The sequence below is a fragment of the Cheilinus undulatus genome, linkage group 10, assembly GCF_018320785.1.
Source record: "Cheilinus undulatus linkage group 10, ASM1832078v1, whole genome shotgun sequence".
NCBI classification, from domain to species: Eukaryota; Metazoa; Chordata; class Actinopteri; order Labriformes; family Labridae; genus Cheilinus; species Cheilinus undulatus.
This window is the reverse complement of record NC_054874.1, coordinates 2,771,394-2,990,619: the sequence shown is the minus strand read 5'-3', so window position 1 is coordinate 2,990,619 and position 219,226 is coordinate 2,771,394. Positions and strand designations below refer to the sequence as shown.

The window sequence follows — 219,226 nt, the reverse complement described above, 5'->3', positions numbered from 1 at the left end:
AAGTGGCAACAGTGTAATTTAAAAAATATTCTTAGTTTCTTTGAGGCATCTGGTGACCCCCTCTCAGTGTCTCACGACCCCATATGGGGTCCCGACCCCAAGGTTGAGAACCACTGCAGTAGAAGACAGTCTCCGTTTCCCTCTGTCATGCACAGGAGAGAATAACTAAGCCTGATAAAGATGAGCCTCTACTGCCCTCTACTGGCAGAGATGGCTCCATGATCTCCCTCTGCCTCTTACAGCAGTGCTTCTGTCTCTGTGATGTCTGAACAGCTGATGTCTCTTTTAGCCTTTACAGCTGATACCACAGAGGTTCAGTGCAGTAAAAAGTTCACTCAGGTCCATTTAAGGGCTTTTATTGTTTGACAACAACTCGATTTAATCACAAGAAAACCAATTACCGTTATACTTACAGTATTATTATGCTACGTGTCTTCTCCTTTGCATTGTAACATCTGGAACATCTGGCTTTGGCATGCTTATTAAATCCAATGGAAGATGACACTTCACGCTGCATGTTTCAGACTGTGAATTCATCCTCTCTTACTCAGATGGCTGTGCATTTTTATTGAAGCTATGTACAGAAATCATCACATCCTTCACTCTTTAACACAAAAGAAGCCACTCTATTCAACACGACGCCTAAATGACAGGAAATTATTGACCTTAAATACTACAAAAAAGTACATTTGTCTGTTGGTTACCAGCTTATGACTGAGTGTGACTTTAAAAGAATCTGGCAGAATAAAAACCTTCACAAATATCTAACCAGAACACTGCATGTGAAGAAACGACTGCCTACTGTGCTGCATCATGAGAAAACAACTGAGCTGTGCAAACAGTCAAGAATTCCTGCAGTCCAGATGCATTTGGTTTAGAGAGTAAGGCAGTCGCTGGGTTGTTAGTCTGTTTCCCTTCCAGGTGGAGAAAATCCAGTTTTCTTTACGTTGGTCTACATGTGCTGGGAGTCCATGATGTCCAGGTACTTGGCGTCGATTATTCTGGGAAGCACGCTGGTCCTGAGAGAACACGGAGACATAGAGATGAAGCTTCACATCTATGTTTCATGCATGAATCAGTGACGTGTCAGTTAAAGCTGCAACATTATCAGAGTTTCATAAAGACTCCTGTGTCTATCTCCTGGTGTTTTCCTGTTTTATTTTGTAGTTCAGCTATTTGTGTCACATTTAGCTGGTGGTGTTTATAGTTTTCTAGAGTGTCTCAACTTTTAGTTTCCAGTATTTGGTGTTAATTTGTCATCCTGTCTTCCATGTGTTCCTGCATGTTTCCTAATATTTCTCTTGTTTTTTTGGTGTTTCCTGTTTTATTTTGTAATCCTTATTCCTTGTGTCTGATGTTTACTTCCTGGAGTTTCCCTCCGCTGTGATTGTGCAAGGACTCTCACCTGTGTTGATTGTCCCGGTCTCACCTGTGTCTAGTTACCCCCTCTCTGTGATCCTGGCCTTTGTCAGTCCATCATGTCTCTGCACACTCTGTGTGTCTGACTAATCCCATAAATATTCCCAGTGATCTTTAGTGTTTTTATACTGTGTATGGACTTTCTGGATTTGGATTTTTAGCGTTTGTATTTTAGTTTCTCCTTGGACTCTCATTAAGAATATAAAGTAAGCATTTTTTCCCTTTTTAATCTTTTGTTTGAATAAATCCTTTCCACTTTTGTTTTATGTTTTTGCAGAATCCTACATTTATCCTGCTGATGTTAACACAGATTTCAACACTGTATTGATATTTTCAATGATCTGGACTTGCTACAAAGTTTGGAGCCCTTGGATCTGAGCAGATCAGCTACAGATAAAAGCAGTACAATGTACTGTTTTCCAATGTGACAGTGCCTCTATTTAGGGGAAAAAGCACAATCAAAAGCCATTTTGTTGTGTGTTGTGCCCTAAAAGCCACAAATTAAGGCATGTTTTGTTGTCCTCAAATGGTAAAAGAGTGTCAAAGAAGAGTTCTGTGTCTTTGGGCTGAAGCTAGAGAGGACTGAAGTGGGCTAATTGGTGATCTTAATGACTTTAAGCTAGCCATGGCTCTGTGACATCAGGAGCTGTAGTCTCTCTGCAGCTTTTTCACACGTTTACTAACTTATTAACCAGATTCTAGTGTTAAAATCCAGCACATGTGGGCTATGTGATGTTGGTTTATGACATCTCCAGTCACAAGATGGGACTGTTTGTCCAGTTTGGTGAGGGGAGCCTGAACACACCCTCATGTACATCTATAATTTTATTTCATATTGTTATGACGCAAAAGTGTTTTCATAAATGGCCGACATTATATACATATCTCACTGGCCAGTAGATTTTGGCTCCCAATAACCGTTAAACGCATATTTTAAGCTTTTAATTCCCTTTTTGGAAGGAATGTTTTCCCCAGAAGGAGCGGGGCTGGCATCGTTTGGGCGAAGTACCCGGATGGGTTGCTCTGGTCTATAGCCACTGAGTGCATGCCCCCCTCACAGTCTTGAGTTTTTTCTTTAAAGGGAACCCAACATGATCAGGAAAATTCATCTTATTGCATAAATATCTGTATCTCTTATAAGTTTACAGAAAAAAAAACCTCACTCAATTTCTGCACTTTTACAAACCAGGAGGCTGCCATGTTTTAGTCTGCACTGGTAGTGTGATGGCCCAAATGCATGTCATAATAATAATAATAATAATAATAAATTTTATTTAAGGAGTCCTTTTCAAAAACTCAAAGACACTGTACAATATTAAGAAATTACATAAGAAAAAAGCCAAAACGGGACAATATCACAATCACACAGAGAAAACAAGCAAGCAACCAAAGTGACAACAACAGAATCAAACATTAAGAGTCTTAAACAAAGAATTTGAAAAATTTCTCCATGCACAGCGAGCTGTTATCAGCAAAAATAGACAGCACAATGCTAGAATGCCATATTTACATTGGTAGAGTGTTTGCAAACTGTTTCTTGACAATCCTGATGAAAGCCATGAGCTAAAATATGTCTGTTTGATATAGTTGTCCTCTAAATCTCTAATATTGCTGAAGCTTTCCGTTTTCACATGGCACAAAATGTCGCAGGAAAAATAAACACAGTATATTCATAGTTTTTTCCTTTTCAAAGTAAAAGCCCACTTTAGCATTTCTATGAGGAAAGTCCTTTCATTTGTAAAAAAAAGCTTTTATTTTGAAAAAGTCCTGGTACTAATTCAGGCTGCTTGTTGGGAGGTTTATTGAAGTTGCAAAGCTTTTTGGTTTATTAAAGTTGTTTTTTAAGACTTATGAAGAATCACAGGGGTTTAACTAGAGGGACGTAGCACACGGCAGCAAAACAAGTTTCCAGCCTGAAACGGATGGTCTCTCCATAAATAGCACAGACCAAAGAGCGCTGTGGCGTCACACTAACAGTGCAGGCCGAAAAGATGGCAGTCTCCTGGTGAGTTTCAGTTCAAATTGTATCAAATGCAGATATATGGTGAGTTTTTTTTTGTTCAATATACATTTAAAGATATCCAATCAAATGAATTTGCTCGATCATGCTGGGTTCTTTCTGAAGCCGACAGTCAAAGGTCCATGCTGTGGTGCAGAGGACAGGGACAGCACCTTGCTGTGAATAGGCTCAATCATACATTAAACTAGCTTTCATATTGGAAAAGTTCAAGCTGGCTAATCATCTGCTGTTGTCTGTTTTTTGACTTTTGTATTCTCATCTGCAGTTCCTTGGTTAAAGCTTAGAGGAGTTTCAGGTTGCTGTGTCTTTGTGAAGGAATCTTACCTGATAGGTACGAGCAGGATCATGAGCAGAGGGAACACCATCTTCATGTAGGGCAGAGGATACATCCCAAAGGCACACAGGATGATCAGCTGGATCATCTGTAGGGCGGTGAAGTAGTGGACCTTCCTCTGAGGCACACGGCGGATGTAGTGGGTGGGAGGATATGAGGTCTAGACAGGGACAGGAATGTTTGACACTGTTAATAGAATTTTCAAACCATTTTTCTAATATTACATATCCTCTTATTATGTTTTTAAGAGCTGCCATTATGAAGGTCTGTGTTCTGGAGCAAACAGAGCAACCCATCGACCCCCGCTGTCCTCCGTGCTCACCTGCTCCTTCAGCAGCAGGCACATGCGGTCCACCATCTGGTTCCCATCCAGGGACGTGGCTGCGATGTAGAGGAAGAGGCCGTAGAGGACGGGCTTCGGGATCCACTGCAGAGGGATGGGCAGCATGAAGGCAGACAGACCGATCAGGATGTTCGCCGCCAGAGAGGTCAGACGTTGTTCCTTTACACTGACGATCCTGTCCATGACAAAGACAGAGAACGATTGTTAATGTACTACTTAACAGGAAATACAGAAATACTCCTCTCAACAGTCGTTACAGACCAGTCTGGCTTTAATTGCTCTTATTTTCCACTATTTCCAAGCAAGCTGCATTTTAATCTAGGTGCTTGCTGTGTGATCAAAACAGTAAAAGCCTGACCTTTATAAGCTTAAATAAGATGACAATTTTCTCAGCCTGGCAGGTTTCCTGTCGGTGCTATGTTTTTTTTCTTCTTTTTCTTTTTTTTATTGAGATTGCAAATATACAAAAATTTTGTTAGAATTTGTGTCAGGATACAGGTATAAAAAGTATCCCAAACTTAAGTACTTCACACAGGACTGGTATTACCTGTGGACCTCTGATCATTTGTGAATCACCCCCTCTCGCACCGGTGCAGTTGCATTCACACAGGATAGGGGAAGTCTGTAATGTTCTCAAATTTCAAGACATTTTTGCAGGAAAACACAAGGTTGCTGCATGGCTGCAGCTATGAAAATGCACAGTGGATTTTTATTTCTATATTTGTACAAAAAAAAAGCAATGTTGTGCACATCGGGTTCTGCAGGTGGCGTTTCCTACATGTGTCCTATACAGACTGTTAATCAGAGTTTACAGTAGACAGCATGCACTTAAGTGTTTTTCCCCTCTCTATACATTTATTTTCACACTTTTGGATCTGTAACAAACGATCCATGACTAATAAACCAGTGAACAGTCTCCTCTAACTCTTCCATTAGACATCGAGGTTGTGTAAATCACCAGTGCAAGACTGAAAGTCAAGCATCCCTCTAATGCACGAGAAAGAAAGAGACGTGTAATGTTAAATATGAACCTCTCCTGTTACTTTTAATGTTTTTTTATTCAGGTGATGCTGTTGTTATTCTGTACGCTATAAATTCTGGATTGTTATGCATGCAGAAAAACTCTGTGCACAGATCAGCTGTTGCAGACCAACCACTGAATGTTGAGCGACACATTTCAAATCGTAATTGTGTTATGCATGAGATGCACAGCTAAATAAGGCTGATATAAGATCAGGCGCTTGCAAAATGAATCTGTAGGAAGCAGAGCATAGACTGAGTATGAAGAGAGCAGTGGTGCAGAGATTATATAAATATGATAAAATAAAGCTGAAACACTATTTATATGTCAAAACTTTAACAATCTCTTATGCTTTCTCTATTATTATTTTCAACCAATAAAAGGAGCAGAAAAAGAAACACGGATCACAGAAAAATTGAATTGCCATCCTAAATTACAGAGATGCTGATTCGCATGGGATTAGTTTTACCTGTGGACCTCTGTTTGCTGAAATATGGATGGTAATTTGCCCAGGAATTTTATTCTGCAAATCACAGTCATGGTTGATTTGAATGGGATTAAAAAACACAGACATCTGGGTGCAGTTTGCTTAGTGGTTTAAGGTGCACCCCATGTATGCACTCGACTTGGTTTGAATCCACCAGTGCCACTTTCCCTCATGTCTCCCCCCATCTCTCTCATCCCAGTTTCAGATTCTGTCAACTGTCCTTCTCTGTCAATAGAGGCATAAAAAGCCCAAAAATAAATCTTAAAAAAAAAAAACAAAACAAACGTCCACTGAAGTTATTATGAATGACCAGAGGTCCATAGGTAATACTAATCCCGTGTGAATAGTTCATAAGTCCTATTTTATTTGGTTCAGTATGTGAACTGAACTCCTATCACAACTCCTCTGATCAGCAGGTACACTCCTTTTAGTCTAAGAGTGGTTTTTCACTGACTCAGATCTTGTTATCATCATGCACGGCCGTGCTCTCGTCCAAACTCACGTCGTGTAGACATGTCCGTTCTCTACGTGCTGCTCCACTTTGGCCAGCTGACGGGCGTGTAGAGAGGAATGTGGGAAGGCAGCGTGCATCCATGGCAACCCCAGACAGGACATGAGGATGTTGATGAACCCAGTCAGCATTAAGTCCCAGTGGAACGCCGTCCCTTTAAGCAGCCTGGAACAGGCAGGAGCAAAAAGATTCAAGCGGTTTGTCAATGAAACACTGCAGCAGCAGCACGAATACAGTTCATCACCAGATACAGCAGCATGTGTCTGCAAATGAGAGACATAGGGAACACAATGCTCTAGCATGCTCTCTGCAGTCAAAGGAGGAAATAGAGGAAAATGAGAACTTACTTATGTTCTGGTACATGTGTGAGGGAGATGACGATGTTCTGATCGATGAAGATGAGCAATGCAAGGAGGAAACCCAGCCCGACGGCGCTCAGTGTGTTCATGCCTGACAGTCTGTCAAACGGAGGGAAGTTAAAGATGGGGCCATCATGGACACTGAACACAGGGACTGAAAGAGACGGATTTAAAGAAAACATGAGTATATCAGCTGAAGTGTTCACATGTGAAAAGACATTTCATACTAAAGGAAGAATCAGAACAGGGAGCTGTGCTGCTAGTCGGCTTTGTTTCCAGACATTCAGGATGGTGTTTGACCCCCATAGTCTCAGAACCCACACTCTGAAAGCTCTCCAGAACTGAATGTTTTCCTTGTTTTTGCTGCCAACAGAGTGTATAAGAACAGAGACAGGTGTTTACTGTGACCAGGTCTCAGGGGAGGTTCTGTCTCTCAGAGCTGCGTACTCACGCTGTATGTCGAGGAAAAGGTAGGAGCCGATGAAGGAAAACACCACCACAGAGATCGGCAGGGCGCAGTCAGACACCACCTCTCTCACTTTGCTGTTCAGGTACGGGCTGAGGAGGAGAGAAAATGTTCAACAGGCCACAAGTCTGCAGGAAATATTGCTTTATTTATGGTAGATACTCTCCAAGACTGATGAAATGAAGTCAGGTTCCTACAGTTCATCACTGAGGGGAACAGACACAACCGTAGAGCTGCCAAACAATTAACTCTTCTGTGGTTAATTGCAGTTATTCTCCTTTTTGTCAATTTTTTAAATTCCACTATTTAGCATTTAAAACTTCTTTTGCTACGTGTTGGATTTCTGATCCGTAGGGTGATTTTATTTGACTTGTAACAGCCCTGCTTTTATTTTGAAAGACAATAAAGAACTTTAGGTAGACTGAAGATTATTAACAGAGAAAGGAACTTTTAAAGTGAAATGAGACGTTGAGGAGTAGTGGTGGACTTATTTTACATCTCTACGATTAGGACGGGATTAGCTGCAATTAAAAAGCCTTTTAAACCATGTATCTAATTATCATGCCTGATTGGTTAAGATGTGACCATTAAAGTTTGAACTTCATTAAGAGATGCTGAAGCATCTCAATGTAGAGATGAAGGAAGTAATAGGAGGTTGTTTTTTGAATAATTATTAGGCTTTCTTTATTTTGGTAGTGAAAAAAAAGGTGGAAATTAAAGTAATGAGTGGGGAAAAACATGCAGCAAGGAGCCACAGGTTGGACTTGAACCACTGCCATAGAGCAGGGGTTCTCAACCTTGGGGTCCGGACCCCATTGGGGGTCGCGAGACACCAAGAGGGGGTCTTCAGATGTCTTAAAAAAACTAAAAATATTTTTTAAATTACACTGTTGCAACTTTACATCAATTTTACCAAGTTTTAACCCTTTTTCATCACTTTTTAACACCAATTTTGCCCATTTTAGCACATTTTTGCCACTTAAAACCCATTTGTGTCAATTTTTAACCCTTTCCACCACTTTTTTCTGCCTGATTTTGTCACTTCTAAACCAATTCTTGCCACTTTATACCCGTTGTTGCTTCAATATCGCCACTATTAACCACTTTTTACACCCCTTTTTGCCCATTTCAACCACATGTATCAGATTTTTGCAAGTTTATATCAATTTTTCATCCCAGTCCGCTTAATTTCCCTCAATTTCTTGCACTTACAAGCCATTTCAGCCAGTTTTTAATCCCCTCTTACTGCTTTTTGTGCCTCAATTTTTGGTTATTTTCTGCCACTTTTATCTAATTTTTGCCACTTCTAACCCATTTTTGTTCTTTAAAAATCCAATTTCAACACCTTTTCCACCATTTTATGCCATTATTCACTAATTTAAGCAATTTTTCAACCATTTTAAATATGTTTTGAACAGAAGTTATTTTCTTTTAAGAAGGCTTTTTACTACACAAATGAAAAAAAATAGATATTTGCTGCTTTGATAAGAGTGGTTATTGAGGCCAAATATAAAATATGGTTTTCACAGCTTTACTTCACAATGGACCATGGTTTTGCTGGCCTCCATGGGCCCTCAGCTTGGCTGGGTCCCAGAATGGTTCATGAATGTGCGTGGCTGTGTTCAACCACCTTCAGGTACAGTGGGGGTCCCCGGTCTCTGGCACCTTTATTTTGGGGGTCACGGGCTGAAAAGATTGAGAACCCCTGCCATAGAGGGCTCAACCTTAGTAGACAGGGCCTGACCTATCCACTGGAGGCCGAGGGCCACATCAGGCCCCCCACAGTTTCTCATCTGGCCCTCAGAGGATTATTGAATCCAGAAAATTTGAAAGGGCAAAAACATGGCATGCTATTGTTTACCTTTCTTTCTAGAAGTCTAAAGAAAACCGTCACTTATCAGACAAGAAGCACACTAGGATTTCTGTAATTTGGCATGCTAAACACATTTGTTATCTTGATTAAAGCTGCAGTTTTTCACAAAAATTTCGGTCTTTGAGAGAGCAATTTCCCTTCTTTGGGAAACTTCACAGTTCTGTTTCCTGCATGAGCTGATCTTACTGCTAAAGGCTTAATGTTCCATTAATTTGGGAAAGAATTAATATTTTTACAACGATATTTTAAATGGAGGAAAATGTTGATTTTATTTCAGTTTATTTCAATATCCGGACCCCACGGTGTCGAGCTAGAACTAGCTGGCCCTTGTGAAAATGGAGTTGATGACCCCTGCATTGGTTCCCAACCTGGGGTCTGGGACCCCCCCATCCCACCCCAAGTGCAAGGCTTTGTCTGCTCTGAGGCTGCCAAAAGTAGATGTGCAAATATTGACTAAAATCATGATAAAGCAGTGATAAAGCAGTTTATACGCATGCCTTTTGATAATAAAAGCATGCATAGGTCTTTTTTAGGGTTTTATCAGTTAAACATTTAAAACCTATGCTGATTTTTGGTGGCAGTGTGTCAGATTTCTTCTTCTTCTTTACTTTTACTGTCCTGGGGGGGCACCGCTTTCTTAGGTACATGTAAGGGGGGGGCTCCAAGGAAAAATGGTTGGAGAAACACCGCGCTAGGCAATCTGCACTCCACTTACATATGTTTACAGAGATGCAGGAACCAGAAGTCTGTTTGTTTCTATGGCAACATCTGTGAAATACAAAGAGCCTGCAAAACTCTTTCCTGAGGGTTCACAGTGAATAGAGTACTATCTGACATAATGGTAACTTCTGTATTTAAGTATCTTCATTTTAAACCAGGGGATCCAGATGTGGAGGCCCCATGCTGCCACTGCAGTCCTGTTCTCTGATGACATGCAGTCAGTTACAGCAGAAAACCACACCTTTTGTTTGTGTTGCAGGCTGATGTTTAAAGGATTATGCCAACAGTCATTTAAGTGGACTTACCTCCTCTTGATCAGGTAGAGGGCATAACCGAACCACAGAGTCCCCAGCATGAGCAGCAGACAGAGGACGGGTCTCTCTCTGGTGCAGAGGACCAGAGACTCAGGCAGGAAGACGAGGGGATGACTCCCTGCATGTTCTGTCACAGTCACAGTCTCATTCAGGTGGTCCAGCTTGTTCACCGTCTGGTTGTTTGCCTTCTCCAGGATTTCAGTGATCTGCTGAAGAACAACGGTGCTGTTTGTGGTGGCCAGTACGGGTCCATAGTAGTAGTGCTGAAAAACTGCAAAAGTTATAAAGGATAGCTGGCTCTTAGACACAGAATATTGATCTAACATAGGTAAACAAAGACATTCAAAGTGCCTCAAAGGCTGATGCATTTATCCGTCCTCTGCTCATCCGAGGTTGGGTAGCAGAGGCAGCATGCTGAGCAAGTCTAAAAACCCCTCTGTTTCAGCCCTGCTCAGAACGAGCTGTTTCTGTGTCTGTGGCTTTAAATGTTAATGAGCTCTCTGATTCCACCCCTGACTCCGCCCCCTCAGGAAATAGATTTGGCTCAATGGATGTGGCTCTGCCGATCTTCCTCTCAGGATAAGAATCAGGAGAGGAGGGCGGAGCTTTCTTCCAAGCAGGTAGTGCCAACCAAACCTGTGGGCGGGGCTAACTCCCCACATGACATCACAAGGGTAAAATCTGAGAATGGCTTGTTTCAGCACACATTTTCTGAAAGGTGGAGAAAGAGAGGGTGGGAGGGAAAGGATTGTTCTGAGTCTTTGGGGGATTGTGGACAGACCGACACATATTTTTGTTAAAAAAGCCTGAAAAAGTGCATTTTGCATAATATGTGACCTTTAATTTGACAGAGCATCCTTCTGAATGTTCTGGGTGCCCATGACCATAAAAAACTTCTGAAAACATTCAACAACCTGAACAAATCAGGATAAGAATGGGAGCAGAAACGGTCTCCACTGACAAAGGGACAGTCCAGCTGTTTTTGTATGAAAATCTGAACATGACAAAATGTGCCAACGTTGTCCCAGAACTTTTAATTCCAGATTAAAAGGAAAAAAAGCAAGTTTATAGAGACGTTTTGCAACAAACCCAAGCCTTTAACCAGGATGTCTTATCTTGTCAACACTGACCACCTTTAATACTTTCTATCAGCTTTACTGAGCGATGTGTTTGACAGAAAACAGCCAGTAGACGTTGAAGAATCCATCTCATGCTTGCACATTTATTTCCTGTCTGCAGATAACCCTTTGTGAGAAACGTAAAGCACTGGCAAAGACTGGATTCTATTACAGCAGGTCTGTTCTCCTGCGATGCACAGTGGGGCCTTGTTTGATTTCATGCTTTGCTCCTCTTTAAAGACTCTGTGATAGATATGTGCATTTGCAGGGCTACATTGACTCTAACAGGCAATAAAAAAGAACATTCATATTCCTCATGCAGAGAGGAGAGACCACTCTGCTGCAGAAACATCCAAACATGTTTAATGTAGTCTGACCTTGACTCACTTTTAATGGTGCCTTTCACGGCGTCGCCCACAAACGCCACGGAGATGAACAATGCAATGACTTCTTCTGTTGAGCTGGGAGATAACAGGAGCAAAACATTTGTTAAAATTCAGGGCGTCTTCATTCATTTTTTATCTAAACGGTGTCTTTTGGATCGAGACATAACAGCACGTTCAAGGTGAAATCAAAGCTGGGACAGAGAAAGAGCACAATGAGGAAAATGAACATTTACAGCTGGAAACAGGAAGTCACAACAGATATTCTCCTCTTATCAGCGTCCTTTCTCCGTGCATGGCTGTAAACTTACTCATATATATTATAGTATGGTCTTACTGCTGTGTTTAAGTCGGTACTCACCGCTTGAAAAGTTTCATCAGCAGGCTGACGTTGAATAAGCCTCCGAGGATGAGGAACAGACTGTTCCATAAACCGATGCACGCATAGAAGGCGTCGAAGTCGAGGTCATAGTCGTCACAGATGCCCCTGATGACTTTAAAACACACAGAAGAACCTCATACAGATGTTTGAGTCCATTATGGTCAAGAGCAGCTCTTATTATCACTGTACAACCTCGTTTCCAAAAAAAATGGGGCGCTTTGTAAAATGTAAATTAAACAGAATCCAATCAAAAACTCACATTTGTGTTCACAATAGAAGAAAAATGACAAATCAGATGATGAAACTGAGACATTTTACCATTCCTACCAATTTTAGCTTATTTTGAATTTAATGGCAGCAACAAATCTCAAAAAAGTTGGGACAGAGCAACAAAAAGCTGGAAAAATAAGTGGTACTAATGGAAAACAGCTGGAGGAGCATCTTACAACCTTTTAGGTCAACTGGCAACAGGTCAGGAACATGATGGAGATGGGAAAAAATGATTCTTGGATGCATCATGAGGAGATGGAAGATTCTGAATCAATTTGTAAGTGTCCTATAATTGATAATAATTTAAATGTTTAATACCGTGGAATAGCGGGAAAGAAAAGGAGGAACCCTGACATGCAGCGTGTAACAGCAAGACAGATTACCAGTTGTTCATCTGTGAAAAAGGACATTTTTATGTTTGAAATTTCAGATATGTTACTAGGAAAAGATGCTGCTACCTTTGGTTCAGTGCAATTGTAAATTTCCAGTTTTCACACGTCTCCCATAAGAGGATAGTGGAAATTTAATTTAGCTCTTTTTGTCTAAACACAAATGTAATGTTTGTATTATGTTTGACACAGTGAGAACGACAGAAATGTAAAAACACCCAAGCGCATCAATAATCTATTAAGAATCAAATCATAGCCCTATGAATCATAATCGAATAAAATCATGAGGTGCCTAAAGATTCCCACCTCTAGAAACATGACTGGGTATAAAAGGAGCATTTTAGAGTAGTCTGCATGTGTGTGGTGTCAACACGATTCATTTACTGCTCCAAATTGCGTCGTAGCCTCCCAGACCCTGAATCGTAAATGTCAAACACGTTTGATATTTATGATTCTAGGTCGCAGTGCTGCTCACGGAGTACTCACAACAACCAATAAGAGCGAGCACACCGAGTAGCGTCACCAGACAAATCAAACGTACTTTCACTGCTCACAACCACAAACACAACTTTAACTTAATTCCGGCCAGGATTTCATCCTGAGTCTTTCCCTTGTTTTATGATTGTTGCTGCACCTGTAGCACACACCAGGACAGCCTGTTGTGGAGAGACAGCAAGACGGTATCAACAGACATCCATGTTTTTTTTTCTGAAGTCACCTGATCACGCGAGGTCGTAGGCAGGTCAGCAGGTGTGTGGTCTCCAGTGATCTGACAGTCTGGCTGAGTCGTCTAGTGTGTGCGTTCAGAGGATTAAAGATGAAAAATCCTTGGAAATTGTCCTGAAGTCTGTGGTCTCCCACGGTTTTAAAATCATTTCAGATTAAAAAATCGTCTAGTGTGTGGCCGGCCTTAGGAGTAAAGATGGACAAATGCTCACCAACTGCATCTAAAAACTGTGGAACAATGCCAGAAAAAAACTGCATTGAAAATCCCACCAACTACAGCCCATAATATTGTCAAAAGATTCAGAGAATCTGGAGAAATCTCTGATGATATGGGGGTGCATTAGTGCCTCTACCAAATCCATCACAACATCATGGCTTCACAGGAGAAGAGTTTGGGTCCTGAACTGGCCGGCCTGCAGTCTAGACCTTTCACCAACAGAAAACATTCGGAGCATCAGAAAAGGAAAATTCCAGCAAAGAAAACCCAGGACTGTAGAGAAAAATGGGACAACATTCCTCTCCCAAAATAAGCCGATATTTTTCATGAAATGGTAAAATGTCTCAGATCAAATTCTGGCACGTCGTTTATGTTCTACTGTGAAGGAAATACGGGTTCATGAGGTTTGTAAATCATTGCATTCTGTTTTTATTTATTATGCATTGCCCCAACTTTAATTGTAGAATCAGCATCAAGGCTCTGTTCACTGTTAACACCTGTAGTCCCCATCTATAATACATACCACTAATGAAGATGGCCAGCGGTGCCGTGGTCAGAGGAATGACGAGAGGAGAGCCGGCAAACAAAGAATAAATCACTCCTCCGATGCTCTGGCCAACAATCGTCTTCTGAACATCTGTCAAAAACAAACAAACGTCAGCGCTTTAGTTTGCTGACGATTAAGTAGTTAATAGTTAATAATTTTATAGCGTGCGGCCCTGACCTATCTCTCCTCGTGTGCTCTCATCATTCAGCGAGCCGAAGGCTATGGCGGGCAGCAGGATGGCAATGTAGAGGAAGATAGCAGTGGTGGTGTACTTCAGCAGAGACCGGTCCTTCCCAACGATACCTGGATGGATTTAGAAAGTGGGATGCTGCATGATTGAAACCGTTAAAAAGGAATGATAGACAAAGAGCTGCCTTTTATAAGGAAGATTAGTACATCGACATTTTTACCATCTGTGAAGTCTGATGGGTAGAGGGGCAGTCTGCGGCGCAGGTCGTCATAAACACCCTTACCAAATTTAAAGAAGTCTATGCACTGTGGAGAAAAGGAGAATTTACTCAGATCAGTGTCTACGATCACATCAAACCCTGAAGTTAGCTCTCAATGGGAATTAAAGGCCAGTCATGAGGAGCAGGAGCAGCAAGTCCAGTGAGGAGAAGAACAGGGAGCTGATTGTTACAGTGCTCCACGTGTGGACAAGTAGATGATGCTACAACAGACCGGGATTCAACACAAATGCACCCGTGATCTGTTGTCAAGATTAATTACTAACCACGATGGATGCCACCTTTATGTAAAGTCTGGTGGTCAGGTCTAAACTGGTTCCCTGAGGAAACTCTACTGCACTGACTGTTTACAGACTGTTAAGACTAGCATTACCTGTAGGTACAGGACTGGATTTGGTACTAGGAATATTCTGACTACTGCATGTGGTCTAAGCAGTATTGCTCACTGGTATTTCAGCAGGAATTAGCGTTAGCTGGAAAACGCTCCATGTGAAGAGAAAAAGGATTGGAACTCATTCAGCTATAATGCAATCCTGGTCAGCAGTCTTTAAAGGAAACCTGAATTCAAGAGTAAATAATCCTCTCTGAGAAAATCAAGTCTTTACTAGAAACCCTTTATCATGAACTGCTTGCTACACTGAAAGTCCAAAATCATTGGCAGTCACACCGAGAGGATTTGCCAACAGACAGAAGCAGTGAGTTCAGAGATAGCACCAGCTGATTAGACCCTTTAAGGTATTCTAGTATGAACCCTGAAAAGGTTTTGGTAGCCATTCCCAACAGCCAGTGATTTGTTTTTTGTTTTTTGCTTCTGCCACGAATGAAGGAAGTTAAAAGGTTTATTTCTGCTATATAAGATTTGTAGTTCCATGCATTTTTTTCTGTGGTTTTCAACCTCAAAAGTGAACTTTTCTTTTCCACAGCAGCTCTTTGTTGCTGCTTGTAAGCCGTTTCACTACTTTACCTGCCCTTTTTTGCCACTTTTGACTAATTTTGCCACTTTTTAACCCTCTTTTAACCCACTTTTTAACAGTTTTTCACCGCTGTAACTGCCATTTTTCCAACTTTTAACCAATTTTTGCCACTTTTTAACCTATTTCTTATTTGCCAGTTTTAGTCCATTCTTTGCCACTTTTTAACAGCTTTTCACTATTTTAATCTGCTAATATTTGCCACTTAAACCAATTTTTGCAACTTCAAGTCCTTCTGGACACTTTTTTTCCGCCTTTCACTGTTATTATTTAACATCTATGGAGCTTTTTTTCCTTTCTTAACCCATAATTTCTGATGCATTTTTTTCTACCTTTTTCACATCTTTTAGCCACTTTAAAGCCACTTTTTAAACCCCCTTTTACCGTGTTAGGACCCATCTTTGACACTTTTTTGCCTCTTTTAACATCTTTATGCCACTCTTAACCAATCTTTGCCACTCTACAGCTACTTTTAACCTTCTTGCTGCTCATCTCTGCCCATTCTAGCCAGTTGTCTACCACTGTGAGCCATATTTTGCCACTTTAGACCCATGTTTGTCACACTTTTAACACTTTCCATAATTGTTTCTTCCAATAATAGACATTTTTGCCAAGTTTATTCTGTAATTATTCAATGTTTTGTTTTCCTTGCGTTATTACAGTTGCTCCTACTTTACTCTCTGGTGTCCTAACATTTGCACACATTACGGCTTAGCTATGAAGTCTGGCATTACTCTTCAAACGGGTTAGTTTAATGTGTCCATCCACATTGTTAACAGCACCTAAAAAGGTCATTCTGTTTTAGGAAAAGGCGTGTTGTACTACAGCATAAATATATAAAATTATTACTTTTTTGTTGCCTTGATAGAAGTTGTTATTATTCAGGTTATGGTTATAAATTAACTCAATAATGGACTGTGATTTTGCTCACCTCCATGGGACCCCTACTTTACCCCTTTATCCCCCTTATGAGCGGCCTTACATGGCACTGGCTGAAAGTGATGTCAGTGCATATCCTCTATAGCTATCATCATTGAAATCCCTGCAATGGTTAAAGGGTGGTTCCACTAATAATTGACCTCCTGATGCATATGATAACAGAGCATTTTTAAAAATATCACTGTAGAGCTATAGTCTTAGTTCATGTGGCAGATCCTGGTTTTGTCTTGGAATTACCCAGATGTTTATGCAGACGTCTTTGCAGCAGTCTACCCTGCTTCCATGCTCGCTCAGGGCCTCAGCTGAAGCCTCAACCTCTTGTTAACTTTGCTCTTTCACAGCACAAAGACATGCTCTCACTGCCTGCACCATTTGGGTGTTCCCGCCAGTCTAACCTCCTGCTGGGCCAAACATTTCCTCTTAATTTAAACACTGGACTTAATGAAGTAGTTTATCATTACTCAGAGTAACACATTCTGATGCCAGAAACCATAGCGGTGTTTGGCAGCTCTGCAGTCTGTGGCCCAGCTGCTCCTCATTCCTCCGGCCGGGCTGAGAGAGTGGAGAGAGGATGGTCAGATAAACTGGCTTTTCCTTTAGATCAGCGTTACTCAACCCTGCTCCACCAAAGAGCCAAATTGTTGAAAAATGCCTTTGCAAGAGCCACAATGTAAGTGGTGAAATGTGGCAAAAACTGATTAAAGTGGCTATAAAAATCAGTACAAGGTGGCAAATAATGGTCAAACAGTGGCAAAAAATGGCAACAAGGGGCAAAAAGGGGCAAAGTAGGCATAAAATGGCACAAAAGTGGGTGAAACATGGATAAACAGGGAGAAAGAGTTGCAAAATAGGGCAGTAAGTGGAAAAATAGATAACATAAAAAGATTTGCATTGGAAAAAAAAAACCAAAAAACAGCAAAAACATGGCAAAAACTGAATGTAAAAGTGACTAAAATGGGCAAAAATGTAGGAAAAATGGTCAAAAAGCAGCAAAAACATGGCAAAAGATGAGAGATTAAGTGACTTAAATGGGCAAAAAACAATAAAAACCTGGCCAAAAGTTAGTGTGAAAGTGATTTAACCAAGCAATAAATGTGGGGCAAATGATCAAAAAGCGGCAAAAACATGGCAAAAAATGATTATAAGAGTGACTAAAATGGGCAAAAATTTTGGGCAAATGGCCAAAAAACAGTAAAGAGTGGCAAGAAATCTGAAAACAGTGGCATTTAACGGCAAAACACAGCTTAAATGGGCAAAAAGTGGCAAAAAAAGAAAAGATTGCAAATCGCTAAAAGCAGAGTAAAAGAGGCAAAAACTGGTGGCAAAAGTGGGATAGAAGTAGTAAAAATGGGCAAAAAGAGATGGCAAAAGTGGACTTAAAGCAGTAAAAATGGATTAAAAGTAGCAAAAAAATAAAAAAAAGGCAAAAAAAATGCAAAATAGGGCAATGGAAATGTACAGACAAAAAATAAAAGTTGAAAATTAAAGCCAACTGTATTAATGTGGGGATTTAAACTGATTAATGTGACTTGCAATGGATGATTTCTGAGGTCATCGTTTCCCTTTTTAAGGTTTTCTGGGGGAATAACATTTCCATTTAAGACATAAAAGAGCCACATGTGGCTCTAGAGCCACACGTTGAGTATCACTGCTTCAGAGCATCACATCTTTATTTGCCTGGATGGAGTGGAAAACATGAGGGTGGTCCACATGTGGAGCGCTAGCGTCAGCAGAGAATCTTAACGTTGGTTATAAAAGCAGAAATGTTTGGTAGATCTCTGTTTCTGTTTAGTTGTATTTCAGTGGTTAAGGTTCAGATTTTTGGCTTTTATATTAGTATGACATAATGCATCTGTTTCAGATGCATGGCCATGTCTTGTTATTCTTATAAATGCTGTTGAAATCACAGTAAATTCTCCATATTTCACTGTCTCCTCTACACCCCCCACTTTGGCTCTTGGTTCACACCTGAATCGGTTTCCCTCTGCGTGGATCTGAGTCCTCCACTTCCTCTGAAACCGGCTTCTCGTTGACAGCAGAGAGCTGCTGCCGCTGAAACACCAGCTCCTGTTTGAATTCCTCCTGGGTCTTGGCTTCCAGAAGCTTCTGTCTGAAGGAAATGTCTGAGAACATTGTAGAAAAAGTTCTGCCCAGCTCAATGGCCGTCTTGGTGCTTTTCTAAAAAGGACAGTGAGAAAGAAAAACAGATATTTAGCTGGTTCTTTAGTTTCATATAGCCTTTATTTAAGAAGATTCAGAAGAATAAATAAATGTGGCATCACTGTTCTGGGCGGGGCCAGGATGAGGACGACGTAGCGAGCCTCGCAGCAGTTGACGCCCCAGTTCTGTGGACGCTCCAGGCGGGCGATGCAGACGTGACGTCTCTGCAGACTCCTCACATTTGAGCTGGAAAAAAACTCCATGATCAAGACCATTGATTGAATACTCTCAGCCAGTAAATCAGAGTCCCTGCTGAAGCCAAAATAAAGGGACATTTCCATTGCATGTCTTTTTTCTGTGGCCTCCCTGTACAGTAAAGTGAACTCAGTGACTTTAAACAAAGATTAGCACTCTGCTGAGCTGCTGTCTGGAAGAATTAGTCAAAATAGCACTAGTGTATCTATGTTATGGGGATAAACTCACAGAATGCAGAGCCAGGACTGCTGATAACGAACCCCAGTGGCTGTAGAGGTCACCCCCTGGATGGTCTCTGACAGAAGGTGCACTGCAGGTGGATAAAACATCACAATGAACAAAGAGCACCAAACTAAGCTGGAGCAGGACCAAATGTGGTTCTGCTAGCTTGATCTGAACTTTAGTTTTACACAAAAATAGTGATATTACACATCAAATTAAACAGAAGACGCTCAGCTACAAGCCCAAACAAACCATTTTACCTACACCACAAACTCAAAAAGGAAGCAAATCAACGACCACATATTAAAGCAGCTGTGGTGCTACGTAAGCAAACACTTCCGCCCCCTGCAGGATGGCGCCTGGTACTACAGACACAAACACTTGAAAGCCCAGCCTCTACTGAAGATTCTAGTCATGTTTGTGTAGTTTCCAGTTGTTTCAACAGTTTCTTTTAGTTTTCTGCACTTTATGTTTTGTTGTTTTTTGTGCCATTGAAAATAAATCTGCTCCTCTTGGTGTCAAACTTTAGTTTCCTTCGTAAGACTTTCTTTGAAAGGGAACTACATGGAGGTCTGACCACCTATAACGGCATCTGAGTACCAAAAAAAGAAGTTTGATACCTGAGAATTTTCAAATGGCAGAGATAGTGCCAAATTGGGCCCAAATGGCACAAGGGGATTTCACCTGTCTGGAGATTTTTGGACTTCAACTGCATTATTTCTAGGGGATATACATTATATTGCCAAAAGTATTCACTCACACATCTAAATAATGTAAATCAGGTGTTCCACTCACTTCCATGGCCACAGGTGTATAAAATCAAGCACCTAGGCATGCAGACTGTTTCTACAAGCGTTGTGAAAGAATGGCTCGCTCTCAGGACCTCAGTGAATTCCAGCGTGGTGCTGTGATAGGATGCCACCTGTGCAACAAGTCCAGTGGTGAAATTTCCTGGCTCCTAAATATTCCACAGTCAACTGTCAGTGGTATTATAACAAAGTGGAAGCGATTGGGAACGACAGCAACTCAGCCACCAAGTGGTAGGCCACGTAAAATGATGGATCACAGTCAGTGGATGCTGAGGCAAAGAGGTTGCCAACTTTCTGTAGAGTCACTGGCTACAGACCTCCAAACTTCATGTGGCCTTCAGATTAGCTCAAGAACAGTGGTAGAGAGCTTCATGGAATGGGTTTCCATGGCCGAGCAGCTGCATCCAAGCCATACATCACCAAGTGCAATGCAAAGTGTCAGATGCAGTGGTGTAAAGCACGCCGCCACTGGACTCTAGAGCAGTGGACACATCCTCTGGAGTGACCAATCGCATTTCTCCATCTGGCAATCTGATGGATGAGTCTGGGTTTGGCGGTTGCCAGGACAACGGTATTTGTCTGACTGCACTGTGCCAAGTGTAAAGTTTGGTGGAGGGGGGATTATGGTGTGGAGTTGGTTTTCAGGAGCTGGGCTTGGCCCCTTAGTTCCAGTGAAAGGAACTCTGAATGCTTCAGCATAGCAAGAGATTTTGGACAATTCCATGCTCCCAACTTTGTGTTTGGGGATGGTCCCTTCCTGTTCCAACATGACTGTGCGCCAGTGCACAAAGCAAGGTCCATAAAGACATGGATGAGAGAGTTTGAAAGCCTTCCCAGAAGAGTTGAAGCTGTTATAGCTGCAAAGGGTGGACCCAGGTCATATTAAACCCTATGGATTAAGAATGGGATGTCACTTAAGTTCATACTCGAGTCAAGGCAGGTGAGCGAATACTTTTGTCAATATAGTATATATGCTAAAAGTGCAAAAAAATTTGGCAATAACAAAATTTTTCATTTCTAATGTGTGTGCTAACTTTATTCAATCTGACCCAGTAACATATTTACACATATTTACACTTCTGAACAAATTTCCCAGTATCCTCTTCATTTTTGTACCTTGATCATTCAAATAGAAGCTGTAGTTACAGAGTTATTCTCATTTAAAGATGGGCTGGAAATTTCAAGCAGTACCTTTAAAAAAGAGGTTTGGACTTAACACTTTAATGTAGACTATCCTCCAGCTCTGAGGAAACCTTCATCTCTGCTGCTTTGCTCACCATTACACTCCTTTCCTCCTGCGTCTGTGAACAGAGAGTTCATGATCTCGTCCGCGTCGCAGCTCTCCTCCACGTGACTCAGCATCCGCCTCAGGACCTCATCCAGTGTGGCACCTTTCTCATCCAGAAGAATGCTGGCCTGGGCCAGGAAGCCGTCCAGGTCTCTGTGGGCGCGCACTTCCTCTTGGAAGTTCATCGGCTTTACATACTAATGAGAGAGGAGAGCATGGGAAGTTGAATCCATGTTGTAAAGGTGCATAAAAGCAGAATGCTGAAGCAATATCACACCAGAGGAAGTGGTGAATATAATCAGTGCAGTTATGCAGGAGGTCATGATGAAGATAATCACAGCAGCAAATATCAAGTAGAACATCTCGACCTGGAGGGTGATATCACTGTGATACTACAGTTATAAAAGCCTCGAATGGTTGTGAAAAGTTCAAATCAGAAACAGATTATCTACAACTCCAACAACACAACTACGGCTATGACTGTCTACCTTCACTACTACTACAGTATCATTTTCATTTCCTCTGTTCTCACCACCATTACTGTTGTAGTCAGCAAAAATTATCATTACTATTAAAATCATTCTTATTAGCATTATTGTGATCATCAAGTAATTTGGTTGATGAGATAAATGTGCAGATATTTACATAGTTGATTTTGAGTTTTTACAGTCTGCTTTAATGTTCAGTGTCTTCTGCAGAAACTGAAATTGGTTTTGATCGTGAGCTGTCATTTAAAGCACATATTGCAAACTTGGTCACCAAACTCGCGGTGAAACAAGAGATCTATTATAATGCCTGCTTCTCCCTCAGAGCTTGTTAACGTCTTCTATCTGCAGCCTTTTTACCTTTACTTGATTATGGTGATGTTCTGTTTATGAGAGCTTCAGCCCAATGTCTACAGCAGTGTTACTCAGCCATGCCCAACCAAAGAGCCAAATTATTGAAAAATGCCTTTGCAAGAGCCACAATCTCAGCGGGGAAAAGTGGCAAAAACGGCTTGAAGTAGCAATAATAATATGCCATAACTGATGGCAAAAATGGTCTAAAATCAGCAAAAATGGGTGAGAAGTGACAAAAAAGAGTAACAGGTCACAACGCAAAAACATGGTGATAAATATGAGTGAAGAATGACTATAAATGGGCAAAAAGCAGTCACGAGTGGCAAAAATGGGCAAAAAAAATGGGAAACAAGTGGTATTTGATGGGAAAGGTAGCTTAAATTGGCAAAAAAAAAAAGGTCAAAAAGGCAAAAATGGTCCAGTAGTGGCAAAAATGAGCAAAAAACATGAGTGAAAAGTGACTAAAATGGGAAAAATAGGAAACAAGTGGTAATTACTGGCTAAAGGTAGCTTTAATTGGTGAAAAGTGGCAAAATTTGAAAAAAGTGGCAAAAATGAGTGGCAAAATTGGGCAAAAAAAGGAAAAAAAAGGTATTTAATGCAAAAAGGTAGCCTAAATGCATGAAAAGTTGCAAAAAAATGGTGAAAAGAAGCAAAAAAAAAAGTAATGAAGTGGCAAAAAGAAATGGCAAAAATGGGGGGGGGGAAAGTGGTATATAATGGGAAAGGTAGCTTAAATGGGCAAGAAATGGTAAAAAAGGGCAAAAATGGGAATAAGTGGCAAAAAGAAGTTGCAAAAATGGGCAAAAAAAATAGGAAAAGTGGTATATAATGTGACAAGGTAGCTTAAATGGGCGAAAAATGGTGAAAAGGGCAGAAAATGGTCTAAGAGTGGAAAAATTTTGGAAAAAATGAGTGAAAGGTGACTTAAATTGGTAAAAAAAAAAAAAAAAAGGAAATAAGAGGTACTAAATGACAAAAGGCGGCCTAAATAGGTGAAAAGTGGCAAAACTGAAAATAAGTGGCAAAAATAAGAGGCAAAAATGGGCAAAATCAGGAAACATGGTATTCAATGGCAAACGGTAGCCTAAATGGGTGAAAAGTGGCAAAAAATGGTGAAAAGGGGCAAAAAAAGGGATTAAAGTGGCAAAATTAGAAAAAAAAAGGGTAAAAATAGAAAACAAGTGGTTTTTAATGTCACAAGGTAGCTTAAATGGGTGAAAAATGGTGAAAAGGTCAAAAAATGGTCCAAAAATGGCAAAAAGAAGTAGCAAAAAAGGGAAAAACAGAAGAAAGTTGTATTTAATGGCAAAAGGCAGCTTAAATAGGTGAAAAGTGACAAAGAATGGTGATAAAGGGCAAAAAAAAAAAGTTTCCCTTTCTAATGATTTCTGGAGGATTAATTTCCAAAATTAAATCCAGAAAGAGCCACATGTGGCTCCAGAGCCACAGGTTGAATATCGCTGGGGTATGGTCTTTGAATTCTGTCTGTTGCTGTGCTCTGAGGTTCGTCTCTGGTTGTAGTCCCCTCACTCATCACTGTGAACTCTGTGAAATCTGATTGGCCCTCTCTGAGCGTTTGCAGGTGTACTCACTGGCTGACTCTGATCCACAACGCTCTTCTTGGTTTATTTCCCTCTTCTTTGTGTTCTCTTCTGCAAAGACCTAAGAGCCACTTTGCTTTTCATTCATACTCATTCACCATCTTGCATTCAGCATTTGGTTTAGCTGTTTCCCTCTGCATGAGAACTCTCCAGACTGATCTGAAACCGTCAGAACTAACTCCACTAGAAGCTTTATTATTATGACGGGTGGTGCTGACCTCTTAGCCAGGCCACTCTTGTGGAAAAGATCTTGAACTCTTATCTGGATAAATAAAGGTAAAATAAATAAAAATGCCGTATGCTTATAAGCTTAAACAGTTTGCAGTCCTTTCCTAGAGATGGGTGGAGCTCTGCTAACTTCTCTGATGAGACGTCGATAAATTGAATGTGAGGTTGACTGTTCGGAGCAGAGAGGGCAGCAGGGCCTTGACTCTGCAGCCGTTATTCACTCCTGTCATTATAAAAGTCAACATTCACCATCAGACATCAGAATTGTTCCTGAAAGTCTGTCATGAGTCGACAGGCTACACAAAAAGCATAAATGAACAAAGCCATTCTTACTTTTCTTGTTGTATTTAAAAGTCCAAATCCGGGATAATCAGGATCTGTGAATGAAAGCAACAGAAATTTAAACCGATACGTTCTCCCTCGTTCACACTGCCACAGCCTCAAAGCCTTTTCCTTTAACTAATCCTCGCTGCACTTTCTTTCTAATATTTTCCCTGGAAATGATTTAGAGTTTGATTTATTCTGTCATGTGTTTACAGCTAATTCAGGGAAATCGCCGCCCGCTCATGTCTACGAGCCGGACTCCGTTATGATCGCCCAGGGAATCAGAGCTTGCACACATGATTTCCTGTTTGCAGAGGCTGCAGATTATTCTCTGACAATAGAAGTCACATGAGAAGGAAACAACCTGATATTAATACACTGGCACTAACTTTAGTCTATAAAGCTGTTCTCTCTCTCTCTTACTGATTTCTGAGAATATTTCCACCACAGAGAAGATTTTCCTGTGTTACATGCAGACATTTAAACATGCCTGAGATGCTGAGCTGGATCTGGTTGTCATAGATGTGGTCCTTATCAGGGAGGGGCGACTCCTGACCACAGTCCTCCTGTCCCCCATCCTGCAGCTCTGTGAACGAAAAACAGAATTTAGGATTAATGCATCACATTCAGTCTTCAATTTTAACTTTTAACTGTTTAAAGCAGTACTTTATGCTTAAAATTCATGAAATATAAATTAGTAATGATCCTGGTTTGTCCACAGGCAGCCTAACTGCAGGGATATCAGGTATAAATGGACCAACAGCTAGTCCTTCACTTACACATCCATCCATTACACTACTTTTCCTGTTTTGATGCTGCAGATGGCTGGAGCCTATCCCAGCTGTAATTGGGAGAGAGGCGGGGTACACCCTTGACTGGACAGACAACCAGGCACTCTCACACCTATACGACCAATTTAGAGCCACCAATTAACCTAACGAGCATGTCTTTGGTGGTGGGAGAACCTGGACAGAATCCATGCATGCATGGAAAGGCCCACACAGAAAATCAGGAAGTGGAACGGAAACCTTTTTACTGTAAGGCAACAGCGCTAACCTCTGCGCTGTTGGGCAGCCTTGCTTTTCTTAAACAATAAAGAGAGGGGAAAAATATTTTTGAAGAACATACAACAGATTGTTTTGAATTGTGCTTTATCTAGAGTAGGAGCCGAACCCCAGAGTTACAAGAGGCAGCATCTGTACATGGAATAATTCTTCCAGTCATAGTTTTACGACGTTAACACTGATTCAGAGACTTTGTTTGTTCTGAAACGTTGAGAAAATAACACGTGATCTGATTTACTATTTTATTAAAATTTAAAAATCTGCGCATGGCTTCTTGCAGCCCACTTGCAGTAGTTGGTAAAAAAGGGCAAACATGGGATAAAAGTGGCAGACAGCAGTGGCAAAAATGTTTTAAAAAAGGAAACAAGCGGTATTTAATGGCAAAAGGTAGCTTAAATGGGCAAAAAGGGCAAAAAAAAATGGTGAAAATGGGCCAAAATGGGAAAAAAATGGCAAAAAGTAAAGGAAAAGTGGTAAAAAAAAATGGGATCAAGTGGTATGTAAGGGCAAAAGGTAGCTTAAATGGGTGAAACTGGGCCAAAAATTGGTGAAAAAGGGCAAAAATGGGATAAAAGTGGCAGACAGCAGTAGCAAAAATGGTAAAAAATAGAAAACAAGTGGTATGTAATGGCATTTGGTAGCCTAAATTGGCAAAAAGGGCCAAAAATTTGTGAAAAGCGGCAAAAAATAAGGGGGGAGTGGCAAAAAAATGGGGGGAAAAGGGGAAAAAATGGGATAAAAGTGGCAAAAAAGGGGGGAAAAGGAGCAAAAAAAGGGGATCAAGTGGTATGTAAGGGCAAAAGGTAGCTTAAATGGGTGAAACTGGGCCAAAAATTGGTGAAAAAGGGCAAAAATGGGATAAAAGTGGCAGACAGCAGTAGCAAAAATGGTCAAAAACAGAAAACAAGTAGTATTTAAGGGCATTCGGTAGCTTAAATGGGCAAAAAGGGCCAAAAACTTGTGAAAAGGGGCAAAAATGGGCTAAAAGCGGCAAAAAATGGGGGGGGAAAGGGAAAAAAATGGGATAAAAGTGGCAAAAAAGGGGGGAAAAGGAGCAAAAAAATGGGATCAAGTAGTATTTAAGGGCAGTGTAGCTTAAATGGGCGAAAAGGGGCCAAAAAATTGGTGAAAAGGGGCAAAAATGGAACAAAAGTGGCATAAAATGGGGGGGAAAAGGGAAAAAATGGGATTAAAGCGGCAAAAAAAGGGGGGGAAGTGGCAAAAATGGGAACGAGTGGTATGTAAGGGCGAAAAGGTAGCTTAAATGGGCAAATGGGGCCAAAAATTGCTGAAAAAGGGCAAAAAGTGGCAGACAGCAGTGGCAAAAAATAGGGGAAAAGTGGTAAAAAAAATGGGAACAAGTGGTTATAAGGGCAAAAGGTAGTTTAAATGGGTGAAACTGGACCAAAAATTGGTGAAAAGGGGCAAAAATGGGATAAAAGTAGCAGACAGCAGTGGCAAAAATGGTCAAAAACAGGAAACAAGTGGTACTTCATGGTATTCGGTAGCTTAAATGGGCAAAAGGGGCCAAAAATTTGTGAAAAGGGGAAAAAAGGGGCTAAAAGTGGCAAAAAATGGGGGGAAGAGGGAAAAAATGGGATAAAAGTGGCAAAAGGGGGGGGGGGGGTGGCAAAAATGGGAACAAGTGGTATGAAAGGGCGAAAAGGTAGCTTAAATGGGCACAACGGGGCCAAAAATTGGTGAAAAAGGAGAACAATAGAATAAAAGTGGCAAAAAATAGGGGAAAAGTGGTTAAAAAAAATGGGAACAAGTGGTATGTAAGGGCAAAAGGTAGTTTAAATGGGTGAAACTGGGCCAAAAATTGGTGAAAAGGGGCAAAAATGGGATAAAAGTAGCAGACAGCAGTGGCAAAAATGGTCAAAAACAGGAAACAAGTGGTACTTCATGGCATTCGGTAGCTTAAATGGGGCTAAAAGTGGCAAAAAATGGGAGGAAAAAGGGAAAAAATGGGATAAAAGTGGCAAAAAAATGGGGGGAAAAGGGAAAAAATGGGATAAAAGTGGCAAAATGTGGGGGGGGGGGGAGTGGCAAAAATGGGAACAAGTGGTATGAAAGGGCGAAAAGGTAGCTTAAATGGGCACAACGGGGCCAAAAATTGGTGAAAAAGGAGAACAATAGAATAAAAGTGGCAAAAAATAGGGGAAAAGTGGTTAAAAAAAATGGGAACAAGTGGTATGTGAGGGCAAAAGGTAGTTTAAATGGGTGAAACTGGGCCAAAAATTGGTGAAAAGGGGCAAAAATGGGATAAAAGTAGCAGACAGCAGTGGCAAAAATGGTCAAAAACAGGAAACAAGTGGTACTTCATGGCATTCGGTAGCTTAAATGGGGCTAAAAGTGGCAAAAAATGGGGGGAACAGGGAAAAAATGGGATAAAAATGGCAAAAAAAAGGGGGGAAAGGAGCAAAAAAATGGGATCAAGTAGTATTTAAGGGCAATGTAGCTTAAATGGGCAAAAAGGGGCCAAAAAATTGGTGAAAAATGGAAAAAAAATGGAAAAAGTGGCAAAATTGTGAAAAAGTAGGAAAAAGTGGTATTTATGGCAAAGGTAGCTTAAATCACTGAAAAGTAGCAAAAATTTTCCCTTTTTTAAAGTTCTCTTGGTAAATAATATTTAATATTAAGACATAAAAGAACCACATGTGGCTCCAGAGCCACACATTGAGTTTCCCTGGTATAGACAATAGAAAACTAACTGAACAACTCCATATGTCAGAAACACGCTATTCTACAAGAGACACGGTGCTAATTTTGTTGGCCCTTTAAAGGCATTTTTAATTATATATGAACATTAAGCTGGTACAATAAAATCAAACTGTTCTAATGTGGTTAAGATGCTAGATATATAAGCATCGTCTCCATTAGTAAGGGACAATTTAATTTTCCTCCCATCAGTCTGCCATCTGTTGACAAGAGAGAGAGACCCAATAAAAATCCCCCTCAAGGCACACAGGCATCAGTAGAACAATGGCGTCCCCTCATAAATTCCTTAATTGCACAGAAGATAAATATGGTGTCTTGATTGCAAGTTTTATGAGGAGGAGAAGAATAGCTGCAATATTACAGAGCGAGTCTTAACCCTTAGTGTGCAGACCTCTGAGCGATGATTATTCCCCCTTCCCTTCAGTGACTCAGAGATCATCTGCCTCGTTATTTGCCCATTAATTAACCTCACAACACAGCGGCGCGGGGACTGACTGTGCTCACCAGAATGTGAAATGGGTCATCAGTGAGCAGCCACGAGCATTTGCATTATCATGAATAAGTACTGCAATAAATTTCCATGTTAAAAACTGCTCCATTCTCCCCAGTATCCTGAAGGGAAAGAGCTGCGTAACGTTCTCTGTGCTTGTAAAAGTGCTGATAATATGTTCTTAAGAGCAGGACCCATGCTGAGAAAATCAAATGTGATATTACTGCAGCTTCTCACCCATGCCCTGGAAAACATATCCATTCTTAGACCTCCCGCTGGATGGAGCGTCTGTGGGAAAAGAGAGAAATATGATATTAGTGCTGGTTCATAAAGAAGTTTGGATTAAAGCATTTTATTATCGTTTCTGTTGACTTTAGATCTCCCACTGTGGAGAGCTTCTTATTAAAGAAAGCTAATTAGTTTTCAGCCTCGAAAGACCCGCAAAATACGCTGTAGAAAATGCTTAACAAACAGCTTCAAGTGATTTTATTCACATGCAGGAATCTCCTGAGTAGCCTGAAAATTTCAGAGTAAGCTTCATGTTAGAATATCAACCCCTCTGTTTGTTGTTTTTATTACCTGATTTTAGCCAGACGTTTTCCTGCTAGCATCCACACTACAAATCAGCAAAGACCGATTTTGATTTCCATAACATGAAAACCTCCATTACTGCTCACCTCTGTCCTTCTCAACACTACTTCTGCCATCCTGTAAGTGTCCCCATGCTATCTTTAAAGCTGCAGCCATGGTGACTCATTATTCGCCATGAAAAAGAAGTAGAAAGTTATTGTTTCTTGTTTTTTTTTTACCACATTTCCTATGTGGCTGATCAAGTTGCACTAAAAGACCTTCACTTTGCACCACGATGAATGTCATGAGTTTTTATCCAACACTGCAACCGTAGTTTTTTTTCGCCATGAGAAAGGAAGTAGTTTTGTCAGTGATAATGGCTTTACAGTCATGAAATATATTTAACAAAATCCTTGGTGGTTTAACAAGATTATTGATCTGGATGTTTTGGGTGGGCGTGGCTTAATGGCTCATGTGTTTTTTCACCATGACACAGGAAGTTAACCTTACAAAGCAGATGGATACACCCGTTTTCGTGTTTCTCACTGGCGAATCCATCTTGCAGAGTGAGTTGTTTTCTTTTCAAAAACCACAAAAGTCGTGTACTGACATGTCTATAGTCGCCATGGTTCACCTTATGCAGTTCTCTATGGAGCTAACTCCTCAGTTGTGGCCATGTCACGTGTTTTGTGACAGATGTGACAGACAGAACGTTCATCCAATCACCCTCTGAGTTTTTTCTCAAAGGCTCTGCCCTTTCCCAAACACTGTCCATGGGAAGTTTTCCAAATGGATGTTTGAAACAAATCCATCTGGCCTGTCAGGTTAGCAACCATGGAGATTTTTCCCCATGAATCAGGAAGTAGTTCTGTCAGTAAGAATGGTAGTACAACCATGAAACATGTTTAATAAAGGCCTTAGGGTTAATAAGATGATGGGCGTGGTCTAACGGCTCAGTGGCACCCCCTCCAAATTAAAAAACAGCCCCTGCACCACTTATATAACCTGACACACCATATATCTACTGCATGGATGTATTTCACATTCGACTGGGAAAGCTCCCATAGAAAGTGTTTGGGTTGGGCAGGACTTCTGATTAAGTTTTTGAAAGATGATTTATGAACATTGTGAGCGTCACATTCAACAAGAGCAACAAGTCAAAGCGGGTTTGAATGACTGCTAAATGCACTTGAGCTTGCAAAGCATTTTTCCAAACATCTGGCTACTTAAAGTGTTTTTAAACTGCAGGTCACACCTACCCATTCACACCGACATAAAAAAGGCAGGTCATACAGTGTATTAACTAAGAGATGTGCATGTTTTACTTTGTCTTCTCTCACCTACCAGTCTGCACAGAACAGCAGCAGGTTGCTATGCTGCAGAAAATCTCCAGCTGCTTGACTTTCCTAACAGTGGCAGTATGTGGGCAGATTTTTACAGTCTGTAAAATAACCGACTACAATCATGTTTGTGCCCTGTCCCAAACTGTCAGAGTTTTAAAAAGCATTATTTGAAACAGTTAGTAAAGTACTGGGCCAAACCTACTGACCCTAGCCCCCCTTCTACCCTCTCTGTAATCTCTTCTATATACAGTACGCCTCGGATCACATGACAGATCATCACATGTTTACTACTCTACATGCTCTCATGCTTCTTAAATATATACTTTATACGTTATACTATATACGTTTAAATATATACTTTTGATCACATGGTTTGTTAATATGACCCCAGTTCCAAAAAAGTTGGGGCGCTGTGTAAAATGCACATCAAGGAAGAATGCAATGATTAGCAAAAATCACACAAACCCTTATTTTATTCACAATAGAGCATAAAAAAACATGTCAGATGTTGAAAATGAGACATTTTACAATTCCATGAAAACATTTTTTGGCTGCAACACATCTCAAAAAAAAATAGGGACAGGGCAATAAAAGGGTTGGAAAAGTAAGTGCTGGAGGAGCATTTTGCAACTTATTAAGTGAATTGATAAGAATCTTCTATCTGTCCCTAAGACCAAATTAAAATGTACAGGCGCCCGGGCCTTTGCTGCTAGGGCTCCAACCCTGTACCCTGAAAGTCTCAGACTTGAAGATTCACCACCTTCTCTGCTTTTTAAATGTGCTTTTATTTGTTTTTACTAATATTTTGATGTTTTAGATTTTTATTTTATTCCATGATGGTATTTTAATGTATATTATTTTAATTCTGTATTTTTTTAATGTATGTATTTTTATGTCCTTTGTTGGATTTCTTGTGAAGCACTTTGTAACTGAGGTTTTTAAAAGTGCTATATAAATAAACATATTATACTTGTTACTATTGGCAACAGGTCAGTAAAATGATTGGGTATTAAAGGAGCATTTTAGAGAGTCTCTCAGGAGTAAAGATACTGGTTCACCAATCTGCAGAACACTGCAGCTAAAAACTGTGGAACAATTTTAGAAAAAATGTTACTGTAAAATTGTAAATATTTTAAATATCCCTCCATCTAAAGCCCATAATAACAAAGGATTCAGAGAATCTGGTGAAATCTCTGTGAGCAAGGAAAGTGAAAGTCAGTATTGGATGCTGCTGATCTCGGGGCCCTCAGGGGCCACTGCATTAAAAACAGGCATGATTGTGTACTGAAATCACTGCATGGGCTCAGGAACATTCCAGAAATCATCGTCTGATAACACAGTTAACTGTACCATCCACCAATGACAGTTAAAGCTGGATCATGGAGAGAGGAAGCCATATGTGAACAGGATCCAGAAACACCGCCGTCTTCTCTGGACCAAAGCTCATTTACCATGGACTGAGGAGACATGGAAAACTGTTCTGTGGTCAGGTGCATCAAATTTTGAGATTCTTTTGGAAACCATAAGCGCCATGTCCTGTGGACTAAAGAGGAGAGGGACCAACCAGCTTGTTATCCTGGCTCAGTTCTAAAACCTTCATCCTGTCCCATATGCTCCCATCCAGACAACATCTCTGTCAGGGAGGGCCTTGCAAAATTCTCCTCCAGCTGTTTTCCATCAGCACCACTTACTTTTTCAGCCTTTTGTTGCCCCGTCCCTACTTTTTTGAGATGTGAGATGTGCTAATATATTTTTATAAAATGGTAAAATGTCTCCCTTTCAATATGTTCTACTGTGAATAAAATATGGGTTTGTGAGATTTAACAATCATGACAAACTTTTTCACATTTTACAAACTGCCCCAACTTTTTTGGTGTTGGGATTGTACTTTTTAATACCCTGCATTTATTTAATAGTTATTTTTCTCCTAGTTTCGCGTGTGTATATGTGTGCTTGTCTGAGTATGTTTGGGAGTTGTGTCTAAATTTCTGGATAAGAGAATCTGGATTATCATGCAGAACATCTGATCCTATTAGACCCCGTAACTCCAGTCTGGCACATGGCCGGTCAGACCTTGAAGGCCTTTAACATAACACGACACATTACAGGATAGAAGCTTCCAGGAATACGAGTTCATCTCAGTTTCAGAGGTTTTTACAAGGACAATGTGAAAACGTCACGCGCTGAGAAACAGCGAAGAGACACCGTCGCTCTCAGTTACAACAGAAACCTGCCTCCAGCTGTGTGTGCTGTTTGTGTGGGCGGTCATGTAGCAGCCAGGCGCTGCTGCAGTGAAAGAGATGAGCTTCTCCTTGCCAGCGGCACACACTGGCTCCAGGGACTCTGGAGCACGGCTGAATCTCAAAGGATAAGATTAGAAAGAACATTCCCAGGCCTCTTAGCCCCCCCCACCCCCACTACACTGAAGTCTGCACCAGCTACTGGGAGCCTGAGCGCTTACACAATGAACTGTGTGGACCAGAGCTGTGCAGGATGACTGGGAACTGAACAGGCTTGTCCCATGAAAGAAAAGGTTGAGCTTGTTGTCAATATTTGCAGCTACGTCTAATCAGCATGATCAAAAATAAAGACCGAATAGCTCTGAGCAGCAAAGCAGCGCTCAGCTCTCATGAGATTCTGCAGGAATGTTTAAATGTCATTGATGCTTTAAAGGTAAAAACTACAGCACAGCTGACTGTTGACTGAATAATAACAGAACACATTAAAGGTCAAGTCTTTGCACCGAAATGTCCACATCGATTAAAAATGACAGTTTCAAGGACAGAGTCTTAATGCAGAGTCCAACCTGCACGTCCTCCCCTACTCAAATGCAAAATAGTGGAATTTCAAACTGCTACAAAAAGGGGGAGATCAATCCCAATTAAAAATTTCAGTCGTTTCCAAGCCTTAGCACTTAATAGTAAATCTAGGTTTTCTTTTAATGAATGAATTTCAAATAATGAGGAGGAAAAGCTGTTTAAAGTTGCCTCCCCAGTTTATGGGATGAGCTACTCACAAAGCATTCTGGGATCACAGCACAAACCAGGAAGTACCACTTCTAACAGCTTTTCTCCCTCTTTGTATGAAATTCATCCATGAAACAAAAACAGTGGTAAAAACTGGCCTTTTCTGCCCAGTAAGAACAAATTCACTAGTTTGTCTGTTGTTGAATAGTCCTTTATTCAAACAAGAAGTAAGCAAGGGCGAGCAGAATTAAATGTTCAGTTAAAAGTTTTTTTTTTTACCGTGACGAGAGCGATTTTAACCCTCTGATGAGAGCTGGAGGTGAATGCGCCTCAGGATTAATAAACGATGCTCCGTCCAAACGTCAGCGATCAAGATCCCACTTTCACTTCTTGGTGACATGAAATAGAATTAGAGGTAAGTTATTTCAGTGGGTGATAGTTTGGCATTATAATGTTTTAATAAGAGAGGTTAGATCAGCCGTGTGATTAACCCCGGCACACACTTATCCGCGTATTTGGCACTCTCCTTTACGCACGGAGGATGAAAGGTGTTTGTTATCCTGTGAGCTGCTGTTTGTGACTACAACAAGGGAAGAAGCTTTATTTTACAAACCAAAAATCCTCTTACAGTCATTAAAGCCTGACTTTGCCAGAAACTGGTCAGAAACGTGGACTGGACTGTGATCCTGCTGTCTCTAGCATGCAGCTGCTGCCTGGTGGGCTCGCTGAGGCGGGTCCTCTTGTTGTTACTTCACGCTACGTCACATTTCCGCGCTTGTGCTCCTTCATTTGCATTCGTGCTGTACCTAGGCCCACCTCGTCCATCCGTGCTAGGGCTGCAAAGCGTGCTGCGCTGAAGCACGGAAAGATTGTACTCACACTGGCCAAACGTACCAGACTTTAGGCTGAAACGGGCCCAGACACGGTACAGATGGTCTAGTGTGAGTACGCCCTTAATCTGAGACAATTTTAAAACCGTGAAAGGCCACAGACTTTCCAATCCTCACACACTAGACGACTCAGCCAGACTGTCAGATCACTGGAGACCACACACCCGCCGACCTGCCTACGACACCCTATGCTACGACCTCACGTGATCACGTGACTTCAGAAAAAACAAACACGGATGTCTGTCGATACCATCTTGCTGTCTCTCCACAACAGGCTGTCCTGGCAGAGTTACAGGTGCAGCAAAAATCTTAAAACATGGGAAAGACTCAGGATGAAATTGGCTGGCATCAGCCGCACTACGACCTACAAGCGTGAATATCAGACATGTTTGATATTTACGATTCAGGGTCTGGGAGGCTACGACGGGATTCGGAGCAGTAAATGAATCGCGTTGACACCACACACATGCAGACTACTCTAACAAATAATCGTTTGTGAGGAGGCTCCAGTCGGTATACGCCCCCACAGTCATCGGGGGTCAAATCTTGGCTTAAATCGGGCTGAAAATCCTGTAGTGTGTTACCGGCCTTATACAGAAGGCTTTAATTGTTAAACATAATTGTCCCATTTTTGCCCTTTTTTCCCATTTTGTGCCACGTTTCACCCAACTAAGCTACCGCTGCCATTAAAAAACACTTTTTCCCTACTTCTTTGCCCATTTTTACCATTTCTTTATGCAACTTTTTCCCCATTTTTGCCCATTTTTACAATTTTTTTGCCCTTTTCACCATCGTGTGCCACTTTTCACCCAATTAAACTACCGTTGCCATTAAAAAACACTTTCTTTCCTACTACTTTGCCCATTTTTGCCATTTCTTTATGCAACTTTTTCCCCATTCTTGCCCTTTTTCACCATTTTTTTGCTACTTTTCACCCATTTAAGCTTCCTTTTGCCATTTAATACCACTTGTTTCCTGTTTTTTGCCCTATTTTGCCTCTCTTAACTGCTTTTGGACCATTTTTGCTACATTTAACCCCTTAAAGCCTGTTGTATCATATTTGATACATTCTTTTATGATACCTCATTTAATCATGATCATAAATAACAAAAAAAATCTTCTGAATACAATCTGATAAATGATAAAAATGCCCTCAAGTGTATTATCAGTTACCAAAAACACCTAATAATATATATGTTAAATTTTAAGGAAATTTTGATTTTTTTTTTTTTTAAATTTCAGTAGAAAGTGAAATTAACATTTCAGTCCCAAAAAATTAGAATTTTCTGGCTATAATTTGTGTTTTCAGGCTTTAATGGGTTAACTTGTTTTTATTGCTACTTCAAGCTGTTTTTGCCACTTTCACCACTTCGACTGTGGTTTTTGCGAAGGTATTTTTCAACAGCGTGGCTCTTTGGTTGAGCAGGGTTGTTATTTTATGTGCATTTATGTTTCAGAAATAAATCGTCAGTACGCCTCAGCCTAAGCATGCCAGACTTTGCGCACACCCTGAGTTTCCTTTCTATCTCTTCATGCACTACCTCAGTAAAAGTCTATCTGATCACGTTGTTTGATTTCGCTGCAGGCCCAGGCCTATTAGCATATCATGCTTGTGGGTTTCCTGTTAGCACACAGCCCTACTTCCTCATGCTAACTCTGCACAGTGCAGAAGTTTGGCTCAAGTCTCTCAGCCACAGGAGGGCCAACAACACTGACACAGCTCCTGAAAATAGCCCGCTGTCTGACCTCCTGACCCTGTTTATGAACTGCTGATGCACAGGTTTTTATGTCGGGGGGTTTCTTACAGACATAGTTACAACAACAAACACATCAGGTCAACTGCCTTCAATATTTGAAGAAAATTTCAGAAATATGTTTGATTTTAGCATATATAGCTTATTTTAGCTAACTCAGCTAAAAAACTTCCACCACCAGGTGGCTCTCAATCAAAACATTAACAAAATAAAGTGAGTACGGACTAGCTCCATGTGTCATCTCCAACCAGCCTCATCAGGTCAACCGTCTGACCTGATAAAGCTAATTTACAAAAGAGAAAAATGATGTTTGTTTTCAGTTTAAAAATTCTTATAATAAAAGAGAAATGCACTGAAAAGTGCATTTTTTCCTTTAAACTGGAACATGGGTGTAGCACAGAGGGGAAAAGGGTACTGAGATCCTGGGCCCACAGTAGGGAGGGGCCCTTGAGATGCCTGTATGGAAGCCCATTTGGGTCAAATGGAAAAGAAAACAAATGTGAAAGTACAGCAATTCTTGAAAAAAAATTCTGAGCAGGAAGTCCCAGAATGTGAAAGTGAATCCTGGAATCCAAGGACGCCATGGGCTCTAGCGTTAGCCTGGCACGCCAGGTAGACTGTTTCATATCTCCCTTGCATGGATATATTTCACATTCATCCGGGACAGATCCCATAGAAAAGTTTGGGAAGGGCAGGAATTTCCCCCCGAAAAAATCAGAAGGTGATTGGACAAACATTCTGTCTGTCACATTTATGATGGGCAACAAAAAAACAGATTGCTCGATGTGCAGCTCCGCCACAAACTGAAAGACAAATGCTGCTGTAGTCTATGAACAGTTGATCGTGTTGTGGTTAAACTTATGCCAAGGCAAGAAGGAAAACGTCCTCTCTGCCTGGAGAAGCTTTCAGTGGGACTCTTTTCTCTTGTTCTAATAAAGAATCTGGAGCAGTTCTGCTGGAACAGCCTCTTTTCTACAGCTACATTTGAGCTAACTGCTTTAGCGGTAGCAGCCACGGTATACACCAGCCCGTAATGATGGCAGAGGCACAGGGCAGGTCGGAAGGAGAGCGAAAACATCTTTCCATCGTGAACAGCCTGTAGCGTTGTTCTTTGCTCTTTATTTAACAGAGAAATGTGGTCCAGTTCTGATTAAACTGCTGCTACACCATAGCTTACTTAGCTTACTGCTACACTGGTGCTAGCCACTGCTAACAGCTCAGAGCAGTGGTTTTCAAACTTTTTTTGCCCAAGGCAAACCTAAAGTTAAGCCAAAATCTCAAGGCACACCATATTCAAATCAATATAAAATAGACTTTTTAAATAATGTAACAGTGAAGTTGGCCTTTCTAGAGCCCAGCCAACTGGGGGATCATGGAGGGGGCAAAAGTAGGTTAACAGTGATTAAAAAAAAGACATGGCAAGTTCGGCAAAAAGTGGCAAAACAAGTCAGAAATGGGTGGAAATTGTTAAAAAAAAAAAAAAGTGACTAAAAGTGGATTGAAATTGGCAAAAACTTGTTGAAAGTGTCAAACTAGTGGCAGAAATGGGTTCCAGGTGGTCTAAAAGGGTTAACTGTTGTAAAAAGGTGGTAAAAATGGGTTAACAGTGATATAACGGGCAAAAATGAGCAAAAAAGTGGTCAAACAAAGGCTGAAAGGGGCAAAAATTGGAAAATATGTGGAATAAATGGGTTGAAAGTGTCAAAAAGGTGGCAAAATAGATCACAAGTGGCAGAAAAGTGGCAAAAAAGGATTACAGTTGCTGAAAGGTGGTCAAAAGGGGGTTAAAAGAGATGGGAAAAATGGCAAAAAATGGCCAAACAATGGCAAAGTTGGGCGAAAAGAGGAAAAAAGGTAGCAAAAATTGGTTAAATGTGGCAAAAAGTTCCTAAAATGGGTCATAAACAGTAATAAGAAGTGGAGAAAATGCTAGCAGCAAAATGGTTTAACTTGTCAAAAGAAGTTGCAAAAATGGGTAGAAAAATTGGTTTACTTGGTTAAAATGTATGGAATTGAATGAATAATTTCAACCCAATAATAGCTTGCCATGCCTTTCAGCTCCTAATGAGATAGTGACTGCAGGAGCTGGGGATCAAACCAACCACCTCCGTGGTGAACCACAATTAGGACCTCAGATAAACCTCACTCACCGCTAGGTTAATGAAACAAAACCAAAGTTTTGCTGTGGTATGATTAGAGGTCAACCTTCTTCCCTAAAACAGTGTCAGACCAGGGCTGTTAAATGATTGAGCTTATTAATCTAGATCAGCAGGGTCAAACTCAATAAGGCAGGGGTCGGACTCTGACTTCAGGCCTTACCTGAGAGCCTAAAAAGGTCCACCCTAAACCGTAAACCTCATTTCCACCACAAATGAATTACAGGAAAAAAACACTAAGCACAGATGATGCATGATGTTGTGATGAAAAACAGTCAGATGATCAATTTAAAGGCTCAAAATCTGAGATTAAAAGTCAAAATTATGAGTTTAAAAGGCACATAAATGAGATAGAAAGAAAAGGTCAGAATATGAAATCTTACAGTTTAAAGGTCAAAATATCAGATAAAATCTGAAACCATGAGTTAAAGTTATAAATATGAGATAAAATGTTAAACTATAATTCTAAAAGTTCAAAATAAAGGATGAAAAGTCAAGGTTAGGAGTTTAAAATGTCAAAATATAAATCAATATTTAAAATTTTGACTCTAAAATGTCAAAATATAAAATAAGATTTGAAATCATGAGTTTAAAAGGTTTAAATTTGTTACAAAACTCAAAATATTAAATTCAAAGGACAAAATATGAGAAATATTTCTCAATTTTGATTGTAAAATGTTTTAAAAATAAGGGATTAAAAGTCAAAGGTTGGAGTCTAAAGGTCAAAATATAAAATACAATTTAAAATTGATAATCTGAAAGGTCAAAATATGAAATAAAAAGTCAAAATCATGACTTTAAGGTGTAATTGTGAGATACAAAGTTGATTATCTGGAGTAAAAACACAAATTAATTTCTTTCCCACATTGCTGACTACAAATTATTTTTGCCTTTTAATGGTTTCAGATTATTCTGACTTAACAAGAGTTTTTTAAATTAGCAAGGATAAATTTTCATTTTCACATTGAAGGAAAATCTGCAGACTGGTGGGCCAGTTCTGATAAAAGTATGATATGATCCTGAGGGCCGGTTATAACTGTACCTCGGGCCAGATTTGGCCCCCGGGCCTTGAGTTTGACACCCCAGATCTAGATTAATCCTGCCAAGTTTAATTTCCACTATGTTGCATTAACAGGTTCTGGATTTCTGTATTTTCTTAAACTGAGGGTAATTGAGTTTCCTGTTTGGATAAAGACCTGCTTTAATTTTAAAAGAAAATAAGGAAAAAGGAAGTTGATATGGAAAGGTAAAGGTCAGAGGTCGTCTGACTCATCCACTGAGCTGTCTGTGAGTTTAATTATTTTACATCACTGTGGCTGCAGGAAGATGCTAACGTGGATTAGCCAGAGTGTGCTGATAAGGATGAAAATGCATGCAATGAAAAAATGAGTGCACTAATTACTGACTGTAATGAATTTAAATCAGTGCATTAATGCTGACTGTCCTGTTTAAACCTAACATTTGAGCCATGCATGTTAAAAAACTAAAGGCAGAGAAAAATCTGCATGTTGGTGCCAATTTTAAAATTAAACTGATTAATTCTCATCACACACAACAGGCACTACTTCCTCCGTCCTTTTCTCTTGGTACTCTTAAACTTTAGTAATTTAGTGTCTGTCTCTAATGCCGGGGATTTGATGTGTGTAATTCCTCTATCTGGCCAGACAAGCGAGGCTAGCTTAAAGCCTGAGGCGTGTTTTATTAATCCATGCCAGCCCGCTATCTGTGGGACAACGATGTCCTTCAGCAACAGGAAACAGAAGAAACTTTGTTGGGTCTCTGGAAACAACTGCACCAAACTACAAAGCTGAAAACTCTGAGCTGAACTCTGCAAGGTCAGCGACAGAGAGGACGCGCTATTCTAAAACAGAAAGGGTTAATGCAGTGGGAAAAAACTCCTCTGTTTAACCTTATCAGAGCTGGATTTGTCTGTGCCGCAGCATGAACAGTGTGTACTCTGTAGGTCACAGTGTACACAGTTATATTGAATAAAGACAGAAACAGGAAGAGGGAACCACAGCTCATTCCACTCCAACACCTCAAAGTCTGCAGATAAAGTCTACCTGTTTGCTTTATCTGGCAGGGCGACTACGCCCACTGGACCAACAGTAATATTAGCCACACAAGTCCGACTTTAGAGAGCACACATGAGAGAGGCGCTGTTTCAATCCAAGCGTGAGAGACGTTCAGTGACAGGTAGAACAAACCCTCTGAGGAAAACAAGACACCATTACTGCTGCTGGCTTTGTAGGTAGAGGCACCAAGATGGGGAAGGTAAAACAAAAAAACACGGGCATGTGCAGGTTTATGAAGCCCTACGTGGATTCAGTGACTCTGGCACTTTACCAACAACTTTAACAACATACGGCCTTAAGTAAGAGCGTAGCCAGATTAGAATATTACACATTCTTCTGTTTGGTAATCTGCTTAATCCCTGACCTGCAGCAAGTCAAGTTGGATTCTTTAACCTGTCAAAGGCCACAACAGAAACCTCTCTGGTTCTCAACCTTTTAAGCCCACAACCCCCAAAATAAAGGTGCCACAGACCAGGGACCCCCACTGTACCTGAAGGTGGCACGCACTTTCCATGCACTTTCAGCAGAGGTTCTCAACATTGGGGTCAGGACCCCATTTGAGGTCACGAGACACTCAGAGGGGGTCTCCAGATGCCTCAAAAAAACTAAGAACATTTTTGAATTACTGGTGCATGGTTAATTGGTGCCACTTTACACAAATTTAGCTTAACTGTAACCCATTTTTATCCTTTTTTCCCATCAATTTTAACATATTTTTGCAACTTAAAACCCATTTTTTGTCATTTAAACCCTTTCCACAACTTTTTTTCTGCCTGTTTTGCCACTTCTAAACCAAATCTTGCAACTCTCTCAGAGCTCCAGACTGCCCCTAAATGGTCGCATTTTGCCCCTAAAATTTGAGACAGTGTGAGTAAATTTTTCATCTACTCACACATGTGCGACCGGTACATTTGCAGATTTTTTATTATTAAATATTTTTTGTAGCTGACAAACTTCTGCTCCACACTTCATGCCAGTTGTTTACGCTAATGCACAAATGAACTGATTTGCCATCTGACATTAACTCCAAAAGAAGAAGAAAGGTCAATAAACGGGGGCGAATGACTACTGTGATTGGCTAATGTGTGAAAAGAGGCGAGTCTTGGGGTTATCGCGCGAATCTACAGGTTTCACATAAATCTTGTAAACAATGAACAATTGCGAAGAGGACTATCGGTGCTTACTTTCTCCCCACTAAAACTAGCGTGCCAGAGGAGACAAATCCTGATAATGAGTCCGACTTTTGGTGAGGAAACAGTCATGGCGAGAAAGGGCAGAAAGTTCTGTTTTCGGGATGAGTGGCTGCGCGAGTTCACCTGGCTGAGGTACTTCAGGGAGACGAATTCAATGAACTGCAAATTCTGCTGTCAATACCTACAACATGCGGGGTCAGGGAACACGAAATTTGCAGATGATACTGGCACTACACAATTAAAACACGACACTTTGAGCAAACACAATGCCAGTCTGAAACATAAAATGTTTCTGCAACTCCACAGTAATAGTGAAAACGAGAGGGAACATGAATATTTACTTTGCAAGTTGATTTACAGTGTGCACCCCTAAATTTTCTGCTTGCACCCCTAACATTTTCAGTTAGGGGCCACTATGCTCCCAGTAAAAAAAGTTAGTCTGGAGCCCTGTCCCTGCCTATTATTGGCTCTGCTGATGCATTATTGCCACTGTTTACTCCTTTCAACACTTTTTAAGCCAAATTTCACAATTTGAAAAACCAGTTTTTACCAGTTTCTGACCATTTCTGCCTCAGGAAACCCTTTTTTGCCAGTTTATATCAATTTTTATCCCATTTCACCAAATGTCCACCTATTCTTGCCACTTTAACGCCATTTCAGCCACTTTTGAATCCCCTTTAACAACTTAATATGCCCATTTTTGCCACTTTAACTTATTTTTGCAACTTTTTGGTAAATTTTTTGCCTCTTTTATCTAACTCCTGGCATTTCCAACCCATTTTTGCTACTTTTAAAATTCAATATCACCACCTTTCCCACCATTTTCCCATCCCTAACCCTAACCTTAGCTACATTGCTAAAGCTAAGGAAGCTAAATTAAGGTATTTAAGCAACATAGCTAAAGCTAAGAAAGATACACTAGCTACAAACCTAAAGCTAACAAGCTAGATTAGGTGTGTAAACTACATCGTAACATAGCTAACGCTGAAATAGCAACATTATCAATGCAGCTTAAGATTACAAGGCTACATATGCTTTGTAAGCTACAATAGGTAATGTAGATACAGCTCACAAAGCTACATTATCTGCATAGCTCAAGCTAACTTAGCTTTGTTTAACTAATTATGCTACATTAGCTATGCAGCCATGTTACTGTTGTAGTTTATGTGGCTACATTTTTTATGTCGCCAAAGCTAAGAAGGCTACATTAGCTTTGTAAGCTACAATAGGAAATGTAGATAAAGCTGACAAAGTTACACGATTGGCATACCTAAAGATAACAAAGCTATTTGAAACTAAATATGCTACATTAGCTATGCAGCCATGTTACTTTTGTAGCTTATGTGGCTACATTTTCTATGTCGCCAAAGCTTAGAAGGCTACATTAGCTTTGTAAGCTACAATAGGAAATGAAGATAAAGCTGACAAAGCTACATAATTCACATATCTTAAGATAACAATTCTATTATAAACTACTTATGCTACATTAGCTATGTAGCTTTTTCACCTTTGTAGCTTTTGTGACTACAGTAGCTTTAGACCATTGAGGTTCATTGAGGTTCTTCTGGTCTACTGATAATTTATTCTGAACAAATTTTTTTGACACACCAGAGTTTTTTCATACGTGAAAGTTTCGACTGCTCACTCGCAGTCTTCCTCAGAGTGGTCACGTGATGTTGCTGTGACGTGTCTTGTCAGCTGATTTACACAAGTTTTGGCGCTGTCTTCCTACCGGTAGAGGCAGGACGACAGCGCCATCTGCAGTCCGACTTCTTCAGGACAGCATCCCAGGTGTGTGAGAGTAAAAAGGATTGAATTGTTCAAAATACATTAGCTTTAGCTGTTTTCTAAAGCTCACGTTTCTAAAGCCAAAGCCAGCATAGCTACACTGGTTTACATAGTCACATTAACTACGTAGCTAGCATAGCTGCACTAGCTTTAAGCTAACAAAGCCAATGTTCACTAAAGCCGTGTTTCCATCAGGGGGTCTGGTTTGATTCAGTTCGGTTTGGTACGCTAAACCCCAAAATAGTTAGCGTTTCCACAGACACCCGTGCTCTCGCCTGGGTGGGCGGGGCTGTAAAAGCATGCATGTCACAGACAGCTGAGTCTGCTGGTCCAGCCGCAGAGTTATAGAAAGGATGAGAGACAGAAATCAGTAGGGAATAAGCAGTGAACAGCTTTATTTCAGCTGAGAGTGCTTTTTTAAAACATAACTACATTTTAAAGCTGTAAACTGCTGTCAGTACAGATCCTCAGCTGATGGAATACGTGTTCAGAGACGGTCTGAGTCGTAACGCTACGTTTATATGTGAATATATCTAGTCTAGAACAGTTTATACGACAAAATATGAAAGTTTAGAGCTGTACTGTGAGAATTCGCCACATTAAAGTTCAGCTGGTGTTAGACTCAAGCTAGATTAAGTCAGAAATCCGGGGTGCGCTGATCTCGTTTTAAAATAGTCTGCAGCCTGAAGTTTTACGAGCCCGTTCAACAACCACAGAGTGATGTTTTCACAGGTTATCTAACATAAGAAGTAGATTAATAACTAGTTACAGATGAGAATGAACTGTTCTAAGGCTTCGTATTCACAAAACCTCAGCATTAATTTAGTTTCTCATCCATCACAGATAGATCAGGCTGATGTGAGCCTTCGGGCTCTGCTTTGTGTTCCTAAAATCAGGTCCAGATAAACGTCAGGAAACTTGGTTTGTGGCCAGATACCAATACACTATGGAACAGTTTGGGTCTCCGTCGAGTCCAAGTATTTCCCATTTAGGCAGATATTAGTCAGTTTTTCTCCCATTTTCGCCCAATCCTCACAGCGCAGCCTTCCTTGTTTGAGGCGAGCAGGTGAGTCGTGCGCTGACTTAACGTCAGTGCAGCCCTATTGTTGTGTGTGTAGCTCCACCTTTTTTGGTACAGATAGGTAAGATTGGCACCGATGCAGAAGGGTGCTGAAAAGTGGGACGGTACGCGTCGGTTTTTTGGGACCCTTTCCAACTTTTGCTCTATGGAAACGCAAAAAATTGCGTGCCGTTCTGCACTGAATTGAGCCGGACCACTTGGTGGAAATGACCTATAAACTACTTCCTCTGACATTTTCTCTGTTTCACTGATGAAATGTTGTTTAATTCATAAATTTAACTCCCAGGCTTTGTTTCTGAACAAAGTTGGATTATAAATAATACTGTAGTTAGTCTAAAAGTTTTCCCACAAATAATGTAACTTCCATTATAACAGAGGTGGTGTCTCACAGTAGTGGCCTGCTAATGAGGGCATTTAAGATCTGCAATCTGCAGCCAGACCCCTCTCTCTCTCTCGAGACTGCACGATGTATTAAGACGAAAATGTAGGGGCACTGGCTCTACAGCTACACGACAAGGAGAAAAACATTATGTGGTGTTATGTGGTTATCGCCTGTCTGCCTCAAAAGTCTCCAACCAGAGGCAATGACATGTTGTTGTCAGATGTGTGTTGAAAAATCATACTTGGTTGGAATAATAAAGCCCACAATTTCTCATGCCGAAGTGATGCTGTTGGTGTGAAAGCTTGCATGCTTGAAAATATATTTACATGGGAATAATTTGCATGAAAGAAACAGGCCTTAATATGAGGCTGAAATAATTTGTCTCTTTGCATATATCCTTACACTCAGCAGTAATGTACTTTTCAACCACCCTAAAGATTCTGGGCTTTAAAGAGGCTTAAGTCCTGTAGGCTGACCCCCTTTGCTCCGCCTTTGTAGGCCAGCTCAAAGTTGCGAGTTTCTCACAGGAGCTTTAAAATATTCTTAGAAGTGTGAGTTTTCCTTTTAAAAGTATTCAGCCTGGGCATGTTAGACAGGAAGTGCTTTTTTTGTTTTACTAACTTTTGACACAAAGCATTGCAACATAAAGTTTGATACTTGAAATCAAATAAAGACTTGATTTTATTAAGGCTTTTTTATTCAAAGCTCCTCTCAAACAGTTCCCTGCACCGGTGTTGTGCTATCAGCAACAGAAGCTCAGCATTACCAGCTGTAAAACCTTCCCTGACACATCGTATCATTTATTGCCATGCTGTAAATATTGACCTGTATCCTTCGCTTCTACTCGCAATAAAAACATCATTTTCTGTGATTTTCCAGCAACACAAAGACATAAAATCATTCCATTTCAATTAAAATCAGCCGACAGAGTTAGACTTAAAGATGCAAAGTGGACGTATACGCTACAACCAAAGTGTTCAACATGATTACCAGCTGCTCAGATCAGCTCTTAGAGACTTCCTCCACGTGTTTGACACAGTTGGCTCAAGTTGCACCATCAAAGACCTTCTCACCCCACTCCACCCCTGTGAAACTTACCAGATGGCACGAAGTGGAGGGTCTTTTTAGCTTCCATGATCTCCAGGGTTAGTTTGACTTTATAAAGGGGAGAAGCTTTCCAAAGGTCAACCCATCATCATTCTCTCTGCTCTCAGACACCCTGCACTCAGTGGAAAAGCTCCTCTCAAACACACACACACACACACACACACACACACGTGTGGAGGTGCAGCACCTTCCTGCACCTCCTCCAGCAGCACATGGGTTTGAGGGAGGAAGTGGGAGGGCAGAGAGAGAAAACGTGAGGGTGAGAGGGATGTTTGTTTCTGCTGGGTCCTTGTGCCTAAGTCACGGCAGCTTTACGTCTGTGAAGAAGTGAATACGGTCGTAGATTCCTCGCTTTTATTCTCTGTAACTTTGTGCTGTCACTCTTTATCATTTACCTTTGAAATGTGTTTGTGAATGAGGAAATGAGGGCAGAGATGCTGCTGAAATGTCTTTAAAACCATGTTGAATTAACGGCCATGACTTCGCCCCCTCTGCAGAGATCGGCCTCCGGGCCGACTGTCAGGTCAACAGGTCAAGTTCAGTGGCTCAGATTATTTTTGGTGACGCCAAGCAGACAGTAAGGAGCTGCTTGTAGCTCCGAAAGTGGCCCAGCTCTAGTTATGAAGACCTCTAAACATGTTAATGCTTTAAACCAGTGATACTCAACATGTGGCTCTTTTGTGATTATTTGTGGCTCTTTTATGTCTTCATTTTAAACATTATTCCCCCAGAAAACCTTAAAAAGGGGAAACTTTTTGCCATTTTCACCATTTTTGCCACTTTCCACCCATTTAAGCAATTTTTTTGCCATTAGACAACCCTATTTTCTCATTTTTTGCCACTTTTTGCCCATTTAAGTAACTTCTTTTTCCCCATTTTTGCCCTTCTTTTAACCATTTTTTGCAACTTTTCATCCAAATAGCTTCCTTTTCCAAATAAATACCACTTGTTTCCTGTCCCCAAATTTTTCTTTTCTTTTTTGCCCATTTTTGCCCTTTTCGCCATTTTTTGTCTCATTTTTTCCATCTAAGCTACTTTTTTTCATTGCATACCACTTGTTTCCAATTTTTTGCCCATTTTTTGCCAATCTTGACTGATTTTTGCCCATTTTATTCACTTTTCACTCATTTTTTTACATGTTCTTGCCACTTTTTAACCATTTTTGCCACCTGTAACTCATTTTTTGTCACTTCTCATCCATTTTTGCCCTTTTTCACCTTATTTTGCCACTGATTGCCCATTTAAGCTACCTTTAGCCATTAAATACCCCTTGTTCCTATTTTTGCAACTTCTTTTAACAATTTTTTGCAAGTTTTCATCCAAATAAGCTTTTATGTTTACAGTCCACGGTGTAAGTCTCATTTTTAACAGCCAAACCTCCTTTGACGAGTACAGCTCTGCTCAGCTCCGCCCATCTCTGCGGTTTACTTCTTGTTTTGTATCGAGGGCTCTGTTCAGTAACCCCCCCCCCCCCCAGGCATATTTATTAAATAGAAAAACTGGGATCCAAGGGTGCACATGTGCTCTGGTATGTGATCTAGTCCCCTTCACCCCCCAGTCCCTTTATTCAGCAGTCTTTAAATGAGAAATATGTTGGACAAATCTCACAACGACTATGTTCACATGCATGGCTGTGTTGGCAGCATCCTTGTTGGCACTTTGCTGGTTTGAGGCACAAGACTGCCACCAGTTGGCAACTAGAGGAACAACATGGACCAAGGTCAATACACATGAACGTGCTAATGAAGCTTATCATCGTAAGAAAAAGGGAACAATGATTTTAAAAAAGGCTCCATGGCAGGTTAGTTCCACTCTTCCCTTTATGCTCCTGCTGGTCTAAAGACCCACGTTTAGATTCACAGGGACACTTCAGTCAGTCTCAACATAGACTGTCACTATTTCACTCCTACACATCAGTCACCTCTCTGTAAAGCCGTCATAATTCATGCAACATCTAATACACTCTGGAGAGGACCACACACCCTCTGTTCTGTCAGGACAGCAGTGTGTGGAGCTGGGTGAGAAAAAAGGAAAAATGCTGAGGAAAATAGAGGAAACGTGGCTCTGACTTTGGGCGCTGAGAGAAAAGAAACTGTGCATCTTTCTCCAGTGATGAGATCTTTCACCAGCACAGCTGTAACCTGGCATGCCTGACACTGTTTTACACATTTCACATCCATCATAGGTCAGGAATGGCCGACGCTTGGGAAAATATTTTGGAGGGTATTTGCTCAAATGTTCTGCATGTCACATTCATTCCAAGCCAATCAGAACGTATGGGTGAGCACGTGCAGCCCTGGTTAGTTATAACATGAGCTCTACAGACAGCTGCTGTAATCGTTCACTATCAGTGGAGCCAGCTGGCGAATCAAACTCACGCAAAGCCGCTCAAGAGACGAGAAAAACACATCTCTTCTAACAAGAGAAGCATTAATAAAGAGAGTGTCACTACCTCTGGGCTAATCAGCTTTTTACAGGTTTGCAGTGAAAGTGAACCACCGCCTCAAATGATGCACAAACATTTCAGATTAACGGAGAAACAGGGCTGGAGGGCTTCTTAAAACTAATAGTATCAGTAAAAAAGACAGTGCTCTTCAGTGAAGGGAGTGGATAATCCAGTAAAAGTAGCAAAAAACAAAACATGGCACTTCTCTTTAAAAAGTTGGCATGTTCCTAAAATAGTGCATGACTAAAACCATTGTCTACAGCAGTGATACTCCACATGTGGCTCTTTAGGGATTATTTTGGCTCTTTTTTGTCTTAATTTAAAACATTATTCCCCAAAAAACCCTAGAAAGGGAAACTTTGACCTCAGAAATTAGTCACATTAACCAGTTTGTTTCCCAGGCTTTAATTGTCAAACTTAACTGTCCCATTTATCCTGTTTTTGCCACTTTTATCCCATTTTTTCCCTTTTTCACCATTCTGTCACAATCTTTCTCCCCATTAAGCCACCTTTGCAATTAAATACCACTTTTATTCTACCTTTTTGCCCATTTTTGACACTTCTTTTTGCCACTTGCCCCCAATTTTTTTGCACTTTTTGCCCATTTAAGCTGCCTGTTGCCATTGAATACCACTTGTTTCCTCTTTTTTTTTTTTTTTTTTTTTACCATTTTTACAACTTCTTTTAGCCACTTTATCCCATTTTTGCCCTTTTTACCATTTTTTGCCCATTTAAGCTGCCATTGAACACCCCTTTCTTCCTATTTTTTGACACTTCTTTTTGACACTTCCTCCATTGTTGCCACTTTTATCCCATTTTTGCCCTTTTTCACCATTCTTTCACCTTTCATCTTTCATCTTTCGCCCAATTAAGCTGTCTTTTGCCATTAAGTACTCCTTTTCACCCATTTTTGCCTGTGTTTGCAACTTCTTTTAGCCACTTTTATCCCATTTTTGCCCTTTTCCCCATTTTTTGCCCATTTAAGCTATCTTTTGCCATTAAATACCACTTGTTTCCAATTTTTTCCCCTATTTTGCCACTTTTGACTGCTTTTTGCCACATTTGGACCATTTTTGCCACCTACAACTTATCTTTATTGCTACTTCAAGCCATTTTTGCCACTTTTCACCACTTAGATTCCGGCTCTTGCAAAGCTATTTTTCAACAGTTTGGCTCTTTGGCTGAGTAAAAATGATCTACAGCACTTTTTTGGCTTCTAGCCTTCTTTAGGGAGTTACAGGTTGAAGATAATGGTTTTAATCATGCTCCAGTTTAAGAGCACGCCTTAAATAAAAGATTTTAACTTTAAAAACAGGTGCCTGATTTTTTTTTATTCACTGGATTTCAGATTAAAGCTTTGCAAGATAAATCTGCACAATATCAGGCTTGGAATCTGGCAAATCAATCATCTTTGCAAGGTTAGCACAGCTGTATAGTTCCTGTGAAAACCCAAAAACAAAAACAGCTGTAAATGAAATGTATTTGACCTAGCAGTCGTGCCTCGTGTATAACGGCGGCCAAAGTTCAAGTCCTGTGGCTTCTTTCCTGCACATCATCCGCCACTCTCTCTACCATGTCTCCAATTCCATCCTTAGTCTTCTGTCTCTAAATAAAGGCATTAAAAAATGCATCTTTAAAGAAGCTGTAACTGCAAAGTAGTGGAATTTTGAAATGCAGTAAAAATGGCAGATTAATAGCAGAAAATCTGAGCTTCAATGCAACTCAAATTTAGAATAACCTAACAGCCTTAATTCTAACATTTTCTGTCTGCAGAATGGTTACATTAACCAGATGGTCTTTCCCTTTAAACATGAGTCCTCAGTATGAATGAATATGAGTTTATAAAGCTAATGAGAGGATGTCAGTGTGGTATCTATTATTTATGTATGTTTTTCCATCAAGTTTCCCTCCAAAGAAATGCCGAGTTCGTCCCCGAGGCAAAAGCTCCTCTTTATTTCTCCTTCCTGAAACACAAGCAGGCGCAATAATAACTGTTTTTATCTGACAGAGATTAGGAGACAAACAGAGAAGAATGCTGATGTTCCAATCAGCAGATAAAAGCAGAAACTAGCACAGCCAGACTACAAGACCTTCTGCAGGAATACACAACTAAATGGATCTTATGAAGGACAATGGAAGAGTTTCTCCCTGTGGATTCTTCTAATGACTTTGTTTTTGCATGATGTCATTACCAAACTAAAACCTGCTTGTGTCCTTTATAAATGTTACAAGCATGTAAAACTTTACAGCCTCACTTTGATAATCATAAAAGTACACCTTGTTTCATACCGGGCAGATCCCAAAACTAAATCTCTAGAGAAGGCATCATGTAAGGCAGTGTTTCCCATCCATTTTTCCTTGGAGCCCCCCTACATGTACCTAAGTAAAGCAGAGCCCCCCCCCCCCAGGACACTGTTAAAGCCTAAAAAAGGCCTATGCATGCTTTTCTTATCAAAAGACCTTTGTATAAACTACTTTATCAAGGTTTTAGTCGATACTTGCAAATCTAATTTTGGCAGCCTCAGAGCAGACAAAGCCTCACGCCCCCCCAAACATCTTGCCCCTTTAGTGGAAAAGTCCAGACTGGTTGGAAAGACGTTGCTGGGGTTAACACCACTGACAGGCTGCATCTGATCAGAGTACAGGCTCTGAACTCCCCAGTTGGCCACAAGAGGGCAGCACAGACTAATGTTTAACTGATGAAGATCAGGAGTCACCAACTTTATTTTCATGTTCCTTTGCAAAATCAAACACAGCCCATCTTTATGCCACAATGTTACACTTTTATATGATATACTTTAAATTCTCACACCTGGCATGAATATCTGGACCAGAACAACTTTAAAAACTTTCATATCATCACATGAGCCGACAAGAGAAGTGATGGACAGAAAAGCCTAAGCCGGTATCATTTTCACAAATTAGCATAGTGATTCTCAACATGGGGCTTGGGACCCCCTTGAGAGTCACGGGACGCTGAGAGGGGGTCGGCAGATGCCTACCTAAAAAACAGAATATATTTGAATCATTTCAAATGGTATATTTAAACTATTTTTCATTTTAAAAAATATATGCTTGAATTTACTTAAATATGACATCAAAGCATGGCATTTGGTGAGATTTACACTCAAATCAAAGTAAAGTCAGCCTATCACCGTGCTTGAATGTACATGGCTATGCTTCCCTCAGCTTTAAGTTCAGTCAGGGTCTCTGGTCCATGGCACATTTATTTTGGAGTTTGCGAGCTGAAAAGTCTGAGAATCTCTGTATGAGAGGAGCACGGCATGTTTAGCTCTGAAAGCTTCGTCGGCTTCTGCAGTCTCAAGTTTATTTTCCAATGTTTGCACTGTCAGCCTTCGTCTCTGCTGGGTGACTTTGCTATCAGACATCAGGACTCTAATCTAGCCGACACGTGCTTCAGTAAACAGTAACTGTCACATCTCTGCAGAAAACCTCCATGAGCCTCGACCTAACAGGTCTTCATCAGGACTTAAAGGATTTGGCCGTCATAATAAAAGTTTTTAAAGTATTTCCATCCTATGTTTCTGTATTTTTCATCTTTGGAGGGCCTGGTTTCCTTTTTGTATGAATTAATCTTACTTTCATCCATTTTTTCTAATGAAAGATCTATTTTTTTGAGAGTCTTAGTCGAGTCTTCCTCATAGAAAAAAGGTATCAAACATTTTTGTGGTAGTTTTAGTCGACGAAATTGATACTGCATGACGCAGTGGCCAAGACAGACACACTATGTTTATTAAAGCCCTGTAAACACTGAATGACTACATGAACTGCTGCAGGAAGCTGCCGTTCTGTTGGTGTATCTCATTTATGTTTAGTGCTTCCTACCTGTGATAGGCCATGATTATACTCTGCTGCTGTGAGCTTTGAGGGAGGCAGAAGATGCATAGGAGGCGCCTGGAGGAGGTTTTTAAGGCTGGAAACCTTAAATATGGGGGAGATCATGGATATTACGGCAGAAAGTCTTTTTGCCAAGGTTCAAGATCTTGAAAAGTGCAGGGATATAGTCCTATGTTCACAAACAGATGGATCAATGCTTTATTGAAGGGGACAGATTATGCAAAAATCACTTTTTCAGGCTTTTCTAACATTAATATGTGCCCCTGGCATGTCCACAGTCCCCTCAAGTACCAGAAAAATCCATTCCCTTTCCCCCTTTCTACACCTTTCAGAAAATGTGTGCTGAAAAAAGCCGTTCTCAGGTTTTACCCCAAGTGACCTCACCAGGGGCATAAGCACCCGCCCCCAGGTTTGGTTGGCCCTCCCCCACTCGTGGGAAAGTTCCGTCCTCCTCTACTGATCCTCTCAGTCACCATCTGAGATGCTGGATAGCTCAGTGGGTTATCCTGCTGACTACGGTCTGGGAGATTCCCAGTCAGGTCCTAAACTTTGGATAAAAATGTCTGTAACATCAGGAGTGCTGCATCCATTTCCTGAGAGGGGTGTGGTCAGGGGCGGAGTCAGACAGCTAATTACCATTTAAAGCCACAGACACAGAAACAGCTCGTTCTGAGCAGAGGTTTTTAGACATGCAAAAATCCAATATTGGAGTGTTTTTTCAGGGACAAACTTCACAGGCATGTTTCGGGGACCTCTGAGGCCGATATAAACTTATCTTAAAAGGGTAAAATATGTCTCTTTTAACACCAGAGGAAATGTAAGCTCAAGAGGTCAGTGCAGTTTGACACCCATAACACATGAAAGTTCACCAGTCAAGACAATATCAGCACCTCTATTCCAGAATAATTCACCCTGGGTGGCTTTATCCCAGTCCCAGTGAAAACACACCCAGAGAAGTGGAACAACTTCCTTCTTCTTCCTCCACATTAATGAAGTAGTAAGCATCTACGACAATTTTAACCACTTCATGCTATTTAGCTACAAGTGCGAGTTGAGCACCGAGTTGCTGTTGGCACCTTCATGCACCTTGTTTCAAAATAAAGACAAGGTGGGCACTGCTTGTAGAGCATGGCAAATTTTGCAGGATGACTTCCAGGTAAATGCAGCACAGATGCAGCACATACCCTCTGATTGCTGCTGTACTCGATGGGTATTAAAGAGAGAGAGTCACACGGCCTTTACCACATCCTTCCTGCATGAAGCATGACTTTTTTAGTGCATATGATAAACGCTGGTGTGCCGTGTTGGGGATTGCACGTTACAAAGTAATCCATGAGTACTCAGATTACTATTTGTGTGTCACAAGTAACTCAATGCGGGGGTTCTAGAGTTCAAGTAATCCATTAGTAGTTCTATTTTCATAAAAGTAATCTGTTACTGAAATGAAAATCCCAACTTTCCTTGCTCTGTGGCCTCAAAAAGAGAGAAAAGAAAAGAGAAGCTCCTCGAAGGACCTGCACTGTTTGTCCTTCTTTCTGTCCGTATGCACATTGGCACACAGTGGCGTGCAAGCAGAAGGTAAACACTGTGCCGGTGCACGTGATACACTGTGGAATTATCTATTATCATTACGTTGGATTTTTGGACAAAAGTGAAAAGATCAGCATCATGGTGACACATAAGTGTAAAAGCTCCAGTTTTGTTTTCCTAGAATCAGCTGTGCAGCCGTTCCAAATATGCACGGTCACGCACAGGGTTTGTGTGATTCTGTTTGCCTCTGCTCTGTTAGTTAGATTGTGAGCGTGTAAAAGAGCTGTAAAGGCTTTAACCTCTGTTAGTGGTGTTTTCAGGCTGCAGAGGTACAGATTACGGGCTGTAACTTAGGCTGGTAAATGACGGTAGTCGACAGGTTTGTTTGGCGCCAGGCTCCAACTTCATCACTCCTTGCAGATTTATTTTACATGCAGAACTTGAGGAGTGATGAGATAACATCTTAAACCCCCTGTCAGAGCCTGTAGGTGGATGCTGGGGTGGAGGAGGGTTGAAAGATTACAGTCCTGATTTAGAGCTAGGGGTGGGTCGTCCACATCATGTATCATTTTTACAATTATTACCTCCACCAAGGAGGTAATGTGATTGGCAGGGTTTGTTAGTTTGTTTATTAGTTTGTTAGCAACATAACTCAAAAAGTCATGGACGGATTTTCATGAAATTTTCAGGAAATATCAGAAATGGCATGAGGATGAACTGATTAGATTTTGGGACCGATCCAGATCACCATCTGGATCCAGGAATTTTTTAAAGGATTCTGTACTATTGGGAGACAGGGCTAAATGTGGAGGTCTGCGCTGTTACCACTTTACACCAGGAGATGGCGGACATGAGTAACTTCAATCCCATTTTGGGTGTGTTTCTATTCAAAGTTTTGGAGTTTATAGAGTTTGAAAGACACACGCCCAGTCCAGAAGACGAGTCGGAGCGTAACAGAGAGAAAGACAGCGAATTGTAGCGAGAATACTCACAATGCTGGGAGGAATAGAGGAATATTCACCCTCTGGCATGACTTCTAGTCGTAGCCAAGCAAATGCTTTGCCTCACCGCGTGTCCACCCCAGCGGGTAGGGAGTAATCGATGAATGCCGTGGTGGGGGGCACATGGGGATAGATCCCAAAATTTTTTTAAAGGATTCTTCACTATTGGGAGATGGAGCTAATCGCAGAGGTCTGCACTCTACAAAGTGCTTTTCTAGTTTTGAAAGCAGTTGTGTGAAAACTGCAGGTTTTTAATGTTTGTTCTACATTTTATTTGTATGTTTTGAGATTTTCACACTTTAAAGCTAACATTCTCTGCATTTTCCTCGAAACCAAGCAGGAACAGTCATGATAGCATTTATGGATTATTAACTGATTGCAATCACAAATAGAAATATTGTGCAATGCAATTGCAAATGCACATTATGGCTAAATCATGCAGCACTAGCAAATGTACTGCCTAGTGACCCTCCAGTCTCATTCATCCTCTATGTACTGAGTCACTTCACATGTTTATCCAGCCTTGGAATATGATGGATCTTCTGTTTTATGACTCAGTCGTCCTGAGGTGGTAAATGTGTCCTTTAAACATGATGAGATTGTGATGTGAGGATCAACATACTTGTTGTGCAAGACAGACTTCCTCATTTCAAGGCCAGCAGACAATAAAAGCGTTATATTATTTAATCCTCTCCTTTAAAATCATTACAAAAACTCAGGCTGTCTTAGTTAAAAGCACACACTGCTTTCAGAGACTTTCCTCTCACGCATAAACACATTTGCATGCAAAAATGCCGTTTACCTGGACTTTCATCACTGGCATAACATGGAGTCAAACAGTGACTAAGGAAGGCACCAGGAAAGCAATGAAATGCTGCATTAATACACTAATGTTCTGTGGTCAAGGAGTTCGTACAAAACTGAGTTTTGCTTTGTGAAACATTAATCAAATTCAGCGAATGCCTCAGGGAAACACATTCACGCACAAAAACACCTGAAGGGCCAATATTATGCACAAAACACCAGCATGAAGAACACCGTTTGTTACAAAGCAGCAAATAAAATCCATCAAATGATGAAAGACTGCATTTAAATCCATACAAAGGCCTCTGATCAGTGTTTCTGACAATACCTGAGCTATAAATGTGTAACACAGTACTCAGCAAAGTATGCAATGATCTATTCTGGAGTCAAACATTAAATATGAGCTATTGTGGTTGCACACTGAGCCATTATTGTTCCTGCTCTGTCTCCAGTAAAACTTCATCTGCTATTTCAGAATGTTAAAGTTGCTTTTTCTACACGTCCAACTGGTATTTTCACAATGAGTAAGATAGCTATACCTCTGCATTACATAAAGGTGTTTGCATTCATCATACAAAACAAAAACATTAAGCAGACGATGCTTTTCTATGCAGATTCCACTCATTTTTGAGTTTAGGGATGCACGATGTTATCAGCCTGATATCAGTATTGGCAGATAAAATTTTTGCAGATATTTACATCTGGTATTTGGCTGTAAAATTAGGCCACATATACGGATAGATAAGTGGAGTTTTAGGCTGGACCACAGACTTGTATCAGTTGAGATCTTTCATCCTCATTCTTTAAACTTAAAGCAGTGTTACTCAACCCTGCTCAACCAAAGAGCCAAATTGTTGAAAAATACCTTTGCAAGATCCACAATCTAGTGGTGAAAATGGGTGAAAGTGGCAATATAAGTAAGTTACAGCTGGCAAAATAGGTGAAAAGGCTGCAAAAAAGTAGCCAAAAAGGTGAACAGGAGCAAAATAGGCAGAAAATGGAAAAAAAATGGTTGAAAAGTGACAAAAATGTGGAGGAAAATGTGGCAGAAATGGGTGAGACATGACCAAAAAAAGACTTACAGGTGGCAATAATGGTTAAAAACAAAGAAGCTGCAAAAAAATTGGCAAAAAATGAGTGAAAAAAGACTAAAATTGGCAAAAAGCAGCAAAAAGGTGGGGGAAACAGGAAAAAGTGACATGTAATGGCAAGAGGCACCTTCAATGTCTTGGTCAAAGAGCTTTTAATGTTTTTGCTCCATTGTCTTGGTCGGAGTTACAATGTCATCTTAAACTTGAGCGTTGTGTTAGTTTAGGAGATTTCAAAGCTAGAATTAGGGAACATTTGACCAGTGTGTGCACATGTTTTTCTGCTGAAAGCTGCTGATTTGTTGATTGATGTAACCTAATTTCTATGTCCTGTTCTAATGTCATATATGTGAAACTTATCACGCTGCTGTCTTGGCCAGGACTCCCTTGTAAAAGAGATTTTTGTGTCTCAGTGGGAATAAATCCTGGTTAAATAAAGGTTAAAAATATATTATAAATTCATAAATACACAGGACAAAAAAGGGAAAAAATGCAATTTGTGAAAAGGAGGATAAAAGAGGCAAAAAGGGTTAAAAAAATTGCAAATAAGTGCAATGGAAGTATACTGCCAAATAATAAAGGCTAACAATTCAGTTTGAAAATTATGGCCTGCTGTATAAGTGTGGGAAACAAACTGCAAAGGATAATTCTGAGGTCAAAGTTTCCCTTTTTATGTTTTTTCCACCCAAGGGAATAATATTTCAAGTTTAGACATAAAAAAGCCACAAATCCTCACCAAAGAGCCACATGTGGCTCTAGAGCCATGCGTTCAGTATCACTGCTTTAAAGTGTGTTTTAAGAATAAAAGTTTCGTTTTTCCTCCTTCATCCTGGTTTTAAAGGACTGAATTTTTAGTCATGTAAAACATATTCAAATATCGGTATCGGCTAAAATGAATCTGTAAATATCGTATATCAGCAAAAATACAATATTGTGCATCCTTATTGGATTTTATAGTTTCTATCTGAAATTATCTGCAGCCCAGGGGTGTAGCTAGGGATTTTGGGCCCCCACAAAGAATATTACGAATGACCCCCACCCCCCCAACTGGCTAGCCAAGCAACAAATGTTGTTTTATTTTTTTTACACATATATATATGCAGGTTTATGTATTTTTGAAGCATAATTCCCCCATTTATGAGCAATATTTTTACTATGGTTAAATTAAATTTACCTGCATTATTTCGCAGCGCTGGGCTATACCATTTTGACATTTTTAAGGGAGTATTTGAGGCCCCCCAGTATTTATTTTACTCCATTTGATACCTATTTCAGTCTGTTGACCCATTCATTTTGTTGCTTTTGGTTCAATAATGATACTAATTACTAAGAAAAAAATAGAGAAACACACTTTTCATTGCAGGCTCCTCAGAGGCCTCTCTCTATTGTGGGTAATCAGTACCCTTTTCTCCCCTGTGCTAAGCCCCTGCTGCAGCCTATCATGCACATTGACCTTTGTCCATGAAGGTCATCACATCTGCAACCAGCAGCTTTCTCTGCAGCTCACGACAAACAAGCATGAAGAAAATGTAAAAAAAAATAGCATATTAAAGAGAACAGGGGCACGATTTTGCACAAAAATGTCAAACTATATTTGGTTTTTTAACTCAATAAAAAAACAGGTGAAGTTTTAGTGTATTTCTCCTTGCAAGCTTGGTAGTATTTGGTGCTTATCTGAGCTGGTGCACAATGATAATAAAAGCTGTTTTGGAATCTTTAATGTAGGATATTACTCTCTGATTTTATATATAAAGAAAAAACACAACTCCCACATTGTGCTTTGCTGATTTTCTCTATTTTAGCACTTACCTTCAGCAGCAAACCGATTCACTGTGACTTCTGACATGTCCTCTTCTTCCTTTTTGGTTCTCATCTGGTTTAGCCTCTTGTCATGCAGAGGAAATATTCTATATCTTGAGTGTGATACTCAGTAACTCTTCTCAGAGCTCAGAGTGGATACTGTGGTTCCTGCTGGAGAGCTGCAGCATGAGTGCTCCTCATGCAGGCAGCTCCACAGGTAGATGGGAACGAGCGACCGCAAATGAATAACACCTTAATGTCCTCTCTGCCAATCACAGCAAGGCTGACTTTATGTGCAATAGTTAATGTGGAAAGTGAGGGTGGGCTTTGGGGTGAGAGCTGGGGGAAGAAGGTGTGAGGAAACTACTCTTAACCCCTGCTGGGACTCTTTCGTATTGTAATGTTGGCTGTCCTGGGAGACGTTTGCCGCGTCACTGTTATGCTAAAACCATGAATGCAACCAGATCGTCTGCTGGCCAAGTTCTTACCTGCCTGATTCACTGCAGTATTCATGATATTCAGAAGGCTCAGTCCAAGGACCTCTAGAGTGGCACAGGACTACTGTTCTCAAACTAAATGGGAGTTCCTGACTCTTGATTGCAGTTTTGCTCTGATTTTTATGACTTTTGCAGTAACAGGACACAACCTGCAGTTTGTGCAGTATGTTTGTGCATGCAGACTGTTGCTCCAAATGTTGCACAAGCAGTCCCTGTGAAGTCAGTCAGCCAAGAGAAGAATGCATGCTTGCACAGCTAGATACCACAGCCTGCAGCACATGAATCACTGCATATGAACTGCAATTAAAATTCCATTTAAAAGTAACAGTGCTGAGAAAAAGATATCTGTCCCCTTCTTGATTTCTTTTGTATATTTGTTACACTAAAATATTTCTAGATCAGCAGATTTGAATATTAGACAGTTATAATCTGAGTAAATATGAGCAAAATTATTTAAATTATGATTTCATTTATTAAGGGAGAAAAGCCATCCAAGCCTACCTGGCCCGATGCAAAAGGCATTGCCCCCTAAACCTAATAACTGGACTTGCTGGTCTGTTTGGGATCATTGTCCTGCTCCATAACCCAAGTGTGCTCGAGCTTGAGGTCATGAACTGATGGCCGGACATTCTCCTTCAGGATTTTCTGCTAGAGAGCAAAATTCAGTCCAGACCACCACACTACCACCGCCATGTTTAACTGTTGGTCTGATGTTCTTCTGATAAATGCTGTGTTAGTTTTACTCCAATGGACTGGGACGCATACCTTCCAAAACTTCTGTCTGGTCAGCCCACAGAATATTTTCAATCAATTTTCCCAGAAGTCTTGGGGATCATCGGGATGTTTTTGGTCAAATGTGAGACGAGCCTTTGTGATCTTCTTGGTCAGCAGTGGTTTTGGCCTTGGAACTCTCCCATGATGCCATTGTTGCCAAGTCTCTTTCTTATTGTTGAATCATGAACTTTGACTTTAACTGAGGCAGTGAGGCCTGCAGGTCTTTAGATGTTCTGGGTTCTTTTGGGACCTCCTGAATGAGTCGTCCATGCGCTCTTGGAGTCTTGTTGGTCAGCTGACCACTCCTGGGAAGGTTCACCACTGTTTAAAGTTTTCTCCATTTGTGGATTATGGCTCTCACCATGGTTCACTGGACTCCCAAAGTCTTAGAAATGCCTTTGTAGCCCTTTCCAAACTGATAGATAACAATGACTTTGTTTCTTGTCTGTTCTTGAATTTCTTTAGATGGCTCCATGATGTGTCTGAGATCTTTTAGCCTACTTCACCTTGTCTGACAGGTTCTATTTAAGAGATTTCTGGACTCAACAGGTTTGGCAGTAATCAGGCCTTGGTGTAGCGAGTGAAATTGATCTTAGCTTTCCAAAAAAAATGTGAATAATCACAATTAATGCATGATCTAACAAGGGGGGCAAGGACTTTTTTTTACATAGGGCCAGGTAGGTTTGGATTGCTTTTCCCTTAATAAATGAAATTATTATTTAAAAACTGATGTTTGTATTTACTCAGGTTATCTTTGTCTAATGTTAAAATATGTTTGAAGATCTGAAACATTTAAGTTTAAAAATGCAACAAAAACAAGAATCAGGAAGGGGGAAATATTTTATCCACAGCCCTGTATGGCAGCAGACATGATTAGAGAAATAAATCAAAATAAATCAAAGTTTAATTGATGAATGCCTACAGTGACTTACAGTGAACATATAAACACAGTAAAACTCACTCAGCCTTACAAACAGGAAATACACACCTCTGCAGGTGCTGCTCATTTGTTTTGATCATTTCATGGGAGGAAACCTCGTGAATGTATAACTACATTTTCATCCTGGAACAGTCACACACAGATTAACTTTTCAGGGATCTGTTTTTTGTTGGCAGATTATCAGCACAGTTAAGTGTGTTTTAGAGAAAGTTGTGCAATAATGTAAGCTACATATATATACATACATACACACAAACACACATAAGGGCTGTTAACATTAACGCATTAACGCGTAAATGCTTGTGATTAATCTTGAAACCTCAACGCGTTAAAAAAATAATAATCCAATTTTATCATATGACTAAGTTTGACCACAGCTTCCTCCCGTCCCATCTTTGCTAACGTTAGCGAAGACACTAACAATAACACAGGCAGCTATAACAGCTTCAACTCTTCTGGGAAAGCTTTCCACAAGGTTTAGGAGTGTGTTTATGGGAATTTTAACCATTCTACCAGTAAAGCATTTGGAAGGTCACACACTGATGTTGGACGAGAAGACCTGGCTCTCAGTCTCCGCTCTAATTCATCCCAAAGGTGTTCTATGGGGTTGAGGTCAGGACTCTGTGCAGGCCAGTCAAGTTCATCCACACCAAACTCTCTCATCCATGTCTTTATGGACCTGTCTTTGTGCACTGGTGCACAGTCATGTTGGGACAGGAAGGGGCCATCCCCAAACTGTTCCCACAAAGTTGGGAGCATGGAATTGTCCAAAATCTCTTGGTATGCTGAAGCATTCAGAGTTCCTTTCACTGGAACTAAGGGGCCAAGCCCAGCTCCTGAAAAACAAGCCCACACCATAATCCCCCCTCCTCCAAGCTTCACACTTGGCACAATGCAGTCAGACAAGTACCATTCTCCTGGCAACCGCCAAACCCAGACTGGTCCATCAGATTGCCAGATGGAGAAGTGTGATTCGTCACTGCAGAGAAGGCGTCTCCACTGCTCTACAGTCCAGTGGCGGCGTGCTTTACACCACTGCATTCAATGCTTTGCATTGCACTTGGTGATGTATGGCTTGGATGCAGCTGCTCGCCCACGGAAACCCATTCCATGAAGCTCTCTACCACTGTTCTTGAGCTAATCTGAAGGCCACATGAAGTTTGGAGGTCTGTAGCCACTGACTCTGCAGAAAGTTGGTGACCTCTATGTGGACTATGCACCTCAGTATCTGCTGACCCTGCTACGGGTTTTGTAAAAACAGTCTGCATGTCTAGATGCTTGATTTTATACACCTGAGGCCATGGAAGTGATTGGAACACCTGATTTCAATTATTATTATGAAATAATCATGGAACGTTACGAGACGGAGATGTTTTAAAGTTAAATGCAAAGCCGGAACTACACTCCAGACATGGCTGCTGCACTGTGTCACTCCGCCCAGTGGTTCACTCAAGAAATAGTTCTTAGTATTTGCTTCATGTGTCGTAATGTTACATAATTATACGTTATTATTTCATAGCGTGGTGAATGTGGAGGTCACAACTTGTCCACGAGAGCGTTTTGGAGTTGTTGGATTCTGTATTTGATGAGTTTGATCATAGCAGCTGGTATATTGGTCCCCCCAGATCTAAAAACAGCTTGCACCGACAACTAAAGGAAACAAACCTATAACTAAGACTATAGGGATTATGGCAATAGGCGAATTTGCCAAAATGTTGAAGTATCCCTTTGATGTGCATTGTCCCTTATTGTCACCGAAGAAAAATTAATGAGTAAATCCAATCAGATTTCACCTCTGTGTTGTCTCCAGGCTGTGACAGTCTGCCTGGGCCTGCAGGACCCTCTTTGGATGCAGTAAACAGTACTGTTGATTTTCTTTTTTATTTTGGACCAATCAGATTCTGAGTTTGACACACTAGATCTATATGAGGCATCACCTCTGTGTTGCATACAAAGAAATATGTTTATTAAGATGAGCTTGTTTATTGCAGCATGAGACAAATAGTTCTTACTGGTGATCCCGTCTGCAGAGATGCACACTTAGACGCTGCAGACCAAAGTCAACAGGTCGTGTTCAAGTAACATTGCATAGGAATTACTGCGAATCAAAGCCCATGAAGCCATCTGTATCAGAGCAGAACAGACTGCATGTATACTGAACTCAGAGTTAGCCCTCCTGAATAAATCTTTAGCTCTGATCTTTCCTGGTCATATATTTCATAATGAGGGTTCTTATTATCATTTCACAAGCCGACTGCATTGTGCCAGTTCATTTCAACTCCCACAGATAGATTTATTAAACTGTATACAAGTGAATGTAAACTCATTTGGTTGAACTTCTGTTCACAGAGTAAAGGAGGGAAACTTTATCTAACAATACACAGACTGATATCTGGGGTTGTTCAGTAAATCAGCTGGATGAGGTGTCAGCTGATTAAATAAGACGAAGATGAAGGTATGCACCAAGAAAGTGCTGTGGTTCACACTCTGAAGCAGAAGCTGGGGAAATGGAGTCAGAGCGAGACTTGTCAGGGTGTGAAATTCAAAATTAAAACTCAAGGGTGCACAAAAGAAAAGAAAAGGAAGAAGTAACTTTACAGTCATGAGGACAGGAGAGGAGTTTGTTGTAGCTGTTACCTGAACACATGGGATCTTCAAGAAAAGTTTGTTTAGGGGGAAAGTTGGTGAAGTTAAATCTGTGTGGATGACAAGCGGAGGAGCAGTGATCAGGGTCATATGCAGAGTTTCACTGCTGCAGTTTGGGGGCATAATATCCCCACAATAGTTTAAGGAGCAGATTCACTGCTAACAGGAGCAGATCACTGTTTTTTAAAAAAAATGTTCATGGGAAAAAGTTTCGAAAGGAGCGCTGTCTTTAATGTGCAGACTTCATTTGAATTTTCTGAGCTGTAGCTGTCATCCAGCTGATTCACCATGTGACAGACGTGCCTGTTTTTAGCTTTTAATAAGAGCGGTGAGACTGTGAGTGAAAATGACAAAAAGGAATATGTTAACAAGCTGTGGGCTCATGCTAAAATAACATGCTGAAAATTGACTGCTAAATTACACTTTAAAAACTTTACCGTCATTTCAGAAATCTCATCTTCTCTTCTCTGAACATTTTCCCCCTTCAACTGTGGTTCAGCTGCCGCCGCTCACAGCATCTACCAAAGATTGCGTATCATTTTTGGCGTTTCTGGTGTGGATGTTTTCCAGTGTTTCAGAGGAGGAAGACAGGATTGTGTTTGTAAAACACGCTCCACTAATTCTTGGACGTGTCCCTGCTTGCTATTTTTGATATGGTTTCAATCACAGTCTAATAGACAACATCAGAAGATTATCCACAGAAAACACCATTAAAAATGTAAAGCACTCTAAGGGTGTGCTTTGCATTTTTACCTGTCTTGGATAGGCAACTGCCAGACCTGCTGAATCCAGAATCCCTTCAATAGAACCTGCCTGACAAAGTAAAGTAAGATAAAAGATCTCAGAAAGCAACACATCAGTTCAAGAACAGATGAGAAACAGACCAAGTCTGAAAGGGTTACAAAGACATTTCTAAGGCTTTGAGACTCCAGCCAACCACAGCGAGAGCCATTATCCACAAATGGAGAAAACGTGGAACAGTGGTGAACCTTCCCAGGAGTGGCCGGCCTACCAACAGGACTCCAAGGGTGCATGGATGACTCATTCAACGGGTCCCAAAAGGCCAGATTCTGTGGTCTGACCAGAGGTCGCGTTAACCGAATATTCTCCGTCACTGACAGATTTTTTTGAAGGATGATGGAGAATTTTGAAGGCTGTCCGTCATTTTGAGGGGCTGAAATGATGAGGATGAGCCTGCATTTCAGCGCACACACACAGACGGATGCATACACCTTTTCCGTTTTGCACACATGAACTATCAAGGAGGTTATTTAAGCTATTAAAAATCTTGTACCTAGTGGGTTGACCTCACTTTAAACACCAAAGTTTGCTCTTTTATCGTGTGGATATCAACCATGAAAATATTACAAAGAGAAGGGTGAATGATGATGAGCGCCTGTTGCTTTATTCTCTCTTGCTCGCTCACCCCCGCCCAACAGCAGCATGCTTGGGTTAGATTAAGGCTGATCTACAGTATGTGAGCATACAGGGTGTAGAGTTCCTGCAGCCAACAGTTAACACCTTTAATCCACCAGCTTTGTTTCTCTATCCGCCACGGGCCGCATCCATGTGAGTCTCAGCTTCCTGCATCATAATGAACAGATTGGGTACAAACTGTGCCCATCTGCAGCTAAACAAAACATGATCTTTGGACTTTTTGGGTTAATTTGTGTAATTTAGTAACTTACGGGTCTTGAATTCAACGTGACTACTGTGCAGTTTATAGACTTATAATGACAGTGCAGCATTCTAATTGCTTCCCTTTACCCCCGAATCCTGAGGTGACGCACTGATCGAGCTCTTCCTCGTGTTTTGTCCTTTTTTTCAGAGCAAGGACTGGGGAATAGTAGTTAAGAAGTAAAGCCTGAAAAGTGACCAGTGATTCAAGTTTCTGTGCAAAACTTGAAAAAACTAACAGACAACAAAGTGAAATTATGTCAAGGTCTAAATTGTATCACTAAAGTCCAGGTCTGGCTTTTATTGTTCCTTTTCTTCACCTTGTTCCTTGTAAAAGTTCACCCATATACTTTAAAGGAGGTTTATGAGCATTTGGTGACCTACACCTTTAAATGTAGGTCTCTGGATGTTTACATGTGAATTTATTGTCTTGTCTCCTATTTTCGTCTAATTTTACTAAATGTACTGCTTTTTAACATACTTCCACATTATATATTTTGTGCAGTAGGACATAAATATAAATATAAGGCTGTACTACAGTGTGCTTTCAAAAAGGTTTTAACTAGCCAACAGGCTACAGTGAGTCATGTTCATCAGCTTTGTATTGAAAACTGTCAGTTTAAGCACTTAAAAATGAAATAATGATTTTTCAATGGATATGAAGTGCTGTCAGATAATCCTGGCAGAGTGAAATCTATGTAAACATTTCATTTAAAAGGTAAGAAGGCATGATTATGTTGAAAGAATGGGTTATGAACATGAGAACAAACATTTGAATGGTAAAAGAGTTAGCTTAGCCTAGCTAAATATTAATCAAAACATGCTACAGACAGCAGCTGTCAGACGCCCCTTTGCAGACCGCTACTGAAAGAAGTGACGTAGTTCGCTGGTACAGCATGTTTCACGTTTTTAAAGTAGTTACAAGAACCCTGGCTCTGTTAGCTTAAACTGCATAGAAAGGCTAACATACTTACGGTAGCTACCTAGTTAACATTATTAGGAAAGCAAATATAGGAACGTTAGTTTTAGCTTTAGCAACTAAAGCTTTGGCAAACCGCTAGCCTAAGCTAATGGAGCTACATGGGTAAAGTAGCTACATTAGCCTTAGCAATGTTAGCTTTATCTATGTAAGGTAATGTAGCATCATCAGATTTAGCTACATAGGGTACATAAGGTAACATAGCTATCTTAGCTTCAGCTTAGTGACGCAACAGCTTTTTCTTAGCTTAAGTTAAATAAGGTAACAAACCTTTATTAGCTTTAGCTTTCTTAACTTTGTCTACATGATTTACATAGCTTTGTTAGCTTTAGCCAGGGAAAGTAACTAAGCTTTATTAGCTTTAATCACATAGGGTAACTTAGCTTTGTTAGCTTTCATTACCAAGGTTGCATATCTTTGTTAGCTTACACTATGTAGGGTAATGTAGCTCTGTTGACCTTAGCTTAATAAGTTAACATAACTTTGTTAGCTCTAGCTGCATAAGGTAATGTAGCTTTCTTAGCTTTAGCTTTGTAAGCTGCGTTGGTGTTTTCATGGAGCACATACTTTTTTCTGTAAGCTTTGGTTGGCTTTATTAAACATTTCTAAATCATGCTTTGCAGGTCAGGATTTAAAAGTCTAACTTTGGTGTCTGACAGCGATGGTCTGCAGAGCAGGCATCTGAGAGAGGTGGTCTGCAGTCAGACTGTCTTGGAATAATCCAGAATGACAACAGTTTTGAATGCAACTAGGGGAAAATCGAAATATGATTTTAAAGAGGATGCATAAATCTTGATTTACTACAGAAATTCTAAATTTAATCACAATTTAAACATTTTTGATTTTCTTTCTTCAAAACGTTGGTACTTCCAGCACTGTTGAATGTTAATATAACCAGTGTTATATTTTTAAAGCACATGGTATTGAAAACGCAGAAAGGTCTTAAAAATTTTGTCTACCTTGGTTACAACACAGCTCTTTTAACCTGAGATAATTCTGGTGGCTTCATTAAAAGCAGACTTTCCCCTGTAAGAGCTTTGAGGGAAGCTCAGGTGCTGCGGGACATTTTGTTGCAGTTTGCCTTGGTCTGATGTGAGCTTTCTGATAAACCAGGTGCTCCGAAGAGATCGCTGCTTTTTTGTGGTTAATGAGCAACAATTAGGTAATCAGTGACCCTGGACTGTGTTGACCCCGTCAGGGATGCTACCTCCGTGTCCCAGCAGGCTAGTTAGAGCAGGATAATAAACCTGAGCGAGACTAAGACATGGACGGGGAGCTTCACGGAGATAGGGACATAATGACACAGATAGGTGACATATTTTCTGGTCAAGCAGGCCTGGGGCATCGAGGCAGCACTGATGAGGTGACAGAAAGAACTTGGATTAAGGTAGATGGCTAAGACTCATTATTATGTGAGCTAAGAAGACATTTCTGCCTTTGTAACAGCTTGAAATGGAAATGATGATACAGATGTGTATTTGTAAGGGACTGTGCAAATTAATAAACAATAGTAGTACAATACTAACCTGACACGCCAGATGGACATGTTTTACACATCCATCTGGGAAAGCTTCAATAGGAAATATTTGAGAAAAAAACGCTGTTTCTTTGATGAGGGTTGTTATAGTTCAACTTAAATAGAAAATACCAGAGCTTAACTTTATGATGGACCATGATTTTGCTGGCCTCCAGTTTGGCTAGGCCTCAGAAAGCTCTCCCATTGCCCCCTTTTATGCACGGCCTTGTCTGCACACGACTGTTCTTGAATGTGCATGGCTGAGTTCATCCACCTTCAGGTGCAGTGGGGGTCCCTGGTCCCTGGCACCTTTATTTTGGGGGTCACGGGCTGAAAAGGTTAAGAACCACTGATTTAATGTATCGTGTTACTGCTTTGGTTGAGAGGGGGAATTTTTCATAAAATGTATACAGGGTTTCAGGGGTGAAGTGCTGAAAGCTGCAGTTCCTTATGTGGCCACTTGGGGCTACTATGAGTTAGTCTGTGTAGTTCTCTTATGAAACTGGCAGGTTTTACAGCAGAACACACCTGTTGACAGCCTGGTACTGCTGAGCTTACCTCACCTTAACCAGCATGTGGGTGTATTTTCCTCTAACTCATCCATTTAAAGTAGTGTTACCCAACCCTCCTCAACCAAGGAGCCAAATTGTTGAAAAATACCTCAGCGAGAACCACAATCTAAGTGGTGAAAAGTGGCAAAAACGGCTCGAAGAAGAAAAAAAAAAAGTTAAAGGTGTCAAAAATGGTCAAAATGCAGCAAAAATGGGATTAATGGGGAGAAAAAGTGGTTAAAAAAAAAAAAAGGTTAGACGGTAGCAAAAATGGGTGAGAAGTGACCAAAAATGAGTTGCAGGTGGCAGAAATGGTCAAAAAGTGGCAAAAACGTGACAAAAAATGAGCAAAAGTGACTAAAATGGGCAAAAAGCAGTAAAGATTGACAAAAATGGGCCAACAAAAACAGGAAACAAGGTGTATGCAATGAAAAAGTAGCTTAAATGGGAAAAATGTGACAAAAAATTGTGAAAATGGGCAAGAAAGAAGAGACAAAAATTTGGGGAAAAGAAAACAAGTGATATTTAATGGGGAAAGGTAGCTTATTTGGACGAAAAGTTACAAAAAAACAGTTAAATGAAGGGCAAAAAATGGGCAAAAAAATAGGAACAAGGGGTAATTAATGACAAAAGGTGGCTTAAATGGGCAAAGACTGGCAAAAAATGCTGAAAAAGTGCAAACATGGGATAAAAGTGGAAAAAAATATAACCTGACACGCCAGATAAGTGTGTTTCACACATCCATCTGTGAAAGCTTCAACAGGAAACGTTTGAGAAAAGGCAAAGACTTTGAAAAATTCCCGGAGTGTGATTGGGTGAACATTCTGTCTGTCACATCTCTACGGGCCAATCAGAGCAACAAAGCGTGTGACGTAGCTGCTATCAAGCTGTGCATGTGCAGCTACTGAGGAATAACGTGAAACATGGTGACTGTAGACATGTAAGTACTCAACTTTTGTTATTTTTGAAAAGAAAACAACTCACTGCTGTTCTTCTTTTAACAGAGAATTGTTGTTAAGTTCTGATAAAACTGGCGCTTTAGCAGCATCCACGCTAATCTCTTCCTCCATAACTGCACCAACTGTTTACGTCACGACTCTGCCACGCCTGAAAGTACTGCCCCTCGTCGCTGATTGGTCCTGTCACTTTCTAACTGGCACCAAACGGTTCAGACGGGAGCTTTGCAAGATGGATTTGCCAGTGAGAAACACGAAAACAGGCGTATCCATCTGCTTTGCAAGGTTAGTACAATACTAGAATGAGGATATGCCAGATTATAGATGGTGGCTAATCTGTTTTTTGTCCCTTGTAGATGTTGCTGTAGACTGCAGCCAACAACCAATGAGTGACACTGATTGAAATTAAATAATTATTTCATTTATCAAAAGAAAACAACCCAACTAAACCTCCCTGGCCCTGAGTGAAACACTCGCTTTCCTCCCGTTACGCTTGTCTAATGTTAAATTTTCTGACTTTCTCTTCATATTTCCTGTAAAAAGTGCTTGTATTTTATTTTTCCTAGGTATTCAATTTATTCTGTTTGCAGCCTGTGAAAGGTTGCATTGTTATATCTTAATACTAGCATTAGCATTTGCCATTTTCTAAAATAATTCCTCCCAGGTCTGAATGAGACTTGACATTTCTTCACAAGTGTGTTGAGCCTCAGGTTTCCCTGAGCTTCAGTATCAGCATGTTTGAAAAAATCTCTGAATATATAACCATCAGTAGAGAGAGGGTTATGCAGGGAACATACTGGATTACTCTCTCTGCAAAGGGAGTAATGCTTTGATATTTAATGGCAGCATTGCTTAAATGTCTGTATCATATGAAATACGATGATCTGGCTTTTATGTGTTGCATTCTATAAAAGTCCTTCACTGCTTGTCCAAAGCATTAGGGGGCAGCACAGGCCTGTAGTCAGTCTCTACCAGGAGGAGAAGAGGTGTCAGCTCCTCCTCTGACACATTTGAACTTGTTTGCAGTTTTGAGTGTGAATTACCCCCCTCCTGAGCTGTTGTAACTGAGAACATTCGCTATTAAATAAACTGAACAAAGCTTTTCCAAGCATCCAAATTAGACGCGTGCACAATATGAAATTCAGAGGTTTGGCAGCAAACATATCACAAATTTATTTTAATGGTAAGTTAATCATTTTGGGAGAAGAAACCTTCTGTGCATTTTTTAACACATCCTACAGACCACTACTGAAAAATGCCCCGACACCGTCAGGACAGAAGTGTGAGGTTTGCTGGTGCAGCATATTTCCTGTTTTAGAAGTAGTGACACGAACCATGGCTCTGTTAGCTTTAGCTGCTTAGCAAAGCTAACACACTTAACATACTAACTACGTAGTTAATGTTATTAGGTAAGCAAATGTGAGGATGTTAGCTTTAGCTTTACCAACTATAGCTTTGGCAAACAGCTAGCTAAAGCTAATGTAGCTTCATGGGTAGGTTAGCTACATTAGCCTTAGCAATTTTAGCTTTATCAATATAAGATAATATAGCTTAATTACATTGAGCTATATGGTAATTTAGCTTTGTTAGCCTAAACTTGGTAAATGGCTTTGTTAGCTTTAGCTGCATAAGGTTAAATAATATAAATATAAAAAAAAAAAAAATAATAATATATAAATAACAAATAAAAATTAAGTATTAAAATAAATCTATTAACTGAAGCTGTGTAAGTTAACAAAGTACTCTCAGCTTAAGCTACATAACATAGCAAAGCCTGATCAGCTTTAGCTACGTTAGATTACGTAGCTTCATTAGCTTCCGCCACATGGGCAGAATAACTTTGATCAGCTTTAGCTACTTAAGGTAACTTAGCTCTGGTAGCTTTAATGATGTAAGGTAACATAGCATAGTTAGCTTCTTTATGTACGTTAACGTAGCTTTGTTAGCTTAAGCTATGTAAGGTAACATGGCTTTGTTAGCTTTAGCTACATAAGGTGACATAGCTCTCTTAATTTAAGTTAAATAACTTAAAATAGCCTTATCAGCTTTTGCTGGGTAAGATAGCTTCATTACTTTTAGCTATTGAAGGAAACACATTTTTTAGCTTTAGCTACATACGGTTACATAGCTTTCTTAGCTTAAGTTATATGAGGTAACATACCTTTATTAGCTTTAGCTAACTAAAGTACTAAGCTTTCTTAGCTTTTATCACATAAGGTTGTATAGCTTTCTTAGCTTTTATAATGTAACGTAGTGTAGCTTCATTAACTCTAGCTTCATAGGTACAGTAGCTACATTAGCCTTAGCAATTTTAGCTCTAGCAATATAAAATTACATAGCTTAATTACATTGAGCTATATATGGTAATTTAGCTTTGTTAGCCTAAACTAGGTAAGTGGCTTTGTTAGCTTTAGCTATATAAGGTTAAATCAATTTATTTACTTCAGCTGTGTAAGTTAACAAAGTATTCTGAGCTTATGCTACATAACATAGCATTGCCTGATCAGCTTTAGCTACATTAGATTATGTAGCTTCATTAGCTTCCACCACATGGGTAGAAAAGCTTTGATCAGCTTTAGCTACTTAAGCTAACTTAGCTTTGTGAGTTTTAATAATGTGAGGTAACATAGGTAACATTGCTTTGTTAGCTTAAGGTAACATAGCCTTATCAGCTTTAGCTGGGTAAGATAACGTAGCTTCATTAGCTTTAGCTATTGAAGGTAACATACCTTTTTTAGCGTTAGCTCCATAAGCTTTATTAGCTTTAACATATAAGGTACTATAGCTTTGTTAGCTTTCATTACGTAACATTATGTAGCTTCGTTAGCTTTATCTACATAACTTTGTTAGCGTTTGCTGTGTTAGGTTATGTAGCTTTCTTACTCACAAATTCAGAGGTTTGGCAGTAAACATATCATAAATTTATTTTAATGGTAATTTAATTATTTTGTGAGTATTTTGGGAGAAGAATCCTTCTGTGCATTTTTTAACACGTCCTCAGATCAGGCATAGCTACTGAAAGACAGTAAGAGGTCCCACACTGGGGATCCAGGAGCAGATCTGAGTACACTAGACCCCTGTACAGGTCAGTTTGTCAGCAGGTGTTTGGCACACGCACGTCTCCTGCACCAAAACAAAGATCCAGATCGCCTCGGATGCTGCCTTTAAATCTGTGTCTGTGAATGGTGAGGGCATGGAAGTAGTCGAGCTGTTCGCAAACCTTGGAAGCACAATCCATCGATCTGCTGACTGCAAGGCTGAGAACAACCACAGACTTGGACTCGCCTATAGGCTGATGTATATCTGATAAGTCTTCTTTGCATTTGTAGCTGGTATAGAAGCATTAATATTCATTATTCTTTCATAAACAGATAAATAAAGCTTCCCGCAGCAGGCTTCATAACACATTTAGACACTTATAGCTGGTGAAAATGTGTAAAGGTCATAAAAACAGTCGGTACAAGCCAAACTGATGTGCAATAACTGAGAGAAAAACCTCCCCCATGGTTGTTATGTCTCTAGGTAAGCTAAGGACAGCCTCTGGTGCTATTACCTGAACCACCATCAAGAAAACAATGTGGCAAAAGCAGCCATTATTGGAAATATTCCCAGGCAACTGAGTTAAACATGTGTAAAGCTTTTAGCTTGATTTATCATCCAGAAAATATCTTGGAGTAAAAGAGCATCAATTGTTAAGTCCACAGCTGCATGCACAAACACAAGCATTCAAAAAGAACATCCTCCCTGTGATTTAAAGTCTTGACCTTGGACTCATTCCCTGACAGTAATCTCTCAGGGCATCTCTGTCTGCATTTCTGCTCTGCTGCTAAATGAGACATTCTGAAGGCAACAGGCTGGTGGGCTAAGTGTGTAGGGATGTCAGTTCACATCCACCTCTGATACCAGCCGTGCCCCCACTCAGTCACTACTACTATAGTAGAGCCATTCAGACCAGACCAAACAGCTATTTACCCTGAAGCAGAGTCTCTGCATAGGCAAAGATCTGAGCTGGGGGTTGGCATGCTTTATTTCTGTCTCTCTCCGTCCTGCAGACATCCACCAACTGCTCAACTAACTTTTTTCCCCAGCTTTAGCTCCAGCTGTAAGCCGAGCCAACATCTGCCCATTAGAGGTACATCATCTAATCCAGTCAGCCCTGATAAAACCACCCATACTGCAAAGTGGTGACTACATGCTGCTCTTATAGGATGTATCCGCTATTTTCTTCATAAATATGTGATTTAATACACCTGACATGATCTCAGGGAGACAGTTGTACACAACTGGAGGTTGTACATAAATGCCAGGTCAGGTATGGGAGTATATTCTGGTTCGGCACTGCGCCACATCAACCTCCGTCCTGTACTGCTCAGGCCTACTGATAGCCATCATCATGACCCATGTTCCATCTCTCCATGTGTCCTCCCAGTCCCCCTCCATGATGCATGTGGTCACACCGAGCATCTGGACCAGCCTTGGGCCAGAGCTTAGAACTCATTATCGGTGAGCTTGATCAGGCCAGTAAAAGCACACCAGGTTCCTGTAAAAGCATAGCTGCCATCCCCGTTTTAGGCAGCTGACCCCTCCTATCTTTCTTGCCAACAATACCCAAAGATGTGCCAAGGAGAGGCTGTCACAAAGGAGAACAGTCAGTGCCTCTGACCATCAGTCAGGCCTCATAAGAGAATAGTAAGACTGGGAGGACCAAGGACTGAAAAACTTGACCGAAAGGCGCGTTTCTAAGTCTGTGGTTGCTCTCAGCACATCAATGGATTATGACACAGATTTGACGGCAGCATCCAAAGCATCCCAAAAGACTTTGGTTTTTGTTTTAGCCCAGGAGTTGTGCATTCCCAACATTTCAGCCTCCTCACTCAGTTGAGAGCCCCTGCAAGGACAGCTACAGTCTCCGCAAGGAGCACAGCATCACCAGCAAAGTCCAGATCTGCCAAATGATAGTCGACAGCTCACAAGCCCTGTTACCTGCCCCACTATCCAGTCCATGCAGATAATGAAGAGTGTAGGTGCTAGGACGCATCCCTGCCTCACCCCAGAATCAACAGGGAAGAAGTCAGAGATGGAGCTACCACATTTCACAGTGCCAGAATATTGGGGCATCTCTATGCCTTCCAACAGTCCAAAATCACTCAATGAGGACCTTAAGTGCCAGGATGCGGTCTAGCATGGACCTCTTAGGTGTAAAGCATGACTGTTTTGGCTGCTGGTGCTGGAGCAGTGGATCACAGTTACTGTTCAGCAGTATCAGTGCAAGGACCTTGCCCGGCCCTGGGGGAGGTGTAATACTCCTTTAGTTGTTACACTCTTGCACATCAACCTTTCGCTTCCAGATTGGAACAACAAAGCCCCACTTCCAGTCGGTAGGGATGATGCCTGTTCTCCATACAAAGGAGATGAGAGCATGCAACCACAGGAGGGAGGTTGCACCAGCTGCCTCGAGCATCTTGGCCTTCCCAATCTTCAGCTTGTTCACCGCCTGTCAAGTCTACTTTCCCTCAGAACATTTTCAATTAAGTAGATGCCATTTCCTGTATTCCAGTGCATTTTAACACCATATTAGCACCAGATAATCCAACCTGGTTCTATGAGATATAGTTCTCCCAACATAAAAGTCATTGCAACAGTAATGTTTCATGGTATTTCTTGGTCCTAATGGTCTTCTGGAGTTTAGTGTGTTTTCTTCACCAAAGAGGGCAGTTACGTGTTTTGCCAATGAGGAGGGTACTTAAACACGCCTTTTTGTCACCCAAGTGGTGGTTTATCATGTTTTAACCAGCCAAGAGGGCAGTTTAGTGTGTTCTGCCAACCAGGAGGGCACTTTAACACGCGTTTTGCCTCCCAAGAGGGAACTTTAGCGTACGTTGTTCAACAATTGGGCCACGAGGGGGGGGTGAAGACCCCCCCCCCCCGGCACACCACTGCCTCTGCATCTCCCCACATTGCAGCCTCATGCCTTAGAAGAACCAGTGCAAAGTCACCTCCTCTCCATCACTGATTGATAACAAAAACCCTGACAATCATCTTGAAAGAACACTAAAAGTGTTTAAGAGGACAAGCAATAACAAAGGTAAATGTTTGCATGAGGACTGATGGAGAAAAAGTAAAACACAGCTTTTATTTCAAATAATATTGACCGCATGGAATGAGTGGTTGCGTGGCATAACTTGACAGACGGTCACTGAGTTCCTTATGATTTCTAAACTACATTTCTGGACTTGAGCCGCTCACACGCTGTGCAACACCGACTCTCCGAGTGGCTCTGTGAAGGCAAAGGCAGGAGTTGAATGAATAAAATGTGACAAAAGTGAGAGCTTGAAAGTCTCCCTCTGCCCCTGCACCTTCATTTATAATGCATATTTAAATCAGTGACACCTTTTGTATTAGAGGTATGAGAGCCATAAACCTACAGCGGATGAACTTCTCACTGCAGCCATATATTTCTTACTGCTCATATAGAACTGGTTTTACATATTCGTGCATGTAAGGCTTTTCTTTTCATGGCTGTGTCTCGATTCTCTGAAATGTCTTCCTACGGTACACAATGATTTCCTCATGTAAAACAGCTGTCCTGCAGAGATTAGGGGGCGGCAGTGACTTCATGTTGGTGGGACATGATTTAAGCCGGGGGATGATTGGGGATGGCATTTTTGAAATGTCAACAGGGGTGAGAAGTGCAGAGCTGCCAGCTGGCTTATCTGTTGTTCGTCTGTCCTGTAGTGTCAGACTATCAGGGGTATGGATTTCATTTCATGGGGGATATGGGGGTAGATACTTCCTGCTGCTGCTGCTGAAGGAGACAATGGAGACAAACAGAGATAAAACATGCTTTTGTCTGGGCTGTAAATGCATATTTACATCAAAACATTTTTATTCAATGCATCTGAGATAAAACAGGGAGAAATAAAATGTGTGAATGTGTGCTCATAAATAAAGAAAAGTAGTGACAAGTAAGCAATGATGTACTGAGGCCTTTTGTGGACTGTGCCAAACATTTAGGCCTTGTAAGGTTTGGCATTGGACAGGAAGGAGGATTGGCAGAATCCTGGTAGTGCTCTGGATGTCCTTGCATAATACCAGGGGAAAATCCTCATTTAAGGGCAGAGTAAAGGGTGCATGTGTCAAGTAAGCATCGGCTATGGTACCATCCAGGCAGGTAGGGTTGCCCATGCAAGCTTGACCTCAGCTGAGCGGCACGTTTGTTTACATGTGGCATATTTGGTGCATGAAATGGATTTATGCAGGACATGGAACTCAAACACCCAGCTGTGATCAGCCGATGGCCAGCTGATCCCAATTATCACCTCCCAGCTCCCACAGCCAATCACATCTCTTTCTCTCAACACAGATGACGTTATTCTCACTAATCCCTATTTGCATCAGTGCTGATGCCCCGCGCTGCTGCTGCTAATGGCAAAGCTTCACCTCCTCCACCCCAGCCTCCTCCTTTATAGCTTTAAGCTTGTTGCACCCTCATTTTCAGACTCATGCAACTATGGATTAATTGCTTCTTAACTAATTTCATTGTATTCAGTACACATTGTCATAAACGTATTACTCTATTTGGGGTTTCTCACTTTGCCCTTCTGGAAATCAAAGCATGCTGCTTGACTAACCCATGGAGCGTCTTTAGAGCAGAGTAAAGGTGCATATCCATTTTGCATAAATGGCAAAATGCATGACGAGAGTGTGCAATCAGATCTTTGATGTAAAGATTGGTTATCCTATTCAGATTGGTCTATCTTTACACCACTACTTCCCAGCTTGTGTTTCTGCCCTAAGTGACCAAAAACCTTTAATACAGTGGTTTTCAAAGTGTGAGGTGGGCCTCTCCTGGGGGGCGCCACAGAGCTTCAGGGGAGGCGCGGAACCATAAACCAGAAAAAAGGTGATTTGCTTTGCTAACCTCTGCTGTGCATGGAGCCAAATGGATAGACTTATAGTTGCTTATAGAGCAGTGTTACTCAACCAAAGAGCCACATGATTGAAAATACCTTTGCAAGAGCCACAATCTAAGAGGTGAAAAGAAGCAAAAACAGCTTGAAGTAGCAATAAAAATAGGTTAAAGGTGGCAAAATGGTCAAAAAGCAGCCAAAAATGAGTGAAAATGCGTGAAAATCAGGAGAAAACGTGGAGAAAGGGTCAGAGAGTAGCAAAAATTTGTGAGAAGTGACAAAAAAATGGGTGGAGAGTGACTTAAATGGGCAAAAAGCAGTCTAGAGTGGCAAAAATGGGCAAAAAAGAGGAAACAAGTGGTATGTAATGGCAAAGGGTAGTTTAAATGGGCAAAAAGTAGCAAAAAAATGTGAAAAAAGGGATAAAAGTAGCAAAACTTGGGAAAAAGTAGCAACAAGACATCACAAAAATGAGCAAAAAAATTGGGAAAAAAGGGATATTTAATAACGAAAGGTAGTTTAAATGGACAAAAAGGTGAAAGAGGGTAAAAATGGGATAAAAGTGGAAGAAATGGGGGAAAAGAAGCAAAAAGAAGTTGTAAAATGGCCCCAAAAATATGAGAAAGGGGTATTAAATGGTATTATAACTGAATAAGAGGGAAAGGCAGATGTTTCAGGACATTTGCAAACCAAAATATATTAATGTTAAAAATGTTTACAGATTAGACAAAAATGTTTGAAATGTTGTTGTTAAATTTTTTTTTATTAATTTGAATCCTTTTTGTGGGTGGGGGTCCTCTGAATGGATCAGTTCTTCTTAGGGGAGGCTCACTCTCACACACTTTGAAAAGCCCTGCTTTGATACAAGTCTATGGTTAGTCGACTTACTGCAGAAAGTTTGGGAAGGATGCAACAAGGTCACAATCTTCATGCCACGTATAAAGCACACAAGCTAGCATCTTTAACAGCCTCCACACTGATTGGAAGGCTTTCCACAAGGTTTGAGTGTTTCTGTGGGTTATTTGTGCCCATTCATGAAGAGCATTTATGAGGTCAGGCATTGATTTTGGAGCAGAAGCCTGGCTCACAATCTCTGTTCCAGTTCAACCCAAAGGTGCTGGATGGGGTTGAGGTCAGAGCTCTGTGCACGTTCTTCCACACCCAACTCATCAAACCATGTCATTGTATGGGGCTTTTCCGCTTCGGCTTTTGGCGGCGCCAAGCTAAACCAAGCCGTGCTGATTTGCATTTCCATCACAAGTTTGGCCGCTCCTAGCCGCGCTCAAATGGTCCTGTTCCTGAGCAGGGCAAAAGTAGGCCAGCCCCACCTTCAAGCGTTTTATCCCTGCCTCTGCTCCAGCTGTCCTTAACTCTGTTACAGCGGTGTCAGCATTCACCGTATGACTTAAGTATTTATGACCCAAGACCAAAACTACAGACTTTGTGCATACTACGGTCAGATAGTTGCGCACAGCTTCTCACACTGATGAGAGAAATCAGGACGGACCAGGCACAGATCCAGGAATACACCAATTTCTGCAACTACTATCAACCAAAGTTTGGCCCTTTCCCCCTCCTATAAGACGGATGAATTCTAGACTTTTAAAAAATAAAGTGCTGGAGATGTTTGTAAGATTTTGCCCATGACAGAGTCTGTCTTTAATTTATTCTGTCGGTAGTAAAGCACGCCGTTCTCACTGCCCAATCCAAAAATATGACTGTGTTCATTTTCTGCTCTTTAGAGACCCACAAATCACTAATCAGAAGACTGTTCTTTAACATGTTTGCAGGAAAATCCTCTCCTTTTGGTGATAAGCATGAATTATTGTTTGTTTACTGATCGCGGATAGAGAGAGAGACGGGACAAAGAGAGAGAGAGAGAGACAGGACAAAGAGAGTGAGAGAGAGACAGTAAAAAGAGCAGCTTGCTGCGCCATCAGCCTACAGTGTGATTTTTGCTTTGACAAGATGCAAAGTCATTTAGATCAGACAGAGAAGAGAGGTAGAGGAGGGCTCAAAACAAGCCCTCAAAAAAAGCGACTAGCGACAAATCCAGCGACTTTCTCTGGTGTCACTGGAGACTTTCGGAGACTCCGACATTAAAGCATGTATCATTGTTGCTCCTCTCCGTCAGCCCCTCCCAGTCCCAAAGCACTCACAGGCAGCACAGTCCTCACAGCAGTCTGTCTCAGCCTCCACAGTCTACGGTCTCAGCTGCAGTCAGAGCAGGAGATACTCACACCTCCATGTCAGACTGCAAATTAACCACTTTGTGAAGGTGCCTTAACAGTTTTTTCTGTTGTCTCTTTTTGGTCGATTTAAAGTTGTTAATGAAGACTTTATACAAAAAAATATTTATAAATGTTATGGTTAAAAATGTTCATGTTTCACTGGAATTTGATGTTGGCTGTAAGTGGACCATAAGGCTTAAAACTAAACCAAAAGTAAGAAAGCTAAACTTCTAAGAAAAATAGATTAATAAACTAAAAATAAAAATTAAAGTTACTCTGCCCGAGTATCTCTCGAGTCATTTTTTGCCAGTCCCAAGCCCAATAAGGAAATAGAGGGTTGGAAGTGTGACATTATAAAACAAGAATCGACAGGAGGAAGTTCATTTGTAGTTCTATACATCTTAAAGATCTTTTTACTCACTTTTTGTCTCATGACGTTTTCCCTCTCTCCTACAGCGTCCATTACAATTAAATGCATACCCATGATTATGCAAATTAGGTGATGACATCATTTAGCGACTTCTAGCGACTTTTAGGACAGCCAATAGCTACTTTCCATACTGAGGAGTTGGCAACACTGGGCAGACCCAGACTCACCTGTCTGACTGCCAAACAGAGAAGCATGATTGGTCACTCCACAGACCACGTTTCCACTGCTCCACAGTCCAGCTTTACTCCACCCAATCTGACGGTTGGCATTGGACTTGGTGGACTTGCATGCAGCTGCTCAGCCATGGAAACCCCTTCACGAAGCTCCTGCTGCAGTTTCAGGGTTTGCCTTAATGCCAGTGGGAGTTTAGAACTCCAGATCAGCTGAGACTTGGAGGCTTTCACCCACCATGCACCTTAGCAGTCACTGATCCTGCTCTGTGATTTTTACGTGGTCTTCCACTCTGTGGCTGAGTTGCTGTTGTTCCTAAACTCTTCCATCCTGTCATAATATCACTTACAGTTGACTGTGAAACATCTAGCAAGAGGGAAATTTCACAAACCATCTTATTGCAAAGGTGGCATCCATCACAATACCATACTTAAAGTCACTGTGCTCTTCAGAACGACCCTTTAGGATCACTAGTGTTTGCAAATGGAGACTGCATAGGTGCTTGATTTTTTCCATCTATTCAATAATTAACAGGTGCAGCCAAATACTTATGTCCACTTATGTTCAGTGTATACTGCATTATATAAGGAGCTTATTTAATCTATAAGTTGGGTAATAGGACAAATGATAGAGCCCTATAAACCAATGCAATTCAACATGACTACAACAACTGCCTCCAAAGTTACAATAAAAGCGAAGTAAAACAGGAATAGGACACCCTAAATTAAATTAATATGTGAGATGAATGTCACATTTTTCTATGTATGAAATGACTATGAGTCATGGCACTATATAGTGGCCTTGCTAAGATTTACTGCAGCAGTATTTGTGAGTGCCTCTTGAGGAGACGTTTGTTCATAAACGGCCTCCACATGGAGATTCAAGAATCAAACATCGAGCCAGCTCCCATGAGGCCTCACTTGGGGTTCATAGGGCTGAAGGCCAGTGAAGGATCGGAGAGTAGTGGCTGTCTTCATTGTCCAGCTGCTCCCCATCTGATGCTGTCCTCCTCTGGGGACATCAAGGCGACTCCTGTGGTGCTGCTGATGGTAACAACGACTCCACACACTGAGACTGTAGTGAAGTGTGCACCTGTAAACTTTGAAGGCATGGGCATTTTACTGCAGGGACACCGGGTCTTCTTCCTGTCAGGAAACAATAACAGCATGAAAAAAAAACATTATGAGCCAGATTTGTGCCTGTGCACTCATGCAGTCACACACAAAGAGACAGATATGCATGGACACACACAGATTACAGCCATAAAAGCAGATGCACGCCTACATTCTCCACATATACACGCATGAACACATCTACTTGCATACAAACACAGATGTGAGCCGACAAACGTGAACACTATGGTGCATCTGGAGGAGTGTATCTGTATGGGGATATGTTACACTCTTTTCAAGTCGTGGAAGCTCTTGTCAGGGATTGAACGGCACAGTTTTGTTCTATAAATATGCACAGATTCATGTTCAAATAGAGAAATCTGTTCAAATAGCAGTAGAGAATCTTGGATTTTATCAAATTAGTTTTTCACAGCAATTTCCTCAAAAGGCACGAAGTGATCTACATACAAATAAATATGATTCAAAATGCAGTGTCCCTTTTCCTTATTATTAGTTAACTCAATATCGAAAACTATGAACAACTAATGCAGACGTTTTCACATGAAAAGGAGCACTGGTAATGTCCTACGAAAAGAGCTTCATTTGAAGACAAACTTTAATAAAAAATCATGTATGCATGTATTGCATAACAGGGAAATGCCCCAGGCCCATGCCCCATCTCTCCAGGGGTGTAGCCGGGGAATTTGGGCCCCCAGAGAGAATATTGCACATGACCCCCTTAACTAGAGTGTCAATTTTACATTTTTGCATCATTTTTACATAAACTAAAATGCAAAAAGTATCTGCTCACCTGCCTTGACTCACATATGAACTTAAGTGACATCCCATTCTTAATCCATGGGGTTTAATATGACGTCGGTCCACCCTTTGCAGCCGTAACAGCTTCAGCTCTTCTGGGAAGGCTTTCCACAAGGTTTAGGAGTGTGTTTATGGGAATTTTTGAACATTCTTCCAGAAGTGCATTTGTGAGGTCACACACTGATGTTGGACATGAAGGCCTGGCTCTCAGTCTCCGCTCTGATTCATCCCAAAGGTGTTCTGTGGGGTTGAGGTCAGGACTCTGTGCAGGCCAGTCAAGTTCATCCACACCAAACTCTGTCATCCATGTCTTTATGGACCTTGCTTTGTGCACTGGTGCAGTCATGTTGGAACAGAGAGGGGCCATCCCCAAACTGTTCCCACAAAAGTGGGAGAATTAAGATGTGTTAAAAATGGCAAAAATTGGTTAATAATCGCAGAAAAGAGATGAAATTGGATTTTAAAAGTAGAAGAAATGGGTTAGAAGTGGCAAAATGAGATTAAAACTGCAAAAAATCTCTAAATGGGTATAAATAGCAGTAAAAATGGTGGAAAGGAGGTGAAATTTGATTTTAAAAGTAGAAGAAATGGGTTAGAAGTGGCAAAATGAGATTAAAACTGCAAAAATCTAAAAATGGGAACAAATAGCGTTAAAAGGGAGTTAAAAAGTGGCTGAAGATGCTTCAAATGGGCAAAAATGTGTGAACATTTAGTGAAATGGTCGGAAAAATTGATATAAACTGGCACAAAAGTGTTAATTGAGGAAGAAAAAAGGCAGATATTGGCAAAAATGGGTTAAAATGGCAACAATAGGCATATTAGATAGTAAAATGTGGTTAAATGGGAAAAATTGTGTGTAAAAGTGGTAATAATTGGTCAACAGAGGCAACATTAGGCTTAAGTGACAAGAATTGGTTTAGAAGGAAGAAAAAAGTGGTGGAGAGGGTTTAAAATGGGCAAAAATGTGTTTTTTACTGGAAAAAATGTGTTAAACTGGTGGGAAGAAAGTGGGTTAAAATTTGGGTAAATCTGTGTAAAGTTGCAACAGTATAATTTTTAAAATATCTTGGTTTGGCCATCTGGAGACCTCCTCTCAGTGTCTCATGATCCCAAAGGGGGTCCTGACCCCAAGGTTGAGAACCACTGGTCTATAGACAGCTCACTAGGAAACAGGAAGTAAGGAGTGAGTTAGCGATTTCAGACACGTGTCTTTGGCGCCTGGATCTTCACAGCTTGGTACTCTTTCCTCTGCTGCTGGTTATTGTGCTGCCTTTCCTCGAGTCTACTCTCCTGCTGTGAAACAAGACAATTTCCAAACTTCAGAATCTTTGTCTTCAGAATCTTTGTTTGCCTCTCTTTTCAGCTGATCGCTTTAAAAACAGAATCCAATTCAGACAAGAAAGAAAGATTTTTGCAGCCATCTACTATCCTGTTGTCGAATCAATTTAAACGGTCTGTTGTAGCAGTTCTTTAACTGGTCCCTGTACACTCAAGGCCCCATTTTCCCTCCTTAGTCTTAAACCATGGTAGTCATTTCAGTAGATTGGATTATAAATGTCACATTGTATTGTAATAATGCCGCGGTATTGGATTCTTCTCTCTGTGAGGACTGGACGGCAGCAGGATGTGACTCTTGCAGGGGAAACAAGTGATGCCCTTCAGACAGATTATTAGCTCTGAGCGACACCGATTAAAACCAAATTGAGTAAACAAGCCTCTTTCTGGAGGATTACAGGCTCCAAGACAGATGCATAATATGCAGACACAAACTGAGTCATTGCACCGGGGTATTTAGCTGAACCTGCTGCATGCTTCTTTGGCTTTTTATAGCAAACGTTCGTATTCATACAAACTTCATCCTGTTTGTCACATCACAAAGAGGCTGCAGCAAATTCCAGCTGTCACTGGTGCCTTATTTATACTTATGTGCATGTCAGAAACATCTCAGCCATGCTGTCTTTGGGTTATAATGGAAAATGTCAAGACTCCTCTACATAAAAACGACTAAAAATGACATTCTGATGAGAGAGCTCTAGAAAATCAAAGTGTTTTCCTCAGTATTGAACAGTTCAGACTCTCCTGTTGCTCTGCTGACTAGTAATCATCACTCTTTTCTCTATAATACATTTATTTAAACAGTGAACATGCTGTTTTTATTTAAATCGCGCTTACAGTCAGAAAACCTGTTAATGAGAAAAAGAGGGAGGCAGTGAGAAAGTGACACGTGTCTAACGCTGCGGCTGCTCTTTGTCACTGTGTTTACAGTCATTAGTGGGAGGAATCAATTTCATTTCTTCCTCGCTCGAACACAAACAGAAAAGACGGGAAATACATGGAGAGGTAAAAGAACTAGTGAGTGTGCTGATGTGCTGCAGGTAAAATGATCAGGTGGTAAATGGCGAGAGGTTTCAGCACCCTGGAGCAGCATTTGATTGTTGCTATTGATCTGTGCTGCATTCAGAGGCTCTACTGAATAAAGGGGTGAGGGCAATAGTGGTTGATGCGTTCAAAAAAATGACTCCTAACACATGAAAGTTCTAGAAAAACAAACAGTAAAAGCTGAGAGTCAGCGGTTTGTGTTTCTGCATGCCAGGCTTTTTCACTCACTTACATTATAGCCTTCATCTTTTACTGAGCAACAAGAGTGAGCCATCTTTGCTTCTGGAAAATAGTCGTTTGACTTTGAACAAGGTCGTAGAAAGACCCGAACACGACGTTACTGAAACCCTCATTCACAGATCCATCCCTCAAACCAAACTCACCGCTCAGTTTCAGGCAACAATCGCTTCATGAGATCAAACGTCCAGAGAGGTGAGCAGTGGAGGCTTTTCAGAATAGAGATGCACTGACTGAGAAAGATCAAGACCAGTGTTGTTTTACTGCTTCTTTTGGTGTCATCATCCCATAGGGCAAACAACTTTCTTCTTCATTTTCCCTCTTCCTTTTATAATTATTACAATGATAATAATAATAATAATAATAATAATAATTATTATTATTATTATTATTACAATGGCTGCGAAGGGGTTGTTGCCTCACAGCAAAGGTTCCTGGTTCGCCTCCATGGATGGATGGAGGAGGGAAGGAAGAAAGCAAGAATGCAAGAAAGGAAGGAAAGAAGGAAGAACAGAGGGAGAGGAAGGAAGGCAGTAGGGAGAGGGAGAGGGAGGAAGGAAGGCAGAAGAGAGAGGGAGAGGAAGGAAGGAAGGAAGAAGGGAGAGGAAAGAAGGAAGGAAGGCAGAAGAGAGAGGGAAAGGAAGGAAAGAAGGAAGAAGAGAGAGGGAGAGGAAGGAAGGCAGAAGAGAGTGAGAGGAAGGAAAGAAGGAAGAAGGGAGAGGAAGGAAGGAAGGAAGAAGAGAGAGGGAAAGGAAGGAAAGAAGGAAGAAGAGAGAGGGGAAGGAAGGAAGGAAAGAGGAAGAAGAGAGAGGGAGATGAAGAAAGGAAGGAAGAAGAGAGAGGGAGGGAGGGAAGGACGAAAGGAAGGAGGGAAGGAAGAAAGGAAGGAAGGAGAGGGAGGGAGGGAGGGAGGAATGAGTGAAGGAGAGATGAAGGAGAGAGCCTCCAGTAGTCTCCTGGTTATCTGGCAGTGTTCTGTGGCAGTCACTGGGAGTTGTCAGCTTTGAAGCTAGCCAGTTGTTTTTGACACCGAGGTTTTCTTTTTTATTCCTCTGCTGAGGAGGTTCTGTGATCAGCAGGGTTTGTTAGTTTGTTTGTTAGTTTGTTAGCAACATAACTCAAAAAGTTACGGATTTTGATGAAATTTTCAGGAAATGTCAGAAATGGCATAAGGAAGAACTGATTAGATTTTGGGAGTGATCCGGATCACCGTCTGGATCCAGGAATGTTTTAAAGGATTCTGTACTATTGGGAGATAGGGCTAATGCCGGAGGTCTGCGCTCTCCGTGTGCTTATCTAGTCTTTTTTTTTGTTTGTGTTTTTCTTTATGGAAATTTCGCTTTATTTCTCTCAAAGGTGTCCTGGACCATCCATCATCTTTGTTGCCATAGGTTTCAACGTATGTTGTCAACTTAGTTGTGAAATAACTCTACAATTCCAAGATAAAACTCAAGAGTGCATCTTTCTTGCTGCCAACTGCTCGGGTTGCCCGGCAACAACGGTCAGGTTCCCGGTCAGGGCCTTTCTGTGCAGAGTTTGCGTGTTCTCCCAGTGCATGCATGGGTTCTCTCCCTTCTTCCCACCACCAAAGACATGCTCGTTAGGTTAGCTGGTGACTCTAAATTAGCCGTAGGTGTGAGTGTGAGCGTGCCTGGTGGTCTCTATGTCAGCTCTGCCACTGATTGGCGACCAGGGTTTACCCCGCCTCTCACCCGATAACAGCTGGGATAGGCTCCAGTCAGCTGTGACCCCCAACAGGATAGCTGATGTAGAAAATAGATGAATGGGTGGAATTCAAATATTAGTGCATTTTTTAAAAATGCAATGTAAATTGTTGCATTAATTTCCCCTTGGTTCCTTTTTGTATACTTCCTTATACTTACCGTCAGTGCAGCTCTGATCCTTGACAGCTTCTTGTGTTTTTTTCTCTTTCCAATGAGAAAATAATTACACCATCATCACATCTCAGGAGGTAATTATGCAGACTGTTGTGACTGTAATTGTTTTCAGCAGACAACGTGTGAAATATGCACAGATTACGGAGATAGGGTCAGGGCATTTATAGTTCGACATTTTCATATAAATATACCTCACTTAGCTTCTTCATTACAGGTTTGTGTACTCTGTTAGACATGTTTTTACTGGAACATGTTCTTTGGAGTTCAGGGGTCACATTTACTTTACATACATAATACTGAAAGTTGGGGTTTTATTATAAGCCCCCCTTGAATAGAAATGCAGCAGCCACCTCTGATTTGGCATTTTAAAAAAGTGAAAGAAGCTGATATGTAAACATAATGATCTGAGAACTTTTATTGGCAGCACCTGTTCGGATTTTAGTCTCATGTTCCCAGAACAGAAAGCACAGAATCATTCATACTGTCTGTGGGCTCTGTACTGGTGTTGGCAAAGCTCTAGTCACAAACTCAGAGCCCTGGAAAGCAACGTTCACGTACACGATGAGAAGTAAAGAGCGTTACACTCACAGATATATACTACAGCAGCTACAGGTAAAGAGTTACTGCTCTCCATTATTCCCCTCTAAGTCCAAGAACAGGTCTGAGGTGACAACAGAAAAGAGTTGTGAGGCCTATTAACAGATAACATGGCTTTAGCAATAGCAAAGTGATGTAAGAGTTTGACAGAAGGCGGCCGTCTTGATGGAGGGGACTATTATCCTGTCAGGGTTTTCCTTATGGACTCTGGTTGACCACATCTCTTCTACATGAGGCTGCTGGACGATAAGGGATCAGAGCATTTGTCCGGGATGTCTGAGAAAAAGCAGCTCTATTGTCTCTCAGCGTCTCCATTCCAGTATTGATCAGGAATAATAGTCCTCTTTCAGTCACTGGAGCAGAGTGGTGTAAGAGCCCCTTACAGTCGGACAGCTTTCCAATCACTTTGAGCCTGAGTACGAAGCAGAGTTCATTGGTTTACTTCCACGATATTTAAAATAAGAGCTTCTGTTCATTTACAACATACAAACATACAACGTGTCCCTGTATCATACATATATGTTATATATAACTCTTGAAAATGGGAACAGTTTGAAGCTGAGAGCGGGGTTAGTCCATAAAAGCGCTGCTCTGATTTCACTTCAGCTTGATAACAATGCACAAATGTACAGACTGGCTCCTGTCTGCAGGAAGTCTAAGAGAGAACACTTGCAGGCAGGTGGAACTGGACCACTTCGACACAAAAATAGAAAAACAGAATTGCTGTACATATTTAAAAGGAGGAAGAAAGCCACACGGTCCGTTTTTCCTCTGAACTGTGCACCGGTCCTTCCATCTGCTCCGTGCTGGGAGGGTCCTCGACACGCACCCCTCCAGTCTTTAGAGCCCATTGTTGAGCAGATGAAGGAGCAACAACAGAAGGCCGAAGGCAGCTTGAAGCATTGAGCTGGGAGGGGAGGCAGAGTTCTGGAGGCTGTCGGATGGCAGGGTGGACTGGCCCACGAGTAGTTCGTTTCCAAGAGCCTGGGAGGAGACAGGGAGATCAGATCAGGGCTACTGTTTTTGGATGGTCCGCTTTAATGTTTTAAAGACTTCCCTCTGAGGTTTATCTCATGAGATGACTGTCAGAGAATCAAAAATACCTACAGATTTTTACTAGAGATGCACAATATTATCATAGCAGATACTCACTCAAAAAGTTAGTTATCAGGGCAGCAGATGTGAAAATTTATGGGTATTTATGACCGATGTATCTGCTGTGAATATCAGATGCATGTATGAGTAAGTTTGTGGAGTTTTAGGTATAAAAGGCCCAAAAGTTGCATGTTAAAGCTATGGTTTATATGTGAAAATGCTAGGTCGTTTCCACCAAGCGGTCCAGTTCTTTTTGGATCAGGACAGCAGGTATGTTTTTTGCCTTTCCGTAGAGCAAAAGTTGGAAAGTGTCCCAAAAACCGACCCATACCATCCCACTTTTCAGCACCCTAACAATCTTACCAAAAAGGTGGAGCTACACACACAACAATAGGGGGTTGCGTCACATCAGCGAGTGACACAGCAGCTCCAGACTTTTAAAGTTCCTACACTTAGACATGAGCTGAGTATGCCATTAAAGGTCACATATTTTACCCTCTTAGACAAGTTTATATCAATCTCAGAGATTGCTGCTGCTGAAAAAACACTCCAGTATTGAAATTTTGCATTTCTAAAAACCCCTCTGTTTCAGCCCTGATCAGAACGAGCTGTTTCTGTGTCTGTATCTTTAAATGTTAATGAGCTGTCTGACTCCACCCCTGACTCCGCCCCTCTCAGGAAATGGATGTGGCTTAATTGATGTTGCTCTCCTGATTTTCCTCTTAGGTAGGATCAGGAGAGGAGGGTGGAACTTTCTTCCAAACAGGTAGGGCCAACTGAACCTGGGGGGCGGGGCTAACTCCCCACATGACATCATGAGGGGAAAATCTGAGAACGGCTTGTTTCAGCACACATTTTCTGAAAGGGGAGGGGGATTTTTCGGGTATTTGTGAGGATTGTGGACCGGCCAGAGACACATATTTTTGTTAGAAAAGCCTGAAAAAAATGTATTTTGCATAATATGTGACCTTCAAGGACAACAAGAGACTAGAAACACCAGATTATGTATTTAAATGCATTATCCCTTTTTAAATTTGTAGTGCTTCAATATAACGGTGTTACTTCCAGAAACATGCCATCAGAATGCAGGAAACTACGTTCTTATTAAATTTCATACATAGTCACTTTACTATTTAAAATCCAGATATCAATAATTACTGGGTTTCTTTTAAAGTGAACAGGAGAGAAACAGGCACAAACCTGCGTAGGGATAGCTGCATCCAGAATGTTCCTCATGGTCTCTGTTGTTTCCTGTGGAGAGGCCGTGCTCCTGTTCTCTCTGCTGCTGTAGGTGGGGCTGGGCGTACTGGGCTGGCGCACAGATGGCTGCTGGTCTGACTCACTTCCAAACGTCATGAGGGCATTTCCTGAAACATGAGGGAAAAAGACCGTCTTCATACTGGACATTTTAATTGAATCTGCTTTTATGTCGTATTTGAACAGAGCACAAGCCCTGGGGTTTTAAACTGTAAGTGCTGCAGAGGGCTTTTGCTTGGTCAGAGCTGCTTTGGGTATTTATTTGCAGAGACGGGAGAACGAGAGAGCGAAAATGCTCAGTATTCTCTTCAAGTATCCACTGCACCTGCCTCTCCACATCGACCTCATTAACTCATAGACCATTTGCACTGGCCAAACAACTCTGAGACCTCTCTCTGTGTCTCTTCTAGGCAGGGGGCCCGAGGAAAGACTGGCCAAAGATTCACCTCAGCAAACACAGCGAGCAAAGATACTCATAGTGTGTCCAGGTTCAATGATAGACCTCTGCCCGCTGAGGTCAATAACAAGGACCATTAATTATTCACACTGTGGAGCACAGGCCGTAAGAGAAATGGAAATGTGGACTTAAAGTGAAAATGATCATTAGGAGACGGGCCGGAAAACACAGGACTCTATAAATGACCAAACACCAGAGTACAGGGCTGTAAAATGTCTTTATGAGCCGTCCTATAACCCACGTTATTGTTTCTAATAATTATGTCAAATTATTTTTTTACTGCTGCTGTTTATTCTGCTCTTTAACTGCCTGTCTTATCCTTGCATCTGTACTTCTCATGAATTTCTTTACACATTTTTACTGGACTAAAAGCACGTGTGCTATTCCCTCGCGTCTGAGGCTCTTGCTGTGTAAAAGTTAAAGAACGACTGGAGCCGTCTACTTCACTGTCCACACTTAGAAATTTTTTGTGGTGTTGGTAAATCATGCAACCCTACGGTATACATCGTCAAGCCTGCCCACAGAATTGGCTTAGCTCCTGAAAATCCCAGCTGTGTTTCACATATCCGTCTGGTAAACCTCTCATAGACAGCGTTTGAGAAAGGGCAGAGCCTTTGAAAAAAAACTCAGAGTGTGATTGGATGAACGTTCTGTCTGTCACATCTCTACGGGCCAATCAGAGCAACAGAACATGTGACGTCGCTTCTACTGAGGAGTAAATCCATAGAGAACTGCCCAATGCGAACCATATGTCTACCACTGTAGACATGTCAGTACACCACTTTTGTCATTTTTGAAAAGAAAACAACTCACTGCTGTTCCGGCAATCTGGTCAGGAGAAGGGCAAAAACAACGTTTTTGCACAACAATGCTGTCCTTTGTTCTTCTTTTACAAAGAAATGTCATAAAGTTCTGATAAAACTGACGCTTTAGCAGCATCCACGCTAATCTCTTCCATCTCTTTTTGTCCGCGGGTTGAGCAGACCTATTTTTTTTTGTCTTGTGTATGAGTATTTAATTTCTGTAGAAAACAAACTACTCTATTTACACTCAAGCACAGCTAAAACAACGAGCAGAGAGGCAGGAAAACATGGAGCATGGCACACAGACATACACACCACCCACAGAGAAGCAGAATGTCTGCGGGCAATCAAGCAATAAATGCAGTGCGGCAGAGGTTTTACTGTATTTTTTTTCATTTCAGCATTGGGCTTGGTTTTGGGCTAGTTTTGGGCTAGTTTTTATCGGCCATTGGGCTGGTTTTGTCACACAGACCTGGCAACCTTAACTGAAAGTCATGGCAGAGGGTGAATATTCCTCTATTCCTCCCAGCATTGTGAGTATCCTCGCTACAATTCGCTGTCTTTCTCTCTGTTGCACTCCGACCCGTCTCCTCGACCAGGCATGCGTCTTTCAAACTCTATAAACTCCAAAACTTAAATAGAAACACACCCAAAAATGCTGCTGGGATTGAAGTTACTCATGTCCGCCATCTCCTGGTGTAAAGTGGTAACAACAGTAGAAAAGTTCTCAGAGAGCGCAGACCTCCGCCCTTTCCCCCAATAGTAAAGAATCCTTTAAAAAATTCCTGGATCCAGATGGTGATCCAGATCACTCCCAAAATCTAATCAGTTCTTCCTTATGCCATTTCTTACATTTCCTGAAAATTTCATCAAAATCCGTCCATAACTTTTTAAGTTATGTTGCTAACAAACAAACAAACAACCCTCCCGATCACATAACCTCCTTGGTGGAGGTAAATAGGTAATTCTGTTTTCAGAAAAGGGCTTACATTTTGACCCCTAGAAAGCTTTCCCCTTTATGGGCGGCCTTGTACATCGCCATTGCTGGCATTGGTAAAATTGTCATTACCAAGGTACAACTGTGCCGAATTGCACATTTTATCAAGGAGAAACAAGAGGAAGAAACTGCTGTTTCTTATGATGTCCAGCTCTTATTTGTCTCCAGAGAGCAGTTACGTTAGCTTTCATACACCACAGCACAATGCTATCAGCTACATGATGTGCGTTAGAAGTCAGGTACATTTTTAAATGGGATTTTGAAGTAAATATTATTCCATATAGCAGCTCAACCCCAGTGAGACAAAAGTTCAGCCAAGGACCGAGGTATATAAGGAACAGTATTTCAAACAGCAGACATCATAAGTTTTCCAAAAAGTTTTTAATAGCTAGCTCTCTGCTTCCTTCATTTAATTGAAAAAAAAACACTAGAGGAGGTGTTTGAAGGAGATTTAATAAGTACACAATTACCTAACAATCACAGGGCCAACTCACTTATAATTCACCAAGAAGTGGCTGTCTGAACACTCGGCTGAAATTACCAAGGAAACAGCATGAAGGGGATGATTAATAACTGGAGACGATGAGGTGGGCAAGTATGTGGAAGGGAGGGAGAAGAAGAAAAAGCAACAAAGTTTGCTCTTAATTCTCAGAAAAGCTCATACAGGACTCCTGGTTGGAATAAATTGCTCTGCTGCTGTGAAGCATGCTGGGAAACATCTGGTTCACTGATTCCCCACCGCTCCGTCCCGTCTCTTTACTTCTGTCACAGAACTCATTCAAATGTCCCAGGAGTCATACTCAAATTCATAACACTCGGTGAGAAAGCGAGTCTGCATGTTTAGAAAAAGTAAGAAATATCACTGGGAAGGTGTTTAACATGCATGCGAGCTAAATTAAAATACTGAAATTAAAAAACGGAGTCTGTGATGGGATAAACACAGTGATTTAGATAAATTACAATCCTGCAATCCTGATCCTGACAAACTGCACGTCTTTGCAGTCTGATGATGCAGCCTGTGTCCTTGGGGCTGAATAGAAACTTTTCTGTGCAGTACATCTTGAACCATAGCATACTGTATTGTAATACTGCTGTGGAAACTTGGCTGTTTTGAGCTCTTAGCAACTGAGTCAGACCTAAAAAATTCAAAATTAATGCTGAGATTTAAAAAAAAAAAGTTTAAAGAAGCTCAGGATATGAGATCTTTTCCTAGCCACTGGTTAATCAATCATATAAAAGAGTAACTAGACTTCAGAAAGAAGGAAATAGGGGACAAGACATGCCTACTTCCTCCATCTTACTGTCCCTCATCAGCCACATTACTCACTCCATGGTGCTTTCAGATATGATTATGAGCCATAATAAATTTAAAGTCCCTGTGAAGTAATAGGGAAAAAAACAATATTATTAATTTGTTTTATGGCAGGCCACTGTGTCTTGAACCACCACGCCAAATTTCAATCATAAAAAATATCTCTAAGTTTATGAAACAAAGCTTCGAAATCATGGCTGCTTAGAGAGAGACAAAGCCACAATTCTTATAATCACCTGGGCTAAAGACAAGCGAAATATACATTAAAACACCTTCAGCAGGTACTATTATTTTCTCCCTGCTGCATCTGGTTCAAGTGAGAAATGCGCTAGCACTCAACACTTAGCCTGACCCCTGACCTTACAGTGAACTCTGGTTAGAGCTCATCTGTCTGGCTCTGTGCCAGAGCAGAGACAGAAGTGAGGGATTAAATTTACTGTTTTCTGGTACAAATCACATGTAGGCTATCATGGCAGTGGCATCAGCAAACAACTGACTGTATAGAGATGAACTGCTCTGTGATATCATGTCGTTGTAGCATTAGGGGGCGGGGTCCCATGGGGACGGTTCACATAATGGACCACTATATTTGCCCCACCCAAATTAAACCCAGCCAGGAAAGGTAAAATCATTCTAACGGTCTAAACCCAAAAATTCAGTCACACATAGACCCAGGATTTTTGTCTTTGCCACTAAGGCAGTTGTCAAGGAAACAAAATTACTGCCTCTGACCCTTTGACCAACAGTCTGGCCATTCGTTTTGAATATTGTTATTTCTGACGTCTGGTTTGGCGGCAGCAGGAACAGTTGTTAGTGGAGCGCAGAGACTCTTTGGGGTTCCACCACTAACTCTGGTCAAGTACTGGACTCTCCAGGAAAGGGGATTTTTTTCTTCACCCTGGTTTTACGCCAACACAGCTCATGTAAATTTGTACACAGGGATGACTGTCAGAATATGCAACACAGTGGGTCGTGTGCATTTTTTAGATGCTGTTATGAATTATCTATGAAAGATGTAAGCTGTGGAGAGGACAGGAAAGTATAGTAGCAAGTAGCAACTGATAGAAAGTCCCAGAATTCCTGAAAAAACCACCAAGAGGTAAAATTATGAAGTGGCAGTACTGTGAACTGGGGCACACCAGCCCACTTAAAGCCAGAACATGACTGAAGTAGATGGTGATTTTTCAACTAAAGATATGTGATAAAATGATATGGAGATAAACAGTAATGTATGATGCACGAGTATATAACTCAGTGATACTCAACTGGCTCTTTTGTGATGATTTCTGGCTCTATTTTGTCTTAATTTGAAATATTATTCCCCAGAAAACCTTAAAAAGGAAAACTTTGACTTCAGAAAACCTCTATTGCTAATTGCATTGATCAGTTTAGTCCCACACTTATTCAGTAAGCTTGAACCCAGTTGTTAAATTTATTTTTTGTCTATAAATTTCCATTGCCTTTATTTGCAATTTTTGCACCTTTTTAATTTTTTTTTTTGCCACTTTTCATCTATTTGTGCTACATTTAGCCCATTTTTGCCTTGTCTTTTTGCCACTATTGATCTGCTTTTGCCACTTTTATCCAATTTTTGCCCTTTTTCGCAAATATTAGCCCCTTTTTTAAGCCCATTCAAGCTGCTTTTGGCCATAAAATGCTATTTTTTTCCTATTTTTGCCCATTTTCCCCACTTTTTACTGCTTTTTGCCCATTTTAGTCACTTTTCATTCATTTTTGCCACATTTTTGCTGTTTTTGGTCATTTTTGCCTGCTGTAACTCATTTTTTGTCATTTTTTGCCCATTTTTGCCACTTTTCCCCCAATTTGTAGAATCACATTTCACCCAGTTGTTGCCATCTCATACCTATTTTGCCCCTATTTTGCCCCTCACCAATATTTTGCCACTTTTACCCATTTTTTCTACTTTTCACCTATTTTTGCCACTTTTGTCCAATTATTGCTATTATTTGCACATTTTAACTCCTTTTTTAAACCCATTCAAGCTACTTTTGGCCATTAAATACAAATTGTTTCCCATGTTTTCCCCACCTTTTTGCTGCTTTATGCCCATTTTAGTCACCTTTTATTCATTTTTGCCACATTTTTGCTGCTTTTTGGTCATTTTTGCCTGCTGTAACTCATTTTTTGTCATTTCTCGCTGATTTTTGCCACTTTCCTCCCAATTTTTTAAAGTCAAGTTTCACCCAGTTGTTGCCATCTTGTACCTATTTTGCCCCTTTTCACCAATATTTTGCCACTTAAACCCATTTTTGCCCCTTTTCACCTATTTTTGCCACTTTTGTCCAATTTTTGCCCTCTTTCTCAAGTTTTAGCCCCTTGTTTAAGCCCCTTCAAGCTGCTTTTGACCATTAAATGGAATTTTTTTCCCACCTTTTTCTGCTTTTTGCCCATTTTAGTCACTTTTCATTCATTTTTGCCACATTTTTGCTGCTTTTTGGTCATTTTTTTGCCACCTGTAACTCTTTTTTTTGTCATTTTTCGCCCATTTTTGCTACTTTTTTTCCTCATTTTCTAAAATCACATTTCCCCCAGTTGTTGCCATCTTGAACCTGTTTTGCCCCTTTTCACCAATATTTTGCCACTGTGACCCATTTTTGCCACTTTTCACTTCTTTGATTGCGGCTCCTCTAAAGGTATTTTTCAACTATTTGGCTCTTTGGTTCAGCAGGGTTGAATAACTCTGAAATCACTGATCAACAGTACTACTTAATAACCACATTCATGAGTCTTGATCTGAGAAAGTGGAATGAGGTTTAGTTACTCCTAGGGATCCCCCCCTTCTCTAGGACCACACACTCCCCCTTTAAAACTTGATCCAGAACATCCTAGCACATTGAGGGGCACTCACGGAGACAGATGTTGTCCGTGAAGGATCCCAGGAAGGAATCGCACTCTTCTTTCTGGCTCCCGCTGGCTGAGCAGGAGCACCACGGAGCCACGCTGGACGTGGAGTTGTCCACATAGTTTGGAGTGATGGTACTTCCTGCAGAGAAACCACAGCAGGCCTCAGTCAGCATTAAATATTTATGCTCCTCTGAGCTGTTACACTGTATGCATAGTGCTTCATCATCTCAAACATTACAGTAATGGATGATGCATTTCCTTTATGCTGACCTTATGCACAGGGCGGATAATGCTCTGATACTGGCTGAACTGTTGACCTGGCTGTTCAACCTCTCCTAAAGTAGAGTGAGAGATACTGAGGAATACTCTCATTTTCTCTCTTTCAGGTCAAAGCAGGCTGGCATTGAGGGTTTTTTTTTTCTATGGCTGTTTTTCCCATCATAGTGGAGGTTGGATTTCAAGTGCTTTAATAAATACAAGACAGGAATGAAAATGCCAAGTGTGTGTTTTTGCTGAAGGGCACCATTTGAGGTTCTTAAAATGCATTAGTTCCTCTCTCCTGTGTGGAAAAGCAATGGCTGTTCTTCTTCTTTTACAGATGGTTATAAAACAAATTAAACCTGTAAAGAGCCTCTGTTTTTCTGTAATGAAAGATTTTTTTGTGTTGGCTTTATCTTGAACTTTTCTCTCTTGGTTTCTACAGTAAAGTTTATTTTCCCACTCAGTCCTCACCTGTTCTCTGTTTATTCATTCAGCCTCCAGCTAGCTTTCACTCTTCCTTTCTGTGGCTGCACGATTCTCCCTTTCCTCCTCTAAAACAGCATATGGCGCACATATATTCTCTCAGATGCTGTCCGCTAGCTCATTTCATTTCACTTTCCCTCTTGCTTTGTTTTGTCTGTTACCTCTCAGGTGTGCACATACCGATGAGCCCCGTGTAGGCGAGGAGGCAGGCGCCGTAGTTGCCTTGCTTGCAGCCGCTGGCAGACGCTTCGGAGGGTTCGCAGTCGTACTGAAACTGTGCCAGACGAGACCTTCAGAAGAAGCAATCACTGGTTAGTGAAACAAAACAGATCCTAGTGTTCTTTACAACCCCAATTCCCAAAAAGTTGGGATACTGTGCAATGAGTTCTAAATCTCACAAACCCAAAGTTTATTTAACAATAGAAACAAACATCATATCAGATGTTAAAAGTGAGGCACTTTATTTTTTAATGAAAAATATTAGCTCACTTTCAATTTCATGGCAGCATCACATCCCAAAAAAATAGGGACGGTGCAAATGGGATATTTAAAAGCGTTAATTTTGTGTTTTAAAATGCCCTGTTTTCAGAGTTTCTGCGGGGAGATGGGGGGGGGGGGCTAAACTGCTGGGTGATAGTTGGCCACTCAGCTTCCATTGTTCCCAGTTTTGCCCATTGAGATGGGCAATAACAAACACCTTATGGCTCAAACGCCACCCCTCCCCCGGCACAAATGACTGTTTGTCTGAGTAGTCTGCATGTGTGTGGTGTCAACAGGATTGTTTTACTGCTCCAAATTGCATTGTAGCCTCCAAAAACCTGCATCGTAAATATCAAATGTGTTTGATATTTACGATGCATTAGTGCCTATGGCATGGGCAGCTCTAACATCTGGAAAGGAACTATCAATGCTGGAAAGTAGAGAGAGGTTTTAGAGCAACATATGCTCCCATCCAGACAACATCTCTGTCAGGGAAGGCCTTGACTATTTCAGCAAGACAATGCTAAACCACATACCACATCCATCACAACAGCATGGCTTCACGGGAGAAGAGTCTGCCGCAGTCCAGATATTTCACCACTAGAAACATTTGGAGCATCAGAAAGAAAATCCAGTAAAGGATGCCCAGGACTGTTGAGCAGCTCCTACTTCCGAAAAGAGTGGAGAGTACTTCCTCTCCTGTAACTCCAGAAACTGGTCTCCTCACTTCCCAGACGTTTCCAGACTATTGTATCCCGAGATGTCTGATATGTTGAAAAGAAAACGATCTCATTCTTTAAACATCCTTTATAATGTGAGTTTTGGTTTAATTAAGAGTTTTCCCCTCTGACATAAAGAAATATTGTTGCCAGTGGTGAGAAGTGAGAGCGTTGGACTGTAATGTGAAAGTGATAGAAAGAGTAATATATTTCATCCCCCAGACCTGGGATCATTAGTAAAGCCCTCTGAGTGTAATGGGGCTGTGAAAAATAATGGCCATGACCAGAGATAGCAATGAGCGATAACTCTGATCCATCTGGCTCTTTATCTGCACTAAATATTTAATGTGTTATTCCAACAGGCTCTCTGGGGTGTTCTAACCAGTGGTGGTAGAAAGCTTTAGGGTAAAACAGCAGGCCATTTTGTTGATTGAATGGCTGTTTATTTAGGCTCAAAGAGACATAATACTGAACAACTCTGGTCCAAAAGGTGAGTTTACGCATAGTCTTTAATAAAGGAATGCTTCAAACTACCGGCTGTGATGAAATATCGGTGCCAGGGTTATGGTATAGCATGAGAGAAGAGGAGGGCCATTAACCAGGAGAACTGGAGCTCAAATTATAGTAATATGTTACTGTATGCATAAGAGACCACATGCACATGAGCAATCACTTTAATATATGTTAGAATAGACTGATAAGGAAACAAATGGAAGCAATTAAAGCTTTACCTGCACACATAGTCAGCTTTGCAGATCCTCATCTGTGTGATGCAGTTCGGCTTTTCCCCGCTTTCGTAAGAGCAGCTGGGTACGATCGTCTGCCTCCGACGCTCTGCGCACGCCGTGTCCCGACAAGGGCAGAAGAGCAGCTCATGCGTGTAGTCGGCGGGGACTCGGTCGAAGAACCTGCGCAGGGCCTTGTTGCATTTGGGTCGGTTGCACAGGCCCGACTTGGCGGTGGGTTTGATGCAGGCTGAGACGTATTCGGTACGAAGCTTTTGGCACACATCGTCCACATTGCAAGCTTTGGCGGCATCCAGGCAGCGGTTCACCGTCGTCATGCCAACTTCAGAGTCTGCGGGTGGGAGTAGGGTCAAAGGAAAGTGACAATGTTAGAGTGGAAGTGACAGTGTGATGTTGGGATTTAAAGCAATTTTTTTTTTTTTGCAGCTGTTCAATTGGTCTGCTCTGCGTGCATTAACACATCTTGGCACAGAACTTTAGTGTTTTACTTTGCAGGGTTGAATTTTAAAGTTTAGAAGTTTTAGGACAAGAAAGTGCTGCATCTGCCACCACAGTTATGCTTTGATTTGTTTCAGTGTAGTGTCACCGTTCCTGAAATACATGCAACTCTCAACAAAGTTACCTCCAATTTCCACATACTCCACCTGCTCACATTATGGCCGCAGAGAACTTTGCCTCGACCCGTGACAAGTGACCTAGCACCCTGGAAGTGTGTCTGGAGCCCAAAATCACAAGATCAGAAGAACCACACATTCATGCTTTAATAGTGCAAAAGTAGCAGATTATTTTGCCTCTCTGAGGTTGACTTGTCATTCATTTCTACATTATTCCAGGATTTTCTGCTTTTACCAAGTAAAGGTTTATGTGCAGTAGAACATGTGCAGTAGATCTGCAAAGACTGGCAAAAAAGGGAGCGATTTTCTCTGCAGCGCCTCTTGTGGGTGGACTGTGGTGCAGGCAGAGTATGTGGAAAATGGAGGTAAGGATGTGATCTCATTCCTCGTCATTCTTCGCTCCATTGTCACCGAATTTTGGCAACAATTTTGACGACTCATTTCATCCCTATTGTATAAAGAAAATGTGCACATAACAGGACTAACAGTAGAAGACATCCTCTTAACAATAAAAAAACCACAACGGTGAAAATAAAGTAGAAAAAGAGAAAACTGAGACGAAGTAATTCTAAAGGCCCATTTATGCTCAACGTTAAATATGAATCCGGATATGGGCGGAGCCTTCTGTCTGTGCTCTGCGTTTATTTTGTCCGTATTTCTGCACGTTTCCATGAAGCTTATGGATACGGGCCAAATGGAGCAGTACCACCGGAATCTGTGGGGGCAGTGTTGCTGTCACTACCCAATACGTGGCTCTAGTGAGACACGAAGAAGAAATAACAATGGCGGAACTTTTTGAGGAAAAGTTGTGTGAGTTGGTTAGAAATGCTGCCTCCATTTTTGCAAGAGGTACATTATCAATACCTCCTCCACAGTCGCCATGTTTGTTTTTGAGTTTGTTGTTGTCATAAACTTTTGACTCTGGGCTGCCCCCCGGTGGATGTATTGGTTAACATCCATGCCAAAGTAAAGGACGCATGGAAGTATGTGAGCAGTGACGGTAACATAATTTGAAAAGGACGTATACATTTTTGTATGTAAAGGGAGTATAAATGGACCTTTAGACAACATAGAGTGCAGGGATGCCCTCAGTGTTTAAAGTATTTATTAAATGTAAACTAAATTGTCTTCATAACAAGAAGAGTGTATCTAACGTGTTGGGTAACTAATCAAGTTTTAATTTCAGCCTCAATTCTGGCATCACATAATTCTGAAAAACAGGAATAAACTCATCCTGATGAAATGATGACTGCGTCTCACGCCGTGCTGTTCTTGTTTAGTCCATAGGGTTTATCATGTGTGGTAAATGGAGCATACCCTTCATCCCATTACAGCACAGCTTGTGCTCTGCCCCTGTACATTTAGGCCACAGCTGAAGAGAGAAAGCTGGAGAAGATAACAGAGCGGCCGCTGGTTAACCAAAATGGTTAAACCATCTCATAGGTAAATATAAAGACTGGTCATAAATGTTTTTCATCCACATTGCACAACACCGGTGAGCTCTGTCTAGTTTTCTCCAGAAGAAATCTTTAAAGTTAAGGATTTCTTTGGCACACAAAATAACAACTATCGCATTACAGCCAGCCTTACGCAGATACAGAGACGACCATAGCAAGGTGCCGTAGCGTGGTGAGTTTATGAGGGCGTCTAAATAGCAAGGCCTTTTTTTAACAGGTTTGCTGTTTGACATCAATCACACAAGTTCTGTCAGCACTTCTGCAGCATCTTCACACACAGGCAGTGATGCTGCAGCTGTAACAAGGACACACACTCTTCAGGCAGGGGTGTCAAAACACAGTCACAGCAGGGGCCGGATTCTGGATTTAGGTCTAACCTGAGCGCCTAACAGGGTCAACATTTAACCACAATCTATCAACCTCCTTTTCACCAGTAATAAAATATGAAAAACAACAGCACTGATGATAAATCATTTGGAAATTCAAAAAAGTAAAAAGGATAAGTTTAAAGGCTCAAATCTGAGATAAAAATTCCAACTTATTAGTTCAAAAGATCAGCACACGATATTAAAAACAGAAATAGAATGATTTTAAAGAGCAAATATACGAGGAGAAAGTTGAAATCATAAGTTTGGAAGGTCCATGCCTCTAAAGTCATATTTATGTGGGGACAAATATCGAATGTTTTAAGCTAGTTTTAAAAAAATACTCCAGAGTTCAGCTCAGAGGTGAAAAGCATTTCTGATCTTTGTCCCAGCCTTTCTGTGCAGAGTTTGCATGCAGGCAGTGTAGATCTCCCAATATTGGAAACCAGTGACATGTAGTTTTGTTGCTGTGGTATTTAAACGAGCATGGGTGTAATTTTGCAGTTTTCCATTATCTTAACAAAGCTTAAAACAATCCTTTATCTAATGTGACCACCTGAACACAGGATAGATAAAACAGCCCAAAATAGTTCATCAACAAAACCATCAGGACAGCTCCCCGTCCTCTTATCATGTTTGTGCAGAAAGCTAGCCTGAATTTATGAATGGTCATTTCTGAGAGAGAGAGAGCGAGAGAGAGAGAGCGAGAGAGCTGGTTCATGGGGGCAGCAGCGTCTTAATGAGCCTTTTGTGTAAATGTTGCCTGGGAACTGAAAAACCAGCTGACCTCTTTGAGCCGTCGTCTTCAGGGACGAGTCAGCACTTTTCATTAGTGCTGTGTGGTACGCTAATGTGTGATGCTGCTGTACGGTATGATGACCTGTGGCAGAGGTCATCAAGAACATTTGCACAAGGGCCAGATTTAGTACCGAAAGAAACTCTGAAGGCCGGACTTTCAAACACAAAAACTAAATGAAGATTTTGGGTTTGATTGAAATATTATTGTAGTTGTATTTATATTTTCTTTCAAAATGCAGGACATTTTAGGAATTACCAGTGAGATCTATCCCTGTTATCTAAAATGCAGCAGGCCACAAGGAGCCTGACAACAGAACTGGCTGGAGCCCTAAAAATCCCTAAGATTGGGCCTTCCACAATTGATTTAGTACTAGTATTAACCCACTTTTGACACTTTTAATCCCTTTCTGCATCTTTAACCAAATTTTTGCAAGATTTTAACCCCTTTTGAAACCAATTTTCTTGAATGTTTTATCCCTTTGTGCCACTATTTTATCCATTTTGCCACTTTTCTTCTATTTTTCCCACTTTTGAACCCCCTTTCATTACTTTTTTAAACAATTTTTGCAACTTTAAAACAAATTTTTACCACCTAACACCTTTTTGCTACTTTTTGCCTCTAGAACACATTTTTTGCCATTCTATAACCCATTTCAACCACTTTCCTCGCATTTTTTTATCCCCTTTGTGCCACTCTTTTATTCATTTTGCCACTTTTCTTCTATTTTTGCCACTTTTGAACCCCTTTACATTATATTTTTCAATATTTTTTGCATTTTTAAAACCAATTTTTGCCACTTTTAACCAATTTTGATAGTTTTTTTACCTCTTTAACCCATTTTTTACCATTCTTTAACCCATTTAAACCTCGTTTCCTGCATGTTTTATTCCCTTTGTGCCACTCTTTTATCCATTTTGCCACTTTCCTTCTATTTTTTGACACTTTTTAACCCCTTTTCATTACTTATTTGCACTATGTTTCTTCATTTGTAACCAATTTTTGATAGTATTTCCCCCTTTTTTCTCTTTTACCAATTTTTGCCACTTTTTAACCTCTTTTCACCACTGTTTCTGCCAATCTTTGTCCCTTTTATGCCACTTATCACCTATTTTGCCACTCTCTATCCTCTTTCACCACTTTATCTGGTCATTTTTGCAACACTTCTGCCAACTTTAACCCTTTTTTAAATATCTACGAATTATGACAGTAAATTTCAGCAAAAACAGATCAAATATTAAGTTTTTCTAAAGTTATTTCAATATTCATTGTTTGTGGGATTGATTTGACAGCTGCAGACATTTAAAGCCAAGGAATACTCTTAAAACCACGACATCTTCTTTGCCTCATTTTCTTAATCTAATGATCTTCTGGGGGCTGACAGGAGGCTTCAGGGGGCCTAATATGGCCCCCGGGCCGCCAGTTGATATTTAGTGGTCTATAGTTTTTAAAGTTATACTGTTGGAAAGCCTGTTTATTTCCCTTTTAAATGATGCCACATCTGTGAAGAGCATGCATTTGTGGGATGAGCAGCAGAGCTGAGTATGTGGGTTACAGACATGAAAAATGAGCCAAATCTTCTCTGCCAATGCCAAACAGTAATGTTGTGGTACTCTTGGCCTTGTCTCGGTCTTGGACTGGCCGGACTTGGGATTTTCCTCCAAGACCGGTCAAGACCAGCACTGATCTGCTATTTTTCAACTTCATTAATGCAATAATAAGGTGAAGCACTTCCCCAAACAACCTACAGCTAGACCTGCAAAAACTCGGACATCAGTCCATCTTATTTCTAGTCAGAAATACTCTGAACACTTTAAGCCTCATTCACCTGACAAATCTAGGTAAACATCTCATTTTCAGGTATTCAAAACAATTCAGGACTTGACAGTGGCTTTTTTTTTTAAAGACATACAAAGATCTATTTTTTTACAAGAAGTTAGTCAAACAAATTTTTAACACCTGAGATTTTTGCACGTTATGCTTTGATAATTGTAGACTCCTTGTTTTTATCTGTCTGTTTGATTAAAAGGAAAACTGAAATTAAAGACAAATTGGTCTTGGTCTTGCACTGGTCTCAGTGCATTCTGGTCTGGGCAAGTCTTGGGCTACATTCACACTGCAGGCCTTAACGCTCAATTCTGATCTTTCCTTAGATCTGATTTTTTTGTTCGCCTGTTCACACTGCAGTCAACTTCCAAAAGATCAGATACGTATCTGATTCAGAACCACATTCGAAAATGGCCTGAATCTGATTCTAAAAGGTCAGACTCAATGTGGCTTGTGCTGTTCACACTGTCAGAAAAAAATCAGATACGAGTCACATGTGAGCAAATAAATCAGATTCAGGTCACTTTTAACTGCAGTGTGAACGTAGCCTTGGTCTCGGTGCATTCTGGTCAGGGCAAGTCTTGGTCTCGGACAGTGTTGTCTTGAGGGCAACACTACCAAACAGCTTATTCTGCTGTTGCTATTGATTCTTCTTCTAAGCTTCCTGTACCCCTAGGTGCTGACTATAAGGTGCCTGATTGTCACCTGTGAGCACGGCCCTGCTACAGTGGTCAGTAGGTGTCTGTTCTATGAGTAGACATGCTACATTTGACAGATCTGGATGGCCTGTGCGATAGGGCAACTTCAAGCTGGTGTTCTGCAAAACCAAGTCGCAGCATTATTTGAGATGAGCCCTAGTGCCATCTCCAAAGTGAGGCCCAAGTTCCATATAACAGGGATGTCAGAGACAACGCACAACAAAGTGGGTGTCCCAAGAAGACAGTTTCCTCACCTCGTTGGCACTTAGGAACTGTAGAATATCTTCAACAGAACTGCAGTCGAGGTCTGCAGGATGATACGGCCGACGGCGCTCTACCCAGACAATCTCAAACTCTATATGCGGCCAATCTCCGGTCTCATAGGGCTGCCAGGGGGCCTGCCATGACTGCCCTTCACCTCCAGGCCTATTTGATCCAGTTTGATTGTAGAGTCAAAGTGTGGAGAAGAAGCAGAGAATGCTATGCTGATTGCTGCAATGACAGGGTAACATCTTTGATGGAGGCTGTGAAAAAATGATACTCGTCATCACTGGAGGCTATCTCAATACAGAGAGATATGGAGATGAGATTCTGCAACCAGTGGCAAACCCACATCTCCACAGTCTGGGACTGAACTCTATCCTCCAAGATGACGTAGCTGGCCCCGACAGAGCAGGGTTTACCAGAGACCACCTTGGAGGATGGAATGGCCTGCCAGCAGTCCTGACCTTAACCCCACTGAACACTTGTGGGATCAGCTGTTGTGACTGTGTATGGCTCTTCCACTGAATCAACCTTAAGAGATGGGATATGCTTTTGACTATAATTGAGCAATGCCTGGATTGGTTTTATTAACACTCGTGGCTTTTGTTATTTTAACTGAGTTAGATAATGGAGATTGCCTTCTAAGACTTTTCTAATGATGTTGTTCTTGATGCTGGAGTAGTGCTGAGCAGAAAGGTAAAACTTGTGTGTTTGGGGAACAGACGGGAGCTCTGCTTGCTCTGGGCTTACATCCAAGCCATGTCTTCCTTGGAGAACAAAACATCTTTAAAGAATCTAATTGTATGAAAGAAGGTGAAAGTTAATGAAGGTCGGTAAACTTGCCAGCTGTAATAGATGCCAGGCGGACGTAGTCGTAATCCTTCTGCACCGTCTCGTAGGGATAACGCTCCACCAGGTTTAGTCCTGAAAATAAAGGTAACTGGCTTTAATCTCATATGATGTCAACTTTCATTAATCTGCATGCAAAATCGATGCTTTTCTTGTGTCATGGTTTGCAATTTGCATCTTTGCATCAAGAAACGCAGACCATGTATGGTGGACTGATGAAGACTCCAGTAGATACTGAGGCAGTTCTTCTCCTTCTTCATGCCTCGTTTGCACTGGCAGCCATGTAAGGGGCTGGACAGTAGGGCTGACACTGCATTGGCACACTGACTCCTGGCACCGGGGCCCAGCTTCACACTTCCGTTGCCCGCCACACACTGCCGCAAAGTCCGCAGACGTGGACTGCAAGTCTCATCACTCGAGCAGGAGTCTCCGGCCACCAGGCAGTCTCTCCCGGCCTGTATAACCTCTAACAGAGCTGTGGGGGATAAAGTAAGAACAAAACAGAGCAGAAAGGATGATGGGGTTACTTCAGGAGGCATGTCCTCTCTTTCAGTCAGTGATATTTGAGCTTTTACTGCCTGGAGAACACTTACACCAAAATCCCAAGGCACACCATGTTTATATCTGTGTCAAACAGACTCTTTAACATGTCCTACATGATCTTTAGTTGATGTTTAAATGCAGTAAAGATGTATGACTGCACAGATTCCCACTGCCCACTTTACTTGCCTCAGAGCACACCAGTGTGCCTCATGGTACCATTCAGGTGCCGCTGAATGGACACTAAAATGTACATTTTTGCAGCATACATTTAAGCCAGTGGTTCTCAACCTTGGGGTCGCGACCCCCTTTGGGGTCCTGAGACACTGAGAGGAGGTATCCAGATGGCCTAAAAAAACAAGATATTTAAAAATTATACTGTTGCAACTTTACACAAATTTAGCCAACTTTTAGCCCACTTTCATCATTTCTTACCACCAATTTAACACATTTTTGCCAGTTAAAACCCTATTTTTGCCCATTTTAAACCCTGTCCACCACTTTTTTCTGTCTTCTAAACCAATTCTTGCCGCTTAAGCCTAATGTTGCCTCTGTTAACCCATTATTGCCACTTTTAACCCCACATTTTACTATCTAATATGCCAATTTTTGCCATTTTAACCAATTTCTGCCAATATCTGCCTTTTTTTCTTTCTCAGTTAACACTTTTTGCCAGTTTATATCAATTTTCATCCAATTTTTCCAAATTTCCACTCATTTTTGCCCATTTGAAGCCTTTTCAGCCACTTTTTAACTCCCTTTTACTGCTATTTATGCCCATTTTTGCCTTTTTAGTTTTTTTTTGCAGTTTTAATCTCATCTTTGCCACTTCTCACTCATTTCTTCTACTTTTAAAATCCCATTTCACCTCCTTTTCCACCATTTTTGCCATTTTTAACCCATCCTTATTATTTTTAAACCAAAGGGATTTACATTTTTAAGAAGGTTATGTACTTCAAAAATGATTAAAAAAGAGATTTGTTTCTTTAATAAGAGTTTTTTTTTCAAGCTAAATATATAGTATAGATATCACTTCACAGGGGACCATGATTTTGCTGACCACAGTTTGGTTGGGCCCCAGAAAGCTTTTTTTGTTTTAAAATCACTTTTTTGTTTTTATTTTTATTTTTCGCGTACCCCCTACGTCACGTTGCGTACCCCAGTTTGGGAACCACTGGGTTAAAGTAATCTTACCACTTGTTGGATATATCACCCTTTTCCAGATAATCATGGTCCTTTTGAATAAATACTGATGACTTTGTTTACTGCAACACCACTCTTGACCCTTCTGCATTACTGTGCTGTTGGCCAATCACTGCACATTCAAACCTGTGTGCACAGACGCAGAGCTCATACGCAGTTGTTTAGGGGGGAAAAAAAAACTTTTCCATGCAAATAGGACATTATGCATCTAATGATGAGGACAGTGATAGCACAGCATAAACAGAGTAAAGATTATACTACTGTCTGTAAGAGCTGATGGAAGAACGCTGCAGTTTTTATGATGCACATGCTTTCCAGAGATCAGGAAAAATCCCACCTCTGTGTGACTTTTAAATAAATGATCTGTCAGTGAAGCAGGTAAATATTACTTTGACAGTGCTATTACTAAGCCATACACAGGAGTTAAATCAGTCTACACTGCATGAAGAAAAAGATTCCCAACAATTCTCAGCCCTGTGACTTTCCAGGGAACTTCACACATTCCAACTTTTCACAGGAATTCACAGCAAGCCCTGAAAACTGCCAGAAAATGCCAGAAACAGACGTAGAGTTGCAGTTTCAAGCTGAGAAAGGGCAAAATGAGCTATAAAGCCTCATATGAACGTAGTTAAATGTTTACAGCCTGTTTCCAGGTAAATATTTAAATATATAGGTCCAGTGTCAGGGGTGTCCCAAAACCCTATGGGATATTTTTGGCTGAGCTCCAGGATGACAGTAACTTTTGTGAAATTTTAACATGAGATATTTTTTTAAAAAGACAGCAAGATAACATACTATATACTTCATAACTTTACCACTCATAATGTGTCACATTTGTTCATACATCCATTACTGATTAAATAGAAACTTCATTTTGCTGCACATGCCCCAAGAGAGGTGGTCTGTGAAGTGAATGGTTGGACACCTACAAAAGAAGGGGAAAAAGTTGATGTGTAAGGGACGATAAGTTGGAGAAAATGGGAAGAGCGGGAAACACCAGAAAAGAAGAAGAAGTTCGTAGTGTGAGGGACGAGGTGGTATATTGTAAATGTAGTCTTTAATGTCATTCACTGTCAGCCTAAAGTTTTCTCATCAAACAACATTTCCCACAGTGCTTGTTTCACAGCTCGTTGCTGCTCAGAGCAGCGTTCGTAGTCGCCGCCGTAGACTGAGCGGAGGCATTTTAAGAAAATGTTGCGTGTTTGCGTTATCTAGCTGCTTTTCTATCCATGTTTGGCACGGTTATGAATGACGAGGATGTGAGTGTTTTCTGAGGCTTTCCTTCATTCAGAGAGGAAACATAACCAGAGTGGTGCTTAAATGAACACATCAATATGTTGTATCAGTCTGTCATTCTGAATATTTAACATGGATTGTGAGAATCTGTGCAGGAGCGGATGGCAAGAATAGTCTCATGCAGGTCTCTAGTTCCTAACTAACTTACTTGCCGTGCTTTCAACATTAAGCAGAAGGTGTAGACATCATTATGTCAACGTTTGTAGAGCAGACCTTGGCATTAAGCTCACTAGCCACATGAAATGCAGGTCTTTGTTAAGGATAATTGGACTGGAGGTGAAATCTTAAAAAAATTATAGAAAAATACCTGCCACTCTTCCTGCCGGCCTTTGTTCAGTTAAACTACCTGGAGTTTAATTGCACAGCTGCTAGAAAATAGTGCAGGAATAAGTTATTTTCTTTGCTGCCCTGCTCTCCTCATGTGCTCGTTTCAGCCAGCATGCTTTCACAACGCTCCACCTGATGGTTCGCACATTTTTGTACCCATTCAAGTCAGAAAAATTACATGTTGGTGCTACGTCCTCTCTAGAATATAAAAAAATGTTCCTTTTAGAGATTGTGCTCAAGGGTTATTTGAGCAATGTATTCCTAAGCATGACTGGCAATAGGACCAGAGGATCCCATTATTCAAACACTGTATATTCATACCATGTCTTTTTTTTCTCAAGTAATGTCCCTCACCCCATCTGCTTACATAAAAATTTTTCAATTTCATGCAGCTTTAATCTGCCTACTCTTCGATATTTCAGGGGCGAAACTGTCTCAGCTTCTGTTTTGATCTCCAAACACAGAGACACACACACCCTTGAGGAGAAAAGAAAGAACGCGTTTTCCATTTTGTCAACACCGTTCAATCAATTACACGTGCTTTCAAGGCTGCATCTGCATTCAAACCCCCTTAGCTGAATTGCGTCTCTCTCACATCAGGAGCCATCCGAGCTCTCATAGACTATTCAGCACATGTCAGCTGAGTGCATCCAACGCAGACATGTGGGTGCTGCCGTGAAAATATAAGAGAGAAATGGAGCCGACGCCAAAGTCCTGGAAGGCCAGATGGTCAGTTGCAAATTCAAGGCAGAGATCCCAGGCTCTTCCTGCTGCATGTGTCGGTTAGCGCCGCCCGGGCAGAAGCCGCAACAGACAACATAGATCATGAATGCAAATGAGCCGCTTGATTTGACATTTCCAATAAGCCCGTCTCAGTGTACCAGTGGGTTTAGCCAATTAAGCATGTCAGTAATCAATGTGTTCTTAGGCTCGGTTAAGTCTTCAGTTGCCCTGCCACATAAATCACAGGCAGATTGGCTGATCAGTTACCCTCACGCTCCGACTTAATGGTCCACTTCTGGAGAGATAAAATGGAAAATGAAACTTAATGAAGTCGGCTGGAATGCTGGCCTCACTGCTATATACCCACAAGTCAGTGAGGCAGTGGGGGGAAATGGTAATGTACTGGTGCTCTTAAGTATCACCTTTGTTTGAGAACTCTGGATTTGTAAAGTCTCCTCATTGTTGGACTAAAACAAACAGCTCCTACCTAAGTTTACTGTCTAACAAATAAATAAATAAACTAGAAAAGCGCTGAGAGAGTGCAGACCTCCGCCATTAGCCCTATCTCCCTACAGTACAGAATCCTTTAAAAAATTCCTGAATCCAGACGGTGATCCGGATCATTCCCAAAATCTAATCAGTTCTTTCTTATGCCATTTCTGACGTGTCCTGAAAATTTCATCTAAATCCATCCCCAACTTTTTGAGTTATGTTGCTAACAAACAAACAAACTAACAAACTAACAAACTAAAAACCCACCCGATCACATGACCTCCTTGGCGGATGTAATAAAGCCATTTTGCACATTAGCTGACTTAAAGATAAGCACTGTTTATAAACTTTGTGTCAAAACTTTGTTAACAATCTCCTCTACAACCTCTATTCTTGTTTTTAGACAAAAGGCACACGAACCATGAAAAACACAACCCTAAATTACAGATATGCTGATTCGCACAGGATTAGAATTACCTGTGGACCTCTGCGTGCTGAAATATGGTCAGTAATCTGCCCTGGAATTTCTACTCCACAAATGACAGACGTGGTCGATTTGCACAGGATTTAAAACAAAGACGTCCTGCGCGGTTTTATAAATCACCGGAGGTCCCTAGGTAACACTAATCCCATGCAAACAGGGCAAAAGACTAGCTAAAAAAAAGATCTTTAAAGATAAAAACTGATGAAAAATACATGACGTTGTCATCTGGGGGCCTGAACCAGACTGAAATGTTAGTGCTGGACAGTTGGTGTTTAAAATCAACATTTCTGCACTGTGAATATTAGGTATGTCAGTATTGATAGTGCATTTGAGTGTTTCACATTTATATTGATTTTACAGTTTGGCTGATTAGATTTGTTCAAAGACGATAAGTGTATCGACTGAAAGAAAAGACTAAAGAATAGACTTTTTATAATTAAAACTGGACTACAATGTTTTTGATTTTTGGTCAACTAAAGCCAGACTAAACCAGAAATGACTGTAGAGACAGCTTACTGCAGATTATAAAACAAGAAAACAGTACAAAAGCTAGAAAAGCACTCAGAGAGCACATACCTCTACCATTAGCCCTATCTCCCAATAGTGAAGAATCCTTTTAAAAAATTCCTGGATCCGTCCCCATGTGCCCCCTACCACGGCATTTGCTGATTACTCCCTCCCTGGTGGGGTGGAAACACAGTGAGGCAAAGCACTGGCTTCACTACAGGTGGACTGTCATGGTGGAAGCACCCATGGTCTCACCGGACAACTGGAAGTCATGGCAGAGGGTGAATATTCCTCTATCCCTCCCAGCACCGTGAGTATTCTCGCTACAATTCACGGTCTTTCCCTCTGTTACACTGCGACTTGTCTCCTCAACCAGGCGTGCGTCTTTCAAACTCTATAAACTCCAAACACACCCAAAATGCGGCTGGGATTGAAGTTACTCATGTCCGCCTTCTCCTGGTGTAAAGTGGTAACAGCGCAGACCTCCGCCATTAGCCCTATCTCCCAATAGTAACAAATCCTTTAAAAAAGTCCTGGATCCATACAGTGATCCGGATCACTCCCAAAATCTAATCAGTTCTTCCTTCTGCCATTTCTGACATTTCCTGAAAATTTCATGAAAATCCATCCATAACTTTTTGAGTTATGTTGCTAACAAACTAACAAACCCACCCAATCACATGACCTCCTTGGCGGAGGTAAAAACTGCTGACTTGGCACCTGTTATCTGTAAAGAGTATGAATAGGTAACATGAAGGAAATATAACCAGCAAATACGTGAATGATGTTGCACAATAAAAGTTGATGGAGCTTCCATCTTTCTCTTCAGTAATTTTTGTAAATTCTTTCTGATTCCTGATGTTTTTGCATATTTGTCACACTTAAATGTTTCGGATCATTAAACCAATTTTTATATCTACCAAAGACAAGCTAGGTAAATATAAAATGCAGTGTCTGAATGATTAACTTTTTAAGGGGGGAAAAATCCAAACCTCTCTGGCCCTATGTGGAAAAAACAGTAATCCCCTCCCCCCAGAAAGAAACGCATCATGCCACCATCCAATGAAATTCAAGAGTTAATGAGAAACAAAGTGATTGAAATCTATCAGTCTGGAAAAGGTCACTAAGACATGTCCAAGGCTTTGGGACTCCAGCGAACCACGATCAGAGCCATTATCCACAAATGGAGAAAAATGGGAACAGTGGCGAACCTTCCCAGGAGAGGTCGGGTTAGGGTTAGTGCAACAACAACTCATCCAGGAGGTCCCAGAAGAACCCAGAACCACATCCAAAGAGCTGCAGGCCTCACTGGCCTCAGTTAAGGTCAGAGTTCATGACTGAACCATAAGAAAGACACTGGGCAACAATGGAATCATGGGAGAGTTCCAAGGCCAAAACCACTGCTGAGCAAAAAGAAAAGCTCATCTCACATTTGCCAAGAAACATCCTGATGATCCCCAAGACTTTGAAGAAAAATGGACCGACCAGACAAAAGCTGAGCTTTTTGGAAGGCATGCGGCCCGTTACATCTGGAGTAAAAATAAGACAGCATTTGATAAAAAGAACATCATGCCAGCAGTCGAACATGGCGGTGGCAGTGTGATGGTCTGGGGCTGCTTTGCTGCTTCAGGACCTGGACCACTTGCTGGGATTGATAGAACCATGAATTCTGCTGTCTACCAGAAAATCCTGAAGGCGAACGTCCGGCCATCAGTTCATGACCTCAAGCTCAAGCGCTCTTGGGTTATGCAGCAGGACAACGACACAAAATACACCAGCAGGTCCACCTCTGAGTGGCTCAAGAAAAACAAAATTAAAGTTTTGGAGTGGCCCAGTCAGGGTCCGGACTTAAATCCAATTGAGATGCTGTGGTGTGACCTTGAACAGGCAGTTCATGCTGGAAAACCCTCCAATATGGCTGAGTTAAAACAAACAGAAAGAAGAAGAGTGGGACAACATTCCTCCACAGGATGAAAAAGACTCATCACCAATTATCACAAAACGGTGTCCCTACACTGATATTTCTCTAAATCTTGCATAGAGCCCCTTTAAACTGAATTTAAAATAGCGGCTCTCGCAGCCCTCTGACCAACTATCGACCTGTTTGTGCCACAGGATGAGTCTCAAAGTTGGTATACTGATGACTTCCTGCAGCAGTCTAATGCATTGAAATGTATCTTGAAGTTGAGATTTTGTGCATTCAAGCATAACCATCAGGCAAGTTAAGAGTTTAACCTGAGTCAGGAGAGAGATTACAGCAGGAAAGACAAAAGTATTTGAATGTAAAACATCAGAACTGATCCACCTAAATAAAATCCATGAGAGTATTTAAGTAGCATGTAATCTTAACTGATCTGTTGGTCCCTGCAGTTCTTTGGTGCACCACTTCTCTCCTGAGAAAAAGAGAAGTACATCATATTGTCCTTAAGTGTCCTTTACTTACTGTAGGCGATATCACTGACAGTTTATAAGAGCTGAACACTGAGGTTATTTGCATAAGTGAGAACAAGTTGTTCCTTCTGTGTGTGACTCATTGTTGCAAAGATGAAGCGTGCATTTTTCTGTCAGAAATTGTTGCCGTCTGATACCGGGCTAAAGACGACATTATTTGCTTTTATGGCACAAAATTAGCAATTTTCAACATCAAAGCAGAGTAGATTGAATTTGGCAAAATGAGATGAAAAACATCCATCTGCCTTCAAAATAAAGCAACGTCAGCTCCACAGTCACACTCCATGTTAGACATCAAACAAACAGAGCTAGAGACCTAGAAAAGAGGAGTGATTTAGCTTCAAAGTTTGGGAAGAGGAGCATTCATGTTGATCATCAGATATCTGATACACATAATATTTCTGTAAATAAATCACAGATGATCATTTTCCAACTGTAGCTTTTTCAAAATGTTCCCTTTCAGATTTTCTCTTTTTTCCACACCAGCCTTGGGAAACATCCAGGTATGAATGCAAACAGTAAAGGTATTCAGCGATGAATTAACATGAACTTTTCTCTGTCAGAAGTGACTGCAGTATTGATCACTCACATATCGCTTAACAAGAGAAAATGAAAACACGAGTAAAAACACCATCAAGAGCAGGCAGTAAATAACTCAAACAAAGGAGGCTCTAATTTCATAGGCAGTAGAGCTCCAGGATGAAGGAATATCCCACAATCCATCAGGATTAATTTAGTTTGTTGTTAATTAGTAATTTTTCAAAGTTCTAAACCATGCATGCAACTTTTTTTTACTTTAATTTCACATATTAATTAAGAAATATTAATGTGCTTTACTATTTTTTCAGTTTTTTGTAAATCAGAAAATTTGAAAATTCATGGATAACAATAATAATTATATTTTAGCATGAAAATTATCATTTGGGTTAAAGAGCTTCTACATATTGGTGTATTAACCATTGCAGAAACATAAAAAATGATTTTGGTAATTACCAATGCTGTTAATTTAGGGCAGCTGTGGCATAAACCTTACTTTGGTTAGGGTTAGGGTGGTTTAATACATTTGTTAAGCACTGTATATGCACATTCATGTACCTTTGAAGCATAATTCCCCCATTTATGAGCAACATTTTTACTATGGTTATGGATATTTAAGTGCTTGATAAATACACACAGTTATGTCAGCGAGTACAACACATTACAAGGTATGAAACTGTAATGAAGAGTCACAGGCTTTTTCTAATTCTGCCACATGTTCTTACATCTGCCCCTGTAGGCACTGGCATTGACAAATATGCTTACAGTTAATCACTCTTCATTACTAGAGGCATGAGCGAGGTGTTTTCCATCTCGCTACACCCATATTTCACACACTCCTGTGTTTTTTTGTTTCCTTTCTCATACAAATTGACGCTATAATGCCAGGGCTGTTGTGTGAAGGGAGGGAATCGTAAACAACAGATTACATCTGAATGCTACTAAGGTGCTAGTTGTTATTCATGACTCGAATCATTGCTTGGAGTTTGCGCCCATGTCAGTTTGATCCAAGGGCTCGATGCAGGAAGACTGACTGGCACAGCTGCAAGATCCTCGCAGCATTAAGGTTTGTTAGAGTTGGCTCCAACAGCTCGGTTCTGCATGTGCGTGTGTGCGGGTTTGTGAATAAATGTGTGCTTCCTTTCACTTTATTCTGAGAGAAAGTTTCTGCCCTTGAATGTGAGCGTTTGTTCATGGAGAGTTTAGAGGTGAAGAGGTCTGAGTATGAAGGAGCATGTAGTAATTTATGACATCAATCACAATTTATCACCAACAAGTTTGACAGGCCTCAGGCTGTGGCGACACGAGATTGTTATCACTGCAGGATGAGCATTTCTCATTAAAGCAGGGCAAGGAAGAGACTAATAGAACAAAAACAGAAAAGAGGTTTAACAGAGACAGAATATCAATTTAGAAGAAATATTTTTGGTAGCTACAATGTTGGATAACTTTAAATATGGCTTCATAAATTTAAATACCAATAAATACTAGGGCGGTTAAAGAATAATAATGCAGATCAATCATATGGCCAAGTCTGACCACAACGTGCTCCCGTAGTCCTCCAGCGCGGATGTTTACATGCCTGGCGGTGAAGAGATGCAGCGATGAGTGAGGAGACAGACCCAGGTCTGCTTAATGGGGATTTTCTTTTTAAAAATTGTGGGTACATGCTGCAGTGATGAACCGTCTTTACACTGAAGCACAACGACTCTGAAGTTCCACCTTCAGGCAAAGCACGTCTTTGCTGATGTTAGCATCAAGCCATGGTCGTCAAGCATCACCGGCGGCGTCCAGAAGAGCTGGATTTGTCCTAACCTTGTAAAGCAGATGGTAGGGCTGGGTATTGTTAAGAACCTCACGATTCAATTTGATTTCAATTCTTTAGGTTGCGATTTGATTCGATATCGATTCGATATTGATTTAAATGCTTCAATGTTGATTCAGTAAGAAGTAGAAATACAAAAATAACCTGTTGACAATTTTTTAATATTTATTTTCATGCCCATGTGAACATAATTGGTAAGTCACCTCACATTTTTGAGCAGTAAAACATCTGAAAATAAATATTTGCACAATAATAACTTATTTGTGCATATGGAAGAACAAAAGTAAAAAACATGACAGTTCTGTATAAACACTGAAAAAGTAAAGCATGTAAACTTAAATAATATTTCTGTCCTCTTGGAAATTGTGATAAACCTCACATAACATGGTTATAGTTGGTCGTGTGCGGCCTTCGTTCATACAACGCGAATCACACGCACAGCGACCTCCACTGGCCAGGAGGTGAATCGATTCAGAGGATTTGCCGAATCGATATTGAATTGGGAGAGGAAATATTGCGATGCATTGGTTAATCGATATTTTTACCCACCCCTAGCAGATGGATACGTCCGTTTCCGTGTTTTTCACTGGCAAATCCATCTTGCAAAGCTCCAGTTCCTCGGCGGAGTCCTGATGTAAGCAAGCAGCGACAAGAGGCCAGTGTCGTTATGGCAGAAGAGATTAGCATGGATGCTGCTAAAGCGCCAGTTTTATCAGAACTTGACAACATTTCTTAATTAAAAGAAGAACAGAGCAATAATACCCAACTGCAGCCATGGCCACCTTACAAACCACGCCCCCTACAAAAGACGCGGCCTACAAAACACGCCCACTTGTGCTATTAGCTTAGCTTTAGCATTTTGGTTTCCACTGGTTAGGTTTAGGGGTAGCTCATTGGGGTAGGCGTATTTTGTACGGGGCATGGTTTGTAGCGGATGCGGCTGCAGCTAGACCCTTCTCAAACAAAGAACAGCACAAGCTGAGTTTCCATTGCAATTTTTTCAAAATAAAAGTGATATTTCTTAAATTTTGATTAAGTACAATGGCGCTTTGAATGCGTTTCCATTAAAGGGAGTTTTGGGCATAGGCCTTGCAATTCTCATAAAATCTCATCTCCCGTGAATCCGCTGCAGGGAAGCTTGACGCTCAAAGCCTGTTGCGTGTTGGTACAGGTTTGGTTACATCCACGGCGGCTGCCTTGATAATTTTGACCAAAGACAAAGGCAACGGATGATAGTTCAGGGGTAAAGTCCGTATGTATGGCAAAAGCCACACATAAGGGTAGAAGTATGATGTTAAGAAAAGTCTCGTCTCCTTTTCTGTCCACATGTACCACGCCATGTTGTCTCAGACTGACTGGTCATGTGACACGGTACGTCACGTCCCATGACTTGTAAATGCAGATTTCTATATCGAAATGCCTGAAAAACCTCCTCATAAAAGTGTACAAACTTTTTTTGCGATATTTTAGTTTTTTTTTAAATTCAGGTGTTTCCATTACCAGTTTTTTTATTGCGCTGTTAAGATTTTGCGCATCTCCAAGTGTAATGGAAACCCAGCTAGTGAGTTGTTTTCTTTTCTAAAACCACAACAGTCGTCTACAGTCTTCATGGTTCACGTTATGCAGTTCTCTATGGAGTTTACTCCTCGGTAGCGGCTACGTCACGTGTTTTGTTGCTCTGATTGGCCCGTAAAGATGTGACACACAGAACATTCATCCAATCACCCGCTGATTATTTTTCAAAGGCTCTGCCTTTCCCAAACACTGTCTATGGGAGGTTTTACATCTGGCATGTCAGGTTAGACTGGTAGAACATGAGACAGGCAGCAGGCAGCCCGACATGTCCATGTCAGCCTAAAAGTGCTACCTGCACAGTTGGAGCTGTTTCCAAACTAACAGGACTTTAGTGCAATAAAATATTTAACAACACAGTCTCCTCTGTTCCTCAGACACAAGACTTAAAAATGCTCTGGATCAATCAGCCTTCGGAAATTACACCGCACTCCAAATTATTCAGAAAATTGGATTTTAGTGTCATAAACATTCAGTTATTTTTTTCAGTGAAACTCATGGATGAGGTTGTCTCTCAGGGCTCTGTGGATCACTGAAATCAATCTCAGATACCTGTGATCATTATTTTGCCAGGTGAGCCTAATTAAAGGAAAACTACTGAAGAAGGACATTATTAAGCAGGCCACAGGTTTCAGCAATATGGGAAAGATGTCTCTTTAAATAGACAGCGTTAGTCATAGTGTCCTCACAGAAGCATGCATGACTGACTCACCCCATAGGAACAATCTGGATCTTCTTTGCCTTTTTGCAGCTTTATTTTTAAACATTACCTGAGAGCTAAATTCACTCACATTCAACCTGTGATTGCACAGTGAGTGGTGCAATACTTGAAAATGTTTCAAGGTCAGGTTTGTGATAAAATGGAGTGTAATATTGCACTAAAGATATTCCAGTCACCCCTTAAACTTTTTTGATGAAATTTGATGCAATTACCTTTGTTATGTATATGATGGTGGAGAGGAGCTGTCAGGGCCTGCGCTGCCTTCTTTAGAGAGCTGTACTTTCATGCTTACTGAGATCAGTCTTGCCCTCTGATAGATGTTAAGTAGTGAAGGGAAAAGAGTCAGGGCTTGTTACAGTTTACTGAAGCCTACACTCAACAGATTTGAAATAAAAATCACTGCTTTGAACACAGTTTTTACCCTGAAATGAGACCTTCTCTAAATATTTGTAGAAAGCTGGCAAATCTGGGTGTAGTCTGAGACAGCCTATGAGAAATCTGACACCAGATAGAGCCATGCATCTTTATCCTGCTCTGCTGGATTTCTGACCATTACAGCCCACTCCTGCTGCACCTGCAACATGTCTGTCTAATCCTGCACAGATTCTGACAATCTATGTTAAATATTCAGAGTAATAGACGATGCATTTAAGTAAAGGAGTTGTTATATCAATGTGTTAACTTAAGCACCACCACTAGGCAGACAGGTTCCTCCCTGGATGGAGGAAAACTCGTCATGAATATTGATGCTAATCTTGAAAAGCAGATGGATACGCCCGTTTCCGTGTTGCTCTGATTGGCCAATAAAGATTTCACAGACAGAACGTTCATCCAATCACCCTCTGAGTTTTTTTTTTTCAAAGGCTCTCCCCTTTCCCAAACACCGTCTATGGAAGGTTTACCAGATGGATGAGTGAAACAAACCTGGTGTGTCAGGTTATAATGATGCCACACATGGATAAAAAAGCAGTTGTGGGTTTGAGACTCATTTAACTCATGGCTTAGTGATAGCAATGTCAGAGCAATCTCTACTGACCTTATTTACACATGATTCATTTTAAAGTCATACAGAGGAGGAACTGTTATCTGATCTCTGGAAAGTTTCTGCGTCATAAAAACTGCTAACCTGACATGCCAGATGGATAGAACCGGCGCTTTAGCAGCATCCACGCTAATCTCTTCTGCCATAATTGCACCGGCCTCTTGTTGCTGCTTGCTTACATCACGACTCCACCACGCCTGAAAGCACTGCCCCTCGACGCTGATTGGTCCTGTCACTTTCTAACCGGACCCAGATGGTTCAGGTGGAAGCTTTGCAAGATGGATGAGAAACACGGAAATGGGCAAATCCATCTGCTTTGCAAGGTTAAAAAAACTGCAGCGCTCTTCCACCAGCTCTCGCAGACAGTAGGATAATCTTTACAGTACCTGTCTGATAGAGACATGGAAAAACTGCACTGATAAAAGCTCAGAAATTAAACCTAACCTGTGAAAAAGCTACCTGAACAACGTCTCTGTCAGTCTATTGTTCTCCTCTCTCTATTACTGTAACTGAAGCAACAAACTCCACTGCTGTTGCAACCGTTCCCCCTCAGGTGGTTTCTAAAAGCGCTCTGAGCCACCTGAGGCTTACAGCACTGGCAGGCTGAAACAGCCCCGGGATGAGTGCCCGAATTTAAACCAACACCACCCACCAAAGACTCACACAGATGAGCAAATAAATCTGCAGACTGTTTTCTATTAGGCTTAAAGAAGGAAAACAGAGGGGGTAAATACAAACTGATTACATAGGACTGGTGGAGAGAGTGGGCTACCTGTTGATTTGTCTCGGTCCAACAGGTGGAAGTTCTCTCCAAGACCAGAAAGAACATGAGGGAAGAGCACATGCAGGTCAGAGTAGCTCAGAGGCGTAGCAGCTGTCGGGGCAGTCAGAGACTTTTGGTGAGCATAAAACACACCAAACTGAATTTCTCCATAATAAGTCTTCAGTCTAGCCTGAAAGAAGTTGTCTGAGCATCTATCTGCCACTCTACTCTGTTAGCATCAGCAGCTCATGAGACATCCACTTAGTTATCAACCGGTTCGTGTGAATTCAGGCAAATCACTGAGGTTAGTTACTCTAGACAGTAGCAGATCTGCCCACAGCGTTGTCTGAAAACCCAGAGAACAGGCCCTCAGCAGACGAGTTTATTGAAGATGTCAGTGCATGTGAGTCAGATCAGATCCATACATTATTACACTTCTTTTTGCCACTTTTCACCTATTTTTCCCCCATTTTAAATCTTTTTTTGCCTCTTCTATCCTTTTTGCCCTTTTTTAACCATTTTGCCACCTTTTCTCATTTTTTGCTCATTTCTGCAACATCTTAATGCAATCTTTTGCCTATCTTAGCTGCCTTTCACCATTTTAGCTGTCTTGGCCAGGACACTCTTGTGAATGAGATTTGTAATCTTAATGAGGCTTTCCTGGTTAAATAAATCTAAATGATAATAATAATTAGGGGGTTTTTTTTACCTATTTTGTCCATTTTCTAACAGTTTTTGCAACTTTAGACCCAATGTTGACTATCTTTGCCACATTTTTTGCTACTTTTGCCCATTTTTGCCTCTTCTTTATGGCACTTCACTCGTTTTTTGCCACTTTTCAAATCTTCTTGCGACTTCTATCCAATTTTTGCCACTTTTGTTTACCACTTTTTGCCCATTTTTACCAATTTTGCCTCTTTTGCTATTTTTGGCACATTTCTGCAACATCTTCATTTTATTTTATTTAACCTTTATTTAACCAGATAAAGCCCATTGAGATCAAGATCTCTTTTACAAGGGTGACCTGGTAACTTTTTGCCATTCTTAGCTGCTTTTCTCATTATTTAACTCATTTCCCTACTTTCTATTGCTTTTCACCCATTTTCTGCCACTTTATGCCCTTTTCTGCTCATCTGTGTCAATATTTTTGCACATTTTAGCCACTTTTCTCCCAGTTTTTTCAACATTTTGCCCATTTTTGCCCTTTTTTTAACCATTTTTGCCACTTTTTTCATTTTTTGCCTGTTTAAGCCATCTATTGCTATTTTGTTTTTATCTATTTTTGCTGATTTTTTTAAGTTTTTGCAATTTTCCCCCCATTTTTTGCAACTTTAGACCCAATGTTGCCCATCTTGTCCACTTTTTTGCCACTTTTGAAAACCTTCTTGCGACTTTTGTCCAATTTTTGTCACTTTTATTTACCACTTTTTACCCATTTTTTCCAATTTTGCCTTTGTTGCTATTTTTGGCAAATTTCTGCAACATCTTGGCTACTAATTGTCTATTTTAGCTGCATTTTTTTAATTCTTTAAACCTTATTTTACACTCTGTTGCTTTTCACCCATTTTCTGCCACTTTGTGCCCTTTGTTGCTCATCCATGCCACTATTTTGGACATTTTAGCCCCTTTTCCCCCAGTTTTGCAATTTTTGCCCTTTTTAATCATTTTTGCCACCTTTTTCATTGTTTTCATTTTCTTTAACATCCTCTTCTTTTTTCCTTTTGCCTCTTTTAGCCACCCTTTTCCATTTGTTATTTTTTTTTTACCTATTTTTCCCATTTTTTAGCAGTTTTGCAACTTTTCCACCATTTTTTTGCTGCTGTATACCCACTGTTGCCCATCTTTGCCACATTTTTGCCACTTCTTTTTTTGCCACTTTTTAAAACCTTCCTCCAACTTCTGTTCAATTTTTGCCACTTTTTTCAACCACCTTTTGCTGTTTTTGGCAAATTTCTGCAACATCTTTTCACAACTTTTTGCCTATTTCAGCAGCTTTTTTCCATTCTTAACCCATTTTGCCCATTTTTTTGCTGCTTTTTGCAAACTTTCACCATTTTTTCCACCTGACACACTTAAATTGTTTGCAACAGCTCAGTTCTACTAAACCACAGGGCAGCTTCTTTCTTATTTACTCAGAGTTTTATTTGGGAAAGATGTCAACTTCTATACAGTGCCTTCAGAGAATACTGATCACCTTGGATGTTTTACCCTTTTATTGATTTTATAAAGCGATCATGGTCAATATAAGTTGGCTTTTTGATAAAAAAAATTACAAAAACTCTTTAAAGTCAGAGTGAAAACAGATTTCTACAAAGTAAAGTCAATTACACAAAAATATAAAAGATAAAATAAATGACTGCATAAATATTCACCCCGTTTAAAGTGGCTGACCTGATTCAACAGAGGTCCAGCCAACTGGTGCTAGCAGTCTCACAGTTAGAGAAATGGAGATCAGCTGAGTGCAGTGATTGTGTCTCAGTGATTGTAGTATAATGACACCCGTGTCTGGAAGGTCACTGGTTCATCAGTATTCCTTGCTACCATTACACCATGAAAACAAAAGAACACTCCAAGTAACTCAGCGAAAATGTTACTGAAAAGTCTAAGTCAGGGGATGGATACAAAAACATCTTCATGGCTCTGAACATCCCCCAGAGTTCAGTTAAATCCATCATGAAGAAATGAAGGAATATGTCACATGTGTAAATCTGCCTAGATCAGACCGTCCTCACAAACTGAGTGAGCGTGCAAGAAGGAGACTAGTGAGAGAGGACAGCAAGACACCTATGACTACTGCAGACAACAACTGTTGGCCGGGTTCTTCACCAGTCAGAGCTTTATGGGAGAGTGGCAAAGAGAAAGACACTGTTGAAGAAAACTCAGATTCAATCTGGACTAGAGTTCACCAGAAGGACTGTGAGAGACTCCATGGTCAAGAGGAAGAGATGAGACCAAAATGGAGCTTTTAGACCATCAGACAAGATGCCAACACTGACATCACCATAAACACACCATCCCCACTGTGGAGCACGGTGGTTGCAGCATCATGCTGTGGGGATGCTTCTCAGCAAAGTCAGAGGAAGCATACAGAGGAAGCTACACAGAGATGGCTTAAAGACAACAAGGGGAAAATTCTGGAGTGGCTGAGACAAAGCCCAGACCTCAATCCAGTAGAGGATTCGTGGCTGGACTTGAAATGGTTTACGTTCGATCCCTGTGCAACCTGACAGAGCTCGAGAGGTTTAGCAAAGAAGAATGGAGTAAAACTGCAGAGTCCAAATGTGTAAGCCTGGTTGAGACCTATCCACACAGACACAGTATGCAAAAACAGTGCTCTAAAAGTCAATGAGGGGAGGTTAGTCTCCAGACCTCCCTTATATGCTGAAGTACCCTTTAGTTCTCCGTATAAAGGAGAAGATCCAGTTTATTGCTTTACAGAGAAACAAATATGAAGGTTCTCTTTTGATATGCAGAACAGTAATCATCCATCCGACAAAGGAAAGTAAAATCTAATTCATTTTCTCTCATGTGGCTCAAATCAAGGTTGTGATTATGGAGCAGTTGGACTGATGGAGTGAACTTTGTGTGTATGTGCTTGTCTTTGTGATGGCTTGTCAAGTTCAGTCTCAATGTCACACAACAAAGGCGCTTTATCTTCACTTGGAAATGGTGACAGCACGAGTGCATGGACTATTGGTATGTAATGGCTGCAATTAACTTATCAGCATATCGTCCTTTGCTTGCAGAGGAGGGCGAGAGTCACACATCATGTTTTTCTCTCGGTGTGAAAGTGTCGGCTGTCTGCAGATCTGAGTCAGACTCCTGCCAGCCAGCCAGCCAACCAGGGCATACAAATGACGGCTGCTCTGAAGGATACAGTGGAGGAAAGGCGCTAAAAAAGTGTCGCTGTCACAGCGAGCTAATCGCCAGTCATGTCCCTTCAGTTTAATGAGATCAGATTTCATATCAACAGGCCCAAACCTTGTTAACAGAGCAATTCATCATAGTCCTGCTCGCGAGTTTATTCTCTCAGAACTAAAATATTCTAACAGATGCTGAAAGTGTGGCAGACTACGCATGACAACAAATAACGACAGACAGTAGAGTCTCATTCCAACAGCGTGCTTACCAAAACAGTAGGGCTGGGCACTGTGACCTAAAATTCCCATCACTACCCCACACCCCTTTGTGGTTACCGTATTTTATCACAATAATAAAAAAAATTCAAAAAGATCATGGAATTAAATGCATACTCAGGCGCTGCTTTTCTTTCTCACTCTACCTGTAGTTTTTAGTTTCATTTCTCTCCTGCTGACGTGTCACATTCATACTGGAAGCGCCACATTTCCTGATGAGGGCCTACACAATAAAAGCACTTAAACAAAAGAATAACTGCAGGCTTTTGTTGTGAAGAACCTGGCATCATCATCATCATCATTACCATTGATTTAACTGGACTTCAGCAGAGTATACAGAGCTACAGAGTTTACAGCAGTCTTTCTGATCTTGTTTAGGTTCAAGGTTCAAGGTTCAAGGTAGCTTTACTGTCAATTCTGCAATACGTGTGACACATACAGAGGATTGAAAATGCATTTCTCAAGGGCCCTCGGTGCTACAGTAAACATTTAGTGTAAAATATGTTAAAATATAAATATTAAATCAAACGTAAAAAACATATATATATCAAAAGACAAAAGAAGAAACAGTGCAAAACAAAAAAGAGACATTTGTGCAGAAAGTACAACAGTGTAGCACAAGTCAAAAATCAACAATACCAGCAATAATACCAAGGCACAAAACAGGTAAAACATCTTAAAGTGGCCGCCACAGTTCGATTCTGTGAATCATCATGGGCTTAAAACAAGTTAATCACGAGTTAAAACACCTCCAAACAGATGTTTAAAACACTTTTATAGGAATCTTTGCGGCGAGACAAAACAAATTGATTGATTGCAGCTATTTTCAAAGGGGCATATTATGCAAAATACACTTTTTCATGCTCTTCTAACAAAAATATGTGCACCTAGCCTGACCACAATCCCCTCAAGAAATAGAAAAATCCATTGCCTCCCCCTCTCTCTAGCTGGGTTTCCATTACACTTGGAAATGTGCAAAATCGAAATAGCGCAGTAAAAAACTGTAATGGAAACACAGCTACTTTCAGAGAATGTGTGCTGAAACAAGCCGTTCTCAGATTTTCTCTTCGTGATGTCATGTGGGGAGTTAGCCCCGCCCCCAGGTTTGGGAGGCCCTCCCCGCTTTGAAGAAAGTTCCGCCCTCCTCTCCTGATCCAAGGATCAGGAGAGCCACATCCATTTCCTGAGAGGGGTGTGGTCGGGGGCGGAGTCAGACAGGTCATTAACAAAGCCACAGACACAGAAACATTGTTCTCAGAGGTCCACAAAACATACCTGTGAAGTCCGTTGCTGAAAAAAACACTTCAGTATGTTTCTGTGTCTGTGCCTTTAAATGTTACTGAGCTTCTGACTCCGCCCCTCTCAGGAAATGGATGTGGCTCTGCTGATCTTCCTCTTAGCTGGCTGCTAAAAGAAGGATTGTGAAAGAAGGCGGAACTTTCTTCAAAGTGGGGAGGGCCAACTGAACTTGGGGGCGGAGCTAACTCCCCACATGACATAATAAGGGGAAAATCTGAGAACGGCTTGTTTCAGCACACATTTTCTGAAAGGTGGAGAAAGCGAGAGGGGGAGGGAATGGTTTTTTTTTTTTCATTTTTTGGGGGGGCTTGTGGACAGGCTAGGTGCACAAATTTTTGTTAGAAAAGCCTGAAATAAAAGTATTTTGCAAAATGTAACCTTTAAATAAATGAAACCATCATTTTAAAACTGACATTTGTTATTTGGATGATATTTACTCAGGTTATCTTTGTCTAATATCAAAAAAGACATCAGGAAGGAGGCAAATGTTTTTCACACCACTGGCCCTTCATATAGATGCTTTTTCAGGAAATGTTTCTCACTCCAAACTAATAGAACAGCTCTGTTATATGATTTTATTCTTCTTTATCCACAGATTGTTGCACATATATTCTCCATAACTTAGGAAACTCAGTTTTAGATGTTCTAAATTTCCTGGAGGAGGACCCCTGAATCTCTCTCTGATGTTATCTGGCTCACTGTGATTAAATAAGCTCTGCACTGTTCTAAAATACTAGTGGAGTTCTCTAACATCTGGGTTAACAGGTTGCCCACTTAAAAATCCATGCAGCCCACCTTTATGTGAGCCAGTCTGACCAGTTTAAAACAATCAGAACAGGATCAACAGCTTTATCTGTGTTAAAATCTTAGTAATCTTAGTATATCGTATCAGTTTGTGTTAGATAAAAACACCTCATGGGGAGCCAGGAGTTCTTCCCACAGTGGGGAGTGAACTCAGAGCCTTCTGGTTATAAGAGCAGAGCAGAAAATCCTGATCCAGCAGTCCAGCAGTCATGAGTTTCCTAGTTTGAAACTAAAGCGTGCAGCTGTAAGGCTCTTACATTACTGACAGTAGAAGTCATGGATTGGTTCCAGAGCTGTGATGAGAAAGACTGGCCCATAGCAGGGATTAAACTCCTAACCTTCTGACTTAACAGAGAACTGTACTAACAGCAGGAGGTAGCCCAGCAGACTAGAACATGAGGACAGTCAGGGTTCTCCAGAGAACAAGAGGATAGTCAGGGTTCTCCACAGAACATGAGGACAGTCAGGGTTCTCCACGGAACAAGAGGACAGTCAGGGTTCTCCACAAAACAAGAGGACAGTCAGGGTTCTCCAGAGAATGAGAGGACAGTCAGGGTTCTCCACAGAACATGAGGACAGTCAGGGTTCTCCACGGAACAAGAGGACAGTCAGGGTTCTCCACAAAACAAGAGGACAGTCAGGGTTCTCCACGGAACAAGAGGACAGTCAGGGTTCTCCACAAAACAAGAGGACAGTCAGGGTTCTCCAGAGAATGAGAGGACAGTCAGGGTTCTCCACAGAACATGAGGACAGTCAGGGTTCTCCACAGAACAAGAGGACAGTCAGGGTTCTCCATAGAACATGAGGACAGTCAGGGTTCTCCACGGAACAAGAGGACAGTCAGGGTTCTCCACAAAACAAGAGGACAGTCAGGGTTCTCCAGAGAATGAGAGGACAGTCAGGGTTCTCCACAGAACATGAGGACAGTCAGGGTTCTCCACGGAACAAGAGGACAGTCAGGGTTCTCAAACAGAACAAGAGGACAGTCAGGGTTCTCCACAGAACAAGAGGACAGTCAGGGTTCTCAAACAGAACAAGAGGACAGTCAGGGTTCTCAACAGAACAAGAGGACAGTCAGGGTTCTCCACAAAACAAAAGGACAGTCAGGGTTCTCAACAGAACAAGAGGACAGTCAGGGTTCTCCAGAGAATGAGAGAACAGTCAGGGTTCTCCACAGAACATGAGGACAGTCAGGGTTCTCCACGGAACAAGAGGACAGTCAGGGTTCTCAAACAGAACAAGAGGACAGTCAGGGTTCTCCACAGAACAAGAGGACAGTCAGGGTTCTCCACAGAACAAGAGGACAGTCAGGGTTCTCCACAAAACAAAAGGACAGTCAGGGTTCTCAACAGAACAAGAGGACAGTCAGGGTTCTCCACAAAACAAGAGGACAGTCAGGGTTCTCCAGAGAATGAGAGGATAGTCAGGGTTCTCCACAGAACATGAGGACAGTCAGGGTTCTCCACAGAACATGAGGACAGTCAGGGTTCTCCAGAGAACAAGAGGATAGTCAGGGTTCTCCACAGAACATGAGGACAGTCAGGGTTCTCCACGGAACAAGAGGACAGTCAGGGTTCTCCACAAAACAAGAGGACAGTCAGGGTTCTCCACAGAACATGAGGACAGTCAGGGTTCTCCACGGAACAAGAGGATAGTCAGGGTTCTCCACAGAACATGAGGATAGTCAGGGTTCTCCACAGAACATGAGGACAGTCAGGGTTCTCCACAGAACAAGAGGACAGTCAGGGTTCTCCACAAAACAAGAGGACAGTCAGGGTTCTCCAGAGAATGAGAGGACAGTCAGGGTTCTCCACAGAACAAGAGGACAGTCAGGGTTCTCCACAGAACAAGAGGACAGTCAGGGTTCTCAAACAGAACAAGAGGACAGTCAGGGTTCTCCCCGGAACAAGAGGACAGTCAGGGTTCTCCACAAAACAAGAGGACAGTCAGGGTTCTCAAACAGAACAAGAGGACAGTCAGGGTTCTCCACAGAACATGAGGACAATCAGGGTTCTCCAGAAAATGAGAGGACAGTCAGGGTTCTCAAACAGAACAAGAGGACAGTCAGGGTTCTCCCCAGAACAAGACGACAGTCAGGGTTCTCCACAAAACAAGAGGACAGTCAGGGTTCTCCACAAAACAAGAGGACAGTCAGGGTTCTCCAGAGAATGAGAGGACAGTCAGGGTTCTCAACAGAACAAGAGGACAGTCAGGGTTCTCAAACAGAACAAGAGGACAGTCAGGGTTCTCCACAAAACAAGAGGACAGTCAGGGTTCTCAAACAGAACAAGAGGACAGTCAGGGTTCTCCCTAGAACAAGACGACAGTCAGGGTTCTCCACAAAACAAGAGGACAGTCAGGGTTCTCCACAAAACAAGAGGACAGTCAGGGTTCTCCAACAGAACAAGAGGACATTCAGGGTTCTCCCTAGAACAAGACGACAGTCAGGGTTCTCCACAAAACAAGAGGACAGTCAGGGTTCTCCACAAAACAAGAGGACAGTCAGGGTTCTCAAACAGAACAAGAGGACAGTCAGGGTTCTCCACAAAACAAGAGGACAGTCAGGGTTCTCCACAGAACAAGAGGACATTCAGGGTTCTCCACACATAGAACATCATAGACTTTTTTGAGATGTGTTGCTGCCATCAAATTGAGCTAATGTTTTAATGAAATGAAATGGTCAAATGTCTCAGTTTCAACATCTGATATGTAGTTTACTGTGAATAAAATATGAGCTTCAATAATCATTGACTCCTCTTATATTTACATTCTACACAGTGCCCCGACTTTTTGGGAATTTGGGTTGCAGAATAGATGAAATCCTACATTGATACATGTCTGCTGAGGGCTTTTGAATGTTTCAAAGGCTCATACCAACATTGACATCAGTGAAACATCTCAGTAAGGCAGTGGTGACAAAGGTCATCCAGCACATTTCCATAATTTACAGCTAAAACAGACGAGACAGCAGCTCCACCTGACAAGTGTAGTGTGCATCTGGATCCATAACATTAAAACACAGCAGAAGCACCCAGATTTATGACCTAAAGAACACCCCAGTATGTAAATGACAGTTGAGGCAATCAGCTGAAAAGGCCTGTCCCAAGATTCATGCTTTTGAGAGCAGACAGGCTTGAAGCACCAAGAGCATGCTGGGAGTCTGAGCAGCACAGAGGGCTCTGCTGGTAAAGAGTCTCATTAGTGAAAGTGCCCATCAATCAGCGTACTAGAATGTGTGGCCCCGCCTCCTCCTGTAATGACTCTTGAGTGACAGCCACAGCTGGCAGGTATTCTGGCCTTGCCGTAACATCAGACGTGACAGAAGGTTACCATTTAATCACTTTGTTAAAACAGCGCTGCTGCTGTTTCATAAACATTACCCTCTGTTTTCTGAGAGCTGCACAGAGGCCAGCGCTCTCACTGCTGTTACTCTGGTTTATAAATGTCTCAGCAACAACTTTAACATCAGGAAAAGATAACCTTAGTCTGAAATGCAGTTTTTAAGTGATGATTCCATTTATTAAGAGAAAAAGCCATCCAAACCTACCTGGCCCTATGTGAAAAAGTCATCACCCCTTTGATAAATCAGGAATTAACAGTGATTAACCACATTTTCCTACTAGCTGAGTACAGTTTCATTATCCACACTCATGCCTGATTAATATCAGAACTGCTGGGGTTGAAAAAGATCTTTCCAACATTTTGGGACCCCATCGAACCATGTTGAGAGCCATTATCCACAAATGAGGAAAACCTGTAAACCTTCCCAGGAGTGGCCAGCCTACGAAAACTACTCCAAGACCGCACAGACGACTCCTCCAGGATGTCCCAAAAGAACCCAGAAGAACATCTAAAGGTCCTCAAAGGTATGGATGGCATGTTTTATAACCATTATCAAAGACGGAGGGTGGAATTTTGGGACTTTGAGGCATTTTTACCTCCATTTTGGCCAAAAAGTCGTCTATAGTCTGTAAAGTGAATGGGACTGTTGCCAAAAAAGGACAGTAAACATAATAGAATGACTGTTGATGTATACAACAGTGGTGAGCCTTCCCAGGAGTTGCTGCCATTTCTAAAGCTTTGGGACTCTAGTCAACCACAGTGAGAGCCATTATCCACAAACGGAGAAAACGTTGAACAGTGGTGAACCGTCCCGGGGTGGCCGGCCTGAAAAAATGACTTAGAAAGCAAATCGACAACAAATCCTGGAGGTCCCAGAAGAACATCTTAAGGTCCTCAAAGGTATAGATGGAATCTTTTATAACCATCATCAAAGACAGAGGATGGATTTTTGGTGAAGTTGGGGACTTTGGGGCATTTTTACATAAATATTTGCCATAAAGTCAGCTATAGTCTGTAACTTTTTGAAACCTGGGTGAAACTGTTGCTAACAAAGAACTGTCAGCATAATGGAGTGATTATTGGTATATATGACAGTGATGAGCCTGCCCAGGAGTGGGTGGCCATTTCTAGGGCTTTGGGACTCCATCCAAACATGCCAAGAGCCATTATCCACAAATAGGGAAAACTTGGAACAGTGGTGAACCATCCTAGGGGTGGCCGGCCTGCAAAAACGACTCAGAAAGCACATCGACGACTCCTCTCAGATATGGATGGAATGTTTTACAACCAAAAATCCAGCCATAGTTGGCAACTTTTGGAAAAGTGGGGGGAACTGGTGAGGAGCGAGGGAAATCCTTTGGGACTCCATCGAACCACAGTGAGAGCCATTTTCCACAAATGGGGAAAACTTTGAACAGCGGTGAACCGTCCCAGGAGGGGCCAGTCTACCAAAATGACTTTATGGGTGCACTGACAACTCATCCAGGAGGTCCCAGAAGAACCCAGAGCAACATCTAAAGACCTGCAGGCCTCACTGACTCAGGCCCCATTCACATGACATTTTGCTTCATTTTCCGTTTTCGTTTCCAAAAAGTTCCACGTTCAGACGGGAACGTTTTCAAAATGATCTCCGTTCACACGAGACTGTGGGAAACACCAAAAACGATGTAGTACACATGCCAGGCCAGGAGATGGCGGTGTGATTTTGCAATGTCCGATATCACCTTCGGGCTGCCCTTCGACAGCGTATGGGTCGAGTCAGAATCTGTTGCAGGCACGAAATACGTCTCCGCTGATCCAAGTGATGGTGAAGTAAATCAACACTTTGTTGGAGAAGTACAGTTAAATTCAAAAGAGTGAGGAGCACGAACAGTACACTGGTGTCGGCCATCTTTGTTTTGTTTTGGGCTTCCCATACACACGCGTTATAAGCCACAGTGCGCATGTCTGTTTTCAAAAAGTGGTCTGGATGGGTTTTTCCCCTTAATAAATGAAATTATCATTTAAAATCTGACTTTTGGATTTGCTCAGGTCATCTTCGTCTAATGTTAAAATTAGTTTCAGAATCATGAACGTTTCAGTGCGACAAATACAGAAAAATTAGAGAGAGGGATTTTTTCTTTTTTTTACAGCACTGCAGAATTTTCAGAGTGGTCTGAACCCGCTAACTCTACTATTTAATGCTCTGACATAAGCTGCTGTAGACTTCAAAAGCTCACAGACCTTGAGTTTCTCAAAGATGTACTTTGTACTTAGGTTTCTTCACAATTGCAACAAAACAGTCCATTTTTAGCTGAAACTTTCAGATTTCATCAGCTGGAGACACTTTTTCTGTGGTAAGAGAAGCTGCAGCTCCTGATGTCCTGCTTAAAAACAGGGTGTACTTTGAATTCTGGGAGCTGGGTAAAGAACGAAAAATAGAATAAACAACAAATAAAGATATCAATGGCTTACAGTGTAGCCTCCATATCTATTCAGAGCTGCTATAGCTTCAGTAGTTCAGCACATTTTACATTACAATACAAACACACCAGCATAGTCAGTATTTGCACATTTTCAAACTTTACTCTTACTTTATCATCCGTCCTCTCGCACTTATAAGGTGTGTTTCATTTTCATGCAGGGCAGACAAAAGCATTACCTGTTAATGTATCTACAAGCCTCTGCTCCTCCATGATGAAATCATGTAACCCACACAGCCTTCAGAGATATTTAGTCCTCTGATTCAACACCAGATTACCTGGCTCTTTAATTACCATTCACTTTACTTAGTTCAACCTCTAAACCATCTCCCCTTCCATCACTGTAACTGTAATCAAAGTTCTAAATCGTTTCATGAAAAATATTAGCTCATTATCAATTGGCTCGCAGCAACACATCTCAAAACAGATGGGACAGGACAAAGAAAGGCTGTAAAGTCAGTGGTACTAATGAAAAATACCTGGAGAAGCATTTTTGCAACAAAATAGATCCATTAGCAACAGGGCAGTAACATGGCTGGGTATAAAAGGAGCATTTTAGGATGACAGAGTCTCTCAGAACAAAGGATGGCTAGAGGTTCACCTATCTTAGAAAACCTGTGGAACAATTTTAGAAAAATATTCTTCAGTGTAAATTGCTTAGACTTTAAATCTCCGACCATCTACAGTCAGAAATCATTGGCTGTCAGCACAGTCGGCCGTGCCATCCACCAATGACGGCTAAAGCTGGATCATGGAGAGAAGAAGCCATATGTGAACAGGATCCAGGAACCACCATCTCCTCTGAACCAAAGCTCCTTTAACATGGACTGAGGCAAAGTGGAAAACTGTTCTGTGGTCAGAGGAAATCACAGACGCCGTGTCCTGTGGACTAAAGAGGAGCAGGAGCATCCAGCTTGTTCTCCTGGCTCAGGTCTAAAGCCTGCATCTCTGATGGTATGGGGTTGATTGAAATCGAGATCTATTTTACAAGGGTGACCTGACCAAGAGGTCAGCAGCACACGCCAATTTAAATAATACATGTTCAAGATACAAATAATAAACAATATGTTAGAACAAACAAAAGATAAGAATTAGAGGTAGATCATATTTTAAAGTGCAGCAGCAGGAATCACAACAACAATCTAAAAACACAAGCACTGTTCCAAGGTCTAGCACTGTCTGTCAATTAAGACAGAGTGAAAGGTTTCCAGTGAAATAAGTTCTGACATTTTCAAGTCAGACCGGAGAGTATTCCAAGTGGATGGGGCAGAAAAACTGAACGCTCTTTTCCCCTGTTCAGTCCTGACACGAGGAACAGGCAGATGAATGATATCACTAGAGCGCAAGGCGTAGCGGCTTTGAGTTCTTTGCAGAAGAGTAAATAACTAAGACAACAAAACTCCATCAGCTGGTCTCCTCACTTCCCAGACATTTACAGAGTGTTTTAAAGAAAAAGAGGATGCTACACATGTGAGCATTCTTGCAGTATTTGTAACTGATAGATCAGCTGCTCATATTAATTTCTTAAACATTTGTTTCTGAAGACTGAAGTTTGTTTCTTTGGTCACCCTTGTGCTGTAAAGTGTGCTTTAGGTTTAGGCTGTTGATTTTTGGGTCCAGACTGATTGTATATATTGGTATAGATATTAGTGAAGGCTTCAGTTAAATTGGAAATATCAGCATATTGGATATCAACAAAAATCCAACATTGTGCATCCTTAGTTGTTGTTTTTAAGAGCAGTGGTTCCAAGAAGACTGAATGGAGCATATCCAGTTCTGGATTTGACTCTTTTTGCCTCATCTAAACCATAACAGCCCCTAAACCAGTGTTGGTCAACCAAAGAGCCAAAGTGTTGAACAAAAACATTTGTAAGAGTCACGATTTAAGTAGTGAAGAGTGGCAAAACGGCATTAAGTAGCAATAAATATAAGTTAAAGGTGGAAAAAATGGTCAAAAAGCAGAAAAACTGTGGAGAAAGGGTGGTAAAATGGTCAGAAAGTAGCAAAAATGGTCCAAAAGTGGCAAAAAAAAAAAAAAAAAAAGTGAAATGTGACTACAATGGGCAAAAAGCAGTCAAGAGTGGCAAAAATGTGCAAAAAAAAATTAGGAAACAAGTGCTATGTTATGGCAATAAGTAGCTTAAATGGGCAAAAAGTGGCAAATAATGGTGAAAAATGGCCAGAATGGAGGAAAAAGTGGCAAAAAGAAGAGGCAAAAATTTGGGAAAAAGTAAACAAAGTGGTATTTAATGGCAAAAGGTAGCTAATTTGGACGAAAAGTGGCAAAAAATGGAGAAAAGAAATGGCAAAATGGCCAAAAAAAAGGAAAACAGGGGTATTTAATGGCAAAAGATACCTTAAATGGATGAAAAGTGGCAAAAAAAAATTACTTTTTTTAAGGTTTTCTGGGGGAATAATATTTCAAATAAGACATAAAAGAGCCACATGTGGCTCCAGAGTCATACGTTGAGTGTCACTGCCCTAAACTAATACAAATGCAGAGAAATTATCATTCACCCAGAGCCGACATTAAGACATCAGAGAGTGAAATGTGGGTCAGGGTGACCAGATGTTGGCCTGTTAAGGTGGACTCCAGAGCAGAGGACTCTGTCAATCATGCTGCACCCGTGGGACGAGCGCCGCGATCTGCAGTAGCTCAGTAACGTGACATCTCCGAGCTCGCTGAAGGCTCAGAGGTCACAGAGGGATCAGACACCAAAAGGCGGGGTCTGGAGATCTAAAGGAACATGAGCCTTCAGTCAACACAGGCGGGAGTGGAAAATTGAAAAGTCTGACACCACTCAGAATGAGAATTTCATGTAAACTGTTCTTTAACCTTTGCTTTAGTAGGTGTCAGAACTGATTTGTTCATCAGAGTTGGACTTGTGAATATGATATCAAAGGAAAAGTGAAAGTCATTCCTGCAGGATCAAAACCCCCAAGCCTCTATTTGTCATCCTCAGAGCTGTCAGTCATGCTCACAACACTGCTGGTGATAAATGAAATTTACAGTCAGCTGCTGAAGTGTAGTGCCGAGTGCTGAATAAATACGAGGTTTAACACTCAGCACAGGCCAGGAGAGAGGCATGCTCACCTCTGTCTGCTCATTAGCACGTCACAGGAGTGATTCACAGAGTGGCGCGTGGCCTTGTATGATTGCAGACAGGCTTTGAGTCACTAATTATTTATTCTCTAAAGGTGCTGTAATTAAATGGTATTTATTTTTCTACATATCTGTCCATTTTGATAATCTTTATTTGTCATACTGTTAAAATTCAGCTGCTGACAATTGCATCTACAAAAACTGTTCTCTATTATTCAGACAAAACCTCATTAGACGTTTCTGTCAGTGTTTGATCAACAAAAGCTGTATGCATGAAAAGATTACAGTTTTCTTTTTCAGCCCCTCAGTTAAACTTCCACTGACAATAAACCAGAACAATATCCTAATTAATTTCAGCTCTGAAATTCAATATTTCCCCAAACAGACAGTCTGGATTAAAGCTTGCAGGGCAAACATGACTGAAACTAATTGAAAGAGTGGCTTACTTACCGCGTTTGCTGGGTTTCTGTAAAGGGTAGAGACAGACTTGGACGTCCTTTTGTACACAAGTTGAAGTTTTCAGAGCTGCTCTCAACTACATTTTACAAAGGCTAAGAAAATTTCACAACACATTTTCATGGGGTTTGGAAGAAGGAGCTCACCTGGGCAAAAATGTACACATCTGGGAAAAAGAAGCCATCCAAACCTACCTGGCCCTATTTGGAAAAAGTCCATCCTTCACAGTAATAACTGCAAGCAAGCATTTGTGATAACTGACAATGAGTCTTTCGCATCACTGTGGAGGAATTTTGGCCCACTCTTCCTTTGCAGCCGTTCTGCAAGGAAGAGTGGGACAACCTTCCTCCACAGTGATGTGAAAGACTCACTGCCAGTTATCACACATGTTTGCACGCAGTTGTTGTTGTGAGGAATGGAAGAACCAGTTATTATGTTTCACATAGGCTTAGTTCTGGATGGATTTCATGTGGTATGTACGAGCTAATCTCCTTCATTTGCATCCATACACATTCATGACACTGACCCAGCCCAAGGACACACTGGCATGTGATCGCAGCAGCCCAGCTGTGGAACAACGGTGTCAGCTTTTGAGCCACAGTTGACCCTAAACCAGTGTTACTCCAGCCTGCTCCACCAAAGAGCCAAATTGTTGAACATTTGGAGAAAAGTGGCAAAAATGGGTGGGAAGTGAACAAATAATGGTTAAAAGTGGCAAAAACCTTCCAAAAAAATGAGTGAATAGGGACTAAAATGGGTAAAAATAAAAAGAGGTGGGGAAAAATGGGCAAAACGTGGCATTTAATTGCAAAAGGCAATTCAAATAGGCAAGAATTGGCAAAAGGGGCAGAAAATTGCAAAAAAAAAAAAAAACCAGGATAAAAGTGTCAATAAGGAGAGAAAAGTGACAAAAAGAAGTGGCAAACATGGTCCAAAAGTGGCAAAAACATGGAGAGAAATGAGTAAAACGTGACTAAAATGGGCAAAAATCAGAAAAAAAGGTGGGGAAAATGGCCAAAAGTGGCATTTAATTGCAAAAGACAACCTACATGGATGAAAAGTAACAAAAAATTGCAAAAAGCAGCATAAAAGTGTCAGAAAGGGGAGGAAAGTTACAAATGGAAATGGGCCTAAAGTGGCAAACACTGAGAGACAAGTATCAAAAAGGGCAGAAAATGGCAAAAAAAATGGCAGAAATGGGTGAAAAGTGGCAAAAAAAATGTGTTACAGATGGCAAAAATGGTCAAAAAGTGGCAAACACTGGGAGAAAAGTGGCAACAAAGGGCAGAAAAGGCAAAAAAGGTAAAAAAAATCAGCAAAAAAAATGAGAGAAATGTGACTAAAATGTGCAAAAATCAGAAAAAAACTGGGAAAAAAGATTAAAAAGTGGCATTTAATTGCAAAAGGCAGCTTAAATGGGCGAGAAGTGGAGAAAAAAAGGAGAAAAAAGGTGCAAAAAATTGTTAAAAGCTGGATGAAAGTGTCAAAAATGGGCTAAAAGCAGTAAAAATGGAATTTAAGTAGCGAAAAATTGCAAATAAGGGCAATGGAAATATGCAGACAAAAAATAGAGGTTGACAATTAGCCTGTTTGACAATTAAAGCCTGCTGTGTAAGTGTGGGAAACAAACTGATTAATGTGACTTGTAATGTATAATTTCTGAGGTAAAATTGTCCTTTTCAAGGTTTTCTGGGGGAATAATGTTTCAAATAAAGACACAAAAGAGCCCCACGTTGACTAACACTGCCCTAGTGTGTGCACTCTGGCCTGCTTTGCGTTTGTCTTGAGTCACGTCTGGATTAGTTTCATGATCATATCTTCATTGTTATCAGTGTAGCAGTGTAGCACGCTTACTATTCTTATCGTTCCGTCTCATCCTGCTGTGTAACGTTTCATAAAATTACAGAGATGCAGAGGTCGGGGATTAACCCTCCATTAAACTTGTTTTGTCTCAACAATAAGAGCCTTGTGGCCTCGTTAGGAGTTGATGAGAGCAGCACCAACTTAAACACAACCTTTAGTTTTACACAGCATCTCCCCACACCAGTGTTCCTCCCAGGTTCGAAGAGCAAAGGTTTGATGTATGAAAACCACTGAGGCAGCTTTCAGAAAACATTCCACCCATCCCCTGCCTGCCAGGCTCGAGAGCTCCCTTCGCCTCTCGCCGGCCGAACGTGTGATGCTGTAAGTGATATCAAGCTGAGACTCATTGTGATGCAGACCGTGAGAACTGCAGGGCAGCGGCTCAGCATCCCTAAAGCAATAACAATGCTGCCAAAAACTTGAAGCTAAAACTTCTCAGCATCTCTGGCTTCATGTTCTGCATCATTGATGAGCTGAGTTTTTAGGCGATGAAACATCAACACAAGAATGAAACACAGGACGTTATCCAAGCCCAACTCAAAATGTTGTACGTTGCATCAATTTTACAGCAGTTTCAATGATGTTAATTGTGTCCAGGGGGTAACTAGTAGCACCGGGCTTTCAAGCAAAACTTCTGTGAGAGTTTGTATTAAAAAATTCATTACACAACAGAAATATCAGATTTAGGACGTTGCCAGTGCCTTTGTCTGTAATACTGCACGGACAGGATGAATTCCAAGCTGCACTGTTTTCAACAAAAGTCTGGTTTGCATGGTTGTTATTCTGTCTAATTCTGAGCTTTGTTTATCCATCTATGCATTTTCCACACCACTTACCCTAGGGTTGTGGGGGGCAGGAGCCTACCCAACTGTCACTGGGTGAGAGGCAGGGTAAACCCTGGACTGGTCTTCAGACAATACAGAGACAAACAACCAGACACTCTTACACTTAAGGCCAATTTAGAGTCACTAATTAACCTAATGAGCATGTCTTTGGTGGTGGGAGGGAGTCAGAGTACCTGAAGAGAACCCGGGCATGCATGTTGGAGAACATGCAAACTCCACACAGGAAGCCCCTGACCCTAACCCTAAGGAACAGTGCTAACCACTGCTCCACCGTGCAGCCTGAGCTTTATCTGTCTTTTAAATTATTTGACATCTTAAGCCAGCAAAGGAAAGCCTTGAGTTGATTTAAATTGTATTAAACCTGGACCTGTTTTCACCTCTATTTTAACCTGTGCAGCTTTTTACATTTACAGTAACTTTTTTTGACCCGCTTAGCTCCTCTTGTCTTCACAGAAACTACATGTGATGCTGCTAAGCCAATCAGACGCTTCACTCAGATGAGGCAGGGTGAGGATCGACCAGGGTGCTACAGTAGTGACACCCTGAGCAGTCAGGAGAGAGCATGCACCCAGACCTATTGTGTACAGATGGGACAAGTCCCGCCCACTTTTTAAACTCATCCGTTTAAACCCCTCACTGGTCAGATCTGTCTGTCCACCCTGTGCTATTTTTAGAGTGTTTTTAGACCAATCCAGTCCATTTTCTGGACACTTGTATGGCTGAAATTCCACTCACCGTTTGTACTGCTACCATGTAACCCATTCAGTTTTTTCACTGGGTGATCGTCTGCTTTAGAGAAACTCCATGTCATGTTTTCACTCCTGACTTATCAACTCTATTAAGGGGCTTCAGGGGAGTGGGCTAGTCCCTTTACAAAATACTAGAAAATTAACTTTACAAGAGATCAGACCAGAGAGTAAAACAATCACTGATGGATTTCAACAATCATCATTTTGATTTCAGAAAACTGAACATAATAATTCTTCTATATTTGGAGCACCACTATTCATGTTTTTACTTTCTACCTAGACGTACTAGCTCAAACAGCAGACCACTGGAACCAGCTTCATAGCAGCATCTGTCCTGCTTGCATCCATCTGCTTTGCAAGGTTAGTGAGTAACAGCATGATTGTGAAAACAGATTTAAAAAATGGGTAAGTGGAAAGAGGAAAATATTTTTTAAAAATGGGCATAAATGGGTTAAAAGTGGCAAAAAACAAATCAAAAATGGGAGGAAAGTGGCATATATGGACAAAATGTAAACAAAGTAACAAAAAAAAGAGTGAAAAATGGCAGAAATGGACAAAGAATAGAAATTGGTGAAATGCAGCAAAAATGCTCTAATTTAATTTCTGAAATTGTTCCACAATTTTTACTCAGTTTTTCTCAGATTGGTGAACCTCTGCCCATCTTCACTTCTGAGAGACTCTGCCTCTCTACATGCTCCTTTTATACCCAGTCATGCTACTGACCTGCCAGTCTATCTAGTTAGTAGTAAAATGGTCCTCCAGCCATTTTTACTAGTACCACTTACTTTTCCAGCCTTTTGATGCCTTATGACAGTGGTTCCCAAAGTTGGCCGTGGCACGATGTCATGATTGGGGGGGGGGGCGGGGCAAGGCAAGGCCAAGCAACACAAGCAGATGCAGAACAGGAGCAGTTCACTGAAGTCCCCTCAGATTCAACAACGTCATTGAGAGCCTTGGCCACACCCCCACCTGTGTGCCATGGTTGGATTTTCTGCTGTTGCTGCGGTTAACTCTTAGGAGTCCACGATCACGCCGGCGTGATTTTATCATGTGCTGCTTTTGTCACATGACAGCATGAAAACAAAGCCACAATTTGCATTGCAATCACTTCATGTGGAAACCATGATCGTTAATCTTTCTTTGAGTTTTTGTTTGATGTAAATAGGCCAAGTAAAGCAGAAATGTGGTCATTTTAATTTGAAAATTAATGTTACACATAGGGGACAGTGGGCCATGCTGTACAGAACTGGCACTGCAGTTTTTTCATAATTTCAGCATATGTTGATTTCTTTTTAAAAATAACAATATATTGTTTTAAATAACTTTTAAATCAATTTTGTGGGGTGTTGTGTTTTTGGAGGCCCTGCATGTTATACAGTGAATTGAACTTTAAAAAATCTAGTTTTATTTTATAAAGTTGAGGTAGTGCTAAAAAAAGATAATACCAAACATGAGCATGGTATACTTTTTCTGAGTGGTTTATTTTTTCAAAAGAAAATTAACAAAATGGCAAAATAACCAGTAGTAATGAAATTATTGCAGGACTTATAAATGTCTTTGTTAAGTTTGTATTTTCGGTGAGCTGTCAGAATTTCAAATACAGCCAGAATTTCAAACTCAATCTTTTTAGGTTTTAAGTTGTGGTTCATTCTAAATAAAAAGTCATTTGTATGTTTGTTGTTTATTTACATGTTTTTACATGCTGATATAAATGTTGAGGGTGAAGGAGCCTGAAAAAAAAACATTTATGAAATGGTAAAATGTCAACAACCTATATTTTATTAAGTCGTCCTGTAAATAAAATACTTCTATATCACATTCATACCACTGGTATGTTTTGTACTCTGTGGGTATCCAAAGATAATTTCTAGCATGTTCTACGCCCACAGCTTTCAGCGCTTCATGTGTCACAACAACAGTCAGCATGTGACGAGATGTTTGCCTCATTTAGAGAGGCCTTTGACTCTGTCACCACTCAGATAGAAAGCCCCGCCCACTCCATGCCTCGTTAGGCTCTAATTAATTGGCTCAAGTGAACAGCGCTGTGAGTTTGATGGCTCTCTTTGAGTGATAACACTGAAAACAGCCACATTCCCATAGATATGCTTCTCTAGGTCCATCGACTCCCTGCCACACACATCCTGAGGGACTCAGCAGTGCTGCTGTGATAACAAGCAGGGAAGAAGCGGCTATAAGCTGGTTTCAGTGGTCTGCTGTTTGAGCTAGTACGTCTCGGTAGAATGTAAAAACATGAATAGTGGTGCTCCAAATATAGAAGAATTATTATGTTCAGTATTCTGAAATCAAAATGATGATTCTTGAAATCCATCAGTGATTTTTTTTACTCTCTGGTCTGATCTCTTATAAAGTTAATTTTCTAGTATTTTGTAAAGGGACTGACCCACTCCCTTGAAGCTCCTTAATAGAGTTGATAAGTCAGGAGTGAAAACATGACATGGAGTTTCTCTAAAGCAGACGATCACCCAGTGAAAAAACTGAATGGGTTACATGGTAGCAGCAAACACATGGAGTGGAATTTCAGCCATACAAGTGTCCAGAAAATGGACTGGATTGGTCTTAAAACAGGGTGGACAGACAGATCAGACCAGTAAGGGGTCAGAACGGGTGATTTTGAAAAGTGGGCGGGACTTGTCCCATCTGTATACAATAGGTCTGAGTGCATGCTTTGTCTAACCTTGCAAAGCAGATGGATTTGCCCGTTCCCGTGTTTCTCACTGGCGAATCCATCCGGCCAAGCTCCCGTCTGAACAGTTTGGATAGGGTTAGAAAGTGACAGGACCAATCAGCGTCGAGGGGCAGTACTTTCAGGCGCAGCGGAGTCATGACGTAAGCAAGCAGCAACAAGAGACCGGTGCAGTTATGGCGGAAGAGATTAGCGTGGATGCTGCTAAAGCGCCAGTTTTATCAGAACTTCATTACATTTCTTCGTTAAAAGAAGAACAAAGAACAGCAGTGAGTTGCTGTTTTTTGTTTTGTTTTGTTTTTTCAAACATGACCACAGTCGTGTACTGACATGTCTACAGTCGCCATGGTTCACGTTATGCAGTTCTCTATGGAGTTTACTCCTCAGTAGCGGCTGCGTCACGTGTTTTGTCGCTCTGATTGGCCCGTAAAGATGTGACAGACAGAATGTTCATCCAATCACACTCCGAGTTTTTTTTTCAAAGGCTCTGCTCAGCCGTCTGTGGAAAGTTTTGCCGGGTGAATTATTCACCAATTTTTTTAAAAAGCCTATAAATAAATGACATTCATGTTTTGCTGCTTTGATAAGAGTGGATATTTTTCAGGACTGTGATTTTGCAGACCTCCATGGGCCCCCAGTCTGGCTGGGCCCCAGAAAGCTCCCCCCTTAATACCCCCCTTGTGTTTACAGTAGCATTTAAACAAGTCTAATTCTTGCATAAATTTAAAGATGTTAAAAGTCTGAGTTACGTAGAACCATTCATGTTTTGACGTGTTTGGACGGTTTCATATATTTAAATACAAGCAACTGGTCCAAACTCAGCACTGATTGACTAACGCTTTATTAACAGCCCTAATTTTAATCAGAGGCTCCTCTGCATCCCTCTCTCAGTGTCTTAGCTGCATCATTCCTGACATAATGAATCTAGCAGCAGTGAACAGAGGTGGCATCCTCCCTGCATGGAGCAGATGTTGTAAATCCTCTGCAGCTCACGCAGACAGGTGCCCTCCAGCCGGTTCCTGTCTGCTGCCTTGGTAATGGCGTGTTCCCTTTCCGTTAATACTGGAGGAATGGAGCGGCGCTCAGGCCAACCTCTGTCATCTCCACATTACAAGGTTATACAGAAGAACATGAGATGACTAATCAGCTCGGCAGGGTGCTCGGTGGAACAGACTGTACAGAACATACATTAAACCTGAAGATTCCCCTCAGTATAGATCCTTCAGGCTTGTGCAGTCATCACATGAATTAGCTGCTTCAAATAATGGACATTTCAGTCAATAGTTAATCTAAGGAGTCGTTTATGATCCTTAAGTGTCAGTTCAAAAAGATGCATTCACCACAAAGCTCTCTAAAATCTGCTGGGTGTGAAAGATAAAAGAGTCCATCTAGAGTGAATCATTGCTGCTGTTAGCGTTGGTGGCTTGATAGTTAATGCTGATGCACATGGTTAGACGCTACTGTGGGGAGACTGCAGGATCATTTGTCTAAACACCCTGGATCATTGTTTTTATCATAAGGGGAAAATTTTAGCTCAGAAAACAAATCAGTGGGGGCAGGATAAGGTTCCAGTGTGGGCCCTAGTTGAGGTCCCTAACCCTCAGAGCCCTGAGCTCTTTATTAACCATTTAGTCTCTCCTGGACTTTTTGTCTTAAAAAGCCTGTGAAACATCAACCCTGTGGTGCAGTCAAGCTCTAAACTTCCTTTTCTTCAGGACAACCTGGACTTTAACTTCTCCTTGTGGGACTAATAAAGAAATATTTTATCTTTAGAATATGTGCACTGCAGTAATGTTACTGGAATTTTAAAGAAGTTATGGGACAATAAAGGCAGAAATTAAGGCTCAACGATTTTTATCTATCATACACAGTCAATATTAAAGACTAACTTGCCCAAATTTGTCCCATCTGTTTGGGACAAAAAGGTAAAAAAAAAAAAAAAATCTTTCTGTGATAGGTGCCTTGAAAAATAACTATATTTTAAAATTACACTGTTGCCACTTTACACCATTTTTGCCACTTCTAAACCAAATCTTGCCACTCTCCACCTATTGTTGGCTCTGTTGATGATTATTTCCACCATTAACCCCTCTTTACCACTTTTTATGCCACATTTCATGGTTTGAAACGCCCATTTTTTGCCAATTTAACCAATTTCTGCCTATTTTCTCCTCAGCTAACCCTTTTTTGCCAGTTAGGCTTAGGCTCAATTTTCATGCCATTTCCCAAATTTCCACCTTTTTTGCCACTTTGACGCCATTTCAGCTACTTTTTAATCCCCTCTTACCACTTATAATGCCCTTTTTTGCCACTTTTTGGCATGTCTAACCCATATCTGCTGCTGTTAAAATACAATTTTAACACCTTTCCCATCATTTTTTGCCATTATTAACCCATTTTAGCTATTTTTATTACTTCCGCCAAGTAGGTTATGTGATCGGGTGGGTTTGGTCATTTGTTAGCAACATAACTCAAAAAGATGTGGACAGATTTTCATGAAATTTTCAAGAAATGGCATAAGGAAGAACTGATTAGATTTTGGTACTGATCCAGATCACCGTCTGGATCCAGGAATGTTTTAAAGGATTCTGTACTATTGGGAGACAGGGCTAATGGCGGAGGTCTGCGCTGTTACCACTTTACACCAGGAGATGGCGGACATGAGTAACTTCAATCCCAGCAGCATTTTTGGGTGTGTTTCTATTCAAAGTTTTGGAGTTTATAGAGTTTGAAAGAAGCACGCCCGGTTGAGGAAAGACAGAGAATTGTAGCGAGAATACTCACAATGCTTGGAGGAATAGAGGAATATTCACCCTCTGACATGACCTCCTGTTGTCCAGTAAGACCATGGGTGAGACTGTCAGTGCATCTGTTGACACCGGCAGGCAATGCTTCCGCCATGACAGTCCACCCATAGCGAAGCCAATGCTTTGCCTCACCGTGTTTCCACCCCACCAGGGAGGAGGTAATCAGCGATTGTCGTGGTGGGGGGCACATGGGGATGAATCCAGGATTTTTTTAAGGGATTCTTCACTATCGGGGGATAGGGCTAATGGTGGAGGTCTGCACTCTCCGAGTGCTTTTCTAGTTAAAATTTTTTTAATTCTGTTTTTGACAAAGGGATTTACACACTAACTGCACAAATGAATTAAAACGATATTTGTTTCTTTCTTAAGAGTGGTTATTAGTCAGGTTAAATATAAAATACCACAGCTTAACTTTACAATGGACCATGATTTTGCTGGTGTTAGTCAGGGCCCCTGAAAGCTCTCCCATTTTCCCCCCTAATGGGCGGCCTTGTCTGTACATGACTATTCTTGAATGTTCATGGCTCTTCAACAGCCTTCAGGTACAGTGGGGGTCCAAGGTCTCACCTTTATTTTGGGGGTCATGGCTGAAAAGATTGAGAAACCCTGCTCTAAAGGACACGTCACAGCCTCTCTGTGTCTCTTTCTCTCAATTATGTATGTATATACCACATATCATATATTGCTGGAAAGCTGGCCCCAGATTCTCAGCTCTCCGTCAGCGTTGGAATTTTTCAGATTGAGCAAACTTTTGAGTTACAGCGTTGAGAATCCGTGTAGCGGTCTCGCGATACTTCTGGTGTTTTGCTATGAATGCCCATGTCATATGGTTGCAAGTACCATAATGAACCATATATGTGCGCATGCCCACAATTCTCAGCTTTCCAACACCACTGGAATTTTTCTGATCGGGCAAACTTTGACAGAGTTACGGAAATAATACTCTGGACATATAAAACACAGCACCAGCACCGGCTCAGTAGGTAAAGGGTTAAGGGTTTTTGAATACATCAGGGAACATCCAAGTTTCTGGTTTCTCTCCACAAAGAGCTTTCATGGATGGAGATGGAAATAAATCAGAACCTAATCATCAGCATTTGGCCGGTTCTTCCTTTCCTTCTCTCTTTTCTAGAGTGAACCTCTTTCTTTTGTTGGCCCCATCCAATCTGACCTATAACTCTGAATTTCACTCTCCATCCTCTGACTCTCTCCTTTGCTTTGCTGCTTGTAAATTTCCTACAACCACCCAGTGTTTCCATGTAGAGGTAGAAACAGATGGTTCCACTGTAATCAGGCTCTATAACAGCCCACACAGCTGACCGGTGGGTTTGACAGAAGGACCCTATCCAAACCCAGGAGCAGTGACCGTTAAAGGCCATTTAAAGGGCAGACGATCTGCTGATACAGTAAGGAGCGTTTGTATGACTTCCAGTAAGGTGAAAGCTGCTGTTTCCTCTCCTGAATATATAAAAGTAACTGCAGGAATAATGTGGCCGGTATGGGGGACAGTAATTCAGTTTATATGGCGCAAACAAACATTTCCAGTCATTTCTTTTTATTGTGGCCACGACGAGGTCACAAACTGATTCCCCTGATCTGATTAGGCGAAGAGCTCCTCCGAGGCATAAAGATGTAGAATAAATTTCATTGAAGAACATTTAGCTCAGCCTCTATACGATCCAGTCTGGGAACGCTGATAAGCAACTCTTCCTGAAACACGGTGTAATTCACTCGCCTGTGCATGTAAACAAACCATGAAGCAGTAATTAAATGCTATAAACTCAGAGGCAGCTCTTGTTTTAATTAAATAATCCCAATAATGCTTCTCATAGTGCATATGGACAGCTACAGATATCAAGAAGTTCTGTTAGTGAGCTCATTCATCTGGCCTGTCAGGATCCTGTGTCGGGACCACAATGATAAAAAGCTGCAGCATCAATCAGACGCTTCTGTCCCAGCTTCTCTTCTGGCCTTCAGCTCCATTTTTCAGTGTTTATTTCCCTTTATATAGGTCATTTAAAAAAAAAAAAGCTTGTACTATGCATATATAGTATTTCACTCATATAGAAATTATACAAAACGTGCCTTTACACTTAAAAATACATGATAACTGTGCATATATATATTTGCTGTAAACTATCATGTCATTCCAAATAACAAACACCTTGTTCTGATAATTTATCAAGCTCCCTCTTGAACATTAATGTGAAGAGTTTCCAGGTCTACAAGGTTAGGAAAAGAAGATAGAAAAGAAATTTAAATGACTTTGCAGATGCCTGGTAAATGGCAGTGACTCCTTTATTGTACTTTATGACCCCACAAATACTAAGCGAGTAATGTTAATGTCTCTGAAAGCCATGTATTTGCATTGAAATTCTCTGTTTAACCCTTAAGACCAGTTCAGACCAAAAATTTGCGATGCAACGAGTTGAAGCTTGCAACTGCTCGCAACGTTCCACTCTGCGTCGCTCTAAACACCTCCCAGTTCGCACTGCTGCGATTGAAGGAGAGGATGCATCGTTTCCATGGCAACCACTATCACAGACACTTACTTTAAAGAGATTTACCTAAGTTAGTGCGCAATAAATCTGTCGCTAAAAGAGAGATGGTACCGCACATTCACAGTTTGTGTGTTTTTGTCGTCATGATCACGCCTTTATGTCACATGCGGGTGCACTAGAGTGATTGCTCCTTGTCATGAACATCGTGCAGCTATGCAATTTCACGGCACATATGAAGTCAAAAATGCTGTGCTAGATCAGTCTTGGTATATTGAAGATATCCGCTGACAATTATTAATTCTATTTACCTTCTACAGCCTTAAATTTCTTAAAAGTAAGTAAAGAAGCGCCTTTTTTAAACAAAGTTTCTAATTTCATTTTTCACATCTATCTGCTCCTTAGAAATAATTAGGCTTACATCGATCTTTTTTATAACTTAACACAGGAACTTCCCCCTGCCAAACTCCTGCCTCCATCAGCTGCACATCAGGCTTAACAGCTGATGGCATATATAGCCTTTCAAAATGAGATTTATATTTCCCTTTTCACATTTCTCTGCCTGCTGCGTTCTAAAACCCAATCTCTGTGACTTGACAGGCTGAATCATCGGCAACTACATCAGACGGCTTGATTGGAGCTGCAACAATCAGTTCAGACTGCTGCAACGCTCACCAGCGACATTCTTTAGAGGCATGAGGCACGGATCCATCCTGCTAGCACACCCTTGGTTACTTGATAAACACAGCGCTGTATTTAAATATGACATGCTTCTCACTAACACCTGCCTGCATTTATGATGATGCACCACGCTGCTGCAGCTGGCACGGCTTAATCTCCTCCACCCCAGCCTCCTCCTTTGTAACATAAAGCTTCACCTCCTCCACCCCAGCCTCCTCCTTTATAACATAAAGCTTCACCTGCTCCACCCTAGCCTCCTCCTTTATAACATAAAGCTTCACCTGCTCCACCCTAGCCTCCTCCTTTATAACATAAAGCTTCACCTGCTCCACCCCAGCCTCCTCCTTTATAACATAAAGCTTCACCTGCTCCACCCTAGCCTCCTCCTTTATAACATAAAGCTTCACCTGCTCCACCCCAGCCTCCTCCTTTATAACATAAAGCTTGTTGCACCCTCACTCAGATTCCTACTACTATGGATTAGTTGCTTTTGAATTTATTTTATTGTATTCAATACCTACTGTGATAAATGCACCTATCAATATTGGTTTTTGTAGCCATGCACTCCTGGAAAGTTGAAGCATGCTGCTTGACTTGCAAAGGGAGCATCATTTGAGCAGGTTTTTGTATCATTTGATGCACAATGCAGATTTGCTCTGAGCTTTTCTTCCCCCTGCATGGACTGATGAATGTTGTTGTACCAGTGATGAGATAAAATAATGTTGCATCACAGAACCTGAGACTCCAGAGCAGCTTTTGCTGCAGGAAATTTGCTAAGGAGAAAACTGAACAAATATTAGCTTTTGTCATTTATAGTTGGAAAGGGCAACAATAGAGCCGATGACAGTTTCATTAAAAAGTCACTGTTCTGTGTGCACTGGTTATTAATGTCAGAAAAGTCAAGGAGGAATCAGATATCTTGCCATTTTCATCAAAAGAAGCTCATTCTAACCGAAGGTTACTGCAGCTGAATATGAGAGAGCTCTGATGAGTACATGTGAAAAAAATCTGCACCTTTTTTAGAGAATTTAGCCTTTCTGAATTCCATCAAAGTTGAATAACTGCAGCGTTGTTTCTAGCTTATTGCTAAAATTGCTCCTGTGTTTGGGTATGAAAAACAAAATACCTCATACTCCCTCAAAGGCCATTTTTTGTGCAATGAAAATACTAATTTCACACCCAGCCAACCTGCAAAGGGAGCCTTAAAAATGTGTCCTTGCACCTTTTGTTGCACGTACTCTTTCAAGATTTGCTTCCATCCATCTTCATGAAACGCCGCTAACACTACTGATTCAGCAGTGTCCCACGTACAAAGCAAAAATGCAGGAAGCAGAGCTGAAATTCCTGGTCTGAAACTTTCTGCCTACTTGTCTGGAACAGTTTTTGTTCTCCGGATAAGCACCGACAGATTCTGAGTTAATGAGCCTCTGTTTGGCCCTCAGAGGCCACTGTACGTCTGTAACCTCAGAGCCATTTTCTGCATTTCCTAACAGGCTTAATGGGGAGAGAGTCCTGCTTATGCAAGTGCTGTATCATTTCCACCTTCCATCTCTAAACCTGCAGATCAATAGCAATTTTAAACCAGAGTGTCATGCATATTAAAGGAAGTCCGACTATGAAAGTGTCTCTGTCTCATGGCTTAGAATAATGACTGCAGGGCTTTTTTCCCTCTCATGAGTGACTGTCAGTTTGCTGCCTCCGTGTCTCACTTTTGCATGTCACCTACCAGCGTATTAAAGGGGAATCCTCTTTAACCATGCAAATTTCACCTCTTGCAAAGAAATGACCATGCAAAGTTCCCGACAGAAACAACACGATTTATTTGTCCTGCAAGCTTGTAAACAATGGCTGCAGATGGAGCGAATAGTTCGGATGTGGCTTTAGTATAGCATTGCGCTGCAGAATTAACAAGACTTTACTCGATCTCTTATAGGTGGTGAAGTCTGTGGTCAGTTGTTCAGGTAGATATCAATGTATGTTTGTTGGATCAGTAGCATTGGTGTTAGCATTCTGGCTAACAGTTACCTTTTGATTTTTGGAGCTGAAAACTGTGACAAGCTGTTATTGGGTTCTGTTTATTGGAATGATTTATTTGTGTTACTTTTTAACCACTTTCACCACTTTACCAATCTATTATTGCCACACTTTTATCCCACTTTTGCTCATTTTTCACCCATTTCTGACGCTTTTGTTGATCAATTTCTGCACGTTAGCACATTTTTGCCCCCCCCCCTTTCAGTAGTTTCCCCTTTTTGGCCCATTTCTTTAACATCTTTTGCAACTTTTGCCTACTTTAGTCACATTTTTTGGTTGCCTGTTTTACCACTTTTTGTCTATTTTCACCACATTTTGTTGCATTTTTGCCACTTTTTGGCTTATTTTTCCCATTTTTTAAAGACCTTTTTGCCTCTTTATCCCATTTTTTCCCTTTTCACCCCATTTGTCACTTTTTAACCACTTTTTGCACGTTTTTCTTCAACATCTTTTGGCCTGCTTTAGCTCTTTGCCACTTTTTGTCAAATTTTGCCAGCTTTTGCTTCATTACCTTCACCAAGGAGGTTATGTGATTGGGTAGGTTTGGTCATTGGTTAGTTAGTTTGTTAACAACATAACTCAAAAAGTCAGGGACGGATTTTCATGAAATTTTCAGGAAATGTCAGAAATGGCATGAGGATGAACTGATTAGATTTTGGGAGTGATCCGGATCACCGTCTGGATCCAGGAATTTTTTAAAGGATTCTGTACTATTGGGAGATAGGGCTAATGGCAGAGGTCTTCGCTCTGTGAGTGCTTTTCTAGTTTTAGCTGTTGTCTCAATACAGTCATGAAAAAAACCTTAACAGATTGCCCTTGTCAAAATGATTGTTTACTGAATTAACACAGCGCCTCATGTGGAGATTAAGAAGTACAAAACAGTCAAGTCCAATCCTCATGTTCAAATGTTCTAATGTGGGCCATATTTCATGTTACATTGAGAATTATCCAGGTCTAATTGAACAAAGGGCCACAAATGGCCCCCAGGCTGCAGTTTGGACACCCCTGTCTTACACTAAATAAAACCGTGATATAACCAGGGATCATGTTGAGTGTCTCCTCACTGCTCCTTGTTGCTCCATTTGTCTGGAGTGACTTCCTTCAATCACATAAATCTCCGAGTGTAAACACACGCTGTAATGAGTTAACAGTGATATAACCAGAGGCTCTCAGCTACTATAATGGATTAGGGCCGTAAACTCAGACTCATTTATTTTTCACCCACATTCATCACACCTAATCAATGGTTTGTCTTCAGCCTCACCCCCCCTCCACAGCTGACAATGTCACTGCTTGGCCCGGCCTTTCAGACAAACGGGAGCCTCTTTTATTTCCAACTTTAAGTACTGTTTGAAGTTATTATGGTTTGATATTATAGGCAGATGATGATTATGTGAAAAGTTGAACACTGTCACCATTAAAGGTCAGAGCCATCAGACCGTCAGACATCAGATGAATAGCAATGTGCCAGCTCAACAGAACATTTTAAAACCTCTCTAATTAAACACAGACATTTTTAAACGCTCTGACAAAGAAAGGAGCACAGAGGCAGCGCACAGGAGAAATCTAACAGCCATTCTGTCTCAAAAGCTTTTAACCTGCAGATCTGCCAGCCTGCAGATGGAACTCAAATATATTGATAGGGTTTGGATGGAAAAGTCATATCCTTTATGGAGTTAAGTTTCCTGTTGACCTCAGGAGAACCAGTGCTGACTTCAAGAGTAGCATCGAGCTGTGGTTAAATTTCCCTTTCCATAAGGATAAACACATTAACTAATGACTTCTTCTATTTATGGCACGTTTTACATCAATATGATAACTGTTACTAAAGATAAACAGCAAATCGCTCCTTTTCTTCTTAGTCTTTGCAACTGTACTGCTCCAGTGCGTCTCCAGGATGTGCCAGAGGCGCTACTCTGCTCTGCTTGAGATACCCCACGGTTTAATTTTCAGCGCCAGCCACCGCCAGAACCCATGAGAGGGGTCTGGCTGCAGACCACTGCCGTCAGACGCCCCCCTGAGCAGAAACCCTGAGTTGAGAGCCACTGCTGTGAGACCGCCAGGACAGAGGCGACGTCATTTGACAGTGAATCGGATTTCCTGTTCCCCGCTTTAGCAACATTAGCTTTAGCTCTGCTAGCTTCATAGGTAAGCTAGCTTTAGTTACGTAAGTGAATGAAGCTACATTTAATTTAGCAAATGAAGATAAAATAGCTTTGTAATCGATGTAATTATGTAAGAAAACATAGCAACATTAGCTTTACACGTTACAAAGTTAATGTAGCTTTGTAAGCTAATGTGGCTTCACTAGCTGTAGCTACGTAAGCCAATGCAGCTACATTAACTTTAGCAAACGAGGAGAAGATAACTTCGTAGGTAATGTAAATGTAAGACAACATAGCTACATTAGCTTCATAGATACATAGCTAACGTGGCTACTATATTCCAACATTTCTAGAGTGTTAAGACATAAAGTTTGGATTTCACTTTTCAGGTTCTTTAAAACACGAAGTGTGAAACCACGTCCTCTCATGGAAATCATTTCAAAACAAAGGGACCAGTGAAAACAGAAGTGCCCTTAAACCAGAATGTATTACCCTCTTTGATGCGTCATTTTGTAATCAAATCCTGAGAAAAATGAATTAATAAGGTCAGTTATTTCATCAACTTTTCATTAAGAGGCAACAATGATTCAAAAATGTTTTAAATGTGCACACTAACGAGCTGATTCAATCCCCTGTGCTTCATTATCTCCTGGTTAGGAAGTGAAAGTGAGAATGATTAACCCTGAGAAACACTGGGAATGAAGAATCAAGTCAAGGGTTTCTGTGTTAACGGGGCATTAACGCCTCATAACTGAAGGCTGGACTATCTCCCTTAACCATTAAAACTTCAATTTACCAGCATTGACTGACCCATCTGTCCCACATGGAGAACGCATGTGATGGCCCCGGTGTTCTTCATGGCTCCTTCAAATGAGATTCATGACAAATCCCCTACAAGAGGCCGGCCAATATGCTCCGTAATAGCATGCTTGGCAGTACTTATCTGTCTCCATTAAAGACACAGGTCATATCCCACAATGTCAAGACCATTAAATCACAAAATACAGCCTGATACTGGTAGACAGGAGTGTAGAAAGAGGCTGCACCTTTAAAATAAGTCCGAGGACAAACTCAGAGCCGATATGAGTCCAAATGAGAAAGTTCCACCTTAGTAAAAGTATTTAATTTCATTTCTAGAGCTGCCGGTGCTTCTAAACTTAACCATCGCCACCAGTGAGATCAAGAGCTGTTCTGAGTTTGACCCATCAAAAGTTATCACCTGGAGCTACAATGGGACCAGCACATTCATATGAAACCGTCCTTTTGTGCCTCTTTTCAGCGCTTGAAGTCCTTACTGCAGGAGAATGCTTATCTAATCTAAAAAATACTTACACTGCACAATTGTGCTTAATTCTGTACATTTCTGAGTCTCAGTGTGGGTCTGTCAAAGGCAGCTGCCGTGCACATTTATCATGCAGATACGATCAACGCTCCGACAGGCGACTGCCTCCTTTTGGATTTATTTCATTTTTCATAACAGCGGAGGCAGCAGCACAAACGGACCCTCTGCTGGGTTAGCATCCCTACAGGGCCTGTCAACAGTCAAGGATCTGGTCTCGAGTCAGACCAACAGGCCAGAGAGTAAGATACCTGGAGAAGGCTTCAACAGATTAAGCTGTGAATTTCACTCCCCCACACACCTTTCAGAAAATGTTTGCTGAAACAAGCGGTTATCAGATTTTCCCCTCATGATGTCATGCGGAGAGTTAGCCCCGCCCCCAAATTCGATTGGTTCTCCCCGCTTGGAAGTGGAGGATCAGGAGAGCCACATCCATTAAGTCACATTCATTTCCTGAGAGGGGCGGAGTCAGGGGCGGAGTCAAACAGCTCAGAAACATTTAAAGCCACAGACACAGCTCGGTCTGAGCAGGACTGAAACAGAGGAGGTTTTTAGACATGCAAAAATCCAATACTGAGTGTTTTTCAGCAAAAAACTTAACAGGCGTGTTTTGAGGACCTCTGACACCGATATAAATTTGTCTTACAGGGGTAAAATATGTGACCTTTAAATTGGTTATCGGTCAGTCCTTCAGCCTGATCTGTACTTTTGACTCCACATTACATTTAATTTTGTCAGAAAGTGTTGGGAAATGCTCATTAAGGTATCCCACATCTCTTATATTGCCCCATCAATAACTGAATAACTGGCTCATCCTTGTAGAGGCAGGAGGATTTTCATAAATGTCCTGTTGAACTGTAAAGCAGACGTTTATAATGCTGCACTTACCAATATCTCCTTTTCTGACAGGATTTTGCCAACAAACAATCCGACAATGCCAAACCATAATGGCTGCTGTTCCCTGCCAAGACAATATGCTCCCATGTTTGCTTGGAGAGCTCTCTACAGAAAATGGTGGTGATTTTAAGAACCCTCAGTATTGTCTCACAGGTATCCAGAGCCATTAGAGGAGCTGGGTAAAGTCTGAGCTTAGCTTTCTGTTTGTATTGAAGGCTGGAAGTCACAGAAACAAAGAAATGTAGCGATTCCTCCCTGCTGACTCATAGTTCCTGACCTGTAGTGGATTTGGTTGGTTAATTGATTTGAACAGATTCTTAACGGGCTAGAACGCCTCACCATTTCAGCAAATATCTGCTCTTTTAGAGCCAGCTTTTATAAGACATTTTGTTGTTTTCAGGTCTGTTTATTTTGCTCTAAAATATATGTTAGTTTAATATGTGATGACAAATTAGCTGTGGGTATTTACCTTTCAGTTCCAGACACAATTTTGGCGTTATGGTAAGTTTTTATTTGTTTATTGTGATATTTTGGAAAATACAAAAGCATGACATTTTTATTCTTTGATTACTCATTTTTATGTAAATCATTAGTTTACATTTTTACGTTTTATTTTACATTTAATTGTTTATTATTTATTTTTCAAAGATGAGGAGGAAATGGATAAACACACGTGAATATGTTGTAAAATTGTTGACTAATTGTGTTCACTGATCGTAATATCAATTACAACTGAAGCATTGGTGATTTTAGAGCCTTTCTAAGGGTGCTGAGCACCCCATCATTTCATCTCAGCACCCTTTAAGCCAGGGGTGTCCGAACCCTTTCCACTGGAGGCCACACACAGAAATTTATTAGGATGATGGGCCACTTTCTTATTCTCCACCATAAAGGCCCATTTATGCTCGACGTTAAATACAAATCCAGATACGGACGGAGCCTTCTGTTCTGCAAAGCTGACCTTTTCGCGGTGCTGTTCAACACTACTGTGATATATATACAACACATCATACATTGCCGGAAAGCACAGATTCTCAGCTCTCTGTCAACGCTGGAATTTTTTAAATTGAGCAAACTTTCGAGGAGTTATGGTGCTGAGAATCTGTGTAGTTGTCTCTCCAAACTTCTGGTGTATTGTTATGAATGCCCACATTATCTGGTTGTGAGTACCGTAAAGAACCATATATGTGTGCATGCCCACAATTCTCAGCTTTCCAACACCATTGGAATTTTTCAAATCGGACAAATTTTGACAGAGTTATGGTAATAAAACTCCAGACATATAGAACAGATCACCTGCGCTACCTCAGTGGGTAAAGGGTTAAGACTATCAGAGGCATTTCCCAACCAGATTTTTAAATTCTTACTAAAATATCTGTTTTGTTTCCAGCTATAATTTAGAATAAAGCGTAAAATCATCATCAGGTCTGCTATGTCAAAATAATGTGCCATGCCTGAAAAAGAAAGAGAGAAAAGACCCTGAGCGACGAGCTGCACAATAAACTTATTAAAACGTGTAAATATGAAATAAGCAAAATGTCAAACACCAGATAATAAAGATATTAGCCTTTCCCAGTTCAGTTAGCTCTGAATCATTAGGTAATGTTGGTTTTTCATAGCACAGCATCCAGGTAAGTATTGAGGAGCAGAGCTCAGAGCTGATTAACTTAAAATGGCATTTGGCCAAAGAATTTCCCACTGTTTTATAACAGGTAAGACTAAATCCTGATCTTATCAGGATGCAGAGGAAATCAATCCCTTCATTCATTAAAGACATCAAACAAAGAGCTTAATAATGCAAAAGATAAGACTCATATAATTAAGTTATTCAGCAGTAATAGTCTACACTATGTACCAGTGCTAAGGTGAAGATTCTGATTTCAAAACTTAATGAAAGAAAATCATATCAATATTGGCATGAAAACATGTCAGAATAAGGAGTAAATTGAATTATGCTGCATGGTTCAGTAGAGAATAATATTCTCTGGCAGTCGTTGTCTGGATGGGAGCATATGTTGCTCTAAAACCTCTCTCTACTTTCAGCACTGATAGTTCCTTTCCAGATGTGTAAGCTGCCAACATCTTGGCACTAGGGCTGGGAAATTAATCACTAATTAGATTAAATCACAATACGGCCTGCTGCAATTTCCAGATTGCACAAGTTGTAATATTTCTCGAACTTGAAATGTGTCAAAATAGCAGTTTTGGCACATTAATGCCCTCTACAGTCTGAAATTGTAACTGCTATTAAGGGTTGTCCCATTTCTAATTCACCAGTTGGCCCTTACACTTGGTTTTGAGGGGAGAGTAGGACTGAGGTTTGAGCTTGAGAGTAAGATTAAGGGTTAAGGGGAGACTTGGGATTCAGCCTTAACTGGTTAACTGGCCTTAAATGCTCCTCCAGATGTTTTTCATTTGTACCGCTTACTTTTCCAGCCTTTAGTTGCCCCGTCCCTACGCTTTTGAGATGTGTTGCTGCCATCAAATTCAAAATGAGCTGATATTTCTCATGAAATGGTGAAATGTTTCACTTTCAGCATCTGACACGTTGTTTTTGATCTGTTGAGATTTGACAAACACAGCGCCCCAACTTTTTTGGAACTGGGGTTGTACATTTATGTATTTTTGTGATTGTAGCGACAACCAACTGTGTTTAGGAGCTTCCCTAAAGTCCTGATTCCAGACATAACCGCCCTTTGCCAACCGTTTGTCAAAGCAGCGTCCATTCAGGATTTCCCTGACATGTCCATTCATTCCTCTAATGAGCGTCTCAGTAGAGCTCATTAATAATGAATGCAGGGCTAAGAGTTAAAGCACATCCCTGGCTTTGTTAAGGAGAGAAGCTGGTGCCAATTAAAGAGATTATTTCTGACGTCAGGGCCCAGAGTGGGCGTAATCATATTGGTAATAGTAATTAGCACTGTGACAGCAGGTTTTTAGATTGACGTGTGTGTTCATAGTGACAGAGGAGAGCCAACAACACACAGCTCTCCTCTGTGAACACGGCCACAAAAATCAATATTCCTGCTTCTGGTTCAATTACATGGAGAGCAGGCAGTTCAGTGACACTGAGAAGACTGATTTACTGCTGAGGATGGTCACTTTGAAGGGATTGGTTCATGCGACATAAATCAAGTGCATGGTGTGGAGGATTGGATCATTCTGCTTGGTAAACAAAGCTGCAGGAAAATATGATGAAATGTGTCCTTTAAAACACACAAAAAACCATAAATGTGACATTAGAGAGAGACTTCTGATGAGAGTGAATTTGTACTGTAAGCAGGAAACACTCATCTTTTTAAAAGCAGCTCTTTTGGGCAGTTTTCAATGCGCACACGCGCTCAAACGCACAAATTCAAGCACAGCTCACCGTACAGAGCAGTTACGCAGCTGATCTCTCACAGCAAATTAGCAGCAAAACTGTAATGCATGAATAAAAGGAATAAATGCAAGTTTGTGCGCTGCTCTGATTCCGAATGTGCGCACTGGCACCCTTATTACCAAGCGTACAGGACACCCAAACTCACTTTATTCCATGACTCTGATCCGATTTAAAAAAAAATCAAACTCCTGAAGGAGCAGGTCAGATAAATACTTCAAGGATCTTCACTCACCCAAAGTTATGAGATGAAACAGATAAACTCCCCACAGATCCATCTTCACGTGAAAAGAGTATTTCAGTCAACACGTCTGCACGCACAGCTCGATTATCACATAGAAAGACGATATCCCGTCATATATGCTGAGGTCATGATAATGTCTGTCAAAGAAACCCCTAATCGCCTCTCTAGCTCGTTGGTGTCTTCATCTGCGTTAGATTCCCATCAGTTTCTTCACGGACTGCGTTTGTGTCGCGCTTTGGCGCAAAGCTCGAGCCATGCGTAATAGCGCGAGTGAAAGTTGTGCCGCGCGCTGTTTCTGCAGTTCCGTGCTGTGTGAGAGCGCGAGAGCCTTCTGCTGCGCGTCGAGGTGGTCGCACAAAGTCCTCAAGTCCGCTGCTGGAGAGATGCTGAGGGCTGCCGGGAAGGAGCACCGCTAAGAGGGAGGGAGGAAGAGAGAGGAGGGGGAGGAGGGACTATCAAACACTGGCAGGGCTTCTGTGGTTAACAACGTCAGACAGCGAGGTTAATTCTAGACTGAATAAGCAAATACACGCCTCTATGGCTCACAGCCTGCTTATATCATTAGCAGTGATCTTCATCTACATTTGGGAATGCTTTTTTAATTTTGAACTAATCAAGTATTCCTCTAATGTATTTTTTTGTCTTCAAAGTTTGATTTGGCACCACCAAATACTCTGGAGACTGCAAACTTCAGCGATTTCACTTTTACTGTACTTGAGTTTCGTGTTGGTTTTGCAAAGCTTGTCTTTTCATAACTCCTGCATGTTTTCCATTGTCCTCTGCCAGCAGCTCAAGGTCTAACACTCACTATTCATGTTACCTATAGAATATACGCTCAGCTTTCATTCAGAGTCAATAAAAAGTCAGAGAGAGCTGAGGGAGGAATCTCAGAATGCAGACTGAGATGAGGGTGATAGCCAAACTATAGATATTAATTCGTACGTAGAGGATGAAGAGCAGGACTGAAGCAAAAATAATGCTGTGCACCTTGAGAATAAAGTCTGATGCCTCGCTTACACGTTTTGCTTCATTTTCCGTTTTCGTTTCCAAAAAGTTCCACATTTAGACGGCAGCGTTTTCAAAACGATCTCTGATCACACGTACAACGGAGTATTAGGACCACACGGATAGAAAAAAATAAAAGTATATATATTTTTTAACATTAAAAGAATTAAGTTGTAAAATTATGAGAAAAAAATACTTAGAATATTATGAGAAAAAAGTCATTATATAACGACTATAAAGTAGTAACATTACAAGAAAAAAGTCGTAATATTACGAGAAAAAAGTCGTAATATTACGAGAAAAAAGTCATATTATGAGGAAAAAAAATTTAATATTACGAGAAAAAAGTTGTAATATTATGAGAAAAAAGTCGGAATATAACGAGAATAAAGCCGTAATATTAAGAGAAAAAAAGTCGTAATATTCCAAGAAAAAAGTCGTAATGTTCCGAGAAAAAAGTCGTAATATTACGAGAAAAAAGTCATATAACGAGAAAAAGCCATATTATGAGGAAAAAAGTTTTAATATTACGAGAAAAAAGTCGGAATATAACGAGAATAAAGCCGTAATATTAAGAGAAAAAAAGTCGTAATATTCCAAGAAAAAAGTCGTAATGTTCCGAGAAAAAAGTCGTACTATTACGAGAAAAAAGTCATATAACGAGAAAAAGCCATATTATGAGGAAAAAAGTTTTAATATTACGAGAAAAAAGTCGGAATATAACGAGAATAAAGCCGTAATATTAAGAGAAAAAAAGTCGTAATATTCCAAGAAAAAAGTCATATTATGAGGAAAAAAAATTTAATATTACGAGAAAAAAGTTGTAATATTATGAGAAAAAAGTCGGAATATAACGAGAATAAAGCCGTAATATTAAGAGAAAAAAAGTCGTAATATTCCAAGAAAAAAGTCGTAATGTTCCGAGAAAAAAGTCGTAATATTACAAGAAAAAAGTCATAGTATTATGAGAATAAAATATTACAAGAAAGAAATTCTGCCGTTGTGCCGCAGATCTACGACGGAGTATTGTCCTGATTCTGATAATAATTTGATGCTGATGTGCCAAAAGTTGAAGTATTTCCTTATTTGTGAAACCGACACTAAAGTATAGTGTCACAAGATGCTCAACATTGCTCATTTTAATGGCAGACTTTCTTTCTTGTAATATTTTATTCTCGTAATATTACGCCTTTTATCTCGTAATATTAAGACTTTTTTCTCATAATATTATGATTTTTTCTCGTAATATTACGACTTTATTCTCATAATATTATGACGTTATTCTCGTAATATTATGACTTTATTCTCGTAATGTCAAAAAAATAATAATTCTTTTTTTTTTTTTTTCTCTTCGTGTGACCCAAATACTGCGTCGTACACTAGACGGCGGGAAACACCAAAGACGATGTAGTATACATGCCAGGCCAGTAGATGGCGGAGTGATTTTCGTGCCTCCACGATTCTGACTCGACCCATACGCTGTCGAAGGGCGTAAATATGTTAGCTACTTGAGAGAGAGAGAGAAGGAGAAACGTCATATGCAGTAAGTATGACTTGAACACACCAGCGAGGGGAATCCTGCATGCATCATTGAACTTATACGGGCATCAAAGCGTGCTGTGCAGAGGCCTCTACTGTAGTAACACAAACGCTAAATTAGACGACACATAAAAGTAAAAGTTGAGGAGAGAGTGACTCTCATGGTGTGCAACACCATTTTGCTACATCATTCCGACCAACTCGGGCTGCTTGGATCCTATCCAAAATCCCAAGTCGGAGTCCCTAGCTCAAGGGCCGTTCAACTGCTCTTTTCCGATCCGGAGGTCGGATTTATCCGAGTTCCGAGTACAATCAAACACAGCATTAGCCTTCTCGTGCATGGATATTTGCTGCAGTGCGCACGCAGAAAGTGCCGTTTTCCCTGTTTACATAGAGACGAAAAACTTCCACTCTGGAGCCCGTTTCCAAAAAGTAATATTTTCAGGCACCAAAATGCCGTTGCCGTGTAAATGGACAGAAAAAAAGCTGATATGTCGAGAGTAATGTAAAAGTTTCAGGGAAAAAGTTGAAATGTCGTTTAAAGATTAAAAAAAAAGTCAAAATGTCACGAATGAAGTTGAAATGTAGTTTTGAGAAAAAAGGGAAATTTATCAACAACTGTGGCATTGAGGCTCTGCAGCTCTCACTGCTGTCAGTGAAATTAAGTTATATTTCAACTTTATCCTCAAAATTAGACTTTTGACTCATATTTTCAGCTTTATTCTCAAAGTGTACAGCAATATTTTTCCTTCATCCATGGCTCTAATCCTGCATTACTCAACCCTACTCAACCGAAGAGCCAAATTGTTGAAAAATACATTTGCAAGAGCCACAATCTGAGTGGTAAAAAGTGGCATAAAATAAGTTAAAGGAGGCAAAATGGTCAAAAATCAGCAAACACTGGGAGAAAAGTGGCAAAAATGGGTGGGAAGTGACTAAATAATGAGTTAAAGTGGCAAAAATGTTGCAAAAAATGAGTGAAAAGTGACTAAAATGGGCAAAAATGTGAAAAAAAGTGGGAAAAAAGGGCAAAAAGTCGGATTAAAGTGTCAAAAAGGAGAGATGAGTGACAAAAAGAAGTGGCAAAAATGGGCTAAAAGCGGCAAAAACTGGGAAATGGGCAAATCCATCTGCTTTGCAAGGTTACCTCAGGACGCCCTGACACTACACTTGAAAGACCAGTGTTCAGCTGGAAACGTACCTGGAGGGATGGTGCTAATATTCCCCAATTTTTATGCACTGCGCCTTTAAGCATGCAGAGGAATATTCGAGCACAGGCAGAGAAATTCTGTATGTGCTCAGAGAACGTTTCGAACAGTCTCAGAGAAAAAAATGGATGGTGGCAGTTGCATAAAAAAATAATTGGAGAATGAGCCCAGAAAATCCAAGCAATGGACTAAAGATTTAGGTGCAAGCAGACATTTAGAGCAAAAGCAGAGAAAATCTAACCTTGCAAAGCAGATGGATTCGCCTGTTTCCTTGTTTTTCACTGGTGAATCCATCTTGCAAAGCTCCCATCTGAGCCCTTTGGGCCTGGTTAGAAAGTGACAGGACCAAACAGCGACAAGGGGCAGTACTTTTGGGCGCGATGGAAGCAAGCAGCAACAAGAGGCCGGTGCAGTTATGGTGGAAGAGATTAGCGTGGATGCTGCTAAAGCGCCAGTTTTATCAGAACTTGATGACATTTCTTCTTTAGAAGAAGAACAAAGAACAGCAGTGAGTTGTTTTCTTTAAAAACCACAAAAGTCGTGTACTGACATGTCTACAGTCACCATGGTTCGCGGAGTTATGCAGCTCTCTATGGAGTTTAATCCCCAGTAGCGGCTGTCACGTGTTTTGTTGCTCTGATTGGCCCGTAAAGATGTGACAGACAGAACATTCATCCAATCACCCTCAGAGTTTTTTTTCGAAGGCTCTGCCCTTTCCCAGACACTGTGTATCAGTGGTTTTCCAGATGGATGTGGCATGCCAGGTTAGAAAAAATCTAAGCATAAGGAGGCAATTCTGAGCACAAGTTTGAGGAAAAATCTGAGCCCAGAATCAACAAGTCTTGCTCTCAAACTGTAACAATGCACTCTTTTGCGACAATAGTGACTCCTTATTTTCTACAAGCCAAACCAGAGGGGGTCTTCCTTGAATTTGGTAGCATATTAGAAAAAAAATCAGACCTGTGCAATAAATGTGAGCAGGGTTTTAAAGCTGTATGTGAACATAGCCTTTATTTTGTTGCATCTGTCCTTTACTCCCCTGTTTTTGTACCTGACCAGTCTGTCACAGCTGAAGCCTAAATCTCAGACCATCCTGAAGCCTGGTCTTTGAAGCCCTCGTGATCAATACAGACCCTATATCCTCTCTAAAAGTGGCTCCTTAGATCTTTCAGTTCTCCAACAGAGTTTAACAAAAGATTAATATCAATAGGAGAAATGGAGGAGTGCTCAGAGGAGGCAGATTTGGGGCAGTCTCAATCTCAAACCTATTCCATTTTCGGTTTCCTGCGCTCAAAGTTTGAAAGCTCACAGTCCAAATTCTTGTCGACAGCACACCTCTAATTGGCTATAAAATAAATACGGACAGACAGCCAGTCCCTTTGAGTGGATTCCTCCCTGAAGTCAGATCGCTGTAACCTAAATGTCCGTTTTTACTCTCATAAGCCGTTAAAGAGAAAGAGCAGGAGGACGTCACATGGACAGCTTGTGTCTAAATACAGAGCGTAAAATAGATCCTTGTATGTATCCACAACTGTTTCAGGTTTTTCTTTCGTTACGCATAAAAGCAAAAACCACTTGGCCCCCAGAGGGAGTTGGACCCAGTTCTTGGTCAAAACTGCCCTGCCAGAGCTGCAGAGCTCCATTTTTCAGAGCTGTTCACTGTTTGGGAACAGACAGCTTTTGATTCTTCACTGTTAAGAATTCAACTTCCACACCATCTGTTCATTTTAGGGTTCAGAAGCCTCTTTTTCAGGTTACAACAGAGGGCCAGGCGGCGTGTGCATTTGGAGTTTGTTGACCCTCCCCTTCCTCAAAACAAATGGAGTTTCCAGATGATCCATGCAAACAAAGCTGGCCAGGAGCAGATAACAAAGGGTCACCATGTTGGATCTGCCACACTCGGCGTGCGGCTTTACTTTAAGGCTACTCAGGGGTCCAAAAGGATGATCCAGCTGTGCACCAAAGACCGAATGAAGACCTCTGAAGAGCCATGTGAGCTTGCTGCTGTTTTTTATCTGTACTGCCATTCAGGGCCGCTCTGCTCTGCTATACTGCTGCACCGGATTTCATGAGCTGGCAGCATTAATTCGAGCCTTTCACAGCTTCAGTTGTTCCGAGGGTGTATTCTTCTTTATGTTGAGGCCTTGCATTGGAACGACTGTAACTGTAAAATGTCTTTCCGCCTCAACGATTGCAATTTGAACTGCCTAACAAGCTTGCAATGAGAATATTTGGAACAATACATTACCATCTCTGCTGGGAGTTTGAGTACTTAAACGTGGGGAGATGGGCTCCGGAAAATGCTTTATGAATCTTTAAAGAGCAGCCCAGTGCCATGGGGATGTTTGCTAGAGTACATATTTGCAGTGTGCATCCGCATTTGTAATTCAAATCAGCATTAAATTTGAGGAAAAGAATAAAAAAAAGCCCAGTCAACAGTTTAGGGAAAATTAGAAAATGTTTGTTTTCTTCTGCCTATTAAAGACTTTAGCCGGCTCCTAGAGGATTATGGGGTTTGTCTTTCTTTAACCTCAAATTAACCAAAAACAAACCAATCTGAATCACCTCTGCTGTTTTTACCTTGCTAAACCGTGCTATGAAATAGTATTTACCTCCTCCTGATTTCTTTTTTTTTTTACATATTAGACACATGTAAGTGTTTCAGATCATAAAAGTTCAATATTAGAAAAAAGCCATCCAGATCTACCTGGCCCTATGTGAAAAAGTCATCGACCCCTGAACCCAATAACTGGGTGTTCTATCCTCGACGGCAACAACTGACACAAGTGTTTGTGATAAAGCGTATGGAGGAATGTTGTCCCATTCTTCTTTGCAGAATTATTTTAAGTCAGCCACATTGGAGGGTTTTCCTAACCTTGCAAAGCCGATGGATTCGCCTGTTTCCTTGTTTGTCACTGGCGAATCCATCTTGCCAAGCTCCCATCTGAACCGTGTGGGCCCGGTTAGAAAGTGACAGGACCAATCAGCGACGAGGGGCAGTACTTTCAGGCGCAGCAGCGTCGTGACGTAAACAAGCAGCAGCAAGAGCTGGTGCAGTTATGGAGGAAGAGATTAGCATGGATGCTAAAAGAACTGCTGTTAAAAGAACAACAAAGAACAGCAGTGAGTTGTTTTCTTTTCAAAAACGACAAAAGCCGAGTACTTAGATGTCAATAGTTGCCATGTTTCGCGTTATTCCTCACGAAAGCGGCTATGTCACGTGTTTTGTTGCTCTGATTGGCCCTTAGAGTCGTGACAGACGGAACATTCACCCAATCATACTCCAAGTTTTTATCAAAGACTCTGCCTTTTCTCAAACATTTCCTATTGAAGCTTTCCCAGATGGATGTGTGAAATAATGAATCTCATTGGTGAATCATGAACTCTGACCTTTATTGAGTCAATGAGGCCTGCAGGTCTTTAGATGTTCTGGGTTCTTTTGTGACTTCCTGGATGAGGCGTCCGTTCACTCTTGGAGTCATTTTGTTAAGCTGCCCACTCCTGGGAAGGTTCACCACTCCTAAAAGTTTTCCCCATTTGTGGATAATTGCTCTCACCACGGTTTGCTGGAGCCATAAAAGTTGAAACACCAGAGTTGATTCAGATCAGTTTGCATATTTGTCACATTAAAGACTTCAGATCATCAAACAAATTTTAATATAAAACAAAGAAAACCCAAGTCAATACAAAAGTCAGTTTTCAAATGATGATTGCATTTATGAAGGGAAAAAGATATCCAAACCTACATGACCCTATGTGGAAAGACTTATTGCCCCCCTGGTAAATCATGAATTAACCATGATTAACTACATTTTTCATATAGCTGGATTCAGTTTCACTGGCCACACCCAGGCTTGATTACAGCCGGACCTGTTGGATCCACAAACCCCAAAATAGAAGCTGTCTGACAAAGTGAAGTAGGCTGAAAGATCTCCAACACATCATGCTGCTACCTAAGGAAATTAAATAACAGATGAGAAACAAAGTCAATGACATCTGTCAGTCTGGAAAGGGTTACAAAGACATTTCTAAGACTTTTGGACTCCAGCCAACCACAGTGAGAGCCATTATCCACAAATGGGGAAAACTTGTAACAGTGATCAACCTTCCCAGGAGAGGGCGGCCTACCAAAATGACTCCTAGAGTGCATGGACGACTCATCCAGGAGGTCCCAGAAGAACCCAGAGCAACATCTTAAAACCTGCAGGCTTCATGGACTCAGTTAAGGTCAGAGTTCATGACTCAACAATAAAAAAGACACTGGACAACAATGGCATCATGGGAGAGTTCCAAGACCAAAACCACTGCTGACAAAAAGAACACAACGGCTCATCCCACATTTGACTAAAAACATCCTGTTAACCCCCGAGACTTCTGGGAAAATATTCTGAGGACTGACCAGACGGAAGTTTTGGAAGGTGTGCGTCCCAGTCCATGTGGAGTAAAACTAACCCAGCATTTCATCAGAAGAACATCAGACCAACAGTCAGACATGGTGGTGGTAGTGTGGTGGTCTGGAGCAGGACCTGGACCACGAGAACCATGAATTCTGCTCTCTACCAGAAAATCCTGGAGAATGTCCAACCATGAGTTCATGACCTCAAGCTCAAGCACACTTGGGTTATGGAGCAGGACAATGATCCCGAACACACCAGCAAGTCCACCTCTGAATGGACTGAAAAACTAAACGAAGGTTCTGGAGTGGTCTCGTCAAAGTCTGGACCTAAATCTGATTGAGATGCTGTTGTTTGACCTTAAGCAGGCCGTTCATGCTGGAAAACCCTCCAATGTGGCTGAATAAAGACAATTTTGCAAAAAAGAGTGGGACAACATTCCTCCACAGTGATGTTAAAGACTCATTGGCAGTTGTTGCCACCAAGAATGGAACAACTAGTTATTGGGTTTAGGGGGAATGACTGTTTCACATAGGGCAAGGCAGGTTTGGATGTTTTTTTTTTTCATTTAATAAATGAAATCATCATATAAAAACGGCATTTTGTATTTTCTGTTTTTCTAATATAACATTTGTTTGATCTGAGGCATTAAAGTGTGACAAATTTGCAAAAAAAAAAAAAAAAAGAAATCAGGAGGGGGTAAATGTTTTTTCACTGTAGACCAGTCTCTGGATGGAAAGCCTGATTATTTTGTCAGAGTTAGATCCCTTCTTTCTCTAACGATCTTTCCATATGGAGAGTCGGTGCTGCTTAAACACAGATAGACAGCCCTCAGTTCTGGCCTCAGGCGGAGCTACATTGATTTCCTATCTCTGAGCCAAAGCAGCGTGGACACGACATTAATGAGGGATTAGTTATTGTACCCATAATCACTGTAATGTCAAAGAGCCTTAGCAGGGTGATGAAGAGGGGCTTTGTAAATATTTGCTGGAGCTGTTTAAGAGCTACACGCTCTGCCAAAATCTGACTCCTAACTTCTGCATGACGAACCAAAGCATCATGGCCTCATTTCCCTCTGCTTCAAAGTAAAGTTTCACTATTTGATGTGTACCTAGTTTTTGTGTTTAGGGGATTTTGTTTGGACGTCTTTATTGTTCTGGGAGGTTTTAGAGCGCCCACACATCAGGGGCTCGGCCACACAGGAGGGTCTTGTTTTCCCTCAATTTTTCAGCCTTGTACATCTGCTTCAGGTCATGGGCCTCTTAGTTAACATATCATATATAAACATGTAATCAGAAAATTAGTGATTTGTTTACTGTAAATGACCTCCTGCAGTCTCACCATTGGACCGCAACCCACACTTCAATTTAGCCAAACCCATATTAATGCATGAGTTGGAAAAATAACCAATCATCCCATTACAGTTCTGACGCTATAACTACAAAAAAAAACAATTCTGAACCAGACTTATAATTAGGGCTGGGAAATGTATTGCAAATTATATTAAATCGTAATACGGCCTGCTGCAATTTACAAATCGCGAAAATTGCAATTATTCTTCAACTTGAACTGTGTCAAAATAGCAGTTTAATGCGTTCATTTTTTGCAGCAGAGATTTTCTGCATAGTATGCAAATATTTAAGTGTCACTCTTATTTTAAAATGGTTTACAAAAATCCCCCTTTTCTTGTTTTATGTAGGTTTGTCTTAAAAACAATGGACATTGAAATGATAATTCAACAAAGCAAGTGATAACAAATTAGCAATATGAGCAAAAATAATTGTCATACCCCTAGCCACGATCAGCTGATAGCCAGCCAGTCCCAATTATTGCCTCCAAGTTCCCACAGCCAATCTCAACACATAAATATGCCGCGCTTCTCACTAATCCCTGCTTGCATTAATGCTGATGCACCACTGCTACTGCAGGCAAAGCTTTATCCCTCCACCCCAGCCTCCTCCTTTATAGCTTACAGATTGTTGCACCCTCATATTCAGACTCACGCCACTATGGATTAATTGCTTCTGAAATCACTGAATTCTTTTCAGTATAAATTGTCATAAACATATCTATCCATATGGGGGTTTCAAGTTATGCCCTCTCTGGAAAGTCCAAGCATGCTGGTTGACTAACCCAGGGAGCTTCTTTTGAGCAGAGCCTTCTCTGCCAAGTAAAACTGCATGTCCATTTTGCAATAAAATGGTTAAATATATGATAAGAAAAATACATAAAATGAAGAACCTAAATTGCAACGTTAAGGGGAAAAAATCTCAATTATATTATTTTTGCAAATTGTTCAGCACTAGTTATAACTACTGAAAAATGAACATTTTAATATGGAGATCATGGGGCTTCCAATGGCTTTTGGAGTCGGTCTCAAGTGGTCTCTAAAGGCAGGGGTTCCCAAACTTTTCAGCATGTGACCCTGAAAAAAACCGCTTCAGAGATCTGGGACACCCATCTTCCCTTGAGGGGGATAAAGCACACAATATTGCATGAAGCATCGTGTACAAAAGTTGCATTTTAGTAACCTCGCAAAGCAGATGGATACGCCCCTTTCCATGTTTCTCACTAGCGAATTCATATGGCAAAGCTCCCGTCTGAACTGTTTGGGCCCGGTTAGAGAGTGACAGGACCAATCAGCGACGAGGGGCAGTACTTTCAGGTGCGGCGGAGTCGTGACGTAAGCAAGCAGCAACAAGAGGCCAGTGCAATTACGGCGGAGGACATTAGCGTGGATGCTGCTAAAGCGCCAGCTTTATCAGAACTTGAGATTTCTTCGGTAAAAGAAGAACAAAGAACAGCAGTGTGTTGTTTTTGTTGTTTCTTTTCAAAAACAACAAAAGTCGTGTACTGACATGTCTACAGTCGCCATGGTTCACGTTATTCTTCAGTAGCTGCGCACACGCACCTCAGTCGCGTCTACATCATGTGTTTTGTTGCTCTGATTAGCCCTTAGAGTTGTGACAGACAGAACAATCATCCAATCACCCTCCGTGTTTTTTTCAAATCCTCTGCCCTTTCCCAAACGTTTAGTATTGAAGGTTTTTCAGATGGATGTGTTACACACATCTATCCGGTGTGTCAGGTTTGCATTTTTAGGTAGCTTTTATAACTTTTACTTGCATTTAAGCACAAATATCACTTGATAAGTAAAATTTGATTTTAATTTGAACCCATTTTAGCATATTCTTTAAAATAACAGATAAAATGCATGATTTTAAATTGTATGAAATTTCTCGTTTTATGGAAAGCATCCTGGGACCCACCTTCACTGTCTCGCAACCCCCCCAGGGGGTCCCGACCCCCACTTTGGGAACCACTGTCTTAAGGAACTACAGTCTTTTGCACTTCCACACCAGTTTCACCAGTAGCTTGTTCCAAATCCATCATTTGCAGAACTCTACGGTCTGTGTCACAGCAAAGTTGGTCGAAGGTCACACTGGATATATGTCCAACGGAGCAGCTTTTTGAGGACTCTCACATACTCATATTGCTGCTAAATTGATGTACAATCCTCAAAGATGTATGTTTTTTTTCATTAACACACAAAAACTCAGTTTCAGCTATTTTATTTACAATAGGCGCATTTTCCCCAGAGATCGGTAACAGTATCGGCATGAAAAATCCTACACTGGTCAAAATGCGTATCCATGCTTATTTATTAAGACCGCCTGAAGTATATCCAAAATATTATTGTGTCAAATGCATTTTTACAAAAACACATTACATTTAACAACAGCCAAGCCCCAATGCTGTTTTAGCTTTTCCTAAACATGCTCCTGTGTGCAGAGGACGGGATTTTATGTTACACTGACTGAGCTGCCTGAGAGAGCACAGACGGCCGACGTTGCAGCAGCTTTTGTGCTATGGACTGTGACCGATCCATAAGCATCAGGGTCAAAGTTCAAGGTGCAATGTTGTGAGGGAGCAGTATGTCAGACTTTTATGAGTATTGTATTCAAGTGAATGTAGAGAGCAGCTACAATGTTTGCAAGAGTAAAGGAGTAAATATTTGAGGCAGAATGCAGAGTCTGAGTAAGAGAAAAGTCACAGGTTTAATATTTACGATGGCTCTCAGTTTACTAGAAAGCACGATTAGAACTTGGACTTGTAAAGCATCAGCCCTTCCCTATGCAAATCAGCTGCTGTAGACTAGTCAGTGACTATTAAGAGACACATTTAAAAACACTGAGAGTATGTATGTATGTTTTGATCAGAGAAAGGAGCGGAAAAAGCCACACAGATCTCTAAAAACAAACCTGCAAACCTCTGTATGGTGAAATATAGTTGGTAATCTGCTCTGGAATTTTTTGCTTTGCAAATAAAGACACCGTCGATTTACACGGGATCAACAAAACACACATCCTCTGCGATTATAGCAAATTACCAGAGGGCCATAGGTCAGTGGTTTTCTACCTTTTAGCCCAAGGCACACTGAAGATCAAGCCAAAAATTCAAGGCACAACAAATCCATATCTATATAAAACTGTCTATTAACAATATGTTACATTAAAATGAGTGTATAGCGTTAGTTCAGGCAGGCTACGGAGTCCGGCTCTGCGATATAATTGAGATCAGCTGATCTCATCAGTTGACGGCCAATCGTTTTGCTTTTAAGCCAGTATTGACTTATCGCACTCATGCCGCCATATATAAACTCCTCTAACCTGGCTATGCTTCACTGCTCCCTCTGCAAGCCACTTTTTACAACCCTCCTCCACCCCAGCTCCTCCTTTCTTGAACAGCTACATAAGAATGATGGCAATAAATGCCAATTTACAACTGCTAGTTAAGAAAAAAAAAAGTTTTATGACCGAAAATTGTGTGTTTGTTGACAAAATGGTCTTGACTGAGCTTAAGTTGTTGTTTAGTTGCAGCAATTAGTATGGTTGTACAATTGCTACACCAAAACTTGGCTCAAGCACACCAGTGTGCCTTGCAACAGCATCTGAGAACCACTGCGTTAGGTAATACTAATCCCATGCAAATAGGGCTTTTGTCTACAATTTATGAAGTGAAAATTCATGAACAAATTTTCCAGCACACTAAAAACTCCTCTGGTACTGCTAATAATCCAGTCTGAATTTGCATCTCAGTGATTTGGGGGTGGTAGTTTTGGTTTTTGGGTGGTCTGTGCAGCTTTCTCTGCAACTTTTATTTGCTAAAAAAAACAAGGAGGTTATGCAGAACATTGTAATCAAGAGTTTTATGACACCGTACACTGCATGAAGAGGGTTTATGATCCTTAATTAATAGGATGCAGAAGAAGATGGACAGCATCAACTGAAGAAAAACTGTTTAAAAAATGTCATAAAAGGTTCAGCGTGAGACTGCTCCTTTCTCTCATACGTTAACAGAAGAGATGCTGATATAGAGCTCTACTTTCTCTGATCAGCTGCTGGCACACGTGACAGACGTGACCTTGATGTGTAACAGCAGAGCGAGGGGAGCTTTTTCACTAGTTTATAGCTCATGGACGGCTTGCTAAAGATTATAAAAATGCATTGAAAAAATTTAAAAACACTTTGGCCCACGTTTTCTATTAAAGCTCTGCTTAAAAGTGTAGAATACGTGAAGGCAATGTCACCGGCACAATGCAATGTGCACAAAATTGCATTTTTTGTGTGGAATTTAGAAATGAAAAAATCAACATGTTGACATTGTTGCTGCCGTGCAGTACCTTCATGGTTTCCTTCAGAAATGCCAGTAAATTCAAGTTTATTACAGACTCCCTTTATCCCGTACAAATGCCCCGCACCAAACCCCGACATCAGCAGGAAATTCAGGAATGATCAGAGGCCTCCAGGTGATATGAATCCTGTGAGAATAGAGCTGGGGACTATTCATTGTGCTTTTTCAGTAGATCCATTTCCTGGTTGAAACCAGACTCAAAAAACGTGAAAAAGGCTTGTTATTCCTTTTTTTTTTTTTTTTTCAACCAAATATGGAAAAAACAGAAAAACCATTTTTTTTCCGTTTTTTTCATTTTGGTCACAAAAATGGGAAAACAATAAAATTTAAAAAAGAACTTTTTGTTTTTTCAATTCCGTTAGTTGGTTTTCTCCATTTAATGAAAAACTTGAGGAAAAGGAAATCATGTGATCACTGGCAAAGGTGAACATTTCAAAATAAAAGCCTCCATGTCAAAACAAGAGTCATCCATTGTGTTTTGCAGTATGATAATAGTATTATCTCTCTATCTATCTATCTATCTGTCTGTCTGTCTGTCTGTCTGTCTTTCTATCTGTCTATCTGTCTGTCTGTCTATCTATCTGTCTATCTTTCTATCTGTCTATCTATCTGTCTGTCTATCTATCTGTCTGTCTTTCTATCTGTCTATCTATCTATCTGTCTGTCTTTCTATCTGTCTATCTATCTATCTGTCTGTCTTTCTGTCTATCTATCTATCTGTCTGTCTATCTATCTGTCTATCTATCTATCTGTCTGTCTTTCTATCTGTCTATCTATCTATCTGTCTGTCTTTCTATCTGTCTATCTATCTATCTGTCTGTCTTTCTATCTGTCTATCTATCTATCTGTCTATCTTTCTATCTGTCTATCTATCTGTCTGTCTATCTATCTGTCTATCTATCTATCTGTCTGTCTTTCTATCTGTCTATCTATCTATCTGTCTGTCTTTCTATCTGTCTATCTATCTATCTGTCTGTCTTTCTATCTGTCTATCTATCTATCTGTCTGTCTGTCTGTCTGTCTGTCTACATGTCATATCTACGTGTAATAACATCACAGTCCATTTACATTACATAACAGTACATTTACAGTTTACATTATTAATCATACATGGTATATAGAGCATTTTGGCCTATTATAAAACTGTAAGGTGCCTCTTGTTTTACATGGAGGCTTTCATTTTGAAATTTTTACCTTTCCAAATGGTCACATGATTTCCTTTTCCTTAAGTATTTCGTTAAATGAAGAAAACAGAATAACAGAATTGAGAAAACAAAAATTGGACCCCTTCTAATAATAATAATAATAATAATAATAATAATAATAATATATATATATATATATATATATATTCTGTTTGAAAAAAAACAGAAAAAAATCTCATTTTCTCATTATTTCATTTTTGGATAGAAAATTTGAAAAAAGGGAAAAACAAACCATTTTCTTGTTTTGTTTTGTTTTGTTTTTTTTTTTTTGTTTTTTTTTTTTGTTTTTTTTTTTTTGTTTCGTTTTGTTTTGTTTTTTGTTTGTTTGTTTGTTTTGTTTTGTTTTTTTTTGTTTCAGTCCCAGAAACAGAAAAACCAACAACACTTTTCTGTTTTCTTGTTTTTAATGAAATACTTAAGGAAAAGTAAATCCCATGACCCAATGGGAAAGGTGATCATTTCAAAATAAAAGCCCTTGTGTCAAAATCTAAGCCTATATGGCCATCCACTATCTTTTACAGTATAATTAAGGCCTGTTTGCTTTATACTGTGTATTAAAATAGTGTCAATGGTAAAAGTTCTAGTACTTTAATGGACTTTAAGAATATTAGAAGAAAAATAAAATAATGTGAATAATTAGCCTGGACTGTTTGAGGTAATTATCCATCTAAACAGAGTCAGATTTTCATTTTATGATTGTATTGTTGGTGAAAAGGTTCATTCATTGTGTGTACACAATAAATAAGCAAACAAATAACAATCAGAGCAGGAAAAGCAAACAAAGAAGAAACAACAGGCTGAGGAGTGTATGGATCACTATAGCTTCTATTGTGTAATTGATGGAAACTTTTCACCAAACAATAGAATAATAAAGGAAAATCTGACGACTAATGAATGAATATCCCAAGCAGACCAGGTTTATTTAGTCCGTTAAATCACCATTATGTTTGTTTTAAAAGTGATTTTAAATAGGAATTATTTTTAATACTTTGCATAAAGCAAACAGGCCTGTTACTATAATGTAAACACAGTGGGTGGCCATATAGGCTTACATTTTGACATGAGGGCTTTTATTTTGAAATGATCACCTTTCCCAATGAGTCACATAGTTTCCTTTTCCTCAAGTTTCTAAATAAAGAAGAAAACAAAATAACAAAATCGAAAAAAACAACTATCACACCCTTTGTTTTTAAATCCCTATTCAAGCCAAGTTATTTTATGTTTTTATTACCTGTTTTCTCCCTAAATGTTGAACTGTCCTGCTGTGTTTTTATGTCGTGTTTCACCAGATTGAGCTGCTTTCCTAATTTAAGATAAAGACATTCTATTGTGTTTTATCTTGTTATAAATTCAACTGAACGTCACAACTCTATGAAAGTGCTTCTTGAAGACCCTGCAAAGTGAACATAAATCTGTATTTAGGTTAGTTGTATGACAGCTCACTGTGTTATGAGCCCCCAGGTCAAAGTTTAGTCAAATAAAACATCTCTAAGTTTATAAAATTAAACTTCAAAATCATGAAAAATGAGGCAGTAGAATCTGCTCCAGGATGGCGTGGGCGTTTCTGTTGAATGAGCTGAAGCCACGCCCACTCATGAGAAATATCATCCTCTTAAATTAAAAAATGCTACAATCTGAATGGAGGAGAGCACTCACGCTCTTAACCCCGCCCCTGACCTTTTGTTGACCTTAGAGGCAGAGACAAAGTCCGTTTTCTGTCTCAAATCTCTGTTCTGATGCTTTAAATGATCCATAGACCACTGTGGCTGATAGATTTGGTGAATTTACCTCACAATGAACAAAAAAACAGCATTTAACTGACTGTTAACTTTCAATAAAGGCAGTGACGTCAGCTAACAACAGACTGGACTGAGATGAACTGCTCTGTGATTTTAGATTGTAGTGTTAGAGGGGCGGGGTCATTCCCCACTGTGGGCTCGTGACATCATGAGTACACATATTGGCCCCGCCCACATGAAACCCAGCCAGGAAAGAGGTGAAAAACTTTCTAAAAGTCTAAATCCAAAATTCAGTCACATGTAGATTTCAGTGTTTTTACATGTTCACAGCAGCCATTTTTCAACATATCTAGAGTGGTGAGACTCAAACTTTGGATTTGACTTTACAGGGTCTTTAATGCTCAGCTGTTATTTCCTCATGTGCACAAGGATTTTATCAATGCATTCTTCAGTGATCCCAAACCAGTTTGGGACTAAAACACCATTTATAACCATAATAAAACTTACATCTGTTTTATTTATCATCATATTTTTTCATAAAGAGTGAATTTCAATATAAATGTTTGACTTTCAGACACATTAACATTACTTGGAGAGTGTTTGTGGGTTCACGAGTACGATTAAAGTAATTATTTTGTTTTGATCAGGCATCTGCAAAGACACTTGAATACTAATTTTCTTGTATTAATCTCTGTAATCCAGCATTACTCAACCCTGCTCAACCAAAAAGCCAAATTGATGAAAAATACATTTGCAAGAGTCACAATCTAAGTGGAGAAAAGCGGCAATTAAAATAAGTCAAAGGTGGAAAAAATGTGGGTGAAGTTACCAAATAATGAGTTAAAAGTTGCAAAATTTTGCAAAAAAACAGTGATAAGTGACTAAAATGGGCAAAAATCTGAAAGAAAAGGGGGGAAATGGGCAAAAAGTGGCATTTGATTGCAAAAGGCAGCTTTAATGGGTGAGAAGTGTCAAAAAGGAGCAAAAAATGGCAAAAAGCAGGATAAAAGTGTCAAAAAGGAGAGGCAAGTGACAAAAAAGAAGTGGCAAAAATGGGCTAAAAGCGGCAAACACTGGGAGAAAAGTGGCTAAATAGGGCAAAAAAAGGGTGCACGTGACCAAAAAAGGAGTTACAGGTGGCAAAAATTGTCCAAAAGTGGCAAAAACATGGAGAAAAATGAATGAAAAGTGACTATAATGGGTAAAAATCAGAAAAAAAGGTGGGAAAAATGGGCAAAAAGCATCAAAGAGTAGTAAAATGGGAAATTAGTGATATTCGATTGCAAAAGGTGGCTTAAATGGGCGAAAAGTGGCAAAAAAGGTGAAAAAAAGAGGCAAAAAATTCAAAGTGTCAAAAGTGGGCTAAAAACAGTAAAAATAGAATTAAAGTCACAAAAAAATGCAAATAAGGGCAATGGAAATACACAGACAAAAAAATAGAGATTGTCAATGAAAGCCTAATGTCAGTTTGGGAAACAAACTGATTAATGTGACTTACAACAGACAATTTTACAAGTCAAATTCACCTTTTAAAGGTTTTTCAGTAGGAATAATGTTCTAAATTAAGACTTAAAAGAGCCACATGTTGAGTATCACTGCTGTAAACGTGCCTTGTAGCCCAGAAAACTCTGTCTTTGTAGCATTAACGAAGATGCTAAGAAACTCTTCAAATCAGGAAGAATGGTGAATAGAGTGTCACCAGTTAATCCAACACCAGTATTTTATGACTATTTAAAATGTGATGTATTATTTCAGTCATGGTAAATGACCTCTGCTGGCCCACCAGGCTACAAATGTACAGCCAGCCTAAAAAGTTTGCTTCCTCTGAGGCTCCTTGATAAAGAAATGATGAAGTAACAGGCACTGACATCTCCCAAATCCTGGCATTTTCTTAAATTTTTCATTCAATTATGATTTAGTCTTCTTTGTAGCTTAATTTGAAATATGAGAGCTTACTGTCTTTTAAGGAGAAGCTGTACCCTCAGATGCCATTAATTCTTGCACAGCATGGTAAACAACTTTCACACACTCCAACATCTCCCAGCCTGGATAATCCATCACAGCGAACAGAAAGCCCTAGCTTAATTTTACACTTGTTACTTCACTGCCCAAGTTGAGAAATGTTATATTAGGATGTGCATTATGTTCCACTGTGTCTGCTGTCAGTCACTGACATTAACAGCAGGAGGGAATAGGAAGTCTGCAGGAGGAAATAATCCCTGAAAAGCATGAAATTTATTCTGTTACCCATGTCCATACTGGCCGGGACAAACATAGAAAGAAGTCCTTTTACGTCTGCACAGGGGTTCGTGTTGCAGTGAGCACTGACGTGTGCCGACATGTGTTTCAGACCTTCATTCTGCACCTCCAGACTTCCACTGAGTTGACTAAGAAGCCGGCTATACTGTTCCCATGGTAGTGACGTCATGTCCGTATTGAATGCGAACAGAGTGCTGGTTGTTCTGCGTGTGTGCAAACCCCTGGGACACTTCCTCTTTCTCTTTATTCTCTTCTCTCTCCGCTCAGTGGATCAGACTTTTAACAGCCTACAAGAACTTCTCCCTCTCCACAGACGTGTCACTGTCTCTGCTAAATATTTTAAGATTTTCAATGTGCTTTAATAAAGCTGTAATCCCTGCAGGCTTGCCCAATATTGGCAGAGAAGGCTCTATTTAAACGAGAGGGTGGAAATCTACCTTGTCATTTTCAGTGTTTGTTAAACATGCAAGGAAGAAATATGGGTGCGTGTTAACTCAGCGATCTGAGAAGGGTGTTTCACAGGCACTGTTGTGCCAAATAGAGCAAATGGTGCCAGACTGCATGGCGAGCTTTTTGCACAGACGGTGACTCCGTTAACTCTCACAGCAGCAGATGGTGTGTCTCATGCACACTGTGTGAAAGGTTATGTGACTTCTCTGTGGATGCCTAGTCGTGCCCTGAACCTCACAAAGACCACACAGGAGCAAACACACACAGGCACACATGTATCTATGCATGAAAACACACAAACATGAAGAGGGGAAAAGAAGGTTGCACTCCAGAATTAGGGGTGTGAGAGAAAGGATTTAGGTTGGAATCACTACTATTAATAAATTAATCATTGAATTATAGTTTAAATGTACCTAATGGAAAAGTAAATTTCACCAGCAGTAACCTTGAGCATCCGCTCCACCTTCACTGGCTCACCACTTTAGCGGGTCATACACCAGCTTACATTAGCAGTGCTAGCTCTCAGCATTCATAGATATTGCCTGTACTTTCCTAGTAGAACATCCAGCACATCCTGTCTTTCTTGAGGAATTCTAAAATCCCCCGGGTAAGGGGAAGCTTTAGCCTTCTTCAACACTAGCTATGTTTAACGCTTAGAAGTTCGCAAACTCTAAGTAGCGCATAAAAAAACTGGTAATGAAGACAGCTGAATTTCAGAAAACCTCTCAAATACTGCAAAAAGGTTATTATGCTAATGAGGAGGTTTTTTCAGACGTTTCGAACAGCAGTCAACAAAAACACGTAGCTACACTTTCACCCTTAAATTCCATATACTCCGTCTGCACAGCGATTTGCACGCTAAACAAACACCGCAGCAAATCACTCCATCTCTAGATAATCTTGTTGTTGCCATACATACAGACTTTGCCTCTGAACTATCATCCGCTGCCTTTTGTTCAAAATTAACAAGATAACGCTCAGCGTAGATGGTGGAGTGGTTTAAGGCGCTACCCATGTACGGGGGCGGCCTGTGTTCAAATCCAGCCTGTGGCCCTTTGCCGTCTCTCCCCACTCTCTTCCCTGTTTCCGAGTCTATCCACTGTGCTTGGTCTATCAAATAAAGGCATGAAAAGGCCAGAAAATAAATCTAAAGAAAAATAAATTAACAAGGCAACCGCTGTAGATGTAATCATAATCGTACCAACACGCAGCAGGTTTTGAGCGTCCAGTTTCCTTGCAGTTGAGTCTCGTGAGATGAGATTTTACGAGAATTGCGAGGCTTGTTGCCCAAAACTCCCTTCAATGGAAACACATTCAAAGCATAATTGTAGTTTGTCGAAATTTAATAAGTATCGCTTTTATTTTGTGAAAAACTGTAGTGGAAATTCAGCTAATGAGTCAACTTCCCGAGCCTACATCATCAGCCACTGCGTGGTGCAAAAACAAAAAGAATAGCAGTCAACAAAAACACGTGGCTTCACTTTCACCCTTAAATTCCACATACTCCATCTGCACAGTGATTTGCACGCTAAACAAACTCTGGAAAAAATCGCTCCATCTCTAGACAATCTTGTTGTTGCCATGCATACAGACTTTGCCTCTGAACTATCATTCGCTGCCTTTTGTTCACAATTATCAAGATAACTGCTGTAGATGTAACCATAACCATACCAGGTTTTGCGAGATAATATTTTACAAGAATTGTGAGGCTCATGCCCAAAACACCCTTCAGTGGAAATACATTCAAAGCGCATGTGTACTTAGTTCATCAGTTCATTTTCTATACCACTCCCGTTTGGGGTCGCGGGGGGGCTGGAGCCTATCCCAGCTGTCCTTGGGCGAGAGGTGGGGTACACCCTGGACTGGACGCCAGTCCATCACAGGTCTGACATATAGAGACAGACATCCAGGCACACTCACACTCACACTAGTGGTGGGAGTATCGATACTAAAGTATCAATATATCAATAATTACCAAGTACTCTTTTGGTATCAATCCCTTTAGCAAAGTATCGATACCAAATGAGTACTATAAAATACGTCCCACCACCACTTCTCCGCTGAGTGCCCCCTTCCTCTCTCTCTCTTCCAGACTGTCTTGGCTTTACTGCCAGTCCGTGTCACGTGAATTTGGAGACCAATCAAACATGCCTTACCTGCTCATCCATGTCACATGGCTTTAGGGACCAATCGGACAAGTTGATCCTGCCGTACCATGTGACTTTGAGGATCAATCATTAATGAGAAACAGATTGCAGCAACTCCACTCGCTCGCATATGAATTCATTTTATAGTCTGTGATGTTAACCTGGCTGTCTCACTCAATGTGGTCCCTAAGTAAATTTCAAAATCGTAAGAAACCTTTAAAAAATACTGAGACCACATGTCAATACCATAAAGACCAAATTGTAGAATTATAACAAGATAAATATTTCTATGAAAATCTTTGATGACTTGTATTTCTTAAATTTTTGTTTCAAATTAGTGGGTATAGATGGCTAATATAGCCTTTGTATCTGACTTAAAAGAGAAAAGAAATTGGTTATGTTGTGGATATTTTAATTCTATATACAAGTTTGCGCTGTTATTATAGTTTTTTTGTTGTTGTTTTTAGTTTTTACCTGCTTAAACATTTTAATCCAATTGAATTTCCCCCCAAATGAATTTCTGAATGACCTGTATACGCCTTTGTAACTGCCTGAAATGTGTTACTTTTGAAAGTTTGCGAGCCCAATATTTTATTCTTTATTCAAAAGTATTGGTATCAGTATCGATAAAATTATATCAAAAAGTATTGGTATCGTATTGAATTAAAAAACATTGGTATCACCGATTTCTATGTCACACCTACGGCCAATTTAGAGTCACTAATTAACCTAATGAGCATGTTTTGGTGGTGGGAGGAAGCCAGAGTACCTGAAGAGAGCCCTCGCCCGCACAGAAAGGCCCTGACCGGGAAGCGAACCAGGGACCTTCTTGCTGTGAGACAACAAGAAAGCTTTCCATGCTGTCTCTTTGTAACCTTGCAAAGCAGATGGTTACGTTCATTTCCTTTTTTTTTCACTGGCGAATCCATCTTGCAAAGCTCCCATCTGAACCATTTGGGCCCGGTTAGAAAGTGACAGGACCAATCAGCGACAAGGGGCAGTACTTTCGGGCGCAGCAGAGTCGTGACGTGAACAAGCGGCAGCAAGAGCTGGTGCAGTTATGGAGGAAGAGATTAGCGTGGATGCTGCTAAAGCACCAGTTTTATCAGAACTTGACGACATTTCTTCATTAATAGAAGAACAAAGAACAGCAGTGAGTTGTTTTCTTTTAAAAAACGACAAAAGTCGAGTACTTACATGTCTATAGTTGCCATGTTTCACGTTATTCTTCACTAGCTGTGCACGCGCAGCTCGATAGCAGCTATGTCACTTGTTTTGTTGCTCTTATTGGCCCGTAGAGATGTGACAGACATAACGTTCATCCAATCACACTCCGAGTTTTTTTCAAATCCTCTGCCTTTTCACAAACATTTCCTGTTGAAGCTTTCCCAGGTGGATGTGTGAAAAAAATCCATCTGGCGTGTCAGGTTAGTCTTTTTGCACTTCATAAAGAAATGTGGCCAAGTTCTGATAAAACTGGTGCTATACTTCAGCTACTTCTGAGCTAACTGCCAGTGCTAACGACGTCCAGCTCAACTAAACCCGCCCATATCTACCGCCTCATTCCTGTCAAATGATGATGATTCTTCAGAAGTGCTTTCAATTCAGCATAAACATCGTCCATTAGAGGATGGATTTGCCTGACAGACGTGTGGAGTCTGGCGAACATCTCTCCTTTGCAAAGTTATAGTTCTTCTGATTTAATCAGTAATAAAAACAGAAGATTTAAAGAGTTCTCTTTGGTGAAACGGTGAAGACTGGCACCGCATGCTGCAACACCAACGCACTCACAAAGGTGTGGGTTGTTTTTTTTCCCCTGCAGTCTTTCCCTTCCTTGAATTTAGGACACATGTATCTCCTCTGCAGTGCGTTATCCTCTTTGAAAAACCACCTTCGTCTTTTCTGTCACCTCAGGGTTCAGCCATTATCACTCATGTAATTAAAAATCAGTAGACACTCAGAAAAAGAGCCAAAAGATCAGGTTACACTGCCTGTGACAGATGTTAAATTCATGGGCTTTCTTTTCTTCTTTTTTTTCCGGCAGGTTCCCTATCTCTCTGGTGGGTTTCAGGGTGATAAGGTTATCCGAGAACATCTATCACTGATTTCCTGACACTCCTGGTGGTCAAAAATAATCAGATGGCACCTGGATCAACAGGCCCTTTGTTTTAAGATCCACAACTCATCTCCTGGGACCAGCAGAGGAGGGCAAGCTCAGAAAGATGTGTGGGTGAGTGCAAGAGCGTGTGCAGATTTTTGTGCATGTAGAAATGGGTGTTTTGTGTTTGTCTGACACTTCAATGAGGATTCATGCCGTTCGCCACACGCGTCTTTTAAAGCTAAGAGCAGCAGATGTTCGTGGGAAGTGATGCTGCTTCTGGAAACATTTCTGCTTCATCTTCGAATTTTCAAGTTTCAAAACTAAAGACTTGATGTTTGAGTCATGATTATTCTTATTACTTTCAGTAGAGCTCAACAGCAGAATTACCTACTGTATTTATCTGATAGGAGGCTGTTTGGTCTACCATGTTGCTCTTTTTGTTGGTGGTCTTCCTACGACTTTGGAGTTCTGTCTCAAGCGGATTTTGTCTACAATAGCTGGGACATGGCTGTGTCTTTAGTCAGCCTCGGCCTGCATGTTTAGTAGCATGCTGTTGACTCACAACCCAGGTGGCCGTCTTTAACATGCTTTACTGAAATAGAAAAGAGTGCGACAGCTGTCGTTCATCTGTAAACTTACTAGCCCATTTTCCTCCTTATAGAGCCAGGATTTAAAAGTTGACTTCAGCCTCCCTCAGTAACATCCGTACGGTCTGTTTTAAGAAGTAACTGCACCCCAGAGTTTCAGCTGAAGTGTGTCTGCCCTGGAATTTCAGAGAAAGCCGTTGGAATGTCATGGAAACGGCTGGGCTTCTTCCTGCCGTCCCTTATCAGCCACTTCATTCAGTCTCTGCTGCTTTTGAGATTTGATTATTAGCCGTAATGTCAGGACGATTCAAGACAGACTTACTATGAGCTACCTGAGAGGGAAACCATGAGTGTATTGGGATAACTTTCCTTATGAATTAGCACTATAGACTTGTACCATCCTCGCCGACCAAATGGGAGTGACCTTGCCTCCTGGAAGTGCTGCGCCATGGCCCACAGCTCTGATCAGCGGGCAGAGATCCTGGGAGATCTGAGAGTTCATGAAGGAATAGTATGTTGAGTATTAAATAGGGGTGTAACGGTGCAGAAAAATTTCAGTTCAGTATGTACCTTGGTTTTGAATTCACAGTTTGGTGCGTTTTCAGTACGGTGATTAAAGCATATAAATAAAATTGAATTTTAATTTTTTTAATTGAATTGTATTAAAATAAATAGGCTGAATAAATTACATTTAAATTATAAATAATGCGGCGACCTCCCTCCAAAAGTTCTTCAATGATTAAAAATATTAATAAATAAATACATTTTTGAATTACTAGGTTATTTTCATTGATATTTTGACATATTTATACCCATTCTTTAAACACTAAAATTTCCCAGCCAACTTGAATGCATCATCACACAACCGCACGTTAGCATGTTAAGTATGCAAATCAGCGTCTTTTTTTAACGATTTCAACACGGACTTCAGCACTGGACTACTTTTTGAACCAGTGGGACCTACTACCAAGTTTGAAAGAACTTTTCATGGCCCATCTTGGAGAATAAAGAGGTTAAAGCCATGTGAAATCTGAGGATAACTTTACCTTTGACACAGCTGCAGAGTCCCTCTCTCACTCCTCCGAGGCTGATAGTTGAAGGTAAAGTTAATATGATTCACAGAGCCAGAGCACCATTGCTATACGGGCTCACTCTTCTTCGTTTGTCTTTGTAACTGATTCTTCTTCTGTAATGACGATTGGTGGCAGCTTTTAGGCTCATTGCCGCCACCTGTATTGAAGTGAGAACTTACTTTTTTTTGTACTCACCCAGACGTATTAGTCATATAACCGCATGCACCAAACCATGATGGCATGGGACGAATACAAATACCATTAAACCCCTAGTAATGAGTGTGTTACCTTTTTGGGATTAATTTTTCATCCCTTCCAGCATGAGTCCATGATATTATGGCGTACGCCGTGAGGTTAATGTTGAACTAAGGATGTAATTTTTGGGCAAAATTTCCTGAAAGTTAGTTTAGGAACTCAGTGGTGCCATTGTAGCTCTGTGACCCACTGACCTCCTGGTGACGCTTTGCTCTTGCTGCAGAATGAGACGTAATGTTGATATAGTTTTGATTTACGATCGGTAGTCCGTGCATTGTGTTGTGTGTTGAAAGTACCGGATGCTCTACACTTTTGGTTTCCTTTTTGGAGCTTCCTGATCGATGGGGACTGATGTAGTTGGGCCCTGGCTGGTGCTGAAAATAGATAAAAGCGCAGCAGAGAGGCACTTAAGGGACGCGCTGGTCCAGGATCGGAAGGTGAACACTGAAAATGCTCTGACTGACTAGAGAGGGAGCGATTTGCTCCGCAGTACAACTCACTGGCAGATTAGCGCAGCCAATCCATGTGGAAATTGCGGGTTAGAGTGTCCTAGAGACCTCTCTGATTGGCTGATCACGCCTTTACAAAGCATTCTTTACCAGTGAATAAATTAGACCTGTGGGAATAAATTAGGAGACACTCCTGGACCAGATTTACTAAATGTTGTATGTAAACGGAGCCTAGACAAGTGACTGATTAAAGTTTTTGTTGTTTTTTTTGTACCTGCGTGCCAATGAAGGTAAGCTAGATGAAAAGACAACCTAATGTGCCATAACAGCTCATCTGACTCGAAACCAATCAAAGATAATGGCAGACTGTTTTCTTCATAAAGTTAGAGCACTCAGGTTCATACCATCCACATGCATGTATTTGTCGGCCAACTAACCCCCATGAGAACATTTCTAGCTGGAAATAAGACAGAAGTTTTTAATTTTCTTGCCTGGCAGCCAAATCTTTTTCTGCAGGCTCCCCCTTAAAATCTGTCCGCCCTCCCCTTCAGATGGATGTGGGGGTGCCTTTTTTTTTAAGGCAGGGTTCAAGACAGTTTGAACTGGAGGTTAATGAATCATCAGTGTTGAGGTAATTACAGCAGTTGGACGAACACTAGAACAAGGCTAAAGGCTAACTAATGTTAAAGACCGCTGTGATCCTTTAATTAATTTAAATTATAGTGGTCTGCATCAATCGATTATTTTCATGAGTCACTGTTGGGACTATTTACTGCTAAAACTGGAAGAATGTTCACTAAAATTCACAAACACTAAAAACGATGCACCTTTCTTTTTTTTTTTGAAAAATGTTTTTATTAAGTTTTGTAGCATAATCCACAATGAATGTTCAAACATTATATTGTAAATTGTTTTCCTTTTTACATTAACAAACATTCTAACAAAAGAAAACATTCAACACCCACCCTCTTTCAACATAACATTAGATACTCTCTTTCAAATACCAATTTGCAAGCAAAGAAATAAAAATATCTGTACATGCATACACACATGCATATTTGCCTTGTATAAACCATAACTTAAATCCTGCTCCAGTCTCTCCGGGAAATTTCACCTTGATTCTCCAGTTATCTTACTCTCAGTCTCCTTCCTGCAGAAACTCTCCTATGTCCCCATTTTTCATAAATTTCTCAAATGGTTTCCATATTTGATTATGAATCTCTAGCTTATTTTTCAGGATATATGTTATTCACTCCATTGACATACAATTTACCATACTTTTAATCCAAGCACCTAAAGTTGGTGCAACAGTTTTCTTCCAACTGATAGCAATCATTCGTTTTGCCTGAAGTATAGAAAAGTCTGATGCACCTTTCTTAAACCAAAAGTGGTCTGACTGTGATGACAGAAATTTCAGCAGTTCCCTCAAGATCTGAATTTATTTATTCATTATATCTCTGGATATTAATGTATGCTTTTAATGCTCACTCTTAACATTCTGTTATAGCCACACAGAGATTAAAGTCACATGCATGACAATAAGTTTAAGATCCATTTATTGATAGAACAGTCACAAATTCTTCTTAATCAATCTTCAGGCTTTACCTGTTTCCAGAACTCTGAATTCATTTGTCAGTTTTTGTGTCTTTAAAAGAATCCATCAGAATTTTGACTTTAATCTCAGAACTCTGACTTTACTTTCAGATTTCTGAAATCTTTCTAGAAATTCTGACTTTAATCGTCACAGTTCTGACCTTTTTCTCCAAAGTTTAGCTTTAATCTCAGAGTTCCAACTTCGTCTCTCAATACTCTCATACTCAATATTTTTTTCTAGAATTTAAAGAGGTGTGGCTGAATCAATATCAATTTCATCAGAACTCCTGCATTTTTTTAAAAGTCCACTTTCTGTCTTGAATTATAACTTCAGTCTTTATGGTTCTTACTTTTTCACCTCAGAATTAGAAAAAGAGAATCTCAAAAACCACAAAGGTTACTGAATTTTTTTGTAAAATTCTGACTTCAGTCGCAGAGTTCTGACTCTTTCTCAAAATTTGAAAAAAAAGATGTCCAGAAAAAAAAATTCAAACAGAATTCTAAATTTCATCTCAGAACTCTCTCAGCTGTTTGACTTTTTCCTAAAAATTATTTTAACCTTTATATTTATAGATTTTGTTTAAAACAGAGCCCCGTAACGGATGTGGGATCAAAAAAAAATTTAAGTTTCCAATGCGTACTCAGAACCTTCTTGTCCTCACCTGAAATGATCTTGTGTTTCTGGTGAGCACAGGAAAGTCTCTTTGGACCAAAAGTATCTTATGCGCACCATAAACTTAGTCTTGTGCATGCAAAACTATCTTGTGCACCAGGAACTTAGTCTTGTGCATGCAAAACTATCTTGTGCACCAGGAACTTAGTCTTGTGTATGCAAAACTATCTTGTGCACCAGGAACTTAGTCTTGTGCATGCAAAACTATCCTGTGTTCACCAGGAACTTAGTCTTGTGTATGCAAAACTATCTTGTGCACCAGGAACGTAGTCTTGTGTATGCAAAACTATCTTGTGCACACCAGGAACTTAGTTGTGAGCATGGTAAACTATCCTGTGTGTATCAGGAACTTAGTCATGTGCACACAAAATGATATTTTGTTTACCAAGAACTTGGCTGTGTGTTTGTAAAATTATCTTGTGCACACCAAGAACTTCGTTGTGTGTATGCAAAACCATCTTGTGCACACATGGAACTTAGTCCTGTGTGTTTGCAAAATTATCTTGTGCTCACCAAGAACTTAGTTGTGTGCATGCAATAATATTTTGTGCAGACCAGAAATGTTATCGTGTTCTTGCAAAACTATCTTTAACGCACCAGAAACTACTTTTCTGCCAGTTTCCCTCCAGCTGCTCTGATTTTGTTTCCCCAAAAAATGCTGCTTTCTTTTCTCAGAATTTCAACCTTTTTTTTTTTTTTTTTTAATTTTTAAACACATCAAGGAGAATATTAAATCTCACCTTAGATGCTGACTTTCTTCTTAAATATTGAACATTGTCTTTATTATTCTTACTTTTTCTCTCAGAATTCAGTTTTTCCATTATTTTAAGAAAAGTTTTGTTTAAAAAAATAATGAAACACTATTCTGAATTTTTGATTTACTGACTGTGCCAACACAAAGGCCCTGGTGTAAAGCCCCCTAGGAGCTGATTTTGCTTCACTTATGGACAAATAAAGCACGTCTCTTCTAAATGTTTTGTCGAGTGATGTGAGTTAGTGATTTCTAGACATCTCAATCCACATGAATTAAATCCTCTGTTCATGTTGTATAAACTTAAAGTTGTTTCCCGTTAGTATTCCGCCTAAATAACACATTCCTGCCATGGCACTGAGAGATGGAGCTCCTTTCAGGCACACGTCTTTGTCATGAACTTTGCTATACGTCTGACCTGACCTGGACGTCGGTTCATTGATGTTCTCCGTGTGTTTGTGTGTCCCTGGAGAAAAAAGCCTATTAGCCAAATTAGAAGGCCAAATCTGGAGAGGTTAAAGGTCTGAAGAGGAGCGGCTGCTGTTTTCCATGCTGGCTGTAAAGCAAACAGCTCAGCAGAAATGTTATTTTTCTGAAGTGGAAACCTATTACTTTGGCTGTTATCTCACAAATAACCCTGGTTTTTATTCTTTTCCATTTATTCCTTGTCAAAGGCTTACATGTGCATGCATATAGAGGATACTGAGGAATGCAGCGTGCATATGTTCCTGTTTTCCTACACTGAATTTATGAAGGTTTCGATAGGGCAGCTCATATAATTTCCATAATGTATTCTATCTGGACTCTTTGAAGTCATCACTGCTGCACTCCTGCTCCAACAAGCTGAAGTAGCATTTTACCTTAAGTCTTATTTGAATGCTGCAGCGTGAGTTAAAGTCGGTCTTCTGCAGGAAATTGAACTTAAATTTGTTATGAGACTGTGCCATTATTCATAAAATTAGCACTTTAGTTGTTAAAATTCACATGCTCACAGGATGTCTTCTGTTTTCTGTCATCTGGATGATTCTACTTGTTGACTTTCTCTAACAGAGCTGCTCTCTGTGAGGCGAGTCGGAGTTGTGAAGGTTTTTTATTCTAATTAAAAAGAACAGAGACGCTGATTATTTGATGGCCTCCATATGTGATAATTGCTTTCCTCTTCTTAAAGCCATATGCACTTGATTTGTCATGTTTGTTAGCGCGTCTGGGTGATTCACTCTTTGGCCCTGAGGCGGAGAGACGTGATCCGCCGCTTCATGCAGTATTCAGCTCTATAGGCTTCTCAAAGCATTGCCTCGGCTGGCCTGAGGTTTGCATGAATATTGAACTGTGCTATACTCTGTGGTAAACTCTATGTTGTGTATCCTATTACTTCATGAATTATGGATGAAGGTTATGGCAGAGGGATACCTCTCATTCAATGTGGATTAGATTAGGGAATCACCTCTTTTTCCCTCTGAAGTGATGATGTTTGCTCAGTTTTTATTATGGTAGTGCATCACTGAGATATTCACATGTTTTTTTCTTATTTCTCCTTTAAATATAGATGTGTAACCTGTTTCTTTTATTATAGAGTTAACTAGAAGCTGGAACAACACATGGCATCTTAAATAAAAGAAGAGATGTTCATACAGTTATGATATTAATGTGCAAATGATGAAGACACGACATTTGACAGCATGTATTATCAGTTAAAACATCTTGCTGGCAGTTGATCTGTTCATAAAGGTCAGTACAAGCCCTGATAATCTCATAATAAAAGTTCCCATTATCACATATACACTGTATATGCTGCCGGTGAAAGGAAAAGAATTATTACACTGAAAATGTCTCATCACAGATAGATATGGTCATTTTCTGTGGCATGTATATGGATCATGAGGAGGACGGTTGGTTATGATTTTGTATCAGTTTCAATCCTGGTGGGACTGGCCCGTTCCAGGAACCCCCGTTCTGCCAATAGATGTGAAAATGAACAACAAATCATCCAGTAAGGCCTTGGCAGTCACCAGATCTCCATGCAGATGAACCAAACAACAGAGTTTCAGCTGAGCTGATCTACCCTGGAATTAAAAAAGCTGGCTTTAGATCAGCAGTGTCAAACTTAGCAGGTCTCATCAGGCGAGCGAGACGTTTCTCGTCTTCTAATGCCAGATGTCACTTGAACTGACCGTCTTCTTCGTTGTTTCCTCCGTGTGTTGCCGCCATATTAATATAGGCAAGTCCGCCACATAGGGAAATACAAGTAGACGAAAAAGTTTTCATCTAACAAGCCCAGCGATTACGTAACATTAATTTTAATGAATCAACGTGTGATCCAAATTCAAGTATCACTTTGCACAGAAATAATATGCGACAGGAGATTGGCTGGCTGGACGCCGATGTCGCATAGGATCACACATATATATATATATATATATATATATATATATATATATATATATATATATATATATATATATATATATATAGAAATTCAAAATAAAAATATCTAAACATATATGAAACTGTATTATATATTGTCAGTTAATAACTATCTGTTATTTGATATGGATAATTTATTATGAATAATTCATTGAAATCCATGCAATTAACATGAGCAACTCTTGCCTCCTTGATTCCACAGGCTGCCCACTTCTGTAAATCATCTTAAAAGTCTAAACCAGTGATACTCCACCTGTGGCTCCTTTGTGATGATTTGTGGCTCTTTAAAGTCTTTATTTGAAATATTTTAAAACCTTAAAGAATGGAAACTTTAACCTCAGAAATTATCCATTGCAAGTCACATTTATCAGTTTGTTTCCCACTCTTGTACAGTTGGCTTCACCCTTTTTTGCCCCTTCTTTTGACCATTTTTACCACCTGTAGCTCATTTTTTTAATCAATTTTGCTACTTTTCTCCCCATTTTTATCAATTTTTACTCATTTTTTGCCAGATTTTTACCTTTTTTGACCATTTTTACCATCTGTACCTCATTTTTTAATCAATTTTGCCACTTTTGCTCTCAATTTTTACACAATTTTCACCCATTTTTGCCACTTCTTTGCCAGTTTTTGACAATTTTGCCACTTTTGCCCATTTAAGTCTCTTTTCACCCTTTTTTGCTCCTTCTTTTACCTTATTTTGACCATTTTTACCACCTGTAACTCATTTTTTAATCAATTTTGCTACTTTTCTCCTCATTTTTACCAATTTTCACTCATTTTTTGCCACATTTTTATCTTTTTTTTGGACCATTTTTACTACCTGTAACTAATTTTTTAATAAATTTTGCTAGTTTTCTCCCCATTTTTACCAATTTTCACTCATTTTTTGCCACATTTTTACCTTTTTTTGGACCATTTTTACCATCTGTAACTCATTTTTTAATCAATTTTGCCACTTCTTTGCAAGTTTTACACAATTTTGCCACTTTTGCCCATTTAAGTCTCTTTTCACTCTTTTTTTTGCCATATTTTTACTGTTTTTTAAACCAATTTTGCCACCATTTTTTGTTATAAATTTTGCCATTTTCCACCATTTTTTGCCTCTTTCATCCTTCTTTCTGCTATTTTCAATTTTCACTCATTTTTTGCCACTTCTTGCACATTTAAGCTGTCTTTTCCATTGAATGCTACTTTTTTCCCATTTTTTTGCCACTTTTGCCCATTTAAATTAGTCATTTTTTGCCTCATTTTACCATTTTTTGACCATTTTTTGCCACCTGTAAGTTATTTTTTAATCAATTTTGCCACTTTTTCTCCCCATTTTTGCTAACTTCCACCCATTTTTTGCCACTTCTTTGCCAGTTTTTGACATTTTTGCCAATTTTAGTCTCTTTTCACTCATTTTTTGCCACATTTTTACCATTTTTTTAACCAATTCTGCCACCTATAAATCATTTTTTACTATCAATTTTTGCCATTTTCCACCAGTTTTGCCTCTTTTATCTTGCTTTTTGCTTTTTTAACCCACCCTCACTATTTTTTTTGCCCCTTCTTGCACATATAAGCTGCCTTTTGCCATAGAATGCCATTTTTATCCATTTTATTTACTCTTTTTTGCCACATTTTACTGATTTTTGACCATTTTTGCCACCTGTAACTTACTTTTTAATCAATTTTGCCACTTCTTTGCTTCTTTTTGACCATTTCACCATTTTAACTTATTTTAATTGCCACTTTGACCCATTTTTGCCACTTTTTACCACCAGATTGTTGCTCTTGCAAAGGTATTTTTTAATAATTTTGCCCTCTGGTTATGCAGGGTTGAGTAACACTGGTTTTAAACATGGCAGACTCTTAATAATGTCTCTATTAATGAACACAACATACACCGTGGCGTGAGTTCCATGTACTTACTTTACAGCGGCGCTATAAAAGCCGTCATTGTAAAGCCTCTCTCGTAACAGGCAGCAGGCGTTGTAAATAATAAGGCAATCTGCTGGAGGTGTCATCCCCTTCTGCTTTAATAAATAACTGCTCCAACTCCTCGCCCCCAGATCTCATAGCTGCACTTCATAATTAAGCTGGTAGTCAACACAATAAAACACCAAGTACTCTTTGTCTTTCCACACACAGGACTTATTTATCCCATAACCTCTCCAACAAACAGCATTCTGAGTCAAACAGCAAGAATCTGCATGCTTTTCTGTGTTCACAGTTTCAATCGAGGCTCTAAACAGATTTTATAAACCTTGCCCTTGGTGTCTTAGGCAGCTATTTCTAAAAGATTTAATCAGCTGAGTGTGCCAAGGAAGTCCTCCTCTCGCATGCAAATGATGTCTGATGACACTGCCGCTTTACAGCGATGATTTAATGATTTCTCCCCCCATTTTGAGAACTGGGTGTCACGTCGGCTTGGTTTTCCGTCACAGCGCGATGAAAGCTGCAGGGAACGGAGGCTGCTTTTAGATTAATGAGAATACTCTGCTAAAAAATCCAAATGCCTGTATCAATCACCTCTCCTGTCACTTTCTACGCATCGTATCGAGATAGATGGTCCAAAAGTGTCCGACGGGGTTCAGGCAGACTTCAGAGTTGTGCAGGAAAGAATTGACCTCATAGTTTTTCAACGTGTCGCGTCAGTGCAGCAAAAGAGCAAAGTCAGGGTTCTGACAAAGAAGCAGTACAACATTAAATTTGGTTCCGACAAAAAGCATCATCATCCAGTGAAATTACCCACATTCCTGCTGTATTATTACTAGTTAGAATTTTAAATCCTTCAGTTCTGGTTATCCTTAGAAGTAATGAATCAATTCATCAGTCTCCCCGTCCTGGATATTATTTCATTCTCACAATTCTGTAAAACTGTATTCCACCAACAAGGTAGCAGGCATATTTTCAAGGGAGCTTCTTTTTCATGTACGAAGTTTTGGGTATAAACAAAAAGAGCACTAGATGTAGAGATTTAAAGATATAGTGACTTCATACAAGCTCAAAGATTCTTCAACATTCAATTCTCTGACCTTGTAACAGTTTCAATTGAGTTTTTCTTTTAGTTTTTCTTTTAGTTTTCATTTGTTTAAGGGGCATCAGCCAGGTCTCTCTCCTGACGTTTAAGATAAATTTATCTCATTATTTTATTATTCGTAGTATTATTAATGTTTCTAGCTTAAATTTATCAACCAAACAAAATTAATTTATATGGCACCTTTTATATAAAACAATTGATTAAAAGTACACAGATAAATGTGTCAAAAATTAAAGTAATTAAAGGAGTTTTTTTAGTAATTAGAAAAGTAATACATTGTAGGGAGAGGAAACTGATGATATATGATTTTGAGATTTAAAAAGTCAAAATGATTAGTGAAAAGGCTCATAATCAATGAATTGTTTTTAGCAGCAGATAGAGGGGAGGGAGCCATTTTAATTCTTTTAGATCTCAGGGCAGCTTTTGATATAGTTGATCACAATATTTTAATAGATCGTCTTAAGGCCCATTTATGCTCAACGTTAAATATGGATCCGGGTACAGACGGAGCCTTCTGTCCATGCGCCGCGTTTATTTCATCCGTATTTCTGCATGTTTCCATAAAGCTTACGGATACGGGCCAAATGGAGCAGTACCACTGGAAACTGTGGGGCAGTGTTGCTGTCACTGCCCGATACGTAGCAGACCCTCAGCCAGAAATCTAGGAGTAATATTTGATTCAGATCTCGACCTTCTCATCCCATGTCAGTAAAGTTGTCCAGTCATGTTTTTTCCATATCCGAACGATCACCAAAAAATGCAAAACTGAAAAAATGAAATGAAAAAACAAATTAATTTCTTTTTCCACGTTTCTTTTTTTCTAATTATTTTTATTTTTTATTTTTCTTCACATTTTTCTGACTTAAGCATCTTTGATATCATCAAGGTTCCGTTTCCATTTTTATACTGGAGGAAATCTGCAGACCTCTTATTTTAGGGCCAGTTATAATAAGAATAGGATATGATCTTATGGGCCGGGTGTAACTGTACCTCAGGCCGGATTTGGCCCTCGGGCCTTGAGTTTGACACCCGTGCCTTAAAGCCACAGACACAGAAACAGCTCATTCTGAGCAGGGCAGAAACAGAGGGGGTTTCAGACATGCGAGAATCCAATACTGGAGTGTTTTTTCAGCAACAAACTTCACAGCCATGTTTTGGGACCTCTGAGACCGATGTGAACTAGTCCTAAAAGGGTCAAATATGTCCCCTTTATTACACTGTAAAGAGCAAATTAGCCTATTATTATACAGCTAAACACAGTGGGTTTCTATGTTGGCTTTAACTTTGACATGAGGGCTTTTATTCTTAAATGTTCAGCTTTCCCATCGGGTCACATTATTTTTGCCCTTGGATATTTCATTTAAAAAAGAAAACAAAATTACAGGATTCAAGAAAAAAACAAATAAACCTGTTTTTTTTTTTTTTTTTTTGGTTTTCATTTTCTGTCAAAAAAAAATTTTTTTTTTAAATCCCACATGAGGCTTACGAGGCAAAGGACGCCACCCTCCTTTTCAGCAACTGCTGTAACCACGGCAGAACATCCATGGCCAATCACTTCCATGGCCACAGGTGTCTAAAATCATCACCTAGGCATGCAGACTGTTTCTAAAAACATTTGTGAAAGAATGGCTCGCTCTCAGGACCTCAGTGAATTCCAGCGTGGTGCTGTGATAGGATGCCACCTGTGCAACAAGTCCAGTGATGAGATTTCCTGGCTCCTAAATATTTCACAGTCAACTGTCAGTGGTATTATAATAAAGTGGAAGCCATTGGGAACGACAGCAACTCAGCCACCAAGTGGTAGGCCACGTAAAATGACGGAGCGGGGTCAGTGGACACTGAGGTGCATTGTGAGCAGAGGTCGCCAACTTCCTGCAGAGTCAATGGCTACAAACCTCCAAACTTCATGTGGCCTTCAGATTAGCTCAAGAACAGTGGTAGAGAGCTTCATGGAATGGGTTTCCATGGCCGAGCAGCTGCATCCAAGCCATACATCACCAAGTGCAATGCAAAGCGTCGGATGCAGTGGTGTAAAGCACGCTGCCACTGGACTCTAGAGCAGTGGAGACACGTTCTCCGGAGTGACAAATCGTGCTTCTTCATGTGGCAATCTGCTGGACGAGTCTGACGGTTGCAAGGAGAACGGTACTTGTCTGACTGCATTGTGCCAAGTGTAAAGTTTGGTGGAGGGGGGATTATGGTGTGGGTTTGTTTTTCAGTGAAAGGAACTCCTTGGACAATTCCATGCTCCCAACTTTGTGGGAACAGTTTGGGGATGGCCCCTTCCTGTTCCAACATGACTGTGCACCAGTGCACAGCACAAAGCAGGGTCCATAAAGACATGGATGAGAGTTTCAGTGTGGATGAACTTGACTGGCCTGCACAGAGTCCTGAACTCAACCCCATAGAACACCTTTGGGATGAATTAGAGCAGAGACTGAGAGCCAGGCCTTCTCATCCAACATCAGTGTGTGACCTCACAAATGCACTTCTAGAAGAATGGTCAACAATTCCCATAAACACACTCCTAAACCTTGTGGAAAGCCTTCCCAGAAGAGTTGAAGCTGTTATAGCTGCAAAGGGTGGACCGATGTCATATTAAACACTATGGATTGAGAATGGGATGTCACTTAAGTTCATATTCGAGTCAAGGCAGGTGAGCGAATACTTTTGGCAATATGGTGTATATTGGATGTTTTCATGCAGCAGGATACAAGAGTATAATGTTTGCAGGTTTAATTCTGACCTTGACCTCTGTCAGCCACAGAGATGCTTGAAAGAAGTGCCGATGAAGTGGAGCCACAGTCGTGGCTGATTGAGATCATTCTGTTTTAGTCATTTGCTGAAGCGATGATTGGCTCTTTGTACTGCTGAGAGCTAAAAGGAAAAAGGCGGGAGACTGAGGGGGCAGAGAAATGTCTGAGCATCAGTTTTAATTCATATGAATTATCAGTCAAATTTCAAAGCAATTAAAGAAACGAGAAAAATCACAAATGCCTAACACATTTTCATGTAGAGGAAATGTAATCATAAGCCTGTTACCCGAGGGTGTTGTTCTATAAGTCTCCTATGTGGATATGAGCTACTTTCACATATGAGATTCTTTAAATTGAATCATTTGCTTTATTGAGTGTCATGTCATGATTGGGTTAATTTCCCTAAACACGGCTCTTTTCATTTCCCGGTGCAAACTCCCCGGTGATTTGCTCGTCTTAGACTCACGCTGATGTGTGTGACAGAAATATGACCCAGGGAAATCAGTGCCAAACAGAAAAGTGTAGCATTTCCACCTGGACCCTTCACCTTATGGTGTAAAGCACAAGTAAGCAATGCTGCAGAGAGGTGTAACAAATCTGTCTAGATTTTGTTTTCATTGAGGGTCACAGGAATTTAGGGAAATTTGACATCAATCTCAGGTAGTGCTTCCAGTCTTACTGATGAGGCGAAGTAATCTGGACCATATGTGTAAAAGCAGTACAATCATGCTGGGATACATTGCTAGAAAAAAGCAGGCAGGGTTATACAGATCCTTGGGAAATGTGCCCCCGTGTCCTCTGGGGATCGAGGGTGAATGGGAAGATTCAGAATCGGCTCAGCTTGAGGATTACGTCCCACAGGGTCTCATGGGGAGGAAGACACAGATGCTTCATTGATCCTGCTGAAGATCACTGAATGGTGAGTGTCAGGTTCTGAGAGCGGAAACGCCGAGACAGCAGGAGGAACCTTTGAGCCTTACATGTCACACTGACAGTAAAGACTGAAACATGGGAAATTGCCAGAATAGATGTGTGCAACTTCACTATAATCGATGTTGCAATGTTGTGTAAAAATGATTAAGTGTTGCAGAGTACATGTCACCCTGTTACGTGAGATGCAGTGATCTCCCAGAGGGTAACTGTCTTTGCGCATGATGATTTCACTGTTGACCAAAATCCGTAATTTGACATTTCTACATTTGGAGGTAGTAATCCTCCTAGCTAGAGATATAATGATGTTGCATAGCATGATTACAGTGACACAAAATATCACAGTCATCGGTGCAATCATGGTATTCTTAAAATTTAATGAAAATGTTCAAAAAAGCATGGATTGGACATTTGAAATCATTTCACCAAGTTTTGGATTAAAGGGGACATATTTAACCCCTTTAAGACAAATTTATATCAGTCTCAGAGGTCCCAAAACATGTCTGTGAAGTTTGTTGCTGAAAAAACACTCTAGTATTGGATCCTTGCATATCTAAAAACCCCTCTGTTTCAGCCCTGCTCAGAACGAGCTGTTTCTGTGTCTGTGGCTTTAAGTCACGGGTGTCAAACTCAAGGCCCAGGGGCCAAATCTGGCCCATGGTACAGTTACACCCGGCCCGCACGATCATATTCTATTCTTATTATAACTGGTCCTAAAATAAGAAGTCTGCAGATTTCCTCAAGTATAAAAATGTAAACAGAACCTTGATGGTATCAAAGATCCTTAAGTCAGAAAAATGTGAAAAAAAGAATAAAAAAATTAGAAAAAAAGAAACGGGAAAAGAAATTCATTTTTGTTTTCATTTCATATTTTCAATTTTGCATTGCACAGTCATGACTTCAATCCATTATGTAGACTTTAATTTCATATTTTATCTTTTTACATTTATTATTTTGACTTTTTGTCTCGTATTTTGGGCTTTTCATTTAATAATTTTCATTTATCTAATAATTTTGGCTTTTTCAATTTAAAATTTTGACTTTACAACTAATATTTTGCCTTTGTTAATGTATTATATTCACTTTTTAACTCATATTTTGACCTATTCAATTTATTATTTCTACTTTTTGTCTCATATTTTGACATTTTAGGTGGACCATTTTAACTTGTAAGTCATATTTTTGCCTTTAAAGGATGACTGTTTTTCTTTTTATATATTTGCTTTTTAAAAGCACTATTTTAACATCTAATTTTGTGTTTTGACTTTTTGAACTTGAAGTTTGACTTTATATTCTGATTATGAGCCTTTTAATTTATCCTTTTTACTTTTAAATCTCAAAATCATTTATCATCAGTGCTAGTTTCTTCTCCCCACAATTTATTACTTTTCTAATTACTTAAAAAAAACTTATTTAATTACTTTAATTTTTGATACATTTATCTGTGTACTTTTCTCCATTGTTTTTATGAAAGGTGCCATATAAATGAATTTTGTTTGGTTTATAAATTTAAGCTAGAAATAGTAATAATACTACGAATGATAAAATAATGAGATAAATTTATCTTAAACGTCAGGAGAGAGACCTGGCTGGTACCCCTTAAACAAATAAAAAATAAAAAATAAAAATAAAACTCAAATGAAACTGTTACAAGGTCAGAGAATTGAATGTTGAAGAATCTTTGAGCTTGTATGAAGTCACTATATCTTTAAATTTCTATATCTAGTGCTTTTTTTGTTTATACCCAAAACTTCGTACGTGACAAAGAGGCTCCTTTTAAAAGGCTTCTGTTAGAACCTCCTCCTGTATTTGCAGCCGGGATAATCACCCTTTAAGTTGTTTTTGTTTCCACTATAAAAGACAAACGCCGCCCAGAGTCAGAGAGCACGTTTACACAGGACACAGTGAGGGTCCCTCACAGTGGTCGAGCAGTGGAGCAAGACCCCTACTACCACACAGGAGAAGACCCTCTATGGACAACACAGGATGCTTCAGTGCAGAGCAGAGACAATGATCCCAGCCCTCTCTCTCTTTGATTTGCACAGCGTGAAATGACAGTGCTGTTTGTATGAACAGGAGCGGCGGCCACCCATCAGGTAGGGCCCTGTGGGGAGAGGTCCGAGGGGCCCTCGTGATTTAAAGGTGCATTCAGGAAGTCTCTAGGGAGGTCTTCTGGTCCTCTGATTGCCTGCAGCACTGCTAATTGATTTAGTGCGAGGTCGGAGCCTGAGTGACAGAGGGTAAAGGAGGAATTTCCTGTTTCTGCATCTATAATTCAGAGGCTTCCTGTGGGTGAGACAGTGGACTTGTTTAGGAAAAATGGTGCATGCGTAGTTAATTCATAAACCCCTCAAATATCTGCCTTATTCATGTACATACTTTATATAAACGTGGAATCAAATGAGAGTGCATTTTCTGATTGTTAAAGAAGTTAGAAACACATCAGCCGAGGGTGTGCCTCCTCTTTGGCTCAGAGTCTGTCCCTACTGACTGTTCAATACATACATTCTCATTCAGTCTCTTTTTATCTGTGTCTGTTACAGACAGAGTAGAGGAGAGAGACAGTGACGTCTTCTGGTCACTAAAACTTTTCCTTTATGTCCAGACCTGCAGACAGATGGCTCGATTAAGCCGTTTTGGGTGTCCAGAATGGTTCGTTGGGGGTCAGGAGGTAAGGGCCAGCCATCAGGAATGGCTTGTAACAGAATGACTTTTAGTATTTTGTAGCTCTAAATGGACCTATAGGCTGCACTTATCAGAAAATTACTACACTGAGGAAAATTCCTACACTTAGGCCTCATTTATATGACAACGTTTTGCTTCGTTTTCTGTTTTCGTTTCCAAAAGTTCCACGTTCAGACGGCAACGTTTTCATGAGACTGCAGGAGACACCAAAAACAATGTAGTACACATGCAAGGCCAGTAGATGGCGGTGTGATTTTCATGCCTCCACCAGATTCTGACTCGCCCCAGACACCCTTCGATGGCGTCTGGGGCGAGTCAGAATCTGGTGCAGGCACGAAATACGTCTCCACCGATCCAAGTGAAGTGAATCAACACTTTGTTTGAGAAGTACACTTAAATTCAAAAGAGTGAGGAGCACAAAAAGTACACTGGTGTCAGCCATCTTTACTTTGGGCTTCCCATCCGCGCATGCATTATAAGCCTACTCGCTCATGGACATTTACTGCAGCCACCTCTGCAGGAGATGGGGGGGCGTTATGAAAAACTTCCACTCTGGAACCCGTTTCCGAAAAGTTCTGTTTTCAGGCACCAAAACGCTGTTGCCGTGTAAACGGACAGCCAAAACGCTACAAAACATTTGCGTTTTCACTTGAAAACGTTGTCGTGTAAACGGGGCATTAGTACGAAGCCAAGCAGCTAGCTAGCCTCCTTTAGCATATAGAAAAATCCTCATTTTATCACGAACATTCTTTAAATTGAAACAGTGATGTACTATCAACCAAATAAACATTGTGGGTTGAGCGACCGAATAATGATGAGCCGTTCACAAACGAGGCTTCTCATTTGAGTGTTTTAAACGTGGATTAAAAAGCCAAACCTGCAGCAAATTAAGAGCCGTTTGGGGGATAAACACCCGGCTCCACTGACCTGAGCCTAATGTTCTGGATCTTCTAAAGGAGACATGTTTCCCATCACAACGAGTGAGGCTAGAGGTGAGGAAATATGGACCATACAGAAGCAGCACATCCATGCTTTAAACCCGCTGCCATTTTTCCATGACTTTGTTCCAAAAGTTTTTTTGTTTTACCTGAATATTTCACGACTCTTAGGACACGAAAGTAGCCGTAAAAATCAAGAATGTTCATATTTTCACACTTGGACAGCTCTAAACATGGCCTTTTTGGTAGAGGTTCTCTGTGCAGAAATCACTACATGTCCTCAAGGGGCGACGAATGATCCCCGAATGCCGATGAAAAACCCCATAGAGAACTGCATAACGTGAACCATGGCGACTGTAGACATGTCAGTACACGACTTTTGTTGTTTTTGGAAAGAAAACAACTCACTGCTGTTCTTCGTTCTTTTATCGGAGAAATGTCGTCAAGTTCTGATAAAACTTTAGCAGCATCCACGCTAATGTTTCCTGCCATAACGGCACCGGCCTCTTGTTGCTGCTTGTTTACGTCATGACTCTGCTGCGCCCGAAAGTACTGCCCCTTCTCGCTGATTGGTCCTGTCACTTTCTTGGACACCCCTGGTGTGGAGTATAGACAGACAGCTCTGGCTGTGTCTGTTTCCAGCATAGAACATAAATGAGCCTTTATAATACAATGGCAATTTCTTTCTTTCTTTCTTTTTTTTTTTTTTTGCTCTTTTTTTTAAGATTTTTTATTTTGGGGGCCTTTTCATGCCTTTATTTGATAGAGCAAGGACAGTGGATAGACTCGGAAACAGGGAAGAGAGTTGGGAGAGACATGCAGTAAAGGGCCACAGGCCGGATTCCAACCCGGGCCACCCGTGTACATGGGTAGCGCTTTTAACCGCTCGACCATCTGCGCTCCCCATAACCTGTCCTTTTAGCCGTTAATGTAGCAAACTATCACAGATTTTGGCATTTTTGTCTATTCAAAACACTAGCCTAAGCCTACCAAACACTGTTAATGCTTTTTACTTAACTATGCTATCCATTACGTTAGCTTTTACCCTGTTTATACAACACTCTAAGCTAATAAATATCCTAAAATTTCCTTTTTTAAACATTATTGAATAGCTTACTTTTAGGGACCTGTTGGCCTACTTATCCAGTGGTTTGCTTTTATGTTCAGTACCCATTAAAAGTATTTGTGTTATCTACAACTTTTTCATGCTAATCCAGTGGCGAACTCTGGCTATCTCATGCAAGCCTGCATCAGCTGACAGCCAGCTGATTTAATTAATAAACCATGCTATTGGCTAATCGCACTCATGCTGCCTTATTTAAATTGCCCTTGCATGGCTACGCTCTGCAGCTCTCTCTGCAAGCTGCTCTTGCAACCCTCCTCCACCCCAGCTCCTCCTTCACTCTGCTTCAGACTTAATCACTCGATTGTCACTGATTCCTACCCTGCTCTGGTTTTTTTGCTGCTTCTCTTTCTGCCTCAGGCTTTCCTTATCGGCACAGGAAGAGCAGGAATGCATGCTTTATGAAAGGATCCATTACTTGTGTGCTTAACTATGAAAGCTCATCATGGTGGGTAGGGGGTCGGCCTTAGGGGATGTAGGTAGTCCTGGTTGGGAATCCCCGCCGTTAATGTAAATATTTTGACCTGGTCCTTGATGGTTCATCCATCGTGGTGGGCGTTGCTGTGTTTGTGTATGCTGCTCTGTTGTAAGGTACTCAAGCTGTCCAAACCAAGCAGTCTGCCAACACTCCCCGCCGCACCGAGTCTTTGAAGGCCTGGTGGATCTCCCTCTGGTGTCTCAAGACTTTTCAAGCAGCCACAAACAGACCAGTCCGCGTCATAAGAGAGGCCTTTGTTGTTCTCCACTTCCTCTTCGATCCTCAAGCCACCCATTTACAACCGAACAAATACCACAGTGTTTGAAATCTGTGATATAATTCTCATGTTTGGCAAAAGAACGTCGTCTGAAATGTGGAGCGAGGATATTTTTATTCAGATAACTGGGAAGTGTTTTTCTACATAACCAAGAAGCAATTAAATTTAAGCAGAAATTACTGAAACTAAAACCAATTTTGAGTGTATAATAGAGCTCTTTTTGTAGAGGCAGAGAGGAGGTCTCTCTTTCTCTAAGTGCAAGAAAACAATTTCATTTTGAGAGCACCATGCCGGTGACTGAAATGACCCTTAACTCACAGGTGTTTGCAATAACCCAGAGTCACTGTTTTTATAACTTTAGCTCTAAAATAAGAAGAGAGGGGGGTGTTTATTTGCTCTCTGTGATGGGAAATGTGTTTTATATCAAACCCTTCTCCTAAAAAGAGAAAGATGAAATCAGTGCAGGATTGAAAAACATGAGCATCGTTTCCATAAAGCAGGGGTCATCAAGAACATTCGCACAAGGGCCAGATTCAGTACCAACAGAAACTCTGGGGGCCGGGCTTTCAAATACACAAAAATTTGTAGGAATTACCAGTGAGATCCATCCCTATCATCTATAATGCAGCAGGCCACAAGGAGCCTGACAACAGAACTGGCTGGAGCCCTGAAAATCCCAAAGAATAGGACTAATATTAACTCATTTTTGACACTTTTAACCCCTTTTTGCATCTTTAACCAATTTTTTGCAAGATTTTAACCCCTTTTGAAACCAATTTCCTTGCAGGATTTATCCCTATGTGTTACTCGTTTATCGATTTTGCCACTTTTCTTCTATTTTTTGCCACTTTCAACCCCTTTTCATTGTATTTTTTCAGCATTTTTTGCAATTTTAAAACCAATTTTTTGCCATTCTTTTACCAATTTAAACCAATTTTCTTGCATGTTTTGTCCCCTTTGTGCCAATTTTATCCATTTTTGCCACTTTTCTTTTGTTTTTGCCACTCTTGAACCCCTTTTCGTTACATTTTTTTCAACAATTTTTGCAATTTTACAACCAATTTTTGCCACTTAACACATCTTTGCTACTTTTTGCCTCTAGAACACATTGTTTGCCATTCTTTAACCCATTTTAACCAATTTTTCTGCATATTTTATTCCCTTTGTGCCGCTCTTTTATCCATTTTGCATTTTCTTCTCTTTTTTGACACTTTTTAAACCCTTTACATTACTTTTTTTGCACTATTTTTTTCATTTGTAACCAATTTTTGATATTATTTGCCCCTTTTTTCTCTTTTACCAATTTTTGCCACCTCCTAACCTTTTTTCACCACTGGTTCTGCCAATCTTTGTCCCTTTTTTGCCAATTATCACCTATTTTGCTGCTCTCTAGCCTTTTTTCACCTCTTTATCTGGTCATTTTTGCAACACTTCTGCCAACCTTAACCCTTTTTTAAATATCTTCTGATTATGACAGTAAATTTAAGCAAAAACAGATCAAATATTAAGTCATTCTAAAGTTATTTCAATAGTTATTGTTTGTGGGATTGATTTAACAGCTTCAAAATAAGACACATTACCTCACATCATATTAAAGAGAAGCATCTGTCACTCCGGGGCCGTCGTCCCATGTCACACTAAACAGGTTTATGTTAACTAAATGCTCTAATGTCTCCTGAGGAGCTGCAGAATCAGGATGTAGACTGTGGGATTTTCTGCTGGATCTCCCTACCGCAGAGTTTCAGGCCTTAATCACATTTCCAGCTTGTTCTCTGGTAGGAGTTTCTTTCCTGGTGGCTTTTGCACCTCTGAGCTCAATCACGAAACCCTGGAACGGCTCAGTTTCAAACAAGGGGGCTCAAGAGACGTCCCATCTGGAGAACAACACTTCACCGCTCTGACAGGAGCACCTGAAGCGTTTGGGCCCGACCTGCCAGTAAAAGCTGAGTCATCTGTGGAATATTCTGCTTGTGTTGCTTTCTCATTCAAATACTTTATCTGTTCATTTTGAGGAACAGACTTGAGTTTTAATACGCAGCCTGTGGTTGATAACATGCTCATTGTTTACTCCAGCCAGGATGTTGCAGAGTAATTAGAAGATGTCCTGAGGTGATATTGATGCCTAACATTATTTTTCTTATAATAAAAGAAGAGCTGCCTGAAGCAAAGGGCTCAAGACTTGTAGTAAACAGATAATGATTAACAGTCTCGTCTTCTTAAAAGTTGGGACACCATGTAAAATCTAAATAAAACCAGGCTTTGGTGATCTGTGAAGCATTGAATCCCCATGATGAACTGTAAATAGCCAGACGGATTCTGACTAACCATGTTCAAGGCTGTCCATAAGCAGGGATAGAGGGGAGAGCTTTATGGGACCCAACCAAACTGGGGGCCCATGGAGGTCAGGAAACTCATGGTCCTTTGTAAAGTTAATCTGTGTTAACCATATCTTACTTCTAACCTGAATAACAACCACTCTAATCAAAGCAACAAACATGAATTTCATCTGTTTATGCTGTATTACAGTATAGCCTTTTCCAAAATGTAAATGCATTTTATAGATTTTCTTTTTTATTAGTGATGTTCACAATGTGGATGGACACTGAACTACTAAGAAATAATATCAGACTTTATAGCTAGGCTATGATAAACACAAATGTCAGGATGCCAGAAAATAAAATGGAAGAAACTGAGGAAACCTTTTTTGAAATGTAGAAATTGATTAAAAAGAGACAAAAAAAAAAATTGGTGAAAAGTTGCAAGAATGGATTAAGATTGTAAAAGATATAGCATACATAACATATGGGGACTGCAGATGTAAGTAAGCTCAAAGCTAAATCTGGTACAATGCATCAAATGGCAATATTTATGTTCATTAACGTACATGGTCCCTTTACAAGAAATAAATAGATGGGTTAAAAGTGGCAAAAAATGGGGTAAGGTGGCTAAATGATGCAAAAATTGTCCAAAAAAGTGGCATAAATGGTCAAAAAAGTGGCATAAATGGGTGAAAAGTGGAAAATAATCAGCTGGAATTGGTGAGGAATGGGAAGAAAGTGGCAAAAATGGCCAAAAAGCATTTAAAAAATGGGTGAATTGCAGCAAAAATGGACAAAAGCGGCAAGAATCAGTGATAGTAGGCAAGAAGTTGCAAAAAGATGTTACAAAAATGAGCAAAAAAGTGGTTTAGAAAAAGACAGAAATTAGTGAAAATATAGAGAAAAAAAAAGGAGCAGCAAAAAAATGGATGAAAAACAGAAAAAAGTTGCAAAAATAAACCAAAAGAGGCAAAAGCGAGGGAGAAATAGCAAAAGGTTGCAAAAAGATGTTTCAAAAACTGGTTAAAAAAAGCAACAGAGATGGGTAAAAAAGGGTAAAAAGTGGCAAAAAAAATGGGGTGAGGTGGCAAAGACAATGCAAAAAAATTTCCAAAAAGTGGTAAAAGCAGGGGGGAAATAGCAAAAGGTGGCTAAAGTGGGCAAAAGGTTGCAAAAAGTGGTTAAAAAGGTGAGAGACAAGTGGAAAAATGGGCAAATAGCATTTAAAAAAATTGGTTAAATGCAGCAAAAAGTGACAAAAATTGTCAAGAAACAGTTATAGTAGCCAAAAAGTTGCAATACATTACAGAAATGAAAAAAAACATGGTTTAAAAGTGACAAAAATGGGTGAAAATGTAAAAAAAAAAACAGGAGTGGCAAAAAATGGGCAAAACCCAGAAAAAAGTGGCAAAAATAAACAAATAGAGGCAAAAATGGGGAGAAGCAGCAAAAGGTGGCTACAGTAGGCAAAATGTTGCAAAAAATGGTTAAAAATGAGAAATGAGGAAAAAAAAGGCAAAAATGGGATAAAAGTGGAAAAAACTGCCAAAAAGTGGGAAACTGGTGAAATGGATGTGGCAAAAAGTGGTTAGTATTCAACATTTTACACAGCACCCCAACTTTTTTGGAATTTGTGTTTTGAACATTAAATCTCATTCTAAGAATTCTCCCAACACTGTATGTAGGTAGAAAACTCTAGTTAATCAGAGTCAGCTCTACTGTCTAACAAATCTATCAGGCATAAGCATCCCGCCTTGAAACAGCACTGTGACCTAGGCTGATGTCCCAACTTTTTTGAAAAGACCCAAATAATGACCCAAAACAACAAAATTTCTCAGTTTCATCACTTGATGTTTGTCTCTGTGCTTTGTGTAATGGAACATGGAGTTCTGCAGATCATAGCTGTCATTTGTCCCAACTTTTTAGGAAGTTTGGTTGTATTTATCTGTTCTAGATGACTACTGATAAATGTCTAAGGCCTTCATGTTGATAAAATATTAACTTCTGAAACAGCAGCCGTGGATATTTATGTTTTTACCAGCACATGTATGCAGAGCTCTCTGGCTCTGCTCGTAATGAAGAGGCCTCATGAAACCAAGACTCCCCTGTGGTCTTTTTATGTGAAATCAATGGATATGGTGAGGAACTCAAATAACTACTCAAAGTATTAGGCGTGGGCTTCCTCTCCCCCCACACGCTGGTCAAAGCGTGTCCTGAGGGGATATGCTGATGGGGGGGCGGGGGGGTGGTCGCTTTAACACGCAGACCATTTCTTTTGAGAGCAGGCAGCGAAAATTCGAAGATGAAGGATCATTTTCTTTTGAATTCAAATATGGAGACCATAAATCTTGAAAGGGTCACTTCTCAGAGCTTCTCGCCACCTGCGGGCGTTTCATCAAAGATTAATGGAGGGACCAAATTCTCATGGGGCCACAAACCAGGGGCCAGAGTAGTAATCAATATGTAAAAGCTAAAAGGATTATTTACACATTCAGTATCTTTGGTTCCTTCAGCTTAAATCATTCTACCATTTATGGATCAGTTAATGGCAAGTAGTAAAAAAATATGACTGACTTCCTCTTATGGCCGATCATTTCTTTCATTTACAAGCATCCTCTAATCTCTGATAGGACGGCTGGAGCAGAGATGCAGGATTTAGTTTTGTCTTCATAGATAGGACGGGTTCCCCGTGGATTTGGGCTACTTTTTACATACTGCCGCAGGTAGAGTTTTTTGTGCAGGTTGAGCACACCTGTTTTTGATGTCTTGTGTATGTGTATTTGATATTCAAAGCAGAATAAAATCTTTATTTACTCTCAAATATAATTAAATTAACCAGCAGAGAAGCAGAGAGAGGTTTTGGGCTAGTTTTTATTGGCCATTGGGCTAGATCTTTTATCCACTTTATACCAATTCTTTTCCACGTTCTTGCTGCTTTTTGACCGTTTTATCCACTTTTTACTATTTTGTTCCATGTTTTTGCTGCTTTCTGACCAGTTTGACCACCTGTAACTCATTTTTTGTCACTCCTCACCCATTGTTGCCACTCGCTGCCCTTTCTACCACTTTTTTCTCCCTATTTTGCCACTTTTCACCACGTAGCTCGTGGCTCTTGCAAAAGTAATTTCCAAAAATGTGGCTCTTTGGTTGGGCAGGGTTGAGTAGCACTGCGCTATAGCCTCCCTTCCTCAAGTGCATCATGCCTAAAGAGGTGAACAGAAAATACAAACTCTAACTGTGCCAGCCCTAGAAATACCCACTTTAGCAGCATTTAAAGGACTTCTATCCTGTGTATTTTCAGTGTTCACTATATTTTAGCTACCATCCCATTTAAAAATCATTTAGAAAATATCTGCTAGGTTAATGAATAAAACCGTTTACAGACTCAGTCATACAGCACTGACATAATGAGATTTGTGGACTGTGAGTAAACCAGGCTGGAATAAACAGGTGTTTTGGTCAAACAGAAATGATTCTGAAATCCAGCTGTGTTCATGTTTGGTGAAATTGATTAATTCTGACTCCGCTGGTATAAATGGCTTTGGGACACCTGGAATAATTTCTGTTTAATCTTCTCAGCTCTCTCTCTACATTAATAAAGGCTAATAAGGGTGCTTTATAATGAACAACTACTTCCTACTGTGGCAGAAATTAAAAAAAAAACCCTGCAGGTTCTCAGACACAGTGATTGCTAAGATGTCACATTTACAGCACTGAATCACACCCTCAAATACACGAGTGAACGTTTAGATACAGAAAAGTGACTCCACATATTTTGGTTTGGTGTGTTAATCAGCTTTAACAATTAAAACAGCCTGAATAATAGAACTGCCTCGTCTCATGTGTGACCTTTCACATGATGATCAGTCCATCAGCCGGCTGCCCACAGGATGTGAGAGCAGCTCTTCATGGAGACAAGTGCCTCATCCAGCTAAGCTTTCTCTGCTAGCATGCTCATGAAGCTGACGAGGAAGACTAAGCCGCTCATAATTAGATGCTGTTGCTTTTTTTTCTGCATCTCGGACTCTGAAATGCCACGGCCGAAAGAAAGCATTATCCTCATGCAGCAAGGATGTGTTGAATGTCCTGTAAGAGATGTGGGACTGAGATAGGCAGAGATAAAGCTGAATAGCCAAAGTGTTTCACAGAACATGAGTCAGACTGCGTTTGGTCCCAGTGGGAATGTCTGGCATGACCTTAAAGGGAGAATTCACACAGGCAGTCGCTGTTGATCACAGTTGACCCCCCTCACACTTACAGCACAGTGCTCTTATTTTCATTGTCTGAGCCGCACATTTCTTGGAGGTTTGAGAAAATAAAATCTAAATTGTTCTGGAGGTCTCCAAGCAGCACTGAGGGGGAGACGGGAAAGAGCAAAAACTCTGTAACCCCTGCAGGAATGAGGAACCCACAGATCCTCAGTTATGCTTGGAGAAGATTTGGTAAGAAGAGCTCAGACACAGAATACCGAAATCAGCTCAGGGCAGAGATGTTTGCACATCTCTCCATCAGTCTTTGCACATTTTTCTCTTATTTTGTGTTATTACAAAGCTAGCAGCAGTAACGCACTACACTGCTGTGATTAGAGTTACACCTTACTTTGTACTGAGGGACTTCCTCTGGGTCCGTCTCTGGTCAGTCAGTGCGGTTTTACTGCATGCACGCCATCCTTCGACTCCCGCTGACTGTGTTTTCAGTGAGCAGAGAGGAACAGCACCTGCCCCACTCGATCTGCTCCGTCCTGAATTGATGGCCTATTGGTTAAATCAGGGGTTCTCAACCCCCAAGATAAAGGTGCCAGAGACCGGGGACCCCCACTGTACCATGCATATTCAAAAATAAGCATGTGCAGACAAGGCCGTCCATGAGGGGGAAGAAGGGGTCAGCTTTGTGGAGCTGGTCATACTGGGGGCCCAAGGACTCAGTATGAAGCTATGCAGTGATATCTATATTTTTTTTTCTAAATAATCATGAATCTTATCAAAGCAACAAATATTTTTTTATTATTTATTTGTGCCATAGTATATATATCCACCTTATAAATTATATGCCCTTTCTCAAACAGAATAAAAATGGATTAAAATTGGTGAAATTTAGATAAAAGTGGCAAAAAAAACATAAAAATTGGTAAAAATTGTAAACAGTGGACATAATTGGCTTAAAAGTGGCAGAATTTTGTAGAAAAAAGTGGTGAAATTATATTAAAAAGTGGTAGAAATAGGGTTAAAGGTGCAAAAATGGGTGGAAAAAGTGGTGAAATTGGATTTAAAAAGTGGGGAAGATTGGTCAAAATTTTGGAAAAAAAAAAAAAAAAGAGTTAGCTTATCCAGAAAAAGGTAACCTGACACACCAGATGGATGTGTTTTACACATCCATCTGGGAAAAGCTTCAATAGGAAACATTTGCAAAAAGGCAGAGGATTTGAAAAAAAAACTTGAAGGGGGATTGGATGAACGTTCTGTCTGTCACATCTCTGCTGGCCAATCAGAGCAACAAAACACATGACGTAGCCGCTATCAAGCTATCATGCACAGCTACTGAGGAATAACGTGAAACATGGCGACTATAGACATGTAAGTACTCGACTTTTGTCGTTTTTGAAAGAAAACAACTCACTGCTGTTCTTTGTTCTACTTTTAACTTAGAAATGTTGTCAAGTTCTGATAAAACTGGCGCTTTAGCAGCATCCACGCTAATCTCTTCCTCCATAACTGCACCAGCTCTTGCTGCTGCTTGTTTACGTCACGACTGCTGCACCAGAAAGTACCGCCCCTCATTGCTGATTGGTCCTGTCACTTTCTATCTGGGCCCAAACAGTTCATATGGGAGCTTTGCAAGATGGATTCGCCAGTGAAAAACAAGTAATGGGCATATCCATCTGCTTTGCAAGGTTAGAAAAAAGGCAGCAATTGGCAGAAATTCATGGTTTTTGACCATTTTTTCCACTTTTGACTGATGTTTGCTACGTTTTTTTCTGCTGTTTGACCATTTTCACCACCTGTAACTCATTTCTTTGTCAATCCTCACCCATTGTTGTCACTCTGCCCTTTTTTGCCACTTTTTTCCTCCCATTTGGCCACTTTTTACCCATTTTTGCCACCTTTTTACTTTTTTTTTTTTTAAGATTTATTTTGGGCATTTTTGTGCCTTTATTTGACAGAGGAGGACAGTGGATAGAGTCGGAAACAGGGATGAGAGCGGGGGAAAGATATGCGGTAAAGGGCCTCAGGCCAGATTCGAACCTGGGCCTTAACTTCTCGGCCACCTGCGCCCCGCCTTTTTACTTTTTTTATTGCCACTTTAACCTTTTTTTCTGCCACTTTTCACCACTTAGCTTGTGGCTCTTGCAAAAATAATTTCCAAAAATGTGGCTCTTTGGTTGGGCAGGGTTGAGTGACACTGCTTTATAGCTTGCTTCTTTAATGGCATCATGCCTGAAGAGGTGATGCCCACTGAAATCACTGGAGCTGAATACCATGACTATACAACTGTATAAACAGAAAAAGTGGTAAAAGTGATTGCCAGTGGACATATTGGCTTAAAGGTGGCAGAATTTGGTAGAAAACGTGGCAAAATTATATTAAAAAGTGGTAGAAATGGGGTTAAAGGGACAATAAAAGGTGGACAAAATGGTGAAATGGGATTTAAAAAGTGGGGAAAAATGGTCTAAACTGGAAAAAAAATGGAAAAGCTAAGGCAGAAAAAAGACATCCAGTGGCAGAAATCGTTTAAACTTGCAAAAAGGGCCATAACAATGTGTGAATTTGGTTAAAATAGGCAAAAATGGTCGTAAAAGTGGTGAATAAGAGTTAATCATGGCAATAATGGGGCAACAGAGGCAGCAAAAGGTGGAAAGAGGAGAAAGAAATAGTTGGGTTTTTTTACATAACTTTGAAATGACAGTGCTTTCTTTACATTTAAAGAATGTTATGCATAGACTTCCATAAAAAATGATAAACTATACTATTTGAAATCATTTAAATAAAATTTGTCTTTTAACACTAGAATTGCCAATGGGTGAAATTTACCCAAGGCTGTTTTTAATTGTATTTTACTTGATGTGTTTAAAATTTTAAAGACTGTCAGTCTTTGACTTTTCCTAAAAGTTTGTTAACTAGCACCTGGTGCCTTAAAAAAAATTGCCAAAACCTAAATATTTTTTTTAATGGACATTTATATCTAGAAGCACCATGAAGTTCAACTTACCCCATAAGAAAGCCTTGATTTTCCCACAGTTTTATTTCACACCATCAATAAACAGGTGGTGCATTGAAAATACCTTCTCTCTACTGCAGTAACGCCGCATCAGAAGTCGATAGATCAACCATACAACAGGGAAAAAAGACATTTACCATTGTTAAATGTCTAAAGGTAATCTCAGTGTTTTCAATGAAGAAGAATCCGGTGATGAGGAAGTTTCAGGATTAGCTATGAGCCCAAAGACGATTTTCTATGTGACGGATCATCTTCCAACAGTGATCTAGTTTTCTATCTGTGGTTAATAAGATGTTCAATGTCAGTGGTTAACTAACAGTCCTTGATCAGAGCTATTTATGACAATCAAGGCACTTTAATGACAGGTAAATTTGACCCATTGGCTGTTTTAGGTATGTAGAGATCCATGGTGGTTCTAGTAGGCATCTGGCCAACCCACACTTTGAGAACTACTGGGTTAAGGTGCGCCCCATGTACACGGGCCAGGGTTCAAATCCAGCCTGTGGCTCCTGTCCCTGTTTCCGACTCTATCCTCTGTCCTCCTCTAAAGATAAAGGCATAAAACACCAAAAAACATATCGAAAACGTCAGGGATGCACCTTAAAAAACGACCAATAAATCCGTCAAAGAAATGTCATGGCCACGCATGTTTGTCAAGCTCTTTCTTTCAGTCTGGATCAAGACCGTTTTTCTGAGTCACACAGAGCCAAGCTCAGAGCAGTAAGCGTGGGTAAAAACCTTAAAAAACCCTGATTATTGTTGGAAGGGCTTTGGAAATAAGACACCCTCACTATTTCTAATCAGCCCAGCACTTCCAGAGCTCCTAAGAGCATCGGTTAACCATCCATCAATCTCTGCACACAGAAACTTCCACCACAGACTCCTGCTCCTGTGCTTTGTCTGAAATGAAGCCGCTAAATGTGCCACTGTTTTCAAATCTGTTCCCTCAGAGCAAATCTGTGTTTATACAAACAGAAAAATCTGTTCACAAAACCAACTCAGGAACCAAAAATAGCTTTTAGTCTCTGGGGTCTTCCGTCAGAGTCACAAACATGCTGTCAGTGTTACTGTAGACTTTCTGTTGTGATGCTAAAGCCTTCATTTGGATGATTCACAACTCAATTCTTCATGTTCTGCTCCGCTGGTTCACGCTGGGCTGCAAGGTTACAAAGACGCCATTCAGGTCTTAAACGTCCCCCCCGAGGATGGATGTGATGGCACCAGGCAGACCGCAGTGTTTCTGAAGTGTCCCTCACGGCTTCATGGCAGAGCTTCTGTTGCTGATTTGTACCGTTTAGATTTTTAAACATAGGTAATGATTTGAGCAGAAGAGAAGCACAGAAATCCCCAGCATGGATCAGAAGCAGCAGGTCACTCAGCAGCCATGTTTGTCTTCTTAAACAGCGTTTCTCTGCCGTGTTTATTTTTATGCAGGGTGAGCTAAAGTGCAATAACTTTACTGCAGGTCGGCTGATTTCACATGAAGCAATCGTCCATCACTTCAGCCCTCCAAGGCAGCAATGGTATCCGTCGCGTTAACCGATCTGAACAGCGCTAATGCAGACTGGAGATTGTTTCCATATGGGGGGCCTGTTTTCAGGCACCGTCTGTTTGCTTGAGTCTAAGAGGAACCAGCTTCTATTCTGTAGTTTTTCCCACTTAGAGCATCGTAGTTACACGACGTTCACACCCGCAGTCATAACAACACGGCCCACCTTTCACCTCGGAGGATGAATCAAACACAGGTCATTGGAAAGTCTGAAAGGTGATCTGTTTATTATTGACAGTATCGTTTGGTTGAAGATGGTGGTCATGTGATGTCACGGGTAGCACGAGTCTCTGCTGGCCCATCTGCTGAGTGGCAGAAAGTTCAGTCTGGTAGAAAATGTTTATAGAAATGTTTGGAGACGTTCAACGAGCTGAAGCTGGACTATTACAGTAGATACAAGCATTCCCTTAAGTGTCGATTATAATCTCCATTCTCCCTTCTCTGAACTTAAAGGAAAATTAAGGCTTTAAATTTTAGCAGATTAACTAGACAGTGAAGGAGACAAAGCATCTAATGACATTGTCATATACGAGAAGAAAATCCATGTGTTAATCAAAGTTGAATATCTTTAAAACCATAAATTTTTTTCCCTCCAAAAGCCCTCCAATGCGCCATTCTAGTGACGCTGTCCATGCCTTTGTAGCTCTTACAGAACGTTTTCTAGCAAGCCTGGAACTTGGCTGACTTTCCAGGATCTTTTCAGATTAAATCCACACTGGTAACTCTGATATTGAACCTCTTTTTATCCACTTTATTATTCATTTTTCATTGTGTTCATTCATTCATTGTGTTTCACACATCCATCTGGTAAAGCTTCAATAGGAAACATTTGAGAAAAGGCAGAGGCTTTGAGAAAAGCTTGGAGTGTGATTGGATGAACGTTCTGTCTGTCACATCATTACGGGCCAATCAGAGCAACAAAACACATTACATAGCTGCTATCTAGTTGCACGTGCGCAGCTACGGGGAATAATGCAAAACATGGCGACTATAGACGTGCAAGTACACGACTTTCGTCGTTTTTGAAAAGAAAACAACTCACTGCTGTTCTTTGTTCTTCTTTTAACAAAGTCATTTCGCCAAGTTCTGATAAAACCTGCACTTTAGCAGCATCCACGCTAAGCTCTTCCGCCATATTTGCACCAGCCTTTTGCTGCTGCTTGTTTACGTCACGACTCTGCCGTGCCTGAAAGTACTGCCCCTCGTCGCTGATTGGTCCTAACTGGGCCCAGACAGTTCAGATGGGAGCTTTGCAAGATGGATTTACCAATGAGAAACAAGGAAATGGGCGTGTCCATCTGTTTTACGAGGTTAGTATTTTTCTAGGTTGAACAACATTCTTTTCTCCTAAATGATGCGTTTAAAAGTGAGCAAAAATAGTGCATTAATCTATCTGATAAGCAAAATAATTATAGGAAAGTGCCCACCCCATGGCCATCTTTGGTTTGGGCTAAGCCCCAGATTTTGAACATATCTGTTTTGATTGACATTTTACACTGTCCCAATTTTTTGGGAATTTGGGTTGTTAGATCACTATTTAAAGCTTGGCCTTCAACCCTTTTGGTCTCGAAGTTTCTGCAGAAGCTTTAGACAAACTTGGCGGTCTGTGAGGTCTTATCAGAACAACAAAATATCAGATGGTTTAAAAAAGGTTCGATCACAAATCGAAAGGGCGCATTCACACCAGAGCTGTTTGGTCCACTTTAAAGGAACTCTGGTCCGTTTTCCGGGATAGTCCGGTTCGTTTGGAGTGGTGTGAAAGCTCACACAAACTCTGGTGCGGACCAGACAAGCAGACTCTGGTCTGCTTGAAAACAGGGGGTCTTGGTCCGCTTCCAAACGAACCCTGGTGCAGTTAGTTTGAGGTGTGAAAGCAAAGCAGACCAACTTGTGAACCAAAGGCAGGAAGTGACATAAAGCGTAATGATATACAGATTTATATGTGATTTAATACGCTCAAATACATGTCGGTACCTCGCGTGGTGTCTGTGTAGCCATAGCAACACGTCGTAGTCCGTGCTGATTTATTCGTCTCATGTAAAGAATGACATGCTGGACAGCTCACCGCCTTGCTGGCTGCTCATAATGCCGCAATGCAAGAGCAGAAACCACAAGACAGCATAAATTCAGTGTTTTTTCATTGTTTATGTGGAAGAAAAGACCAGCAAAAGTAGTTTCATCTTCTTCTACGCCCTCTTTCCTTCTTGGTAGCTATTTGTTCGTAGCGACAGCGCCCCTAGCGGGCAGCGATTGTAGGTGTTCAGATGGTTTGGTCTGTTTGACCAAGAGAGCAGTGTGAATGCGAACCAAACCAAAGGAAAGTGCAACAATGTTGCCATTTCTGTTCCAAAACGGACGGAGTCCCGGACTATCAGGTGTGAACACGACCTAAAAAGCACGGTAAAAGCGAAGGCTTACATCTTTGTTGTAAGACGAGTCACATTTCATTTGACTGTTTTACGGAAGTTGTGCCTCATCCTCTGGTCCTCAACATAAAACAGAGAGCATATTTATTCAGCTGTATAGATTAATGAGTAAAGCTGTGAGTAAGATTTAATAAGGCTATATGTAGGTTAGCCTTAGCGCTAATCTGTTAAAGGGCAGTTTTCTTACACTGAATCTAACATTAGATAGAATGTTCTCTTTTTGTCTCTTTAAATAGTCAAGTTCTCTCTCCTTCATTTGCATAGTGTGCTAATGACAGTTATCAACACTTAGATCGCTGCAGGCTTTGAAATGCATATGAAGAATTTTATACTTGTGAGAATAAACTAGTCCTTCTCTGCATGGTGATAATAGCCTTTCATAACAGCTTGCTCCTCTCTGTTTCTCGCTTCCTGTCCTCAAACACTTGCCTCACTTCCTGCTCCCCTCAGTCCTCAAATGAGCCTCCTCTCAGGGTGGGTTCTTTGACCTCTTCTGCCTTGAAACGTCCGCTCCGTGTGATGTGAAGGCACATACAGTATGTATGCCTGGCCAAGCTCGAACCTTGCAACAGCCTTCCTCATAAAAGTCTGCGCTGTGAAGTCACAGAGATCCTGCAGCGCCTGGCTCTGCTTTAGAGGAAGAAAGCTGATAGTGGGTGCTTCGGCAGGAGGATGTGTGCCACGTTTCACCTCCTGCAATGCTGAGTCCCAGGTGTGCATCCTCTAAAGGCATGTGTGCTTATTTAACACTTGGCTTTTGTGCATTTTGTGCAAATTAGCATGTGACAAAAAACATAATGCAACACTTGCATCACATGCAGTGAATAAGGAATGAGGTAAACTAAGAAGGTCACTGCAGAAATGTTAGTTATGGATTGACTGAATGCAGGGAGGATGTTAAGAATCATGATACTCAATGCTGAAATGATACTGGTTCATATGTATTTATCTCCGGCCAAAGCATTAATGTTGTATGCCAGTATAGAGGTCTTTGTGAGAGAGTATTTTCATTGCAAATTACACATTTTGGCCTGTTTTCATGTTATCATAGACTGATGTAATTACGCAACAATGGACCTAAGGGGTCCACAATTTGGACCAGGGCAAACTAGAGGTGTAAAACACCTGTAGAGTTACTTTATGGTCTGTGAGGGAAAACCAGGATAGAACCTAAGCATCCACAGGAAGAACATGCAAACACATAAAGGCTCGGTCAGACTGGGGTTCAAACTAAGGCTCAGCAGTTAATCTAAATTTAGAACAAATCACACCATGTCTTATTGCAATTTTCAAATTACAGAAGGAAAGTTTCTTTAACTTGAAATGTGACATAATACAAGTTTAATAGAACTAGAGCCCTGTGCTGGACTATTTTCTTAACCCCGCCCCTGATTTCTGCCCATTTATTCTCAACGTTAAATACGAATCCGGATCCGGACAGAGCCTTCCGTCCGTGCTCCGCGTTCATTTCGTCAGTATTTCTGCACGTTTCCATAAAGCTTACTGATACGGGCCAAACGGAGCAGTACCACCGGAAACCATGGGGGCAGTGTTGCTGTCACTACCTGATACATAGCTGTAGTGAGACACACAGAAGAAATAACAATGGCGGAACTTTTTGAGGAAAAGGTGTGTGAGTTGGTTAGAAACGCTGCCTCCATTTGTGTCTTTATGCAAGAGGTACACTATCAATACCTCCTCCACCGTTGCCATGTTTGTTTTTCAGTTTGTTGTTGTTATAGGCTATCCCCCCCCGGATGTATTGGTTAACATCCTTGCCAACGTAAAGGACGCATGGAAGTATGTGAGCAGTGACGGTAACATCGTTTGAAAAGGACGTATACATTTTTGTACGTAAAGGGAGTATAAATGGACCTTTACTGCCTGATCCTGCAGCGCATGCAACCCACTTTAACCTGTGCCCACAACGGGTGTATCAATCCTGTCTGCACAGATTCCGACAATCCATTTTAAAAATTCAGAATAACAGAGCAATCAAGGGTGATATTGATATGTCCACTCAAGTACCACCCTGATAAAGTTTCCTCTAAGAAACGCTAAGAAATCAACCACATCCTCATCATTCTTAACGATGCCACACATAGATAAAAAAGCATCTGGGAGTCTCACACTGATTTAACACCTGGTTAGGGATTAATAATAGCAATGACAAAGTAATATTTACATCCTTATTTGCACATAATTTACTTTTACATCACACAGAGGTGGAATTGTTTCCAGATCTCTGGAAAGTTTATGCATCATAAAAAATGCAGCACACTCCCACCAGCTCTCAGACAGTAGACTAATCCTTACTCTTTCAATGCAACCTTGTCACTAGATGCTTAATGCAATAAGGCGTGGGAAGGGGTGTATTTTTCTCCAAATAACTGCATCATGGCTCAGCATCTCCATGCATCAGTGTGTGTATGTGGTGACTGGTCAACAACACAATAAGTGGAGTGTTAAAGCTATGCCTTTTGACTTATTTACAAAAAATTTAGAGCATGCACTTTTTTTGTGGAGCTTTAACAAAGCATCACACCATCTGGCTGCACAGAGACAGACGCATATTCAAGCATGTTTATGCAGCACAGCCGACTAGTTTCCTTGTGGAAACATATTTGGTATGCCAGTCCAGTCGTTTTCCAGCTCTGTGACTTTCTCTCTCAGTTATAAAGAAAAAACCAGACTCATGAGTGCAGTGTGGTTTCATGAGTTTGAGAGTCAGGGCTGTCTCCTCTTTGGCATTTTGGCGGAGTGATGGTGCGTTCTATTGAATTTCAGAAATTCCGAGCCACCAGCAGGATATGTCCTAAAAAATGCGCCCTGAACTCAGAAAGTCAGAGCAACCCCCAGGGGCCTCAGTTATGTATTCCTAGCACAACTCAGGTGCGACGTCATGGGCTCTATGCTCGCATCACTTATGCATTTGACATTAGGCCGCTCCCAAACTTCCGTTCGGGAGATTGAATGCAGTAGAGAATGGCGTATGACGGTAGATTCGTCACAGTTTACGTGCTGTTTGCAGGAGCTACCCAAGATGACTGAAGATGTTCATTGCGGCACACAGCAATGATGTCCAAAAGTGCTATTAACTCATCTTTGAAACATCATTTTAGCACGTTTGGATGCCATAATGATAAAGAGTAAACACAAACAACTATCTAAAACAGCGATACTCAACACGTGGCTCTTTTATGTCTTCATTTGAAATATTATTCTGCCAGAAAACCCTTAAAAAGGGAAACTACGACCTCAGAAATTATCCATTGCAAGTCACATTAATCAGTGTGAATCCCCACATTTATACAGTTGGGTTTAATTTTCAACCTTTATTTTTTATCTGTATTGTTCCATCACCCTTATTTGCATTTTTTTGCCACTTTTAATTCATTTCCACTGCTTTGAGCCCACTTTTGCCATTTCTTTTTGCCACTTTTTGCCCATTTTTACTACCTCTATCCCATTTTTGCCACCAGTTTTTTGCCTCTTTTATCTTGCTTTTTGCTATTTGCAATTTTTTCCTTTTGTAATTTTCTGCCACTTTTTTCCCCATTTAAGCCACATTTTGCCATTAAATGACACATTTTTCAGTATTCTTGCAACTCATCGCTGCTGTTTGACAATTTTCCCCATATTTTTGCCCATTTAAGTCACTTTAACACTCATTTTTGCCATGATTTTGCTGTTTTTTGGCCATTTTTTGCAACCTGTAACTATTTTTTTGTAACTTTTCACCCATTTTTGCCACTTTTTGCCCTATTTTGCCACTTTTTCTCCATGTTTTTTCACTTTTCACCCACTTTTTGGCATTTTATGCCTATTTGCCCCTTTTCGTCCCCTCTTGCCACTTTTTTGCCGCTGTTTGACCATTATTTGCCACCTTTAACTTATTTTTATTTCCACTTTTAACAGTGTTTGCCACTTTTCACCACATACATTGGGGCTCTTGCAAAGGCATTTTTCAACAGTTTGGCTCTTTGGTTGAGCAGGGTTGAGTAATGCTGATCTAAAAAAAAAAAAAAAAAAAAACCTGACAAATAATTGCAGTATGGGACAGTTTACTTTTTTTCATGCATTTAAAACAGCTTTTGAGACTTCCTAAACTAAAAGTAATTGACTTGCTGTGAGGATACAGACCTATGGATCTTACAGAAAATAAGGTAAGAGTAAAAAGGTAAATGATAAATTGATAACAATTGACAACAAAAGGTTCAGACATCTTCTGACAGCTAAAGTAAGATGAGACATTAAGGAGCAGTGGTGGACTTATTTTATGTCTCTTAATTATTCTGCAATTAAAAGATAATGCACTAATTGTTGTCTTTAATTAATAGCGATTAATGCAATTAATGTTGACACCCCTTACTGTTCTAAAGGCATAACTGATTATCATAGTCTCTCATAGTGTGAGACATAGTTACTGTACTTCATCTGCCATGTACACATTGTCCTTTCTGTGTCATGCTCTGCCTCCTGAGACTTCCTCCCGCCCCCCGTCCAACCGTTTAAGTCTCCCGCTGCGAGGGACGAGTGTGAACAGAAAGATTCCACGGGCAGCCTGCCTGGATTCTTCCACAAATTCTCAGGAGTGCATATTTGAAAGCAGCTTGTGTTTCTCCCTCACGCTTTGGCAGTATGTCGAAAGTGCTTCTAGCTGAAATAGCCAACTTCCTGATTGAGTGGCAGGCATCAGCGGTAGGATACCTCATTTCATCCACTATTAAATTAACGATCTTTAATGAGGTGTCTAGCTCTGTATGTGCCACTGCCTGCAGCTAAAAGCTATCAGGAGAGGACTCATCATGAAAATGAAATGATTAGCTAAGACCCAAATCCTCTTGAGGAAGACAATTTGAGCAAGGGTTTGTGATTAATATGCAAACACTGAGCAAATATTTTACCAGAACAATCTTCAGTAGCAAATGTGTGTAAACCAGATAAATG

At 40.6% G+C, this 219,226-nt stretch overlaps 2 protein-coding genes and 1 long non-coding RNA gene across 4 annotated transcripts; 1 reads left to right on the top strand and 2 right to left on the bottom strand.

Annotated features, from left to right (window-relative positions):
• Window positions 1-340: 340 nt before the first annotated feature.
• LOC121516820 (sodium bicarbonate transporter-like protein 11) lies at window positions 341-58,289 on the bottom strand. Of its 2 annotated transcripts, none has more exons than XM_041798236.1 (20): window positions 58,122-58,289; window positions 28,518-28,568; window positions 24,496-24,591; window positions 24,015-24,058; window positions 21,000-21,207; window positions 18,920-19,001; window positions 18,559-18,682; window positions 18,245-18,454; window positions 14,310-14,394; window positions 14,077-14,202; window positions 13,876-13,989; window positions 11,730-11,862; window positions 11,373-11,446; window positions 9,859-10,138; window positions 6,946-7,052; window positions 6,483-6,648; window positions 6,127-6,300; window positions 4,096-4,291; window positions 3,764-3,933; window positions 341-1,019 (listed from the first exon to the last, which is right to left on the bottom strand). In XM_041798236.1, the coding sequence occupies exons 1-20, from the start codon at window positions 58,183-58,185 to the stop codon at window positions 953-955; spliced, it is 2,571 nt and encodes an 856-aa protein (XP_041654170.1). In that variant the 5' UTR covers window positions 58,186-58,289; the 3' UTR covers window positions 341-952. The 2 variants fall into 2 exon arrangements, with proteins under 2 accessions (XP_041654170.1, XP_041654171.1); XM_041798237.1 differs by lacking the exon at window positions 58,122-58,289 and adding an exon at window positions 45,577-45,712.
• LOC121516823 lies at window positions 4,146-147,140 on the top strand. The gene is made up of 3 exons (XR_005992510.1): window positions 4,146-4,261; window positions 96,131-96,273; window positions 146,929-147,140. It is a non-coding gene; the product is annotated as an uncharacterized LOC121516823 (long non-coding RNA).
• On the bottom strand, window positions 86,390-157,374 carry gfra4b (GDNF family receptor alpha 4b). The gene is made up of 8 exons (XM_041798238.1): window positions 156,999-157,374; window positions 104,977-105,252; window positions 104,772-104,852; window positions 97,893-98,238; window positions 96,143-96,252; window positions 95,223-95,357; window positions 88,728-88,894; window positions 86,390-87,416 (listed from the first exon to the last, which is right to left on the bottom strand). Exons 1-8 carry the CDS (start codon window positions 157,039-157,041, stop codon window positions 87,273-87,275), a joined length of 1,302 nt encoding a protein of 433 aa, XP_041654172.1. The 5' UTR covers window positions 157,042-157,374; the 3' UTR covers window positions 86,390-87,272.
• Between the last annotated feature and the right edge of the window lie 61,852 nt (window positions 157,375-219,226).

Excerpts from the sequence above, each read along its gene's own strand:
- LOC121516820 (XM_041798236.1), bottom strand. The coding sequence starts at position 58,185 with ATGAGAACCAAAAAGGAAGAAGAGGACATGTCAGAAGTCACAGTGAAT. Across the intron at positions 11,863-13,875 it reads GCTGGCCATCTTCATTAGTG|TCATCAGGGGCATCTGTGAC; the intron begins GTATGTATTATA and ends TGTGTTTTAAAG. Across the intron at positions 11,447-11,729 it reads CTGATGAAACTTTTCAAGCG|CTCAACAGAAGAAGTCATTG; the intron begins GTGAGTACCGAC and ends GTTATCTCCCAG.
- gfra4b (XM_041798238.1), bottom strand. The coding sequence starts at position 157,041 with ATGGATCTGTGGGGAGTTTATCTGTTTCATCTCATAACTTTGG. Across the intron at positions 96,253-97,892 it reads AAAGCTGACTATGTGTGCAG|GTCTCGTCTGGCACAGTTTC; the intron begins GTAAAGCTTTAA and ends CTTCTTCTGAAG. Across the intron at positions 88,895-95,222 it reads CACGGACAACATCTGTCTCC|GAAATGCCCTCATGACGTTT; the intron begins GTGAGTGCCCCT and ends CTCATGTTTCAG.